The sequence below is a fragment of the Neolamprologus multifasciatus genome, chromosome 13 (assembly GCF_963576455.1).
Source record: "Neolamprologus multifasciatus chromosome 13, fNeoMul1.2, whole genome shotgun sequence".
NCBI lineage: Eukaryota > Metazoa > Chordata > Actinopteri > Cichliformes > Cichlidae > Neolamprologus > Neolamprologus multifasciatus.
In genome coordinates this window covers 2697268-2985625 of record NC_140451.1, presented here as the reverse complement: position 1 = coordinate 2985625, position 288358 = coordinate 2697268, and the positions used below count along the sequence as shown (strand labels likewise).

The following is a 288358-nucleotide window of genomic DNA, read 5'->3' as shown; positions in this document are numbered from 1 at the left end:
GATAGGTGCAGGACACCTGGCTCAAAATCAAACCAAAGAAATAAAAGCCTTCACTGTTCACAACAACTCAGTGGAAGATGCAAAAGATAACAGTTTACCGGAAGCCCCCACACACAAACCAGTACCTCCTCTTTGACTCCCACTGACCTTTGGAACACAAACTTGGAGTAATCAGGACCTACACACATGTAAAGAAAGCTCCTAAAACATGTGGTTATCCCAAATGGGCCTTCATCAAATCAGTAAAGCTGCACAGAGAGAAGGTCAGATGCCAACTAGAAGGAAACAGAAGGACAAATGGAACAACATCCCTTATATAGGAGCAATTTTGAGATCTCTCCCCAGACGCCTCACCCTCTCACATCTTTCATCAAGTGATCTCAACAGGTAAGGCAAGCTCTCACGTTAGCTTCACCCAAAACCTCTGCTGATAGTGACCCATGCCTTTTTCACAGCTTGTGTTGGGATACATGATCTTGCTCAACAGCACTTTTAAGGGACAACTCCCACTAGGTTTTAAAAATGTGTGACTTTTCTAGTGTTTGTTTTTGACCAAACCAAAACAATTTGTATTTTCTGCTTTGTGGCGGAGTATTAACAAACACAGTGTCTGTACTCATTCAGAAGGATCTGCAGAATCATGTCTCATTCATGTTAAGCCAACTGTTATTATCTTGTCCACATTCATAATGAGAGGGCACAGCTGACTCACAGGGAAAGCATCAGACAGCTGTGGAAGCTGCAAAGTCATAATCACCGTCATGATATTCCTGGAATCATCAGACACAAGCCTGGGGCTGCCTTTTATTACCAGCAGCTGTCTGATGTTTTAGAAATAAACAAAAAATACTAAAACTAAAATGTTAAACATTAGTCTATAGTCCCTAAAAATAATTCTTTATAATTCATTAACATTCTTCATCTTGTGGCAGATGTGACATATTGGCATTAACGATGACAACAGCTGTCACAGTCCAGCTGATTTCGATTCTTGGGTCAAGATTAAGCTCCAAACCTTCCTTTGCAATAAAGTTTGCAGCTATGCTACTACTGGTTTTATCTGTGCAATCTTTGTGTCTCTCTTTCTGTTTCCTGTCTTCTCTTTGAGAGCCGGATGCCTCTCTGAGCCTGATTCTGGTCTCTTCACTTAAAGGAAATGCTGCTGCAATCGCTCATTGTGTCATTATTGGGATTATTTCTTTAGTTTATGTAAAGTGTACCTTATGATAATAAAGCATGTGAGATGACTGCCTTTGTCAACTAGTACTACATAGTATTTTTTTAACTGTCAGTATATAAACAGAATAATTATATGAAATAAATACAAGCAGATCAACAAAATAAAGAAAAACTGAGTAATTTTCTGGAGGTTGTGTAACAACAATTTCATATTTGTACACATGTGGATCCCTGTGTTTACAGCCGAAGCACCTCCAACTCTGTCCTGAGTAAACTGCAGCTGTTCTGCTGCATCCTTCAAAGGCATTTCTGGAGACACAGCTTTATTATTTCTGCCACATCAGTCAAACTTCGACACGAGAGCCTACGAGCTCACAGACCGAGTGCAGCGAGGCTTTTTTATGAAACTGCATGTCATGCAACACTTGTTCATCTGTGCTGGAGAACTGGAGATTTTTCTAGTGATACTGTCACTGACCACGAGCTCCTCTGTCATTGACCCTCGTTGCTTTCCAACCCCAGAGCTCGGCGGTCTGTGTGGACATATCAAATCGGTGTCAAATATCTCAAATTACTCACATATTTAGCTAAATAAAGGCTCTTTGATGGCTTTCTGGGGGCCCCTGTGAGGTAATGGCATTTGGCACTGGATTGTGGGGCCCAGCACGACTTCAAGCTGACAGGCAGTATTACATCTTCACTTGTCACCACAGCTAATAATGTAAATACTTCCCCTCTAAACGGGGACTCTGTAGTTCACAGTACAGGGACGTTGGCTTTTTTTTTTGCCTTAAACCTTGTGTCAGTTCACAAATATTTGCTTTGTGTCGACTTGGTTGGCTATTCTCTGACCCTCTGTTCCTCTGTGTGTTATTAAATACAAACTCCACGGATGCCTCCAGAACTGGAGACATTCCTGAGTGCATTGCTGTCATATTTTGAACAGTAATATGGTAGCTCTTATCTTTGACTGCATATCTGATGTGTTGTAATAATATCCAGTGCATACCTCACCAGCACTAGTGTGAAATGTAATTAGGAGAAGAATAGTGGATACTGGGTAACTGTAGTGCAGCCTTTAAATATGAACAATATTCCAAAGCTGAAATGGCTGAAGTGTTTGTTATAGCAGTGTAACAATAATGAAACACCTTCAGAGGGACATAACTGTGTATGGATTCATCAAAAGTCTAAAACTAACACAGAATTAAAAAATTCAGTCTGCAGTTCCTCCCCAGGAGCTTTGAAAGATATGCTGCAGAGAGGTGAGGCCAAAGCACTGTCTGTGTGTGCTCAAGAGACTGGTGTTGGCAGGAAAAGCAGAGTACGTGATGTTGTAGTGCCTTCCTCTCCATCATGGTGCTCAGCATACACATCTGGTGTCTCATTCCTTTCTAGTAGTGTCATGTTTGAGAAAGTATTCTGGGTGGAGCACAGATAATGGAAATCTTACAAATGAGGACCAGAGAAGATTTCAATTTCCATGGAAATGTTTGAAGTTATTTTTCTTAATAAATTCATAAAAAGAAAAAAAGAAAATCATCACTGAAGAAGAAACACCCAGTGCATCATGGGAATCCCCCGGCAGCCTACGTCTATTGCAGCATAACTAAGGGAGGATTCCAGCCCTAACTATATGCTTTAGCAAAAAGGAAAGTTTGAAGCCTGATCTTGAAAGTAGAGATAGTGTCTGTCTCCCGAATCCAAACTGGAAGCTGGTTCCACAGAAGAGGGGCCTGAAAACTGAAGGCTCTGCCTCCCATTCTACTTTTAAATACTCTAGGAACAGTGTTGGGGAGTAACGGAATACATGTACCGCCGTTACGTATTTAAAATACAAAATATGAGTAACTGTATTCCGTTACAGTTACCGTTTAAAAAGGTGGTATTTAGAATACAGTTACTTTGTTGAAATAAATGGATTACACGGCGGTACTTCCCTGTTTCATATTGTGGCGGGTCAGGACTGTTTGGGTTTGTTTGACAGCTACGTTCTGTTGTTCCAGGCGGCAGCGTTACGGTTGCCATGGTTACAGGGTGACGCTCTCTCTCTGCGTGTTTCCTGGGTGAGAGAGCGCCTGTTGTTGTTGTTGTGCTAAGCTAATAGGCAGAATGCTACAGGTATAGCTCTAAAGAATGTAGCATCATGGGCAGTGTAGTCCGTGCTGCAGGGAGAATGGACTGCCATACACGTTATGTGTCTGTGAGCGAGGGAGGGAGAAAAAGGAAAAGTACAAGCTGTCATCGAGCAGAAACGGGAGCTGGAAGCATGTAAATATAATAATAACCACTGCAGCCAAGAAGAGAGCCTGACGAGCCCAGTTGTAAGTAAGCTATTAAGACTCGACTGTACACCGTGTTCGTGTTTTCCTCCAAAACAATAAGTTCTGTTGGAGCAGCCTTTCAACGCCTCTCTCTGTCTCTGCTAGCAAAGTTGACCCAGACAACAAAGTAAAGCTAGTTTTCAGCTACGAGCCGACACAGAACCCACCGTATTAGCCAGAGGTCCCTTTACTACGGTTCGGAGCCGCGGACCTTCAGTAACAGTAATAAATCACAGCAATAGTACATTCATGTAGTTGTAAACAGCATGATAATATATTAAGTAATCCAAAGTATTCAGAATACGTTACTCTCATTGAGTAACGTAACGGAATACGTTACAGAATACATTTTGGGGCATGTAATCTGTAATCTGTAATGGAATACATTTTAAAAGTAACCTTCCCAACACTGTCTAGGAACAACAAGTAGGCCTGCAGAGCGAGAGCGAAGTGCTCTAATAGGGTGATATGGTACTACAAGGTCATTAAGATAAGATGGGGCCTGATTATTTAAGACCTTGTATGTGAGGAGCAGGATTTTGAATTCTGGATTTAACAGGAAGCCAAAACAGGAGAAATATGCTCTCTCTTTCTAGTCCCTGTCAGGACTCTTGCTGCAGCATTTTGGATTAACTGAAGGCTTTTCAGGGAGTTTTTAGGACTTCCTGATAATAATGAATTGCAGTCGTCCAGCCTGGAAGTAATAAATGCATGAACTAGTTTTTCATCATCACTCTAAGACAGGATATTTCTAATTTTAGAGATGTTGCACAAATGGAAGAACGCAGTCTTACATATTTGTTTAATATGTGCGTTTAAGGTCAAAAATGACTCCAAGGTTCCTCACAGTGTTACTGGAGGCCAAGGTAATGCCATCCAGAGTAAGAATCTGCTTAGATACCATATTTCTAAGCTTTTCAGCGCCGAGTACAATGACCTCAGTTTTATCTGAATTAAGAAGCAGAAAGTTAGTGGCCATCCAGGTCTTTATGTCTTTAAGACATTCCTGCAGTTTAAGTCATTGGTGTGTGTTATCTGGCTTCATGGACAGATAGAGCTGGGTGTTATCTGCTTTGAATGTTTAGAGATCAGCTGTGATGTGAAAATGTGTGTTACACATTTGAAAGATGTTGCCAAAAGGAAGCATGTGTAATATAAACAGAACTGGTCCTAGCGTTTATCATTCAATGATGGCAAAATGCCCTTTGCACACGGTAGAGCCTTGATAGCATGTTATAGCATATAAAATATGATATAGTCTACAGGTGAGACATCAGATAGATGAAGGGCTCCAGTCCTGTGTGTCACTCCTTATCATAGTGACCAGTGCCATTGTTTCTACTTTCAGACCTCCCTTTTACATGATCCCGACAGTAAAAAGAAGATGACAGTATTATACCACAGATCTGCCAAAGTATAAAACTGTCAGCTCAGGAAGGCTCCATTTATGTTTCTCCTAACTCTAGTTTGGATTGTGGGATTCCTGATCTGAGCTTCCAATGTTCATTTTATTTAGTTTTCCAAACTTGCAGTAGTTCTTTTATCAGACATGTAGTATATTTACATCCTTGGTAATCCAGTCTTGGCATACTTTCCACGTGAGACTCACGCGATCAGTGGAGTCTGAAACAGAGGAAGTGCATCACTGTGTGTGTGTTTGTTTTTAAATGGGGAAATCCCATTAAGTCTTCCCAGCTGTGGATTGCTCAGCGGTCTGAGCAGGGCCATAGATAAGATCAGTGCCAGCCCTGATAATGTTTACTGTCCCATCAAGAACAACCCCCAACCCCAATTACTGACTTCCCCTGAGGAAGTGAGAGCATCTCCTGGACTGAACACCATCCTTATCTTAATCAGCCACCATAAAATGAGCAAACCTGGCTCAGTCAAATATTCATACTGCTGGAATTAATGTTCTTCATTGTGTTTTAATCATCGCTCCATGGTCATGTTTAGAGTTTAGTCCCATACAGCATGAAGAACCTCCTTTGTCAGTAATAACTTGAAGTGATTTTATCAATCTTTCACACCATTTGTGGCTCATTCGTCTTTACTTTGTTGCTTTGGTTCATTGAGGTTTGCAGGAATTCATTTATGAACAACTCTCTTAATCATCTGAGTCAGGCTGAGGTCTGAACTTTGACCCTTCAGTCCTTTTATTTTTCAGTCATTATGTCAAAGATTTGCTGCTGTGATCAGATAAATGTCCTCTGGAATATTTTGGTATACAGAGGAGTTTGTGATCAATCAGTCATGATAAGGTCCTGTGACAGGAAGCAAGATGAATGAGGTGCTGATGTGCTATGGCCACATGCTGTGTGTTAGGGCCAACTGTGGATAATGAAGCCATTTGATTTGCTCAGATGCTGGTTTTTAAAGTTAGACTGTCGTGTTCTTTTAAGAGAGAAGAGACTTTCTCCAACAAGCCTTCAAAACAAACCGTACTTGTTCAGTCTCGCTCTGCTAGCATGGTCTGATCTCGGGGCAGATGTGTCGGGACGTCCTGGGAAGATTGTGGATTTGCATTGACACACAAGCAACCTGCCAAGACTTCTGCTGTGAGGTGGCCTCGTGCTGAAAATCAAATGATCGAGTACGTTTGATTTGGATGGGTTTTGCTGGTGCAGGGGATAAACGTGTTGCTTCACAGCAAAATGTTTCATGATTCAAATCTGAAGCACATCAGTGTGGAGTTTGGATGCTTTCCTTGTGCCTGTGTCAGTATCTCCACCCACAGTCCAAACATATAAATGACAGGTGAACTGCTAATTGAAAATTTGCCATTGATGTTAAGAAAATAAAGTATTTCAAGTGTGTACATTAAAATATAAATGTTTAGCTATAATGCAGTTTGTAGCCTAAAGCATTTTGAATGTTCAGCAAGACTAGCAAAGTGTCCCAGTACATCAGCACCACCTGGTGACCCCCTGCACCTCGCTCATCTGTTTAAACCGGCTGCCCTCAGGTCGGTGCTGACAGGAGGAGAGTGGACACACCTGAGAACACAGCTAAACAGAATCAAACTGATGAGACAGGAGAAGCAAAACTGAACATTATACACACGAAACAGGAGGCGATCAAAATAAAATGTAAACTTGACAAAACTGGGAACCCCATGGAGGCAGAACACAGAGAGATGAGACCAGTGTTGCCAACTTAGCGACTTTGTCACTATATTTAGTGAGTTTTCAGACTTTTTTTCTTAAAAAAGTCGCTAAAAAAAGAAGTGAAAGCGCATATCGCTTTTACTCTCAACAAGCAGCGGGTGCTGTAACGCAGTCAGTTCTTTTACTCTTATGCTGTTTTGTGGATCACAAGGTTTAAAACTACTTATAAACACACACACACAAAGTAACTCCACCAGAGTGCCTATTTCGGGTCACTTTTGCCGGTCCAAGCCCGGATAAAGGAGCAGGGTTGGAATTGTGACATTAAAAAAACAATAATTGCTAAAAGAAATTTAATTTGTAGTTCTAAATAAACTCTAAATGCATTTAGGACGTTTTTTTACTCACTTTATGTCTCGTCCACGATGTTATTTCTTTCTCCAACAACGTAGGTTACAATTACATTAGCATGACAAATTATGCAAATTAGGTGATGACGTCATTTAGCGACTTCTAGCGACTTTCAGGACAGCCAATAGCGATATTCCTTATTGAGGAGTTGGCAACACTGGATGAGACAGACACAGGACACGAGATACGACTGGTGAGACTGTAAACAGAGGCGAGGACGCTGAAGAAAAAGCATGGTGACAGGACAGACTGGACAAAAAGGGGAAATAACAAATAAAACAAAGCCAAAAAATCAGGAACTATAAATAACAAACTCAGAGGTGCTACAAAATAACAGACACAGGAACTAAAACATAAATGAACTTAAAAAGTGCAGAAAAAAACTGAAAATACTTGATCACAGATCCAGGACCGTGACACTATCCATCTGTTCTCTAAACTGGAACATTAGGAGGCAAAAACAGGATTTGCAACCAGGACACTGTGCACAGTCATTTTCAACGTTAATGTAGAAATTGATTTTTTAACTTGAATATTAAGACATTATTAATGTATTTACTGCAATTGTGCAAAATTCTAAATACAGTCTCAATACAATAGTTTCATGGTGATCTGTAAAGCATTTCTCCATCAGAGGAAATGAGTGATGTCAGTCCTTTAACCTTGTTTCCACCACAGCCACTGTGGACCAGCAGTGTCAGCTGCATGGGAAACTCGCCCTGAGCTCACATCCTGCTTTTGTTGGTACACTTACAGGAATGTTTGTGGTTGGATCAATATTTGCTCAAAGTTTCCTCTTATTAAAATATGGATTTTACCACATAAACCAACAATTTGAATATGCCTTTGCAAAGAGATGCTAGCATCTTGTGAGCGAGGGTAATTGTCTGCCTCCTGTCAGGAACTGAGGGTGTGACCTTTCCTATGCATTTAAGCAGCAGTTTTACACAAAGGTTGGGAAACAGACTTGGAAACCCTTGATGAGACATTTTGTCTGAACTGTATTGCAGTAAGGCAGCACGGTGGCACGGTGGTTAGCACTGTTGCTGCACAGCAAGAAGGTCCTGAGTTCAATTCCACCATCAGGCCGGGTCTTTCTGTGTTTGCATGTTCTCCCCGTGTTTGCGTGGGTTCCCTCCAGGTACTCCGGCTTCCTCCCACCATCCAAAGACATGCAGTTTGTGGGGATAGGTTAATTGGATAATCTAAATTGTCACTAGGTATGAATGTGAGTGCGAATGGTTGTCTATCTCTGTGTGTTGGCCCTGCGACAGACTGGCGACCTGTCCAGGGTGTACCCCGCCTCTTGCCCTATGACAGCTGGAATAGGCTCCAGTGCCCCCCGCGACCCTGAAAAGGATAAGCGGAAGTGAATGAATGGATGGATGTATTGCAGCAACTAAACTCCGGCTGTAAGGAAGCTTCAGTTTTTCCATATTTTAAATAAATGCGCAGAAATGTTGATGAGCTGGCAACTGAGCATGGGATCTTGAAAGCCTGGAAGTTGAAATGAAACAAACAATCAGCTTTGGTGTTTGTGTAACAGGGGAGATGGTGAGAATGAAACTGTGAGAGTCAAAATGAGGTATCCTACGAAAGGCGATACGTCAGGAGAAGAGCAGCCTTTAGTGAAGAGGCAGCTTCACTGCAGACACGGAGAGATGCATTTGCACTTTCTGACACTAAATGTATACAAACTTTAGGGGACAGCTGGCGTATAGAGCAACAGAGAGAACGACACTGAGGCAGTTTTTCCAGAGGGAGCATTTCATACACAGCTGTTGAAGGCTATGCATTAAAACATCAGACTGTAGCTCAGGTGGTAGAGCACCAACTAATCAGAAGGGTGGTGTTCAATCCCAGCCTGCATGCCAGTTTTTAGACTAGTTTAAAAACGAGCGGACTGCTTTTATACCTGAATGTTAATCTAACTGCAAAACAGAATTTGGAAATCTACTTGATACCAAAACATGTCACTTTTTTTGAATGCGTCAGTGATATCAACTCTTAACACATATGCACTGACAGTGTTGGGAAGGTTACACGGTGTACAGTCGAGTCTTAATAGCTTACTTACAACTGGGCTCGTCAGGCTCTCTTCTTGGCTGCAGTGGTTATTATTATATTTACATGCTTCCAGCTCCCGTTTTTGCTCGATGACAGCTCGTACTTTTCCTTTTTCTCCCTCCCTCGCTCACAGACACATAACGTGTATGGCAGTCCATTCTCCCTGCAGCACGGACTACACTGCCCATGATGCTACATTCTTTAGAGCTATACCTGTAGCATTCTGCCTGTTAGCTTAGCACAACAACAACAGGCGCTCTCTCACCCAGGAAACACGCAGAGAGAGAGCGTCACCCTGTAACCATGGCAACCGTAACGCTGCCGCCTGGAACAACAGAACGTAGCTGTCAAACAAAACCCAAACAGTCCTGACCCGCCACAATATGAAACAGGGAAGTACCGCCGTGTAATCCATTTATTTCAACAAAGTAACTGTATTCTAAATACCACCTTTTTAAACGGTAACTGTAACGGAATACAGTTACTCATATTTTGTATTTTAAATACGTAACGGCGGTACATGTATTCTGTTACTCCCCAACACTGGTGCCTTGATCATCCTAATGGCAGAGTGAAGCTAGAATGGTTTGATAACAACATCATGGAACTGGACCCGAATCAGAAACATCCTTATCAGCCTTGTTCTTACACAAACTGTTCCCGTGGTTTCTGAAATCTCTCAATGTGACGTGTTAAGCTTGGTGGGAGCTCAGAATTGTTACACTAGTAAAACCAGGTGAGAAAAGCAACCTGCAGGTCCAGCAGCACTGGTTATCACTCTCCTCACAGACACTTCAACCTAGTGTTTCGACCCCCTACTGCCAAGTTTAATTAATGTGTAGAAGGAGCAAGCGCACACTAACAGTCACAGCAGGTGGGCAACAAAACAATTAGACTAAAGTAATGATGTCAGTGTTGAGTTTGACACTATCTGCTCTGGTTTAATGATTTGAGACACTGGTAACCAAAACATTTCCATCATAATCATAACAAAAGCACTTTTCTTGCATAAACTAAACTAAATGATAAGCCTGTGTTTTAGTCTGCAGTGGAAGCTCACTATCTGTGCTGACATTCTTCATTAATAAAACTGAATAATGTACAAATAAACCCAGCCAGTAATTATGATTATTATACTACAGCACTCCTGGAGAAAAAACAGAAACATTGTTTAGGATAATAATGGCACAATTATCATAACTATCTTAACCCATCTGCCTTCTGCTTGTACAGGCACAGCAAGTGAGTTCCAGCCTGCTATCTTCAGGACTCGGTTACCTGGAGCACATCTGTCAACTCGTTGAGAAGATCAGCCAGATGCAGGAGACTAACCTCCAGCTGCAGAGGCAGATCTGCAGTCTGCAAAAGGAGTGCAGGATGAGAAAGGCCAGAGAGGTGTGTGCAAGCTCTTATTTCAACTCATGCAATAAAGTCGCCATCTGGACACCTAAACGTGATATTTCTGCTAACTGCAGCTTTGTCCGACGACCTTTACGATTCTTTGTCTGCAACTGGGGGTGTGGAGATTGAAAAGCCTGTCTTATTGGTCTATATGGTGCTTTCGTACTAGGTTTGAGCACTCAAAGCACTTTCTCACATTCAGAGCTTAAGCACTTTGAACCTGATCTCAGAGTCCAGCGGAGGCGTCAGAGGAAACTAAGGTTTCAGTATCTTGCACAATGATATTTGGAGATGCACGCTGGAGGAACACGAGAATGAACAGAAAGGCAGAGCACGTTAACAGTGCTGAACGACCAGGTCAACCTCCAGCGACACTCACAGCTGTTTAAACTGAGACTGTATTTTATAACCAATACATTTAATATGGGCAGCACAGTGGCGCAGTGGTTAGCGCTGTCGCTTCACTCCAAGAAGTCCTGTGTTTGACTTCATCAGGCCGGTGAACGAGCTTTCTGTGTGGAGCTTGTTGTCAGTGTCTCTGTGTTAGCCCTGCATCAGATTGGAGACCTGTCCAGGGCGTACGCTGGCTTCAGCCCGCCGTGACCCTGATAAGATAGACAGACTAAAGATCAGAGTAATCCTGACTGGAATATCGTCTGTGGTCTCTGAATGGACCGTCTGTGTATGTGTGACAGCCCTGGTGCATCGTTTACAGGAAGAGCAGCAGCTAAAAGCCTTTACCATCTACAGTAACACTGTGTAGGATGTAGCGCGCTCGAGCAAGTTAGTGTGTTAAGAACATGACATGAACATCGATGCTGTTAACAAATGAGAAGCTGAAAGGTAGAAGGACGCACAGCAGAGGCTGACTCTCATCATCACACTAAGACTGTGACAGTTTAATTCAACTGACTTTTATGGTCAACAACAGTCACCTCAAAACATTTTTTATTGTAATGTAAAGACCCTACAAACCACTCCCTATGAACACTGAACTTGGCGACTGAGGGAAAGAAAAACTCCCTTTTAACAGGAAGAAACCTCCAGCTCAGTGAGGGGCGGGGCCATCTGCTGCTACAGGCTGGTGGTGAGGGGAGGAAGACATGACAAAAGACTCAGTACAGCAGCAAAGACTATTGTAGTGCAACTAAGGGAGAATTCACCAACAGTGTGAGAGTGAAGAGCTCTGATAGGGTGATGTGGTACTACAAGGTCATTAAGATATTCGCACGTTCTTCTTTCTGTGTAAGACCAAGCTAACATTCACACTCCCATGGATGCATCAGAGAGTAACTTGGGGTTACTGTCTTGCTCAAGAACATTTGGCAGGCCGACTGGAGCAGACAGGGATTGTGTTCAACCACCTGAGCTACAGCCAACAGGGGTGAAGAGAAGCCTGGGATTGTTCTTATTTTCTGCGATGAATAATAAGATGTTGTAGCTTTACAGATGGCGTTTTTATAGAGCAGCAAACTGGCTCTCCAGACTAAATGGTTAAATTAGTGAGACAGCTTACAAGTGATATCACTTCTCAGAGTGTCTGACTTTTTAAACTAAAACGTAAGTAACGACAAACTGCAGGCTTGTTTTGGTTATACTAGAAAACTCAGAGATTTAATGGGAACAAAACGTAGCCGCACAAGCTCAGCTAGCCAGCTAGCTCAGTCGGTACAGCAGAGACTCTTAATCTCAGGATTGTGGGTTCGAGCCCCATGTTGGGCGATGTAGTTCAGCAACAATAGTCCCGGTCCCTAAGACCATCATTGTCCTTAATGACTTGTTGAGCATAAAGGACTGCCGACCCCCACCGAGGATGCACGCTTCACCTGGAGAATCCTGGGACTTCAGTAAAGATGCTCTTTGTTCAATTCAATTCAATTCAATTTTATTTATATAGCGCCAAATCACAACAAAAGTCGCCTCAAGGTGCTTCATAGATACAGAGAAAAACCCAACAATCATATGACCCCTATGAGCAGCATTTTGGCGACAGTGGGAAGGAAAAACTCCCTTTTAACAGGAAGAAACCTCCAGCAGAACCAGGCTCAGGGAGGGGCGGGGCCATCTGCTGTGATTGGTTGGGGTGAGAGAAGGAAGACAGGATAAAGACATGCTGTGGAAGAGAGACAGAGGTTAATAACAGATATGATTCAGTGCAGAGAGGTCTGTTAATACATAGTGAGTGAGAAAGGTGACTGGAAAGGAAAAACTCAATGCATCATGGGAATCCCCCGGCAGCCTACATCTATTGCAGCATAACTAAGGGAGGATTCAGGGTCACCTGGTCCAGCCCTAACTATATGCTTTAGCAAAAAGGAAAGTTTGAAGCCTAATCTTAAAAGTAGAGATAGTGTCTGTCTCCTGAATCCAAACTGGAAGCTGGTTCCACAGAAGAGGGGCCTGAAAACTGAAGGCTCTCCCTCCCATTCTACTTTTAAATACTCTAGGAACAACAAGTAGGCCTGCAGAGCGAGAGCGAAGTGCTCTAATAGGGTGATATGGTACTACAAGGTCATTAAGATAAGATGGGGCCTGATTATTTAAGACCTTGTATGTGAGGAGCAGGATTTTGAATTCTGGATTTAACAGGAAGCCAAAACAGGAGAAATCTGCTCTCTCTTTCTAGTCCCTGTCAGGACTCTTGCTGCAGCATTTTGGATTAACTGAAGGCTTTTCAGTGAGTTTTTTGGATATCCTGATAATAATGAATTGCAGTAGTCCAGCCTGGAAGTAATAAATGCATGAACTAGTTTTTCAGTGTCACTCTGAGACAATGAGCAAGAAAGTGCAGAAGGGACAGGTGAAGTAGCCATGGTGCTAACGGGTCGGCTACGAGCTAAGCTAGCAAAACAGTACAGAGACAGTGAGTGAATACTATAAATTAGGTAGTGAGTACACAGAAAGTGTGCTTCGGATGAAGCACGTGAAGATTATACTGTGAAAAAAGAATGTATTTAAAAGTTGTTAATTAAACTGCTAAGCAAATAAGCTACTCAGAAACACCACTGTGTTTGAGCAGGAACAGGAAGTGATACTATACCACAGAGCGAGCGAACACCAAGTGACAGCCAGGCTGATGGCGTACAATGTTGCTGTTGAGATGTTGAGAGGAAGCACATTAAAGGAATTGTTGATTTCAGCGTAACTTTTAATACCATCTTTCCAGACATTCTTATAGCCAAGCTGGTAAACTCAGACTTCCCCCTCCGCTACATGCACATGGATCAAAAACTTTCTCACTGACCGAACACAATCAGTCAAGGTTGGCTCACCACAGGGATGTGTGCTGAGTCTTCTCCTATACACCATCTACACCAGTGACTGCACCCCTCGCATCCCTGCATCATCGTTGATGATGGGACACCAACGATGACGACACCGCCTACAGAGATGAGGTCCAGCCTCTGACAGAATGGTGTGACTACAATAAGTAGTGATTGAATGAAGCAAGTTGTATAAAATGCTCTGAATGTTCAGGTAGAGCAGAAAAGTGCTGAGGCCCAGTTCATTTACCGAACACATCCCAAGCTGGGAAAAGACTGGGAAAGTCAGTGGAAACAAGAACGAATGAGCGGGAGGAATAGTTTGTCTGGGTCTATGGTTGGTTAATAAACTGGAGTGAAACATTGCTCCTCCTCCTGTGGGGAGGTTGGGACAGAGATTTGTCTTTACTGACAATCTGTCGTAGATCGTGATACTATTCAGGAACAGAGGAAGGATCCGGTGTGGGTATATGTTCTGGTTGTGACTGTTAGAGGCTGAGGGTGAGGCTGATTGAAAGCAGCAAGGCAGAGCAGACTCAAACTCTCTGCTCCATTACCGGCCTGGTCAATGTGAGAGATGTGTTTCTGCAGCCGGGGGTCTCCCAGTGAGGCAACTAATCAAACAGGCTCAGGTTGGTGAGTGATCATAGCTTCATCACATGAAGCCAACTGATTATTTCAAGCGCAGTGTTTTCTCAGTGTTTTCCACCCGGCCGGTCTCAACAACCACAGGTCGAAACATCCACTGTGGATATGAAATGACCCCCCTACCACTCCCCAGGAAAAGACTCAGGTGAAACAGCATCGGGACTGCTTCATTGTTGACTGTGTGATTCCGTGTCACCAGTGGGGACCATCTGAGTGGGAGCTGAGGCTAAACTAGAACAAATCTCAGGAATAACTCGAAGCATTTCCTCTTGTTTGTAAGTGAAGTTTTGCCTTTGTTCACCCAAGAGATGCAGTGCAGTAAATATTTTATTAAACACAGAGACTTGGTTAACATGTGATCATGAGGAGCAAAGCTCTTTTTTTGGACACCACTCAGACAGCAATTCAAGGAGAACATGTAGCTAAACATGTCACTCCTCTGATTATGGAGGAAACTAGATTAATTAAACATGCTCACAAAGGGCACCAGCTCAGTTTGGTGGGTGAGCAGGCGGCCATATTCAACATAAATGGCCTGTATTTGTAGAGCGCTTTACTTGGTCCCCCCTAGGGACCCCAAAGCACTTCACACTACATTCAGTCATGCACACATCCACACACTGGTGATGGCAGCTACACTGTAGCCACAGCCGCCCTGGGGCGCACTGACAGAGGCGAGGCTGCCGGACACTGGCGCCACCGCACCCTCTGACCACCACCAGTAGGCAACAGGTGAAGTGTCTTGCCCAAGGACACAACGACCGAGACTGTCCAAGCCGGGGCTCGAACCGGCAACCTTCCGATTACAAGGCGAACTCCCAACTCTTGAGCCACGATCGCCCCGGTTCAAGCCTGACCTTTGGCCTTTGCTGCTCTCTCACCTCTGTGATGTCTGTCCAACAAAGACAAAATCCTCAAAAATAATGTTAAAAGAAACCATTACTCGTACAAGAAGCCTGTTCTTTTGTCCCACACTCTCCGATGCACATCAGCAGCAACATTCAAATTACACATCTTATATCATCATATATGATCTGCATTACGTGGAGTAAAATTCTAAAGCGATTAACATCATTTTTATTTTCAGCTGACACGTGTTAATCACTTTCTTTTTAAATGAAAATTTCATGACACATTTTCTTCTTCTCTGCTTTTTCCAGGACTTCTTCAGAGACTACTGCAGCTGTGGTGCAGCCAGTTTAGCCTTCCAGGATTTTCAGAAAACACAATCCAGAGATGAGTTTGCATCACCCAGTGGAACTCTCTCAGACCTGTCGGCCATTGCAGAGGTCACACAGCACCCACTCATATCCACCGGTGGAGGTAATACGACCAGAGCACCTGGAGAAAACACACAGAAGCACCTGCGATCTCTACAAGGCTGCTAGATTCAATCCCAGTATCTCCTTATACTGAATAAATAGTGATTCATGAGAGGACTACCTGACATTTATTCCACAACATCTTGTGTAGTAACAGTGATTCTGTTGTGTTTGTAACTAATATACAAAAAATCGCACTGATGTAAACCTTCTGCATAAAATCCACAAAATCCAAAATCTGATATTAGATAAAACAGGCACAAACAAACATTGGTATACATGCTGGAGTTACATCACTAATCCCAGGGTGCACTTCACCATCAAGCATCATTGAACACATTTGCAAACTTCATGTAATTTTGCACATTTAGTTGTAAATGTACATAACATGCTGACAGCACAGCATGCTGGGAAATCTTTCTACCACTAAACTTAGACTGTAGACTGTGTTTTTCTGCTCGTGTTTGTGTGGAATATTTTCCAACACTAGACTTTGACATATTTGAATAATAGAAACACAAACTAATAAATCAGGAATAAAAAAACTGATGCGTCAATTAAAGAATTTGCAGTATTTTATGTTTTTAACCTGAGGCATCTCAAAAAAGTCAGGCTGCTATTCATCAGGTACCATATCAGCCTATCAGAGCACTTCGCTCTCGCTCTGCAGGCCTACTTGTTGTTCCTAGAGTATTTAAAAGTAGAATGGGAGGCAGAGCCTTCAGTTTTCAGGCCCCTCTTCTGTGGAACCAGCTTCCAGTTTGGATCCAGGAGACAGACACTATCTCTACTTTCAAGATTCAAACTTTCCTTTCTGTCAAACGTTTTTCACTCATCATGTGTTGATGTGATTTAGTGTCATATAAACAAAACTGACGTTAAAAGTTGAGTATGCCAGGTTTGTGAAGGCAGCCTGACACACGATGATTCAGTGAAGCTGCTGTCCAATCACAGTTGAGCTGGATGTAGCACTGAGGACATGCTCTTGGTAATCTGCTGTTTTTAGCTTTTAGCTGCTGTTTGCCAGCAATAGTGAAACTTTTTGTGAAGTCGATATGATTTTGTTGGACTCGTAAATAAACTCTTAGGTGATGTGAGAATGTAATCAACCTGTTTATCTTGAGCCTAACATAATCTTATCTTATAAGCAGCTGTTGTTGCTGCTCAGCTGTCCCAAAACGAGAGGATGGCATGTCTAACCTGCTGACAGTAACTGGAATAAATAAGCATGTTTATGGTATGTTTCCATGTGTTAGAGCCCTGAGTTCAGTTTAGGAAAAGAGGCTTGAGGTAAGGAGGAATTGAGGGCAGACTGCACCTTTAACCTCCTAGGACCTGGCGTTCACACATGTGGACATCACATTTTGGGTTATTTATTTTTTTATTTTTTTTATTTTTATTTATTTTTTTATTTTTTATTTTTATTTATTTTTTTATTTTTTTATTTTTATTTATTTATTTTTATTTTTTATTTTTTTTGTGTCCCGTTTGGATCTTTAGCATCAGAATTGTTGTCTTAAGGCCAAGAAAGATGCCAAGTGGATTTATTTTACCAAGTGGATCATCATGGCCTTGCCATATTGGTCCATTTGATTGACCTTTATTATAATTATGTATTTATTTTATTTTCAGTTGCTACAAACGGGACAGACATGACTGGGGGATAGGACAGGGAGACAGAATGAAAGAAAGAGAGGGAGAGAAAGAAAACCAGAGGGGAGAAGAGACGGTGAGAAAGGGGGGAAGAAAAAAGAAAAACAAACAAAACACCTGGATCACCTGTGTGGAGAAAAAAAACAGAAGAGAAAGCAAACAAAAAAAGAGCAACATAATAAAAACAGCACCATCACAATAAACTAGCTAACAGTAGATAACAGTAGATACTAAATATTAAATATTTTGGGTTATTTAGACCAAAATACTTAATTTTGCTCTACAAGGGCCTGATATCCACTTACGAGGACGTTATCCTGCTACTGTCGAAATCTTAACCCTCTCAGGCTCAAATTAAGTTTTTTGTTGCTAATGCACAACCAAGTCCTGCAGTGGTGCTTCTGAGTAAAAGAAACTCATAAAATCTGTATGTGGGGTGATCAGGTTGTTAGTTTTTAACTGTTGCAAATCGGCAACGCCTGCCTGCAGAGGGTTAAACAAATATCCTCATATCTGGCTCTCATTCGTCTTAGAAACAAAAATCTGGCAATTCTTTGTTTTTACATTCATCGGGTCCCAATCAGCCCAAATATCAAAGAGAAATTAAAAATGCTGCAGTGGAAGAGTTCAGGTCTTTGGAGGTTAAGACAGCAACAAAAAGAGAGTCTGTGCTCATAGTTACTAACGGTCAGAGGTTCATGGTTTTGGTTGGAGAAAACTACAACTAATGACCAACAGCAGTGAAAAACACTGGCAGCATGCAAAGCAGTTTATGTGCACAAGCAGGCAAAGAAGGAGGCGTAGATGCAGTTCTCAGCTCCTCCAAACGTAGAAGACGAGATTTAGAAAGATATTTTCCTCAGACAGGACTTACTGTTCTGCAGCCTTCAAGCTTCTGAAAACACCCTGAATGAACTGAACTATGTTCTCAAATTGTTTTAGCAATACTCAAGTTTCACAGCGTGACCCAGAACTGCCCCCACAGTTCATCTACTTTAAAGAAAGGTTCTGCTTCACCCAAGCCTGGGCGGACATCTGCTCCTGACAGGAACACGTATTTGGACTATGCACAGTTCACATAAGATCATTTCAGATTTGGATTCACCGACTGTTATGTAGCTGTAGCGCTGGACTGAATAGTTCCTAGCAAAGTGCTATGACCAGCAGAAGCTGTGATAAGAAGTGATGTGTTTACAGTAAAGTAGGAGAAGAGGGGAGTGGGATGATCAGACGTGCACTGTTTCCATTTCTTATAACAGCCATGACTCCCTGCAGCAAGATGTGAATCACTAATCAACTAATCATGTAGCAATGATTTGGTGGAGTCAGTGTGTTTTTCCATGATAACGTCCATCCTTCAGTTCGGGCAGGACACAGAGGACGCAGCATTTGAGCTGTTGTGGCTAATCAGCACACATGTGTGTGTTTTGTTTTTTTATAGCGTTGACAAAATGCATGAAAGGACCAAATGAATACTGGTTTAAATGTTATTAATCAGGCACAAACTGAACTGTGAGTGCTTGTTGTTTGCTCCCTGTTTCAGGAGTTACAGGTGATGGTTTAACTCTCGCTCCTCCGTGGAGGAAGAGCCGAAGCCAAAGGAGTCACACTGAGGGGGGGGTCCACGGGGACAGCACTGAGGGGCTCTCCATCCATCAGCACACAGTAAGTGATGCTGTTTATCCTGAGAGGATCACATGCTGCAGTGTGATTAGCAAATGTTTTCACATGAAATATATGAGGCGACGCTCTGCAAAAACTCATGTGTGGCTGGAGACAAGACACAATTTGTACAGGGGACACACAGAGACGAGGACAGGAGACACAAAACAGTACTCGATACAAAAAGCTACAAAAAGGACACAATATGAGCTAAACTCCAGAAGAAACAACACTTTGGATAACTCCTGCACTGTTTTCAGAGAAAAACACGACCAACAATCTGTGCTTATACCAAAATCTTCTGCTGGTATATTTTTCACTCTCTCAAACTCCTCCCACGTGTGTTTCAGCCACTAATTTGTGGTCTGCTTGGTCACTACTGAAAAGATCTTGTTGGGTCACTGTGTATAAATTAATTTGTTAGCAGGTCACCCAAACACTTCATTTACTGCTAGAAGGGAAAGTTGATCAGTGACGATTGTGTGTGTTTGTGTTCAGCTGAGTGAAAACAGCACGTGGGCCCGAGTCAAAGACGTGGTGAGGAAGACTAAGCTAAGGAATCACAGCAGGCTGGGAGCAGCTTCGGCTTCACTGAAGATGTCCTGCCCACAGCTCTACAGGTGAGGAGCATGCTAACACCACAGTGTGGTACGTCTATGATCTGCAGTCAGGTCCAGAAGAATTTGGATAAACGGCCAATTTGCTCCTTTTTCACATTTTGTCGCTGCACACTGGCACAAATGATCCAATGAGCAGCTGATCAGGGTCCATATACAGCTGGGGCCCATCAGAGGGGCTAAAGACGGTCTCCCAACACGTGATGCAATGAAGCAGACCATCAGTAGGCTGAAAAACTTCCCATGACAAAAACACACAAACAAACCCACTCACACTCTCTCCGTCCCCACACACACAACACAAGAAGATTGTTGAGTTATGTACCCAGTGTTGGGAAGGTTACTTTAAAATGTATTCCATTACAGATTACAGATTACATGCCCCAAAATGTATTCTGTAACGTATTCTGTTACATTACTCAATGAGAGTAACGTATTCTGAATACTTTGGATTACTTAATATATTATCATGCTGTTTACAACTACATGAATGTACTATTGCTGTGATTTATTACTGTTACTGAAGGTCCGCGACTCCGAACCGTAGTAAAGGGACCTCTGGCTAATACGGTGGGTTCTGTGTCGGCTCGTAGCTGAAAACTAGCTTTACTTTGTTGTCTGGGTCAACTTTGCTAGCAGAGACAGAGAGAGGCGTTGAAAGGCTGCTCCAACAGAACTTATTGTTTCAGAGGAAAACACGAACACGGTGTACAGTCGAGTCTTAATAGCTTACTTACAACTGGGCTCGTCAGGCTCTCTTCTTGGCTGCAGTGGTTATTATTATATTTACATGCTTCCAGCTCCCGTTTCTGCTCGATGACAGCTCGTACTTTTCCTTTTTCTCCCTCCCTCGCTCACAGACACATAACGTGTATGGCAGTCCATTCTCCCTGCAGCACGGACTACACTGCCCATGATGCTACATTCTTTAGAGCTATACCTGTAGCATTCTGCCTGTTAGCTTAGCACAACAACAACAACAGGCGCTCTCTCACCCAGGAAACACGCAGAGAGAGAGCGTCGCCCTGTAACCATGGCAACCGTAACGCTGCCGCCTGGAACAACAGAACGTAGCTGTCAAACAAAACCAAACAGTCCTGACCCGCCACAATATGAAACAGGGAAGTACCGCCGTGTAATCCATTTATTTCAACAAAGTAACTGTATTCTAAATACCACCTTTTTAAACGGTAACTGTAACGGAATACAGTTACTCATATTTTGTATTTGAAATACGTAACGGCGGTACATGTATTCCATTACTCCCCAACACTGTGTGTACCTGTGCATGTTTCAGTGTACGTTTGTTTTTCTTTACAAACACAAACAAAATTCACGTTTTCTGCTCACATTCAGTAAAACACACATTTTCCTGTTTTTACTTTTGCTGTAAAAAATGTATCAACATAATCCTGCTATAGATATGTTACATCCTCACGGGTCGAAATGACACCGATGCAGAACCACTGAAAGGACACTGTGCCTGTTCCCCCGTCTGAGGAAACCTAAAATTTATAGTTATTTATATGTGAATAACCAGCATAAGCATGTGTTTTGGAAATGACAGCCTCAGAGACCTTTAGGCAGGATGCAAAGACTGGGACTCTTGACAGAAACAGATAAAAGGGCCTTTTTGCCTGTTCTGGATCAACACTGGCTCCTCTTTATGTGAGAGCTCGTCGAGGGAGGAATTTAATGGGAGGTGGAGGATTGCTGGCACTTCAGCCTCTCCCTCCGCCCTGACTGGAGCTTGGCACCCACCCAGATGGAGAGCAGGGTCGGGAGAGTCAAATCAGCATTCCTCAGTGTTCCCCTGTAGGAGTGGGAGTCTGGGATTTAGGTTTAGGCCTAGTAAGCTCTCGCTGTAATCCAAGATGTTTTAGAAACACCTTTCTCCTGCTGACACATGCACAAAGTAAAAGAGTATCTTAGACGTGTATGTAGACATGTTTACTCCCTGCCTTTTCATCTTCACAGGCCTGATCTGGAACCAGTACAACCATCTAGCACCAGCAGGAACTCTATGATTGCTTTGGGCCACCGGAGTACACTGGACTTCCCGTGGCTTGAGTAAAGATCCGGGTAGTGAAGAGTGCTTTTTATAAAAGACCAAATGATGGTGGCCAGACGACGGCTGTAGCATCTCCAAAATAATAAGAACAGTAGTTTTGAGTACTGAAGGGTCTGCTGTCCTCATCGTGACATCATTTCATTATCAGAAGATAAACTGACGACTTCTGCAAACCTGGCTGTTTATTTTGGACTATACAGACTCTACACATAGCAAAATGTGCAGGATCCGCATACAGGGACATAAGTTATGACACGTTTTTACTGATGTCTTATGTCTTTTTTATTTGTTTGTTCCTCTTTAAATGCACCACCATTTCTTTCAGATTTTGCTTCCAGACTGTCTTGTAATTGTTTTAAAGTGTAATAGTTCTCCACTCAGTTTCACTTTCAAGGCTTTTATTTATGAATGTTTTGAGGAATCAGGAAAAGGGGACGACAAAGAAGATGTAGCGGGTCTAAAAGTCTGTCTGCAGCACGTGAACAGTATCTGAAAGTGATGTACTCAAGAAATGAGATCAAATCGAGCAAAGATCTGACACATGAGCAGAGAGATGCGTCTGCCTCATGTACTCTTCACCAAAGCTTCATCAGAAACGGCCTCAGGAGAAGGCTGGCTGTCAGGAAGATGGAGGAAAGGCTGAGGTCACATTACACAAGAACTGGACTGAAGATCAGTGTCAGCGGGTCTGATGAGGTGCTGAAGCCAAATTTGAAGCATTAGTCAAAAGTTAAAACCAGCGAATCAAGATGTGATTGGCTGATTTCTGCCACATGTTCTCAGTCAAGAAATTACTTTAACTGACTTGTGGCCCATTTCCACTGGCAGCCATATTTCCCATCATGCCTTTTACATGTTCTCTGTCGGGTTTCGCTGATGTTTTATGCTTCGAGCCGTTCCTTTCCTCCGTCTTGTGTTTGTTTTTGCAGAAACAGCTTCCTCGCTCTCGAGTGTAATGAGCAGGTGGAAACTTTGTGTATTTACATTCATGAAGTCGTCTTTTGATTGGAGACTTCTGCTTCTGTGAGACTGTTGTGCTGAGCTGGTTCAGTCTTCATGTTGAAGACTTTTTATTTGACTCTCCAGCCTAGTACGGCGTCTTCCACAGCAGCTCCTGTGACCTCACACTGAGACTTGTAGCGCACAGCTACCAAAGCAGGTTCAACATTTCACAGCACGTCCAGTGTAACAAGAGAATAAAACATCATCTGGCCATGAAACTGCTTGTCAGCTGTTCTTACTTTATTTCTTAATGTTCAGCCTCTGGAGATGGGAGATGTAAAATCCTGTCTGCGTGCTCTCTGTAACTGTGTAACAATGTCTTTGTCCTGAAATATGTAACTGTTGCAGAGTTTTGAGCTCTAGATGTCAGTGCGCTGTTAGTGCAAAGTGAGACTGATTCCTCAGAGGAAGGCAACGTTGGTGTGATGCAGAACAGAAGAAGACACAAAGAAAGCAAACAACACATGAGACATATCTACAGTACGTGCTGGTTTATTGAGCAGAGGATAAGTCCCCATTCTCACAGGAGAAACATTAAATAAGGATTTAGTATCAAAGTTCAGTGATGTCACTGATGACAAATTTGATGTTTTCAGATGGGAGCTTTTTAAATGTAACGATGAATAACCCCGAACAGCCTGCGTGGGCCAAACCTCCCTCTGCTTCTGCTTTTTCTGTTACAAGAAGGTTATAAAGTAACAATAATGATCACAACATCCAGCCACGATCATTACAGTTACAGCCAAATGATTTGAATCCACCTTCTAATGAGAGTCTTGTATATGTGCACATCTGTATAATGTAGCAGAGGAGAATGAATCATTCTGGCCTTTGTTGCTCTGGTTGAATTATTAATGAAGCCATAATGTGCTGTAAATGCAGCATGAGGAGCAGGAGGATAACTACAACAGAAACCACATTTGAAGTGGTTTTTAGTCACATTTGAGCTTTAATTTCACTCCTTGTTTCCCTCTAGTCTCTTTATCATTTAAACAGAGAAGGCCAAGGTTTGAAAATGAGGGACTCCCCACGACTAACAATCGCACGCTGCCTCTCACAACACTACACAGAAAAGCTCAGGCTACACACAGAGGGATACTTATTTGTATGCTAAAGATACCATTGCTTCATTGAAAATGTTGAAAATCTTTGCAGGTCATTAACAGATATGTTAGTGTAAATATTAACGGTTTTGAGGCGTTCAGTGTGGCTTTGCAGCATCAGCAAAGCCACACTGAGAATTATCACAACGATTTACAAGATGTGAGCCAATGTTTTCATGTTTTTTAAAGATCCCTCCCTGGACGTCCCACCTCAGAGTTTAACTGCTGCATCAAACTTTAACTTCTATTTCAAAACGAGCCAGACTTCCTGTGAGGCGCAGAGATTATCCAACTGAAGACTTCTGCATCATTTCTTCAACCAACATTTAGGGTAAAGTTGTACGCGGTAAAAAAAAACAAACAAAAGATGGAATAACTGGGACTAAAGCGCGATGTGACATCAGCTAATCCCAAACTTTGGTGTTGAAAAGAGCAAAAGGAAAACGTTATCCTCGAGCAGTCGTGATGTTATTCTTCGAAGAGAGGCGGAGGAGAGAGTTTCAGCTGGAAGCTTTCTGTTCCCAGCTGGACAGAGAACAGAGATCCTGTTTTCTCGTGGCAGTGGGAGACGTCTGAAAGGATGGACAGCTAGGAGAGAGAGAAAATACAGAAGAAAAAAAGATCACGGTCCATCCTGATGCTCACGTGTCATTGTTGATGTTGGTGGTGGTGGATAGCACGCCACCCTCGCTGGTCTGCAGCCTGACTGACTGCAGCTCAGCAGGTTGAGCGGGTCATCGTCTACTAATCACAAAGTTGGTGGTTTGATCACTGGCTGCATAGTCTGCATGCAAATGGAAGATGCTAAAGCACAGGTTGCATGGCTTTGGGAGTGACTGGGCGTTGTTAGGAGCCCTCAGTACACCCGCAGTGAGCTTGGATTGTGTCGTCAGCAGTAAGTCTGGAGCTGAATTTCCAAGAGATTCTTCCTGTTGGACTATCATCAGGAACACTAGTCAACATTAGATCAGAGTAGGTTAGATAAGTATAATTCAAGTGATTTGATTCTGTTTTTATTATCTTTGGGTTGTGCTTTAATAAAATATCATTCAAATAGTCTAAATTGTGCATGTTCCTTTTTTAACCCTTTGTGAAGGTAAACACTTGAGTATTAATAGAGTTTAAATAGCTCTTACAATTTACTCCAGGTTTCTAACAGTTTAACTGAGTTCAACTGAGTGGCTTGGCACTGATCTAGAGGGGGGGCTGATGAATACTGGGCCTGCAAGGCAACTCAGGGTTCCTCCCAGTGGAGGAGGGAGGGTGGACAATCAGAAACCAGTGGCCTCGCTCATCAACATCTAAACTCTGCCTGCTGACCCACAGAAACGTACATTAGGATTAGATAAACGGGGACTTCCTGTTTTGGGGTGCTGGTGCCACAGATGGACACACCCTGCCAAGGCTGCTTCAGCTTCTTTTATCTGTTTCGTGGCTCAACTGGCCAAGAAACTGCTTCTCAGTCCGTCCAGTTACTTCTGAGCCTCTGAAAATGTCGTTTTGTGTAAAAATAGCTACAATGTATAAACAGCTGATGCAACATTTCTGTCAAACAAGCCTGAACTTCAATCACATCTTGTTTGTTTGACACTTCAGAGCAGTACACAAGCACACACACTCACCTGTAGGATCAGCTGCTTGTGTTTGTGTTGTATGTGTTTGTTTTTGTTTTTACTGCTGTTGTGTAATGAAAACTGTTTTTAAACTATAACAAAAAATAACGAGCACTGCGTTATATTAATTTCAGCATCAGTGGAATCTGTCGTGTCTAAATGAAAATGTGCTCGTTTTAATACCCTGGATGGTCCTCGGTACAAGCAGCGGATCTCATCCCAGGACTGCTCCTGCTGAAGGTCCAGTGTCGCCTCAGCGAACACCTGCGTCACATGAACACAAACAGTCTATTAAGATGTAAGTTGTTACATATTCTGTAAAAAGTGCAAAAATGACGGTAATTTAGAAAGAAACCAGAACAGCAACATAAATATTAGTTTGGTTGATGAGTCTCATGTTAACTACAGAATGCTGTTGATGTTAATGTTGACATTAAACTACAAACGGAGGTTTGTATAGAATAAGTTGTGTACAGTGATAACGCCATGATTTCAGAAACAACTCGTTCAGCAGAGACAGACGCCACAGCTCGACGTCCTGGGATCACAAACCTTCTTCCTGAGAGCCGACGCTCCCGTGTCCTGGCGTGCTGATGTCACATGTGTCTGTGGCACAGAGAGGGACAGCGTTGTTTCAGCCATGTTAGTTTCAGTACAACGTTCCTCATCCTTGGACTCAACAATGAAATCAAAACAGCAACTTTGGAAGTGTGCCCAGCTCCGCCCATGTCAGGAAATGCAACATCAGAGCATCTGCTTTAATAGGATGTCCCGCCAAACGTGTCATTTAAATACAAACATGTGGTATCCATAGAAACAAACAAACCATTTCAACAACCACCAAACAGATAAAACAGCCATTAAAGATCAGGTAAACAGATTCCACAGAAAGACGTCAACACGGACCGCCGTTCACCCGACAGCACGCACATGCGTGTTACCACATCACACTCTAAAACCGCCGGTTTCGTCACTCGACGAGCAAAACTCATCGAACCAACAGCAAAAGACAACACGTGGAAAACATCGTCATGAGTTTATCTGCGCTTCGCTGTCACGCTCCCACCACAATAAAAGCCCACCAGTGTCCCATCAAAGGTCGATGGTCATTCTGCATTACTCGCTTTTATGAACCAGTCAGCTGTTTTGTACAGCCGCTGTTCAGAAATGACCTCTGACAAGAAAGCCTCGTTTCCGCTGTTCAGTACCAAAGAAACTTCAACAAATGAACCAATTCTCTGAGAAATCTCTTTGAAACGTTTCTGTTTTCCACTCTCTGCTACAGAAAGTTCTGTTTTTATGTTTAAAAAACAAAACAACAGCTGGACCGTCTGAAACTATCTGTACTTTTATTTCTTACAATTTAAATCCAAAGAGTCGTGCTGATGGATTCCTGTCTTTTTCTTCATCGTGTAGAAAAACAGTTAAATATGTAACGTCTTCACACTGACAGAGGAGTGGGCCCCATTTAAAATGAGTGTGGCACCCCTGCTGTGTCCTTTCTTATTGATTAGCTGTTTGGTTTTTCTCCTGCATCGACATCTCTGTGCCAAAAGATCAGCTGCAAGTTCAGTACTTGGAATGAACACCAGAGCTTTAATCAGCCGTATTTGCAACACAACAACAGGAAAGATGAGCTAGCCATGAGGCTGTGGGCTGTCCGACAAAATCGCTTTAAGCCACTGAAAATGGGAGACGACAATTAATGCTACACTGAACGTCTGCAGTCATATCTGTGCTGTCTGACTCCACACATAAAGGTGTTCATGAACATGTGAGCACGTTTTGCTTTAGCTTGTTGTATTTTTGAACAAACTTTCTATCAAAGACACAAACTTGTATCATTTCATGCTGGGTTAAAGTACAGCACTGACATATCTTCTTTCACTGTCACTCACACACACACACACACACACACACACACACCTGTGCCAGAGACGTGCTACGGCCTCTCTTCGGTTCAGTGGAAGGCCCGACTCTTCCTCCGTGGATGGCCGAACACTTGTAGCACCTCCACTGCCGCTGCAGCTCTGACGCACAGCCCCACACACAGTCCTTTTGCTGCAGGCACTGCAGGTGGTACAGGTGACCACAGCTGGACAGACACAAACATTCATAAACAGTCATTTTAATGTCTACGGATTGTTTTGCTTTTAGCAACAAGTTCCATTTAAGAAAGCCTACTGAGGGGATCTGTGGGGCAAGTCTGCTAATAATGAGCCTTAACCAAAACTTATGGCACAATCTGGATCAGAGCAGTGTAAAGTTCAATCAGTAGACCCAGTCTGCTTTTTGAAATGTCTCATAGGGTCTCTGCTGGGCTTTAGCATCACGTGGTCTGCATTGAGGTCTTTCATACATTATTGCTGATGTGTGCATTAAGGCACTTCAGGTCATTCTGACTGGCTGTTAATGAAGATCACTGACTGTTTTCTCCTCAAGTTCTTTAGTTTTCCTTCTTCCTCCCATCATCACTAACTGGTTGCAGCAGATGGCCCCGCCCCTCCCTGAGCCTGGCTCTGCTGCAGGTTTCTTCCTGTTAAAAGGGAGTTTTTCCTTCCCACTGTCGCCAAAGTGCTGCTCACAGCAAACTGTCTGATTGTTGGGCTTTAAGTCTTTAACTTACAATTTGATGCGCTTTGACAAAACTGTTGTTTAAATTTGTGTTATTTAATAAACCTGAATTGAATCATTCCAGATGTTTTGGTCAGGGTCAGGCCTTTATCCTTGGACAATGACTGCCTACAGGACTTCATTGATACTTGCTGCAATGACACCATTACTTAACTTTAGATTTTGCACAAGATTGCTTAGTTCACTAGCTGATCATGTTGGTAAAACTCTCCATGACGGCATTTTAACCACAGATGGCCTATTGATTATATGGAAAATGATGAGATCATTAAAATTATAGGATGCAGCAGATGGCCCCGCCCCTCCCTGAGCCTGGTTCTGCTGGAGGTTTCTTCCTGTTAAAAGGGAGTTTTTCCTTCCCACTGTCGCCAAAGTGCTGCTCATAGGGGGTCATATGATTGTTGGGTTTTCTCTGTATCTATGAAGCGCCTTGAGGCGACTTTTGTTGTGATTTGGAGCTATATAAATAAAATTGAATTGAATTGAATTGTATAGACATGAGACGACATGTAACAGGTCATACAGGCTCTGCAGGTGAAAAGCAGATCAAAAAAGACTCCGTCAAGAAGAGAAAATAGTTATTCAAGATAAAGTTTATAAAAAAAATGATTCAGTTTGTTACCAAGTCCTGGGAATGATCAGCTGTGAGCCTTTTAAGTCTTAAATATTGTATAAACAAGGTGACGAGCCACAGAAACTTTCTGCACGACCGATTAACAGAACATTGATTTTGTTATTCAATGTTCATAAACTGATACTGATACTGCGTGCAAATGACACTTTGGCAATAACAAAAGAAGAAACAGGAAGTGCAAACAAGATTATACAAAACGTAAAGGACCTGGAAGAGTTTCCCATGTAAACACACACACACACACATATATAATGTGTGTGTGTTACCTGAAAACAATGATCTCCTCAGATGCATCCTGCCTCCTCTTGTACTGCTGGAGGCAGATGTTACAGCAGTCCTGTCGTGGGTGGAGTCCTCTTGTGACAGCAGCACGCAGGTGAGCCAGGGACCAGTGGAGGTCGTAGTTCAACAGATTGGTGGTTGTTTCAAGTAAAGTCTGAAACATTTGTTTTCTTAGTTACGTCTACATTCATGTGCCATAAAGACTTCAGAATGTGTCATTAGAATAACGTGTTTCCTTCACAGATCAAGGCTAAAAATGATTTTCACACCACGACTACACGAGCAACACAAACCCATCAGGTGGTGATGACGGGCTGAAACGGGCGGTAACTTCTATGCTATGCTGACTGTATTCATGCAAACAGTAACATGTGTGTAAAAGCTCGAGAGGTTTTGATTCATCTGTTTTTGCTCCTGGCAAACAAAGATTATTATCATCATACAATACTCTTGTTTATGGAGACAAGTCTCTCTATAACATAGTTACTTTCATATACCATACTCAAACAGCTGTTTAGTCTGAACACAAATATTACCTGCCATTCACTCACACACACACACACTCACACACACACACACACACACACATACACACACACACACACACACGTCTTACCTGTTCATAGTTAAACGTGTCCAGCATACCCAGAATGAGGCCTTGAATCTCTGCCAGCTTGCCTTTGCCGTACACTGGATCCTAACAAACGAGCAGGCAGATGGAGTCTGATGTTACCCAGTGTTGGGAAGGTTACTTTTAAAATGTATTCCATTACAGATTACAGATTACATGCCCCAAAATGTATTCTGTAACGTATTCTGTTACGTTACTCAATGAGAGTAACGTATTCTGAATACTTTGGATTACTTAATATATTATCATGCTGTTTACAACTACATGAATGTACTATTGCTGTGATTTATTACTGTTACTGAAGGTCCGCGGCTCCGAACCGTAGTAAAGGGACCTCTGACTAATACGGTGGGTTCTGTGTCGGCTCGTAGCTGAAAACTAGCTTTACTTTGTTGTCTGGGTCAACTTTGCTAGCAGAGACAGAGAGAGGCGTTGAAAGGCTGCTCCAACAGAACTTATTGTTTTTGGAGGAAAACACGAACACGGTGTACAGTCGAGTCTTAATAGCTTACTTACAACTGGGCTCGTCAGGCTCTCTTCTTGGCTGCAGTGGTTATTATTATATTTACATGCTTCCAGCTCCCGTTTCTGCTCGATGACAGCTCGTACTTTTCCTTTTTCTCCCTCCCTCGCTCACAGACACATAACGGGTATGGCAGTCCATTCTCCCTGCAGCACGGACTACACTGCCCATGATGCTACATTCTTTAGAGCTATACCTGTAGCATTCTGCCTATTAGCTTAGCACAACAACAACAAAAAGGCCTCTCTCACCCAGGAAACACGCAGAGAGAGAGCGTCACCCTGTAACCATGGCAACCATAACGCTGCCGCCTGGAACAACAGAACGTAGCTGTCAAACAAAACCCAAACAGTCCTGACCCGCCACAATATGAAACAGGGAAGTACCGCCGTGTAATCCATTTCTTTCAACAAAGTAACTGTATTCTAAATACCACCTTTTTAAACTGTAACTGTAACGGAATACAGTTACTCATATTTTATATTTTAAATACGTAACGGCGGTACATGTATTCCGTTACTCCCCAACACTGGCTGTTACGCAGTGTGAAGTGTCAGTGAACAGTGTGACCATGTGGTGATTTTATGGTGCTCTGTGGCACAGACAAATAAATTTAAGCTAAATCAGGATTTAAACACAGCCAATAATTAATTGCTGTGTTTGTATAAACTGCTGCTACTGTTCATAGGATTTTTTGACCAATCTGAACAAACATGTTGTTAAACAGTAAAATAAGTCCAACTAATGAAACAAGCCTTAGCTTGAATTAAACTCAATGCTAACATAATTTAAATGTTGTCAAACTGGGGCGACATCGGACCACACAAAGAAACAAGAGTATTTACTACAAAATTCATGTGAAACGTTTCTCTGTGGGAAACCAGAGCGTCAGTGATGCAGGAGCTCGTCTGGCTCATGATCCGTCACAACGCACAGACTTTTGTAATCAACTGTCACATGACTGAGCAAAGCTTATGTTGGAATAACTTCTAGATTGTGCTGTAGGAGAAGCTTCTGATGAACGGTGGATGAGCACATCCTTGAGCCGGAGGACCTGATAACCTGGACACTGGCTGCTCTGCAATGTTTTGTTTTTCAGTGGGAGAAACGTTTCACTCATCAGGTGACTGCAGGTTTCCAACCTTATAAACAGCACATTTGCACAATGACTGAACCAGCATCACTGAAAGAACAATGGGCTGGGAGGTAGCGGTGTGCCATCGATCCGATACCAAGTAAATACGGGCCAGTGTCACCGATGACGACACTTTTCAATAAATAAGGTGGACGCCTCATTGAATCGCTAAATCTCATTTTCATGACCTTAAGTGTTTTTGTGATGTTTCCTTTTTATTATTAAATAGTTAAAACACAGGACATCATTAGGACAAAGTTTATAATTAAATAAAGAATTGCTCTATTGTGGGCGTGGTCTGCGATGCTGCTGCAGGTAGGATGGACGTGATTTACTCACCTGGATGACTGAGCATGCAGCAAGACACGTGAAGGGTGTGTGTGTGTGTGTGTGTGTGTGTGTGTGTGTGTGTGTGTGTGTGTGTGTGTGTGTGTGCATGGACAGACTGTATACAAACCTGCAGGATCTGTTGAATGATGGCAGGTAGAGAAATAAAGCTGCTCATAGCGTTGAGAACCTTCATCGTGAGCTCCTTCAGCACTGAGACATTTACAGACACGATGAATTAGCCACACCAACAACTGATTCAATAAAAAAACAATAACAAAAAAACACAATTTTCTCTGTGATGAGCAGTGTTGGGACTAACGCGTTATTAAGTAACGCGTTACAGTAACTACGTTACTATTGTGGTAACGAGCACGGTAACTAGTTATTATGCCAAAATCAGGAACGCGTTAGTCGTTACTGGGATTTAGATAGGGCCGTTACTCGTTACTTCGTGTGGTGGCTATCGCGGAGCTTCCACAGATTCTGTAACATTAGCAAGTGGTGGAGGCAGCAGGTGGATGAGGGAAAGGGGACGTAGAAGGAAAAGAGACCCGAGGCGGCCGCCGGTCCAAGTGTGAACTGAACTTCAGGTAAGAAGTTATGACCTGCAGTCTATCTGGGTCAGATATAAACCAAGTTTAGGTGGAGTTTATTTTCGTTGTGCTGACTTTTTCCGTACTGCGTACTAGCTAGCATGACGGAGTTTCTATACAGCTGGGTGGGTGCTATGAAGTTAATGATGTTGAACTTTATTTTGTTCATAAGTTATTAGAGTTGCCAACCGTCCCGTCTGGTATTCAGAGAAAATATTACGCGTTTCTTATTGAGGTGAAAAAGAACAGTTTGTCCCGTAATTCAGCTACAATGAAAAAGACACAAAGCTGGAGTTATTCTGTGTCTTTGCTGCACAGCTGCCTCTTCTTCTTTCATCCTCTCTCCCTCCCTCTCCCGTTTCTACTTCAATCATGAAAACTGATCAATGATCAGCTGATCGGCTCTCTTGTTTGTTTATCGTCCACTTTGCGCCAGAAAGAGGAAACCAGCCGATGTCACGTTAAACAACAGCAGCACGTTTAAGCTTGATCAGCTGTTGTTAGAATTTATTTAATATTAATTTCTAGTATCAGCTGATGTTTGTTGGAGCCACAGCTGCAAAGCTGCTGGTCATGATGTCGGTTTGGTTATCTGGTGAGAGGGAAACATGAAGATGAAACCAGGAGATGTCCTTACTGAATCATCAGAGCTGAGCAGGTGATGGAGATACAGGTTTACCTTTTAGGTGACATGGATGAGTTGAAGTTATGAACTGTTTCTGAGAGACAGATAACCCCAGGATCCTTTTTTAGGTAGCTGACAGCTGGTAACTGTGCAGGAGCGGATCTAGCAAAGTTTTGCCAGGGGGGCAGGTAGGGCATTAACAGGGATAGGTGGGCACAAAGAAATACTTTTCTTTCTTATTCTCATTTAAAATGTCTGGCTTTTAAAAAATAATTATCTGAATCTTACAACAAACGATTCATAGATTGATGCATATATACCATCAAAACAGTGAACATCACTGTCACAACAGCGTTTGTTTTCATTCAAAGGCTTTATGATTTTTCCTATAATGGTGGGCCGGTCTCTAGTCAAAATGCCCGGGCCGATTTTCTGTCCCAGTCCAGCCCTGTATGCAGCTCATGTGCAGTCTGGTGTTACCTACATCTTCCTATTCAGAAGGCAGAATTTCAGAGTTCTGAGTACAATCAAAGCACCGCGACTGCAGTTTTTGTGTTGGATGTAAAAGGTACACATGACGCTGTGACGTAGGCTAGAATCATGGCAGCAGTCAATGATGGTCCAGGCGTGGCATTTCTCTCGTGGAAATATGCACATTATCTTTTCCTTTCTATTGGTAGGTGGCACAGAGCACTGTGGCAAGTAAGCAAGCTAGAAGACTGGCAAAGTTGTGGAAGCAACACATTAACAAGAGAATTCTGAGTAAAACCAAAGTTACTTTCCCTAGTAACTAGTTACTTTGAAAGTAACGAGTAACTTGAAGTAACTGAGTTACTTTTGATAGAAGTAACTAGTAATGTAACTAAGTTACAATTTTAAAGTAACTTACCCAACACTGGTGATGAGCAATAAAATCACAGCTCAAACACTCTTTAGTGCACACACTCGCTGTCCTTCTGCAGTTAGAGCTAAACTGTTTTATTTCCTTTGAAAGTTCATGTCGTCAGCTCCACACAGTGAGCACGTCAGTGCTGAGGACTGCAGCATATTCATTACACTGCTCACCCCCAGACATTCTCACAGTTATGGACTATGTCTGCACTGGGTTCACTGCAAAAGCTCAAAATCTAAAAAGTATCCAAAAAGTATATTTGTCTAATTTCTAGTCAAAATATCTCATCACACTTACAATAAGACACAATCAGCTACAGAGCAACATTTCAGTGAGATCTGGGAACTTGTTTTGAGACGCTGCATCTTGGATCTGGAGAATTTTCACTTGTTCACTTAATACGAGATATTTTTGCTTGAAATAAGTGAAAAATCTGAAAACTTTCTGTGCCTTTAGCCTAACATTCATGCACTCACACTCCGATGGACACAACAGGTACAACTCAGGATTCAGTATCAAGCTCTGGCATACAGGATCAAACCATCAGTGTTCAGAGCAGTAGAGGCTTCACTTTATCTCCTGAGCTACGCTAACGTGACCCACTGGTCCCTGCTGAACCCTGGACTGAGAGTGGGCAGGAAGGAAAATGGGAAGGAGGTGATACTGGTCCTGGGGCCAATGAAATATTCTTTTAAGGGAGTGCTGCATATTCTATCAAACAAAGACACACTGAGCTTTGTCTGAGCACATACAGACAAAATAACTCTCATCATGTGACATTTTTAAACGCTCTAGTCTAAAATGTGGCGGTAGGACTTTAACTAAAGAGTCTCAGTAGTTTTTCCACCACTGTGGTTGAACATTAACATCAAAACCTAAACTTGATATGTTTCTTTCACACTGTAGTTGTATTTGTTCCATCTCTGCCGTAGCACAAGCGTATAGTCACTATAAAACTGGACACTGCACAAAGGGTTACTACCTGTCACATTCAGGTCATTAGGCAACAGCTGTTTTTGGCTTTGTTGGATCACAGAACTGGTCAGTTTGTCTGAGCGAGGGAGCTCAGCATCAGTAGCTTTTTATACTTTAACAAAATGTGTTAAATTTACAAAAAGTCATCAGAGAGCTGCACAGATCTGACAGATTAGAGAGGAAGCGTTGTCATGGTGAGGCATCTTTGTTTACATGTGTAGTGATGCACGCAAACTGTTACCGTCAGAGGTGTGTTTAGCATTGAGCCCCTTTACTTGTTTCTGAGACGCCATCATCGTGTCCAAAAGTGGAAACCAGAGAACCTGTGAGGTACAGAAAACAAGCAATAACTAGCTGTCAGTTCTTCACTGCAAACATGCCCACGCACAGCACCCACCTCTCTCTGTTTCTGCTCCAGGCCCTGACAACTTCGATGACAGAAGACAATGATGTCGTTCACAGATTCCTTTAATCTCATCAGCACCGATTCACTTCTTACAGCCTCGTCCTCGTCCCGTCTCCCATCCTTCGCTCCACTGTCGCTCTCAGCAGTAAGAGCACACAGCGTTGCCTTCAGTGTCTTCACAGAGAGCAAAAAAGCTTCTTGTGACAGCAATTACATCCATAAGACAGCAGCAGTGTAACAACTTTCATTATTTGAAGTATGAAAATGTCTTAATTCAATTCAATTCAATTTTATTTATATAGCATACGAAGTATGGTTTTACTTCACAATTAAAAATACTGTCTGTTTAAACACCAACACACCACTTACAGGTCACTTATGTACACGTGTTCATCGGCTTTTCAATGAGAGTATGGAATCAGCCAATCACACAGCAGCAGCTAAGTGCATTTAGGCCAAGCTGCTGAAGTTCAAAGTGAAACTGGGAAGATTTGGGTGAAAAGTGACTTTGAACATGGTTGTTGGTGACAGACAGGCTGATTGATCGGCTTGGATTTGTTGTAGGGTTTACAGAGACCAGTATGAAAAAGAAACGACCCAGTGAGCAAAAATGCCTCATTAGTGCTGCAGTCTGAGGAGTATAGGTATTCTGTATCGAGCTGATGCGAAGGAAACAGTAGCTCAGATGACCACCAGTTCTTCTTAAAGGGCCACAGCAGGAGCAGATTACAGGAGGCACCACTTCAGCTAAGAACAGGAAACTGAGGCAACACTTTCACAACAGAAGCCAGGAAACACTCATTTGATGAGCCTCAGTTTCTACAGCAACATTCAGACAGACATGAAAACATGGATCCATCCAGTGTGTAGCTTTAACTTCAGGTCTTTAAGTACCAATTAAGTTAGGACAACACGACAAAGATCTCAGACCCTGACATGTCACAGTTCTCATCCCGAGAACGATATAAATCACAGAATAGTGCTTCTTCTGTCAGCTCAGTGACTCTTGGGCGGCTCAACTTTGAAGTGTTTTCAGCTGGGCGTCGTGAACCTGCAGTCGAGTGTTTTGACCGATGCATTAAACGATACATTTCTACACATAAGTTGTAACAGCCGCCATTTTCTCTGGTTTTCCCTGTGCCTGCATCCACGCGGTGACCGTCCAAACCAGGAAAAAATATCGCCGTAAACAGTTTTGCGACGCTGCAAAACAAACGATAGCGTAAAATATGAAACAATAGATGTTTTCATTTTGTCATCTGATATATTTCGTCATATCGCACAACGCTTAATTAAACATTGTTTAAATGCTACATCCTGCCGAAGTATTGCCCGTCCCTTTACGACCACAGTGTACCTGATGGCTGCTTCCAGCAGGATAATGCATCATGTCACAAAGCTCAAATAATCTCAAACTGGTTTCCTGAATATACTCAGATGACCAAACGGGGTGGCTGGAGCTCAGGCGCTAGAGCAGGAAGGTTGGTGGTTCGATTCCTGACTTCCCCTAGCCAAATATCCTTGGGCAAGATACCTCCATGTGTGTGAATGTTAGCTAGAAAAATGTGCTGGTGTGAATGGGTGAATGCACAAGTTGTATAAAGCGCTTTGAGTGCTCAGAAGAGTAGAAAAGCGCTACATAACACCCAGCTCAGCCCAACAGAGGACCTCTGGTGTGAAATGTGAAGATCAAGCAGAACCTCTGACGAATGTTTCAGCACCTTGATGCCACCAAGAACTAAAGGATGTGACAACGTGGCAGCCCAACAAAGGCAGTAAGGTCACTGCTTGTTTTCTTGAGTTAATCTGGTGAAAGGTTAACGATTAGAGCATAAATATTGTAGAGTCTTTACCTTACAATTTAAAGTGCAAGTGTCTCTATAAAAAATCAGCTGAATTGGTATTTCAATGTTCTGTTGTTACCTCTAATGAGACAGCAAATGCTCCATGAACATCTCCTTTCATCTCCAGCAGGTAGGCTGTAGCTTCATTGCAGCGGTGCTTCTGAGTTATCTAGAGATAAAAACATTGTTTAACACGGTCGCCTCAGTCTGGCTGCAGGATGCTTACCTCTGCAGTCACGACTAACATGCTGCTTTATTCTTAGATCATCCTTACACCCTGTCTAATTTCTTATATTTGAAAACACCCATTTAAGACTTGTGAATTTAAATTTACATTTTAAATCGTATTTACTACACTGTGTCGAGGATGCGTGCACTCTGCACAGTCAACAGCAAGAAAAAGAGTATTTGTATTTAAATGTTCATCCTGACTCTAGGTAACAATTTCAACATCACAGCTGCACAGAAATCTCTTCTTCTTAAAATGAGGTTAGTTAGGAGTCCTGGTGGGGGTTTGGGTCGAGTGGATCTGTAGATACTTTAAAGGCTCCAGTAAAACTTCTAAAAAAGCAGCTTGAAGGCAAATGAAGCAATGAAAGACTACAAAAACCCTTTAATCTTCTTCACACCTGAAGAACTGAAACCCAGTGAGTTATCTCAACGACGAGGACGCCACAGCTTCTATCGCAGCTTCTATCGCAGCTTCTATCTCAGCTTCTATCTCAGCTTCTATCGCAGCTTCTATCTCAGCTTCTATCGCAACTTCTATCGCAGCTTCTATCGCAGCTTCTATCGCAGCTTCTATCTCAGCTTCTATCTCAGCTTCTATCGCAGCTTCTATCGCAGCTTCTATCGCAGCTTCTATCGCAGCTTCTATCTCAGCTTCTATCGCAGCTTCTATCACAGCATACAGACAGAACTCATCATCATAAAGTGTAGAAACTTTAAGGTTTCTTCAAAGGTCCAGACAAAGAAAATTTAAAATCCATCTCCTCACAGAAAAGATCTTGAAGAATCTCATCTTAAATACCTCTTGGTGCAGTATCACAGAGCACAACAGAGCACTTTGCTCTCAGATTGCTGGCTTACTTGTGGTTCCTACAATATTTAAAGTACAACAGGAGGCAGCCTTCAGCTTTCAGGACACTATTCTGTGGAGCCAGCTCCCAGTTCAGATCCAGGAGACAGACACTTAAAGCTACTTTTTACTAAAGCATATAGTTAGGGCTGGATCAGGTGACCCTGAACCCTCCCTTAGTTACACTGCAATAGGCTTAGAATGCTGGGGGCTTCCCATGATGCATTATTTCTTCTTCATTCACATTTTCACTTCCTGTATATTTATTCAATTCAATTCAATTCAATTTTATTTATATAGCGCCAAATCACAACAAATGTCGCCTCAAGGCGCTTCATAGATACAGAGAAAAGCCCAACAATCATATGATCCCCTATGAGCAAGCACTTTGGCGACAGTGGGAAGGAAAAACTCCCTTTTAACAGGAAGAAACCTCCGGCAGAACCAGGCTCAGGGAGGGGCGGGGCCATCTGCTGCGACCGGTTGGGGTGAGAGAAGGAAGACAGGATAAAGACATGCTGTGGAAGAGAGACAGAGATTAATAACAGATATGATTCAACACAGAGAGGTCTGTTAACACATAGTGAGTGAGAAAGGTGACTGGAAAGGAAAAACTCAATGCATCATGGGAATCCCCCGGCAGCCTACATCTATTGCAGCATAACTAAGGGAGGATTCAGGGTCACCTGGTCCAGCCCTAACTATATGCTTTAGCAAAAAGGAAAGTTTGAAGCCTAATCTTAAAAGTAGAGATAGTGTCTGTCTCCTGAATCCAAACTGGAAGCTGGTTCCACAGAAGAGGGGCCTGAAAACTGAAGGCTCTGCCTCCCATTCTACTTTTAAATACTCTAGGAACAACAAGTAGGCCTGCAGAGCGAGAGCGAAGTGCTCTAATAGGGTGATATGGTACTACAAGGTCATTAAGATAAGATGGGGCCTGATTATTTAAGACCTTGTATGTGAGGAGCAGGATTTTGAATTCAATTCTGGATTTAACAGGAAGCCAATGAAGGGAAGCCAAAACAGGAGAAATATGCTCTCTCTTTCTAGTCCCTGTCAGGACTCTTGCTGCAGCATTTTGGATTAACTGAAGGCTTTTCAGTGAGTTTTTTGGACATCCTGATAATAATGAATTGCAGTAGTCCAGCCTGGAAGTAATAAATGCATGAACTAGTTTTTCAGCGTCACTCTGAGACAGGATATTTCTAATTTTAGAGATGTTGCGCAAATGGAAGAACGCAGTCTTACATATTTGTTTAATATGTGCATTGAAGGACATATCCTGGTCAAAAATGACTCCAAGGTTCCTCACAGTGTTACTGGAGGCCAAGGTAATGCCATCCAGAGTAAGAATCTGGTTAGATACCATATTTCTAAGCTTTTCAGCGCCGAGTACAATGACCTCAGTTTTATCTGAGTTAAGAAGCAGAAAGTTAGTGGCCATCCAAGTCTTTATGTCTTTAAGACATTCCTGCAGTTTTTTTGTTTTTTTTTTACTTTTTATTTTATTTATTTGAACAACTCACCTGTCCATTACACATACAGTTTCTTCAGAACAACAGAATACAAAGAGAGTCAAACTCAAGACAGTGAGATTAGAAAGAAAAAGGAACAAACAAATATACATATGTATAAAAATATAAATACATATAGAATAATAATTAGCAAAATAAGATAAAGTAAAACAAAAGAAAAAAAAAAAAAAGAGGAAACATGCCTGTGGTGTCAAACACTTCCATTGTTCATTTCACATTCTTTCTTTTTTTTTTCTTTCCCCTTGTATGCCCATCTTCATTCAGTTCAGTCTTTTTCCCTTTTTCTTCCGTTGTACGTCAACCATTTTCCCCAGTCCTTCAAAAAGCGTTCTTCCTTTAATTTCAGTTTATATGTAAGGTTCTCCATCTCCATAATGTCCTCCACAATTGCTACCCACTGCTGTTTTCCTGGTGTTTCTGTCTTAAGCCAGTTTTTGGTGATGGCCTTCTTTGCTGCCAAAAGGAGAATCTTAGCCAGGTAACGATCCTTTACATCTACAGTACCTTCCAAGTACCCTAGATACAAAACAAGGCAGGTTCTAGGAATTATATAACCTAATATATCACAGAGAGCTGAGTGAACTTTAACCCAGAAAGTGTGAATTTTTCTGCATTTCCAGAAAATGTGTGTATGGTCTGGTTCATCCCATCCACACAGCCTCCAACATTGTTGTTGTGTAGTGGTTTGTTTATTTTTAATCTTAGGTGTGATAAAATAGCGAATTTGATTTTTCCAGAGGAATTCTCTCCACCTCAATGAGTGAGTTGTATTCTTATGTTCTTTCCATGTTTCATACCACACCCTCTCAGTGATTTCTTCACTCAGCTCTCTTTCCCATTTTACTTTAACATATACAGTTGATTCCTGTCTTGATTCCATCAAACATTTGTATAGGGTAGACACCGTTCTTGGAATAACACTTTTATATGCCAGTATAATTACTTTTATAATAGGGTGGATTTTGTCTTCCTTTATTTTTATGTTTTTATTAAAGTAATCTCTCACCTGTAAGTATCTGAAAAAATCCTTGTTTTTTAAGTTGTATTCCCGTTTTAATTCTTCAAAACTTTTAATTTCTCCTTTTTTGATTAATAAACAAATTGCTGTGATTCCCTTTTCATTCCAATTTTTAAAACCAAGATCCAATTTTCCTGGTCTAAATTCTTCGTCGAAGGCTATCCATTTTAGTAAACCAAGCTCTTTACCAATTCTGAACTCCTTTACTGTATCATACCATACATTTAATGTAAAGGATATTATCGGGTTCCTATCTTGGTCTTTAGTTATGTATTCAGGGATCTTTTTTAAACCCATGTTTGTTTGAATTGGGACATTGAGTGTGGAGAGCTCCACATCCTTCCAGCGAGCCCCGTAATCATCACTACACCAATATGTTATCTGGCGTATCTGTGCAGCACGAAAATATTCTTTTAAATTAGGAAGCGACATTCCTCCTTTCTCCTTAGTAAGCTGTAAAGTAGTGTATCGTACCCTTGGCCGCTTGCCTTCCCAGACAAATCTAGATATATACTTATCCCATTCTGAGAATTGGGTTTGAGGTATGCTTATCGGAAGAGAGAGGAATAAATATAGCAATCGTGGTAAGATATTCATCTTTATCACATTTATCCTGTCACTAAATCCTAACGAATATGTATTCCATCTTTCCATATCCTGCCTTATCCTGTTATTTATATGTCCATAGTTACTTTGATATAGTTTGGCATAGTTTTTGGTTATATTTATACCTAAATATTTAAGGGTTTTTGCCTCCCACTTTATTTCCCATTCCTTAAGATTTTGAGTTGGTGTACAATTAAACATTAGAACTTGAGTTTTAAGTATATTTACTTTGTAGCCAGAAAGGGTACCAAATTTTCCTAACATTTCTGTAAGCTGCATAAAAGAGTTTGTGGGGTTTTTGAGGGCTATCAACACGTCATCAGCAAACAGACTAATTACATGCTCTTGTTTATTGATTTCTATTCCTGTTATTAGGGAGTCTTGTCTAATCATTTGTGCCAATGGCTCAATATACAAGGCAAATAAGGTTGGACAACAACCCTGTCTAGTTCCTCTCTCTAGTTGAAATGTCTTTGTCAATGAGCCGTTAACTTTTAGTCTTGCAGTCGGTTTGTCATAGAGAGATTTAATACATTGGATTAATTTTGTAGTGAACCCAAACTTTGCCATGGTTAGGTACAGGAAGTCCCAGCTGACTCGATCGAAGGCTTTTTCTGCATCTAAACTTATCAATGCAGCCGGTATCTTGTCTTTATGTATTTGGTGTATGATGTGTAGGGTCCTTCTAATATTGTCTTGTGCCTGTCTATTTTTGACAAAACCTGCTTGGTCCTCATCTATCAGGTCTGGTATAAACGACTGGAGCCTATTTGATAGGATTGTAGTATAGATTTTATAATCAACATTTAACACTGATATAGGCCTGTAATTTTGGCAGTATTCTCTTTGTTTTTGTGGTTTTGGCAGCACCGTGATAATTGCCTCCCTCCAAGAGGGGGGAATCACATGTTTAGTGTGAGTCCAATTAAGAGGAGTAAGGGTATCAATTCTTTTCCACATTTCTTGTACCATTCGGCAGGAAACCCATCACTGCCTGGTGCCTTGTTTGTTCGTAATTTTCCAATCGCTTTCTGAATCTCCTCTATCGTTATTGGTGCTGTCATGCGATCATTTTGTATTGTTCCAATAGAGGGTAGATCTAAGGAGTCTAAAAATGTTTTAATATCATTTAGGCCATTATTAGTAGGTGCATTTTGTAGATACAGGGCCTTATAATAATCGGTAAAGATACTTTCTATCTCTTCTAGGTTATGTGTCATTTGTTCTGTCTTAGAATTATACAATTTATTGACTGTTGTTTCTGCCTGTTGTTTTTGTAAACGTCTTGCCAATAGCCGTGCAGCTTTAGGGCCTGATTCATAGTAGCTCTGTTTTACATACCTTGCTTTTACTTCCATTTCATATAAGAGTAAATTATTAATTTTCTTCTTAATATCTTTCATCAGACATAGCATACATTTTCACTGCTATGCAGATGACACCCAGCTCTATCTGTCCATGAAGCCAGATAACACACACCAATTAGTTAAACTGCAGGAATGTCTTAAAGACATAAAGACTTGGATGGCCACTAACTTTCTGCTTCTTAACTCAGATAAAACTGAGGTCATTGTACTCGGCGCTGAAAAGCTTAGAAATATGGTATCTAACCAGATTCTTACTCTGGATGGCATTACCTTGGCCTCCAGTAACACTGTGAGGAACCTTGGAGTCATTTTTGACCAGGATATGTCCTTCAACGCACATATTAAACAAATATGTAAGACTGCGTTCTTCCATTTGCGCAACATCTCTAAAATTAGAAATATCCTGTCTCAGAGTGACGCTGAAAAACTAGTTCATGCATTTATTACTTCCAGGCTGGACTACTGCAATTCATTATTATCAGGATGTCCAAAAAACTCACTGAAAAGCCTTCAGTTAATCCAAAATGCTGCAGCAAGAGTACTGACAGGGACTAGAAAGAGAGAGCATATTTCTCCTGTTTTGGCTTCCCTTCATTGGCTTCCTGTTAAATCCAGAATTGAATTCAAAATCCTGCTCCTCACATACAAGGTCTTAAATAATCAGGCCCCATCTTATCTTAATGACCTTGTAGTACCATATCACCCTATTAGAGCACTTCGCTCCCGCTCTGCAGGCCTACTTGTTGTTCCTAGAGTATTTAAAAGTAGAATGGGAGGGAGAGCCTTCAGTTTTCAGGCCCCTCTTCTGTGGAACCAGCTTCCAGTTTGGATTCAGGAGACAGACACTATCTCTACTTTTAAGATTAGGCTTAAAACTTTCCTTTTTGCTAAAGCATATAGTTAGGGCTGGACCAGGTGACCCTGAATCCTCCCTTAGTTATGCTGCAATAGATGTAGGCTGCCGGGGGATTCCCATGATGCATTGAGTTTTTCCTTTCCAGTCACCTTTCTCACTCACTATGTATTAACAGACCTCTCTGCATTGAATCATATCTGTTATTAATCTCTGTCTCTCTTCCACAGCATGTCTTTATCCTGTCTTCCTTCTCTCACCCCAACCGGTCGCAGCAGATGGCCCCGCCCCTCCCTGAGCCTGGTTCTGCCGGAGGTTTCTTCCTGTTAAAAGGGAGTTTTTCCTTCCCACTGTCGCCAAAGTGCTTGCTCATAGGGGGTCATATGATTGTTGGGTTTTTCTCTGTATCTATGAAGCGCCTTGAGGCGACATTTGTTGTGATTTGGCGCTATATAAATAAAATTGAATTGAATTGAATTGAATTTGTTGTTGTATCTTGACATCTACCTTGCGTTTGTGTTTATTCTCCAATTGTGACAATTCATCCACATATTCATTATATTGCTTCATTCTTTCTCTTTTAAGGTTACTTGATATTGCGATTAGTTTCCCACGTATAACTGCCTTCAAACAGTCCCATAGAATACTTGGATCGGTTTCACCATTGTCATTTTCTTCTAAATAAGTTTTGACATCTTTTTGTATTTGTTCTACCACAGATTTATTGTTTAATAGCCCCACATTTAGTCTCCATATTGTGTTTTTTGGTCTACCTTTAAGATAGATTTTTAAGTAGATAGCACTATGGTCCGACACATCTGCCACTCCAATCCAACAATCTGTTATTATATCTCTATTCCCTTTTTGCATAAAGAAGTAGTCTATTCTTGAATATACATAATGTGTTGCTGAATAATGACTATAATTCCTCTGTAGCGGATGCAAAGCTCTCCAGACATCAAAATAGTTAATGTCTTCCAATGTATATCTTACTAATTTTGAAATTGAATTTTTATTTTTCTTCAGGCTGGTTGTGTCCAAGTCACTATCTAATATCACATTGAAATCTCCTCCACATATGCATATACCTTCTGCTTCTAGCACAAGAATATCAAAAATTAATTTAAAGAATTCCTTATTACTTTCAGGAGGGGCATACACATTCATCAATGTGACCATTGTTTGATTAATCACACCCTTCACAATGACATATCTACCTTCCTTATCCTTTATTTCTTTGTGGGATTGAAACTTAAGGGAATTAGTTATGAGAATTGCAACCCCCCTTTTCCTAGAGTTTGTATGAGAGCTGTAAAAGGTGTTTTTGAACCCAAATTTCCTCAATTTTTCGTGTTCTATTTTTGATAAATGAGTTTCTTGTAGGAAAGTTATCTGTGTCTTCTCCTTTTTCAGTTTACTCATAATCTTGGCTCTTTTAACTGGGTTGCAAATTCCATTAACATTTAAAGACATACACTTTATTTCTTCATGTGTAGTGAGCATTATCCTTTTGTGATCTACCGGCTATCTTTTGAGACCCCCACAGGCACCCCATTGAACCCTTGTTTAAACAAAACATTTTCATCAACAAGTTACAACTTAGTTTAACTATGTACAGATAAGAGGACTTCAATAAAGAGGTACCAGCCACCTTCCCCACTTGTTGTTCCTCTCTTTGTTTTTGGGGGTATGTCTCTCATATTGAAAGGGCCCCCCTCCAGTAATGAGATATGACTCACGAAAGATTGTCACACTCACACTAGTCATTATTGTGTACTATCCATCCCTAGCCAACTTTGTGTTTCCATATAGCCCTACCAGACACACCTTGAATCCATCTTGTTGTTATACGTCTCCATATACGCCTTTCATGCATTGTTATCGTTATGCTGAAATTCTTGAAGTCTCTCTCGAGCTCGCCTGCTAGCCACCCCAGCATACGTGGGCCGGACCGGTTTCCATGTCGCTGCCCCGATTGACAGACGTCCCTCGGTGCCCTCTCTCTCCCGGCTGTTTATCCCTTTTTCCACGTTGTATCCTCTCGCTTGCAGGTCGTTAGCAGCCTCCTCCGCGTTGCCATAAGTTTTCACTCCATTTGGCCAGTGGATTCGCATCTTGCTGAGAGGAGTCTGGAAACGGATGCCTTCTTTCTTTAGTACCTTTTTGATATTCACGTATGCTTTACGTTCTTGCACCATTCTCGCCGAGTAGTCGTGGTCAAAATAAACCCTGCTTCCGTCCAGAGTGACTATTTTCTTTTCCCATGCCTTTTTAAGTATCATCTCTTTAGTTGTGAATTGTTGGAAATTGACAACGACTGACCTTGGGGGGAGACCCGCTGCTGGTTTCGGGGTTAGTGCTCGGTGTGCGCGTTGAATCTGGAGGTTGATGTTAATATTAAGCTCCTCTCTGAGCCAGGCTTCCAGAAACTGGGCCAGCGATTCTTCCTTAGATTCGGCTCCCTCTTGTATTCCGTAGATCCGCAGATTGTTACGTCTGGATCGCAGTTCCAAGTCATCCAATTTGGTCATCATCGTTTTTTGTTCTCTCATTATTTCTGTCAGGGTTTGATTGGCCTCGTGGCTCCATGTCTCTATTTCCTCCGTGTGCGTCAGCGCAGCTTCTAATTTCCCTTCTTGTTCTTTAAGTTCTGTAGTCATGCTCTTAAACTTCTGGTCAATATCTTCTTTGAATTTAGACAGTTCGTGTCTCATTTGGCCAGTAATTTCTTCTTTGAACGTCGTGAAGTCTGATTTCAATTCATTTTGGAGGGATTGAATTTGTTTGCTAATACAATCCAGCCCGTTTTGAAACGCGGCCATATTAGCTTCAGGTGCTAGCTTGTCCTCGTTGTTCGGATGTTTTATGTCTTTACCTTGGGTGTCCGTAGTTTTTTTATTCTTTGTTTTTGTTGTCCCTCCGCTCATCTTCCAAAGTTGTTTTGTCTCACGCTTCAATTCGTGTTTTAGCGGAGTTTATCTACTTGGCTTGCGGGAGCGACCATACTGCTCTACCGTCACACCGGAAGTCCGACATTCCTGCAGTTTAACTAATTGGTGTGTGTTATCTGGCTTCATGGACAGATAGAGCTGGGTGTCATCTGCATAGCAGTGAAAATGTATGCCATGTCTTCTAATGATGCTGCCTAGGGGAAGCATGTATAATGTAAACAGAATTGGTCCTAGCACTGAACCCTGTGGAACTCCATAATTAACCTCAGTGTGTGAAGAGGACTCTCCATTTACATGCACAAATTGGAGTCTATTAGATAGATATGATACAAACCACTGCAGTGCAATACCTGTAATACCTACAGCATGTTCTAATCGCTCTAATAGGATATTATGGTCAACAGTATCGAATGCTGCACTAAGGTCAAGAAGGACAAGCACAGAGATGAGTCCACTGTCAGAGGCCATAAGAAGATCATTTGTAACCTTCACTAAAGCTGTTTCTGTGCTGTGATGAACTCTGAAACCTGACTGAAACTCTTCAAATAAACCATTATTTACACACCATTTATAAGTGTTAATAAACATAAAGGAACATGTGTTAATGTCTTTGCCGTGTGTGCAGTCCTAGGACGGGCTAAGAGACTTCCAGGCCTCTGGTAGAGCGACACACATACACCCCCCCACCCCCACCCACCCCTCAGGCATCACAGCTATAGAAACTATGTTCTACCCAGACGCACTCGAGATTACTCCATACATTAACTAATGCAGCTGTTTATGGAATAATTTGGTTTCTAACTTCTGTACACAAAAACATGCAAAGAAGAATTATAATAGTACTTGTATTGCATCTTCTAGTCTGTAGTGCTGGGAGGTGTGGAGGAAGCTCAGAAGCTGGTCTGGGGCAAAGCGGCACATTAAATCCAGCAGGAGCTCATGGAGGTCACCTTCTTGAGGTAAGATGGACCCTGAATGAGGGCCTTCCCTGAGAAGAGCAGAGGTGACCACATAAGGAAAAGAAGACCATAATTAGGATGAGAGAGAGAAATGCAGCATCTGCAAGTCGCTGGCTTCTGCTCATGTCCAGGTGATTTTCATTATCAGATGCTGAGCACAAGGGTCCCCACAAAGCTTTGTGCAAACATTTGCGTGCCTCCCAATCTTTTCTGACGACACACTCACAGCTGGACAATTTACACGGCACCAACTATGCGCCTGAGGTGGAGGACTCAAACTGGAGTATAACAGCAGAACTACTTGGCAATAACATCTCCAGCTGTGTCTGCAAGAGAGCATAATCAATACTTAAGACGGCCGATGGTAAAACGCACACCGTACCGTGGCTCCAAGAGGCAGTTGAGGAAATTGAAAAGCAGCTGATCATCCTTGAGAGAGAGAGAAGAAGAATATTTTACATAATCACTCAAAAAATAGGAGAATTTCAGAGTATAAAGCACCAATATGTCTTATTAGGAAACAGTTTCTATGCATTTAACCTGCTTTGATGGTAAATGGACTGACTATATAGCACTTTTCTACTCTCCTGAAGCACTCAAAGCACTTTATACAACAGGCCTCAGCTAACAATCACACACCGGAGAGCGACTTGGGGTTAGTATCTTGCCCAGGGATATGTGGCCTGCTGACTGGAGCAGCCAGGGATGGAGCCACCAACCTACTGATGTGATGGAGACCATTGCTTTCTCTTTATCCCTGCTGAACGATCTTTTTTCATCTAGTTTTGCTTTTCTAGTGTCCTTGTCAAAAGATTGTATCACAGGTTACAGGTAGTCCAGCTCCTCCAGGATGTCACATTCACACAGGTTTGCTGCGCCTCAAGAGGAAGACATGAGAGGAGACGAGCTGCTACATGACAAGAGCCAAACAGAGCTCTAGATGGGGATCAAACCAGAAACTGGACTAGTATCTGTTCCTTTGTGTGAGCAGGGACAGAAATGGTAAATGGCCTGTATGTGTAAAGCACTTTACACATCCAGTCATCCATCATTCACACACTGGTGATGGCAGCTACATTGTAGCCACAGCCACCCTGGGGCGCACTGATAGAGGTGAGGCTGCCGGACACTGGCGCCACCGGGCCCTCTGACCACCACCAGGAGGCAACGTCGTCTTGCCCAAGGACACAACGGCCGAGACTGTCCAAGCTGGGGCTCGAACCAAGGCAAAGGCAAACTCCCAACTCTTGAGCCACGATCGCCCCACAGAAAGAGCACTACCAGAGCTCACTGTGACACAATCGCTGTTTAGCAATCCTCCAAAAACTGGGCCCCTCTTCAGTTTCATGGGAGTCAAACTATCTCAGCATCCTCTGATAGGAGCTCAGGCAACGGCTCTGAAAGAGGGACTAAAATTAGACTTAAAGCCCAACATTATGACTTAAGAGACAAAGTAAATGAACCGAAACTGGGAGGCTGCAGCTCACGAGTTAGAGCATCTACTAATTCTAAGGTTGGTTGTTTGACCCCTGGCTGCTCGAGTCTGTATCTGTGGACGAGATACCGAACCCTGCTCTGCAATTCACTGATGAGAGTGTGAATGTTGGATAAAAAGCAGTTATGGAGAGAAAAACATGCATGTGTGAATGAGGCATGCTGCATGAAGTGGAAAAGTACGATATTTACAGCCCTTTGGAAAATGCACAATATACAGTATGTATTTTATCTGATACACAACAAAGAAGAAGGCAAAGATTTGGACAGCAGGTCTCAGTCTTAATATTTGTAAATCCATTTGTGCTGTTCGAGGCTTCGCTCAGGCTTCAGAAACTACAAAGAGAAATAACATCAGTATTTCTGTTGCCCTTACCTGAAGCTCAGAGACGATGTGCTGCACCTCGGTGGTGAAATGAAACAGCACTAAGTCAGCTGATTTGCTGGGGTCAAGGGTCACCACGTCCTGTGAAGGTAAAACAAAATGTTTTGGAAATGTATTTTTGGTCAGACAATTTCATCCTCCTGAATTTGCAAACACAGAAATGTGGAAAAAAGGAAAACATTTAAAAATAGCCTCCAGCAGCAAACTGGAATTCAAGCAGACTGCGAGTGCTCCAACTATTAGTTCATGTCTACTTAGTCCGCAAACGCCCGGTCACCTCTGTGAACCAGCCTGGACTCAGACGTGGCGAGGAGCAAGAGATCACTGGATCTAAGAGCTCTAGAGGGCAAATAAGGCTGCAGTCAGTCAGACAGACACTCTGGAGCCTGACCGTTCAGCGCTTTATGCTTTAAGTCATCAATAAAATGTTGTATTTAATTCTAAAGCGGACTGGGAGCCAGTGAGGCGAGCACCGGGGAAACATGTTTGCGTCTCTTTGTGTCAGGAGACGAGCTGCAGCATTCTGGACCAACTGGAGCCGTGCTGGACAACACTGGCTAACAGCTACATATGAAGGATTACAGCGGTCCAGTTGATAAAAGCGTGAACTGCCCGTTTTAGTTTTTTAAAAGATAAGAATGATCTCACCTTGGATACGAGCCTCAATTTAAAAAAGGACCGCTGTACAACAGAGTTAATCTGTTACTCAAAGGTAAACTTATTATCAGGGATAACCCCCAGATTTCTGGCACAAGGTGCTAAAGTGTGCAGATACTAGAATAGCAGCTTGATCCAAAGATGATCACTTCAGTTCTTTCCTCGTTAAAATTAAGAAAATTTGAGGCCATCCAGGTCTTAACTTCGTCGAGACACTGAAATAAGGATAAGGATGTGTGTCAACTGAAACCAGCTCACAAGTGTTAACTGATGATGTCAGACAGAAGCATCAGGATGAAGTGTGACGTGTACGGGGCGCTCTGCAAAACTGATCAGACAGCAGCTCAGAGTGTAGACAGAAGATAACCAAAGAAAACAACCCGAGAGATCCTCAAGACAAAAAGATAGATAGCTCAGTGTTGGCCCCGTGATCAGAAGGTCAGGGGTTCGATTCCCCTGAACGGCTACCCTTGAGGTACCCCTGAGCGAGGCACCGTCCCTACACACTCCTCCCCTGTTGCCTAATGGCTGCTTCACTGAGTGAATGGGTTCAATGCAGAGAGGAATTTCCCCACGGGGATCAATAAAGTATACATTATTATTCATCTAATCGTGATCCAACGCAGCAGCTTCTCACTTACTGAAGTCAGAGTGAAAAACATTATTTGTTATATATTAAGACTTTCCTTCTCCAGTGGCGTATCTATGCTTAACCCTCGGTGCAGGCATAGAACCTCCCAAACTAAGACAGCGTCCGGTTTCTTTTCTCTGAATAGATAAGACTTCATTATCATATCTACCACATATATCCTGTGTTTGATCTGTGTAGGGTGACTGGATTTCTGCCTGGCAACAGGGTAATAAAGATGTGGCAGGAAACTATAGGGTCTGCTTCCTGTGTGCTCTGTGTGGACTGAAACCATTTCTACAAGAATAAAACTAACAAAAGACTAAAAACAGCTGTTGATTTCTTTTATTTAATGCACTAAACACAACAAGAGAGAGCCACAAACAAGGAGCAGCTTAAGGTGTCAACAATAAAAGCCTGTCAGAGCATCTAAAGACAGGAAACAGCATCTGTATGGCCAAAGATGAAGGACATCCGAGACATCTGACGGACCTTCAGACCAGACTGATGTCTGAGCTTTTGCAAATGGAGATCTGTCATTTTGGACAGTTAAGGCCACACTGTTGTTAAACCTCTTGAATTAAAGCTTCCAGTTTGCACTTTGATCCCATGTTGATTGTCTTTCACGTTGAAGCACAAAATTACAAATACTTGTACTAACTGTCGACCTTTCACAGTAACAGTGACGCCAAACTTGGGGACTGTTTGCCTTCTTAGACTTTAGTATGTAAATATATCTATACATGCGTATTTTTATGTATGTATGCATATGTATGTAATTATATCATTAATTATGTATATTTGCAATTTATGTATATTGCAAATATACATTTGTAAAAAAGACTTTGAGTCAAAAATGAAACCAAAGTGGATCCACAGCAGTCAGAGAGTCAGAATAGGCTGTTATCTTTTGTAAACACTTTCCTATTGACAGAGTGAGCTAGCTACAGTATGCTAACCACTGTAACATGTCAGAAATGTTAGAAATCTCTCATTGCACTGAGAATTTTAAACACCTATGACTATATGACCCATTTAGCCTGTGACTTTCACACTCAACCCACCAACAGTGTTGGGAAGGTTACTTTTAAAATGTATTCCATTACAGATTACAGATTACATGCCCCAAAATGTATTCTGTAACGTATTCCGTTACGTTACTCAATGAGAGTAACGTATTCTGAATACTTTGGATTACTTAATATATTATCATGCTGTTTACAACTACATGAATGTACTATTGCTGTGATTTATTACTGTTACTGAAGGTCCGCGGCTCCGAACCGTAGTAAAGGGACCTCTGGCTAATACGGTGGGTTCTGTGTCGGGCTGGTAGCCGAAAACTAGCTTTACTTTGTTGTCTGGGTCAACTTTGCTAGCAGAGACAGAGAGAGGCGTTGAAAGGCTGCTCCAACAGAACTTATTGTTTCAGAGGAAAACACGAACACGGTGTACAGTCGAGTCTTAATAGCTTACTTACAACTGGGCTCGTCAGGCTCTCTTCTTGGCTGCAGTGGTTATTATTATATTTACATGCTTCCAGCTCCCGTTTCTGCTCGATGACAGCTCGTACTTTTCCTTTTTCTCCCTCCCTCGCTCACAGACACATAACGGGTATGGCAGTCCATTCTCCCTGCAGCACGGACTACACTGCCCATGATGCTACATTCTTTAGAGCTATACCTGTAGCATTCTGCCTGTTAGCTTAGCACAACAACAACAACAGGCCTCTCTCACCCAGGAAACACGCAGAGAGAGAGTCACCCTGTAACCATGGCAACCGTAACGCTGCCGCCTGGAACAACAGAACGTAGCTGTCAAACAAACCCAAACAGTCCTGACCCGCCACAATATGAAACAGGGAAGTACCGCCGTGTAATCCATTTATTTCAACAAAGTAACTGTATTCTAAATACCACCTTTTTAAACGGTAACTGTAACGGAATACAGTTACTCATATTTTGTATTTTAAATACGTAACGGCGGTACATGTATTCAGTTACTCCCCAACACTGCCCACCAACTACCACAGTAATAAGTACCAGGATGTAATGCACAGCTGTGTGTGTGTGTGTGTGTGTGTGTGTATCTACTAACCCTTATGTGTTTCAGCACTTTGCTCTTAACTCTTTGTTTTTCCTCGTGGCTGTATCCAGGCATGGACAGCAGGTTGTGGATGTAGTTAAAGATTTCCCACTGACAAACAGTCACACACACGTCATCAATTATTCCATATATATAACATTTACATTACAGTATAATACATTTAATACATTTGCAAGTTTACACTTTTAAGTCAAAAGAACTGAATAATCTGCCGCACCTTTCTGAGGGGGTCTTTCAGGTAGCAGTCAATGATCATGTCATACTGATGATTCTTCTCATAAAGAAACTCACAGATTTGGTAGCTGGTGGCAAAACACATGATAATGATAAGAAACTCCTGTAGCATTGCTACCATTTGAATTACATGATTTATTCATATATAAACTCTCAGCTGTTTTCACAGGTAACTTATGTAAAGATCCACAATCTTATATCATCAGTGTTTGATGTGAAAATGCACAAGAGTGAAATTTCACAAATATGTCGTGTATATCAAATATTGACAAAGTTAAAGCAGCAATAAAACACTCAGATGTCTTTGTGCTATGCATTGTTCATACTGACAAATCTATCAGTAGAAACTTCTCAGCTTTCCCTTCTCTGAGTCCAGGTTTACACACCATTTCAGGTTTTTGGCAAACAAATCTCAACTCTGTGTTTGGTTCATGTGTTCCCCTCAGTGTCCACTTGTTTAAAGCAAGAAAACTTAAAGAGACGTTTGTCCTTCAAAGGTTGGTGGAACGACAGCAGTCAGTTAAATCAGGAGTGAATATCAGGTAAAGTAAAAGTTACTCATGCAAAGTTTGCAGTTTTAAGTAAGTGTTGATAAATGTTGGAGTTAAAAGCTTTTAAACCTGAATTCTCCTCCGTTGTGTTCAGCTACTTACAACTTGGCTTTCTCTGCCAGAATCAGGAGTCTTTCTTCATTAAACTGGACCACACCCCCGACCTGCAGGAGCTCCAGCAGAACCTTTAAATCGATCACAAAGTTAGTTATTACGCTTGAATCCAGCAGCTGGATGCAGTAGTTGTGTTCAAAGCTTCTCATTTACTCATCAAGGGTGAGATCTAATGATGCAACATCTTTAGTGACTGAAACAAAAGACTCGGTGCTCAAGTTTGAATTTATTTTGGATTTTCTCTAATCTACGAGATCTCACAGTTATTAAAGATGTATGCTGTACAAGCAGTCGATGCAGGAAGGAGAACCGCTCAGTGAAACGATACGATGATCCACAGCTGTGTGTCAGACAAGAACAACACTAAAGTCCAGCAGCTGCTCGCTGCCGTCTACAGACTGTAGTTAAAAGAAGGAGGGGAAACTTTTTTCAGATGTGCTGCTCTGAATGCGAAATTCAAAATTAGCTCACGTTTGTCTGAAAACGGTTTCTCAGTGTAAACATTTGATGTATTTTCTATGATGTGTGTTTTATTGTGAACAAAGCTGAATCCTGCTGACAGCATCAGGCTCTGAGGTCCCGCCCTCCCCAGCAGTCGTGATCCTGACGCACATTTACAACCAGAGCACAAAGCAGGCGACGACATCAGTGTTTTAGAAAACGCTGTGTCTGCTTCCTGTGCCAGGAGGTCGACACGTTGGAGCTCGTTGGCGCCTATCGGCACGAAGGCAACAGCGAGCGAGCACAAGGTCATGAGAGAGAGACGGAGGTTTGTGTGTTTAACCTGCTGCCTTTCAGTGTGTCGGGAATCATCGTCCGGACAACACAGGAACTCCAGCACCTGCACAGACAATGAGATCATTTAAAGATCAGAAACAGTAAAAACAAATTCATTTAAAGACTCAAAGTTGAAACATGTCATCGACTTATTTTCAGTTTATCGTCGAGAGTCCGTCTGGCTTCTCATTACATCAGGGAGAGGGTAAGCTGTGCTGTTGCTAACACTAGATCCTCTTTAATCCTTAATATGTTACATTAATATGTTAATAAAGTCTAAACACTTTGTGTGCACAGACACGAGCTTCGACTTTGCCAGATGAATGAATACTTTGTGAACAGAGAGGTGCAGGGGGCGGCCCGATGCAGCTACAGCTCACCTGTAAGCAGGCAGATAAAAAGGTTTGTGTTTGTGCTACGTCACAGATCTGGAAGCTGCTTTTCGAGGAGAATAATGGTTCTAGTTTCTCCTCTAAATCCAGGCAGGATTCGATGGTGTGATCCAAGCGAGGAAATCAATGAATCTGTTCGTGGTCATGTGGTTTTTGTGATGTAGTCACATCAGAAATGCTGAATAAACATTGAAACTGCTTCGAGGACGGCCTAGTTCAAAAAAGACTGAACGTGTAACAGCTACTGGTCACCTGATCAAAGAGCTTCCTGTTCACAAACAGGGTGTTGTCTGGTTTGGCCAACTGACGAGCTAAAAAGGTGAAGAGTCCGCCCACTTGGGAGGGAGTGAAGTCTGCGTTGTCCACCATGACCTAGAAAACAGAAACGCCAACAACAGAAACAATAACGATGACAGTACCTTACTACATGAGTCAACGTTTTCCATTAAGTCTGTTTTATTTCCCACATATGGTATAAAATAGAGAATTTCTTATTTTGGATTTTATCTACAGCTGTGCAAAAGTCTTGAGCCACCATCATTTCTTTGTCTGTTTCTTCCACTGAGCCAGATTTCGTTTCTGGTCTCAGACCAGTGTGACCGATGAATCACTCAATCATAACAAAGAAAGCTAACGCAGGACTGAGCCAGAAGTTTTCAGACTATCTAACTGAATCTATAAAATGCCAAAGATAGTGTAGCTGTTTTTTGTTTTTTTTAATTGGTGTTCAGTGTGACCTTCACAAAAGTGTGAGGACTACAAACTGCCTGCAGATGAAGATCTGAGAGTCACGTCCATAAGAAAGAGGAAAAAGACCCGACACACACAGGGTGTCGTGTCAGGAAGGCTGTGGGGCAGAGTGTGGGTGGCCAGGGCTGGAAAGCTGCCGCCACACATAACAATAAAGAGTTTTTCACAGCCGTCGTGTGCGTCCTGTGCTCACTGTCAGTGTTGGGGAGTAACGGAATACATGTACCGCCGTTACGTATTTAAAATACAAAATATGAGTAACTGTATTCCGTTACAGTTACCATTTAAAAAGGTGGTATTTAGAATACAGTTACTTTGTTGAAATAAATGGATTACACGGCGGTACTTCCCTGTTTCATATTGTGGCGGGTCAGGACTGTTTGGGTTTTGTTTGACAGCTACGTTCTGTTGTTCCAGGCGGCAGCGTTACGGTTGCCATGGTTACAGAGAGACGCTCTCTCTCTGCGTGTTTCCTGGGTGAGAGAGCGCCTGTTGTTGTTGTTGTTGTGCTAAGCTAACAGGCAGAATGCTACAGGTATAGCTCTAAAGAATGTAGCATCATGGGCAGTGTAGTCCGTGCTGCAGGGAGAATGGACTGCCATACACGTTATGTGTCTGTGAGCGAGGGAGGGAGAAAAAGGAAAAGTACGAGCTGTCATCGAGCAGAAACGGGAGCTGGAAGCATGTAAATATAATAATAACCACTGCAGCCAAGAAGAGAGCCTGACGAGCCCAGCTGTAAGTAAGCTATTAAGACTCGACTGTACACCGTGTTCGTGTTTTCCTCTGAAACAATAAGTTCTGTTGGAGCAGCCTTTCAACGCCTCTCTCTGTCTCTGCTAGCAAAGTTGACCCAGACAACAAAGTAAAGCTAGTTTTCAGCTACGAGCCGACACAGAACCCACCGTATTAGCCAGAGGTCCCTTTACTACGGTTCGGAGCCGCGGACCTTCAGTAACAGTAATAAATCACAGCAATAGTACATTCATGTAGTTGTAAACAGCATGATAATATATTAAGTAATCCAAAGTATTCAGAATACGTTACTCTCATTGAGTAACGTAACGGAATACGTTACAGAATACATTTTGGGACATGTAATCTGTAATCTGTAATGGAATACATTTTAAAAGTAACCTTCCCAACACTGCTCACTGCCCAAATTGTTGTTTTACCTGAAGTAAGATGTCCACTATCCTCTGCTGGTACTCAAGGGCCTGCTTGTCATTTTTAAAGTCTTCAAATGTCTAGAAAGAAGTGAGAACATCCTAATGAGTGAAGAACAAAAAGTAATAACTGACATTTCACTTTTTTGAGGGAACCTCCCACATCGGTCTGCACTCTGTGGTTATTAAAATATATCTACACTTATCCCCTAAAGGTGATCCTTCAGGGTACTGCGGTGGTCTCCCAGTGCCGACCTGTCGCTTCACGTTCACTCTGCCTCTCCGCATTAAGGGAACGACACTTTTCCTTTCCTTCAGAGGACACGGAGCACACACGCTGTCGTCTGCTTCCTTAGCTGACACGCCTGGTTTCCTTTGCCACTCAGCACCAGTATAAAACTCCAGACATCATCAGATCATTGTAGTCTCACACACTCAGTAATACTCAGTGTGTAGTTTTAACTCATCAGTTGCTAACGTCTTGACTTTTCCTGACTCCTCCCCTTTGCAACCCTGCCTGTCGACTCTAATTCCAAAGCAAACAGACATTAAAGAAAAGGCTGGACTCATCTTGAGCTTGGAGCTGCACAGCTCCCCTACCACACTCTGGCTTCACACTCTTCCTCCTGTTTGTAAAGTAAGCTGTGTTGGAGTCCTCTGACACAGTAACAACAGCCAGAAACACTGACCCGTGAATTCAACATCTAAAAACAAAAAATGTGCACGTTAGCATTGAAGCGCACTGATAGATCCTGTGTGACAGAGCTAGCTAAGATGTGAGGAACTTGGAAAAGTATCTATATAAAGTTATCTATTCCAAGTTTATACTGTACATGCAGAGTGCACTGTGTTTGATCACTGTCTCTGCATGCTGCTGCGCTGTAAGCCCACTACTGGTCTTTGTAAGATTCTTTATGTTCATAATTGTCTCTGCTATATTTTAATGACAGATGATCTTCCCAGGGGAATTTGCATCTCCTCCAACTGGGTAAACCATTAAACCATCAAACCAAGCCAGGCTAAACACAAACAAAAACAAACAAAATAAAAAACCCAGATTTTTAATCTCACCATGGCGAGAACATTGAGAAATTCCCTGGTGTCAAAGTGGAGGAGTGTACGAATAAATGGAAAAACGTCCTCTTCCTCGGACGAGTCAGCTGAGTGGAGACGGATCAGGAAGTCAAAAACCTGACGGACACAAAAACATGTCAAACATTAGTCACCAGTGTTTAGAAAAAAGGCCCCAGCATCACTGAAAGGTTTCTCTGTGATGAACCCACGGATGATTTCTTAGTCAGACAAACCAACGAGTCTAAAACTCCCAGAGTTACATTTGAGTGCTGCTCATGTCATAAACAAACCATTCGAACAATCACACCTGAGGCGATGCTGAGCTGTGTGGGTCCCTGCATGTTGTAACCAAACAGACAGAAAAAACAGGAAACGGATGTTAAATGTGACACAAAAGTGTGTTACTACGAAAGATGTTCACATCCTGTGAAAAGTGGATGAAACGCCGCTTTACACGTCTGCGTATCTAATCTGTGCGTATTTGTCTTCAACATGACTCTCGGTGTAAACCCGCAGCTCTCATGCTGAAGGTGAAAATCCTCTTCGTCTTCTTTGTTTCATCTCGACTAAAGGGCCTGTTACAGCTGAAGAGAAGCAGTCTGAAAGCGTGGCCACTATCACTCTTCACAGTGGGTACGGCGTTCTTCTGACAATGCAAAGTGTTGGTTTTGCACTAAACACGCGATGTGGAGAATGCCGGAGATTGTTGTAACATGTACTCCACAACCAATACTTCCAGATGTTCCCGCAGCTCCTTCAGAGTTGCTGTAGGTCTCTTGGCAGCTTCCCTGACCACATCCAGTTCTTTGTATTCCCACTGTTCTCCCAAAACCTTCAGGTGTCTGCTGGAATGCTGACGACGACGAGGAATTCCACCTTTCAGCAGAACAATGACCCCAAATGTGCATCCAAAGAAAAAAATGGCTTCACACGAAGATTAAAGGTTGAATCTTTTTAAGATTTCCTCCGTACAGATTCTGTAGTTTGAGGATCGCAAATCTGATCTCAGATCATCGTCTGGCGCTCCTCTAACAATCTAACAATCCCAAACTGAATCACGCTGTGAGTGATGAGCTCCAAGACTGAACTCTTGAATCCCATTCCTGCTTTCCCTTCTGGGAAGGCCCTGACCCAGAAGGCTTATTAGACTAAATTACCGTAATTGTCGGGCTATAAGCCGCTACTTTTTGCACAAGCTTTGAACCCTGCGGCTTTTAGTCAGGTGGATTGTCCGTGACTTTTGTGATATCGTAAGAGGATTTGTTTTGTTTGTTCCGCTGTTGTACGGCACTACGTTGCCTGGCGGAAGGATCGGGGTTCAAGAGTGGTATGTTGGTCACATGTCCGTCCGCCAGGCAACGTAGTGCCGTACGAAGTAGCGCGAAAAACAAACTTCAAGGAAGCGCTACGCATTCAGCGGGAGGCGTAGATGATGAGCGGCGATAAACTTGCGAAAAGCAAGTAATGCTAAACTCCACCGGTGGAATCTGACAGCGTGGAAAAGTGTGAAAACATCCACGATCACCAACGGATTTCGAAGGGCTGGACTGCTGCATGATGGAGAGCAGGACAGCGCCACGGCCCTTCAGAGGGTGTTCGACTCTGACACTGACAACGAGGATTTGTTTGGTTTTGAAAGTGACAACGAAGGAGAGAAGCTGAGAGTGGATGACGAAGCCATCCTGAGCCTGTTCGTATCCGACACTGGAGAAGAGGACTTTGGTGGTTTTAATGCAGGAAGAAGAGAAAGATGGTGAATGACTGACTTTTCTTCTTGTTAAAGCCGTGTCACTGCACCTGAGCCTAAAAGGTTACATATGATAAGTCAACATTGAAACACCTGCAGCTTTTAGTCAGGTGCAGCTAATGTATGTACAAAACAGGATTTTGCCCTGATTTTAGCTCGTGCGGCTAATATTCAGGTGCGCTTAGTAGTCCGGGAAATACGGTAGTCCCTATTATAGTGAGGATGATCAAGGACTCAGTGAAATGAGGCAAACATCCAGTTGATTTTGTAAACAGGCTGGGAGGGGGCTGACCCAACCAACCAGAGAAATATTATCTGCTATATCACTACAACTGTCCTCAGCCTTGTTTCCTTACACACTAACATCAGCACAGCGCTCTGGTTGGTTATGTCCAGTTTACTCTGCTGGAGCGTCTCGTGACTCAGTGCTATCAGATTGAACTGAACCGGAAAAAATGTGTTTAACCAGCTAGTATTTCTGTTACCAACTAGCAAGAGCAACAGTCTGATAATAGACGTTCACAGTATTAATGGACCTCCAGGCTCCGTGATTTATAATCATAGTTAATCAGTACAACAAACACCCAAAACTGTATCTGCATACCTGGTTCTTGACTTGAACCACAAGGTCTTCTGGGATATCTCCAAGTGGATACGCCCTCCCTGCAAGACAACAGCTACACACACACACGCACACACACACACTATATATTGTCAGATATATGTATAACAGTGGTGTGTTAAGATACTGTGAACATAATACAAAGATTAATGGCTGTGAAAAGTTCAACTCAGGTGCACAAACCTAAAGCCACGACCTTAAAATCACAATAAACGTTTGACTCCTCTTCCACAGTAAAAGTAGCATTTATGTTAAATAGAGGTTTATGCTACAATAAACTGAGGAATAAGTTGATATTTGCATGAGTTACCTTATGTACACGAGTAGTTTGTTTCCCATTACCACGTTCTCATCTAACCAAGAAGAGAAATGCAGAGATTATTGATGAAAAGCTATCAAGATGGACAAAAATAGATCAAATGTGGTTTTGAGTGTTACCTGTTAGGCTCCTCCCCTCCTTAAGTGTTGGACCAATCACTGCAAAGAGTTTCTGAAATAAAGAGCAGAAGGATTTATCAATCAATGAATTAATCAATTCAGATGTTTTTTTAAAGGTTTATTAAAAAAGAAAAAGAAAAAAAAGAAGCTTCGGAGACGATCAGTAAACAAACTGTTACCCATCATGATGATGAGTGATATGTTTTATTGATTAGCATTCAAATATCTCAGTGAAGACAGAAAAAAGATTTACCACAAAGCAAGAAAGCATGAGACAAGGCTAATCCAAAGGTATTGGCTGAAGCATTTGCTTATTACGCCAACCCTTTTAACAAAAGATCTTTTTGCATGCAGCTCCTGTACACAGGGCTCGAAGCAAAGAATAAAACAAAGCAAAAACAAAACAAACAAACAAACAAGGAAAAAAAAAAAACTTTCCACCTTAGATAAGTAACTACATCAAAGCAAAAGAATCAAGAGGGTTTTTTTTTTTTTTGTTTGGGGTTTTTTTTTGCTCTTTTCATTCTTGATATATATATTTTTCTAATACTCTATTTTTAAACATGTTTTTAAACAAGGAAAATGAACTCCACCTTTTTAAATCACTGTCATAACTATTCCACAGGTTAACTCCTCTAACAGAAACACATCTCTGCTTTATATTTGTCCTTATCTTGTTTTTTTTAAAGAAATCTGTTCCCCTTAAGTTATATTGACTCTCTCTGACTTTGAACAGCTTCTGAGTACTGGGGCAAAGCAAGTTATTTTGTGCTTTATACATTATCTGTGCCATTTTATATTCAACTAAATCATAAAATTTCAGGGTATTCAGATTAATAAACAAAATGTTAGTTGGTTCTATATAGTTTGATTGGTTTATAATTCTTATAGCTCTTTTTTGTAACTTGAAAATAGGAAGAGTGTTCGTTTTATATGCATTACCCCATATCTCCAGACAGTACGTCATATATGGAAGCAACAGAGAACAATAGAGTGTGTATAATGATTTTTTGTTCAGGACATGCTTTGTTTTATAGAGAATAGCAATGGTTTTTGACATTTTTGTTTTCACATGGTTTATATGAGACTTCCAACTCAGCTTATCATCAATTATCACTCCAAGAAATTTATTTTCGTACACTCTTTCAATTTCAATTCCCTGATTTTAGATACATTTTTCATTTGTCTAGTGCCAAAAATAATCAATTTTGTTTTCTTTATATTTAATGATAACTTATTTACATCAAACCAGTTTTTAATATATTTAACTCCTTTTCCGCTGTAGTCAGCAGCTCATGCACCAGTACGTGGTGCAGATGGATCAGCTCTGCTGCCATGGCAACCCTCTACATCTGTCTGACAGACTGTCCAGCAAACGTGATTTTTATGAATCGTTCTCATTTAAATCCAAACTGAACTGAACGCAGTGTTAATCTCACTGACTAAAATGTTCATTACACTTCTGTCAGTCGCCTTTATTTCTGATGAAACGAGACGATAACTAAATACAAACTAATGCATAAGGACAAAAGCTGATGAAAGGACACTTTGTCACTGAATAAAAATGAGAGGAAGCCTTATATGTATTTTGCCCTCTGATACTGTAAATGTTGTTGCTGTACTTGGATAATGACAATAACGTGAATTCAGCTGCTGTCCCATTCTTGTCTGATAGCAGATTCCTGCTAACAGTCCCGGGTCGCCCTTGTTGTACTTTTGTTTTCACGCCTGCCTCAGACCTTCAGTGTTTATAGAGTTGCTACTACAACGCCATGCTGTAGATGTAGTATGAGGTTTAGCATTGTCTTGCTAAAAAAGACATTGTGTGGACATTCTGATCTAAACCCTGTGTGCACATTTCAGCTTTGATGGAGCCTGTACTACATACTGCTGATTAATGAGTATTTGTAGATACAGTTTTGCAGATTGGTCACGCCCCCTCACTAACAGACCTTTTTATACCCAATCACATCACTGACTTTTTGCTAATCAACCACATTAGTTTCATCCATCTTTTTAGTAACACTTACTTTTTGTACTTTGGAACCTTTGTTGTCTCTTAAAATGATACATTTTCATTATTCTAATTCATGTCAGACGATAACATAATAATTCTGTACATAAACTGCCCTGCTGTGACAAAAGTTTAAACTTTTTAGTGGAGGACCTACCTCCATTGGAGTGATGTAGTCATTCATTCCACTGTTGAAAACGTAGATCATTGCATCATAGAGCTGGTTCTCCCAACATACTTGAACCACCTACACACACACAGACACACACAGGACCATTTATCAGTACAACTGTAAAGAGTGCTCAGACTGTTCTCAGGCTGCTGCTGACACAAACACACAAACACACAGAGTTTGACAGCTCGCACAGTGTTTGCTGGATAGTTTTTACTACACATGCATACACACCTGCTGTATGTCCAAGCTGGTAACATCTAGGTGGACGATGCATCTCTCCAGACTGTCCATCATACCGTTACTATGGTAGTGGTCAAGGAGGTCCCTCATAATGGCAGGAGTGAGGTGTCCAACACGATCAGCGACAACGTACGACTCCAGTGACTCCAAGAACACAGCCTTAGCAACCATATTCTCTACCAGCCGCGAATACAGCTGGTTAAAGAGGAGGTCACTGTACACACACACACACACACACACACACACACACACACACACACACACACACACACACGCACACAGAAAAAGAAAATCTGAAGTCAACATTGTTGGTGGCACAACAAAAACATATATTTGGATCAGTTCCCTCCATTTGATGCAGTACATGAAGTATAAAGTACTTCCATGGCTCAGACCCAAACACACACGTACAGTGTTACAGCATATACACCTGTGCACTGGTGGAGTTTGTTAAATATCTTCATTGTAATCTTTAACCGTGTTTCAAATGCTGTCTGCAAGTTTAAAAACCTACATTGAATTCATTAAATAAATAAAATTACGCAAGAAATTTTAAGATTTTTTGTCTTCATTTTAGTGTCAGTTGTTTTGTTGAAGATTATTCAGATTATACTGTCAACTTAAAGATAAAGGGAGTGATGGCTGCTAAGCTTTTTTCTTCAAACTGAGCCTCATCCTCTGATCACACACATTCATAGAGGCACTTTTTTCTATACTTAAGTGGTTTATCTGAAAGTCACGGTCACACAGTCAGCTGATTCACCAACTTTCCGATTGGTAGACGACCTGAGCCAACGCTGCCCCAAAGATAAAATAGCAGACCTAAAAGGTTATCATCCACCATCCTCTTCCCTCATCCTGTCAGGGTCACACCTCACACAGGTCTGAGCTATGGGCAGGTTAGACTCACTAAGTAATAGGGGTGGGTTTTAATAATCGATTCATCGATTAAAATCGATTCTGGCTTGGATAACCTGATATCGATTCATTAAAATCCTGAATCGATTTTTTTATATAAATGTATTTTTGCCCAAAATTCCAGAATCTCAGGTGAAACGTCACAAAATTTTGACAACCACCAAACATTTAAAACAGTAAATGAGAGCAGGAACACGGCTTCTGCACAAAGACGTAAACACAAAGCTCGACCCGCGGATCAGAATCAGTTAGATGTCGCATTTCTCACCCGACGGCTCGGAGACGGTCGGGGCTGAAAGCCGACAGCTCGCTGATTCTGATGTTTCGGTGGGTCGAGCTTTGTGTTTACGTCCTTTTTGTGCTGATTCTAAAGCTGTTAGTTTGATGTCTCTCCAAACAATATTGACTGAACCAGCAGCAAAAGAAGATCCAAACTACGCTTCACATAAACATCATCATGAACTCACTCTGACTTTTACTGTTTTGCTTCCACCACAATAAAATCACACTTCATGCACAGCTCTCTCTCTCTCTTTTTCTGATGGTACTTCAAGAACAGTTTCCCGTCTATCCCCGAAATCTGTTTTCTGCATTATTCGCTTGCTTGTTATGCACAAGTCTACCGTTGTTTACAGGCTGTCGGCCGATGGTTTTTTTTCCCTTTTACTTACTTCCGAAAAGAAAACCTAATTTCTGACGTTCAACAGGCTTCTGAACAAATTTAAACTTTTTAAAATTATACAAAAAGCAAAACGCCGTGTCTCTAATCAAACCGCTGTAACTTCAGAGGTAATGTTCATATGTTGATTAATGGTTTTCTTTCGTTTTTGATGTACTGCAGAATATTTTTATAAAATCCCAGAACAGGAAAATCACCTTCATGTTTTTCTGTTTTATCTTCTCTGCTGTGACGCTCACACCTTTGATAAAGTCTGGAAAGTGTCAGCTTCCTTTTTATAGATACAAAAATATGTAAATATGTAAATGTACTGATCTGAATTATAATATTTCTGACTGTCTCAGGCAAAATTTCCCAGATTCAAATCGAATTGAATCGAATCGATTCAGGACCTTGTGAATCGGAATAGAATCGATTCTAGAAATCAGTGACGATACCCAGCCCTACTAAGTAACACAACCCCACACACGACACGTTTTTGGACTGTGGGAAGAAACTGCAGTACTCGGAGAGAAACACAGAAACAGGGGGAACATGCAAACTCCCACATGAAGGTCGGGTGGTGGAGCTGAACTCAGGAGCTTCTGTGTTTTGAATATGAAATAATTAATAATTACTGCATTCTAGTCACCAGATATGGAACCAGATACTGTGGCACCTGTATCTGGACAGGATGTGATTCAACTTTTAATCATGAAAAATAAACATTCAGCCCACATGATGATGATCAACTACTGAGTCACCATGAACTCTACTGTACACTAAGGTGTGTGTCTGTGCGTGCGTGCGTGCATGTGTGTGTGTCTGTGCGTGCATGTGTGTGCGTGCGTGTGTGTGTGTCTGTGTGCGTGTGCATGTGTGTGTCTGTGCGTGCGTGTGTGTGCGTGCATGTGTGTGTGTCTGTGCGTGCGTGCGTGCATGTGTGTGTGTCTGTGCGTGCGTGCGTGCATGTGTGTGTGTCTGTGCGTGCGTGCGTGCGTGCGTGTGTGTGTGTGTGTGCGTGCGTGCATGTGTGTGTGTGTCTGTGCGTGCATGTGTGTGTGTCTGTGCGTGCGTCTGTGTGTGTGTGTGTTCACGTACGCCCTCTGTAGCAGCAGGCAGTAATCCACCAGGACTGGAACTACATCCTGAGAGAAACAGAGAGGGTGGGGTTGGTAGAGAAACATTCATGTCAACAAAGCAGAGCTGATTAAACAATAATCAGCTACACACACACACACATGGCCCATTGATAAATCATGTTGACTGCAGAATATTTATGAATACCAGCAAGGACAGAGATACACCGAATGGAAACACTGGAAAACTTTTTCCTCTTCACTCTCTGTGTGTAGACCTCTCTGCATTGACACTTGTTATTAACCTCTGTCTCTCTTCCACAGCATGTCTTTATCCTGTCCTCCTTCTCTCACTCCAACCAATCACAGCAGATGGCCCCGCCCCTCCCTGAGCCTGGTTCTGTCGGAGGTTTCTTCCTGTTTAAAGGGAGTTTTTCCTTCCCACTGTCGCCAAAGTGCTGCTCATAGGGGGTCATATGATTGTTGCGTTTTCTCTGTATCTATTATTGTAGCGTCTAATTTACAAGCCTTGAGGCGACTGTTGTTGTGATTTGGTGCTGTATAAAGAAAACTGAATTGATTTGAATTGGAAATCACTTTTCGAACAACACGGGTAAATTTCTGTATCCTAAAAATGTTGTACAGCCACCGGCCACCAGATGGAGCATCACTGTTGAGAAGCACCATCAATCTGTTAGTCTAGGCCTGATCTTTTTCTTAACACCGTCAGAATGAGATCCCGGATACGAGAGGCGGAAATGAGCCTTCCCTGAAAGGTGGATGGGCTCTGCCTGAGCAGAGGGTGAGGACTTCAGTCAGCTGGGAGGGGCTCAGAGTGAGCCAGGTGGGGCTGTAGTCTCTTGGGTGGGTGATGGCAAGGCATGTACTACCGGGCACAGGACACACTGGAGGGATTACACATGTGCAGTCCAACTTTAGATAAGTGGGGGGAAAATGATGCTGCACGATTATGGTTATGGTTGTCATTCATTCTTGAGCAATGTGCATCATCCATAATGCACCGGCACACTTTTTAGTCTTTATTTAGTTTTTACACATCTTTGTGGTATCACGCTTTCGTGTTATAGTTTATATCAGTTCGTCTGTTTAGAGCATAATGTTGGTACGATATGAGGTTCTGCACATTTAAGCAAGCGTGTGATTAATGGATTTGTCTTTTAAACTCTTCTGGAACTGAAGCTGATATCTGAGTGTTTCTTAGTCAGTCTCATTTTTCTTTGTTGTTGAGTCAAAGTTCCTAGCTCTAATTATAATACTTTGCAAACCAGGGAATCTTTTTTTTCTACAATACAGAACTTGAGGCCAATATGTTTGATGAATTCAGATCCTGAATAAGTAAAAAAACTGGCAAAAATAATGTCAGATGTAAAACCAGAAACTGTTCAGACTCGTCAGTTTAATACAAAGTAGACTGCTCGGTTGGACTCCAGTACTACGCTACTGTACTAACTCTGTGGCTACACACTTGTTTAGTTTACCTGGAAATGTTGCTCCATTACTTGGATTTTGCCTTGTTCTGGACACTTTTTCAGAGCATGCTCAGCAAACTGGAAAAGGATCTCGATCATCTGTAGACACGGTGAGTTTAGAAAGCTGAAATGTCAAAGTAAAAGTAGATTTGATACAACAGACAACGTTTATCTTTCCTTACCTTGTCACTGACCACTGCCTTCCTCTTCAGAGAATCTCCATACAGGCCTTAAAAACACACAGTTCACAAATTATCTGTCACAAAACTGATCAGTATATTAACATTGCTTCATTTTAAAGATGTTATGAATAATTATTTTTATTTAATTTAATAACTGTACAGTACTCTCTGTTTATAGTAACCATTGTCCTTAATGTAAATATGTTTCTGTTCCGTGTCCTGTGTACTGTCTGTAGTATATTTGTCTTTTTGGCTGCTGTTACAACCAAATTTCCGCTTGTGGGACAATTAAAGGATTATTCTATTCTTCTATTCTATTATTCTATAGTAACATTTAGTTACAAGCATGCAGTGATACTGTTTGTCGTAAACTGGCAGAGGAAATGAGCCCACTGTTGGTGTTGGTCAGGAATTATTCTTTGCAGGCAGCTTATTATGGTCCTGCTCAAGAGAGTCAACGGATTTGACCAAAGTGCCAAAAGTGTGCATTAAAACTTCATAGCCCCAAGACAAATGGCAGTGAAATCCAGGATACACATATCATAATTGCAGATATGTGCCCACGCAGAATGGGCACCAGTTGGAGGCGATCGTGGCTCAAGAGTTTGGAGTTTGCCTTGTAATCAGAAGGTTGCCGGTTCGAGCCCCGGCTCGGACAGTCTCGGTCGTTGTGTCCTTGGGCAAGACACTTCACCCGTTACCTACTGGTGGTGGTCAGAGGGCCCGGTGGCGCCAGTGTCCGGCAGCCTCGCCTCTGTCAGTGCGCCCCAGGGTGGCTGTGGCTACAATGTAGCTGCCATCAGTGTGTGAATGAGTGGATGACTGGTTGTGTAAAGCGCTTTGGGGTCCTTAGGGACTAGTAAAGCTATACAAATACAGGCCATTTACCATTGTGCACATTTCTGGAATGCCAATTAGTTAATCACATATCATTCCACTTCTACCTTTTACTGTCAATGGAGATACCAAAAGGCCACAGGTGCCATTTCACACCATCAATCTGGTGTGAAATGATTGACCACTCTGACCACTCCAGTCTTAAAGTTGGAGTGGTCAGGGCACCTTTCTATGTCTTACACTCATCATCCAGAGACTGCTGCGTTGGAGGAATGCCCTCAAGAGGACTGTGCAGACCGCTGAGCGCATCATTGGCAGCTCTCTATCCAGTCTACAGGATATTTACACCTCACGCTACATTCGGAAAGCCACTAGCATCATGGCTGACCGACATGGCCCCTCCCACCAACTGTTTACTCCTCTTCCATCCAGAAGACGACTCTGCAGCATCACGAGTGATCGTTTTTCCCCCGAGCAGTCCGGCTCCTGAACACCATGCTGCCCTCCAAACACACTTCTTGGACTACATAACTCTCATTTCCAATCCTTGCACTATTCTGAACTGCACTGTTCTACTCTGTATTATTGTATTTATTTATTCTCATTCACATTCTATACAACACTGTTGTACCTATTCTTAGTTTATCTTATTTCTTCACAGTTGTAAACGACACTTCGTCCTACTCTATATTTGAGCCTGTATTGTTGTGCTGACAATAAAACCCTGCTTGACTTGACGATCCATAGAGGGTGAGGTCTATCACACCAGGCAAGACACCAGGTGCAGGCTGTATAAAGATGCCCCTAGTGGCCGGCATAGTTTACAGAAACATCTACGTGTGTGTATGGCCTGGAGGTCAAACTGGGAGACGACCCCAAGGGTGGTGGAGAATGACCGAGCTAAGATCCTGTGGGACTGACCAAACCGGACATAGTAGCGGTGGACAAGAAGAGGAAGACGGCCGTAGTGATCGACGTAGTGATACCGAGTGACAGCAACATCAGGAAGAAGGAACACGAGAAGCTCGAGAAACACCAGGACTCAGAGAAGAGGTGGAGAAGATGTGGAGGGTGAAGGTAACAGTGGTCCTAGTGGTCATCGGAGCGCTCGGTATATATATATCGCAGACAAGTGTAATGTGTGGCTGTGATATCGATGACAGATCAGTGAAATGAATTATACCCACCAACCACAGCCTTAGCAGCTCCCTCGTGAAAGGACCAGGCCAAAGAGAGGGCTTCAACAAAATGTTCCTGCTTCATCAAACAGTCAATACGCTGGACAAGCAGAGACAGGGAAGGGCAAAGGTCAAGGTCAGGCTTACACAATTTCAATTAAACAGTGAATGAATTGTTTAATATAAATAGTTGCTGTTAATGGATTTGTGGACAACTACAGCTACAGATACTTAAATTGTCACACCCACCTCTCTCCAGTTGCGTAGAGTCATAATGTGAGCTGACTGAAGGGTGAGACAACACAACATTAGACATGGACACGGTCAGTGTGTGATCCTCTCTGAAAACTTGCAGCAGAGAAATATGAAATTCTCCTGATTATTAAACCTCAAAACCCCAAAAATATACAACGTATACATAATTTACAGGTCCTAGTCATAGTCCCCCGAGGACAATGACTGTCTTTTTTTATGAGTCAAACTTTATTAGATTTTAATATTAAAACAACAAAAAAAAAAACAAAGAAATAAAGCAGAAGATAACAGAGTGGACATTCCCAGTCACAACAACAAAACAAATTGAGAATCGATGCATATTTCCATCCAAAATAACATAAATACACAATGATGCCAATATTTCACATAGAGTCAATTACAGCCATCCTATTTAGTCCGACCTTAACTACATTAGCCGGATACGTCACTGACCTGTATATGAAAAGTAGTTAGTCCATTTGTCGTTATAGTCGTCCAGTCTATTTAGCAGTCTATAATTATATAATTATAATCTTTCATAAGCTGCCACTTGTCCCAAAGAGGTATACCACTGAGAGAAGGTAGGAGTCGATGAGGCCTTCCACTCTTTCACCAACGGCTTCCTCTCCAGCATAATCGCCGTTTGTACCCAATGAGCAAGAGGAGTGGGTAAGTGACTCAAAGCTGAAGGGTCTCCTAATACGTAAAGACTGTTCATAAATGGGACCCCTTGACCTACGACCTTCTCTACTACGGTGTGAATATGAATCCAATAATCTTGGACGTTGACGCACCCCCAAAGCAAATGTAAAAGTGTGCCACTTCCAGCATGCAGCGTCAGTCGCTATACGCTATGCAACCGTGAGGGTGTCCAGTAAACTCTATTTAAAATCTTAAATTGGACCAATCTTGAACGCAATTTGTGACATTTCTTTCAGATTCCTAAGGATGCCATTCCTCCACTGTAAAGATTTAAGTCTATTTCCCACGTTCTCTTGAGGGACAGTGTGTTAGCATCAGAAGCTAATAAAAGCATTTTGTAATAAGCTGATGCCTCTTGTCCCAAAGGTTTTTTTGATTTCCTCCAGAAAGTCGCAGCTTAGGGCGATCGTGGCTCAAGAGTTGGGAGTTCGCCTTGTAATCGGCAGGTTGCCGGTTCGAGCCCCGGCTCGGACAGTCTCGGTCGTTGTGTCCTTGGGCAAGACACTTCACCTACCGCCTACTGGTGTTGGCCAGAGGGGCCGATGGCGCGATATGGCAGCCTCGCTTCTGTCAGTGCGCCCCAGGGCAGCTGTGGCTACAACTGTAGCTGCCTCCACCAGTGTGTGAATGTGAGAGTGAATGGGTGGTTGACTGGGTGGATGACTGGGTGTGTAAAGCGCTTTGGGGTCCCTAGTGGGGACTAGTAAAAGCGCTATACAAATACAGGCCATTTACCATTTAAAGGGAACTTTGCGGATAAACCAAATGTATTGGCCATCAAATGTCTGAGGCTACGTCCACACGTACACGGGTATTTTTGAAAATGGAGATTTTCCGTTTTCTTTTAAAAAATAATCCCGTCCACACGTAAAGGCAGAAATGAAGGAAAACGCTGCTAGGAACATGCCAAAGCAGCAGGTGGCGCTATATTCCTAACCGTGCAGAAATGTTGGCCAATCAGAAGTCTAGAAGCCTCGGTGGGAAAAAGTAAACAAAGCTGGGGCATAGAAGCAGAACCGAGTCGTATGTGTGGAGGGACAGTAACTGTGTGTGTGTATGTAAGCATTTAAACACTGCAGAGACAATTAACAGTAACAGTGTTGTAGAAATTCATTTCACCGAAACAATAACGTGGCGCACAGTGTGACGTCAAAAAAGGCGCACATCTTTGACGCTGCGTTTTCTCCGTTTTTCTCGTCCACACGTAAATGCAAAAACGGAGTTTTCAAAAATATCCACCCTGGCTGGAGTTTTTAAAAATCTCAGTTTTCAGTGACCAAAAACGCCGTTTACGTGTGGACGAAAGGTGCAAACACATATAAAAATCTGCGTTTTCAAAAATATCCGGGTACGTGTGGACGTAGCCTTAGTTGCAGGTATTTCCAAAATTCCTGCCAAGGTAAATCAAATTCTTCTGCAAGTTTTCCAAATGATTTAAATATACTGTTTTCGTAAAGATCTCCCAGCACTGTTACACCTCTCTGAAACCAGAGAAGGGTAATTTAGCAATAGGAAGTTTGGGATTACACCAAATACCAGCAGATTGGTTGAGATGTGGGTCAAATTTGAATAATTTGGACATTCTTTTCCATACTTCTTTCAAATGAGAAAGTATCGGATGTGATTGGACGTGGGGGGACAAATTAGTTGATAAGCTATATAATGGTGTAAAATGGCGAGCAAGCAGTACTTTCAATGGAAAACCAAGGAGGAGCTTTCTCAGGGGGTAAGAACCAATGTGCCAGATGCCAAAGAGAAAAAGCACAATGATAAAGTAGACTGGGCATCCCTAACCCACCTCTGTCCACTGGTTTCTGCAGTTTTCTCAGATTCAATCCAAGCTTTTTATTACTCCATATAAATGCTTTACCAAACTGCTCAAATTGTTTGATGTATTTCAAAGGAACATGAATTGGTAGAGCCTGCAACAAATAATTGAACTTAGGTGTACATACCATTTTGATTACGTTTACCTTTCATTGAAAGATACATCTGAGACCAGCGATCAATATTAATTCTCATATCGCTGAGTAAAGATTCAAAATTGATCTTTATCAGGTCTGACAGATGAGGCGGGAAGGTGATGACAATGACAGTAAGTTCATCACCAAATGCTGCATTTCCTCAACACTGAAGCTAATTCATAGAAGAGGCACCTTCAGGGTTTGACACTGTTTGAATGGTAGAGTGAGCCAAAGTCACAGCTGAGCAACAAGCAGAGTACAGCCTGTACACTTCTATCTTCATTAACAGCAGCAGTCCGGTTACAACCATAAACGCCTTTCTATAACATCTGTGACAGATGTTTTTGTTTGTTTTCAGAGCGGGCGGCGCATCTAAGAAGGAAAAAGATTGATTTGATTGACTTGGTCGTTCGGTCTTTAACTTTGTTAACTTTAACTTTGCACATGATGTTCTGTCAGCACTGATTCTCATCAGTGTTGAGATGTTGCACTCATTGGAGACGGGGATGGAGACAGTTATTAACATTACTTTGTGCAGTTTTCTTATGTTTGTGTGACTGTAATAAATAACTGTCATTTGTAACTTTACTGTTCTGATCACAGAAAATAATACAGAGATGAACTCGTGGCACACGGTGAATAATATGCACAACATGACCCAGTCAGGAGAGCCAATGCTCTCTGAACCTGCCGTTCCTGTCAGATCTGCCTCCATCTTACCCTCCATGGCATGCTTCTCTTTCACACCACCTCCTTCACTATACCCACGAGCCTCATCTGTGATCTCCCTCTTTTCCACCTGCCTTGCAGCTGCGTCTTCAACATGCTCCGTGCAGTAAATCCACTGTCCCTCCTCTGCACATGTCCAAACCATTTCAGACTTTGTCTCCAAACCACTGAGCCTGAGCTAAAATGCTTCCATTGATAAATAACAAAAGTTTTCATCCATGGTGATGATATAACAGATGTATACAACAGAGAGGTAAATAATACAAAACAGTACCTTGGTGCCCAAATACACAATCTGTCCTGCGTAGCTCGAGACTGATTGGTAACAAGCCTTTTCTCCAACTAAAGCCTGAAACACAAACACAGAAAGTCAGTGGTGAACTCATTGATAATGCTTTCAAACACATTATTTTTATTTTATTATTATTTTCTTACGAATTCTGGGACCAGATCCTGAATCAGAAGATATGCAGGTTTAATTAACAGAATCTCGAAGGTAACCAGGACCTCATGTAACACTTTAGGTTCAGGTTCTGTTTACAGGTTTGCATGAACAGAACTCGATGTGTTCAAATCATGAACGAGTGTCTTTGTGTTTGAGTAACTATCCAAACGTCCTGTGCTGACCTGTAGAGCTACATTTACTGATATAGGCACTGCTGTGCTGCCGAGTGAAAACCACTGAACCTCGTGTCACTCCTGTCGTGTGCTTCCTGTTTTATTTTGATGGGGCCTGTTCTGTGTTCAGTCTCTGTCCCGTGTTTTCTCTGCACCTGTGCTGGTCCCACGTCTCGTCTAGTCGATCTCGTCTCTATGTTTCCTCTGTCACCGTGTCGGTGTTAGCTCGTGTCTCTGAGTCTGTGCCTACGTGTCGTATCTCCTGTCTTATTTTGATAGTCTCTGTCCTACATCAGTGTTGTGCCTTCCTTCGTCTCATCATGTCCGATTTGTCTCAGCTGCGTTTCTTCCTGTTTCCCACCCTCTCGTGATCCTACCTGTGTGTTTTGGTCCTCAGAGGCTCTTCGTGCTGCGTTTTCTCCCTTCGTCCTCCTGAGAGTATTCTAGCTCGCAGTCCTGCTTTGTGTTGCTCGCTCCAGTTTCTTACTCAGGCTCCAGTTTAGTTTCTAGTTTTGCGTTTTGTAAATGTTTATTTATAATGTGGAGTTTTTCCCAGCAATAAAGCTGCACCTTAACTTTAACTTCCTGATTCTGAGTCCTGCGTTCGGGTCCTTCATCCTGCCTGCCACACAGCAGTTGCCATGACAATATGTCATCATTATCAATAAAATAAAAGACAATTAAATATTCCAGAAACTTGTTATAAATCTGGTTACCTGGATACCAAATGAATGATATGGTAGGTTCATTTTTGGTTCCCAACCATCTGAATCTTGAAAATGGTCACGCGGTAACTTATTCTCTGTGACTTATTTTGTGGTTTCTTCAAAGACTGAATTTTGTTTTTGTTGGTTTTTTGCTGCATTATTACTAACAGAGAACTAAAGCAGGGTTTTGACTAACATTTTCACGAGTTTTGAATCTCAGATTCCCAAAAAACACGAACTATCTGTCATGGTCCTGGGCCATGTTGGCCCAGTATTCTTAGTTTTCGTGTGTTTTGTATTTTGTTCTCTATTTTTGCCTTGGTTCCTAGGTTGTTTAGTTAAGATGTTCCTTATTTGGTTACCTCCTGTGTGCCCCTTTGTGTATCTGTGAACCCTCGTTTCCCCTCCTTGTGTTTTATTCCATGTTTTCCGTTATGTCCGTGCTCTCTCTCCTCCTGTCTGAACCTTTGTGTACTTCCTGTTTTACTTTGACAGTCTCTCGTCAGTATGCGTCATGTTGTGTTCACTCCTGCCCTGTCTCGTTACGATTATCTGTGTCAGCTGTGTTCCCCGTGTGCTCCCACTTCCCTCGTTTACCCTCTGTGTATTTATGTCCACGTCTCCCTCAGTTCAGTGTCGCGTTCTCCCTCATGACTGTGTTCCCCTCCGTGTGTTTCCTCGTAAGTCAGTTCCTTAGTACTTCCCAGTTCAGTTTCATATTATTTTGTATCGCCGTTATCTTTTGTTAGCATTAAAGCTGTATTTTGAGTTCAGTCCTGTTTTCCCGTGAATTCGCGTTTGGGTCCTCATCCTGCCTGCACACAGCCTGATCATGACACTATCAACATCTCCAATAAAAGCCTCAAACGCTCATGCCTTACAAACGAAACCCTCACCAGAGCCTGGGAGACGTTTCCTCCAGTTGCCAATGATTTGAAATGTCGGCTGTTATAGACCAGCTGCACCTGCTCCAAGTCCAGAGTCTCCAAAACCTCTTGGCTGGGCCGGTCCACCACGTGCAGCTTTTCGTGGCTGTCCACCAGGACCAGCGTACGACTGTTAATCCACTGCAGAGAACAAGTGTCAAACGTTTATATAAATGCCCATGACTCTGACGGGTGCAATGATTGTGCAGCATTAAAAATGAGATGCACAAGTTAAAATGTATTTGGCATTTTTCTTAATCTACACAAAAAGTTTACATCCAGGTTCAAATAGATTCAAACACCATCGTAATGTCACTTGGATAAATGTCCCAGCGCACGCTGCACCTCAGCCAGACTATTCTGGCAGCCACCAACACGTTTCTGGAACAATCCTGGCTGCATATCTGAGAGTTCATTTGAATTGGCTGGTTTCCTGGTACAGATCCAGCTTTCCCTAAATCATATTCAAATAATCCATAATCAGACAACACACATGTTTAACTATTGACATTTTGTGCAGGCAGCAGGAACATGAGAAGGAAGAAGAGGAACCATCGTGGATGGACAGGCCCTGCACAGTGACCACTGACAGCCAGAATCCTACCAGCGACAGACCGACCAACCAAACGTAGCAGTTTGTGGACGACAGAGGAAGACGACAGTAGTGATACCGAGTGATAGCAACATCAGGAAAAAGGAACAGGAGCTCTGGAAGACGTGGAGGTGAATGCAACAGTGGTCCCAGTGGGAATCGGCCCACTTGGGCCAGTGACCTGCAAACTGGGCGGGTGGCTCCAGCAGATCCCAGGAACAACATCTGAGATCTCTTTCCAGTCCTAGGAGCAGCAAAGATCCTGCAGAGGACCCTCAGGCTCCCAGGACTCTGGTACAGGGCGCGAGCTTGAAGGACTGAGCCCCGCCCTGCTGGTGTTTGTCCTGTTTCACTACTGAAGACTCTTTTTGATGACGGGGACTGAGGTTCCTCCAATAGTGATGTCAGTTCAGCATTTTATATTATCTGCACAACACCAGAAAGTGTTTGTCCCAAGAAACCAGCAGAATGGAACTTTCTAATAAACACTGTCAGCAGGATGATAATATTTTATGAGAATAAACCATTCTGAAAGTTTAAACTCCTAAATCCATCCAGCACTCCTCTGCTGACCTGTGTATGAGTGCATATGTGCCACTGTTGAGCATCTTCCTGGGGTACTTACACTTAGGCTGATGATGTCACAGCTGAGCTGGAATTGTCTCTGTTTGATGACGTGGATCGTCCCCGATTCCTCTTTCTTTACCTGAACAAACAGTAGTGGAGGAGAGAAAACATGATCCCAGGGAGAACTGGGACAGGGATAACTAACAGTCCAACATTATTTAGTGTCAGTTTATGTCCTCGTAGCTTTAACACACTAATGATTTACTGAAAGCTTTGATATATCACAGCTCAGCACTTACCAAGAGGAAGTGGACGGTATCTCCTTTGCAAAAAGCCAGGACTGGATTGACCATCTTCTGGACAGCAACAAACTGCCAGGCCAGCTGAGGAACACTGGATGGATCCGACTAACAAAGGAGAATATAACACGACATCGGAAACAAATCTCCAATCTCATGTAGCGCCTCGGAGGTCGTGCCACATTCCCATCAGCACTCTGCCCTGTCTTAACTGTGAAGTGATACTAAATAAAACGTAGACATGTTTTTGGAATAAGATCCAATCTTGAACTGAGAAGGAACAAAAAGGAGAGGAGCATGTAGAAGCACATCCATTCTACTGGGAAAGACACGGATTTTGAACAGGGACCAGTGGCTCGTATCACCACCACATAGAAATCCAACTTTCTAGTTGCAAAGCAAAAAAATGCTAAAAACAGCAGCTGAGTCACTTTGAAAAAGAAATAAATGATGATGCTGAGTATGAAACTGAACCGACTCTATTCAAAGTATCAAAGCTGTTGATATTAATGTGACTGTCAGAGAGTCAGACGGCTCTTAGGCCTGCTGTAAGGGTTGCAGCTGTGATAGTGCATGTTATTAATGTGCTATGCATCACTGAGCAACACAGGAAATCCTTCCTGCCTGTGACTCTGTGAACAGCTCCACCACAGTACACATGCCTGTACAGCCTGACTGTGTGCACATCCTCAATAAACACCCATTTAACACCCGCAGCTTGGAACGAACTGCAGAACGACTGGAAAATGACAGAATTCATTGATTTTTTTTTCATTTAGTTTTGCGTGTGTTGTTGCTGTTTGTGTTTAATTGTGTAATTTTGTGAGACTCTTGCTGCTGCCTATCTTGGCCACATCTCCCTTGAAAAAGAGTTTTTAACGGGTTTTTCCTGGTTAAATAAAAAAAATAAAGTACAGAATGATGAGAGGGCGCCTCAGTGTCCACGTATGTGTGTGTATATCTGTATATTTGTGGGGTATTTATAATTACAGCTATTTGTTAGAATTTGTACAAATAATGTTTATTGTATAAAAAGCAACTGGCCACATAATTTCAGGGATGAATTAAATATTCTGAATCAAACTTGTCATATTTGCTAAATCCTGCATGAATTTTAAATGAAAATTGCATTTTCTATTTTCCTGACGAAGAAGTTTTTTTTTTTAAATATTCTACATGTTTTATGTTTATAAACTGTCAAATTCAACTGCATACGATTCAGAAATTGTTATTAGTTTTATATTCGTCTGTGTTCACATATGAGACTTTGTATGAGTGCTGGAAATACTTACACATCCTCGCTGTGATGGTAAGATTGGACTTTTATCTTTAATAATCTGAGATATAAAATGTGCCAAAGTGAAAGTGCGTCGACAAACCATTTTTTTAAATGGTCATCTTGAACATTATTTGTTATATAAGCATATAAGTTATATTTCACAGCAACTACGTTCAAAATTTCTGCTACGGAGCACGCGGTCGAGCAGAAGGAGATTTGAGCTGGAACGAGCCGCGAGTCTTTCAGGACCTCTGAGCAGTTCTCATTCTGCCTGCCTGGTAAACAAGGACTCGACAGCTGCGCTCTGTCTCTCGTTTACAGTTCATGGTAAATGAAATTGAAACATTTGTATCCTTTAATCACAGCACATCAAAGTAGTGCCATCACATCATCACGTCAGTGGATCCGACTCATACATGCAAACCGCACTTCATACCTTATTGTAAGGAAATGTCATCCAGACTTTCAGGGACGGCTTTAATCCGATGACCAGAATCTGGGGTGAAAAGACAAAACCATCAGAACCTGATGCTGCATGAGTGAGAACACGATTACGACCTGCGGACGACCTTTGGCATTTGCACACCTTAGTGAGAGATGCCATAGCAAGCAGAGAGTAGTGCGTGATGGGATGGTCTCTGAAGTCCGGAGGAGAACGCAAAGGTTCGATACAGCACACCTCCCCTTTAGAACCACTGAAGAGACATCGAGAGTCACATGACCGCATCCCCATCACCCTCCTGAGAACAAACGAGGGGAACCAATGAGAAAGATGCATGAACATAAAAAATACACAGAATCAGAGTCGGGTTAAAACAGCAACACTTGTTGCTGCTGGGATTAAATGTGTTCATTTAAGAGGTAGAAGATCAAAAAATAACCTCTCCATAGATGTACGTATGGTAGAAATGTGAAAATCCGAGGTCACTTCCTTCTTCAGTTATCGCAAGATCTTTGAAAAACTTGACCTCTGACCTTGAGGTTAAAGTTAGTAACTCATCTGAGATTTTTAGTAGATGCACCTATGGTATCAATTAGAAAATCCTCATTTTCCAGCTATTGTATCCACAACGTTGAATCGCCATGCCAACAATACTCCGTCAGCTTGTCAGTGCTGAGGCGTAAAAACTGCTCATAAGAACCTGATGGTTGAAAATAACATTTCTGTCACTTTTCATTCAAAGTCGAGTCGTTCACCTGAAAGCCAGCTCAAAAACAGATCCTCCGCTGTCATTGCACACGGCAATAGTTGGGTCATCTGTGAACTACAATAACAAGAAAGGCAAAAGAAGAACTCAGGACAGAAGTTAGACAGAAATGATCAGGGAGGAAACACATGTGACAGAAAGACCCATCTCTGAGTCGCAGACAGAAAAATACAACCTTGTTACAAATGTTTCCTTAGTAATAGTAGTGGAGGGGTGACGTTTGGTAACAACAAAACAAAGCTGACTTTGTGTGTGTGTGTGCATGGACCTTCACGTGCAGAATGGCTGTCCCAGGAGGGTGGGCATCAGTGATGGTTCTCAGAAGCTTCCCATTGGCTAGATCCCACATTGTGATCTGATCGTGCAGACGGAGAGACGACACGAGAAAAGTGTTCATGAACTCAAGTGAACGCTGTAAACACATCTGCAGTACATTCCTGTCATAGCAACACTGATGCTAATTTTATTTTTGCTATGACCTTGATGTGTTTCTGAAGTGAAGAATAAAGCGACGATTTAAAAGGCTGGAAATGAAACAAAGATGAACAAATCAATCATTTAATGATCGTTCTGAAAAAACGACCTTATGCCTCAAGGCTAACACACGAAAATGCATTCGATTAATAGTAGAACGGACCTTATCCTGACAAAACAGTGTGCAAGTTTCGCTCATACAGAGCATGACAGATGACATGTGATCAACCTCACATCATGAGTGCCTGCTACATTCCTAAATAATCCGTATAGTTAAAATTTGCAAATCTTTACAAAGTAACGATTTATTTAGGAAAAAATGCATTAACAGAAGGTTTAATGAAATGTGTCTGTAGCCCAAGTGGAACCACAAAAACAGGGTCACATAGCGCTGGTAGAGCTGGTGGAAGCAGATATTGGTCAGCTGTGTTACTAACTGCTTGACAAGCCACTTAACATTTGCAAAGCAGTAATGTTAGTGACTTCTTTTCTTTATGTTACAATATTTTTGCATCATATTTCCCCATTTCTGCATCAGTTTATTTTGATTCTGCCAATTATGGTATCAAACCTGCACATTAAAAGACAACAAGTAATAAACAATTAGAAATAAACATAAACCACATTAACAAATATAACCTGTCCAAAACAGGAATTTTTCTTCCTTTGATCCTTGTATTGGTGTTATTTTAAATTAGGGCTGCCACAAACGACTAGTCACCGATTATTTTTGCGATTAGTCGACTAATCAGATCATCATCCATTGGACGTAAAACGTACAGCTTATTGCACCAGCAGCATCTGCTCTTATATAACTATCATTAGCTTACAGCTTTAAGTGTTTAAGGTCTGTGCTAACTAAAAATAAAGATAAGATGATAGTTTATTACATTTTAATGAAATTTGCAGATTGTTTCGGTGAAGTTTAATAAACTCCTTGCTATCTAAAATATAACAGGACACCGGAGTAAATTCTCGAGCATCTCACACTTCTGATAATCAGCTGTCTGCTTGACGTTTATTCAGCTGTGTAAAAACTATAACTTTGATCTCAGCCAAACCGATTTACTCAGGAACAAATAAAATACTAAAAAAAGACAAACAATAACATTTTTAAGTTATCTAAATGTCTTATATATCATGTTTAACCTGAGTAGCGAAAGACGGCGGTGGGTTTGAAAACGATTTGCCCGGAGTCCGGTGTTCTCACGGCTCTAGTGAGCCTAGCCCCCGGCTAGCTATCGAGCTAGTGGCTAACAGACGTCTCCGAAAACGTCGGAGCGCTTTTGAAAATATGTGGTGTCTTGATAAATTAAGCAGATATTTGAGGTTTACACAGCTACATTCTCACCTGAAAATATTTTAAACGTTTATTTTGTGACCCAGAAAGAATAATAAGAGTAATATTAAAACTAACTAGCTGCCGCCATTGTTGGAAACTGAGCTGGGCTGCGCTATGAATTCTGGGATACAGCTTCTTCTTCTTCTTCGGGGGTTTAACGGCAGCTGGCATCCTTGTACATGCAGTGCTGCCATCTTCTGTTTCAGTCTGTTATTACACTCTTAAATCCTACTACTTATTTCTGCGTCTTTTGTGATCTTACAAAGCTTCAAACGACGCGTCAACTATTAAATCAGTCGTCGACGTAATCGTGACTAGTCGACTAATTGTGGCAGCCCTATTTTAAATTCAAATAAAACGTTAAAAAACGTGCTGTCTAACCCGATACTTACACTAGTTCATGCAGTTATTACGTCTAGTTTGGACTACTGTAATCAGGACCCATATAGACCTTAATGGAACTGTATCACCCCAGTCCTGCACTTTGTTCTCAGACTGCTGGTTTACTTGTGGTTCCTAGAATATTTAAACAGGAGGTAGAGCCTTCAGTTTCCAGTCTCCTCCCAGTGGGAACAGCTCCCAGTTTGGATTCGGGAGAAGACACCCTCTTTGTTGTGGAGGGAGGGGCATCCATCATAATCAACTATAACTTCACAAACAGTGTGTTTGGATTTCAGGAGGATGTCGAACAGAATGCAGTGAATTTATCCTATTAGCTGCAAAATGTTTTAAACTCTGCACGTCAGCGTCTCCCCACACACGAAAGAAAACGTTCAACCAGCTGTGATACCTGTGACTGCTCTTCAGGCGTTTTCTAGACTTTTCTTTCTGTAATTTGAGGTCATCACAGTTTTTATTTTACAATTTTTAGATGTTATAATCACAAAGGAGCACGTTTTTAATTTTAATCTGATTATTTTGTCTTGTGAATTTGTCGCACGGATTCTAATTATTCATCATCTGTTCACTTATTTTAACATTTTATTGGGATTATAAAGTTCAAAAGATCATCAGCGCCGTGTTGTTGGGTTAGTCATCATCACCCACACGCCGGCTGACCAGCCATCTAAACTTTGGTCTGAAAAGCGTTAGGAGGTAATGGTTTTCATCTTTGGCGTTATCCTGTCAGCATGGTGAATTTCAATGTTTCCCCATGAAGCATAAAAATGCTGTAACCATGAAACAGGAAGCTGTTGTTCCTAGATCAGGAAGTGAAGGCTTTCACTGTTTTAATGAGTTTACTACAGACTGTGGTAAATAAGCTAGCAGCTGGCTTCATACTTACGTCTCTCTGCATGTGAACCAGATGTTTGTGAACAAGAAATTAGTGTTAATGAGCTGTTAGCTTTTAGCATGAACTCGTATGACTAGGGATGGGTATCGTTTAGGTTTTATCCGATACCGGTGCCAAACCGGTACTTTTGAAACGATGCCGGTGCTTAAACGTTGCTCAAACCGGTGCTTAAAGAATGGAGAACACAAAAGTGGTCCAAAAACCTCTCATGTTCAGCAGTTTTTTTGTAAAAAGATAACAATGTTAGCCTTTTCTGCAGCTATGGGGCATATATGGTATCATTCTTGGCTGGAAGCAGCTTAATCAATGGAAAAAAACACAAACTTTGTCCAAAAACCTCTCATGTTTAACTGTTTTCCACTTTTTCTTTGGTCATTTTAGCCTTTTTGGCCAGGGTGAAGGGAGTATCTGCCATCAAACAAGAAGACAGCTGCATGTAGCTATGATGGTGTTTGCTAGTTCACCTTACATGCATTAATGTAATAACGTGGTTAGCCTACTCAACGTAAATTACACACGAACAACATGAAGCTACTCACGCAGAGAAGAACGGCTGCTGCTGCATCATCATCCTCATCATTTCTGCTACACTGGCAGGGCTAGGGGCCAGGACTCTCCTCTTCGGGTTTTTGGGGGATGTTGCTAATTCCGGGTCCGATAACAGGCAACCCACAAGCAGTAGATGTGCTCGGTGTGAGGTCTCGCAGCAAGCTATCAAATACGGCGCATTTCTCGGCTTTAAAAAAAAACACTATGCGTCGCCAGGTGTTTCATCAGATTTGAGGTGTTACCTCCTTTGACAGTATCACAGTATCAGCTTAAAGCACTTGTTGCAGCTGCTGAGTTTGCATCTTTTGCTGTGAAGTACAGCCAGACTTTTGACCGCTTCGCCTTGGACATTTTTAATCTGTAGCTCTGCTCTAAAAGAACGTACGTACCTGGACCCGCCTACTATTCTCGGAAACTTAAAATGATTGGCTAGAATCTAAAGTGTATCATTCCATACCAGTTGGTGGCGGTAATGCACCTTTCAGTTGTTTGCCAACCGCCAATACAAATGTAAGGAAGAAGAAAGTGTATCACAGCTCAGGAAAAAAAGCACCGAAATAAAGCACCGAAATGTGCGCTGCTTTTCAGTCCGGTTACTACCGTTTATGTCAGAACCGGTGCCATCATGGCACCGGATACCGGTACCCATCCCTACGTATGACCTTCCTGGGGAGCGTCCTTCTCACTCTACAAATCTTCAGATACACTAACAGTGGTGACACAGACACTGTTGCATGTGTGTGAGTGGAACAACATCACTCACTTTATCATCTGATGTGAACGCAACCACCTACACATCCACACTAGTGAGAGGAGAACACTAACTCACATCACAGTGAACATGCACGGCTTTGGCATTGATGTCGTGGACAAGTACAAGTTCCTGGATGTTCACCTTCACAATAAACTGGACTGGTCAGAAAACACTGATCTGTACGAGAAAGGACAAAGTCAGCTCCTGTCTTCCTTCTCTCACCCCAACCAGTCGCAGCAGATGGCCCCGCCCCTTCCTGAGCCGGAGGTTTCTTCCTGTTAAAAGGGAGTTTTTCCTTCCCACTGTCGCCAAAGTGCTGCTCATAGGGGGTCATATGATTGTTGGGTTTTTCTCTGTATGTATTATTGTCTACTGTAAAGCGCTGTATAAATAAAATTGAATTGAAGTTCTGCTGGGCGGGCTGAGGTGTGCGGGACTTTTTTAGTGACGCTCCTGCAATCTTTTACCTTCTAACACCTTTGTACAGGTATGTGACAACTCCCCTGGTGGGAAGGTCATCCCTTCATCCCAACAGCAGTCACACTGTAAAATACAGATAACTGCTGAAATATATGTCCATCATCACCCCCACTGCACTTCATGTACACATAAAAAAATATCGAGTTCTAGTTACTCTTGTAATTTTCTTGTTTTTCTTTTTTTTTCCCAAATTCATTTTTTCTTCCTCACTGTTGTGCTGCTATAACAAGTGAAATCCCCCAGAGTGGGATTCATAAAGTCTATTTACATCTATCTATGTATCTGTCTCTATATATGTACTTATCCAGCCATCGTTCAAATTTGGCAGCTTAATGTAATGTTTTTAAAAACAATAAAAAAGACTCTTAACCCTTTAAGACCTACCATAGAACCAAGTCCGCCAGAGCTTATATTATATTTTTACATGCTGTGGAGCCATTTTTGGGAGCATTTCAAGTTGCTATACATCAATACAACCATTATAGCCCAGATTTTAATAATATGTCTGCATTAAGTTCATAGTAATTACATAAATTGCAAAAAAGTGCAATAAACTACAAAAAAATTGAAAATCGTTTTTGTTTTTTTAACATATATTTCTAGTTAGAGAAATTTAAGAGGCTTATCCCTCAAAACTGTAAATACAAAAAAGTTGCACAAACTAGTTTCCCACCACAGGAAATTTATTTTGAGTGTCTTCATAGTTTTATTTTTGAAATACACCAATTTTTATATACTGCAGGAAAAACAAAAATAAATATTATAATGCAAATTTGCAAAAAAGCAGCATCTGCATCAAAATAAACTATTTCCAGCAGTGCAATATGAGTCCTAAGCATCCCAGAAACCACACAGAAAGTCATAAAGTCAAAGATAACTTTTAAAAACACCAGTATAGGCTCATGAGGCCCTGATGGTAAAAAACTACATTTCCGCGAAAATGACGTCACTTCCAGTTTCGGGCAGGTAAAGCAAAAGTTTGCTCTGACGTCTATTCCAACATAGGAAGTGTTACGAACAGCTGATCGGATCGGCAAAGCGTGTTTCTGGAATATTATGTTTTTGTTGCTGCAAGTGCTTTTTATGCAGTTTTTGCAAAGCTATATGTGGAAGGAAACTGTGACCGAGGACAAGCTGATGGCATAAGATGTAAGTACAACTCCTCCGGTTTCATATGCAAAAAAAATGATTGCGCTAGCTCACGTGGTTGCAGAGCTACAAGGATTTAAAAGTAGTTACACAAAACAGAGCGTGCCCGCTCCGACTGGTTTTAAAGGGTTAAAGGGACGTCCTAAACCAAAAAGGAGGACAGCTATTTTGAATTTAAGAATTATTTTGGCAGCAGTTTTGTTGTAGTTAATCAAATTTCTCGCAGAGATTTCATCTGACCAACATGAGCATTGGTGAATTCAACCTAATGACCCTGGCGATGCTAAATTGCGAAGCATGTGAGTTTTTTTTAACTGAAGGACACGTCTGTGATGGGATGTCAAATTTGGATTATTCACTACAGGACATTAAATTGTTAAATCTCAAATTGAAATTATCCAAAACATCCTCAACCTTACAGCTGATAAAAATCATCTGTTTCTATCTGAAATGTTCAGTGTTAATATCACAGGAACACATAAGTAGTGAGTGATCTCATACGCCACCCACTGGCCACGGGTAGTAACAACAGTGAGAATCCTGGGCTCGTCCACCTGACTACAGCACACACCTCCACAGTGTCAGGTCACGACATGCACTGAGCTGAAAGGGCCCTATGATTTAACTGTTATTATTATCATCATTATTATTTGGCAGCTTTAACAAAATCAATTGTAAATTAGTGGCAAATAAAGTCTATTTTGTCTTGTCCTAGTACCTGTCCTTTGGCAAAGCCGCAGAGAAGTCGTGAGCAGTCGTGGTTGATGCTCAGGGCAGAGACGGCGCCAAACTCCGCTCCAGTCGTCTTGGTACCCAGACAGAGCCGCAAGGCCTGGTTGGTATCTGGAGAGGAAGAGGCCGGTTAACTGACAAAGCAGGAGAAATACTGGAAAAATGAAATAAAGACAAACTGAAAGTTGTCCCAGTCCTCAGTTTTATGAGTGCAATACCAGAATTAAAAAGCACATAATTTAAACATAAAAACAAAACAACCCCCAAAAGTAATCAACTGTAAATAAAAATAAACAAATGAAACCAAATAACATGCCAAACCAAGATGCACATAAAGAGTGATGTTTCAGGCTGAACACCAGACGAACAACATTCAGGAGGATCTGACAGACGTGCTCGTACCTTTTCCTGCTCAGGCATCATAATGTCAGCAACACAGAGAGACACTGATCAGCCCTGCTACCAGTTCAATACTGAGCAAAGTTAAACCACAGTCAGAACATCATGAAGCTTCTGTTCCTGTGTGTGTGTTTGTAAATTCGCTTATTAGCAAGTGTGTCCAGCAGGCTGTGTGTTGTGTGTCTCTGGAATAAAAGTGAAATTTGCTGTTACTGAAGTTACTCATCTGTCATGTTTAAAAGCGACTCCTGCATGTTTTTCATATAATTAGTAAAAAAAAGAACATTTTATAAAGTAGAACTAAGACAAATAAAGACAGAAATGCAGGACTTCATCTCTTTTAGGGAAAAAGCAGCTTAAAAGCTCAGTGGTGTTTGTGTGTGTGTGTAACACACGCTGTAAAGCATCCTGAAGTCCCACCTTGTACAAACATTCGACTTTAAAGGTTCTACCAAAAGTGTTCCCGAGGCATGGATCCGTCCGACTGTTAGATACGGCAGAGAAAGAGAGGGGCGGGAAGCTGATCCTGAACACGAGATAAGGGAGTCAGGTGGTACGTGCTGATTACCTGAGTCAATATAACCTGGTGTGATAACAGCTAATGTACAGTTGGACTCGTTCATACCCGGACTAACAACGTTTGCTTAAACAGCTAATTTGGTATTTTTCAGTGATACAAAGGTAAGTCGTCCAATATGATTCAAACTTACCTTCACTGATGTGAGCTGATGTTTGTGGCTTTATTTCCAGGTAATATCTGGGTTTCAATAGCAGATTTTCTGCACCACATTTATTCACTGATTAGTCTGAGTGTCATTTTATAGTCTGGATATTTGGCACAGTCAACGTTTGAGTCGACCATCTGACTGGTGAGACCCTCATTTGGAATTTAGGTTGCTAAAATAAAACATGCAAACATTAACATAAGCATTAATATTAGCTTTATGTAATACAAATTAGATTAAAGGAGCTAAGTAAATGTAAAGTAACAATGACAGCTACATATAAAATATACATTTCAATAATTACTTAATCAACATGTCTAATGGACCGCAGCCCAGCAAGACGGTCTTATATTATTAAGACTTTCATATTAAACGTCATCTTTCTTAATTCTTGTTCCACCATTGGCCCATTTTACAAAGGCTCTTTAAACCACCGTAACTCAGTTTCTGCTCGTGACAAAACCAGTTGTTCCTGCATGTTCGTACAGGACAGTCTAGTATTGGGATTCTCTCTGCAATAATATTGCCTTATAATAATGAAGTACCTTTAGTCAACTGTCACTGTGAATTCAAATGATAACTTGTGATTTCACAGGAAACAGGTGTAATTGTAGCCACCGTCACCACATCTTTAAGCAGAACACAGCTCAGCTTGACAAACTGTGTCTTTCATTTAAAAATGGTGATATAAGTGAAATGTTTTGATTCACAGCCTCCTCCTGCCATCGCATCAACACAATGCCTCATCGCAGCTGTTCTGTTGAGATTAACAACAACTCTGGCTACTACACTCTGGCCAACCCAAGGTGCGGTGTCACTTCTGTACTTTCCTTTTCATGCAAGTTTCAAGAATGGTTTTAATGCAACATAAATCATCTTTTGCTGCCAATACAAACAGTCTAAAATGCTCAAATCTACTCAGTGTGCACACGGCAGTACTGTAGACACTTGTGATGTTCTCAGTTTAGTAAGTAAGTAAAATTTACAGATAAAAAAAATCACAAAGTGCTTTACAACACAGGAAATGGAAATATAAAACAATATGATAGTAAATCAAACAGCAAATAAAACTATAAAAACAGCATCAATTTATTGTTTTATTTGCTGTAACCGCATTACAGATACTAATCAATGATGTCATTATAGTCCAGTTCTCTATGTAATGTTTGAGTTTTAGGGGAATTTGCAAATATTGAGAGAAAGAACCAGAAGTTTTACAAACTGGCTGCGATGGTCACTGGTGCAGGGACGACCTCATTGGCTTTTGCTTTCAGCACGCCATCTGAGGAACACGTTCATGCTGTTGAGGATGCAGCAGAGAAGTTGTCGCCTTTATTTAGACATGAATTCTCAAGATGTGCTGCTCCAGAACAAAAAAGACGCTGTTGGTCATTTCTTCCATATCGTTACAGTAAAGATGCAACTGCTAGTTAGCCGTTAGCATGCAGAAACCAACAACCACAGCGTCCTGTCAGCCCTCATGGTGAACCATGAAACAGTTCTTTTAGTTCATGTGCTGTCGAGCCAAGAAAAAGTAGTCAAGATGATGATGAGACCCAAGACGGCTGCAGAATAAAAGCCACAGATCTAAAGCACAGTGCTGTGGTGGTTAGCGACATTGCCTAGCATCGGCAAGGTCCTGGGTTTGAATCCATCAGCTTTCTGGGGCCATTCTGTGTGCAGTCTGCATGGATTTACTCTGGCTTCCTCCCACAGTCCAAAGACGTGCAAATAAAGTTAACTGGTGACTCTAAAGTGGCTGTAGGTACGAATGGTTATCTGTCTCTTTATGTTAGCACTGAGATAGGCTGGTGACGTGTCCTGTTCAGGGTGTACTCTGTCTCTTGTCTTATGAAAGCCTGAATGAGTTCCAGCCCAACCATGATGGATGACCACTTCAATAATTATAGTTGGTTATAATCTTTTTAAACCTTTGGGTTTATCATTGTGGCAAACTTTGCAAAATCCAACACAGCCAGTGCACATCTGAGCAAATGGAAAGAGGAAAAGTGTTTTTGTTTTGCAAATTCTTACCAAAGTAAAATCCTAAAATAATGAATCCATTACTTGCATCATCAATGATCTGCATAAGGAGTGGATAGATGATGATCCAGCACATTTTTATGTACAGTCGTGTAGCTTGCCTGTAGCTTGGCAGCTTACCACACTTCATGTGGGAGATGAAAAACAGCAGCTCAATGTGTAACTTTTGAGGTGGATTAAATGCACATTACTCCTGATGATGGTAAACAGCACACTATTGTGCAAAGGCGTCAAACATCCGGCCCGTGAGATCACTTCATTGGTTAGTTATTAACGAAATCAAATCATCAGCCCATGTAGGCAGGGCTGGGACTATTTTAATGGGCACACCATGCAGGCATTCACATGCAAGGACCATTATGTGACAGCAAGTATGCAATAAACATGTAGAACATGTTTACTTTTCTACAAAAACATGCAGAAAAACAGTTAAATATGAAATTTCTTTACACTGACAGAAAGGAGCGTCTCACCCATTAATGATCAAAATGGGCTGTGTGTGGTCCACGATATGAGTCTGACACATCTGCTCTAGATAGTCCAAAAACATGAATCCACTGCAGCAAAAACACCATCAATCCTCTACAAGCACAGCAAAGACAGCACACCTGCACAATCATTATGGGCAGAATCACTAACGCAAAGCTAGGACGAAGAAATCCCACAGTGATGTTTAAGCAGAACGTATGCTAACCCCAACCAAGCAGTCAAAGAGGATGTTTGTGTAACAAAGCTGCTGCTTCCTGTTTTGCACTTTTATTCAATTTATTGAAATGAAACTCCTCCATATATTTGCCCTATAAGGATAAGAATTGGAGTACGTATGTGGGTATAAGTTTAGTGTTACATTTGTTATGTAACTTCAGTGATGCGAATGAGAAATCAAAACCATCACAGCACAATGGAACCTGGTTTGTTCAGGTCTTACAATGCTGATTTCTAGGGCTGCCACAAACGATTATTTTGATAGTCGACTAGTCACCGATTATTTTTGCGATTAGTCCACTAATCAGATCATCATCCATTGGACGTAAAACTACAGCTTATTGCACCAGCAGCATCTGCTCTTATATAACTATCATTAGCTTACAGCTTTAAGTGTTTAAGGTATGTGCTAACTAAAAATAAAGACAAGATGATAGTTTATTAAATGTTAATGAAATTTGCAGATTGTTTCAGTGAAGTTTAATAAACTCCTTGCTATCTAAAATATAACAGGACACCGGAGGATATTCTCGAGCATCTCTTTAATCTCAGCCAAACCGATTTACTCAGGAACAAATAAAATACTAAAAAAAAGCCAAACAATAACATTTTTAAGTTATCTAAGTGACTTATATATCATGTTTAACCTGAGTAGCGAAAGACGGCGGTGGGTTTGAAAACGATTTGCCGGGAGTCCGGTGTTCTCACGGCTCTAGTTAGCCTAGCCCCCGGCTAGCTATCGAGCTAGTGGCTAACAGACGTCTCCGAAAACGTCGGAGCGCTTTTGAAAATATGTGGTGTCTTGATAAACTGAGCAGATATTTGAGGTTTACACAGCTACATTCTTGCCTGAAAATATGTTAAACGTTTATTTTGTGACCCAGAAAGAATAATGAGAGTAATATTAAAACTAACTAGCTGCCGCCATTGTTGGAAACTGAGCTGGGCTGCGCTATGAATTCTGGGACACAGCTTCTTCTTCTTCTTCGGGGTTTAACGGCAGCTGGCATCCTTGTACATGCAGTGCTGCCATCTTCTGTTTCAGTCCGTTATTACACTCTTAAATCCTACTACTTATTCCTGCGTCTTTTGTGATCTTACAAAGCTTCAAACGACGCGTCGACTATTAAATTAGTCGTTGACGATTTTGATAGTCGACGTAATCGTGACTAATCAACTAATCGTGGCAGCCCTACTGTTTTCCATGTAATGTGTCCTATTAACTGCATTATTGTTACATAGTTTAGATAAACAGTGTTTACTTATTGGAAAGTATAACCAGAAGAATTGGTCAAAGTGTTTCTGTCAGACCCATCTAACACACTGTGTCTCCATGCTTAGGGCTTTCAGTGAGAGCGGCAAATGCGAGGTCCCTTTGCCACCCATGGTAGGTCCCTGCTCTGAAGCCAGTGCACTGTTTAACAAAGTCACTGGCAGTGCAACTGGAGCAGTTGGAGTCTTCACCTATGACCTTTTCAATCCTGACACGAACGACTATAGCCACGTCATGGCTGTCATGTTCTCCGTGCCGTATGATCGAAGCCTCTACTCCACCTGGTTTGCCGTGGGGATCTTTGACAAAGGAACCGACTGCGACTATAATCTTTACGACATCATGTATAATGGGAGTGAAAATAGGTTCGTAAGAGCCAAGGCTGACGGGTCCTGCATTTCTTATGAAGGTGACTACGTTGTTGTCAGTGCCTCCATGTCTGATTCAGGTGAAGCAGTCCTGAGGGTGGATGTCAATGACACAGGGATGTACTAACACAACAGACGCAAGATGTTACACAAGAAATATAAAACAATCACTGTCATCCCACTACGTATCTGCAAGGGTCAGTCAACTGGTAATACTGGTCACTTGCCATTGTATACTCAAGAGTGCTTTTTCTCTAGACTGACTCATGAAAGACGTGTATGTATCAAAATCAGGTTTTCTTTGTAACATTGGAAACAACCCAATAAATCGAAATCTTTACCTGATTTAAATTTGTCCCTCTTCTGTTCAACATCACCTCCGGTGGTCCTCAAATATATACAAGGTTAAGATCAAATTCCCTTTCAAACTGACACTAGGATCACTAATGGTGATGGAAGGACGTCGAGCTATTCTGAACACTTTCAGTGCTAAAGAGTCAACTTGGAGTCAACTGAAACACCAGGCTTTTTTTAACATTTAAAGCTTCGTGGACCCCAAACTGTTGGTGAGAATGTCAAAGGGGACTGTAGCATCCTGAGATGTCAGATGATTCAGCAGAAATGAACAAAAATGTTTGGTGCGCGCCAGGATGGTAAATGGTAAATGGCCTGCATTTGTATAGCGCTTTTCTAGTCCTTAAGGATCCCAAAGCGCTTTACACTACATTCAGTCATTCACCCATTCACACACACATTTACACACTGGTGATGGCAGCTACATTGTAGCCACAGCTGCCCTGGGGCGCACTGACAGAGGTGAGGCTGCCGGACACTGGCGCCACCGGGATGGCACCAGCACAGAGAACACTGAAAAAGTGTTCGCCTCCTTCCTGATTTCCTGTGTTTTTCTATGTTTGTTACACTTAAATGTTTCAGATCATCAAACAAATTTAAATATTAGACAAAGATAACACAAGTAAACACAAAACGCAGATTCTAAATGAAGGGGAAAAATCCAAACGTGCATGGCCCTGTGTGAAACACTGACTGGGTCTCCTTTAACAGCAACAACTGCGATCGAGCCTTTGTGATAACTGGCAGTGAGTCTTTTGCAGCACTTTTTGGCCCACTCATCTTTGCAAACTGTTTTACTACAACCACATTCGGTGGGTTTTTGAGCATGAACCGCCTTTAAGGTCGTGCCGCAGCATCTCAATCGGGTTCAGGTCAGGACTTTGACTGGGCCAATCCAAAGTCTTCATGTTGGTTTGCTTTACCCACTCAGAGGTGGACTCGCTGCTGGATCTTTGTCCTGCTGCTGAACCCAAGGGCACAATGAATGAAGTACGTAAGAGTGATACACTGATAAATGAATTTTCCTTTTTTTCACCGTTTCACTTATCAATTTTGCACAATTCTGTAATTGTGTATAATTTACTTAATTTGTATTTGTCAGATCTGGTTTTTGCTCACCGGTGCAACTTTGTGAATGGCCACACATGTATGTTCTATCTTTTATGTGTTTTTGCTTCCCTTTACATTTTTACCTTTGTGTGTTACTGGGTAAATAAGACTTGTAGACTCATAGCACTTCTACTACAAGCATAAATAAAGAATTTAAAATAGAATAAATGCACAGCACACATAAAACAAACAAAACAAGACGAGAAAGAAAATAAAATAAAGAAGAGAAAAAAAGTATCATTTTCTAAATTAATTCCCTTCATAATGTCTCAGAAACTCAGTTAAAGGTGACCACATTTCTTTAAGATCTACTCCTTTTCCTCTGACAATAAGTAAGTGTGTCCAGTTCAGTACATGATGTTGCCTCCTGCACCCACCTATGACTTTAGCGTACATCTATTTTCTTCCAACACAAAGATATTCACCGCCTGGCCTGCAGGAGTCCAAAGTCGATCCGTTTTAGCTGTGTGGAGCTAAAACCAGCTCGTGGCAGGTATCTGACTGCGTGGTTGGACCAGTCAGTCCAGTAAGGAATATTAAACAGTGTTAAACTTGTTCTTTTTAAATGGCAAACGCCATCACAAGTAAATGGACTGGTTCTTATACAGCACTTTTCATCCATTCACACTAAGTTGATTACACTGGAGAGCAACTTGGGCTTCAATATCTCTCCCAAGGATACGTTAGCATGCTAACTGGAGCAGCCAGGGATCAAATCACCAACTTCCCAATTAGTAGATGATGTCTCTACGTAGGGCTGGGCGATATGACCCAAAATTCATATCTCGATATTTTTTTAAAGCCATAAGTTAAGAACAAAAAGAGAGTTCTTAGTCACACTGTGTCCCAGATGTCACACAGGCATTTTTAGCCTGTGTGACATCTGGGACACAGCAGCCCACAGGGGCAGTGTTGCCAACTCCTCAGTAAGGAAAATCGCTATTGGTTGTCCTAAAAGTCGCTAGAAGTCGCAAAATGACGTCATCACCTAATTTGCATAATTGGTCATGCTAATGTAATTGTAACCTACGTTGTTGGAGAGAGAAATAACATCGTGGACGAGACATAAAGTGAGCAAAAAACGTCCTAAATGCATTTAGAATTTATTTAGAACTACAAATTAAATTTCTTTTAGCAATTATTGTTTTTTTGTAATGTCACAATTCCAACCCTGCTTCTTTACCCGGGCTTGGACCGGCAAAAGTGACCCAAAATAGGCGCTCTGGTGGAGTTACTTTGTGTGTTTATAAGTAGTTTTAAACCTGATCCACAAAACAGCATAAGAGTAAAAGAAGAACTGACTGCGTTACAGCACCCGCTGCTTGTTGAGAGTAAAAGCGATATGCGCTTTCACGTCTTTTTTTAGCGACTTTTTCTAGAAAAAATGTCGCTAGGGGGTCTGAAAACTCGCTAAATATAGCGACAAAGTCGCTAAGTTGGCAACACTGCACAGGGGACATGCACCCCTGTGGGCTGCATGTCGTTAGCGTGGTTAGCTCGTTAGCGCGGTTAGCTCGCTAACACGTTGACGCCGTCCAGCCCCACAATTCGCTAACGGAGATTTGCCGTGTCCATCTTGTCGCTGCCTGCAGGTGAAGCTATGGGGGAGGAGGGGGAGTTGTGTTCAGTGAAGGAGAGGCGAGGCCGAGTAACGTTGCGTAGAGACAAAAGTGGACGAAAGAGAGGCAAACTTGTGGCTCCACAAGTATAATTATAACGTAACATAGACTATATCGATATAAAGGATATTGTCACATCTTATATCTCGTATGAAAATATATCGATATTTTTTAAAAACTTGATATATCGCCCAGCCCTATCTCTACATGCTGGAACCTCTGTACTGTGTACTAACTGTAAATACAGATGGCTTTCCAAACACACATATCCTAATGCTAGAGGACAACTAAGGCGGTTAATATGCTCAATGTGAAACCCGTGGACCGATCATCTGAAATGTACAGGCATGAAAATGGAAGAGCAGAGTGCTTCTAGCAGTCTAGAAAACACAACATGCAACACTTTGGAAAGTAGTTACAATGTAACTGTTGTTGCTATGATACTGTGAAATGCAGCTCTAATAATCATGTTAATGTTTCCTGATAACAAATGGTTACTTACAGTTGTGATGAAATAAATCAAATTCAATCCCATTTTTAGAAGCACAGAGACGGTCTTTATTCAAGTCAGGAAGTCCGTTGTGACGTACACAGGAAAACATCATGACTTTGTGCAACACACATTCTGCTTTTAAAATTTCATACAGTTCATTTCCCATTTGTAATGTAACGCTGAAGCCGTAGCGTTACATTATCCTTTATTACTACATCGCTACACTAAACGAATGTAAATGAACTGTAACTGATTAAAGACTGTGGAGCCACATATTCAGCTTTACTATAACAAACATTTTAGATTTGACCAGTGTAAAGACACATTCAGTCGATGCAAAGGCAGCGTGTGCACTTTCATCAAGTCATCAGCATCTTCATCGCTAAACGATCAAACCTGGATTGACACGTTCCACGTGTACTCAAACTGATGCCAGTTTTTGAGCGAGCTCACAGTTGCCCTGCTCCAAGCTGCTTTTTTCCACTAGTGAAATGAGCTATCGCCCCCTTAGCGCAGAACAGTCCAACGTGGTCCTAAATGATGGCATCTCTGTCAGCCAGAGCCACGTAAAACGCCACCGTTAGCTGTGACAGTCACTGAGTATCCTTCATCTGCGTCTCAATAACACTAACACTGGACGTAAAACGCTGTCGTTGGCTAAACCACTGTTGTGTATCTTCAATACAAACATCTGCAGTCAAATCTAGATTCCTGTCAATCAGTGAGTCAAGTGTTTTGGGTTTTCTTCTATTTCTGGGTTTGTTTCTGGTTCATTGATAAAGTGATGAAGTTATTCTCAAAGAAAAATACTGTTGACAGTGTAAATGTAAATAGACAGTGTTACAGTTCAGACTTACCAAAGACCAAAGCCAGACCGTGAGATGTTCCCACAGCAATGACACCCGACACTGTCTGAAGACAGGAACGCACAGCTCAGAACAGACTGAACATGGAAACGTTTTAAAACAGACAAAAACAAATGATACAAATGATAAAACACATCAGCTGTGACTCCAGCTGACGGGCCGTCATCTTTCTGCTCTTGCTGTCATTGCTTGTCAGGTTCTGCTCTGTGCTGATCCACGTCTGTAGCATGCAGACATCCTTCGTATTGTACAATATTTGTAATTATTGATGCAGGTGTACATATTCAGTCACTACACACTCTTTGTGTTGAGATGAACTACTTAATAAATACTCACTATAGCTGTTGGAAGTCCAGCGTCCACTTTGTCCTGAGTGAAGACACAAAATGTTTTAGTTAAGAGTAGGGATGGGTATCGAAGACCAGTTCTTGTTGAGAACCGGTTCCCACTGTTTCAATTCCTTGGAATTGTTTGTCATTTTTGCAAATGATTCCCTCATCGATTCCAGTCGCCCCGAATGACATCACCACGCTGCGGAGCGTCATTTACCTGGCAGGAAACACGGCGCCTAAGCGGCTCAAACGCTCAAAAGTTTGGTTTTACTTTACGAGAATGGATGACAACAGGGCAACTTGCAATACTTGCAGAGTAGATATTTCATTTAAGGGAGGAAACACTACGAATATGCAAAAGCATTTGTTCACAAACACGCGATGACCTTAAATGAATGTCGTGTTTTTAATTCCGGACTCGTGAATCTCAGCCCAGCAGCAGCGGTAACGTTTGCACGTCCTCTCCCGTTAATGCGGCAGGTAAATAATCAACTAACAGTGCAGATTATGTTAGCGCGATCTGCCTTATTACAAAACCATTACTGTGCATTTAGGTGACCATGATGAGTAGAGGTGGGAATCACCATACATCCCACGATACGATATTATCACAATACTTAACGCACGATACGATATTATTGCAATTTTTAAAAATATTTTGTGATATTCAGATTCTGTACATAAAGGTAAACTTTATCAATATTCATTTTCTCTAATATCAAAGTCTCACACTCAGTCTTTCTCTCATTTCAGTTTGATTGTTGACAAACTGAACGGTTTGTATTACAGTCTAGTCCAACTTAACTGAATCAACCATCTGGTACAATTATAGCTATTCTGAACTATGCAGTTTATGAAAACTATGCAGCCCCTTCAGCAACTGAAGGATTTGAAAGTAAATTAAAACAAAATATAATTTTACATTAAATAAAAAAGTTTTAAACTTAATTAAAATAAAAAATGTCTTAAATTAAAATAAGTAAACTGTCACATTTGGACAGTGAAGGAATGTCAGGATTCTTGCTCAGAAAAAGGATCAACATGCTCTGAAGTCAGAGCACAAAAACCTTTTTGTAACAAAATATCGATTTCTGCTGTCCCTGTATCCATACATTATTAGCAAACAAAATATCACCATGCTACACAGTATCCATTTTTCCCCACCCCTAATGATGAGACAGAGTCTGGCTCAGATGCTGGCAGTTCTCGCTGCAGTCTACCGTAGCGTCTCCTTTCAGGCAGGATAGACGAATGTCACCGAGCAGAGACTCAGTTTGTGGTCAAAGGTTTGCACCCGTTTACCACAGCAGATGATTTTCAGTAAGTGAATGTGTTGTAGGCAGGGACATTACTGGATATTCTTGTGTAATTTCTACAGAATAATTTATGTTAAACTTTGTTATTGCTACAGAAGAATATTTATTTTATTATTTTACATTTATAATTTTTTTCCCCCTGTGACGCCCCATTGAAGAGCCGTAGGCTGTGGATCTCTTAAGATCTCACTGTTGGGTTTGTAAGGCCATGTTACTCCTAAATTTCTATCTTGTTCAAAGAGAAGATATAAAACAAAGTTCTAAGCTAATCGACCTTAGTGTTCTCCTTTTTTAAAAAGAATCGATAAAGAATCGAATCGTTAAATAGAATCGAAAATGGAATCGGAATCGTGAAAATCGTATCAATACCCATCACTAGTTAAGAATGAGGAACGTTTGAAATCCAGATTTTGATTCTGCAACTGTGTTGTTCGTTTTCTGTGCTAAACTCTTTCAGATTGCTCGTAGAGATAAAAACCCGCTCGTGTGTTATAAAGCTTGGTAAGAAGTCTTAGACTAGGTTCAAGTACAGACTTGAATTGGGATTAGCTTTGGGTCAAGCAGCTCTTATGTTAGGATACGACTGTAAACATGTTGTGTGTCTGTGTTTCAGGTGAGTTTTACAAACCGTCAGTATGAATGAAATCAAACACGATGATCGTCTAGTGCAGACTTTCAGTTTGAATTCATTTTTTGAAATTATAAATAAAGCATCACACGGATGCAGTGATGCTCTCAAAGAAAGAACACTTTTTGTGCTCTTCCAGGTTTTGTAGTGTTGCTCAGTGAACACCACCCTGATTGATTTAGCCACCGACTTCCTGTTATCTCTGACAGCTTCAGCTTATTTATGGTCTGCTTCACCTGCAGAGCTCCAGTGAACAGTTACTAAATGAAAGGTCAACACCTATCAGCTTCATTTGTTCTGAATTAAGAGAACAGGTCTCGCCTGGGTATTAAAAGGTTTGCAGTCACCTATTTCATTCATTCTCTGCCTCTGACGATGGACGACTGTGTTTGAAAGTTTCACATCTTTGTTAAACCCCGTCGAGCAAAGCTAAATATATACAATGTATCCAATTCTCTGTGGTGGCGTCCAGAGTTACAAAGTTACCACAAACCACAAAAGAGTGTGAAAACATACGAACTGTATTTATCTGTGATGGTTGTGGGTGTGTGTTACAGCCTTACAGCAGCAGACACGATCTGTGCAGAGATGCCCTTCAGCAGGCTGTGTCGAAGGACACATCCATGAACCGTTGAACTCGTGTCCACTGTCCTCTTCCTTCTTTAACACAGACACACATAAAAACAGAGGTAAAGAAAAGCACACACACAAAAATGCATTTATTAACTTAACTACAGCACAAACATGATGGCTGGCTGCTCCTCCTGCTATCACAACAACGTTGTTTCCTTTTCCGTTACAGCAGCAACTACAAAACAGTACCCAACACACTTAAGAGACACACCTTTAATTTATACTCCTAAATAAAGCTTCTACATAAAGCATTTAAAATTTGGACTAATTGCAAATTAAAATAACTGACAAATTGAAATATTTGTATGTGTTGATTTTAGTCTGATTCTTCAGATCGTCACTTTTCTTTTTTCTCTACATTAAAATGTAAGAAAACGTTTTATATTAGTGTGTGTGTGTGTGTGTGTGTGTGTGTGTGTGCACATGCCGTTTCAGGTGTGATGGGTCTCCGCTGTCAGAGCTGGCCAGAGAGGAGGTCTCACAGGAGTGAGCATCCATGTTGTCTGTGTTTAGGATGCAGGTGTCCTCCAGTATGAACGGCTCCTCCTCATCCTCCAGCTGCAGCAGAGCACAACATCACAAACACACATCAACTCAACAGTTCACAAACACGGTGTCTTCAGATCCCAGCAGAAGGTCGTTAAGTTGTGCAGTCATGTGAGGAAAAGCATTTGCAGAAGTTAATAGTGGAGAAATGTAGCATCCCTCTGTGATTGTGTTTATGTCTGTAACTGCAGCAATACTGCAGATGAGAGAAGGCAGATTTTATTTGATGCCTTAAAGGACATGTGTTGCTCAACGATGCCACCGAGGCTTTGATTCTTTCAGACATGCTGGAGTTTTACTGACTGATGTAAAGGTGGCCGTGCTTTTGGCCCCTCTGCTCTGAAACAACCTTTCAGAAACGTGCTGTCACTTAATGTAATCTCTGTCTCTTCTTCTGTCTGTCCTCTATTTTACTTTAATTTTTAACTTTCTAAAGCAGACCTGGGCAATGCAGAGCAAGAGGGCAACAGGACCGGCCCACGTGAGCTGGGATTCACGTGTAAATAAGTTTACATCATGGAGTTTGTCCCATTTCAGCCATCAAACATTTTGACTGAGGTTTCAGCCATTTTTGATGACGTTATCCCGTCTTTCACAGCTCCACCTCACTGAAGCTGTGCCGCCCTCCAACAGTGTCTCATGTCCCTGTGCCTGCTTAACCCAACATTACTAAAAACTCAGATTAATAATGTCCCCAAACCAAAAACACCAAATCATAAACCAGAATAGAAAAACTAGAGATGGCACGATACCACTTTTTAATGTCCGATACCGATATCATAAATTTGGATATCTGCCGATACCGATATGAATCCGATATAGTGTGTTTGGTAATCAATTAAACTGTTTTTTTTAATAAATATCTTGCTGCATTTTGTGTAAGTTCATACTCAAGTTTTAAAAAACAAGAGACTGAAGCTATTCTGTTATACCTGTATGCAAAACATACACTGTTCAGCAAAACTGATCAATCTAATAAACTTAAACCTGCTCCATCCTCCCTATTCTGCTATTTTAAAGAGTACTTAGTGGAAATATTAAGCAACCTAACTAATAGGGCTGCAAACTCCCAGGAAAATATTCGGGAAACCCCACCCCCCCACCCCCCGCCCTTAATCGATGTAATCAACTTTAATTTAATGCAAGTGTAAAACAAATGCACAGAAATCAATTATTTTTCTACAATAATAAAATAGATTCAACATCTTTCTTCAACAGAACTGCAGACTGCACAGATGGTACCAAAGGAAAAAGTACTACAGCTTTCTAGATTTGATTTGATTTGATACACCTTTATTAGTCCCACAAGGGGAAATTAGGGTGTATATACTGTTTATAATGGAGCACTGTAACAAAAAATTATTTCCCCCAGGGATCAATAAAGTATTCTGATTCTGATTCTGATATTAGACTTATTAGTTACTATATACAATAATGGATTTCTATACATTTAATCAGGTGACCTCTTTTGTTGTAAGATTCAGATAATTATTTATTCAAAGTTTTAAATGACATAACAAAGAAAAGTATTTCTTTGTGCCCCCCTCTCCTTGTTAATGCCCTACCTGGCCCCCCTGGCAACACTTTGCTAGACCCGCCCCTGCACAGTTACCAGCTGTCAGCTACCTAAAAAAGGATCCTGGTGTTATCTGTCTCTCAGAAACAGTTCATAACTTCAACTCATCCATGTCACCTAAAAGGTAAACCTGTTTCTCCATCACCTGTTCAGCTCTGATGATTCAGTAAGGACATCTCCTGGTTTCATCTTCATGTTTCCCTCTCACCAGATAACCAAACATCATGACCAGCAGCTTTACAGCTGTGGCTCCAGCAAACATCAGCTGATACTAGAAATTAATATTAAATAAATCCTAACAACAGCTGATCAAGCTTAAACGTGCTGCTGTTGTTTATCCGCTGGTCTCCTCTTTCTAGCGCAAAGTGGGCGATAAACAAACAAAGACGGACTTGTGGCAGAAAAGCCGATCAGCTGATCATTGATCAGTTTCATGTTTGAAGTAATAACAGGAGGGGGAGGGGGAGCGAATGAGAGAAGTAGATGCAACTGCACAGCAAAGACAGAATAACTCCAGCTTTGTGTCTATTTTTTAATTCTAGTCCGGGACAAATTGCTTCCTTTTCACCTCAATATGGATCAATACTGTGGATCAATACATCAGTTGTTAAGCTTAACGTGGAAACACTCTGCAAACACTCAGGGATGAACTCACACACTTGCTTCACTTCTCTGGGATAGTTTTCGCCGAGATGAAACGCCGCAGTTAGGAAGCATGTAGGAGGCTCCAAATGCTCCAGACCGCCGACAGCTCTCGCAGACAACAGCCGCTCTGTCACGTGACACAGACTGCTCCGATGCGCCGAGCTGGGTTACGCCACGTAGCGCATTTTGTGAGGTGATTTTGTGATACTTTGGATATGATTACATTTTTTATTTCTCTCCGATATCCGATCCAGTAATTTAGGTCAGAATCCATCTCTAATAAAAACTGAAAATCCTGAACCAAAAGCCAGGGGCTACTGAATCCTGACTGAAACTCTCAAAACAAATCAGAACTCAACACCTGGCTCACAAACACCTGCACATCACTCACTACAGGATTTATTGACACTGATAATCTATTTTGGAAGCATTCTTCACTTTTATTAGCCCTCGTCAGCCGGTTAGATACCCGAGTCCTAGCAGCTGAGGAGCTGTGCAGACTGCTCCATGTGACCGACTCTTTGGATCCCACATTTTCCTCTTCTCGAGCTGCTGCAGTCAGGAATAGTTCTGTTTCATCTTCCAGCTGCACTTTCAGTACAGCACATTACAGTCCTGGCTCCACAATGCTGTCACCAGCTCTTCCCTTACTTTATGCTCAGTCGTTATCCCAGTTACTGACACAAGGTCACACTTTAAGACAAAGTGGTCATAATAAAGCACTAACCTACCAATCTCTGTAATTATAACTAACATAAGGAACCTTATGTTATTATGAAAATGAGTTCATTACCTCTTAAAAATGAGACACTTTAGTTCTCATTGAGACTGTCCCTGTGCCTCACCAGCTGATCCTCTATGAGGCAACATGTGTTTTTTGCTCTCTCCCTCTCTCTCTCTCTCTCACCTGCCGGGGGCGGTGCTCATTATGGGCTCCGCCCCTGGCCCACGCACCTGCCATCTCCACACCTGCTGCCTCTCTGGGTGATCGCAGGCCTATTTAAGATGGCAGCACTGTGTTATTCGTCGCTGGTTGAGCGATCAGCGTCAGCCCCTCTGGTGGTTTGTATTAATAAACTGTCTGCTCTGCAGGTCTGCGCCTGAGTCCATTCACTAAACCTGACAGAGACTTGGCTCGAACCTCAGGACGCTGCCCTCTTGTGGAAGTTCTCAAATCAGCTTTTATGTTCCCTTCTTAAGCTCACTGTGGTTGGGAATCTAAGTTACACATTGATGATTCTTCTAACGCTGACCAAGTCATTGAATTTAGTGAAACATGTCACTCGTCCCAGTCAGTGGGCACCACCCTCGACCGCGTTTCCACCCTCGACCGCGTTTCCACCCTCGATCCATCCTGAAACTCCCCGTGTATGTCTGTTTTACTGTTTTGTTTTCACACGTCTACACGTTTCGTCTTCCCACAGGACATCTAGACACTTTTTCCTACTGAATAAGAATTTGTCTGCTACATTTTCAGCTCTCTTCTCTCATTCGTCCATCTGAGCACCGACCTCTTACAATGCTTAAAAAACAGCCACTGTCACCCCTTTGCTTAACCCTCCCCACATTTTAAACAGTTACATTTCCAAACCTTCATTCAGCTGTGGTCCATCAGTCACTTGGACTGGTTGAAGGTACGAGCAGACAGCATAACAGAAAGAAAGGCAGGAAAGCGAAGGTGAGAGTAGGGACTGGAAATGTAGGCTGTATGAGAGGTAAAGGGTGGGAGCTGATAGATATATATATGTGCAGGAGACCAGGTGGAAGAGAAGGAAGGCCTGGAGCAATGGACTGAAAAATGTTCGACCGTGATGGAGACAGGAAGAGAAATGGAGGAAGGCTAATTCTGAAAGGACAGGATCAGTCCGAGTCTGAAGCTGGAAATCAAACGGGTGATGTTGTTATCGGTGTTTAAGAACCACAGGTTGGACGTCAGTTTAAGGAGAAAGACTCATTCTAGAGTAAGATGGATTACGTAGGACACAGTGTCCACAGGGGAGAGAGTGGGGACTGCAGAAGACTTCAGTGGACATGTAGGTGAAGAAAACAGATGTTTTCAGTAGGTATGGTATTAAGGAGAGAAACGCAGGAGGACAGATGTTGGTGGATTCTGATACTTCAGAAGGATGAGGAACATAGCATAGCAAGGCAAGGGGCAATCTGAAAGAGATGGGAGACTGTAAGGTGGTGTCAGAGGGGACTGTAGCCAGGCTCTATCAGATGGCAGTCTGTAGAGACATTAAGAAGACAAAGCGAGTGAAGGCAGAGGCAAGGACTTAAATGGTGGAGGTTGAAGGAGGAGGAATACTCCACAAAGTTCAGGGAGGAGCTGAGAAAGCACGACTGGAGTGCTGAGGAAATCCTGGTGTATCCTCTTGGACAGAGGAAGGAGAGCATGAAGTTTTGGTGATACAGGAAAGCATTCACAGGAAGAGGCAATGAAAAAGTTCAACAGTCATGGAGATGAACAAAGTAGACTGGGAGGCTAGATGTACAACAAAGAGGGAGATGGCAAAGGAAAAGCGTTATGTGAGAATGAACACTGTGGAAAGAGGAGGAGTGGGTTCACCACAGCCAAGGTCTAGACACGTGCAGAGGAGGGAGAAAGGATCTGGACAAAGGACTTCGAAGATAGAGCAGCCAGCAAGGACGAAAAGAAGAAGACCACAGAGAAGGTTCCTGGATGTGGCAATGGAAGAGGAGGGTTGGTGTGGGAGAAGAGGATGCTATGGATAGGGTGAGATAGAGTCAGGTGACCCCCAAACGGAAAAGCCGAAACACGTCATAGAAGTAAGATTAAGGCATTTATGAGTGTTACATTTTCACTATTCCCAATCCAAAAGAAAACAGTCTCGCTGGGATACAGATGTTTCTCAGCTTTAACACTGCACACCCATCTGGTCACACAAGTCGGGCAAGGCTGGTTCCCACGAGGAAAACTCCAGTGTGGGTCTGAAACAGGAGATCCCTGCCAGGATGTCAAACTGACTTATGTCTGAATCAAAGAGAACTTCGATCATTTGTTATTTCACGAGAATTTGCTCTCGTGACTGCTTTTGTTAAGCTCTTAACTCTCTGTGGCACGACAACTAACCACAGCACATGGTAAAGTAGAGCGTTTCTTATCTCTATACCTGCAGAATATTTTTATTTCTCTCACTAAGCAGCCACTTTTGGTCAGGGAGTTAACCGGTAAGTAGCCAAGATCACATTTCTAATGTGCTCTGCTTTGATTAGATTATATGCACCCACATGCTTACTTTGGCGTCCTTTCAAGGGCGCTTTGAATAAGCAAACACCGTTCGTCATCAATCACTGTAGTCTGCTGTCAGTGTGGAAGAAAAATGAATCGTAATCAGATTTACAGACACTCCTTTTCTACACAAAGTAACAGTAACAGCCCTCTTATTTGTCCAGTACAGGTGTCTGCATCACAAAGCTGTCACACCATCAAGCAACAGCAACAAGTCAGCTGATAAAAAACTATTTAAATTAAGAAACAGCTAAAAGAAAGTGTTTTCACCTGAAACTCTGACACCAGACGCAGAACAGCATCCACACAATAAAAGCTAATAGCTGTTAGTTGTTATTAGCCAACCAGTATTAAGTCACAACATATGCCTGTCCTTTATTATCCTGGCACACAGGTAGGCGTGCCAGGATAACAAAGATAACACATTAAAGTGGAAAGATTAGCCTGAGTAACAGGCCAGAGTAGGACTGAGTAAGCTTGAGGCAAAGGACATTTATCTAGCTGCTGTTTACTTCCCCAAGCCTTCCAGCAAACCCCAAGGACACTTTGGTTAATGACCGCCCACTTTAAAATCTACTGACTTTTATTTTGCTGTATAGTTGGACACGCATGCAATTTAACCGCTGAGGGAATCAGTCAAAGGGTCGGACAACTGACAACGGCTTTCCTCTACAGCCCGAGCTGAGAATCGAACACATAAAACCAGGAAACTTTAACTAAAGGTTACATCTACAAGTAAATAAAGATGGTAAATGGTCTGTATTTGTACAGCGCTTTACACAACCAGTCATCCACCCATTCACACACACATCCACACACTGGTGATGGCAGCTACATTGTAGCCACAGCCACCCTGGGGCGCACTGACAGAGGCGAGGCTGCCGGACACTGGCGCCACCGGGCCCTCTGACCACCACCAGTAGGCAACGGATGAAGTGTCTTGCCCAAGGACACAACGACCGAGACTCTCCAAGCCGGGGCTCGAACCGGCAACCTTCTGATTACAAGGCGAACTCCCAACTCTTGAGCCACAAGTAACTAATTACAATCACAATAATATAACAAGTAACCAACAGGAATTAAATACGTGGATTTCCTTATTCTTATTCATTTACATAATTACCACGGTTAATTTCAAAGCGTACTTGAACAGTCACGTTGACCCATTCGTTAAATATTTGTGGGAAAGTGCAGCATGACGACGTGTTTAATAACACAAAACACTCATCATCCACCGTCCTGCAGCATCTGACTGAAGCCTTAAATACTGTGCAGAAAAACATGGAAAACGTCTTGGTTTCCTATTTATGTGAAACACATACTGCACAACCACCTGTGTCACAAGACGAGGCGTGAAGCTTGCACTGAGATACTAACGGTACAGTTTGGTATATTTTGTTGTTGGACACAGACACCATTGTCGTCATTTTCCTACGTACGTGTCCACAATACGTTTTAAATCAAGCAATCAAGATGGAACTGACGGGCAGACTTTCAGTTTTCCTTCCATCGTTTAAAAAAATAATTGCATTAACTGTTTACAGACTTTGTTAAACCAGGTCTCTCGTTTCCATAATCTCTACAGAAACTACTCCCAATTATTTCAAACTGCCTTTGATGAAGCAATCAATGTGCTGTGGGTTGGTGTCTTGCAGCGTCTATCACCCTCAGACTGATGTGTTGGTGGAGCAGCTGGATAAAACTCCACAATTCTCACGGATGAATGCATTTGGGATCACTGCCTGGACCCTCTGCTGTTGGCCCTGTGGGAGCTACACCAGGACCTTCCCCCTTTGAGTTACTCTATGGCAGGAAGCCGCGGGGGTGTTTAAAGAAAACTGGGAGGAAAGTCCAAGCCCACCTAAGAAATAAATTCAATAAGTTCTGGACTAAAGCTACACACAGTGGGGAGGTTGTCATTGGAGAATGTCCTCCAGACCCAGGAACAGGAACCCAACAGAGGGGCGAGGCCCAGACCATTGCTGTACTGCTCCCTTTCTCTAGCTCAAAGTTACTCGCCAAGTGGCAAAGAGCCATGGTGGGGGACGTTGACCTTAACCTCCTCAAAGCATCGCGAGAGGCTAAAACCACTTCTCCGGCGAGCCTGGTGAAGGGAAAAGATAAGCTGGGGCCGGGGATGCCATGTTTCACTATTCCCACCTCCCTCCATCGTGAGGACTATCTCACACAGGCCCAGAGGGCGGATGTTGCTGCGATGCAACAGCGTTTTGCAGATGTGTTCTCCACCCTGCCTGGTTGTACCACTCACATAGAGCACAATTTTCAGTTACCTAAACACAAAAGACAAATTGTTAAGATGGAATAGGCGGAAGTGCTGAAAATGGGACTAATAGAAGATTCACGCCCCACAGTTTTTGTGGTGAAGAAAGACGGGTCTATATGGTTCTGTGTTGAACACCACAAGACCTGAACGAGGTCTCACAGTTTCATGCGTATCCCATTCCCCGGGTCGACGGGGGTGGTTGATTCCTTTCGCCATTACCTCCTGGGGCGCTCTTTCACCATCTGGTCAGATCAAACCCTGCTACAGTAGCATGACGCATGACGCATGAAGCATGCCAACACCCAGATCACCCAGTTGGTCCATAGGCTGGGGGTACACATAGTCACTGCTGATCATGGGGTAAGGTAGGCTCGGCTTCACGGCTCCCCGGCCTAAGTCAGAAGTGGGGGTATGGGACAGGGTGTGGTTTGTGGCTCAGCCGCAGGGAAGGGGAGGAGCAGTGGGTTCAAGGTGTGGCGTCATCAGCTCATTATGCCTCCTGTATTAGAGTACAATGCAGGGACCTGATGATAGAGCAGTGATTGGCTGAGCTGGAGATCTGTGGAGTGGACTGACTGAAGAACACTGTAAACAAACATACACTTGGGTGTGGTTTAGCTCAGTGGGATGAGCGGGCAACCATATGGCTGAGAGCGGCGGGCCCGGGCTCAGGGTTCACATGTCTCCCCCCCCCCTCACTCTCTCCCTCTGCTTTCCTGTCAGTCTTCACTGTAACTATCCAATAAAGCCAGAAAAAGGCCTAAAAAGAATCATTTAAAAATAAACATTTTTGATTCCCAGAGACTCGTGAAAACACAAATATTGATGTTTAACATGATTTAAATGTGTTTGTGTCATCATTTGATCATTTTAACGATATATTTGCTTTTTCTCACCACGACACACAGAAAGCTTTGTAGCTGATTATAAACACTTTCACATGGAGTACCTCGTTGAGGATGCTTTCCAGTGTGGGAGGTGTATCCACTTGTGGAATGTCAAACTCCTTATCATCAATCTGAGAACAAAAGTAAAACAGAAACAGGATCAGAAAGCTACACTAGTGTCTCGGTTTCCTGCTTTAACTGTTCATGTACACAATGTATGTTAGCACAAACCAACACAAGAGAGCATACAGCACAATTATGACTGCAATTTAAAAATCAATATAATTGTAATTTGTGACTGAACATTCTTCAAACTAAGCTTTGCTTTGCAAGGAAAATACATTTGTTGAGTATGTGGGTAGTGCCCATGAAAAACTTGCCAACCAGCTTATTTTGCTATTTACTGTTCGCTGCTGTTTATTTGATGCCTGAAGTCTAAAGAATCGAGCTATGTTTGCAATTTAACAATATTTCCATTTAACAAACTGGAGCTTCAGTAGCATGTGGAAGTTTTAATCACTGCACTGGTTCAGGACAGTCTGACTGTTTGTGGAAGCCAAAGCAAAAGGTGCTTAATCCACATGAATCAGCTGTGTAAAGACCTGCAGACTTATCCATCCAGCCAAGGAAAGTTAAAGGAAAGTTTTCACTGCAGGTAAATTTACTGTTGTTAATGAGTCTGAAGGTTGATTTTATGGACAACAGCTGATGCATTTGTGCCCATGAGGAACACAGACTTCATTTCTTCTCTATAAGAATCATGAGTCTGTCCTAAAAACATTATTTGACACTATTTCACTTTTTGAGCAGATCGTGCTCCTGCAGACTCCAGATGAAACGTCCACTCTGTGTGTGGCTCCAGTTCTCACACTCGGTCACATCTAATAAAGATGATCGTGCTGCGGTTTACAGACACATGTAACGACGGCTGTTCTATCCTGAACGCTCTGCTTTTTAAGCCCAACATAAAGGAGAAGTGCTGCACTCTGTGTGTACACATGCTTCGATGCAGCTGACCAACAGATGGCAGCATTAGACAGCTACAGCTACTGTGTTATGAGAGCCTTCCATAAATACGTGCTAAGGTTACAATGCAGGGATATGTTACTAATATTACTTTACATGACAGCAGCACAGTGTGAAGCCTGTTAGGAATGTCTCAGTTGAAGAAAGAGACCCTACAGAGTAGAAAAGTACATTTTAATTATTGCTGAAACACATTCCACTGTGTAATATCATAATTAGGGGCAAATCATTCTGACAGAGTGCAGAACAAAAAGCAGTCAATATCCAAAAGAGAGCTTTGAATGTCCCCATGAAGCCAGAAGACTCCTTAACCCTTTAAGACCTACCATAGAACCAAGTCCGCCAGAGCTTATATTATATTTTTACATGCTGTGGAGCCATTTTTGGGAGCATTTCAAGTTGCTATACATCAATACAACCATTACAGCCTAGATTTTAATAATATGTCTGCATTAAGTTCATAGTAATTACATAAATTGCAAAAAAGTGCAATAAACTACAAAAAAATTGAAAATCGTTTTTGCTTTTTTAACATATATTTCTAGTTAGAGAAATTTAAGAGGCTTATCCCTCTAAACTGTAAATACAAAAAAGTTGCACAAAATAGTTTCCCACCACAGGAAATTTATTTTGAGTGTCTTCATAGTTTTATTTTTGAGATACACCAATTTTTATATACTGCAGGAAAAACAAAAATAAATATTATAATGCAAATTTGCAAAAAAGCAGCATATGCATCAAAATAAACTATTTCCAGCAGTGCAATATGAGTCCTAAGCATCCCAGAAACGACACAGAAAGTCATGAAGTCAAACATAACTTTTAAAAACACCAGTATAGGCTCATGAGGCCCTGACGGTAAAAAACTACTTTTCTGCAAAATGACGTCACTTCCGGTTTCGGGCAGGTCATGGAGGACATGCGATAGTTCTCGCTGATGGACGTAGGAAGTGTTATGAACAGCTGATCGGATCGGCAAAGCGTGTTTCTGGAATATTATGTTTTTGTTGCTGGAAGCGCTTTTTATGCAGTTTTTGCAAAGTTATATGTGGAAGGAAACTGTGACCGAGGACAAGCTGATGGCATAAGATGTAAGTACAACTCCTCCGGTTTCATATGCAAAAAAAATTATTGCGCTAGCTTACGTGGTTGCAGAGCTACCGGGATTTAAAAATAGTTACACAAAACGGAGCGTGCTGCTCTGACCGGCTTTAAAGGGTTAAAAAGCTGCTGAGTGTCTAACTCCAACTGAGGTTTCAGGCTTCATGAGGCAGCGAACACAAAGAAAAGCTACTTTTCCATTTATGGATTAATTTTCTGATACTTTTTTCTTTCAGTTGCCATCTTTTTTGTTTCTCTTAATGCAGGCAAAAGCTTGTGCAATTAAATGAAAAGAACCCATCTTTTTTCTCACATTGTCTAGAAAGTCTTGCTCCTCAAGCAAACAGCAGCTGAATGGCCAATCTAGCAGAATCCCCTAATAACTTGCTATCATTTCATCATTATTCAATCACACAGCTTGATTCACTGAACACAGATTCAGGTGCTGGAAACATTTCAAGATAGAGCTGGTGCAGTAAATGCAAATGTCCCATCACATCCCAAAGCTGCTCTATTTGGATCTGGTGACTGTTTAGGCCGTCTGAGTACAGTGAACTCATCGTAATATCTGAGCTGATATGAGATGTGTTATCCTTCTGGAAGCAGCCATCAGTGCTGTCATAAAGGGACGCTCTTGTGCATATCTTGGTTGTAACAAGTGGTTACTGACTTCTTCTTGCATTCCTAACAGCACGAAGCAGACTCGCCATTCTTCCCTGACCTCTGACAACAGCAAGGCTTTTTCTCCCAGGGAAATACCCAGGAAATTATGCTTAATGCACTAAATTCATACCATGTGATTGGCTGATTTAAGAATTCCCATTCAAATGCAGTTAAACAATTGGACTTAATTGTACCCAATTAAGTGGACAATTAGTGTATCTTAGGAAAATCTGAGATCATGTATTAGAAGAACTAAAAAAAGATGCATCTGTGCACTGAAGGTGTTTTTGCAGAGAACAATGAACACTGTTTTATACAAAACAAATGCTGAGAGTGTAAAAAATGTCATTTAAAAATGCAACAGCTCATCTTTTGTTTACTTTAAAACTGACCACAGACGCACCGATCAGCCGGGGACATGAATCTTCACCATGTTTTGGGCTCTGACCAGTGACCGGCCAGTCAGCCTCGCATATATTATTATGAACCATTTGATTTTAAGCATGCACAGCACTTGCTCAGCAGCACAATGTCGCTCACACAGTCACAGGACAAGCTAACGTGTGGTTAGCGTGGAAGCTCTTTGCTGTGAGTGCAGAAACAAAGTCAACTGCAAAAATGTGCAAAAATGACAACAAACCTAATCAGACACTAAATCACGTTCACTCAGCTGAACATGGACACTGATGATAACAAAGGGGATAAAATTAACAACATCTAAGCTAGCCTCGTGATGAGGACTGAAGAAGGTTAAAGGTCAATTGGGGAGACGCATTGATTTCCTGTTATATGCTGAAGTTATAAACATCTGATGGTAAATGATGGAAGCACTTGACGTTTGTTTTGTTACAAAAATCTTTGCACTTGCTTTTGTCTGGTGAGGTAAAGGTGGGAGGGTGTACACCAGCTTGTTTTCTCTTCATCTGTTGTAGCTCTCCAGCAGCAGTGCATGTTTCAGTTGTTTCAATGACAGAAGATCATGAAATTATTTCTCTTTTTATAACAAATATTTTGCATTGAAGAAACGTTGTTGGGTTGTTTTTGCTTTTATTTAATGTCAGTTATAGCTCTTAGAAATAAAACTGGAATCTGCAAAAAGGACCAGGTCAAAGTAAGGAAAAGAGAAAATCAGAAATTGTAAATTGCAATTGGATGATCTCCATGATTGTCTTATATAAATGTCCACAGCTGATTTGTTTATTGCCAGTCTGGGGGATCGATATTGCCGGGTTTTCATTTAGATAAACTGTGCCCGTGAGATGCACAGTGAAAACTACTTGATTACATCCCAAAACGTTGATTCTGCTCATCTGGACGTAAAACCAGTTCATTGTAAGCGTGCACGACACATTAACTTTTGGGGATTTCCTTACCTGGATGATTGAGCATGCATCACATGACAACTGTCACACTTTAACATACAGCCTTGGTCATAAATGGGTTCACCAAGCTCACCTTGAAAACAGTAATGCTGCTATGGCCTGTCATCACTACATTAAATCATATTATGGCAATATCAAAAAGTGTAAACAAACAGGCGCCACTGGGCCTCATTTTGAGCCATCGTAAGATAATAATGATCGTTATTAACACGGCATTTTTGCCCTTTCACGTGAGAGTCCCACGCGTTGGTGATTTATTGCAGTCGCATGTCATTCTTTCACACTTAGATCAAGGTGTAGTCTAGCTCTTCATGCACCTTTAAACGTCACCGCTGTCAGCTGAACTACACCACAGCGGAGTTCATGCTCCCGCTAACCCCACACAGCAAAGAGGACAAATAAAGAGTCTCTCACCGAGTCCACTTCCATCAGGTTAAGCTGGGAAGAGGCAGAGAGTAGGCTGTGGGAGTCCGGGGAATGCGACATTTCTCTATTTACATGGACAAAACTCGGACCGCTGCAGAAAACAGAGGCGCTTTCCGTATATTGATCTACGCATGCGCGACAATGCGTAGACAACGCAAATCGGAACTCGAAAAGGGCTTTTTCGTCCTTCCTTTCACAATAAAAGCGCAGGACTCATACACTGTGACTTCTAGCAGTGAACTAGGCTCAATCCTCCCAGTGACCCTGTGTGGACAAGTGGAAATAAAAGGATGCACAGACATTCTCCTCGTTAAATTAACTCTGGCTATAAAGCCTATTTAATGATCAATTAAAAAAACAAAACAAAATTTGTGTAATTACCAATCAAATCATAAGAAATATTAATTGATATTGTATAATACGTGTCAATTACTCTTTAGTTGTACTGTAAAAGTCACACTAAACATATTTCACACAAAATATTTTCATCATTGTCTCTGTTTTAAAAAAATACAGTAAGCTTATGAGGTTTGGCTTGAATTCAAACTCTGCTTTGTACATTCTGCATTTCAGAAAAAATCTCAAAGAAAATGCATTACAAAATGCACGCACAAGAAGCTTAAAACTCTCCTGCAATTGAAGAATTCTAACTGATGTAAGGAAAGACAACCGCTTTGTAGAAACAAGCACAAATAGATGCAGATACTGCTGTTGAGGTATTTTAATCAGAATCTCAATCATAAATTCTTTTCAAAATAAAAAATATATGTAGATTTTATAAAGGATAGTAATATCTCAGAACAATACAAATCACTGTCTCACTCCCTGGGGATGGTATGTGTTCCTCAAGCTCCTTGGGAGTTTGAGGGATCTGTGCATCTTAGCTGATCCTGGTCTTCTGGACAGAGACCTCTGACGTTGTTCCTGGAATCTGCTATAGCAACTTTTCCACTTTCGGGAGTTATAGCTCATAATGTTCCTATTATCACTGGGACTTTCCTTCAACATCTGCTCCAACTGGTCCTGCAGTCCCTGGTAATTCTCTGGTTTCTCATTTTCTTTCTTCAGACTTTATCCTTCAAGCTCAGGTCCACCTCTCTGTCACCCCTTGGTATTTTTCATTGATCATTTATTTCGAGCATTTGCGTACATATAAACAAAATAGAGCATGTATACAGGAAGGAAAACACTGTCTTCTAGTACAACAGGTGCTCGAAAAGGAGTGAGAAGAAGTAATTCTTATATATCTGTTTAAGCCCTGTGGGAGTGTCCGCATGCAGAAAATACAGAGACGTGCTACAAAGAGAAAACACAGAGAAACCAGACAGACATGGGCACGTGACCGGGTAAACAAACATGAGGACACTGATGACAGGACACAGAAATGAGACAGAAAAACCTGGACATGAAAGGAACAAACATAAACAAACCAGGAATCTATCATTATAAATAACAAACTCAGAAGCACTAGAAAACTAGAACACAAATATCGTGTACTTTCAAAGAAATAACCCAAAATTGCAAATCAAAACTCGGTCAATGATCCAGGACCATGACAGGGTGCTCTGCTGAGCACTCCCAGCTGCTGAGGTTGTCTCTTGTAAATTCTGCCTTTCCTGTGTTCCTGTGTTCCTCCAGAACCAGTGGGTCCTGAGCTGGCACCAGCTGTACCACCCGAACCAGCAGGTACCAGGTCAGCGCCTCCACCCCACCTGAACCTGAGTCAGAGCTTCTCGTTTAGCCTTCACCTTTGGGTTTCCTCTCCTTCCATTGTTGCCAGCCTCCAGCTTAGTCATTCGTGGGTCTTAGTCGCTGCCATCGGCCACTGCCAGTGTAGCAGATATGATGTGTTGTGACGACAAACAGGGAGTGGTTGCAGAAGTGACCTTATTTTCTAAAAGACAAAATGCAGCAGCAAAATCAGTGGACACACACAGCAGCGGGCCTTTCTTCATCCCAGTGTGGAGTCCATGCAACTCTGGCCCACAATATATAAAAAACATAAAAATGTCAAAACGGTGGTGTGGTTTCAACAGACACTTCAAAATCAAATGTAACAGCAGGGTTAAACTGAGTATATTTGCATAAAAGGCTTGACGTCACGGGGGGTTACATACCTCTTGAGCCCCATGGTACCGGGGGTGTTGGGGCTTAAGATTAAAGTCCTCAGCTTCCCTGTGCTGACTGGTGCGTCCTCCCTCACAGTATGTTTTTCTGCAAGATTTGTAGATTTTTGGTTCCTTGTTTTTTGACCTGAATTATTGTATATACAGTTTAAGTTCATAAAGTTTACCTCCCTTATTCCTGAGTCTGTATCTGGGTCCTACTCTGTCTGCCTCACAGCCAACCAGCAGGTTTTCTGACTCTTTGTAGGTCCAGCAAATCAGCTGATCAATCAAACACAGCGATAACATGGTTACCAACAGTGTTGGGGAGTAACGGAATACATGTACCGCCGTTACGTATTTAAAATACAAAATATGAGTAACTGTATTCCGTTACAGTTACCGTTTAAAAAGGTGGTATTTAGAATACAGTTACTTTGTTGAAATAAATGGATTACACGTCGGTACTTCCCTGTTTCATATTGTGGCGGGTCAGGACTGTTTGGGTTTTGTTTGACAGCTACGTTCTGTTGTTCCAGGCGGCAGCGTTACGGTTGCCATGGTTACAGGGTGACGCTCTCTCTCTCTGTGTTTCCTGGGTGAGAGAGGCCTTTTTGTTGTTGTTGTGCTAAGCTAATAGGCAGAATGCTACAGGTATAGCTCTAAAGAATGTAGCATCATGGGCAGTGTAGTCCGTGCTGCAGGGAGAATGGACTGCCATACCCGTTATGTGTCTGTGAGCGAGGGACGGAGAAAAAGGAAAAGTACAAGCTGTCACCGAGCAGAAACGGGAGCTGGAAGCATGTAAATATAATAATAACCACTGCAGCCAAGAAGAGAGCCTGACGAGCCCAGTTGTAAGTAAGCTATTAAGACTCGACTGTACACCGTGTTCGTGTTTTCCTCCAAAAACAATAAGTTCTGTTGGAGCAGCCTTTCAACGCCTCTCTCTGTCTCTTGCTAGCAAAGTTGACCCAGACAACAAAGTAAAGCTAGTTTTCAGCTACGAGCCGACACAGAACCCACCATATTAGCCAGAGGTCCCTTTACTACAGTTCGGAGCCGCGGACTAGGGCTGGGCGATATATCGAGTTTTTAAAAAATATCGATATATTTTCATACGAGATATAAGATGTGACAATATCCTTTATATCGATATAGTCTATGTTACGTTATAATTATACTTGTGGAGCCACAAGTTTGCCTCTCTTTCGTCCACTTTTGTCTCTACGCAACGTTACTCGGCCTCGCCTCTCCTTCACTGAACACAACTCCCCCTCCTCCCCCATAGCTTCACCTGCAGGCAGCGACAAGATGGACACGGCAAATCTCCGTTAGCGAGTTGTGGGGCTGGACGGCGTCAACGTGTTAGCGAGCTAACCGCGCTAACAAGCTAACCATGCTAACGACAGCCCACAGGGGCTGCACGGCCTAAAATCCCTTCATTTTCTCAAAAGTTGACAGCGCGCCTTATGTATGAATACTGGTTGTGCTTACTGACCGCGAACCGATTTTAGGTGGTACATGGCGCTCAGCAATCTGTCAAAAAATGTTTTAGTACGACTTTGGTAAGCTACGGAGCTGCAGCGCTTGATGGATTGTCGGAGCATTACGGCTACCGTAGGCTGGAGCCTCGCGGAGTGATACGTACTGTGCTTCAACATAATATTACCGTATTGTGTGTGTATAAGGGCCATAAATGGCACCTGTTAAGAGACACGGTTACAAAGAGGATTTCAAACTCCAGGCTGTCAGTCACGCAGTAGAAGTTGGGAACAGAGCAGCTGTGAAATCTGTCTTTGTTATTATGCTCAGCGTCTGTTTGTTTACATTTTGACTGCACAATTATGAGCTTTTTGTTATGCACAAAAACAACATTGTTTTCTTTTATTTATGGAGCATGATTATTTAATAAATGCTGATAATTTATTTTTGAGTAATTTCTTCATGTAAATTATGCTGTATGTAAATAAAACTGCCTGTGTGACATCTGGGACACAGCTTTGACTAAGAACTCTCTTTTTGTTCTTAACTTATGGCTTTAAAAAAATATCGAGATATATATCTTATATCGCCATCCAGCTAAAAAATATCGAGATATGAATTTTGGGTCATATCGCCCAGCCCTACCGCGGACCTTCAGTAACAGTAATAAATCACAGCAATAGTACATTCATGTAGTTGTAAACAGCATGATAATATGTTAAGTAATCCAAAGTATTCAGAATACGTTACTCTCATCGAGTAACGTAACGGAATACGTTACAGAATACATTTTGGGGCATGTATTCTGTAATCTGTAATGGAATACATTTTAGAAGTAACCATCCCAACACTGGAAATAAGACGCACTAACTGGAAAACAAACCAGGAACTGAGAACCTGAACTTAGCCAGGATCACGAAGGGCAAAATGCAGCACAGTGAGGGTACAACACGATGAAGGACAAAGGAAAACACATGGCTTAAATGCACAGGCAAGACAAGAGAGGATGGGGATCAGGTGGGACAAATCAGACATAAAGAGACAAAGCAGAATACACTGACATAAGACATGGACTATCAAAATAAAACAGGAAGCATGACATCATGTAGAGGCAGAGTTGACACCAACACATAACAGAGTCTGGAACAGAGGAAATACAAAAGCACCGGGAAAACATGGGGCCAGAGACGAACCACAGATAAACAGTAAGGTAGAGACGACTAAGATCACCGAGAACTAAAGAAACCCAAAACATCAACATCAGTAATCAAAGATATAATTCCAGAAGTTGAAACACAAATCGTGGGTCGCAGACCCAGTACCATGACAAAAATCACCCACAATATCAGAAGTAATTTAATAATTTCACTTTATTTTCTATAAAAATTCCATCCATCCAATCACTTCCGCTTATCCTTTTTTAGGGTCGCAGGGGGGCGCTGGAGCCTATCTCAGCTGTCATAGGGCGAGAGGCGGGGTACACCCTGGACAGGTCACCAGTCTGGGCTAAGACACAGAGACAGACAACCATTCTCACTCCTATGGGGAATTTAGATTGATCAATTAAACTAATCCCCACTAACTGCAAGTCTTTGGACTGTGGGAGAAAGCTGGAGTACCCGGTGAGAACCCACGCAAACATGGGGAGAACATGCAAAAGACCCCGGCCTGATGGTGGAACTGAATCAGGACCTGCTTGCTGTGTGGCAACAGTGCTAACCACCATGCCACCGTGCTGCCCTGGTTTAAAAACATTATTTCACATCATTTATTGTAGCTCACACCACAACATTCAGACTTTATGGCCACAGATTGTATAGAGAAAATTAATAGTAGGACAGCATATTAATCGTGATTTCAAAGGCTGTAGGTTGCAGCCATTGCTTTAGCAATGTGTATATGTAACAGGGTCATATAGCGCATTGTTATAATTACACAAAATGTGTCCTAAACCCCCAAACCGTTCCTTTTATACCTGACTTTTAGGACCTCCAAGCCTGTAGTTATGTTCATTATCAGTTAGAGCCCCTCCTCATTCTTTTCTTCTTCTTCTTTGGTGCAACCCTATAAATACAGTGTACCCCTATTGCCTCTCCCCTTTTCTACAATTCCCCTGTGGGAGAGGTGGGTGTCATTTCTTTCCAACACCTTAAAATACACATATAATGCATATTTAGCCACCTGGATGTTTCTGATTGTGATTTTAGTTCAATTATTGTCATTATTAAGCCTGTTCTTTGTTAGATGTTATAAGTGTGTAGTATGTGTGTATCATAAATGTGTTTTAGGCGCCATAAATGCTAGCATGAATATATACTCCTTGCTAGCTTGGAAGTTGTGGTGGGTTGAGCTAACCCTCTTCCCCAGTTTGTATTTGGTCGTAGGAGCTGGAGTGGGCAAATTATTTACTTGGAGGTCTTTCTTTCTTTTACCTCTTTTATCAGACACAACGCAGAATCACACCGGTTACATATAAATGTAACAGGACTGGTTTTAACCATTGTAACAGTCTGAGCTTCTTCAAGCTTTATTTGTGAAGAGCACATTAGCTTACTAAAAACAGAAGCTAGCTAGTACTACTGGTCACATTTTCACAAGGTAAGACTGGGGCTACATGGCTACGTGGAGGGGTACTAGCATTAGTTATCTTACTACATTACTTCCAGCCAAACCATGAGGGGTTCAGGTTTTCTTTTCCCTGCATTTTCCCTTCACATTATTCATATATTTGTGTTGGACGTTTTCAGAGAGTGCATACCGAGGCTAACTGTCCACAAACACTTCTTTAAAAAGTCTCCTTAACAGTGAAAAGCTGTCAGCGGCACAGAAAAACCCAGCCAGCATGCCTGTGAGCAGCCAATGAGAGACCTCTTTGCTTTTTCTCCAAGGACCAAAAAGTCATAGAAATGGAAAAGCTAATCCAACAGCTAATCTAATAATTATTACAGCTAACAGGGGAAAAAAACTTAAAAAGTGAGTGGAATAAACATTTCAAAACTCTGAAAAAAATGTGTATTCCTAATTGGATTTTTCAATTCATTTACTTATTTCTCTTTTTAATTTGCATTTTTTTAAAGTCTCAATTTGAACATTTTTTAAAATGAGGTTTTGATTCTTTCTTTTTCTTTCTATAAATCATATTTAGTATTAACTACATCAAGTATTTATTGTTGGATTATTTTGGAAATATTTATTCATATTTATGTTTTCATTTCCCTTTAAACTATAAACAACGAATGATGTTATGCATGTCTAAATAAACAAAAGACAAGAAAACAATTCTAAATGAATTTACTAATGCACCATATTTCACGAGTCATCATTAAATCACGCAATGCTTCATTTCTGTGTGTCTACTCTGCCGATCCTCGATGCACATCAGCAATATGGACATGTTAGTTAAAGCTAAAAGGAAGGAAGGCTGGAGTAAGGAAGGAAAGGAGACAAGGACGCCCCCAAATGGTAACGGGACGCGTCCTGCTGTATTCCTTCGACTCCGTTCATCTCTATTCACAGTAAATAGAAGCATGGAGGCTTTGACTCTCGGGAGCTAACAGCGAGCAGCGGGGGGTAAAAACGCTGCCGCATGCGCTCTCGCCTCGACTAAAACACACAGGAAGGAAGCGCGATAGTGGTGAGGCTTCGGCCAGTTGGACTGAACTCATTTTAAGTGAAAGCAAGGTGTGCTGGTGGCGACAGGAGCGGGACAGCCCGCCGTGCAGAGCATGAAGCGGACGGCTGTGGTGGCCAGGCACAATGGCCTCGTCTCTCCGTTGGGGAACAACAACTCTGGAGCTTCTAGCATCGTCTCGCCACCCCATCCGAGAGCTACCAGTATCCCCGCTTCTGCCGACACCGATGCGGGCGGTGGGATGGACGGCCTGCTGGATTTCTCCAAAGGCCCCACCGTTAAAACGGAGCTAGTGTGCAAATGGATTGACCGAACTTCTTCAAGACAGAGGCTTGGGCGGACGGCGACATCCGTCTGCGATCAAACTTTCAGCTCCATGCACGAGCTCGTGGACCACGTCACCACCGAGCATGTAGCTGCGGGGCTGGAAAGCCTCAGTCACGTCTGTATGTGGGACGAGTGTATGCGCGGCGGGAAGGCGTTCAAAGCCAAATACAAACTCATTAACCACATTCGCGTGCACACCGGGGAGAAGCCGTTTTCATGCGCATTTCCCAATTGCGGCAAGATGTTCGCACGCTCGGAAAACCTCAAGATCCACACGCGCACGCACACTGGTAAGGGCTCGTGATTGTGTGACTGCTAAGAGAGCGCAGATACTGTCATTGCGCTCGCTCAGTCCGTGCCATCCGTCAACGCAAGCTTCCTGTCAGGGAACATAGAGCTTAATGCACAGCGCTCCCCCCCTGCTAGGAATCCCCTCCATGTTTACTTGGCTTAGTTCGGTGTAGATTCACATTAGACTCGAGTGCTCCCTTGTTTCCTCGAGCAGCCACGGTTCTAGGCTGCAGCAGAGGAGTCAAGCAAGGTGACAGGCATCAGCACAGGTCAGGACTGAAGTTTAGTTTAGTCCTCAGGACGCGTGTGAGCGGTAAACCCGTCCTTTGGTAATGACGTATACGTCAGTTATTAATCATCAATAACAACAGCTTTGCCCGTTTGCAGCGCTTACTGCGTTTAGGATCTTGAAGCCAGTAAAAGTATAAAAGTCACCAGCTAAACTAGAAACAACCACAATCCAGAAAACGAGTGCGGTGCTGTACTGACATCATGGGCAGATTTGAAATTGGCTGTATGTGTGACAGATGCTCTGAAACTGCATCCAATAAAAACTGGTACTTACTGGGTGCACCCCCCCCCCCTCCCCAACAAGCTCTCACACACCTTCATTCATTCTATAGATAAGTGCCACGTCTAACATTCATGCATGCACTCACAATCTAATGGATCAACTTACTCCAGGATGCTTGGACATGCAGGCTGAAGGGGCTCAAGCCACCAACTCTCTGATTGGTAGAAAAACTGCTTCTGATGTGAGTCACAGAGGCTCCAGCTGAGTGGTCTGCAGCCTGTATAAGTAGCTGAGTGGTCCCACAAACATGCAGGTCCATTTTCTGACCATGTCTCTTAAAGATGCTTTATTACCACAACACTGAGTTTTTCTAGGAAGGCTTGTGATGGCATGATGTCACAGTTAGGCTCTGTACATAGACTGTACATAAAAGATGGACACAGATTCCAGTGAAGCCCGTATTGGTGCAGCTATAGTGGTGAGGCGAAAAAAGATCAGCACATGGCTTCAAAAAGAGGTCTGCCACTGCATTCATCTTTAATACAGTCTGTGCTTTCATGTGTGCTTCCAGTTTTCCCAAGACATTCCTCCTACTCCCGTTAGAGACAGCATGAAAGCATTAGTACAACTATGTTTTCAAAAGGAATAAAAAACATGCAAATGTTAAATTTGAGCATGTCGTTATCTCTTCTGCTGATAATCATTCATCGTTTTACATTAAGCTAAATCATCCAGTGTTGTGTGAAAACAGGGTTTTTTATTAGCTGGTGCTTCCTCGCTGACCCGACTGTATTTCCTCTTTATCCCAGAAGAAGGTAAAAACCCTGGTGTGTGTCTGTCCTCCCATATGGAAAATATATACATAAATCTTATAAAGTTTGTATCTGTCTTGTGTGAAACTTGTACGAAAAGCATACAAGAGTGAAAACAGATATAAGATCCCTTGATTGTATGTTTTGGATACTTCCTAAAACAATATATGAAAGTAATGAGAAAGTGGCCACTTTCATGAGTAAATCATGTAAGCTTTATAAGTATATTGTCTTTTTCTTTTCCATATGTGCTCTCACAAGCTGCAGTGTGTCTGCACGGCAGCAGTGAGAGCCCGACCTACACAGCTCTTCTGTCCATTTGGTGCATTAATTAATGTGTTGCCTGACTGTTGATCTAAAACAGCAAAACTGCAGCAGATTTATTTGTTTAAATTCTCTTCTATTTATCACATTTACTGGAGATATTACATTTAAAAAGAAAGGGAAGGGATCATGCAGCATCCATAACTTCCCTCCACCATGCCTGACAGGTGATATCAAGCATCATTTGTTCTGCACTCACAGATTTCCTTCTTTTGTAACCAATCGCCTTCTTGTTCCTGATGACTTTCTTCTTCAAAGCTTTCAGTCACCATTCAAGAGCTGCTGTTTTGTTCATTTCTCAATGGATCAACCTTCATTTCTTAAAAAACAACATCACTCTGCTGTGTAGGGCTGCACGATTTTGCATAAAATGAGAATCATGATTTTTTGGCTTAGAATTGAGATCACGATTCTCTCACGATTTTCTTTTCCAGTATAAATATTTATTGCACTTATTAACTGCACATCAACTTCGTAACAGTTGAGACTGAACATAAAAACAACAAATGTCTCACATTTTGTCGTTGCCGCAAAATGTTGTACTGCTTGAAATTGCGTCTCCACCGTTGCTCGACACTGCGTGTATAGAGCAGGTAGTGCAACAATAGAAAAATAGTTGCGGGACGGCACTGTGTAGCGTTTGTCTAGGGTGTTGATCGTTTTCCTAAATCCCTCGTTTTGCACAGTGTTGATGGAGCCATATCTTTGGTCAGGTGATAAGTGATAGCCTCCGTAATTTCTTTGTGCCTGCGGGAGGTCGACGGGTATAGGGAAGCACTGTATAAGGTTCCCGTTATTGATGTTTGGGTGGCTGACCGGGACGGATTTTCTCCTGTCACTTTCTCGTCATCCCTGACGTGCTCTCCGTTGTTTTTCCCTGCTAATTTTAGCAGCCAGCTTCTGTATCACGTGGTATAAGGCTCCGCCCTCGTCATTTGTTGAGCAGGAAGAGTGAGCGCTTGTGTTCATGCAGATTAAGTTTTTTTTTTTATCTTTTTTTTTCTTTTTTTTTTAATCGTTGTCATTTGGAAATGAGATCGCACATAAGTATGAATCGAGATCGCGGTTTTCTAACGATTAATCGTGCAGCCCTACTGCTGAGGAGCTGTTCTCTGACTGGGATGTATGGCTAAAAACTAAAGGATCACTTCTTCAGCAGCATCATCTTTGTTAGCTGTGTAGCAACAATAAACCTGCTTTAACTGTGAGCTCAGTGATGGTTGCTGAACATCGGTCACTGCATTCCAACTTTGATATGAATTTTGATTATTTAACCTCCTAAGACCTGAACTCTTCCACAGCAGCATTTTTAATTTCTCTTTGATATTTGGGCTGATCGGGACCTGATGAATGTAAAAACAAAGAATTACCAGATTTTTTTATCTTATTTTTGTTTTTAAGAAAAATCAGAGCCACATATGAGGATATTTGTTTAAAATGTTGATAGAACAGTAGCAGGATAACATCCTCGTAAGTGGAAATCAGGCCCTTGTAGAGCAAAATTGAGTATTTTGGTCTAAATAACCCAAAATGTGACGTCCACATATGTGGATGCAGGTCCTAGGAGGTTAAAATACGATTGCATTAAATATTTACTGTTATTTAGAAACAAGTGTGCTTCTTTGGAATAACAAGGCTATTTCTCAGCATCACTCCTTTGAACGTGTCCAGTTGAAAGTCGGTTTTTCAGGTCCATTCTATGCGCCTTATTAAAATAGACATCAATGTTGCCGAGTTCTTGCAAATTTAGTGGAGTGTCCCTGTGCAAGCCTGATAATTGTGCGTGTGATGTTTGTTTTTCAGGTGAGAAGCCATTCCAGTGTGAGTTTTGCGAGCGGCGCTTTGCCAACAGCAGCGACCGAAAGAAGCACTCGCAGGTCCACACAGCCTCAAAGCCCTACGACTGCAAGGCAGTAGGATGCACCAAGTCTTACACCCACCCCAGCTCCCTGCGCAAACACATGAAGGTTCACATCAAGTCATCACCTACCTCTGAAACCCAGGACCTGTACAATGCCATCCCTCTTCAACTCCAGCAGCCTCATCCGGCTGTCCTCGAGCCCCTTGACCTTAAAATGAACCACCTCTCTCCATCACTTACTGACAAAAACACTCATTTTTCTCTGCTGTCCAATCACCAATTGGACCTCCGATCAGCCAGCGAAGTGGACCACAAGCTGCTGCTACGGAGTTCGTCTCCGGTAGCGATGCCTCTGGATCTCTCTCTTTCAGGCCTGAAGAGCCAGCTGAGCCAGCAGCAGCAGAGCGGCAGGACCCCACGGAGGAGCCAGCGCTCAGTCAACCCAGCCTTACCTCAGTTGTCTAACATTAAGGAGTGGTATGTCTGTACCAGGACTACAGCACCACACTTTCCTCTCCTTCACCCAGACCACATCAAATCAGAACCTAGTGATGACGAGGAGTACGTCACGTAAAGTTGAGGGACTGGTGAAATTTGACTCGCAGAACAGATCTCATATCGTCAGATCCAGGTCGGGCCAGAACAAGCAGCTGCATGGTTCCACATCGGTGGCCCTCGGAGAAGGTCAAAGGGACTGTGTCACATTAAAAATGTGCAGATCAACAGAAACGGCTCAAATGGTGTCGGAAAGGACGGGAGGAACTCCTGATTATGAAACAAAATGTTTTACTGCAAGTTATCAGTCATGGCTAGCTAACCTGAACTAAGATAAGGAGTTAACTTTGTGCAAGTGGATCAGCGAATATTAAAGAGATTTGTGTACATGACGACCTCTAGAGACACGGATCAATGACCAATTCAAGGGCTCCACTTAGGTGAAGCAATTTTAGGGGCCAAGTTGATGGAAAGAGGTTAATGTTTCCTTGATGTCACAGCACCAATGTACACAAGGTAACACGGCAGGACCAAACCAGCAGGTACACAGGGGAGTACTTTAATTTTAAAACGTTGATCTGCAGCAGCTGATTCTGCTGTCAGGCCTCTGTGGAAGCATACAGAGGTCTTTAGTAACAAACAGATGGCAACAACATGTCCAGAAGTATTTGTGAGTTTAATCCAACGTAGCAGAAGTCAGTGAAACGACACTCGCATCCTTGTTTGTACTGAATCTCGGTTGGATTATGAGTGAGTTAATCTCCTGTGTTTGTTTACACTTCATTTCCAGCACATCAAGCTTTCAAAAATCTCATGTCCTACACACAATGTGCATCAATAAATCAAGAAAAGAAGCAGAAGTGTGCATGATTTTTGAAACTGCTTAAAAAAGTAACTGTTTGAAAGCGCACTCTTCATATGTGGCTCAGATTCATGATCCATCCACCCGAAAGGTTCAGAGACCTGCAGCAGGTGGAACTGTCCACCAACCATAACCACAGTGGTTCCTCCTAAAAGGTTGTCATTTAATTTTGCCATGAACACATTGCAAAAGTCTATCTAAACATGATAATTAGGAAAAACCGTCTTATTTACATTCACCAAGTATTCACACTTGCCATGTCAAAGCTTACCCCAGGCAGACAGAGGGCTGTATTGACTGCATCAGGGGTTTCTGGCATTGGAAGTCTCCATGTTTTTGTGTCTTGATACTAGTGATGATAAATTTGATTCTTTTTACTAAATCGAGTTTTAATGAGTCACTCACCAAAGTGAATCGATTTTTTTGAGTCATTTGATTCACTGAGTCAGTTGACCAGAGAGTGCAAAAAATTTACATTTTCACTCAAACTTAATTTGTTTCTCTTTTCATGTAAATCCTACTGCTAAGATGAATGATTCTAAAAGAAAACAACTATTTTATAGAGCAAAAAAGAGCAAAAACATTTCTAAAATTAAGCAATTTCCTATCAAAATAGCTTAATAAACATTTATTTTGTTTATTTGTATTTTATTAGTATTTTCCTTAAATGTGTCAAATATATATTTTTTCATCTAAATGTCCACTGAGCTGTGAGCCAGGGGGCGGTAATGCGCCTTAACATTGGTTGCCAACCAAGAAGAAGAAGAAGAAGCTGTGAGCGAGGAGGGAGGGGGTGAGTAGCTCAAATGGGTTGTTAGCATGTTAGCAGAGCGATACTACTGTGAACCGAGGAGCTATTGTCTTGATGTGACCTTCTACTCGGGTTTTTTTCTTCCAGTTCAGAGCAGAAATGCTTTTGTTAAGAAACTGGCTGTTGTCCCCCCACACACACACACACAATTTAATTATAAGCTAGATACATTGCTGCTAATGGAATTAGTTTGCTAACAGCAACAGGGATGAGTCAGTGAGTCAGTTGGGCTTGTGAATCATGATTCACGAGTCAGTAAAGTGATTCTTGAATATTGAACGATTCGTTCACGAATCGAACACCTCTACTTGATACTCTGACAGAGACAGTAAGGTAGGTGGCTCCCCTGTACAGACTGACTCAGTGATGTGAAAGGTCGACCTGAAAGTGCCATCCAGCCTTTGGTAGTAAGATTATGTGGAGAGTGCACTCATCCACTGCCAAGATGTTTCACAGCAGCGCAGCATGCTTTTGGGCTAATCTGAGTGAAAAGAAGCTAAAATGAAAGCTGTCTATATTTTGACCAGCAGCTGGTTCAGAATTTAAAATTTGATACATTCTTGTAACATTAGCTACAGGCAACACCAATCAAATACGTCATCATGCTGTGTTCTTGGGTAAGTTACTAAAGCACGTTGCCAGATAAGTGCTTTCTGACACTGCTCGAGTGAACTCAATGTTATTTCATTAGGCATACCTGCTGAATTGCTTGTTAATGCAAAGATCAAATCAGCCATTCACACAGCAGAACAATGCGTTTACACATGTAGTCAAGATAACAGTGAACTTCGAAGTGAGCATCAGAATTGGGACGAGGTGTTGCTGTTACCAGGTGGACTGCTCTGGGACTACAGACAAACCTCTGTAGTGTTAACAGAAAATGACCTCAGAAAGAGAAAGCATCCGCTGAGTGACAGTTCTCTGCTAGAAAATAATGGTCAGACTGCTTAGAGTTGGAAGGTAAGTCCATTAACCTCTTCTTACAACCAGACTGGGAAAACATTGCCTAGTCTGATGAGCCGTGGCTTCTGCTGCAGCTTCAGTTTGATGTAATTAATGTCACAGCGTGAATTAACCCTGTCCTGTATCTGCAGCTCTGGACGTGGGTGGTGGTGTATTGGTGTCTTGACATATGGTCTTGGCACCCTTAATGCTATTCTTTAAAGACCAGAGCCAGCCTGTGAGTTTGAGTCCAACACTGCATGTCACAAAGCTCACACAATCTCAAATGGGTTTCTAGAACATGGCGAGGAGTTCTCTGAACTCTGATGGCCTCCAGAGTCTCTGGAGCTCAGACCAACAGAGCGCCGTTGGGATGTGGTTGAAACGGGGGATGAATTCAGCCAAGAAATCTGCAGCAACTGTGTGGGTCCCTTTAACTTCAAAGGCTAAAGGATGTAATTAATGAAGTGTCTGGGTGTGAGTGTGTCTGCAACCGACATGTGATGTGTTAATATCAGCTAGGATAGCACCCTGAGGCCCTCAGAAACCTAATGGCAAACAAAGGGACAGCATTTTCAGTAAGCGTGTTTAGTCATGTCTATATACCAATGAAAATTTTGATCCAAGCATTTTAAGTTACTTTTGGGTTCGCGTGTGCTATCTTCACGGCTCTGGTGAGTGGTGCTCTTGGACTCTTGTGAAAAGCAAACATTTCTGCACCTGGATTAAACCCAGGAGGCTCTCCAGCCAAGAAAGAATCCAGCATGTGTAAGTTATTAGGCTCATCCGAGGGCTGACTGCGGCTCTGGAAGGTTTGAATCACGACTCCTGCACTGGGCATGTGCAGTGCTGTGCCCCCTTCCTCATTTCTTAGTTGTTGTTTTTTGCATATCTACAAACACATTGCTCACATGCTTCCAGTCATCAACTAAACTTTAATGTTGGACAAAGATAACCTGAGTAAATACAAAAAGGAGTTTTTAAATTTGATTTCTTAAGAGAAAAGAGTTATCCAAATCTACCTGAAACATTTTTGGTCACTTTAAATATCTATCTGTTATATTTGTTGCTGCTGCCCCGTTGGCCTGGCCGCTCTTATAAAGACATGTTTAATGTCAATCAGAGTTCATAATCAAAGCAAAGTGTCTTTGCTATAACCTGATTGGTAGTGATGTGACGTTCTGTATCGAGGCTTCGAAGCGTGTGTCGAGTAATGGAGGGGACGTTTCCGCGAAGCGCGTATCGAGGCTTGCTTCATTTATGGGAGGAGCTGAAAATGATGACGTCCGAAGCCTCGCTGCCCGGCTGTACCACGTGACTGGTTCATGAAGCGGTTCGAACTTTGCCGCGAGATATGACAGCGATATAAACCCCTCAGACTTCATTCAAAAATGTAGGTGTTTGATGGAGAGTTGCGGTTAGTGAGAGTTAGAGACAGTTTGGAGACAGTTTGGAGGTTTATGAGAGTGAGGAGAGAAAGTCAGGAGAGTATGGAGCCAGCTAAGAAGAGGAGGATGTCCTCCCCTGTGTGGGAACATTTTGATTTTATTCCTCCCAACAAGGTATATAAATTTCTACAGAAGATGTATTTTCATAATACTGATGGTGCAATAAAACATATGTTAAGCGGCTTTACTTTTGTACAAGGAGAAGTGTTTGCTATGTGCCAGGGAGCTGGGATATAACAACAACACCTCATCCATGCTTAGGCACTACAGAGCTTTGCATGAGAATAAGGGGAACACCGATTGTGGAGCAAGACCAGGTGAGCCATCAAATGTCATGATAATATAGCATGCAGTAATGTTACTAAATGATATAACAATATTATACAATGCAATAAGTGACGTGTGTGATATTTATATTTGTGCTTTGTTTTTGTTGTCTTTCCTCAGGAGAACAATCTCAAATAGATGAAGACCTGGTTAGCATGGTGATCGAGGACTCCCAGCCATTTAGCATTGTGGAGGACAAAGGATTTAAAAGATTTGTTAAATCGTTAAATCCTAGCTATGTTCTCCCCATTAAAAAGGTCATAAAAGCAGTGAAAATGTAGTTTTTACAGAATAAAATGTGAACAAGCAGGACTGAGGGCTCAGTCTGTAGCTGTCCATACCTTAACGTTACAAAAGCACAACCACTGTCCACACCCCAACCACACCTCACCTCACAGTAAATGATCATTTCCATTTTAAGCATTTCCAAATAATCATTTTCCATACTGCCAGTATAAATATACACAGTATACTGCCATCACTACAATATACATGTTTTACACACTCCTTTTGTTGTTGACATTTACAGGCTGTGTGCAAAAGGCCACACTCTTCAAATTCATGCCAACTAATATTTTTACGTCCAGTAGGTGTCCTACTAGAGCAAATGAAGCTTCAAGAAGCTTTGTGCTGGGGTGAACCAATTGGATGAAAAGCTTCAGTGCTTCATGAAGCTTCATCTGCCCATCACTACTGATTGGCACTTCTACCTTAAGGCACAAATGTTCTTTCTGGCTTGACATGATTCAGTATTTACTATTTAAATACCGGAAATCACTTTTTGGCACCACACTGGCCTCCTGCGGCTGTGCGCTCTGCACGCTACGTCATGACGTTGTGGATGATCGGCAACATGGCGGCGCACAGTGTTCCTTCGACGTTAAAGAGGCTTCTGTTCGCTGTAAAGGTGAGCTGACCGTGAGGGTCTGTGCTTTCACTCAGAGGACCTCCGCAAACAGCTAACGCACAATCCACAGTGTCTGTGACGGAACAGCCGCTGGACACAAACTTGGAGTTTCCATTGCGTGGAGGTGTTGTACCGCACTTTAGAGGTTTCAGAGTATTTTGCGCTGAAACTTGACATGTTGGCGCTGCTGTGTCGCGTATCTTGTGCAGCAGAGTAGACACGGAGGCTCGAGGGTATGCGCTCAAAATGTGGTCATGAATATTTTGTACTTGTAAATCAGTTTTGTGTGTAAACAGAATTTGTGTGTGTGTGTGTGTGTGTGTGTGTGTGTAAAAAGATTTGTATGTGTAAACAGAATGTGTGTGTGTGTGTGTGTGTGTGTGTGTAAAAAGATTTGTATGTGTAAACAGAATTTGTGTGTGTGTGTAAAAAAGATTTGTGTTGACTTAGCCAAAAAACCCTGCAAGTCACAAGTACGAATTTTGAGCTTATTTTTCTTCCTTTTATCTGATTGGTCAATGTCATGTCAATAACAAATGTAACAATCCAATCAGAGAACAGATGGTTTGGCTGTTGGAGGGGCGCTTCTTTGAACTGCAGGTCCTTGAAGGGTAATACAGTTTGAAGCTGGAGGATCTCTATATAAATATCCGATAGCAGCTAGGTCCCCTAACTTTCAGCAGCTGTTGAAAGGATAAAGTTGTATATCAGTGGTTAGAAATACCATTATTACTTTAGGATTAGTTTAACACAAAAACCGCAGCGCTGTTGAAAAGGCTGTGGACGTTTTCCTTCGTGGTGATGAAGGAAAACGCTGGGTTGGCGTGTAAAAGGGCATTTATTCCCTTCAAAGACCTGCCCCTCCGACAGCCAAACCCATCTGTTCTCTGATTGGATTGTTACATTTGTGATTGACATAACATTGACCAATCAGATGAAAGGAAGAAAAATAGGGTCAGAATTCGTACTTGTAACTTGCAGGGGGTTTTTTTTTGGCTACGTCCACACACACAAATCTTTTTTACGCATACAAATCCTGATTTACAAGTACAAAATATTTATGACCACATTTTGAGCCCATACTCCGGCTCCACGTTAAACTGGGCCTGCGTCATCATCACTGCTGCTGTTGTTCTGCAGTGTTATGTTAAAGCTCAGGGCTCTCATTCATTCACTCCTCCTACATACGTTTCTTTTTCTTCCTTTTTTTTTTTTTAACTCAATTTTTATTATAATTTACAACATTGTCAATGTTCACAAGTAGGACTAGGGATGGGTACCGGTATCCGGTGCCATGATGGCACCGGTTCTGACATAAACGGTAGTAACCAGACCGAAAAGCAGCGCACATTTCGGTGCTTTATTTCGGTGCTTTTTTTTCCTGAGCTGTGATACACTTTCTTCTTCCTTACATTTGTATTGGCGGTTGGCAAACAACTGAAAGGTGCATTACCGCCACCAACTGGTATGGAATGATACACTTTAAATTCTAGCCAATCATTTTAAGTTTCCGAGAATAGTAGGCGGGTCCAGGTACGTACGTTCTTTTAGAGCAGAGCTACAGATTAAAAATGTCCAAGGCGAAGCGGTCAAAAGTCTGGCTGTACTTCACAGCAAAAGATGCAAACTCAGCAGCTGCAACAAGTGCTTTAAGATGATACTGTCAAAGAAGGTAACACCTCAAATCTGATGAAACACCTGGCGACGCATAGTGTTTTTTTTTTAAAGCCGAGAAATGCGCTGTATTTGATAGCTTGCTGCGAGACCTCACACCGAGCACATCTACTGCTTGTGGGTTGCCTGTTATCGGACCCGGAATTAGCAACATCCCCCAAAAACCCGAAGAGGAGAGTCCTGGCCCCTAGCCCTGCCAGTGTAGCAGAAATGATGACGGATGATGATGCAGCAGCAGCCGTTCTTCTCTGTGTGAGTAGCTTAATGTTGTTCGTGTGTAATTTACGTTGAGTAGGCTAACCACGTTATTACATTAATGCATGTAAGGTGAACTAGCAAACACCATCATAGCTACATGCGGCTGTCTTCTTGTTTGATGGCAGATACTCCCTTCACCCTGGACAAAAAGGCTAAAATGACCAAAGAAAAAGTGGAAAACAGTTAAACATGAGAGGTTTTTGGACAAAGTTTGTGTTTTTTTTCCATTGTTTAAGCACTGCTTCCAGCCAAGAATGATACCATATATGCCCCATAGCTGCAGAAAAGGCTAACATTGTTATCTTTTTACAAAAAAACAGCTGAACATGAGAGGTTTTTGGACCACTTTTGTGTTTTCCATTCTTTAAGCACCGGTTTGAGCACCGTTTAAGCACCGGCACCGTTTCAAAAGTACCGGTTTGGCACCGGTATCGGATAAAACCTAAACGATACCCATCCCTAAGTAGGACAGTTACAGGAACCGCAATGCAGAAATGTAGATTAAAATAAGAACTGCAATTAGGAAGCACAAAACAAAACTGGAAAGCAAAACAAAACCCAAGCAAACAAACAAACAGACAACAACAAAAACAAAACAAAAACTTTATGTAATATTAAATAACATGTGACAAATCTAGCCATAAATGAACAAAACAAAACAGACCTATGCTAAATTATTGAAACAGTAAAGCATGTATGGGTCGCCAACGCTCAGTAAACAATTCTCTCTGAATCCGCAGAGCAGATGTTATTTCCTCCATCTGGTAAATTTCTCTTACTTTATCAATCCACATATTATATGAAGGTGGGTCAAGATTCAGCCATTTAATAGTGATACACTTTAGTGCTGCTGTAAGCAAGATTCTTAAAAGATACTTTTTATTGTTTCCCGCAAAACCATTTGGTACTCCTAAAATGGCTAGCTGTTGGTCTTTTGTTAATGGTTGCTGGAAAACTGTATTGAGAACTTTAAATATGTCATTCCAAAATGAGCAGAGTTTTGGGCATGACCAGAATATATGTGAGTGGGTTCCTAAATAAGTACCACAATTTCACCAGCAGGTGTCAGGATTTGTAGGCTTCATTTTGGCCATTATCTCCGGGCTTCTAAAATATCTCATGACCACCTTCCATTTAAATTCTCTCCACAGCCCAGAATTAGTCACCAGATGGGCTTCACCGAGCACCTCTTCCCAGGTGTCCTCTGAGATTTGAGTGCCAGTCTCAGCTTCCCACCTTGCCTTAATATCCAAAGTTGCATTTGTATTGAATCTCATAAATGCGTTATAAAAATTACAGATTAATTTTGGGGAGGAATTACTTTGAAATATTTTCCTACATACGCTTCTGTTGCAGGTTTGTTTCAGTTGAAACTGTCGGAGAAACGCTGGTGTTTAAACACATCTGCTACAGAGCTGCGCGTTAGACGACAATCGATGCGAAGAATGTGTGTCGAGAATTGTTCTTAATCGATTCGTTGGAATTACTCGATGAATCGTCGCAGTCCCAGCGGGGAGCGATGCAACGGGAACACGGACCAAAGCTTCAGAGAAACAACAAATAAAGCAGGAAAAGCGCAGCCAGTGATACTTTTCACTGTTTCCAGCACTCTGCGCTCTCCTCCGAAAGCTGCTCGGTTACACACTGACTGCAGGCAGGCAGACAGTCCAGCAGGTGGCGATCGAGCTCAACCACAAACCCCGTTATTGTCAAACCTGGCGAGCATAAGTAGGTGCAGTTAGTGTTTTCCTGCTCACCTGTGTAGGACTTCAGCCACAAGCACACTGCTCTACCTCAAAAGTGTGAATAAAACTGAAGAAGAATGCTTTGAAGTCTTCAAGCAAAACTTCAAAGGAAAATATCCGACTTTACTTAAACTTCAATGAGACGCTCTTTGTAGCATATTTGGACTTTTACTTGTTTTACGTGTGTGTGTGTGTGTGTGTGTGTGCACTAACAGTAAAGTTGTGCTGTGTGCTCTGCAGTATTCCCCTCTCCAGTCCAGATGTTGTGCTGTGCAGAGAGAGGCTCAGTATTCCACCATATCTAGTCCCAATGAAAAGGTAATGCACGGCTCTCGTCTGCTTATTTCATTTTTGTATTCATTCATATTTTCCACAATGCTGATTAAGAAAATCTATATATTTTACTTTCAGTACAAAGTTGAGTAAAAAGTCTTTGTAGTAATGAAACGTTGCTGTTTGTCTTCTTCCTCCGCAGACCTTTGATAAGATCCTCATTGCAAACAGAGGAGAGATCGCTTGCAGGGTAACTCTCATTGACTCACACAACATGTACAGTTAACAGCTGGTTGTTTTACGGATAAATGCCACTGATATGTATTGACTTTCACATCAAGTTGGTGCCAGATTTCTTTAAATGTGACAGTACTGGTGCTCGTTTGGGAGCACAGGTAGCAAAGTGATCCTTGACAATAACAGGTCAGGACCCCTGACCTATCCAAATGCCAAAAACAGCATTCACGCAGCTGTGTGATTAATGTTAAGTCATGGTCACGATGAATGTGTTTCATGCGTGGACGTGTCAAACTCTTCATCTTAAAATGAAGCAGAGAGCAGCTGCAGAGAGCAGCCCGTCTCATTGCTGCAGCAGGAAGCTCTGCACCTTCACCAGCTGCCTGATATTATGCAGCAGCACGGGGGCTGTGGTGGTGGGGTAAACGTTCAGTGCTTTTAATGCTGCAGCTGATTGGTGATTGGCTGTGCTGATACGTTGTACTGTGAGGTATTTTCCTTGTTTCAATCAGGTGATCAAGACGTGCAAGAAGATGGGCATCCAGACTGTGGCTGTTCACAGTGATGTAGACTCCAGCGCTGTGAGTCTCTGCATTTCCAGGGAGCAGGGGATCTCGGATGTTAGACATAACCTCGTGTTGAATAACTGCATGTTGGTTTTATTTCACACTCACCTGAGGACTTGTCTCTGAATGTGATTCAGTAGGTTAAACGTAAATTCAAGCTCAGGTTAACTTAAATACTTTATCCTGAGAGTTAACAGTTAATGCACGTTCATGCAAAGAGGAATAGTTTAAAGTTAACACTTCAGTGTTGGATCAGCTGATGCTTCTGCACTGACTGTGTTACAGTATAACTAATGTTATTCATACCTGACTGATGATTAAACAACCTTGTTTGTGTGCTGATATTACCATGTACACTACCGCCTTAAAGCTTTATCACCTTTTTAGTGTAAACTTTGTTTGAATGATAATCAGCATTTGGCTCAAAAAGATCCTTTGTGAGCAGCAGGAGAGCTTTAAACGATGTTTGTCGGTGCTTTGTTTGTGGGACGTTGGTAGAGCATGTTCTCTTGCAATGCCATGGAACAACACCGTGTGCACATTATACAAAAAGTGCACTTAAAATCAAACAGAGTGGCACTTCAGGAAGTGTGAGCTCAGATCTTTTCAGATCACCCTGAAAAACAGAGTGCAAAAGGTCACGAGGCCTCGAGCGAGCCCAACATGTGTGCCGAGGTTCTATATGAACTTTGCATTCATTTTTCACTTTGTTGTTTTACCACTTTAGTGACTTTAAAGCACAACATCTGGAATAAAATTACTGTGCAGTGAAAACTGTCGTTGTTTTTTTAGCCGCACAGTGAGCCTCGGTTCACCTCCTGCTGTGGATGTTAATGTTCTGCTCTGTGTGGATCTAGGTTCATGTAAAGATGGCTGATGAGGCGGTCTGTGTTGGCCCCGCCCCCACCAGTAAAAGCTACTTGAACATGGATGCCATCATGGATGCCATCAGAGTGACTGGAGCACAAGCTGTAAGTGAATGACGTGACTCGTGCAGATGGCGTCTGCATATTCATTTTGTGTATTTAACCCAAGTCGATGACGCGAGAACCAGGAGTTTAGACTGATACCACAGGTGCATCTGACACTTATAGGAGTTTGATTCTCAGTGACCGCATCCTTAAGGTCAGAGGTCAAGTTTTCTGAAAATCTTGTGAAGAAGGTGATGTAAAATTTTGAAATTCATACGACAGGTGCATCTACTAGGAGGCAGAGGGGTAACTCTGGGTCCGAATTGATTTCTGTCTTCATGTTGAGATGAAGATGAAGCTTTTCTGTATTCCAAAGTCCAAAGAGTCATTTTGTTTTTCAGTTGAAGCTCAGATTTCCTGCAGTGTCCTCTGTAGGGATGGGTATCGTTTAGGTTTTATCCGATACCGGTACCAAACCGGTACTTTTGAAACGGTGCCGGTGCTTAAACGGTGCTCAAACCGGTGCTTAAAGAATGGAGAACACAAAAGTGGTCCAAAAACCTCTCATGTTCAGCTGTTTTTTTTGTAAAAAGATAACAATGTTAGCCTTTTCTGCAGCTATGGGGCATATATGGTATCACTCTTGGCTGGAAGCAGCTTAAACAATGGAAAAAAACACAAACTTTGTCCAAAAACCTCTCATGTTTAACTGTTTTCCACTTTTTCTTTGGTCATTTTAGCCTTTTTGTCCAGGGTGAAGGGAGTATCTGCCATCAAACAAGAAGACAGCCGCATGTAGCTATGATGGTGTTTGCTAGTTCACCTTACATGCATTAATGTAATAACGTGGTTAGCCTACTCAACGTAAATTACACACGAACAACATTAAGCTACTCACGCAGAGAAGAACGGCTGCTGCTGCATCATCATCCTCATCATTTCTGCTACACTGGCAGGGCTAGGGGCCAGGACTCTCCTCTTCGTGTTTTTGGGGGATGTTGCTAACTCCGGGTCGATAACAGGCACCACACCTGCAGTAGATGTGCTCGGTGTGAGGTCTCGCAGCAAGCTATCAAATACGGCGCATTTCTCGGCTTTAAAAAACCGCTATGCGTCGCCAGGTGTTTCATCAGATTTGAGGTGTTACCTCCTTTGACAGTATCACAGTATCAGCTTAAAGCACTTGTTGCAGCTGCTGAGTTTGCATCTTTTGCTGTGAAGTACAGCCAGACTTTGACCGCTTCGCCTTGGGCATTTTTAATCTGTAGCTCTGCTCTAAAAGAACGTACGTACCTGGACCCGCCTACTATCCTCGGACACGTAAAATGATTGGCTAGAATCCAAAGTGTATCACAGCTCAGGAAAAAAAAGCACCGAAATGTGCGCTGCTTTTTTGTCTGGTTACTACCGTTTATGACAGAACCGGTGCCATGATACCGGTACCCATCCCTAGTCCTCCATCATGTTACAGCGGGGCTGCAGAGAGGCTTTTATATTGATGATGTATTTGCTTACACACATGTGTGAGTGTAATTTGTTTTAAGTTGTTGCCTCCAAAATAAGAGGGACAAGCTTGTAATGTAGTTTTTATAAAACAATGCAAAATACAGTGGGTGAGTTTATCAAAGTGCTTTTTATCTGACATTCACACCCTGTTGAACATATCAGAGAGAAACTAAGGTTCGGTGTCCTGCTCGTGCAGTCTGAACCACCAACCTCCTGATTGTTAGATGACCTGCTCTGCCTCCTGAGCTACAGCCACCTGTTCAGTGGCTGAAAGGGGACAAAGTGCGTGATGTATACCTATTTACAGTCCTACGGCCAGGAGTGTCCAGGCCTTTAACATTCAGACGTGCACCGTGTTGACAGTCCTGCTCCTTCTAGGTCAGATGCAGTAATACTGTTGTGACTCTTTTTGATGTTAACAGCTTGTAGTTCATAAGTACAATTAAGCAATTGTTTATGCATGAAAGGAGTTTTCTTCCAAACCCCCTTTAAAGTATATTTGCATTTGAAAGTGTCTTTTTTCTCCTCTCTCAGGTTCATCCTGGTTATGGGTTTCTGTCTGAAAATAAAGAGTTTGCAAAACGACTGGTGAGTTTACAGTGAATCACTTCTTAAGTGAATTAAATCTGTTAGAGTCTCATGGTACTTTGTCTTGTTGCCAGGCAGCAGAAGGTGTGGCGTTCATTGGCCCAGACACCCATGCTATCCAGGCAATGGGGGATAAAATTGAAAGCAAGCTAATTGCAAAGGCTGCCAAAGTCAACACTATCCCAGGATTCGATGGCGTTGTCAAGGTAGGGCCATCAAAAGGGCAATGCATGGAAACGAGAAGGCGTTTGCTAGATCAAATCTGAGGGCTGTGGTCATCGGCTGTGTCGTGGTTTTTGTTTTTCACTAATATTTGTTTTTCAATTAATAGTTTAAAGCGTTTGTGAGTGAAGTTGGCCCCCACCTTCTTCAAATCCAACAAAAGTGGTATCAAACGTTTGTCCTGCAAATGATTTTGTTTGTGCAGGTTATGTTTCCCTAGTTTTATACACAGTACATGTACAGTGAGAGAGATGTTACATCTGTCTTCACTTGCATCCCAGTCATAGAAGCGTTGGTGGTCGTTCATAAGAGATCACAGGATCACCCCAACCTCAGCAACAGGACCACTCTCAGCACTGATCAGTTGTTTGCTTTTGTGTCTTAACTCCACCTATTTTGCATAAGGGTCAGTACAGGCAGAAACCATAGGTGTGCCATGGGGTCCCACAGGCCCCTGGTCAAAGTCACCAAACCAGTTCGTAAGCAGGTACAGGTGTGGCCAGAAGGGTCCTCAGAGGCTCTGCAAGACTGCTTTTCCACCACAGACTTTCAGGAATATACAGAAACTTTCACTGCCTACATCCCAAAATGCATCGATGATGTCACAGAGACCAGGTGTCACGGGTTGCTTAGAGGATCCACTCGCAGGACTCCTGAGTAGCGTTTAAACAGAGACGGTTTATTTACAGATCTTCACCGAGTGTATGTACAGACAGTGCGTGGTTAGTGTTATATACAAGACGTGAGGGGCAGGGCTCCAGGGAAAACGGGGAAATCACACACGCGCTCAGTTCAACCTCTCTCTGCTCCGACCAGTCGCTCCTTCCACGCTCCACACGGGGAAACATGTAGGAACAAAGAAACACTCGTTAAGTCTCTGAGACGGAGGCACAGGAAACTTGAGCTAGACGTGTACTGACTAGAGCCTTCACAACAATCCAGCGTTGAACAGCTGATCTCCTCCTTCTAATATACCAGCTGGTCCAATGAGGCCCAAGTGTTCCCAATCCAGGAAGGCGTGGACCGAGGACGTGAAGCCGCCATGAGTTCCGCCCCTGCAAAACGGGGGAGAGAAGGAGAGAGAAGGAGGGCTAGGAGTGGAGAGATTCTGATCAGCACCTTGCCCATCCTGCAGGTCGTGACACCAGGACTATCACTGTCCGGGCCAATCAGAAGCCATGGCTCACAGGTCAGGTTTAAATGCTCCTAAGGTTGAAAAATGCAGCCGGGAATTAGGTGAGCCAAAGAACAGCAAGGGCAAACCTGTCACGTGGCATCAGCTACAGCGACAGCAGGGCTACTTGGAGGCAGTGGCAAAGAATACAAACCATCACAGCCCACTCTGCAGACCGTGGTGGACCCCAAAGCGCTTTACACATCCAGTCATCCATCCATCCACACACTGGTGATGGCAGCTACATTGTAGCCACAATTGTAGCCACAGCCACCCTGGGGCGCACTGACAGAGGCGAGGCTGCCGGACACTGGTGCCACCGGGCCCTCTGACCACCACCAGTAGGCAACGGGTGAAGTGTCTTGCCCAAGGACACAACGACTGAGACAGTCGGAGCCGGGGCTCGAACCGGCAACCTTCCGATTACAAGACAAACTCCCAACTCTTGAGCAACGATCGCCCCAGACAGTGTGTGGAGATCCCTTGCCAAAATCAGTACCGCCGTTCCCACATGCCTCAAAGCCTCCACCATCATTACTGTACCCAAGAAGTCATCTACCTCCTGCTGTAAGGACCACCGTCATGTCAAACTCACCTCCATCATTATGAAGAGCTTTGATCGGTTAGTCATGCATCAAATCAAAATATCGCTTTCGTCAAAACGCTCAACCGATGATGGAATTTCAGCTGCCCCTCACTCAGCCCTCACACATCTCAACACTAGAGACTCATATGTCAGAGTGCTGTTCATAGACTTCAGCCTTTAGCATCATCATTCCCCAGCAACTCATTCACAAACTGGATCTGCTGGGATCAGCACCTTGCTGTATAACTGGCTGCTAGATTTCTTGACAGGAAGACAGCAGACAGTACGGGTCGGCAGCAACACCTCCAGCCCAAGAACACTGAATACGGGGGCTCCCCAAGGATGTGTGTTGAGCCCCCTTCTCTTCACTCTGCTGACCCACGACGAGATCTACGACAGGGGTGAAGTTAACCACCTGGCAGAGTGGTACAGCAACAACAACCTGTCCCTGAATGTGGAGAAGACCAACAGCGACTCTACTTCCTCTGCAAACTGAGAAGCACAAGAGATTCAACCCCCATTATGAGCACCTTCTGCAGAGGCACAGTTGAGAGTATCCTCACCAGCTGCATCACTGTGTGGTATGACTCCTGCACTGCTGCAGGAAAAAATGAGTAGTAGTGAAAGCAGCTGCACCTGCCTCACCTGGAAGGTCCTCTCCATTACAGGCGACTCCACTCATCCCTTCAGCAGCGTCTTCAGTTTGCTGCCATCAGGAAGGATACTGAAGAGCCTCCGGGCCAGAACACGCAGACTGAGAGACAGCTTCGTCCATCTCTGCATCGAGAAGGGGGGCCTAAGGGTACATCTGTCGCCATCCTACAATGCTGTGATTGTAGCCATTCCCCACTCTGTGAATGGTACTTGTGGCCATTGATCAGTAGGCTTTGATTAGTTGTCATTGATCAATGGTCATAAGAATTTGCATACTAACAATCATGGAACTAACCCCCCAGCACTTTGTTCATTCAGTGGCGCTAGTTTGTTTATAAGGTTGGGGAAACCTGCAGTCAGCTGAGACTGAAGACGTCACCTGGATGAAACGTTTCTCCAACTGAAAATGTCCAGATGAACAGAATCAACCTTTTGGGATTTACTTACCTGGATGATTAAGCATCAAGACGTTATTTTATTAAAATGTTAGCAGCACAAACAAAAATCTTTGCAGCACAAACGTTTGACATCAATTTTGTTTGATTTGGGTAATGTGGGGGGGCTGGTTGACCTTTTGACCTTTACCTTTTCATTAATATCTTTAAAACAGAGGCAGCACAAACGACAATTTTAGCAGCACAAACCAGCACAGTTGATAGACACCCGTTTTGTTTGATTTGATTAATGTGGGGCGGCTGGTTGACCTCTGATGACCTCTAGAAATTTTTATTAATATCTTTAAAATGATAGCAGCACAAACGAAACATTTTGCAGCACAAACGAAACATTTTGCAGCACAAACGAAACATTTTGCAGCACAAACGTTTGATACCACTTTTGTTGGATTTGAAGATTGGGGGGGGGGCAACTTCACTCACATAAGCTAAACTGGATTTTTTCCTGCTGCATCTATAGCAAATGTTCATATGTTAATATTTATGGCATATTTTTCTTGTCATTTAAAAAAATTGTGCAATTATTTTGCTGTGCTGTAATACGATGCACTTACGTTTTAACCATTTTAACAACAAAAACCACGATGGTGTTACATTTTAAATTCATGTAGTTCTAAAAAACCAGCATTTGATCAGCGAAGCTTCTTCAGAAAGTCTTCCTGCACATCACTCTAACCTCTTAATGTTTCAACGCTTGGCTTGATACTGCTCCTCCTCCTCCTCACTTTAGTGTGATGTGTGCAGTCCGTTCTGATTACACAGAGGTGTTACGAACCTTCATGTTCAGACTGAGGGAAGAATTCAAGTTGGCAAAACCTCATTTTTGGAATTTAAAGATTTAGTCTTTGAATTTTTAATTCCACGCTTTAAGCTTTAAAGTTCTGAACAGGATGTAAACAGATGATAAAATTCTATTATTCCCTTTGTTGTGAAGATGAAATGTGATTTATTTATCCCCAAAACGTTGGTTACAGCAGCCAGATCATAAAAAACAACCTAGTAAATATCACAACACAGAGCTGAGGCTTTGATCAGCTTTGTCTCAGTTAAAATAGGAATCAATTTATTTCTTCAGACTTCTCAAAGTTTGCTTTGCTGATCTGTTGCTCAGCACTTTAATAGCTCTGCATCTCTTGCAATAAGTGCAGCTGTAGAGCTGATTGCTGCTGTGAACAAACCTCATGTGTTAATAGTAATGGATCCATATATTAATATGTGCATTTGCCCTTTTACTCCTCGCCTGTGTCAGACTGCAGAGGAAGCTGTGAAGATTGCACAACAGATTGGTAAGTCATCAGTTTTTCTGTGTGCTAAAAGTTTACAGTAAACTTTAGTGATGACAGGACGAACCTTAGTGAGTTTGTTTACTGCAGACATGATCTCCCACACACTGGCCCACTCGAGCTGTTCACTCCTATTTCTGATTATTTTTTAAATGTATTTATTTATTTTTGTTGAATTGCTGTCAATCATCACATCTTCATGGAGCTGTTACCAAAAGATAACACATGGCAATGGTGATTGTATTTATTATGTTGAAAATATCATTGTAGGAAAACTCAATGTGCTAAACACAGAAGCTAAAGATGTAAACGCTGTGCAGGTTTACGATATCTGAAGAGATGGAACAGATGAAAGCAGAGCTCACAGTGTGTGAAGATAAAGAGTCTGTTTTACTCCTCAGTCTTAAAAGGCTGCTGGGGTTTTGCTGAGGATGATGTCTAAGCTAGCATCCATCATGGACGACACCTCCCACCCCTGCATGAGACTGTACGAGCACCGAGCAGCTCGTTCAGCAGCGGACTTTTACACCCACAGTGTAGGAAGGACTTTTACACCCACAGTGTAGGAAGGACTTTTACACCCACGGTGTAGGAAAGACTTTTACACCCACGGTGTAGGAAAGACTTTTACACCCACGGTGTAGGAAAGACTTTTACACCCACGGTGTAGGAAAGACTTTTACGCCCACGGTGTAGGAAGGACTTTTATACAAACAGTGTAGGAAGGACTTTTATACAAACAGTGTAGGAAAGACTTTTACACCCACAGTGTAGGAAAGACTTTTACACCCACGGTGTAGGAAAGACTTTTACACCCACGGTGTAGGAAGGACTTTTACACCCACGGTGTAGGAAAGACTTTTACGCCCACAGTGTAGGAAGGACTTTTACACCCACGGTGTAGGAAGGACTTTTACACCCACGGTGTAGGAAGGACTTTTACACCCACAGTGTAGGAAAGACTTTTACACCCACGGTGTAGGAAAGACTTTTACACCCACGGTGTAGGAAGGACTTTTACACCCACGGTGTAGGAAAGACTTTTACGCCCACAGTGTAGGAAGGACTTTTATACAAACAGTGTAGGAAAGACTTTTACACCCACGGTGTAGGAAAGACTTTTACGCCCACAGTGTAGGAAGGACTTTTATACAAACAGTGTAGGAAAGACTTTTACGCCCACGGTGTAGGAAAGACTTTTACGCCCACAGTGTAGGAAGGACTTTTATACAAACAGTGTAGGAAAGACTTTTACGCCCACAGTGTAGGAAAGACTTTTACGCCCACAGTGTAGGAAGGACTTTTATACAAACAGTGTAGGAAAGACTTTTACGCCCACAGTGTAGGAAGGACTTTTACGCCCACAGTGTAGGAAGGACTTTTACGCCCACAGTGTAGGAAGGACTTTTACGCCCACAGTGTAGGAAGGACTTTTATACAAACAGTGTAGGAAAGACTTTTACGCCCACAGTGTAGGAAGGACTTTTATACAAACAGTGTAGGAAGGACTTTTACGCCCACAGTGTAGGAAGGACTTTTATACAAACAGTGTAGGAAGGACTTTTACGCCCACAGTGTAGGAAGGACTTTTACGCCCACAGTGTAGGAAGGACTTTTACGCCCACAGTGTAGGAAGGACTTTTACGCCCACAGTGTAGGAAGGACTTTTATACAAACAGTGTAGGAAGGACTTTTGACACCCACGGTGTAAGAAGGAGCGCTACCAAAGGACTTTGTGACCAGCAGCTGTCAGACTCTATTACACAGTTTAACATAATCTTACTCGTCACCTGTTTAATTGACACATCACATGTTTGTAATTGCTGATACTCATTTGCATCTTGTTTGTACTCTGAATATTTCACCAGGATCATTCATACCCCCCTCCCCCCTACACACACACACACACACACACACACACACTACTATAGGTCTATATTCCTCCTGCTATAAGAGCTGTGTAACACCCACAGCTGTGTAATAAAGGTTCATTCTGTTCTGTTCTGTTGTCGACTGTGAAAAATGCACATTTGCAGTTGTTTTGTTTTGTTGCCAGGTTACCCTGTGATGATCAAAGCGTCTGCAGGTGGAGGAGGGAAAGGAATGAGGATTGCTTGGAACGATGAGGAGACGAGGTATTTTACTTGGTCACATGCTCAGTATACACGAACCCATCAGCTACTCTGTCAGTGCGCCGCAGGGCAGCTGTGGCTGCAGTGTTGCTATCACCAGTGTGTGAATGACTGAATGTATGTATTTACCATTTTTAGTAAATACACACTCAATTATGTGTTAAACAAAACGTTAAAGTAATTGTTTTTATTATTACAAGCATTGCTTATGTAGTAATGACTTAAAGTACTCTACCTCAGGTAATACTGTACAGTCTTATATTGCACATATAAGGACTAAAGCTACTGCTATTAGCTCGTACGTCTGCAGCTTATGGAAGATGCTCGTGCTTCTGCTCACATTAGTTAAACTCTTTGATCTTAAGTAGCTCCAAATACCACAGTTACAACACTATTGCCCCAAACACTGATTCAGCCCATAATTACTATTAAACTAGTGGCCAGAAATGTGTCAGTTCAGCTTCAGGTTTGTAGGGTTTTCCATTAGATGGTAGTACCTGGTACCAGGCCACGGTCTCCCATTGTAATGATGTTTGTTGTTTTGGCAGCGTTGCTTTAATGACCCCAAGCAAATGGTACTCCACTGTAATGGAAAACAACCAGAACAGAGTGGAGTGGGTGCTAGTGGAAAAGAGGCATTAGTGAACACTATAAAAACTCATTGAATAACCTAACAACACAAGTGGTGATATTATATGAACTTTGTAAGCGACACATTAAACAGTCCAGGTCTTCCTTTTTGTTTTGTCCCCGTGTGTTTTACAGACGTCTGTCGTCAGTCAAAATCACCTGTTATTGCTAAAGTTATTCCTTCAGCTCCTTGTGCTCTAAACTGAAGCTTATTTACTTACTTAACTGTTTTTCCTGATGTTACTTGTAGACCAATGGAAAGTCTGTATTTGCTCTTTAAAGCTGCTGTGATCTGTGGGTGTGCTGTTAACAGGGAAGGTTTCCGGTTCTCATCGCAGGAGGCGGCATCCAGCTTCGGAGATGACAGGCTGCTCATTGAGAAATACATAGACAACCCCAGACATATAGAGATTCAGGTATGTCGACTGTCTGCACTGATCTCCTTTAACGTTGATGGATACATGAAAGCCAAAAGAGCAAGCGGAGGTGACTCTTTGATTCCTAAACTCCTCGTCTCAGCTCGAGATTCACTGAAACAAACTTCATGACAGTCTGTTCAGTCGAGTCGAGAGGAGGCTGTTTCCTAACAGCTCTCACAAAACGCCATCTGCACCACGCAAACAAGCTTGAAGAGTCAGAAGGTCACACTGACTCCTGTGAGTCAGACATGCAGTAGGCTGTGACAGAGTAAAGCGTAGCCTGACGACTCTCCCTCTCTGCTGAGACTGCAGACGGGAGTTTGGCTGAATCCAACCTGAGAAGTTCGTAGGTCGCAGCCGACCACTCTGAGTGACAGGTTCTGATGTGGGCTCAAACTATTGGATCCCAGTGTGCAGCGCTTAGGAATGCATTGAATTAATTAAAGGTTTTATGCCACAGCTGCAAATTAACAGTGTTGGTTTTTACCAAAATCATTAAAACATAATATTTGTTATTATGCAAAATAGGAAAACACATGATTATTGTTTGACTCACATGCTGAAGGGTTTTCTTGTTTTCCTGAAGAGAAACATGATTTTTTTTTCTAAAGGTCACTGTACCAGCTCACATTTGAGGATCTAAGTGTGAATTTTTTTATTTTTAATAAAGTTTTTAGATTTCAAAGAATAATTTTCTGGATTTTGTGACAGATGCTCTAACATGCAGGCATGTTCAGCGACATGTGTAAACCACATAGTGTGTTGATTTGAAACCTGTTTCAGGTGTTGGCTGATAAACATGGAAATGCTCTGTGGCTCAATGAGAGGGAGTGCTCCATCCAGAGGAGGAACCAGAAGGTAGTGGAAGAGGCGCCCAGGTTAGTGAGACGTTTCTGGGCTTCGCAGTTATTCGTTTCTGTAAAGAACCCACGACAGAGCCGACCACATCTTTATTGACTTGGTTGTTGTTCACGACTCAGTCGGCTGCAGCTTTCCAGCTCACAGCCCGACTCGTGTCACAACGACGATGTACTGACAGACAGCACAGCCTTTGTGCCGGCGAGGCGTGATTGCAGATGCCGTGCAGGTGCGTCCATCTTCCCTGCAGCGGCATTGCAGACCACGCCCCACCACAGCTTCAAATGGACATAGAGCAAGTAAATAGTAAACAAACTGGTTATATGGCGCTTTTCTGCTCACTCAAAGCGCTTTAATTAGTTTTTACTAATTAGTCAATTAGTAAAACATGGAGATGAAACATGGGGAGATTAAAATCTTAACATTAAATGTCAGCGGTCTGGGAAACTCAGTTAAGGGTTCGAATTATGACTGAACTAAGAAAGGACACGGATAAACATCCTACAGGAGACCGTTTATCATGAACACAACACGGGGAAAAGAAATGGTTTTAACAATATAGCTCACATAGCAAGTCAAGGAAAAGAGCAGCAGCAGGACTCACAGCTAACACACTAAGATTTCCTCCCACAGTCATGTCGACTATGGGCTGCATTAAAAGCAGTGATATGGGGTCAAATATTTCCATTTTCAAGCAATCTTATAAAAGAGAAAATAACAGAATATATACATCTACAAGAAGATCTGAAACGGACAGAATAAAGCCACAAAAGAAAAAACAAAAAAAACATCAACATACTTTCATTATTTTAACTGGATTTTAAATAATGAAAGTACTCCCCCTGCTGGAAGGAAGCTGTCATTACCGTACTTCCCAAACCCAGAACAAACACGAAATATGTCAAAATTATAGAGCAATCACTATCCTGAGTGTAGATTATAACACATTTATTATTATTATTATTAACCTTTATTTAACCCGGAAGATCCCATTGAGATTAAAAACCTTTTTTTTCAAGGGAGACCTGGCCAAGATAGGCAGCAGCAGGTGTCTCACAGTTACAGAAATTACTCAAACACAGGCAGCAACAACACACATGCAACAATAAATGAAAGAATACAAATAAAATAAAATAAAATTCAATAAAATTCAAAAATAAAGCCAGGTTGCGCTCATGAATGATATCTGCCAGCTCTGGGGAGAACCAAGGGTTTTCACGACCTTTTACCCCAAATCTTCTTAATGGAGCATGTTTGTTCACAATTTTCATAAACCTATCCCTAAAGAATGTCCACACTAATTCTACATCAGGGATCAATCCTATTTTCTTCCAGTCATAGTTTGACAAATCAGGATAAAATGCTCGTTCATTAAAATGTTTAAGAGTTCTTTTAAAAATAATCCGATGTTGTGACTTGGCCACTTTAGTATTTCTAATAGCAGCAACAACACAGTGGTCACTTAAGTCGTTACAAAAGACACCCAAAGATGAAAATTTATGAGGAACATTTGTCAAAATCAAGTCAATCAAGGTAGACTTTTCGGGGCTTTTGAGATTCGGCCGAGTGGGTAAATTGACCAGCTGGGTGAGATTGATAGAATCAAAAAAAGATTTAAAATCATCTGAATCCCAGTTAAAGTCACCAGCTAGAACAAGCTCACCATAATTTAGTCTGGACAGCAAAAGGTTTAAAGGACGCAGAGCTTCTGTGGAGGCAGAAGGAGGTCGATGGCAACAAGCAACTGTTATGCAAAGACCCTTTGCAACATTCACATTCAGAGCCAAAAATTCCAATTGTTTGCAAATTGATTCTGATAGAACTGTTCATCTAATTTTGACTTAACATAAGCAGCAACACCACCACCTTTCTTAAGCCTATCGGTGCGATAGATATTGTAGCCAGCCATGCTAACATGTTCATCAGATATAGCACACACACACATGCCTCTATAATATCAAACGGGGTTTGTAAGGCGCAGACAAACATGAGACAATATGAGGAGCACGTTACATGTAATACAGAGAATACAAGTAAATCAAACATCAGCTGCCTGGATCCGTTTAGACGCAGAAAAATCATTCGACAAAGTTAATAATCTATTTAACATTAGGAGGATTTTGATTTAATGAAAAGGCCATTCAGTGCTTTAAAGCGATTTATAAAAATCTCACCGCTGATTCAAACGAATGGCTCACTAACTGAAAGATTCCACTTGGATTAGACAAGAAACTCAATCACAGGAAGAGAAATCAATCAACAGACTCATACAGCTTGTTCGTGGATGATATTATGATATATCTTTTAAAATAAACAGTGCAATCCTTTATGAAATCCTTTTGAATCACTAAAATACCCTGAGGGCAACAGAACTAAAAATACACCAAAGCTGTATGAAGCAAACTAAGACTTGGCAGGATGGTCGACCTGCCTTTAGTGCCAAACTAGGCTCCATAAAAATGAATATCACAGCTACTGTGATAAAGCTACTGTTCTTATCTCTATTTAATTTCAATTCAATTATATTTTATTACAGCAAATCACAGCAACAGTTGCCTGAAGGTGCTTTATATTGTCAGGCAGACGCTACAATAATACACACAGAGAAAAACCCAACAATCATATGAACCCTATGAGCAGCACTTTGGCGACAGTGGGAAGGAAAAACTCCCTTTTAACAGGAAGAAACCGCCAGCAGAACCAGGCTCAGGGAGGGGCGGGGCCATCTGCTGCAAGGTTAAGGGAGGAAGACAGAACAAACACCCAGTGCATCATGGGAAAGCCCCCAGCAGCCTAGGCCTATTGCAGCATAGCTAACAGAGGATTCGGGGTCAACTGCTTTTTCAAAAGGAAAGTTTGAAGCCTAATCTTGAAAGTAGAGATAGTGTCTGTCTCCTGAATCCAAACTGGAAGCTGGTTCCACAGAAGAGGGGCCTGAAAACTGAAGGCTCTCCCTCCCATTCTACTTTTAAATACTCTAGGAACAACAAGTAGGCCTGCAGAGCGGGAGCGAAGTGCTCTAATAGGGTGATATGGTACTACAAGGTCATTAAGACATTATTTGACACTTCTGTAAGGCTACTTTGGTTTCACTTTTGTTTTTCTTCCAAAGCTTTTTAGAGGCTGCTTCCCCTGGACATGGAGCTGCTATTAAGTTCTATATAATTACAAAATGTTTAGTCCGCATGCTTTTTGACCTCCATTTCGGTCTTTGTGCAATCCATGGTTGTATTTTTTACTGTTTGATAGTTTGTTTGTGTTTTTTATTTTTAAATGTATTTAGAGCCAAATTAAGAAAACACTTAGCGAGCTGAGTTCTTACTTCCCTAATTTCTTGCTTTCCTGCCCACATTAGTCTGGTTTAGACACACACACACACACACACACACACACACACACACACACACACACACACACACACGGTCTGTTTTTAATCATGACTGAGTTTTACAGACCTGTGCATTAAATCAAGTGTCAAAGCAAAGTCGAATCATTCAAAATGATCACATCTATTGTGCTTTATTTTGATAGTCTTTAAAGACTATCCTGTCTTTAACAGGATGGGCAATAGCATCGTTAATTATAATTCATTTCCTTCCTTCCTCTTTTTCTTCTTCTTTGAAATTGACTTCTCATTGTGTCCTCCCGACTAATTTGCTGTTCCTTTGGCATATTTACTCAGAGTTTTGTTACCTTACTTCAGTTTGGAGGACCACGTTGCTTCCCTCCAAAGTAACAATCACAGATCAGCCTGTGACTCCCGGAGGAGTCCTTTATCTCCGTCCCCATCTCTCTCATAACGCTGTTGTTTTAGCCTGTATGATGGAGCGAAGCAGCAATCACGTGTAAAATAATCAGCAATAAAACACAGATTTTTGCTCTTTAATCATTTGCAGTGAAAGGTGGCTGGAAGACTTGAGCTGTTTGTTTTTGTTTCAGTGAAACGAGTTTGAGTTTGTGTGTCGTGTCCATGCAGTACTTTCCTGGACCCAGTCACACGACGGGCAATGGGTGAACAAGCAGTCCAACTAGCCAGAGCTGTGCAGTACTCGTCTGCTGGGACTGTGGAGTTTCTAGTGGATTCTAAGAAGAACTTCTACTTCCTGGAGATGAACACACGACTACAGGTTCAGTTACATTTTATTTATATATGACAAACAGTTGCCTCGAGGCGCTCGAGGTCACCTGATCCAACCCTAACTATATGCTTTATCAAAAAGGAAAGTTTGAACCCTTCTCTGAAAACTAGAGAGGGTGTCTGTCGGCCCTCACAGGGAAAATAAAAGTAAAGAGAGCCTGATGTTGCTACACTCGAGCAGAGTTTGACCCCGACAGCCTTAGTGGCTGGTTTGAGCTGAATCCTGTCTGTACTTCATAAACTGTTGATTTTTGCTCCAGGTGGAGCATCCAATCACAGAGTGCATCACCGGCCTCGATCTGGTGGAGCAGATGATCAGGGTTGCCAAGGGTTACCAACTGCAGCACACACAGGAAGATATCCCAATAAATGGCTGGGCCATTGAGTGCCGTGTCTACGCAGAGGTGTGTGTGTGTGCGTGTGTGTGTGTGTGTGTGTGCACCTGTAATGGTAACTGAGATCACATGAACTTTAATCACACAGCTTTGCAAACATAGTTGAAATTACATAAAATATGACGATGATCCCAACACTATGTTTAAAAAATGTATTTTGCTAAAGTCGGGACTGCAGAAAATATAAAAGCAGTGCAATAATTAAAAAATAATTTAAAGCCTTTATTTAAAGACAGCATCTTTTTTTTTCTTTTCTTTTATTTACATTCAGTCAAACTTGTCGTTGCTCATCGTCCATTAACATTGAAAGTTCTCCCACCCTTCCCTCCCCTCAGGGTAAGAGTTTGGGTGTCATACTTGATAATACTCTCTCATTCCAGTCTCACATTAATTACATAACCCGGTCTGCTTACTTCCACTTACGTAATATTAACCGACTCCGCCCCTTCCTTACCCCCCATGCTGCTGCCATCCTTGTCCATAGTCTCATTACATCCCGTATTGATTACTGTAGTTCCCTCCTATTTAGTCTCCCTAAAAAGCTCCCTTCATAAACTCCAACTTCTTCAAAACTCTGCAGCTCGGATCATAACCCGTACTCCGTTAAGTGCTCATATCACCCCAGTTCTCCAGCAGCTTCACTGGTTGCCCATAGAAGCCAGGATAAACTTTAAAATCTTACTTCTCACGTTCAAATGTATCCATAAATCTGCTCCTTCATATCTGTGTGACCTGCTCCATATCACCACTGTTTCCCGCCCTCTCAGATCATCATCTTACCGTTCCGGCCTCACGTCTCATCACTGTGGGGAGCAGAGCTTTCAGTCGCTCTGGAGCTCTCTTCCTCCTGCACTAAGAAATATTGACACCCTTTCCGTATTTAAGACACAGCTCAAAACATCTGTTTAAACTGGCTTATTCGCTTTAATGCTGATTTTTATCTGTCGTCACGCTCCGTTTTGTAATTTTAACTTATTTTATGTATTTTATGACTATTGTTCCTTTTATTAATTGTGCTTTTTGTAAGGTGACCTTGGGTTTCTGAAAGGCGCCCTCAAATAAAATGTATTATTATTATTATTATTATTATTATTATTATTATTGTCTGCCGACAAAAATCATTTCTGAGTGAAACACGAATAAAAACACCCAAAAATCCTGTTTCCTCTGGTAGGATCCTTACAAGTCTTTCGGTCTTCCCTCCATTGGACGCCTGTCTCAATACCAGGAGCCACTCAACCTTGACAAAGTAAGTCGATCAGTCAGTTTTCTTTTTAAACACACAGTCTGCCGGATGCTGTCGTTTCCTGGCTCACTCTGCTTTCCTCCAGGTGCGTGTAGACAGCGGCATTCAGGAGGGAAGTGACATCAGCATCTACTATGATCCCATGATCTCCAAGGTCGGTGATATATTGGATACAAATGTAACCATTCAGCTCCAAAGTTTATTTGTATCAGATGTTTGAAGGAGGTCGGTGCTTCACAGATGACTGTTGATACGACGGCTGTCGGCTGTCTCCCGTTACATCCTGGGCCAGATTAGTAAAAGTCCTCTTTCTGTCACCGTAAACAAGCTTCTTTGTTTTCTACATTTAATTCTGACCAAAAAAGATAAATGCAATGATAAAAATGAAAAGGTTGGGCGATGTCAGTCGTGCACGTTAACGGCACTCAGTCAGGCCTTCAGTAAGAGTCACGATGTCATGATGCCAGAGGTCAAACAGCTCTCAGCTCATAGGATGCAACAGAAGTCGGTCACTTACAGCAACCAAGGTTTGTAGAGGAGCATCTCTGAATGCACAACATGTCGACCCGTGAAGCAGATACAGCAGCAGACGACCACGCCACCTGCCGCGTCTGTCGGCTAAGAACAGGAAACGTAAGGCTGCAGTGTGCACAGGCTCACCAACACTGCACAAAGCTGAACAGTGTTCCCTGGTCTGTGTGTGCTGGACCGAGCTTGTTTAAGCCTGGGGGGATATTTTATTGGCAGTCTCTTAGCACCACCCAAGCATCATTTAAGCACCACGGCAACCCGAGTGTTGTTGCTGACGATGTCCATCCCTTCATGAACACAGTGAACCATCTTCTGATGGCGAGTTATCCTGCTGGAAGCAGTCGTGTCACCAAGCTTGGATCATCTCAGGCTACGTCCACACGTACACGGGTATGTTTGAAAACTGAGATTTTCCGTTTTCTTTTTAAAAATAATCCCGTCCACACGTAAACGCAGGAATGAAGGAAAACGCTGCTAGGAACATGCCAAAGCAGCAGGTGGCGCTATATTCCTAACCGTGCAGAAATGTTGGCCAATCAGAAGTCTAGAAGCCTCGGTGGGAAAAAGTAAACAAAGCTGGGGCATAGAAGCAGAACCGAGTCGTATGTGTGGAGGGACAGTAACTGTGTGTGTATATGTAAGCATTTAAACACTGCAGAGACAATTAACAGTAACAGTATTGTAGAAATTCATTTCACCGAAACAATAACGTGGCGCACAGTGTGACGTCAAAAAAGGCGCGCATCTTTGACGCTGCGTTTTCTCCGTTTTCTCCGTTTTTCTCGTCCACACGTAAATGCAAAAACAGAGTTTTTAAAAATCTCCGTTTTCAGTGACCAAAAACGCCGTTTACGTGTGGACGAAAGGTGCAAACGCATAGAAAAATCTGCGTTTTCAAAAATACCCGGGTACGTGTGGACGTAGCCTCAGTCTGGTGTCTTGAATATGAAGATGAGCTCCACGCTCATCAGGTCTCAGCCCAGCAGATGTGGTGAAATGGGAGATCACATGATGCTGTTGTGTCAGTGCGCACCAAAATCTGAGGATTGTTTCCAGCACCTCGCTGAATCTAGTGAGGACACAGTGGGTGAGATGGGGTGTTTGTGGAGCAGAAGCTTGGTGCTTCAATCCCTGCTCCAGCCTGCTCGCCAAAGTATCCTCGGTCAAGATACTGAACCCCAAGTTGCTCTTGACTCGTTCATCAGAGTCTGTAAGTGTGAACGTTTGATAGAAAGTGGTGTCGTTTAAAAAATAAAGATTCTTATTTAGCACGTTTCTGCTCTCAGTACTCAGCCCCTGAACAGGAATTGTGCTCATCACTTAATATACGACAGGATGATACCAACGTGCGCGCGTATCCAGGAATTAAACACCTTACATTAAATCAGTGCATGTGTTTAAAAGGAAACAGGTGCTCGGTGAGAGTGCAGGTGCTCGTTCTCAGTTATGGGATGATTGACAGCAGCTCCTGATGACTTGACTGGTTCAATAATAACATATTAATATTCTCTGATATCAATTTGTAGCTGATCACCTACGGAGCTACACGAGCTGAAGCTCTCGGTAGGATGGAGGAGGCTCTGGATAACTACGTGATCAGAGGTGGAGTACATGTTCGTAGTCTGTCACTAAAACAACATCTGTTGGGTTTTATTTCTCTAAAGTCGGATCGTTTTCTTTCCAGGTGTGACCCACAACATTCCTCTCCTGCAAGAAATCATCACTCATCCTCGCTTTGTCTCTGGTGACATCAGCACCAACTTCCTCCCAGAGGTTTACCCTGATGGCTTTAAGGGCCATCAGCTAGAGGCAGCTGCAAAAAGGGAGCTGTTGGCATCAGCAGCAGTGCTCTACATCGCTGCTGAGCTTCGTTCAGCAAAGGTCCTCAGCACCCAGAGGTGAATGTACTTGTTGTTTGGTGCTACGTGATGGGATTCTGGGGAGAGTAATAGGGCTGGAATCGTATCCTAAATCACAGTGCAGCCAATCACGGTTCAGCCTGAGGGGACTGGTGTTTATATAGCTGTTACTGAGCACTCACAGTACTTTTAAACTTCCACATCATCTCCAGCAGGTTTTCATACACTGCTGATATTTTGTTGTCTTAAACATTAAGTTAAAGTTCTGATAATAAAGGGCATTATTATTATTAAAATGAACTTTGAGCACGTCTGACATCTATAGATCCGAACCATTATTCTGTGTCCCATCTGTCAGTTATGGGCTCACTGCGTTAGCTCAGGAGCAGCGACGAGGCCTCGGTTAAAGAAGCAGTTTGTTCATTTCAGGGTGGCCTCCACTCCTGTGGAGCGCAGCCACTGGGAGCTGTGTGTGGAGCTGGGTGAGGAACGCCAGGATGTGCAAATCAGCAAATCAGGAACCGTTTATACTGTGAGTATTAAAGCACATCTGTTCTCGTTCATTCTTGCTGCACTAGAAAGCTGAGAAAAGGACAAACGTAAGTAGTGAATATGACCATCCAGCAGATGGCCCCGCCCCTCCCTGAGCCTGGTGCTGTCAGAGGTTTCTTCCTGTTAAAAGGGAGTTTTTCCTTCCCACTGTCACCAAAGTGCTGCTCATAGGGGGTCATATGATTGTTGTGGGTTTTTCTCTGTATGTATTATTGTAGGGTCGACCTCACAAAGCAGCTTGAGGCGACTGGTTGTGATTTGTGTAAATAAAAGTGAATTGAATTGTGAGCAAACACAGACGTGTTAAACAGACGGGCAGGTTGATACCAGCAGCCTGTTCCAGGTCCTGATTTAGCCTTCTGTAAAAAGGTGATGCCTGTCTGGATGATATAACATTATTTTCTGTTCCTTTATCATTTTACTAACTCGTTGACTCTTATTTGTGAAGAAAAATAATGTGTGGTGTGTACAGGGGCTCCATCTGTACTGTAAGTGCAGTGTTAGAGAAAACCCAAAATCGCACACTATCAACAGCACTTGGTGAGGAAAAGCTCAGACAGGAGCTGCCGTCTGCTGTGACTGGTTGGCTGAGAGGGGAACTGACGGGTTCAATTCAATTCAATTTTATTTATATAGCGCCAAATCACAACAAAAGTCGCCTCAAGGCGCTTCATAGATACAGAGAAAAACCCAACAATCATATGACCCCCTATGAGCAGCACTTTGGCGACAGTGGGAAGGAAAAACTCCCTTTTAACAGGAAGAAACCTCCAGCAGAACCAGGCTCAGGGAGGGGCGGGGCCATCTGCTGTGATTGGTTGGGGTGAGAGAAGGAAGACAGGATAAAGACATGCTGTGGAAGAGAGACAGAGATTAATAACAGATATGATTCAATACAGAGAGGTCTATTAACACATAGTGAGTGAGAAAGGTGACTGGAAAGGAAAAACTCAATGCATCATGGGAATCCCCCGGCAGCCTACATCTATTGCAGCATAACTAAGGGAGGATTCAGGGTCACGTACAATGTGTGTATACACCTGGGGAGGGAAGTCCTCCAGTCTGAGCCCACAGCAGCATTACTGAGAGCTGGATCACATGACCCTGATCCATGGTGACTCCTAACGAGGCTTTATGAAAAAGGAACATGTTAAGCCTAATATCAAGACTAGAGATGGAGTCAGTCTCATCAGGCCACACTGGGAGTTGGTTCCACGGTGGGTCTGATTAAATGTTATCTCTAGTTAAAGTCCTCTAACTCAGCTTGGCTACAGAGCTGGGGTTGTCCTCTTAGTGATGAGGTGAGACGTCCCAGTTTAGGTTGGGTTTGATTGTTCATCTAGATTTAAAAAACAAACTATTTTCCTGGCTTTCCACTCCACCGTACAAAATATCTGCTTTTAATGCACATTTAAAAATGATACCAAGGAGTCAAACTTCGGCTCTTTTTCAGAGTATCCAGTATGCAGTGAGGAAGTAATACTGGTAACATGATAACTGACCTGTGTGTTTATCTGCACTGTGTCGGGAGACAGAAACCGAGCATAGAAAAAAGTGCTTGGCAGTAAATGGGTGAATGAGGCAAGTTACAAAGAGCAGAGAAGAGCTAAATAAGAAGCAGCACGTTCACACAGCAGGTCGAAAATAATCACTGCTTTAAATTCAGTTACTTGACCTTTTTACGTAGAAACGGAGCCGTGAGGTGGCGAGCAGGTGAAAGGGTGTGTCTAATAAAATGGCAGGTGAATGTATTTGACTGCAGATTAAGTTTAATATGAATTTAAAGATTAGTTAATAGAAATCAAGAATTTGTCTTGATTAGGAAGCTATTGGTGATCATCAGAAGTCCCGATTCATCCCGATTCCGGCCTCTGTGCCTGCGGCTCGGTTCACTCTGGCACAGCTGGCTGCCAGTGGAGCCGGCGGGCACGCCACTGCAGCCCCCTCTAGCTTCTGCCTGGTGGCTACTGGGTGACCCCTCGTCTGGGGATCCTCAGCCCTTCCCATGAAGGTGGCACGGATGCCCCTCCGGTGGTCCTCCTTGGGCTCTTGCACTCTGGGGCCTCTGGATGTCTGGGGCCTGGATCTCCTCCATGCCTGCTTCATGCCCTGGGGGCGGGGCTATGGCTCTCTACATCCTCTAGCAGACCATTACATGGGGAAACCATTTGAATACAAGCGCGCCGATCCACACAGGTGTGCACACGGGTGTTCACTGTTCGTAGACTTAAATCACACCTTTCTTGGCTGCTACTTCAAAGCACATTGTGCGCTGTCTGTCCTGCACAACAACATTCAATATTTAGTATTTACTGCTGTTTACACTTAGCTAGATTAACGTGATGGTGTTGTGTATAGTATGTTGCTTTGTTTTGTTTTTTTGCTTGTTTTCTATTCTTTTTCTCTCAACAGGTGATCCCGGAGATATTTTTTCTTCCCCCCTTTCTCACTGTCCCTCTCCCCTTCTGTTTTTCTTTTCCTTCCTCTTTCTTTCTCCCTTTCCTATCCCTCACTCATGTCTGTCCCGTCTGTAACAACTGAAAATAAAATAAATAATAAAAACAAAGGTTGATCAAATGGACCAATACGGCAATGCCATGATGATCCATTTCACAAAATAAATCCATTGGGTATCCTTGTTGGTCTTCAGACAACAATTCTGACGGCTAAAGAACCAAATGGGACAGAAAAAAAAAAAAAGAAGTCCCGATTCATTCAGATAATAACACAACAGTGTGAGCATTGTGTGATGTGAACGAGTGGCTCTCCAGTTAGACTGTGTTGACTGTGTCTGCAGGTGGAGATAGATGGAGCGAAGGTGGAAGTTTGGGGAGCATTGAATCTGGCCTCCCCACTGCTGCCGCTCACAGTCAACGGCACACACAGAACGCTACAGGTAACACAGCTGTTGGTAAAAAGACTTGATTGGAGCCATGGTGACGTGGTGGAAACGTGGTAAAACCAAAAAAGTGGCTTGATAGTTGGCTCTATTTTCTTCATAAATTCTACTGAAGACATGCAGCTTCCTTCTACCTGAAGATATTCTCTTGGATGACGGTGGAGAAAGAGCGCTGTCTGTGGTGCTGCTTTTATCAGTGCGTTCAGTTACTTCCTGACTGACCCTCTGAAGACGCAGCAAGCTTTTTAAACTGAGGGACACCGGCGTCTTGGCAGAACAAATTTAGAACAGAAATGTGCGAAACTCACCAGTAACAATAAAATAAAGATGTCAGCTGTGATACAGATGATGTGTTCTCTCTTTTTCTAGTGCCTTTCCAGAGATGCTGCAGGAGTGATTGTCCTACAGTACCTGGGCACATTGGTAAGACTGAATAATTCAAAATGTCGGCGAGTGTCTGGAAGCTAACCGATAACCACAGGGTGTAACGTTTGATCAGGTGAAACTGGAGATGCTGGAGAAACCTGGTGTATGCAAAAGTATAGTGAGGCTGTGCTGGGAACATCTGGCAGTGGCTCCAGTCTCAGACTCGTCTGTTCCCACCGATTAAAGAGTTGTGATTGCATTCAGAGTCGGCTGGGACATCGATTCCTGCGACCGTGGTCCACACCTCCACTGCTGAAGCTGCCACAAGGTTGTTGGTTCCTGTCACGGTGCTAATCCCAGAATCAGAAACTGGATGAGTGTTACTGAGCTTGGTTAGCTTGTAGGGCTCCAGAGGCAGCTGTCAGCAGGTAGAGCAGGGCATCTACTAATCTGAAGGTTGGTGGTTCAGTCCATGGCTGCTCCAGTTTGTATGCCAGACATCCTTGAGCAAGACACGAACCCAGAGTTGCTCTCCGATGCATCCATCAGAGTATGAATGTGTGAATGTAAGGTAGATAAAAGTGCTTGAATGAGTGAACGAGGCGTGTTGTATTAAAGTGCGCTGCGAGCATAGAAAAGAACCAGCAGACGGGGGCGGTGTATGGTCTGTGCCAGGGTACCGGAGGAATCCATCTGTTAGTCGAACCAGGATTCAGGAGGAACGATGCAGTTTTGCAGACCACGCCCCCCCCCCACACACATTAACCTGGTAAAATACATATTTAGGCAGAATTTTGCAAATATCTATTTTTCATTTTTTAGCAGCATAGTGATTTTTTTCAATTACTTTTTAAAAGTCAGGTCAAGGCTCCAAAAGCCCAAAGGAGATATAAGGGGGGGGGGCTCACTGCAGTTTTTGTTTGCTGGATCATTTTAGTTCAGCTTCCTTTGGTTATATTTCTTTAAGAGTTCAAAATGTGTTAATTACATAAATAAAATGTAATTTTCTCTGTAGCTTCATGGATTTCATAAACAACATACTTTAATAAAACGGCTCTTTGGGTCATAAAGGTCACTGACCCCTGCTCTAACCATTATTAGCTTGACTTGGTCTGTACAAGTTAATACAATAAAATCCTTTTACTTTATTTCAGTTGAAACCCTCTGAACTCAGTAATAGCTTCATCTTGGAGTCTGTCGCCTGCAGCAGGCTGTGGAAAAGCTCATGTCCTCAGATTATTTTGGGATAGCTGAGGCTGAGGAGTGCTAGCCACCGCTGGTTTCCAAGTACCTGAGCTGGACCCCAGGATGCTCATAATGCATCATTGTGTGCATCATAGATAAATCTGCATGTGTATATGTGTATATATGTTTTTTTGTGTGTTGGATCAGAACTTTCCATGTTATTGATATATTGCAGTGCCAAACATCCCGCTGTTCCCCATACGTTTCTTTTTCTTGTAAATATAGTTTAAGGTTCGAGTTCTGTCCAAGCTGGCTGCAGAGTTGAACTCCTACATGCCAGAAAAAGTTTCAGAGGACACGAGCAGCATCCTGCGTTCACCGATGCCGGGAACAGTTGTGGCTGTGTCTGTCAAACCTGGAGATACGGTAACACATTCAATATGTCCACATCATTTAAATGCTGTTTAATGAGCTCATAATGGGGGAAAAGCCTGCTGTAGTTGACATGTTGCTGGTAAGACTGTGCAGATGTGCAGAAACGATTCAACATTATTTTAATTCTTAATCACAGAATCAAAGTTGAAGTTGGTGAGTTGTTGAATGCAGCCTGTGAATGTATTTGGACATTTCATGTTCTTATATATTCATAGATCAGAGTCATTGAATGTTGTTGGGCCTTATTTTAAATGGACCACAGAAAACCTACCAGCGTAATGCTTAAATGAGGTTGAGCACCCTGTGTATGATGGGTGAATGAGGCATGTTGTATAAAGAGCAGGTCCAGTCAGCACTGGGAACAGAGCCAGGAGATTGGGCCAATCAGTGAAAAGAAAGGAAAACCATTATTTTTGTGTTAACAAAATGCCATCAGTTTGTCACAGGAAACATTTGGAGTCTCTGTCGCTGCTCGTGGATGGCAGCCTGAGCTTCAAATAAATCTCTTGAATATGTGCACGTTGACAAATGGTGCACAGAAGAGTAGCGTTTAGTCATCTTATCCCTTCTTAAACATTTAAATTTACAGTTAAGCTTTGCTTTTACACACTCTGTTTTCTTTTAGGTTGCAGAAGGTCAGGAGATTTGTGTAATTGAAGCCATGAAGATGCAGAACAGTTTGACTGCTGTCAAGCAAGCGAAGGTAACAGGAGATGTGACAGTTCTCCCATCACTAGATTTCAGTAGTATTATCGAGGTCGGGGGTCAAACTCTGGTCCTAGAACGCTGGTTTCTTCAAACGTCTCCATGGTTCCTGCTGCAACACACCTAAATAAAATTAATATGTGATTAGCAAGACTCTACAGCGACTGCATGCTGAGGATGCAACCCCTAACCCTACTCAAGTCAATTTAAATATATATATAAGTAAATGTTTTTAGAAAAATGTACTTCTAAAAGTTTGTTTATTGCACTCATGAGCTGCTGTAACAGGAAGTGTAGACAGACATCGGCCCTGAAAGACTGGAGTTTGACACCCGCGATCCAGAGCACAGAGTTTAAGTGGTGTGTTTCTAAAACTGTAAATGCTGTAATGCACTATTTAAAGTTTGTGTGTGACTACACGTGTGTCCTCACAGGTTAAGAGTGTCCACTGTAAGCCGGGGGAGACTGTGGGGGAAGGAGACCTGCTCGTGGAGCTGGAATAAAACATGATCTGTTCCCTTTGACATGTGACTTGTGTGAACTGGGACAGATGGAGTTGAACTGCGTCTTTGATTCAGCTGACTGTTCCAATTACTCTGTTGTACTTAGGTTTTACTGCTTAATAGATATTGTTGTTGGTAGGCCAAACATTGAAATTTGGATGAACTGACTGACAAAAATAAACAAACTTTTCCAAATAAAATAACTTTCAGTTTTTGTTTTTCTTCACACACAACAGTCGCCTCAAGGCACTTTATATTGTAAGGTAAAGACCCAACAATCATACAGACAAAGCCCAACAATCATATTTTCCGCTTTGAGCAAGCACTTTGGCGACGGTGGAAAGGAGAAACTCCCTCTTAACAGGAAGGAACCTTTGGCAGAGCCAGGCTCAGGGAGGGGCCATCTGCTGTGATTGGTTGGGTGTGAGAAGTAAGCAGGACAACGACACGCTGTGGAAGAGAGGCAAAGATTAATAATTAACGTAGAGTGGTGTATACAGTACACAGTAAGTGAAATAGAAACACAAACTGCGATTTGATTCAATAGAAGAGGAACCTGGAACCTAAGCTAAGGGTTGTTTCCCATCCTAATTTTAAACACCCCAGGACCCACAGATAAGCCTGCATCTGTATGCAATGATACAGTACGACGAGCTCTTTAAGATAAAAGTGACAGTAGTCCAGCCTGGAAAGCATGCTAGCAAGCTAGGAAGCATGTATAATGTAAACAGAATTGGTCCTAGCACCGAACCCTGTGGAACTCCATAATTAACCTCAGTGTGTGAAGAGGACTCTCCATTTACATGCACAAACTGGAGTCTATTAGATAGATATGATACAAACCACTGCAGTGCAATACCTGTAATACCTACAGCATGTTCTAATTGCTCTAATAGAATATTATGGTCAACAGTATCGAATGCTGCACTAAGGTCAAGAATGCCTTGACCTTAGTCAACGCCTAAATGTTTTGCCCAGAACCAGCAACTGTGTTTCAGGAAATAAAATTTACTGGCATCAGCTTCACATAAAGGGACACAAATAATATTTCACATTCACACATCTGGACATTTCAGAATGGTCAGTTAACCCAACATGCATGATTTTAGACTGAGTGAACCCATGTAGGCATGTGAGGAAGAGGACTCCCTTACTATCTTTATTTGTATTATAATTTGTACAGCACTTTATTTAGCACAGCGATTTAACCATAGGTTTGCACATCAGTAACATTTGCACACAAGAGGTTTAATTATTTATTGAATATTTGAGTATTTTAATAATTAGCAGGTAGCCTTTTGTTCCGGCTCCTGCACGGCTGCTCATCATCAACAAATGTGGTGGTTGTCCGTGAGGAGGAAAGAATTGTTACTGGGAGCAAATAAGGCCCAGTATGAAGGAGAACTAATGCACGTGTGTGTGCAAAGTCTAACGCGCTGCAAAGAAGTAGCTGCTGATGAGATTACTCACCTGTCTTTCCTGTGTCCTCTCCAGGATGTTTCCCCGGGGTCCAAACACCATTTAAAAGTTCCGGGAGAGGCAAAGGGAGTGTGGGGAATCTTTGTGCATGGGTTTTTTTTGGTGTTTCCTGAATAAATATTAAATATTTATTTAATAAAATGGTGTATTGTAGAACAGCGGTCTCCAACCTTTTTTGCGCCACGGACCGGTTTATGCCCGACAATATTTTCATGGACCTCTTTAAGGTGTCGCGGATAAATACAACAAAATAAAACTAGTACCGGTACCGAAAAAAAGAAGATTTATTCATAACCAGTGTTGGGGAGTAACGGAATACATGTACCGCCGTTACGTATTTAAAATACAAAATATGAGTAACTGTATTCCGTTACAGTTACCGTTTAAAAAGGTGGTATTTAGAATACAGTTACTTTGTTGAAATAAATGGATTACACGGCAGTACTTCCCTGTTTCATATTGTGGCGGGTCAGGACTGTTTGGGTTTGTTTGACAGCTACGTTCTGTTGTTCCAGGCGGCAGCGTTACGGTTGCCATGGTTACAGGGTGACGCTCTCTCTCTGCATGTTTCCTGGGTGAGAGAGCGCCTGTTGTTGTTGTTGTGCTAAGCTAACAGGCAGAATGCTACAGGTACAGCTCTAAAGAATGTAGCATCATGGGCAGTGTAGTCCGTGCTGCAGGGAGAATGGACTGCCATACCCGTTATGTGTCTGTGAGCGAGGGAGGGAGAAAAAGGAAAAGTACGAGTTGTCATCGAGCAGAAACGGGAGCTGGAAGCATGTAAATATAATAATAACCACTGCAGCCAAGAAGAGAGCCTGACGAGCCCAGCTGTAAGTAAGCTATTAAGACTCGACTGTACACCGTGTTCGTGTTTTCCTCTGAAACAATAAGTTCTGTTGGAGCAGCCTTTCAACGCCTCTCTCTGTCTCTGCTAGCAAAGTTGACCCAGACAACAAAGTAAAGCTAGTTTTCAGCTACGAGCCGACACAGAACCCACCGTATTAGCCAGAGGTCCCTTTACTACGGTTCGGAGCCGCGGACCTTCAGTAACAGTAATAAATCACAGCAATAGTACATTCATGTAGTTGTAAACAGCATGATAATATATTAAGTAATCCAAAGTATTCAGAATACGTTACTCTCATTGAGTAACGTAACAGAATACGTTACAGAATACATTTTGGGGCATGTAATCTGTAATCTGTAATGGAATACATTTTCAAAGTAACCTTCCCAACACTGTTCATAACACACGTGAAAAGACCCAGGAAAACCGAGTAAACGATAAAAACGATAACAAAATAACGCTGAAAACCGATAGACTGAAATCGGGTAGAAATGACTGAAAGATTACTAGGCTCTGTTTTGAGTTTTGGTCAAAAAAGAATGACTTCATATAGGAAAAATGTATATCACATCTGCAGGACACCTTAAACTAGTTTTTTAATTAAGCAGTAAGGCAGAACAAAATCAGGGCTACATCAAGACACGAGGACTAAACCCCAATTCAACCAGACCCAGCACTGATCCAGAATTAAAACAGGACTACAGCAGTTCAAAATCAGGACTACTGAGGACTTAACCAAAACAGAACCAGAATTAGAACTAGACGATAGTAGCACTAAAAATCATCATAGACCTGCACTACACTTATTTTTTAATTCTACCAAAGTCCACTATTTAGATTGAGAAACGTTTATATAATCATTTAGCCTTGTTGTGCAAACAGGCTGCATAACTTAATAAATATAGAATTTGAAAAATAACAAACCTAAAAAGAAACACTAGGTACGAGATACATGAGGACCTATGATACGGTGATACTTTTGGTAAACAACCATTTGACTAACATGTGTGTCTCACCTGCTCTTGTTCAATCTGTTCTGTCCTCATTCTCCTCTCTGTTCCTCTCTCTCCTTCTTTGTGCTGAAAATCATCAAATATACAGTTGAAACCAGATATTTATAAACTCTTCAGATCAAAACACAAATACTTTTTTAATTGTAACATCAAATCAGACTAAATGTTTATTTTTTTTAGATTGATAAATATAAAAAACATATTTAACTTTAAGAGTAAAGAGAGAAACTATCTGTATTTCTTAATTGTAAATGGCACCAAATTGTATTCAAACTTGAGCCACACTTATGGAGCTCCACAATTCTTTTCCTGGTGTTTTGGTTGACATCTCTTGATTTTCCATGTCACAGAAACAGGCTCTGTGTTTTGCCTTATATGCATCCACAGGTGTGCCACCAATTTATCCACATGGACTCTACTAACCTAGCAGAAGCTTCTTCAGCTCAAGTCTGCAGTTTTCTTAATAATTGACAATAAACTTAGTGTACATGTACTCCTAAATTTGATGAAAGTGATAAAAATAGAAGCTCTGTCTGTCTTTATTCTGACATTTAACTAATTCAAAAGATATTTCAATATTTATTTATCCAAAACAAAACAAGTTTACTCTAAATTGATGTTGTACAGTAAAAAAATGTTCTTGTGTTTTCCATAAAGTGTAAATATCTGGTTTAAACTGTGAATATACTGATGTGTATTGAAGTTCCTCTTGTTTTGCACAGAAATATACTGAACAACATACAAAGCATAATATATAAAATAACATCTACCAGAGTTTTTTCTTTGAAAGAAGCTCCTTATGTCCATTCTTGTATATCAGTGCATTACTGAAACCGATTTATTTAGCCGTGGAGGAAAACAACTGAAAATATGAAATAAACACACATGTAAGCTAAGACTCTCTAAAGAAACAGCATTGTTGTTGTTCGGCTTTTCATTTCGCCATTTGTTGATTCACTTGAAGAACAAGTAGCGTAATATGGGTCAAGTGATCAGTTTGATATCAATCGTTCGTGATTCACAGTCATATTTACATTATTTGTACAGTACGAATGATTTGCTTTGGTACCTGGTCGAACTTCAGTTCTCCTCTGTCTGCCTGTCTCCGTTTCTCCAACAGCGCACTCGCAGGCAGCAGCTGCCCCGCCCCCTCGCTCAGTCGCTTAGTGTCTGAGCTCAGATCATACCAATATTAGGGGGGATTTACGCACAGTTGTAAATTCCCACAGTGTGCACTATGTGTTTCGAATAGTGTGTGCAGTTTTTTGTTTTATACAGTTGTCAGCCAGGCATCTAACTATGAAATAATTATACTTCAAAAGTCCCCGGGCTTCTGAAAAAACAACCCGGGCTTAAGCCCAGTAAGCCACCCCCCCCCCGCACCGCCACTGGTTGGGGACCGCTGTTGTAGAATGTTGGTGGAACGTTAGAATTTAGAAAACTCACCTGACATCGTTTAGACCACAGGTGGACCTCGTCCTATGTTCTGAACCTTTCAGTCGTCAGCTACTATAAGACACTTGAATTTACAATATTTTTCTTATCTCAGGAGTAATCTCTGACAACTTATGATAACAAACATGTTGGAGTTCAGACTGAACTGCTCTTAAGTTTTAACCCCCCCAAAATAGAACATCCATATTAGCATCCATGTTCCTTCTTCACTGATGAAAAGTAACTTTCTTCTACAAGTACTGTTTAAATGACACCATCGCAGATTCACCCCATTTCCCTGGTCTGTCATTGGCTGGGATGTAAAAACCAAGAACTCTATGTTTGTAGAAACAGGTACTTTTAATATCTAAAAACAAAAAGAAAACATATGCGCTCTCCCCCTGAAAGTAAAGAAATGATTGTTTTGTAAAGACAGTGTGGATCAGCAAAAACAATGGCAACAATGTTTGCATGAACAGAATAAATAGTGACAGTTTTTTAACCTGGAAATTTAGTGTTTTATGATGTATATTTGACCATAATGTATAAACAGGTGTTGTACTTAGTTGCACAGACATTCTGGCACCAAGTTAATTCCAGGAGTTCACATGAACTGACTTCACATTTGGCAGACTGTTTGTCAGCGTCATGCACAGCATGGTCGTACACATAAAAACATCAGTTACAGAATCACAGAGTGATGAGGACAGGGGGGCGTGGCCTGATGAGTCCAACTTCTCAGTCAGCTCATCAAATGAATCGTTCAGGATTTGTAGTCTTTTAGTGGATTTGTTCCAACCTTTAAGCTGTTTTTTGTAAATGATGGTAATTTAATGAAAAAGAGCTCGTTAACTTAACATAGTGACCAGCTGACACATTCGATGTATTTTGGTATACTTCTAATTTATAGTTTGCATATTTTGATGTAGCATAGAGATGCAGAGACTTTGCTGCTTCTTCTTATCATTGGCTTTTGTCTGCAAAATGCCTCCACCTACAGTGTAACGTGCACACACACATATGCGCACAACATGATATGACAGATTTTGCCTTCCAGGGAAATGATGTCCAGCTTTGCACAACAGATAATGAATCCCATCAACTGCAGTTCCACTCTCATTCCTGTCCACTCTGTACTGAGCATGCTTGGTTTGACTGAAGTTGTCAGAGAGCTGCAAATATGCCACAGCATGTGGAGGGTTAGGGTCTGTGTGTCTGCTGTGTCCACTTGGTAAGTGTGGAGTGTTCTCAACAATCCCCTTCTGTGCATCGTCTCCTGGACACCTTTGCATTTGTGCTTTACTGTAGTTTATCCCAAGGAAACATGATTTCTCAGGCAGCCAATCATTGCCCGTCTCGGTGTTGACTGATAATGTCCCGAGTCCATTTGATCATAGTCTCAGGAGATCGATAGAGAAAGATCAGTTTGGAGTAAAGTTCTTCTTCCAGCTCCAGTTCCCCCGTCTCACGCACCTGAAACACAGACGTGGTTAGTCGACGTGGATTTTAAAGAATCGCTGCTCCAGACACGACTGTTTCGATGTGCATGTGTGCGTTTAGCAATTTGGAAATACTAACTTTAATTATTCTCTGTTATTGGTGAGTCTACATTAAATGCATGTGTGTTATCATACATGCAGCGCACACTTACCAAGAAGATGTCAGTGCAGAGCTTGAGGATGCGGTCCACACAGGGCAGCTCCTCAAACATGATGGAGTGGGAGATCTCACTGAAGAAGCCACGGACAAACTTCCCAATGACTAAGACCACGGACACATACAGCCCCATGATACTGGAAAGAAGGGGAAACATTACATTACATTATATTTTATTTATATCTATCTTCATTCATTCAGCGGTCACAGTGGTAATCGGAGCACTCGGTGCAGTGACCTCCAAGCTAGGCGAGTGGCTCCAGCAGATCCCGGAAACAACATCGGAGATCTCTGTCCAGAAGAGCGCAGTCCTGGGAACAGCTAAGATACTGCAGGACCCTCAAGCTCCCAGGCCTCTGGTAGAGGACCCGAGCTTGAAGGATAAACCGCCCACAGGGGCGCGAGGGGAGTTTTTTTAATGTATTTATTGTTATTACATGTTTACACTGAAGTCAGCTAGTAAAAAAAAAAACTTATAACAGCATTTTAGTTTCCTGAATGCAATTATAACTTCTTAACAGCTCTGTAGAGATCATGCACCTTCTTTGTAAAGCAGCACTGCGAGTAAACAGAAAGAGACTCACAGTTACATCGAGATTATTTGGTCTTAATGACACTCAGATTACACCGTAAAACATTCATTCACACAGTGCTGATTTCGTCACATCTTTAAGGACTTTGTCTGCCCCACATACAGTCATGAAACACTAATTAACCTCACGTGCATGTCTTTGGATTGTGAACGCTAGAGAACCCCACAAGCATTAGGAGAACATACAAAGTCTGCACAGGGATGCCAGCCAGCGTCTGAAACCATGAGCCTGCTCACTGTGAGGCAGCACACAGTATCACCTCGTTAGAGCACTACACTCTCACACTCTCACACTTACTTCTAGTACATAAAGCATTTAAAGCCTGTTCCTGCTGGAGGTTTCTTCCTGTTAAAAGGGAGTTTTTCCTTCCCACTGTTGCCAAGGTGCTTGCTCATTGGGGGGATCTGTTTCCTTTGTATTATTGTAGGCTTTACCTTACAATATAAACATCTGGAGGCGATCATTGTTGTGATTTAATGCTATATAAATAAAATTCAGCTGAACTGTTTCAGTTGAAACTCCTACATTGGTAGTTGTGTGTTTCTTACCCGTATCCTGCCAGGAAGCCCAGGCTGGGAGGACTGACTTTGTCACTGAATATGACCATGGGCAGTACACCACACTGCAAGGAGTCACAGTTCGCAATAGCAATGTCCCACCACTCCTGGTTCCCACTGCTATTTAGTGACAGGGTTATATCCATGTATCCAGCTTCATTACCTATAAGACAACAATCACAGATGTTAAGGAGTAAAATATCTGGATGCTGACATCGAGCCTGTGACTGTTTTATTTTGCCTGGTGTTTGAGGTATACTCCAAATACTCCAAATGCACTTTGGGGGATTCTGAGTTGGAGCATGGATGGAAAGCCTGTGACCCACAGATGTAGATTTCCTACAACTCTGTGAGGGATTTTTACTGAACTGTTGTGCTGATTTATCAAAGCATCTTTGTTCCACATACTCACTCCTGTGACTGTAATGCTGTGATATTTGACATTAGTGCTTACTAACCACTGGCTCAGGTCACGAGTCGGCATTAGACGTCCTGCATGTTGTGGGACAAATATTTGTTTGCTGCTTTATACATTATTTGTGCAGCTCCAAGGTCGACCAAGTCTTTAAGTTCAGGAGTTTTTCTTTTAATAAAAAGTGTATTTGATGGTTTGTTTATGCATGTTGAGCCCATACTGGATTTGTGTTTTATAAGCATTTCCCCAGATATCACACAGAATGTCATGTAAGTATGATTGAACAATATAGAATATATGATTTAAATAACCCTGAATGCCTTTCCTTGCACCTTATTTTGGCACTCATTGCTGTTTTCTACTACCAACTTCCTGTTCGTGTGTAGAAGCTTTTATTTTGATGGGATGATTTCCTGTAAAACTGTTTTTGGCGCAGTTTTCAGCGACAGTCGCGGGAGTTTTTAAATGTGATGGCTTAACGGAGCCTATGGATATTTCTTTTGTCATTAGCAGCCTCCTTGATAGAGGCACACAGTTTGGTTATGATATAAATGAGGACACGTTTAGATGTTTTTGTGACAGTCGCTACATTTGTTAAATGTTACGTTGAAACGAACTTCATGTTATAAGGTTTACGATTGTAAGAGTGTGGATTATTTTTGCTTACACGCTGTTTCTATGTATACATCCCCAGCTCTTACGGTGAGCTTGATGGTTTACTGGCATTAAACCTTCAAAACGTCATCAGTAAAGTGTCATCCTTCATTCGGGGGGGTTCGCTACATATGATGTTTGTGATGCATCATGACCAAGAGATTTGATTATAGATTTTCTATGGTGTCTTTCTTTGTTTTCTAGTAGTAGAATCTGTATGATGCCGAAATATTATGAATTTTGTTTTACTCAGATTCATTGTTATTATATTATAGCGTTATAGTTTAAACCTGGTCTTCAGCTTATTGAATTTTCTACTTCATTCAGATACTTCCACAACACAATAAGCAGAGAGATGTCATTAATGTGACTCCTCCAAGCCCGTATGTGTGTAGTTAAGTACGGGTTTTTGATCAACTGTATCAAAAGCTTTAAGAATACTCCCACAGCATATTCTTTGTTTCTGACAGGAGTCTACAAACATATTTTGATCATGTGTTGTGGTTATGTTGGTTCTAAAGCCACAGTGTTGCATACAAAACATTGTTTTTTGTGACGCAAACTATTGCAAAATATTTGCTCCAGTATCTCAGAGGACTGCAGATGTTTATCTTATATATCAGCACAACCTTTGACATTGTCACCTTTCCAGGGAATAAACCGTTTTAATGACAAACTGCAGGTAAATGTTTTCACCTTATATCCAGTGATGTCTTTGACTAAATCCATATCAAAGCCATCATCATCCATTGATCTCTTAAACTTAAATGATGTCACTATATCAATAATTTCATCTTCATCTGTTGCCTTTATAAATATGCAGTTTGCTACACTTACATTTGTACTTTTTGCTCTTTTGGCGACCATGACAGGACGAACATTAAGAACAAAATCATTCAAATCTTTCACAATAAGCTGTCACTGATCATTGTGTTTGGGAGTTATTTGGATATTTCATCCTTTTAATTTATTTTATTGACAATAATACTAATACTTCCCGTGCGTTTTTCTTATTATTTTAACGTAAAAATCGAATGTTGTAACCTGTTTTGCAGTTTTTTTATTATTCATGTCAATTATTCTCATGTATCTTATAGATTTTTTCAGCTCCAGTTGTTCCTCTCTTTAACTATCTCATATACACTAGATATTTTTTCTTACATGCACTCAGTATCCCATTTGACTGCATCTACTTCCGGTGCAGCTCCCACCACCAAACTTCCCCTTGTGGGACAATTGAAGGATTCTTCTCTGTTCTACTTGTTAGGCGAGTGACTTTGTGCTTCTTGTTCAAACTATGCTGTATCATACATAATAATAATAGTAATAATTTGATTGTGGAAATGTTCATAAATAAATAATTGTTCACTAACGTATTCATTATAATATAAAATCTGTAAACCTTCATGCAGCTGACCGACTGGCTTGGCCTCAGCTCCGTTGGGGGCACGGATGTACTTAGGAAACATACTGGGAACAAGCCTGGAAAAAACACAAGACAGCACCTGTTAAAAGAAGCACTATTCCTATTTTTCATTAATGTAAACACTCCAGAGAGAAAACCTACACTGGCTCAGTGCGGTTGCCGACCAGTAATGAAGCCAAGTCTGCTCTGACCGGGTTCCCTGGTTCCAGGTCGATGGAGTGCTTATCAAAGGCGTGTTCCACTGTTCCACCCTTACCCAGGTCCCTGCGAGAGAGAAAAGCAGAACATTTACAGCCTCAGTGAGACGTCTGAGAGACTTTATATTCACAACATGTGTTTCACATTTATCTGATAGGATACTTTCATCGTGATCCATTTTTATTGTTTATTTTATGAATTATTTTGCTTATAAAAGCTAGATCTACTCCACTCGCCATCAGCAGGTGGTGTTGTAAAAAAGTGAGTGTCTATCAGACAACGATAAACTTGTCAGGATCAGATTCACCCACCGACCCATCGGGTGGATATTACACATCTTGGCTGGCCTCAGGTCTGCCCCAGGTTTCGTGTCCTAAACACCTCACCTAGGAGGCATCCTAGTCAGATGCCTGAACCACCTCCACAGGAGGACCAGTAACACTGATGAGCCCTGTCATAAAAAGCTTGTATCTGTTGCTTGTATCCACACTGTTACTACAGGACTGTAGGTGAGAACAGGAACGTAGATCAAATATGAAATCAACAGCTTATCACAGATGTGCAGAGATGATCCCACGCAGGCCAATCCATGATTGAGAGTGTTTGTGTGCATTTTTCTATCATTAATGATAGGTTTGTAGCTTGAACCTATTCGCTGGAACGTTGAAGACAATTTAACTACACAGCAAAGCAAGACACGAGTAGGCAAAGTTCTTCATGTTTCTCGTGCACAGGAGAGAACTGGACAAACGCCGTTCCTTCGCTTGACCCCAGTCGCTCTCGTCCGCTCCCTCGTAACACTGCTCTTTTACTGAGGTTACATGAATATACATAGGTTCATTAACATATGACGTATACAAACAAACAAAGAGTACCTTACCTGTGCGTTGTGTAAGTATGTGTGTGTGTGTGTGTGTGTGTGTGTGTGGGGTCAGACTTCCCTAAACCTGCTGGTCTGGAAGTCCAGCAGTTCATCTAAACAAAAGGCACTTAGACTAAAACAGATATAGATACGTTCATCCTACCACAAAACAATAAGAGCAGGTACGACCTCGCCCATGCTCCCAGGATGCTCTGGGATGCACACAAAGTTTGCAGACGATTAAGGATCAAACCTCTACCAATCTACAACTAATTATAAAACTCTAAGCATATATAAGTAGATATTTCTAAGCATAAATGACAATCAACAATACAAAACCTAACAAACAAAATGTCATGGTCCGGGTGAGTACGGGGTGTTTCCGCTCCGCTGGGCTCCACCTTCAGGCAGAGACTCCAATCAGCTAACTCACGTTAGCGCTAGGCCGCCAAGCCCTTAACGACTGCTGTTCTCCTCACCGAGTTTTCTTTGTCGTACGACCCACCTGGCAGTCGCACTTCCCAAGCTAAACTACTGACATCTCCGCCTGGACGCTGGTTCTGTCGTCTGGTTGCTTCCTCTCCATCATTGGACTACACCTGCCTGCCTCCCTGCCAAGTCCCTCACTCCAAGTATATTCTGCATCCTGTCTGGACACTCCTCACCCGGATCCCCTTGGACACCCCCTCCTCACATGACACTTTAACCTGCAACACGTAAGCCCTGACCACCACAGTCTAATCCTTCAGCTGTGATTCACTAGACTGCCACTGACTGCTTGTCTCCTCCCATTACAGTGACTGCGTACCTCCATCCAAGCCGCCGCCCCTTTTCCCATTCCCAGGATCCGTCCATGAAATCTAGCACCTAGTCATAACTCAGAGTTTCATGTTCATAGTTTGGCCTCATAGTTCTCCGTTCATAGCATTCATAGTTTCCTGCTTTGAAAGGTAACTAGGCGCTGTAAATAAAGCACTGTGTTCACGCCCGTTTTGCCTCCCTCTGTGTCTGCATTTGAGTCCACACCCACACCCACAGCCTCTCGGCCGTAAATCTCCACCACCGCCGGCTGAAATGAGCCTCACTGTTTAGAGATGGCTGTGGACAATAACTGTTTCTCTAACAAACATGTACTCTAACGTTGCTTAGATGAAGAATATTGTTTTACCTCTGAAAATTCCAGGACAGACGAAGCGTGAGGTCAACAGGACCGAGTAACTCTTTAATGACTTCCTGCCTGCTCGGGGGACTGATCCTCCAAACAGATCCAGAACTACCCTCGATCATGGCTGTCACAATGTCCTCGTAACTGTAGAGGATGATGAACTGCATGGCGACCTACACGCAAAGGAAGAAAAAGGTTTTAATGACAAATCAACCAAAACAAAAACAACAGAAAATGATCCAAGTTTTAGACTAAACAGCGAGCTGAGGATGGAGCAGACAGAGTGTAAACGTTACAGTTGGTCTGTCGGGATTTAGTGGTATTACATACTGGATGTGAAATTAAATTATTTACAATTTTACAATGGTGTGTAGTTACACAGTGAAACAGGACATGCTCTGCAGAGGCAGATTCACACTGAGTGTCACATGTGAGCACAGAACAGCTAGAGATGCAGATAATTGTAGTACGTTGAGGTAAACCAAACTGAAATACGCACAGCATTGTCTTCAAACTCTTTGGCGAGTTGGTCATATTCATCCTCTGAAAAGGGCTTGATGTACTGCTGCTGCACACTCATGGTGAACAGGGGCTGGACAGAAGGAAAACACAGGTGATCATTCCCAGTTTGGAGTCAGAGCAGAGCCTCGTATGTGCAGAACGTGAAGGCTCACCGGTGATGACAGCGTTTACATCAGTGAATACAATTATTTTTGGCACATTTCAGGAAAATCAAGGTAAAAACAACAACTTTTGAAAGAGGGCATTCAACTCGATTCAGTTTACTTCTATAGCATCAAATCACAACAACAGTCGCCTCAACACACTTAACCCTTTAAGACCCACCATAGAACCAAGGCCGCCAGAGCTTACTTTATATTTTTACATGCTGTAGTGCCATGCTGTTTTTGGGAGTATTTCAAGTTGCTATACATCAATACAACTGTTACAGCCCAGATTTTAATAATATGTCTGCATTAAGTCCATAGTAATTACATTAATTGCAAAAAAGTGCAATGAACTACAAAAAAATTGAAAATCGTTTTTGTTTTTTTTACATATATTTCTAGTTAGAGAAATTTAAGAGGCTTATCCCTCAAAACTTTAAATACAAAAAAGTTGCAAAAAATAGTTTCCCACCACAGGAAATTTATTTTGAGTGTCTTCATAGTTTTATTTTGGAGATACAGCAATTTTTATACACTGCAGGAAAAACAAAAAAACAATCCTATGATGCAAATTTGCAAAAAACAGCATCAAAATAAACTATTAGCAGTGCAATTCGAGTTCTAAGCATCACAGAAACTATTCAGAAAAGCATGACGTCAAACATGACTTAAAAGCCTATACTGGTGTTTTTATAAGTCCTACAAGTAAAAAACTTCAATTTCTGCGAAAATGACATCACTTCCGGTTTCGGGCAGGTCATGGCAGACATGCGATCGTTCGCGCTGACGTCTGTTTCAATGTGGGAAGTGTTATGAACAGCTGTTCTGATCAGCAAAGCGTGTTTCTGGAATATTATGTTTTTGTTGCTGCAAGTGCTTTTTATGCAGTTTTTGCAAAGCTATATGTGGAAGGAAACTGTGACCGAGGACAAGCTGATGGCATAAGATGTAAGTACAACTCCTCTGGTTTCATATGCAAAAAAAATTATTGCGCTAGCTCACGTGGTTCCGGTTCTACAGGGATTTAAAAATAGTTACGCAAAACGGAGCGTGCTGCTCCAACCGGCTGTAAAGGGTTAATATTAAATAGGAAAGAAGGATGAAAAGGTTAGGACCCTACAGCAGCCAGACAGCACGTGGGAGCATTTTGAGACACTGGGAAGGAAAAACCAGCAGCCACTGTGACTGGTTAGAGGTTCCCTGTCTTGTAACCATATCCAGGGCTTAAAGTGATCCAGAGAGTTTCATTCGGGGTTGGCTACGATCCAAACTCCACTTTAATCCCTCATCAGTCAGTACAGTCTTAAAATGTGCCAAATAGCAGTTTATGTTCTTAGTTTTCTGCTTTCTGTTGTCTGTTAATTATTTGTTATTATTATTATGTGTTTGACAGAAAGTCATAACAATAAATTAAATTAATCATTTATTAACATCAACTTAATTTGGAGCAATTTTATCAATACCCAAGAAACAAGAAGATCGTGTTACCTCATATCCACCCAGCTTGACAGTTACTGTGACGTCAATGGGGTGGTTGACCACACCCACGACAGATCGGACCAATGAAATGAAGAGAAGGGGAAACCAGATGATGCAGATCAAGAAGAAGATAATAAGTCCACCCATGCCATATTTCACTATCTTCTTTTTCTTCTGGCCTTTAGGCTGTGGGTATTTCTGAGGGCACAGAGATTGTTGTTACTAAAACAAATAGTTTCACATTTTCTTAACTTCTTAAAAATACAACTTATTGTCCTGCTGTCATTAACCACGAGTTAGAAAAAAGGGACAAAAACATGGCAGATCTCAGAGCTGCATTGCTGGTCCCACAATAAGCCAAACTGCTTATGAGGAGCCATCCAGTAAACTCAGAAACACCAAGGAGGTTCAGATAAGAATACTCTGAAACAACAGCACTAAATCATGTTTATTACAAAAACCTGTAATATAAAAAGACTCATTCGTGAGCATTTTTAATAAACTTTGACTTTGTTGCACTCTTTCATACCTTTTCTGTCTCACGGCTGCATTTAATGATGAAAATGTTGGCATAAATATCCTCCACACACATCCAGTTGGACAGAGACAATGTGGTATCGGTCCAAACCCAATCCATCACTGCTCGGAGCTCCACCAGGAACGGCACCAGGCGAAACCTACAAACACGCAGTCAGTTTAGACTCCTGACGCATTTCACATACACATATCACACTTGATCTCAAACATACATGAAGTACAGGGTGCGTCTTTTCTTTGCAAGAAGACTAATAATGTTAATCTGGATTTATGAAGAGGTTATGCTTCTCAGGGACGGGCCACATATGTTGGCTGTAGCTCGGGTATGTAGGGTTAATTGTTGTAAAGTAATGATTTTCTTCCTGTCGCTGCTTGCGGGGCATCATCTTCTCTTGTGGTGATTTTAATCTGACAGTTGAGCTCGAAACAACAGTGGGTCAAGGGGAAATGCCCCTTCCCTTTGGGTAGCACGGTAACGCTTTGACCTTTACTCAGGGACGTGATAGTTTACTTTTCCTGAACGGTGCGGTTGGATGGATAAGGCCACTGCAACCTTCAGGTGCAGCTGTTCTGCTTATCCTAGTAACTTATCCCAGCTGTCTCTAGCTGTAGTGTCTCCCTGTCATGGTCCCCACTCACACCTGTTCACTTAAATAGGTGACATGATGGTGGGTTGAGGTTTTGTCTTTCATACCTTGGCCAGTGGCGGTAATGACACTCCAGTGACGACTCACATGATTAATAGTGGACTTAAATAACTGGGAGTTTCTGTCAGATGTTTTAGAACTGAAGAAGCTCTTGGTCAAGAAGGGAAACATCTTCACAAATGTAAAAGAAGTCCACAAGCTTTCTTTGAAAGCACTCGAAACTACCACGAGTGACTAAGAACCTACAGATATCTGCAACACGCTGCACGGAGAGAACAAAGACAAACACAGAGACCAGTATCCACAGAGAAGCTCAGACTGTCTTTGTGTACGTACCCTTGGAAGAGAAACAGATTGAGGTGGTTGTATTTCTTGGTGAGGAAGTTGCCGAGGATACGAGTGGGGTAGCCACAGCGGATCTGATAAGCTGATAAGCCAAAGTAAATGCACTTGACAAAGTACCAGAGCTGTGCCACAAAGTTTTGGTTGAACATCCTAAGACAAGACGAGAGAAAGAACATAACGCTCAAACATGACACTCAGCTCATAAACCAGTTTACACAGTCAGGAAAACAGTTGGAAAGTGGAAAGTAATGACAATTGTTGACTTCAGAGAGTGACCGCACACATTTGACATTCATTGCCAAAGCAGCAGAGGAATATTGTAGTCTGGACAGGCGGCGCAGACAAAGTAGGTTTGCTATGATAACAGCTGCTGACAAAAGACCTTAAAAGCACCTGTGAAACAGTAACAATGTTACAGGGCACCGCGCAGCGATGGATGAAACTACACAGTCTGCATTATATCCGTGCTCGCCCAACAATGACTCAAAAAGCACAAACACAATGTTGACCATGATTTGAATTTGATTTAAAGAAGCGTGCAAAAAAGAAACATTTTGCATTTTGGGGGAAATTTGATGGGAATTTTTTCCATATCATTGTGAGACTTACATAACAATAATGCTAATTTAACAATCCCCAAAACCAAGAGTCAAACGACAAATAACAACAAATCCTAGTAATTCAAAATCTTAAAAAACACAATTAGGCTATTAAAAAATATCCAACTGACGATTCACTCTTTATGTCGAGGTGTTCAGGTTCTGTTTAGTCAGGACCCGTTTTACTGAAATCTCTGGTTACACGTCCAGTACCACAGCCAGGAGATATTATATTTCCCTGATGTGCATGCCAAATATCCTTGAGGATATGATGACCTCAAGTCTCTGATGCAGATATTGGAGTGTGAATTTTACATAGGAAGCACTTAAGCATGGAAACAAGCGCTCATGTGAACGAGGCTGTATGTATAAAGTGCTCAGGCTGAGTAGAAAAGCACTCTATAAGCACCGATCCATTCGATGTGTGTGATTGATCAGAAATAGAAGAATTATAAAATGACCATCAACTGCCTCAGTCTGGAGCTTCATGCAAGATCTTGGCTGAAGGAATGAGTCTGATTACAGTTGGGACTACAGCCATGAACATCATCACTAACACACTACGCTTGCAGTGTGTGTCCCGCCAGCTGTGTGAATATTGCCTTTATATTTGTCCCTAACATCACTGATGCCAAACCTCAGACTTTTACACAGTTCTTTTGTATTGGACGACCTCAGCATTAGCAAATGCACCAAATTGTCTAACACGAACACAGATACTTGTTTGCTCTGTCTGAGAGTCCTGGAGCATTTCCAGTGCTGTCCGTGCTCCATCCATGGAGAGAGTCTGAATCATTTTGAGGATTTTGTGCAGAGCAGCCCTCCAATGCTACGAAAGGCCCAACTACACTGGGAGCAGAATGACAGACTGCTGCCTTATTCCATGTAATGAACTCTCAGAGGATTTTTAGTGCCCAGCTGTCCCGCTGCTCTGACAGTGTGCATCAGCTAGTTTAAGCACGTTAACTCTGACATGCGCTCTCTTTCATTCGTCTCTGAAAAATGTGCTTGCAGAAGACAATGATTTCATGTCTTATATTTTTGGAAGCAGTGACACTGTACATGCCTAACGCTACTGGTTTGTTAATTGTAGGCAGCAACCCTTAACTGCTAGGCTTTGGTGCTGTGAATTGTGCCTGAGTCCAAATGAACTGCAACCAGGCCCAGCTCTCCACCTGTGCCATGACACACAGCAATCACACAAGTAAAGCAAAGGGATACACAAGTTTGTACGCCTTTAAAGTCACTCACTCCACAAATCTTAAGACAAAGAGAACAGCTGGGAACGGTCCAACAACATGACCCCAACTTTCACCTCAGCCTCTGTGACTGTCCCTGTCCGACCGCTGTCAGAAATAAGTAACCCTGATCAAACACGTGGGTAGCTGCTTTCTTAGATCTTATTTTCTAAGTTGTTCTTAATTTCTTGTAGAAATCAACGGGAAAACCATCTGGTGTCACTGTTTCAGATTCCATACCTCACTTCCTGTTTCTTCCAATCATTTTCTTTGAGGCTCTTTTTTTAATACTTTGTCTAAAAGTCTCTTTTTTTTAGTACTTTTTAGTTTTAGAAACATAACTTGTATTTCCCATTAAAAAGTCTTGAGATGTTTCCCACTGCAGGGTGGTAACCTCAGAGCAGAGAGTCTGGGTGTGAATCTGCTGGCACACAGGTGGATGATATCCAGTCTTCTCTGGATGAGCTCATGTAAACTCAGGCCTCAGTTTCTTGCTCTTGGCTGACAGGAGGCGTCTGTGTGGTCTTCTGCTGCAGCCGCTTCACAGTTTAACATGTTGTGTATTCAGAGATGCTCTGCAGTATTGCTGTTGTAACAATCGCCTTTTTGCATTGCTGCTAGCTTCCCATGAGCTTGAAGCAGTGAATGGTTCTTCTATAGAGCTCCTCCACTCAAACTGAACACTCAAAGCACTTTTCACTGCAAACCTTATTCCCACATAAGGCTCGTAGTGCTTCTAGGCCTAAGCACCTCACACTTCAATGGATGCATTGGGACAACTCGGGGTTTTGCACCGAGGACACACTGACATGCAGAGTGCAGCAGTCACAGGGTCAGTAATTTGATCCCTGACTGGTCGATGTTTGCTTTGAAGATAAATGGGCGATGGTTATGTCTGGGTATATTAATCGAGTCAAGGAGGCCATTTATGTAAACAGAGAAAGATCCTCTCTGAATGAAGGAGGGTACAACTGTCACCATCTTATAAGGCAGCATTCCCCAACTCTCTGTGAATATTACAATCTACATATTAACGACCATAAATAATGACCTCACGGCCTGTTGTTAGTCACTTTGGGTCATTGTGCAAATGTACAGTTTATAAGGTTGGAGAAGCTCGAAGGCAGTCGAGCCTCAAACTGTCACTGAGAACAGTCCAGATGAACAGAATCAACTTTGTAAGACTCAGCAGATCATCTTCACCATGTCTACACACCTAAACGCATGTAGCTGCAGCGTGTGCATGGAAACGGCTGATTATATATTTGTGTTAATAAACAGTTCAGCAGGTGCAGCTAATTAAAGTACGCACTTGTTAGAGGCTGCTCAACAATTATCCATTACTGCTCCAAGAGGGAGTTTTTGTTAAAGCAGAGGACACTTCCTACTTCTACTAACGAAACACAAACATCTGAATCATTAATAAAAGAGGATTCATGATGCTCTTCAGATATATGCATATTGTATAGTTAAATATAAATGAATATAGGTGTTAATATATCAAAGAGGACAAAATGTTAAACCTTTGTTGACATATACTTATTGTTTACATTTTTACTACTTTATATAGAGAAAATACTGGGACTCAGATCATTATCGATGTCATAATTTATCACAAATAATACAGGAAATGCAGGACGTAAGCTGACATCACCTTTCAGTGACCGCGGGCAGGATAAAGAACATCCAAAGATGAATCCCAAACACAAGGATCACCTGGAGAGAAAAAACAACAGGATAGCAAAAATATACAAAACAAGAAATGTCATTAAAATAATAAAATAGTTAGAATTGTGAAAAACACAACAGAGAGATGTTCTACAAACGAGGAGCTCCACAGATGCCATCCTAACAAATATTACAGAAAAATGACCTAAGAAGAAAACATCATTTCTAACTTTCCTACGACTGATTTTAGGATTTCAAAGATTCAAATTAAGCCATTTTTATGTAAAAGAGTCTTTCAACAAACATGAGACCGGACAGAAAACATATGACACGATCAAGTTCAGGAATTAGCACAAAAACTGAAAATCATACCCAATTGTAAAATTGTCTAATCTCCCATTCAACATCAGCTTCTGGTGCACGTGCAGGTAGACACTGATTGACCTGCTGATCCCTCCCTGACTGCCCTGACCACTGTGCACTCTTCATTTCAGACTCTGAGAGCAAAGACAAACTTCTATTTCAAACCTACCTTGAATTATTGTTTTGGGTCATGAGAGCTGGATCGCTGCATACGACCCAGAGTCCACAACTTCCAAGCGTTTGGAAGCATGGAAACTAAGACTAGGAGCAAACGTGTCATTTTTTCCAGCATTCCCTAATGGGAATTGGTTTAACGTGGAATTTTACTATAACAGTCATGAAGCCTCTGGGAGAAAGCGAGCTGTCAGGTGCTGATCCGTTCTCCTGTGGCGTGTGAGGGTTTGTGTGCTGTGGTTAACTCTCCAGCGTGGGCGTGGTCACTGAAAGGTTCAACCTGGCACATCTTAATCTCAACAGTGCAAGTTTGATCTAAAGCTAGTTCTGTTTTTGCTGTAGCCTCCGCTGCCTCATGTAGGGATACAAGTGAAGAGGGAGAGCACGATATTTAACTTGTTTCCTGTCATAAATCCTTCTGTGGTGCAGTTGTAAGAGAACAATCGATGAAGATGAGATGAAGCATTTAACACCCTGCTTGGACACTTCGATAATATAGTAACGCCCTTCGTCCTGCCACAGTTACTGCAGTTACCCCTGACTGGGTCAGTCTGTGATGATGTTCTAGTTTTCCACAATCTACACAAGTTTTTTGGGTTATATCCTCATGATTGAGCAGATAAAGGCAGATCCTCTAAGCATAGCCACAGACCTCCCTGTGGGGCTTTTGGCTCTCCACCCCTCCTCTATGATGCCACTCTGAAGCACTAGTACAGGAGGATACAGGCAGCGTCTAAGGAGTGAACTAAAAATAGCACCCTACTGAAAATGCTCCTCAGCTGCAAGAGAGGATGACTCTGAATGGGAGAAAGATCACATTTAAACCATCCATCCAATCGCTTCCGCTTATCCTTTTCAGGGTCGCGGGGGGCACTGGAGCCTATCCCAGCTGTCATAGGGCGAGAGGCGGGGTACACCCTGGACAGGTCGCCAGTCTGTCACAGGGCCAACACACACAGACAGACAATCGCACATTCACACCTAGTGGCAATTTGGATTATCCAATTAACCTATCCCCACAAGCTGCATGTCTTTGGACGGTGGGAGGAAGCCGGAGTACCCGGAGGGAACCCACGCAAACACGGGGAGAACATGCAAACTCCACACAGAAAGACCACCAAATTCCACCACCAAGTTCAATTCCACCAAACAGAAAAATGGTGGAATTGAACTCAGGACCTTCTTGCTGTGCGGCAACAGTGCTAACCACCGTGCTGCCGCATTTAAATCAGTTTTATTCAAATAGTTTCTTGTTTTTTGTGGACTGTTCCTCTGAACTGTGGATCACCCGTGAAGCTCTGAATATATGTGAATAATTAATGATGAGACTTTTATGATGTGAACAAACCTGGAAGATGAGTTTTCCCGTGACAGCCTTGCGCAGGTACAGAGCTCTGTCAATGATCATAGTGCTGAACTGGATGAGCAGCATCACCAGAAACGCTTCCGGCACCTGGTCTTCTGACAGCGTGGACGCTATATCAGCTGCTGCACTGTGTTTCTGAAACAAGACAAAAGCAATAAGAAGGCTTTTCTCTTTTACTTGATTTAAAGATTATCTTCCAAACATGACATCTACTTTTATAGTTAAGACATTTACTATTATTCAGCTTTACTCAGTGTCAACAACGTGTTTGATTACAAAAAGTCTTACAATGTCTGGTGTTGATGAAACTGAAGCATTGTTACAAATAAATGGTTTGGATTAATAAAGGAAAAAAAAGACAAATATAAAAACTTACCACAAATAATAACTAAACTTGTTAAAACACAATTTACTTACATACCTTTGGACACCATGACAACAAACTAAAGACTGTTGTTAAATGTTAGGATCAACGTTAGGAACAATGAGGCACACAGAGGGCGCTGGCAAACAAAAGCAGTTAGTCGGCCTATTCAGTTCCAGCTGTGTGCAGATGTTTGGGGTTTGTAATTATTAGTCTTTTATTTATCCAGGTAAACATCTCACTGAGGTTAAAAGTCTCACTTCCAAAACAGACCTGGCATCAGAAACACTTGATTCAGGTCAAATGTTATCTTTTTGATCTCTTTGTAGTTTTCGTTTCTGTATATTACCGTTAGTCACACAATGACGAGCTCGTGTCTCACCCCAAAAGCCCAAAAGCCAAAGACGATGATGATGAAATCAATGACGTCGGTCAGGAACATGAGTGCATAGACGTCGGTGGCCGCCCGGTACTCAGAGTGCAGAATATCCCTGACGAAACCCTGAGCTGGCCTGTAAACACTCTGAATCCTGCAGAGAAATCAGCTCGCATTAAGTCACTGCACCTTTAAACATGACCTTTTCATTAACCCAAGAAGCACAATGATACATTTTCTTAAGAGATCATCAGGAGCAGCTTTCATTTTGGACTTACCCATAAATGAAGACACGTTTTATCTTGTGTCCCACATCCCGTATTCTCTTACTGGCTGCTTCTCTCTTCCTGCCTTTTTGATTCGTCGTCATCGTTTCTTTACTGGAGTCAACAGTCTCAGCTCCACTGGACTCCACTGGAAAAGTCAAAACCAGAGATTTAACTACAATCAGCACAACAGAAAGGGGGGATTATATTTTAGAAGATGCAACATTTGTCTTTTTGTTTACTTGACACATTAACCCAGCAGTAAAAACCAGAGTGAGCCTTAAATCACAGACATGGAGAGGGGAGTGGCCATCGGTGGAACACCCACAGTGGGCTGTTTCTGTACTGATGTCAATGCCAGAGGAGGTTTTTATGCATCATATGCCACTTTACATGCTCTGACACTTTTGGCTGTGTTGTTCCTAAACATTCCCAACTTTACAGTTATACCACTTCCAGCTTAACTGTTAAATATATTATATGACGATACGATGCTTTGATTATAAAAGCTGATCTAGTGCGCTTGGGCAGGTGCTTTCAGGTTCACCAGAGAACACTAAAGGTTGGAGGAGGATGTTGGGAAATAAGTGGACGGGTGTTCAGGTGATTTTCCATCTTATTGTGAGGGAAATCCAGGTCTGTAGGAAGCACAAGATGAGGTCATCTGGTCTGTTCGGGATCATAAAGGAAAGGTTCAAACAATGCAGCATCATTTTAACCACTGTTGGTGGCAAGAAAAACCATCCATCCAGTTTCTCCCACTGATCTACTACAGGGCTACAGAAAGGCTGGGACACTGTGGACAGGCCGCCACAGAGAAACACACTCGTGCTCACATTCACACTTACAGACAATTTTAGAAACGAGAAGAATATGCATGTCTTTGGATTGTTGGAGTCCCTGGAGAGAAGCTGCAAACACACTGGGGAAATATGCAAGCTACACATAGAGGAACCCCCACCGGCCTGTGAGGTGAGAGTGTGAACCACTGCACCACAAAGACTGCAGAGTTCAGTGATGTCGTTTTGTCCTCTGGCTCAGATTCACTACGGCAGCAAGGACGTTTTAGATTCAACACTTCAAATGGAAACTCGACTGGGTTCACAATGATCGGTGTCTTGGACCGGTGACAGTGAAGGACAGAAAAGAACTGAATCAAAGCTAAGTTTAATACATTTAATCCAACTAGGCAACCAAAAGCATGAGAGATGTCAAATAAAAGAGGTAAAATAGGAGGAAACACACACTGGGATGACTAAGGTGGAAAAAACGGTCTTTAGTCTCATTCTGCTTCATTTAATTTCAATCCATTAAATTTACTAATGACTTTAATGAGGTCATTTATTGACGGCTTCCTTCACAGACACATAATTACTGGTGATAACGTGTTCTATATTTGGCACAGTGGAACCACAACGGAGTTGGGTTGCTTTAGTTTTACTTTGAAGGATGTTTCCCCCTTAATAATAAACACCTTTATTTAGAAACTGACTGGATTTATTTGTTATCTTTGTCTAATAGTTAAATCTGTTTAATGATCTGAAACATTGAAGTGAGACATCACTTCCTGATGGAGGGGGGGGCACTTTTTCACACCACTGTATTTAGAAAACGTGTCTCTGTGCTAAAGGCAGATTATGGCTATCTCAGCTGTCATAGGACGCGAGGCGGGGTACACCGTGGACAGGTCGGCGGTCTGTGGCAGGGCGAACTCTCACATTCACACCTGTGGACAATTTTCAGTTTCCAGTTAACCCGTCCCCACTAACTGCAGCTCTTTGGACCAAATCACAACAAGCCCAAGGTACTTTATATTTTAAAGTAAAGCCCCCACAATAATACACAGAAACCTGTATCATCACAGTCTACATATAATGAACCTACAAACCTTCACCCTGCTGCTGTTTAGGAGTTTTTATTTTCCTGCGGAACCTGATGCTGCTTCTTTTCTTTGGGACTTCTTCTGTTACGTCCTCATCGTCTCCTTCCCTCTTGTCCGGCTGGATACTCTTCACCCGAGGCAGCATTTCTTCTGCTGGTGTATCTGGTGACCCAGTGGGTGTTGATTCAGTGGGCTGTATGGTAGAGAGGTCAGAGCTGGTACTCGGTTCCACGTAGTTCTCATCATCCTGTGTTGATAAATGAGCGATTTAATACATTTGGACTTAATTCCAGATCATTATACAATAAACTCACCCACTTCATTAGGTACACCTCTTCAACACATATGCTAAACAACCATGCCAGCTTCCAAGTCACTTAAATGAAGGTCGTCTTGCCGCGTGATCGACTGATTAGATTAGATTAGATAGATAATCCCACAGCAGCAAACTAATTTTAGGGATGTAGACTTGGTCAAGATAACCTGCAAGAAAGTTCATTTAAGTGAGGTGGAAGGTGGCGTGGTTGTGGGTGCGAGACGGGCCAGTCTGAGTATTTCTGAAACCTCTGATCTGCACTCGTGGCCTCTCAGTACCAACCTGCCCATCACTCAAACCCCACAGCCTGCCTGTTGCTACCCATCTTCTAAAGGCTGCTTCCAGCAGGATAATGTCGCAAAATTCATTAATCTCAGACTGATTTCTTGAAAACGACGATGAGTTCACTGTAATCAGATCCAACCAGTGTTGGTCAAGTTACTTGAAAAAAGTAATCAGTAACTAATTACTGATTACTTCCCCAAAAAAGTAATCCAGTTACTTTACTGATTACTTATTTTCAAAAGTAATTAATTACTTAGTTACTTAGTTACTTTTTAAAAACACGATTTACAACCTGAATAGGTGATAAAGTGATAGATCTTTCAGCCCAATTCTACTTTTTCTGCATAATCATCATACAAAATGTAATCAAATGGAAAAGTCTCTTTTTAAAACTTGTTTTATTAGTTTTAATCTTTTAACTTTAAGCATCAAGCAAACATTTAATTATCTGCAACATTCTCTGACTGGAAGAAATTTGTTTAACATTTAAACCTATTTTCTGCACATTCCAGCACATAAAATAAAATATTTTGTTGTGTGTTTAGTTTTCTTCCCACGCACAACGGACACTAATGTTTTTGTCACTTTTTATGGAATCAAACTCAAAGTAAGGTCAGTACTTCCACGCTTTAAACGCTGCACGCTCATACTCTCTCTGCACTCGATATATGATCCATTGTTGATCTGCACACAGCTGTTGTCACGAACGTCGCACTCGCTTACGTCACTGTCATGAGACATTCTCGCAAAAAAATCACGGTTTTAGTAACGCAGTAACGCAGCGTTCCTACGGGAAAGTAACGGTAATCTAATTACTGTTTTTGCAATAGTAATCCCTTACTTTACTCGTTACTTGAAAAAAGTAATCAGATTACAGTAACGCGTTACAAATAACGCGTTACTGCCATCTCTGGATCCAACAGCCTCCATCACCGTGATGACTCTGATGCAGGTCCAACCCGTTCTAGCAAAGTGTCACTAATGAAATGGCAGGTGACTGTAAATGTGCTGATTGTGTTACATCATCCTGCAGCTTTTAATGAATGTCCCAAAACATCCTTTTAAAAACAGCCCAGTAACCGATACCAAACAACATCTCATATTCACACCAACCTTTTTAATTTGGCTGATTTCAGTTATTTCCAGGTTTTCCAGCGTGGAGGCTGTACTAACTCTGTCATCCTCTCTCTCTTCTTTTGGTCTTTTTGCCTTTTGCTTTCCATCTTCATCTCCTTCTCTAGTTTTAACTCCAACATTAAACGTCTCTGGAGAAGCGCTGTGATCCTCCATGGGGCCTTCATGGTCCCACAGGCCATACCGCTGTGTGCACACAAACAGGCAAACCAAATTACAAAGAACTGTCTGAACACTCATCGTGGAGGACACACACACGGGCCTACTGAAATCAACTCTGCAGGTCATCGAGCCGAAATCAGTGGTGGACTTACCATCAGCAGGGATCTGTGGAAAAACAGAGCCAGCAACTGAAGAAGATCATATCTGATGTAGTTGTCAGTCTTTTCCAGGCCAAGGATGCGAGGTGGGAAGAAAGGCTTATCAAGGGTCATCTCGAAACTACTGTTCCAAGGAAAAAATCCAAACTGGAAAAAGTATTTCACCACTACCATCACCTGAAAAGAAGCAGAGAAGCCAGCGGTCAAACCAGAAAAGAGCCCCGACCCGCCGCCCTCTGTTACAGAAGTCATATACAGATGAGCCAACGTTCGATTGGCTGCTTCAAATGTATGCTGAAAATCATAAAACACAAGATATTAGTCTGAATGATTTGGACAAATTAAGTTTACTGGATACAAGTACAGCTGCATCCAGCTGACTCTACACTCCACAGAGGTGTGGACTAGGGTGGGTTTAATCATTGATTCATCGTTTAAATCGATTCTGGCTCGGATGACGTGATATCGATTCATTAAAATCCTGAATCGATTTTTTAATATAAATGTATTTTGCAGAATTCCAGAATCTCAGGTGAAACCTCACAAAATTTTGACAACCACCAAACATTTAAAACAGTAAATGAGAGCAGGTACAGGCTTCTGCACAAAGACGTAAACACAAAGCTCAACCTGCAGATCAGAATCAGAGAGATGTCGCCTTTCTCACCGACGGCACGGACACGGTCGGGGCTGAAAGCCGACAGCTCGCTGATTCTGATGTTTGGGCGGGTCGAGCTTTGTGTTCACGCCCTTTTTGCGCTGATTCTAAAGCTGTTAGTTTGATGTCTCTCCAAACAATATTGACTGAACCAGCAGCAAAAGAAGATCCAAACTACGCTTCACATAAACATCGTCATGAACTCACTCTGACTTTTACTGTTTTGCTTCCACCAGGATAAAATCACACTTCATGCACAGCTCTCTCTCTCTCTCTCTCTGTACTTCAAGAACAGTTTCCCATCTATCCCCGAAATCTGTTTTCTGCATTATTCGCTTGCTTGTTACTCACAAGTCTACCGTTCTTACAGGCTGTCGGCCGATGTTTTTTTTCCTTTTACTTACTTCCAAAAAGAAAACGTAATTTCTGTCGTTCAACAGGCTTCTGAACAAATGTAAACTTTTTAAAATTATACAAAATGCAAAACGCCGTGTCTCTAATAAAACCTCTGTAACTTCATAAGTAATGTTCATAAGTTGATTAATGGTTTTCTTTCATTTTTGATGTACTGCAGAATATTTTTATAAAACCCAGAACAGGAAAATCAGCTTCATGTTTTTCCGTGTTTATCTTCAGCTACTTTGACACAAAGGCATCTGCTGTGACGCTCACACCTTTGATAAAGTCTGTAAAGTGTCAGCTTCCTTTTTATAGATACAAAAATATGTAAATGTGCTGATCTGAATTATAATATTTCTGACTGTCAAAATTTCCCAGATTCAAATTGAATCGAATCGAATTGAATCGTGGATCGAATCGATTCTAGAAATCAATGACGATACCCAGCGCGAGTGTGGACAGAGGCACTCATGACACTGAGCAACATAGAAAGATATTTATGGATGAACTGAAATTAGCCACACGATGAAAACAACATTTCTCTGTTCTTACCTCTGTGTAGATTATCGCAGTCATCCAAAACTTTTTGGTTGGTCTTGGTACAGACAGCATAGCCCACAGGAACACCAGTATGGGCAGGACCAGTGATATGACCGAGGCACTGACCACATTATTCAACACTATGATGAAATAGCAGACCAGCTCAGAGTTGGCTGACAGCAGGTTGTACATGGCAAACAGCATCTTCAGCAGACGGTTCTGGCTGGAGAAAAACTCTCTGCTCTGTTCCAACTCCTCGATCAAAAACTGCCTGCAGAGACACGAGGCTGGTCAGCACCACACATGTGCACTTTTTTATTTATTCACACGAATACAGCAGGTGAAAAAGAAAGAAAGAGGGAATGGGAGAGAACACACTGAAACATGCTAGAATTGGGCTACTTAGGAGATGTTTTTTGGCACACTGCTAGTTTACAGTACAATCACTGCCTGTGACTGTCGCTAACTTCTTGACTCAGCATCTACCTGTCTCCCAGCAGCTCGCTGGCTGTTCTGGAGTGTCTGCCTTGCTGCTGGTTGGGTAAGTCTGGGATCAGTCCCGTACTGCTGGATGGCGGTGTTAGGATATTCCCACTGCTGTTGACACTTAGCTTGGGAGTGCACTGGTTTATGCTATCCTCCAGGCACCTGAGACACACGCAACAGAAATAGAGGACAAAAAGTGGATTAATCTACAGAATTAAATCAACATCAACTATTTAAATCCTCTGGTGACCTTCCTTTTACCACTTGGATGAAACTAATCCACTGTTCATCACTAGAGCCTCAGAATATAGAATATAAATGCTAGAAAACAGTCACATGAACCAAGCAGAGAAGATAGAATTATGCAGTCCGTTTTATGGCAAGCACAAAGAGTGTTGAAGTAGGACAGTTCCATACATTAAGAGGAATTTCTGCCTTGGATAATACATTTATTATGGGTGAAAATGGTAGTTTTTGAGGTCATGATGACTTTAACCTTTGACATCCTACTTCTATTCATTTTATCCCCCAGTCAAAATAAACATTTATGCCAAAATTGAAGTAATTCCTTTAGGTGCTCCTGAGAAACTATGTTCATGCAGAGGACAACTTGAAAACTGACGCCACTCCCCTCCACGCCCAGAGGGATAAAAGCTACATCAAGTCAAATCCACAGGAAGCATCAATGACCCTGCAAACCTGTACCTGGTAGAAGTTTCTGCATCGGTGTCGTCCAAACACGTCTCCAGGGTGCAGCTTTCACTGCCCTGAGATTCCCGATCATCTCTGGTGCTGCCATGCTGTCATCAGAGTCACACAGACTGTAGTTAGTGTTAGTTTCTATGTGTTTGTACGTGCATGCATGCATATGTACCATCCGTGTGCGTGTGCGTGCATGTGCACTTGCTTGTGCATACTGCACACTCTGTTGTGTTTACCTGCTGAATCTTTTGGATGATGAAGTAGCGCTCATTGCACAAAACAGTAGAAATCTCTCTGTACTGTTTAGTCAGTAAATTAAGCCACTCAGTGAGTCCATCAACCATCGCCAGCACGATCGCCCCCAAGAAACGCAGAATATCCAAGATCCTCTGCACCGTCTCACCACGACCTGCACAGGTAAAGACAGACAAAGTATGATGTGAAGCCACACTGAAAAAGATTCTTATATAATTAATGCAGATTATATCAGGGCCTCAGGACTTTCCCTGAGCTTTGATTTATGGTGTTCAGTATTCCAGTCTTTGGGTTAATGATGTCATTCTGTGACTCGGTGGTTCCTCTGGTGTTCCTTCCTAATCTAGTTCAGCCTGCATTTCCCTGCATGCATTCTCGTAAAGTAAAACACAGAAAGAAAGCCATCTGATAGTACACAAAACTACACAAACTGGACACAAACTACATACATGAATGATGGAACCCTTTGCAAATGGTCAAGAGCAGAACAGCAGGGACTACGTGAACCTACCAGACTCTTGTTCCTTTGACTCCCCATCCTGAACGACGGGTTCCTCGTAATCATCATCCCCAGAGCCTAGACAAAATCAAATACACAAAGACTGTAAATATCTGCATTAGTATAGTATATCTGTATAATTCGACCTTTTAATACCAATAAGTCTGACCACTTTTTGGTTTTTGCACGTCTTCAGAAGGAAAGAAAATTGTTTTGATAACAGCATGTGCCGCTTTGTATTTCACTGCTTCTCTTCACATGTTGTCAAAGACCAGATATAATAACCCACTGCTGACTGAGACTTTTTCATTTCTGTTGCAAACATTGTCAAATCGCCATCATGTCAGATCTGTAGTGACTGTTTGGATCAGTGTCGTGCTGATAAATGAAGGTGTTGCCAATAAGATGATAGTGTATGGTGGATTTTTCTGCATACATGAATGAGTCGATTGTGGGCGCCGGTTTAGCTCAGTGTGCTGAGCAGGCGACCACATGCCGTACGGCTGAGAGTGCAGGTTGCAGGTTCTTCTTTTGTCATTTTAACCAAGACATGCCAACTTTTAGCAAACAGCTCGAATCACTTTGTTGGTCCAAAAATACAATTTTATGTCCGTCAAACTGCCGTCTTTGACATTTTTTGTTGATTCAACTAAAGAAATAAAACGACGTATTTTGTGACACAAAATTGTTATGTGTAGAGACAACGCTGGTTTGACCATCGAGTTCAAAAACAAACACACACATATTTCTCTTTTTTGTTTGTTTTTGTTTTTCAAAAACAAACAAAACAAAACAAACATTGATCAGATACAATGGCTGGACTGAAAAGGAGTGAAAATGAATCATCTTCAGAAACCCAAACCTGCTGCTCAAGAACACTTAAAAAAATGAGAAAAACATGCAGAGATGTGATGTGGCACCAGGCTTTTAGACCTTACTGGAATGTTTTGGACGTTGACTTTGTTTATTTCAGGTCTATGGAACACGTGTGTCATGTATGTTCAACCACCAGGTAACCTGACATCAGTTTAATTTGCAGCTCATTTTAATTAATGCAACATGATGTAAATGTGATAATTGATGTGAAGGCTGACTTAACACAGTATTGACCTCTAAACCTCTATGGGTGGAAAACCTGAAAACCTGAAATATACTATATATATTGTTATAAATAGTATAAAATCTTTAGCTTTTATTATTTTAGTTTTTTGTCACATAACTAGTTTTCTACCACTTGTTGTGAAAACAAGTGAAAGTGTTCCCTTTAGTGTGTTTGTTGGGCAGCGTAGATAATGTCACTACAGATAAGAATATGGCCCATATGGTTTTCACTGCATAGCCAAGAAAACAGTCCTCATGAACTGGAAAAATAAAAATAATCTTAATTCTAACCAATATAGAAATTATCTATTAGATTACATCAGTCTTGATACAGCCTCTGCCACCACATCAGATCAATCGCTCTGGGCTCCTTTGATCAGCTCCATCACCTAGTGGGGGTGGGGGGGGTCATAGTTTGGTCCCACCTTCGCTGTTGTGATTGGTGTGGGGGTAGGGTCAGGCTTAGGGCATCGGGGGGTTCCCCAGGAGCATCTTCCTTGGAGGGCTCAACCCGGGGTAGCGGCCATGGCCTATTAAGGGCTCTGTTGGCTCTTAGGTGACGGTTTCCTCGTGGCTGCCTGCAGCGGGGCTAGGGGAGGGTCTGTGCTGACGGACGGGGGTTACTGACCTGGTAGCCTGGCTGCCCCTGGGTGGGTCCGGGACGGGTGTGGGGTTCTGGGGGTGCTCCGGCTCTGGGCAGGGGCCCTGGCCGGGCCTCGGGGGCTTGGGTCCTGGTTGGTGTGTTGCTGGGGTTGTGGGCGGGTGGGTATATGGGGGCCCAGCCCTGGCGCAGGGTGCCGCCAGTGCATAGAGCCACCTGGGGGGCTTTTCGACTGGTGGGGGAGGCTGTTACATCTAGCAGGAGGTCTCCTCTCTTCAGGAACTCACTCTGCAGGAGTGAGTTCACATTACTCACACTCTCATAACACATACATATAGGATCTTGGGGGTGGGCACGCTACACGGACTCCAAAGACCATCAGGGTGTACACCTCACCCCTGGCGTCGTTGCCCACCTCTCAATTTTAAATACACGTAGACATTGAGGGCTATCAGGAGGGGCTATGTGCTTACCTGCTGCTCTCTGGCAGGTAGCTCCATGCCCTCCTGGGTTTTAAATGCACCTTAGAACACACATACATCAACACTACAATGAGCGGGTGGAGGGAGGTTTGGAGTCTTCACACACCCCCGTTCTCTGTGACCTGCTGGAGCGGGGGGGCTAGGAGGAGGAGTTGGCCGTCCGACTGGGGTCTGGAATGTGGGGCCTCCCTGCTGCTGCGGAGTCGGGGCGGTCTGCTTCTCCCCACCGCAGGGAAAAGGGTAACACCACCTGGGTCTGGGTGCAGTTTCCCCCTCCAGGGGCAAGGGTACCTAGACCCGGTTCGTAGAGTACGCTTGGGGAGTGTGATTGTGTGTACAGCGTCTCTTTATGTCTGTCTCCACGTTGGTTGAGTGTGGAGTAAGTGCATATGAGAGCATGAGGGTGGGAATGGATGTTTGTAGGTTGGGCATCAGACGCCACCTCTCTGAGGACATCTCAGGCCCTCCAAGGTATGGAGGCCTATCTCCCCCCACCACTTCCCCTGCCAGTGGCAGACGCCCTCAGGCATCGGTGCGTTGGTGGTTCTTTGTGTCCGGGGGTGGACGTCCAGGTACACACTGGCTCACTCCTTGGTGGCTGCTTATCGGGGCCTGGAGCCTGGGGCTCACTCGGGCCACTTCGGGGGTGGGGTGCCCCCGGCATCTCGGCCTGGGGCTTGGTCACTCAGGCACAGCTGGCTTCTGCTCCGTGGCTGCTGAGTGACCCCTCATCTGGGACTCTCCTCAGCTCTTTCTGGGACAGTGGCGCAGCTGCCCCTCTGTTGGTCTTCCTTGGTCTCTTGTGTTCTGGGGGCCTCTGGATGTCTGGAGTCTTGATCTCCTCCATACCTGCTTCATGCCCTGGAGGACGGGGCTGTGGCCCCCCCACACCCTCTAACAGATCATTACATGAAGGAACCTTTTAAAAACAAGCGCGTCCATGCTCACAGGTGTACACACGGGTGCTCACACACACAAACGACACCCTTTTTGGCTCCTACCTCAAAGCACACTGTGTGCTGTCGATCTTACGTGCTGCACAATAATGTTTAATATTTAGTATTTACTGTTATATTCACATATATCATCGTGATGTTGTTTATTGTATTGCTCTCGTTTTCTTCTGCTTGTTTTCTTTTTTCTTTCTCAACAGGTGATCCAGGTGATTGATAGATGGATTTTTTTCTGCTTATTTTGTTGGTTTTTGTTTTTTGCCCTTTATCCTCGTCCCTTTTCTCCGCTGTTTTTCTTTCTCCCTTTTCTTTTCCCCAGTCAAGTCTGTCCCGTATTTAGCAAGTGGAAATAAAATAAAATAAACCATAAAATAAACCGTAATAAACCATTACGGCAAGTCTGGGATGGTCCATTTGGTAAATTAATCCGTTGGGAATCTTTCTTCGCCTTTAGACAATAATTCTGATGCAAAAGAGCCAAACGGGACAGGCAAAAATAAAGAAAAGACTACAAAAAAATGCATATAACAATTAGTGTAGCTGTGGTTTGGTGGAATATATTGACCCATTAAAGATGCAATAATATATATATAAAAATAAATAAATTAAAAAAAAAAAAGAAAACAAGTGAAAGTTGCTATAGGCCCCTTGGAGGTATGTTTTACTTTTGTTTATATATTTAATGAGTCATTACAAAAATTAAAAAAATAATTTCAATTAAGCTAAAGTGGACTAATTAACAGGCTGAGTGGGAAAAGCAATTCCAGCTCATTTGAAATGACCGAGCACTTTACTTTCTCCCTGGGAGAGCCCAGCCTTCTTCACAGAGTCATCGTCACTACATTTGGTGCCACGGCTGAAGGCATGGATGAAGGTGGATTGCTAAATCAACAGCTTTGCTTTAACAACGTCAGCATAACCACTGACGGAGCGTCCTCGTGATCAAGACCCTGAGATACTTAAACTGCTCCACCTGCAGTAGTGACGTGAATGTTGCTGTTGGAGCACAGTGCCCTTTCTTAAAGGTGGGAACAGATTCTTTGTGAGTGAGCAAACATACAAATTTAGGAGGAGATCAAATGATTATTTCACCCCAACATGTCCATGTTTTTTAGTCTATGGTTTTGCTACTATTTTTTGTATTTAGCAATACAGTTTATTTCATTCTGCAATCAGTTAGGTGGACAAAGTTTAAAACTTTGTCTTGCAGCTTTAAGCATTCACACTACAATCAAGAAATACATCCTTTAGTCACCAAAGACTTAACTGGACTTGACTTGTAACTATGTAACAAGACCCTTTGTTGGGGTGAAATTTGGAGGGTTTGTAGACAAATTGCTTCAGTTTTCTAACTGATTGTTGTCACGTCTTAAAATTGTCTGAATGGATTCAATCACAATAATTTTAGCTTTTACACACATAAATACTTGTAACAGTTGTGCAAAGCTGTTTACAGTTTTCCTGCCAAAGAACATGTTGAGAGGAGTCAGTCATTTACTAGTTCACATATTATTCTCACAGATTTATAAATGATAGATTTTCCCTGTTTGACTCCAGGGATGCCATGTGATCCAATATCTTATCAAAAATCGATGTAATCCGACCTTTTCCTGACAGAGCCTCGTGTGAATCAGCTCTTTCTTCTCTCTCAGCTCTCTTCAGTCGACCCTGTCGATTCTGCCGTTCCCTCAGAGCTGTTTTCACACTCGTCACCCATCCCTGATACGCCAACTGGGAGAGACGATCTCATTTTAGCAACAGCGTACATCATACAACACGAAACTTTGCGCTTTTGTTTGTGCGAATAAATTGTGTGTGTGAGCACCTGACAGGCAGTCTGTTTCTGAGGCTTCTGCTCTTCAGACTGTAGTTCATCTTCATCCTCACTGTCAGATTCAAACAGGTAATAGTCTCCAGAGTGCAGCACTGCAAGTAGAAAAACAGATTGTCATGTAAATAACTCAAATTCTTGTGCAATTCTTCTTCTGACGAAGTTGTATTTTTGTATTTTCCTACTCAGTTGTATATAGTATTTGTATTTCTATTTTATTCTATTGTATTTTATTCCATTCCAGTGTTTTCTAATTTCTGCTACATAACTTTGCACTTTAGCTGTAACAAAACAAATTTCCCACCTGTGGGACTAATAAAGGTCATCTTATCTTATCTTAAATAAGTCTCTAATGCTGCCATAACAATCAAGCAAACATTTGCATATGTTGCTATTGTTGCCTTTAATGCTACTTTTTACAGTTCTTGTTACTATTTTGGGGTTTGCTTTTATACCGCGCCAGTGGTTGAGTAAGCACACAAAATGTTACTGTATCTTTCTACAATGATGAATGATGATGTAATGAATCTAAATCTTAATCTCAGTCTGTATCATAGCACCAATAAAAATCTGGTCATGTAGCATTTACGATGGTCCGTTCTGAGCAAACACGGCTCATTTTATAGTTCTTGAACGCATTGTTCAAACCAAAATCATCACTGCTTGAAGTCACTGCTCATAGACACAAGCAGGACTGCATCATCCAAAAGTAACTAAGAGTAACTTTGACCTTCTTCATAGATACAGTTTGTTACCATAGTACAGATTTATTCCACTCAGCTGATGACCTCCTGAGCTGCAGCCACTCCAGAACTGCCTTTAACAAGATGTGGTGAGCAAAGGTGGATATACTTGGATCTCCCTGCTTTGTAGTCTGTACACAGGGGTTTTCATCGATGGATGAGTGGACTGAGGTGGATGTTGCTCACGAGGTAGGGCGGATCACCTGCTAACTGGAACGTTTGAAAGTCGTTTGACCCCTAGCTGCTCTAGTCTCATACCAAAGCATCCTCGGGCAAGATACTGAAGCCCAAGTTGTTCCCAGTGCAGTCAGAGTATGTATATGTTTGTTCGACTCTACCGGAGCTGATTATTTGTAAAAACAGTTACAAACAGAGACACAAATATATATGTATGTAACTGACAGATGGGCTAATTTGTGAGGATAATGTTTGAAACAGATGTTCATGTGATCTAACTGTGACACTGCAAAAACTGAATGAAACACAAAGTGTCAAATATGCAGGTTCAGTCATGCAGGTGAGGAAATCTCAGTCTCAGCTGACTGCAGCTTCTCAGCACATTTGCACAATGACTGAAACGAGCATCGCTGACTATCAATGGGCCCTGAGGTCAGTTTCATGATCATTAATTTGAACATTGCCATGACCATTGATCAGTGGTGACGAGTCGCATTCACAGAGAGTTGGGGAATGGCTGCAATCACAGCCATGTAAGACACGAACCCTCACCCCCTCCTCGATTCAGAGACGGGGAGTCAACGAGGCCGTTTATGTGAAAAGGGAAAGACCATCTCTGAATGGAGGAGAGGGCGTAAGAGTACTCAGAGAGACAGAGAGGGATAAGGAGAGCAATGAGGTGTGTCTGGACACCAGGTGAGTGTATCTCAGGTTACTCCAGCCTTCTAAAGTAACAGACCATTCTAGGCTTAAAATAAACCCAGTCACATTTCAGGAGCACAGATCTAGAGAGGAGCTACCATAACGGACGTGGTTGGTAGGACCGGCCTGCGAGGCTATTCAGGGTTTCTGGTTTTTTATCAGAGTAATCAGAGTATCAGACATCCAGAAGGTTTTGAGGCAGTTCGAGCTGGGCGAGTCTCCTGACTCATCAGCTCTGCCTACTGGGCAACACTTCTGAAACAGAGAGCCTTTCCAGACTTCCTGTATTGGGGTGCTGCTTCCACAGATCAACACTCTATATTCAACACTATACTACATACAGAGACTATTCTACTACTAAGACTACGGGCTTGGCTTGGATCTTGTAGCCAAGCCTGGAGCTCTGTCTGTTGTTTAGACAGACAGAGCTCTTGGGTTTGGGTTATTTGTATGTTTTTCCACACATCAGTATTGTCTCCGTCTTATTATCCAGGCTACCTGCAGCATGGTCCAACCATGGCTGGTGCCACAGCTTCTTCCTGGATCTCTTTTTTCCTGTCTGGATCTCTGGATCATCTGGAATGAAAACAGAAGTTCAAAGAGCTTTCAGGACAGACTCACTGCAGGGATGCGAAGCTTAGAGTTGCACTAAGAGAAGTGTGGGAAGTGTTTTAATCTTTTTGGGGGGAAACAGAAATATCTTCCTAATAAAAGTGGTCCTAAAACGACACAGAAAGAGTAAATGTTAAGGGTGTGTGAAGCTAACTCACATGCAGGACAGAGAAGTTTTATTGACTAACAGAAGTGAAGAAAAATGTAGGGAACAGGAAGGAATACGATGAAGAGGAATCAGGACAACAAGGCAGGAAAGAGGATGAGGAGACAGCAAATATACTTCTTCAAATAGTAATAGAAAGTGTTGTAAAAAGAAAAGAACCAGTATCTTACATTTTTACATAAGAACTGCATTCTAACGTATGTAATTGATTTCAAATGACACTGATTAAACTTGTGGCAGTGACAGGAAATACACGGCAGTAAAAAGAGTCGCACCGACAGCCCGGCTTTCTTTGTTTTCACTTGTTTTGTGTCCACATTTGTACTTCTGCTGCTTGGAGCGAATTCTCTGCATCCTGAGGACAGAAAGAAGAAGACGGGCTTCATTCCTGTGATGCTTTATTTCTGAACACTCTCATTTTCAGGGTTTCTTAATATTTTTCCCCTGCTGTGAGCACTTACGATCTCTTGAGCTGCGACAGCGATTTCTTCTCAGCTTGTTGGTGGAACTTGATGTTCTTCACAATACTGGCTCTAAAGAGCTCGAAACCCCTGAGAGGAAAAGGTCAATGTGCCATCAGCACATTACAGCCAGTAACAAGGTCGTTTCATTTGTATGAACAAAAGTGTGTCCGTGTAAATAAAGGTGTCAGTATAACTGCTATTTATGGCCACGGCCTTTTTTCAAAACGTTAAATATGAAATGTTTTAATCTTCTGAGTATTACTGAGCAGCTGACGTGACCGGGTGATTCTCACAGTGACAGCACATTAAACACTATGACAGTGAGGTGAGCAGACTTTGAAGTGATGAAATATGTTTTTGGCAGACGCTGTGTCACTGATACCCGTGCACTGTCAGGTGTGTGTACATTGTGTTGCGAAATCAGTTTCACCCCGGTTCTTTTATTCGTCGAAACTTCCAGAGGCAGCACCGGAACTCAGTAGTTATTTCACAAAACCTTTATTCATCTTTATTTAATTCAATTCAATTCAATTTTATTTATATAGCGCCAAATCACAACAAAAGTCGCCTCAAGGCGCTTCATAGATACAGAGAAAAACCCAACAATCATATGACCCCCTATGAGCAGCACTTTGGCGACAGTGGGAAGGAAAAACTCCCTTTTAACAGGAAGAAACCTCCAGCAGAACCAGGCTCAGGGAGGGGCGGGGCCATCTGCTGTGACCGGCATGCAGATGATGTGATTTAAGGATGCACTTCTAGAAGGGAAGACGAGGCTGGTGTGTCCCTCTGCAAAATCTTCACCCCTTTGTTAGTTACAGCCAGCTTTATAGAGGCGACCCCATCATAAACCCCCCCACGGTGTGCTGCAAACTCTGTGTCTGTGTCTATGTGCACAAGCACGTGAATGCCTACATGTGCGCGTTCCCGCGTGTCTATGTGAGTGCTCGTGAGTGAGTGTGCGTGACAGTTAAAACACTGTGGGTGTAGGTGACTCCCTAGAGGTCATAAAAGTCCATCTCCCTTCCAGACCACAGTTATCCAGTTACAAATGTTGAGACCCCACCCAGGTATCCTCTGGGGAATTTCCACTCAGCATTAACTCCTCTTTGTCTTACTTTCACAGTTCAACTGGGGGAGGGGTCTCCTACAATCTACTCCTAAGTTCATGACACAGTCAGGCCTTTATCACATTGAGGGCAGTGTCAGTGTCTCTACAATAATTCTACTTCCTATGTTAACACATTTCTAAACTCTAAAATAAGCTAAACATTCCTACAATTGCTTCAGGCCATGTCACGCACACACTTTGTGCCAAATATTTAGGTCAACACGTGCTACATTTTATATTTCAAACATCGCCGGTGAATGCACCAAATAACCACAATGATCATATTTGCAGCGCTTCTGTGGTCAAATATGAATTGTCTGGATTTGTTGTGTCTTTGGCATCGCGATAAATATAACTTGTGAGTAATTAAAGCATTTTAAAAACTTATTTTGGGTAAATTCAGGAAAAACATGCATGTTTACATGATGTAAGTCAGTGATGTCACTGAGTTGTACCTCGAGGCCTGTTTGGCAGAAGCCTGCAGTTCAGTTGTCACATGAAGGAAGTAGAAACTGAGGAAGATCCTCCTCTGCAGCAGCAGGCACAGAAAGCAAATGCTGTCCCACATTATTCCGGCTTCTTCTACTGGGAGACTGCACGTCTTGTCACTAACTGCTTGTGCTGTCAAGAAATCCAAAGACAGTAAATGTGAATTTTGCAGAATATCAATCCCCATTAAAGCTTTTTAAAATACCAAGTATAACCATTCAATTCACGATTCATTTCATATTGTACTTGGCAAAAAACCCAAAAAAAGATTTAAGGCACAACGTTCAGTCTGAGTAGAAACTGATACGGCAGCTCAAGTATTATTATTAAAAACTTACGATCATAGTATCCTTTGACTGTGCATACCAAGCTGAAGAGCTGGATGACCCAGCAGAAGCCCTTCTGCATCTCAAACACAAACACACATGCCAGGATCTGCAACACACAAACACACATAAGCACAGTCAATGTTTCTATATGTGACGTTTTGTACACAGAGATTCCAAAAACGTTCTTTTTCTTTATATCATCACATGATATCACAAAGTGATGAGGCGTCTGTAGGACACAGAACCTCTAAAGAAATGACAGCACTGACAATAGACAGCTTCACAGGACTCTCAATGCTAACACCTAACACTTTGTGAGTGTTAACCGTGTTAATTACATTGACCTAGCAACCAGGTACCCGCCCCCTGACGACCTCCGTATTCCTCGACTGGTTGGCGAGTGGTTACTGGAGTATGCTGGCTGAAATCGATCACAAAGCCTTGGTCACAGCAGTTTAATGGACAAAGCTGATTTGTCTGTAAACACTCCCCAAATAACAAAGTGTTTGAACTGGTAAACTGGCTGGTTGTATTCTAGCTGAGCACCTGAACTCAAAGTAAAAGCAAACGTGTTTGAAGAGGTGGAACACAACTAGCACTGTAGACCTATTTCAACCTCAATCGCCTCAATAACCTCCAGAAACCACTCGCCATCTGGTTGAGGAATAGGGCTGCCACAAACGGTTATTTTGATAGTCGACTAGTCACCGATTATTTGACTAATCAGATCATCATCCATTGGACGTAAAACATACAGCTTATTGCACCAGCAGCATCTGCTCTTATATAACTATCATTAGCTTACAGCTTTAAGTGTTTAAGGTCTGTGCTAACTAAAAATAAAGACAAGTTGATAGTTTATTAAATTTTAATGAAATTTACAGATTGTTTCGGTGAAGTTTAATAAACTCCTTGCTATCTAATATAACAGGACACCGGAGTAAATTCTTGAGCATCTCACACTTCTGATAACCAGTTGTCTGCTTGACATTTATTCAGCTGTGTAAAAACTTTAATCTCAGCCAAACCGATTTACTCAGGAACAAATAAAATACTGAAAAAAGCCAAACAATAACATTTTTAAGTTATCTAAGTGACTTATATATCATGTTTAACCTGAGTAGCAAAAGACGGCGGTGGGTTTGAAAACGATTTACCGGGAGTCCGGTGTTCTCACGGCTCTAGTTAGCCTAGCCCCTGGCTAGCTATCGAGCTAGTGGCTAACAGACGTCTCCGAAAACGTCGGAGCGCTTTTGAAAATATGTGGTGTCTTGATAAACTGAGCAGATATTTGAGGTTTACACAGCTACATTCTCGCCTGAAAATATGTTAAACGTTTATTTTGTGACCCAGAAAGAATAATAAGAGTAATATTAAAACTAACTAGCTGCCGCCATTGTTGGAAACTGAGCAGGGCTGCGCTATGAATTCTGGGATACAGCTTCTTTTTCTTCTTCGGGGTTTAACGGCAGCTGGCATCCTTGTACATGCAGTGCTGCCATCTTCTGTTTCAGTCCGTTATTACACTCTTAAATCCTACTACTTATTCCTGCGTCTTTTGTGATCTTACAAAGCTTCAAACGACGCGTCGACTATTAGATCAGTCGTCGACGATTTTGATAGTCGACGTAATCGTGACTAGTCGACTAATCGTGGCAGCCCTAATGAGGAATACACATTTTTCCCTAGCAGCCAATGTCACTGACCATCGTCTGTCCTTGTGTGACTGAGGCTTTAGCAACTGGTTTTTACAGCAAACCACTGCCATGTGGTGGGGGAGGAGCCAGGCGGTCCCTGGACATCACATTGACAGTTTGCTTATTGTGTGGATGCCTCAAAGGCAATAAACAAGGTTAAACAAGGTTAGCCTTGTGACATCATCAACATACATTAAGCAGGACAACACATTGTTGCTTAGTTGTGGATGTAAACTTAAAATATATTTCATCACCAAACTATAAATGTTATACTCACAGATAAGAGGTTTTTAGATATGATGACTGCCACATTATAGATGATGAGACAGTCCCACAGGTTGAGGCGAGTTCTGGATTTTTTGCCCAATAGCTGCGTTCCAAACAACAGAAAAAAGAAGCAAGCAAGCAGGTAGCCCAGTCCAAACACCGATATCCGAGTCGACCCTGTGATGAAGACCACTGACAACACAAACCAGAAGAAGTGGCGAAATACCAAAACCTTTGCCATGTCCAGGTAACTCCTACAAGAGGAAAAAGAGAAAACAAATAATAAAATAAAATAAAATACATATTTGAATGACAGAGCTGCTCATTTTTTCTTTAGATCGACGAGAACAGGCAGGTCAGATGCACAGTCTTACAAACACTTCTTCCATGTGCTAGAAAATCATGAAGATAACGTGTGAGGCCATCTGTCAGAAAGTTAAAGTGAGGATTAAGTGTCCTTTTAAAACATCACATTAAAGCTTTCACAAAATGTCAAAGTTATTCATACTGTTACATACGTCAAGTCCACAATTTCCACTCTCAGCATATGACAGCTGGGATAGGCTAGCTGCCCCCCAATAAGCACACGCGAAAGAGAACGGGTGGATGAACGGATGATAATAATAGTATTTTGCAAATATGGGAAAATATGGAAGGGTATAAATACCAACTTTACCTTTTTGTTTTTTTCTAATTTGCTCCTGACTAACAAATCTGTGGCTGCACCGTCACACAGTGTGCTGTGGTACTGGGTCGACCCTCCACAGGTCACAGTCTCAGCAGAGTTTTTGTTCTAAGGGTAAATGGACTGCTTCTCATTTTGTAACTTTCTACTAACTAACTTAAAGTGCCTCATTCACACACATTCATACTCACATTCATATTGCCGTCAGGAGAGCGTCCTGACGGCAAACATCTGCACCTGGTTTGGGAACAGCACCAAGCAGGACAGACGAGATCTGCAAAGAGTGGTGCGCTCAGCCGAACGCATCATTCAATCAGAGCTCCCTGACCTGCTGTCCATCTACACCAAGCGGTGCAAGTCCAAAGCTAGGAAGGTTATGATGGACCTCTCCCATCCCAACAATGGACTCTTCTCACTGTTGAGGTCTGGGAAGCGCTTCCGCTCCCTTAAGGCCAAAACAGAGAGAATGAGGAGGAGCTTCTTCCCCCAGGCTATTCGGGCCCTGAACCAGGTGTAGGACTGGACTCTCCCACACATCACATCACCACACGCACCACCACTCATTTCCTACAATCCTATAATTCCTATAATTTATAATCTTGATAATCTCTTTCTGCTATTTGCACATTTTTACTGTAAATTAAGTTAAATTAAGTTAATTTGTAAATTTTGTAGTAACCTGTAAATTGTAAATACTGTAAAACGTTTTTTCTGTCATTTAATGGTCGGGCATTGTACAGCTACAAGCATTTCACCCCCATGTCATACTGTGTGTGGTTGTGTGTGTGTGACAAATAAAATTTGAATTTGAATACTGTGATGCATCAAAGAGCAGCCTGCGGTTTGCATCTTGCTGAAGGATATCTGGCATGCAGACAGGCGCAGCAGGGATTGAACCGCCAACCTTCCAGTCAGTGAACGACCTGCTCTACCACCTGAGCCCACCCCACAGGGGGCTCCATTTTCTCCAATACTATCTCAATATTGATCATTGATCTCATTGGCTTTAAATTGCACAAATAACTGATTTCACTGGGATTTCTGTTGTTTCTATACAGCATCTACAATATGAACTCAGGTTCATGTGATATTTTCCTTCCCTGTGTTTTAATAAATGAAGCTTAGAGTTCAATAAGGACGATCTATGGCCTCACATCTGTCCCACGCTGTCAAGCTGTTTGTGTCATCACTCCAATCACCCAAAGCAGGTTAAATGTGAAAATATAGACTTTATGATATTTACCTGCAATTGATGAAGTTAGGTGCAGGGTTAAACAATCGACCTTCCATTGGTTCTGGTTCATCTGTGTTCTCTCCTGCTAGAACCATCCACTCCTCCACGTGCTCACACTCAAACACCTTCCACTGCTGAGACGCACACATCAGCAGCACAAAGTCCGCTGTGGGCACACACAACACAACGCAGTGATTTTCACCTGCAGCACTGAATCCTTATGGGCTCAGTGTCAAAACATCAAAACATGACACAGGGAGACGATCTTAGTAACTGGAATACACACAAAACTCAACGTGACAGTGTCTGTGAAGGTTGTCAGTCATCCAGGTCATCGTGGTCAAAGGAGCTTGGAGAGAAAAGCGTCTGGACTTCTTTAAGTTACTTGAAGACGTTTCACCTTCATCCGAGAAGCTTCTTCAGTTCTAAGGTCAAATGGTGGAGAGTCCCAGATATAAACCCAGTTGGAGTTTTCCCCCACAGAGGGACAAAAGGTCAAAGGTCACTCTTTCGAGGATGCCAATGTTCACATTTTGGACAGAGAGGACAGATGGTTTGAAAGAGGAGTGAAAGAAGCATCTATGTCCACTGTGAGCGACCATCTTTGAACAGAGGCGGGGCTTACAACACCAACTCTCTGCCATCTATAATCCAGTTTTGAGATCCCTTCCCAGACGCCTTAACGCCCACTCACATCCTGGGCCATCTGACCTCAGCAATTCGCATGATAAGGTGGGACCAGGTTTCACAATGAGCTCACCCAAAACTCTGGCTGATTGGGACCCACACCCAGTTCCACACCTTGGCTCAGGCGATTAGAGGATCATCAGGGGGTCCTTTTGTCCCTCTGTGGGGGGAAACTCCCACTAGGTTTAAATCTGGGACTCTCCACCATTTGACCTTAGAACTGAAGAAGCTTCTCGGATGAAGGTGAAACGTCTTCAAGTAACTTAAAGAAGTCCAGACGCTTTTCTCTCCAAGCTCCTTTGACTACAATGACAATATGTTAACTGTGAACTCTGACTACACATTATTATTATTATATTAACACACAATTGTGGAAATAGTGGCATAAACATTAACAACATGCAGAAGTTATTGGAACAACTGTGAGACGACAAACATAACCAGCACAAATGTGCCTTTTAGTGTAATAACAACTGCTCTTTTAGATCCTTCAGCAGATAATCGTTTAGTTTGTTTTGTGACAGTTTCCAATAATAATCCATACAGACTCTGAAGTTCACTCCATTAGAATAGGCACACTCCATACTGTGGGAGTGGCAGTGACACAAAGGTTTGCTCACTCATGATGTGACCAAGCACACAGACTAACCTATGAGATTTCTGGAGTTTGGAACAGTATAAAAGTCAGGTAGATAGATCCATTTAATGAGAGCTGAGTTCATCAACACTGGACTCTTCCATCTCCATGGGTAGTCTACAACAAGCACACAGAGAAGCAGAGACATGCAACAATACACAAAGTGTTTAAGCAGCATTTATAGAAACATGTGTAAACATCCTCTCTGAAAAGTGCCCGACTGACACATAAGACCGACCTTTTGTAATCGGCCATAATTTAATTAAAACAAGTGAAGTGGAGACAGTACGCACACCCCTGCATTTATCATGCCACACATCTATAAAACGACTAGCTGAGATACGAGCTGCCTCAGCTCATTCACACAAAGAGCACATCCATCCACTACTGTTCATCCGGGCTGTACCGCCCCCTCATCAGCGGGAACACCAATGTGCTCTCAGGTCGGCCAAGTGATATCATCTCTCCAGCGTGTCCTGGGTTTTTGTTTGGGGGGGGTTGCTCCTGGTAGGACATTCCTGGAAAACTACATCCAGGAGGCTCCCAGAAACCATCCCAATCAGATGGAGGAACCACCACAACTTGAACCTTTCCATGTGGAGGAGTAGTGACTCTACTTTAAGTCCCCTCCCGAACGACTGAAGTTCTCGCCCGACCTCTAAGACTGAGCCCATCCACCCTTGAGAGAAATGTAATTTCCAAAGCCTGTATACATAGTCTCATTAATGTTGTCATTACCCAGAGCTCATGACCACAGGTGAGTGTAGGGACAGAAATCAGCCTGGTTTTTATGCTCAGCTCTGTTTGGACTGGACTGGTTCAGTGTCTGCATCATGGATGATGCACCTGCCAGACTGAGGACCATGGTCCTAAGATTGCCCCCACCTGAGGAAGCTCACAGAACCAGCCATATCTGCAACAAGCAGGGCTGCATCTAAAGGGGGGCATGGGGTGTATGAGACCCAATTTATTTTAAGGCTTAAGTAGATATTAATAAAACTGAAATATTTCAAAATGTAAAAATAAAAGCTTTTTGCAGCGTAATAAAACTGTACATGGGCCAGTAAAGCTCTTTTCTGCTTTTAGGTTGGACACTGAACTGTTATTAACATTCATTATTAACACATACAATTACATTTTTTTATATAGTGCCAAATCAACTTACTTCAAGATGCTTATCATCATGCAGTCTTGTTTTCAAGAACAGCACAGTGCTTCCTAAATAATTACCGTTATAAATGTAAAGATACGGCACTGCATCCATTGATGTAAACCACAAAGTCGTTATCCAGGGATACGATCTAAAGGCAAGTGAGTAGAGCACACAGTGCTTGGCTTGGACGTATTGTTGGATTTATCAGGCTGTGACTTTTAGTGTTCACTGGGTGAATCTGCAATCTAGAGAGAACGATCGGAGAAAGATCGAGCATCTCCAAAGACGTGGTTCTCTATTAAACGCTGCTGGTTCAGGGTGGATTGCTTCTTGGCATGTGTGGGCTCTCTTTCACACATGTGGAGACTGTTAGGTCTACAACTCCTGATTCCATCGTCTCAAAATAAGTTGGATGATTTGATATGGGCAAAGATGCAACAAAAAGATGCAACGTGAGCATCTTCATCCATAGATTTATTATAATAAAACATGCATATTGTATTACTAATATAAGACAGAGTTTATCTAGTGTGGAAATATGCAAGAATGGCGTAAAGGGCACCCCATCAGAGTGGTTCAGGTCATACCTGTCTGACAGGACCTTCTCTGTGAGCTTTGGAGATTTTATCTCTTCCTCAGCTCCCCTTACTTATGGTGTTCCCCAGGGATCTATACTGGGGCCAATATTGTTCTCCATTTATATGCTTCCTCTAGGTCTAATTTTTAGAAAATATAACATTTGTTTTCCTTCATATGCCGATGATACTCAGATCTATCTTCAACTGAAGGGAAACAGTCCTGCCTCACTAGAACCCTTACGTCTCGGTGAAGTTAAATCTTGGATGGCCTCTAACTTCCTTAACTTCAATGAGAACAAAACCGAAGTGATAATTTTTGAACCAAGCGGCAATCCCATCACCTCTAATTTTAACCTGCACAGTCTTGAGCCTTTTGTCAAATCACATGCCAAAACTTTGGGGGTTATATTTGACAGCAAGTTCACCTTTGAAAAACAGATTAGCTCAGTCGTACAGCGGTCTTTCTTCCATCTGAGGCTTTTATCTAAGGTGAGATCATTTTTATCTTTTAAAAACTTTGAACGGGTTCATGCTTTTATTGTATCCCAGCTGGACTACTGTAACTCCTTATATGCTGAAGTTAGCCAGATCGGCCTGGCAAAGCTGCAGTTGGTCCAGAATGCTGCAGCTCGACTTCTGACACGTACTAAAGGACGTGAACACATTTCCCCGGTGCTCGCCTCCCTTCATTGGCTCCCCGTCCACTTCAGAATTAACTTGTTGACCTACAAAGCCCTGAACGGACAGGCTCCCGGGTGTTTGTCTGACCTCTTGCAGACGTATACCCCTTAGATCTCTTAGATCAAGTGATCTTTTGCTTTTAGCCGTACCAAGGTCGAGGCTGGTTCATAGAGGCGATCGAGCATTTGCAGTCGTAGCGCCTAAGCTGTGGAATAATTTACCCCAACACATCAGACAGGCTCCTGTCAATCTTTTTAAATCTTATCTTAAAACGCATTTTTATTTACTGGCTTTTAATACAGCATGAGAGTTATTTGTTATTTTATTATACCATACCATACCACCTTTATTTATAAAGCACTTTAACATAAAACCAGAGTTCACAAAGTGCTGTACATGCTAATAGCATAAGTAAAGAAAATTAAAATGAGATAAGATAAAATAAATAACTAAAAAACTAAAATAAATTGAAACATGTTAAAACAAATTGAGTCAACCCCTCTAATCAATGCCAAAGGCTTCAGCGAATAAATATGTTTTAAGAAGACTTAAATTCAGAAAGAGAAGAGGCCTGCCTAACATTCCACAACTTTGGAGCAACTACAGCAAAAGCACGATCACCTTTAAATTTATACTTAGTTTTCGGCACCTTAAGGAGCTATTATGTATGTTGTATTCTTGTACAGCACTTTGGTCAACGCTCCTGTTGTAATTAAATGTGCTATATAAATAATTAAACCCTTAATCACAAGAATATACTTTATTCATGTATTACATATTTCTGACATCTAATTTATTTTAAAATTAGAGACGTTTAAACTCACCTATGCAGAGAGCTGGCGGTATGCCCACACAGAGCAGGTACTGGTAGATCATGATGATGGACAGGAAGAGACAGTATTTTGGCCAGATCCTTGCCATAGCTGCCCGCCTCCGCCTCACTAAGATTGCTACTAACCAACAGCCGTGGATTATCACTAAAAAATTCATCCTTTGTCCAATCACATTCACAGTCATCAGGAAGCAAATCTTTAAAGAAGAGCAGATATTTAAAAATTAAGACTAAAAACGACATTTCAACACACTGACGCTATATTTAACTTATCTTCTTTTGAATAAAATAAAATAAATATTACATTATACAATAGAAAGTGTTGCCTGTAAAATGCACTTGTTACAGCTGTTACTGATATACTCTGATCCAAAGCCCACATTTGTGCAGTGAGAGATTATTTTCTTAACTACCTCTAATCCAAATTTGTAGAAAGTGTAGTTAAGCAGATACTTGAAGCAGGATATGAGGCCCTGGTCTGAAGTGTCTCTTGTGGCGCCAGGAAAGAGCGCCGGGATGACGGGCGGGGAACGCTGCAGTTGTCGGTAATGGTGAGCCTGGTGTCGATACACTGTTGCCTCAAAAACCAACAACATCAGCACAATTAAATGGTTCTGCAAAAAATCATCAGGAAACAATCAGATTAGGCTCTCACCAGTTAGGTAATAACCCATAATAACACACTGTGAAACGCACAGAGTAAAACACAACACACAACATTTAACAGTCATGAAGAATTAAATACGTCTTTACTGCTTCAATGGGAATTAAGTTCAGTAGTACTGAAGATGCTAACAAGAGGAACTTGATCAGGTGATCATCAGAAAGTGTGACGAGCTGTAAAAGCTGTGGTTACTGCGACAGCTGCACTCGCTGTCCACCTGCTCGCCTGTGGTTGCTTCAAAGATGGAGATGGGTTGCCCTCTTCAAAGCAAATAAAACGGTACATGTGTCTGCAATTAGTTTGTGATTAAACAGGCAGCTGCATGCAATCTGCTACGATGCATTCATGCCACCGTTAACTGTAATAAATGTGATATGTAAAGCTTTAAGCCAGGGTGGCCTCGCCTTCACACAGAGGTGCAGCTCTCAGGCACAAACTGGGTGAAAAACTAATCATGAAGAGCAGGTGGTTCATGTCAGAGTTCTACCAACAGCAATACAAATGTGTGGCTCAAACATGAGGACACTAACAAACTCTATTACAGGGAAAATGCAAATGTTTCTCTCTGAAGAAGCACACGTATGTTTATATTAAATACAAGGTTAAACTCTTTTGTTAGAAATTTCCAGGAACTCTGTGGACTTGAGGACTTGGACGCAGGTGCAGCGAAGGATTTATCCACAGAGAAGTGGGTAAATCCTCCTTAAGAGCCTGAATCTATGAGCAACAGCTGACATGACAAAGCATTACTTATTTTAGATTCTGAGCTGCCTGTGTTACTGAAGTACAGTGGGGCAAAAAAGTATTTAGTCAGCCACCGATTGTGCAAGTTCCCCCACTTAAAATGATGACAGAGGTCAGTAATTTACACCAGAGGTACACTTCAACTGTGAGAGACAGAATGTGAAAAAAAAATCCATGAATTCACATGGTAGGATTTGTAAAGAATTTATTCGTAAATCAGGGTGGAAAATAAGTATTTGGTCACCTCAAACAAGGAAAATCCCTGGCTCTCACAGACCTGTAACGTCTTCTGTAAGAAGCTTTTCTGTCCCCCACTCGTTACCTGTATGAATGGCACCTGTTTGACCTCATCATCTGTATAAAAGACACCTGTCCACAGCCTCAACCAGTCAGACTCCAAACTCCGCCATGGCCAAGACCAAAGAGCTTTCGAAGGACACCAGGAAAAGAATTGTAGACCTGCACCAGACTGGGAAGAGTGAATCTACAATAGGCAAGCAGCTTGGTGTGAAAAAATCAACTGTGGGAGCAATCATCAGAAAATGGAAGACATACAAGACCACTGATAATCTCCCTCGATCTGGGGCTCCACGCAAGATCTCATCCCGTGGGGTCAAAATGATCATGAGAACGGTGAGCAAAGATCCCAGAACCACACGGGGGGACCTGGTGAATGACCTGCAGAGAGCTGGGACCAAAGTAACAAAGGTCACCATCAGTAACACACTACAACGGCAGGGAATCAAATCCCGCAGTGCCAGACGTGCTCCGCTGCTGAAGCCAGTGCATGTCCAGGCCCGTCTGAAGTTTGCCAGAGAGCACATGGATGATACAGCAGAGGATTGGGAGAATGTCATGTGGTCAGATGAAACCAAAGTAGAACTTTTTGGTATAAACTCAACTCGTCGTGTTTGGAGGAAGAAGAATACTGAGTTGCATCCCAAGAACACCATACCTACTGTGAAGCATGGGGGTGGAAACATCATGCTATGGGGCTGTTTTTCTGCCAAGGGGACAGGACGACTGATCCGTGTTAAGGACAGAATGAATGGGGCCAAGTATTGTGAGATTTTGAGCCAAAACCTCCTTCCATCAGTGAGAACTTTGAAGATGAAACGAGGCTGGGTCTTCCAACATGACAATGATCCAAAACACACCGCCCGGGCAACAAAGGAGTGGCTCCGTAAGAAGCATTTGAAAGTCCTGGAGTGGGCTAGCCAGTCTCCAGACCTCAACCCCATAGAAAATCTGTGGCGGGAGTTGAAAGTCCGTGTTGCTCGGCGACAGCCCAAAACATCACTGCTCTTGAGAAGATCTGCATGGAGGAATGGGCCAAAATACCAGCTACTGTGTGTGCAAACCTGGTAAAGACCTATAGTAAACGTTTGACCTCTGTTATTGCCAACAAAGGTTATGTTACAAAGTATTGAGTTGTATTTTTGTTATTGACCAAATACTTATTTTCCACCCTGATTTACGAATAAATTCTTTACAAATCCTACCATGTGAATTCATGGATTTTTTTTTCACATTCTGTCTCTCACAGTTGAAGTGTACCTCTGGTGCAAATTACTGACCTCTGTCATCATTTTAAGTGGGGGAGCTTGCACAATCGGTGGCTGACTAAATACTTTTTTGCCCCACTGTAAGTGTGCACATCTAAGGTGTGAAGCTGCATAGAAGCTGCTGACACCCTGCAGTTACAATGATCCTACTGGACAGTACACGTGTCAAACAAAGGCCTCACTCTGAGAGTGTTACATGCACGCTTCACGCTGTGCTGTCAAACACATTACAGAGCCAAGTGGCTTTTACTTAAATGTCATCATTAGTGTTTATACTACACGTTTAATTCATCTGCATTATTTGAATTAAAGTGAAATGAATATACCTTGCTGTATCCGAGTGCTGTAGCGTCTTTCCTGATGCCAAACCATTTGGCGGGATCCACTGGTTCCTTATACAAGGAAGAGTTTTGCATTTCATCTGGTAACAGGTTGGTTTCATTTGCAAAAGGCTGTAAAAGAAAAGATGGATCACAAACACTTTCTCACTCCTGCTGATAGAGGACAAAAGGATTATTCTACAAGAACAAGAAGATGCAGCAGTTCTCTTTATTATGAGTAATAAAATTATTATTCTGATCTCATCGGATTTATAAAACACTACTGAGATGTTCTAGAAGTCACAGTTTGGGAACATAACCAGACTTTCTGATCATTTCTTAAAGTGCTGCAGCCCAGTCTGTGACCCCGGCCACTTTCTTTTCTTTCTTGAACTGACTGCGCTGCATAAATACAGGCGCAGCACCAACGCATGCTCGTCTCAGGTATTAACCAAACCACGCAGCCAAACCTGCTTTGCACGCCTCCAGTAAAGCAGAGTCTTACCATGGTGCAGTTACGGGAGTAGTCATCAGGGTCAACAACACTGAGCTGGTACAACATCTTGCACACAATGATGACGCACACCCAAACTGTGGACAGGCAGGACGCCATGGATCTGAAACGGTCATAAGGCATCGCCAGAGACCAGAGGACAACCAGGACCAGATTCATCACAGAGGGCTACAGACGAACAGGAAGAGATGTGTCAGGACAGGACTTAACAGGTATGTTTCTTCACATTTGTTGTTGTTGTCTTTCTCACCGTCATCATCACCAACGTCATATAACGAGCTAACTTCCCTGTGCGCACATATATCCAGAGGAAAGAGCATTTAGAAGCACTATGAAGCTCCTGCTGACACTTTGATCTTTCCTGACAGATAAACTTTATCCGTTATTAAAAATGTGAAATTCACCTGCAAATATGCATCTCTAAAGATCAGCCACATTATTGAGTGTAGGTGATGTGCTGTGCGTGCACATTAGGGCTGCCACAAACGATTAGTTTGATAGTCGACTAGTCACCGGTTATTTTTGCGATTAGTCGACTAATCAGATCATCATCCATTGGACGTAAAACGTACAGCTTATTGCACCAGCAGCATCTGCTCTTATATAACTATCATTAGCTTACAGCTTTAAGTGTTTAAGGTATGTGCTAACTAAAAATAAAGACAAGATGATAGTTTATTAAATTTTAATGAAATTTGCAGATTGTTTTGGTGAAGTTTAATAAACTCCTTGCTATCTAAAATATAACAGGACACTGGAGTAAATTCTCGAGCATCTCACACTTCTGATAATCAGAACTGAAGAAGCTTCTCGGATGAAGGTGAAACGTCTTCAAGCAACTTAAAGAAGTCCAGACGCTTTTTCTTTGCAAGCTCCTTTGACTGCAACAAACTCTATTTTCATTACTGAAAATAACTGTTATTTTCTGTTATTTTACGGTAGTATTTTGGCGCCCCAGCTGCCAGGATATTACCGTTTTTTTAGGATTAGTTTTTTTTCCTATTTATAGATAATTTCATTGTTTAATCACATTAACATGTTCCTAATTTAATGTTTAAACACACTTGAAAAGGCAGAATCCCATGTAACATTAGCACAACAAACTGTATTGTCATTACTGAAAATAACCGTATTTTCATGAGACTATTATTTTCTGTTATTTCACGGTAGTATTTTGGCGCCCCAGCTGCCAGAATATTACCGTTTTTTAAAGATGTTTTTTTAACAGTGTCATCATCTGCAGTGGAGGATACGGGACAGTGACGTCTAATATCTAATCTCAGATAAACATAAATGACTCTGACAGTCAGTGTGGACTCATCATCATCATCACTGCCGTTAATCGAATAAATCGAGGAGATTATAAATGCTATCGATCAGAAACAGTATGCAGCCGGATTATTCCTCGATAACTAGAAGGCATTTGATACAATCAATCACCACATGTTAACTGGAACAGTAAGGGATCGGGGGCTGGACCGCACTGAGTGAAAAATGATTCACGTGACAGGAAACAGTTTGTGAAGCTGGGTGAATATTCCTCATCGTGCTTGGATAATGCACGTGGGAATTACATGTAAAACATTCCCGTATCCGTCCAACACTACGAGGTGTTTGCATCTCTGTGTGGAGTGAAGCTGAGGAACAGACTGTGAAGAACTGGAGCAACGTCCCAGCATGAACCAGTCGTACAGAGAGGAGGGAGGGCGTGGATCGGGTGGATCACCCACTACAGGGATGTGTGTGTAAGTGTGTGTGTGGGTGCACAAGCATGCTTATATAAGTATATATCTCAGTATATTTGTATATCTGTTGATGTGTTACTGGGGTCATACTACATACTAGGCCATAAACAGGAAGAAGACCAGGGGGCGGGATTAAATAAGCTCCTCCTGCTGCTTTTTAAACATGCAAGTTATTTATAATTATTACTGTTTTGTTTTCCTTTTTTCTCTGTTGTTGTTGTAACGTGTTCAAAATAAAGACACAACAATAACTTAGTGCTTCAGTCTTTGCCTGTACCTCCTCGAGGGCGACCCACACAGAGAAGAAGGCCACCATCTTCAGGATGTGAAGCTCCAGAAGCCTCCAGAGAAACTCTTGAATTGTGGTGAGAATGTCAGAGAATCTTCTGGAAAGATCCAGTAACCTGTCCATCACCAGGCCCCATTTACTAGGCATCAGCTCCACTAATGAAGAAATCAGACAAACATCTGTGAGTCTGACTGGGATGATTCTTAAATTAAGAAGAAGTGGACAGGCACACGGTGTCATTTCAAACTTCAGGACCGCTGCGAGTAAGAGAGGAGCTAATGACAAGAAGCTCTGGAACATCAACACCAGTAAGACAAGATGAGTGGGACAGTGACCCATTCAAGGACAAACATGATCAATTAGCAGTCGTTGCTGTCTCGTTCAGATGTAACGACCTCACACTTCTATATGATATTAGAAAGTAACTTTTACATAATTATAATAAACCTGCATGTTCTGTTTTACCTTCATCTTCAGAGTCGTCATCAGTGTTTGCAACAAGGTCCTCGTCATTGTTCATTTGCACATCAGCAGAGCCAGTCTGGTCACTGCGCTTTTTCCTGAAAAGATTAGACCGAAGCAAAAACATCACCTTTCTTTATAACGCAGCACAGGTGATGGTGGGCGTCACACCATATAGAAACCAAGCGCAACCAAAAACTGAATGAAAACTGAACTTATTTCAAGGACTGATCATTTCTATATTTTCTAAATATTTAAAACCAGGTTTAAACGTTTAACCATTCCAGCATGAGGAGCTGTTCCTCTATCTGCTTGTTTCCTTTTCCATGGAAGGATCGCTAGCTCTTTACTTAAATCACATCTGTCACATGACTTTCTGTATTTTTAAACTCACACACACGTAGAAGTGCACTTTCCCAGTTTTACAAACCAACAGTTTTCTAATTTTTCTCTCATTTTGCTGTTCCATGTCATGAGCAGCAGCAGGATGTGTTACCTGTGTATGGGTGTGATCTGCTCCAGGTCGGTGATTCTCATGAACGGCTTGTGAAAGTAGTGCAGCTGTAGGATGCAGGCCAGCAGGAAGAAGCCGGGGATCAGAATACTAGTGAAGAGTTCAGACAGAGCAAAGGTCTCCAGGCCGATCGCTGCCAGCCTGAGGATGACAGAGTAACACCACGGGCACGTTCAGATTTCAGCACAGGTTGATTGTTACACTCTGGGAGTGGGATGAGGGGTTTCTGAATACTATCGTCACGTTTCAAGAAACGGGACAAAAGCATTTTCTAAGTACAGTGCAAAAAAAAGAAGAAAAGAAATGCCAGCCCTTTCCTATTGGTGGACAAATGTAGCATATCGACCAATAAAAAAATCATGAGATGTGGTTGCTTAGGAAGAGGGTAAAGTTTTGGGAGTGACAGAGAGAGCGAGAGAGCGATATGGACAGAAAGTTACCCTGGACCCCCGATTCACCCAGAAATCATGAAAAATGTACATTTTTGGTCAAAATGTTTCATGATGGTGCAGATTTCTGACATTTTGCACGTATCAATTAAAACTTTGACTTAGATTGTGTTCGTAAACGAACCACCTCATGTTGTTTAGCTTTCTGGATTTCATGTTTATTTATTATACAGGCTATACAGTACACACGTTTTAGTTAACTGAAAGGTTCGATTATCTCGGCTAAAGAAAATAAAAAAGTTATCAAATATATTTATATGAAACACATGTATGTATAATGTTTTATATACTATAAGCACCTTTAGGCGACTGATGTTGTGAGTTGGCGCTGTATAAATAAAAACTGAACAAAATATAATCACAACACTTTTGTTTTTGCTCCCATTTTTCACGAGCTGAACTCAAAGATCTGAAACATTTTCTACAAACACTAAAGATCCATCACTTCCATATATTGTCCACAAATCTGTCTAAATCTGTGTTAGTGAGAACTTCTCCATCCCACCTCACAGGTGTGGCCTGTCAAGGTGCTGATTGAACAGCATGAATATTGCACAGGTGTGCCTGAGACTGCCCACAATAAAAGGCGCTGCTAGGAACATGCCAAAGCAGCAGGTGGCGCTATATTCCTAACCGTGTAGAAATGTTGGCCAATCAGAAGTCTGTGTGGAGGGACAGTAACTGTCTCTAGCTGTGTCCCATTTCAGGGTCTGCACGCCTGAAGTACGCATTTTAAGTGCGGTTACGTCACCGCCACGCGACGACGGCTGTCCCAATTCGAAGTGTACTTCAAATGCATACTCCAAATGCGCCGTCGATTTCCCCAAATATCAAGCGTGGTCCGGTGCACGCTTCGTGGTCCCATATATCCCACAATTCATAGCGCGGCGGTGGGTGTGGATAATTTTGCCGCAAAATACGGCAGAAGAGAGCGGCCGAAGAGTGAACTGTCAAAAGTAAGTACTGAATATGACGTCACTTATTTATGTGTGAATGTTTAATAACGAAGAACATTAAAACATTGCTGTTGACCACATGTCGGCAAAGTTATGTGACATTAGTGATGTTTGTACTTTCAGCATTAACTTGGTTTTAAAGCCTCTACTTCTAAATATACATATAGTCGACCTTAATCTTACAGAGAATCTGATGATTTTATGGATAATTAAAGTCAGTCATATATCCACAAACACAACAAGCTGAAAGTCAGTGATATATATATATATATATATATATATATATATATATATATATATATATATATATATATATATATATATATATATATATATATCATAATAATCTGACAATACTATAACATTGGCCATATTATATTTACATTACCATAGTGAGATGACTTTAGTCTCATGAACAACATTAACTAATTATTATTTACTAGCTAATCTTAAATGACTGTTCAGTACAGAAATGAAGCCCTTGAATCATGTTTTACAGTCCTGTGGTCTCAGCCTCAGATACTCAACTAATCAAAGTGATGTCATGACAAAAATGATTGACCAACAAAACATTTTTCTCCTTCATTTCTGTCACACAAAGCTGTATGTAACGTGTCTCGCGGTTAGTATCATGGTTGCTAGGCAACCTGAACAGCGCGACGAAGCATATACCGTCCCATTTCACAAGCCTCTCACTTCTGCACTTCTCGTACTTATAGTACGCACCGTACGTAGTACGCGTAGTGCGCGTACTTCAAGCGTGCAGACCCTGAAATGGGACACAGCCTGTGTGTGTATGTAAGCATTTAAACACTGCAGAGACAATTAACAGTAACAGTGTTGTAGAAATTCATTTCACCGAAACAATAATGTGGCGCACAGTGTGACATCAAAAAAGGCGCACACCTTTGACGCTGCGTTTTCTCCATTTTTTCTCGTCCACACTAAATGCAAAAACTGAGTTTTCAAAAATATCCACCCTGGCTGGAGTTTTTAAAAATCTCAGTTTTCAGTGACTGAAAACACCGTTTACATGTGGACGAAAGGTGCAAACGCATAGAAAAATCTGCGTTTTCAAAAATACCCGGGTACGTGTGGACGTAGCCTGAGACTGCCCACAATAAAAGGCGACTCTGAAATATGTAGTTTGATCACACAGCACAAAGCTACAGATGTTGAAACCTTTGCAATGGTCATGCTGACTGCAGGCAGACAACCAGAGCTGTTGCCTGTGAAATGAATGTTCATTTCTGTCTCCAAAGGCGTTTCAGAGAATTTGGCCGTACATCCAACCGGCTTCACAACCACAGACCACGTGTGACCACACCAGCCAGGACCTCCACATCCAGCATGTTCACCTCCAGGATGGTCTGCGACCTGCCACCCGCTGCAGCAACAGTCGTTTGCATAACCAAAGAATTTCTGCACAAACTGTCAGGAAGCATCTCAGGGAAGCTCATCTGCATGCTCGTCGTCGTCATCGGGGTCCGGACCTGACTGCAGCTCGTCGTCGTGACCGACTTGATTGGGCAAATGCTCACATTCGATAATGCACGGCCCCATATGGTTCTGTACACAACTCCTGGAAGTTGAAAACATCCCAGTTCTGCATGATCAGCAGACTCACCGGACATGTCAACAACTGAGCATGTTTGGGATGTTCTGGAACAGCGTGTCCCCCCCCCCAGCAAAACTGTGGCCTTTTATTGTGGGCAGTCTCAGGCACACCTGTGCAATATTCATGCTGTCCAATCAGCACCTTGACAGGCCACACCTGTGAGGTGGGATGGAGAAGTTCTCACTAACACAGATTTAGACAGATTTGTGGACAATACATGGAAGTGATGGATCTTTAGTGTTTGTAGAAAATGTTTCTTTGAGTTCAGCTCATGAAAAATGGGAGCAAAAACAAAAGTGTTGTGATTATATTTTTGTTCAGTGTAAATAATCTATATAACACATATTACAGAATTATTGCTGTAAATCTGTGCACAGGCAGGTAAACGGTGCAGACAGGATTAGAAAAGCTTCAGTTAAAGCACGTACTGGACTTCTGTGAAACCAGTCAAGTTCCTCCAGTATCCAGGGAAGTCTTCAAACTGGTAAGTGTAGATGGAAATCAGCACAAGCATGGTGTAGGCCACAACGAGCCACCAGAAGAGCTTCAGCAGGCGCCTCCACAGAGAATAGTAAACCTGAAGGAACAAGTTACGAGTTAAAAGTTAAAATTATTTATTATGAAATACAGTTTAACACAAAAGTGCCAGAACCCATTTATTTGGTCTGCATACCTGATAAAGGCACATGCAGAGCAGGAACAGCAGCATGTAGATGATCTTGTATGCAACAAGTTTTCCAGCAAAGGACACCATGATGAACATCCCTCCACAGACATAGATCCAGTATTTGGCGTAGCAGCTCATCACCATGCCTCCCAGAACCTTCAGCACAGACTCGTTACCAGCCTCCTCGTCTAATAAGGACGAGACGTGAGGAAGAAAGCGAGGTTAGGTGCATGGTAACGATGGAGAGCCACGCTGCTGCCACACGTGTCAGAGGAGACGCTGCAGAGCTGCGGCTCAATGAAAAGCTAAGAGAGACGTCTGTGGTGTCGGAGTGTCCTGTAGTATCCTGCTCGATGGAAAACTTCCCACACACAGTGCTGGGAAATAAACATTTTGAAGGATCGAGACCTCAGACTGGCAGAGGAAGTGTTACTTTTAGTGGAAATCCATCGTTGAAGATCAGGATCCAGTTTGTTTTGTTTTGTTTTGAACTTTTTTATGATATTTGTTCTGTCATATTGTACGATTCTACGTGTTTAAGCTATTTGTTGTATTTTTGATGTGTTTAACTCTGCGATAAATACAGTTTATCTTATTTTACCAGACTTTTTAACATCTAATCACTGATATGAAAACAAATCTGAATCATCTCATCATGTTTTGAGTTGGTTGATCAGCAGGTCTGTGTGAAGTTGTGTGTGTGATTCTGACCTCCTGTAGTGACTTCCTGTAGTGGTGTGGCTATTTTCCTCTTCCTGCTGAAGTTTTCCTTCACTGACTGACGTACTAACAGCCAAAAGGTTAAGGTAAATAAAAGCTGGAGAGACAGAGGGGAAAAAGACGAACATGACGACCACAAGTTCAGTTTTCAGACACGCAGAATACAAAAAAGTACAACCAGCAGCGTGATTTTACTTTGAAAATTCATGCAAAACATCATTGTTGAGCATCCAGCAAATCAACAATCAAACCAAAGACACACGAGACAAACAATGGTCTGCACAGTAATTACACACAACGTAACCAAATAGACAAAAATGAGCCGAGCTGCACAAAAACAGCGGGATGATCAAGGATCCGTGTTGCAGGGCACTGAAAGGAGTGCTGTTTACTACCAGCCTCACTCGTGCACGGACACACACATCCATACATCACTTTAGTGTATAAGTGTTTTCTGTCACACTCACACTCTGATCCATGAATGGGTTCAGGATTTTGCCCACGGAGGGGCTGAATGTGCTCAACACAATCTCCAGTCACCAAACCTGGTTAGTCCAACATGAAAGCAGCAAAGCTACTGGCTGACTCGTCTCCGGACTATTCCCGCTCTTCTTTGGCGATTCCCTCAAGCTCCTTCAGATTTGATTAGAAATATTATCCAACTTGGCTGTCAGGGGTTGGGAAGCGTATCTGTAACCGGAAGGTCGCCGGTTCGATCCCTGGACTCTGTCCTGGTCGTTGTGTCTTTGGGCAAGACACTTCACCTACCGCCTACTGGTGTTGGCCGGAGGGGCCGATGGCGCGATATGGCAGCCTCGCTTCTGTCAGTCTGTCCCAGGGCAGCTGTGGCTACACCTGTAGCTGCCTCCACCAGTGTGTGAATGTGTGTGTGGATGAATAATGGCATTGTAAAGCGCTTTGGGTGCCTTGAAAAGCGCTTTATAAATCCAATCCATTATTATTATTAACTCAAAGCTAAATGTCATATTTCAGCTTATGTACCAACAGCTGGCTCTTGGCTAAGCAGCAGTACGTCTGTCTTTGTTACTTACTGATGTTTTTGTTCATGTTTGCAGTGTTTCTGTGCATCGTTGTGCTCAAAGGTTTCTGTGGTAGAATAAACAGACACAAGTGGAGCTGCAGCGTCCAAGCTGTTCATTTTACACGTGTTATATTTGCAGCACACTTGCTGTCAAAGTGATGAAGCTGTTTTCATCCTTCATCTGTTGTTAGTCGTGTCTTTATTCTGTTTCACTGTGTTGAGAGCGAGACTACTTTTATAATTATAGATCAAGTCAGGTTAAGAATTAGCGGCACTCGTGCTGTGGTTTAAAGGAACGAGACGCAGTTCTTGCACATTCAGCCTCTGACCAACATCAGTGAGTATCTGATGTAGAAATGATCTCAGAAACCAGCTCTGCTATTGTTGTTGTTGTTCGAGAGCACATGGTGAGAACTGGACAGTTTAACCTTCTAGGACATAGGTGACAAACTCTGGCCTGCAGCCTAGTTACATTTGGCCCGCGAAGCCAATACTAAATTACTATCAGAGCTGGCCTACTGGTATTATACAGCTGATATATATATATAGTTTAGTATTAAGCTTTGCTTGTTCCATATTCAGTTTTTCAGCTTGTTTGAGTCCATAAGAAGAGATTCATTCTTAAATCTGGAGGAAGATTTTTTCCAGTAAATATTAACGTTAGCCCGCGACCTTGTTCCAGTTTTGAATTTTGGGCCACTGTGTGTTTGAGTTTGACACACCTGTGCTAGGAGCTGTACAGACCAATAAGTCCCAGTAAAGCCAAACAAATCTTTTGCCAATGATGATGAATATTTATGGGTAAACATCCTGCTGAATGTTACAACTCGTCACAATTTCATAACTTCGTTATCATGTCACGTATGCTCTCTTCTTACCATAGCTCCCAGTCTGAGGCAGGGGTACTGGGTTCTATTCAGCCCCAGCTGTCCGAGGCTCATGGTTCCCACTGTGGTGGGCAGCTCGGGTTGAAGCTCCATGGCCCAGACGTACTGCAGACAGCACAGAGCCAAGCCGTAGAGCAGGATGAACGGAGAGCACAACGTGGCTGCATGTCGCCTGAAAACACAGACCCCGCCCCCAACGCCATCAGACTATTACAATACTGGGAAACAGTTTTAAATGCACAATGGTTAAAAGACACTGCAATTGATAATTGTTGTTGTGTGATGTATTTTTCCTACAATATCTGTAATCTTCTTAATTATCGGTTATTATTAGCATTTTAATATATAAAAGAGGAGCTGCTGAGGCTGTTTGGGATAAATTTATATAACAAATGGGGGGTTTTTTTCAAAAAAAATTTCAATTTTTTTTTTTTTTTTTTTTTTTTAATTTTCATTGTTTTCCAAATTTTTTTCAATCTTTTTTCCAATTTTTAAAAAAAATAAAAATTTCAAATTTTTTTTTTATAGATCAAGGCCTGAGCAACCCAACCTTAAGTGTTTATTAAGGTGTTTGTCACTTTGATATAAAACAAGCTCAGAGATTAAGTGGGTGTTATAAACAGGGTGATTAGTTTATGTAAAAATGTAGTTTGTTGTTGTTCTGTTTACGTGCTGAAAATGGTTTTTATTTGTGTATGTTCAATGTGTTGCACATAGTTAACCGTATATGATCAAATAATGTTGAATCCTGGATATGGATTTGTAAGCAATGAAATTTGAAATAAGGGGGCAGGAACAAGAAAAGTGTCAACTTCATCCTACTCCTTTTCGAGCACACGCATTCTGTAGACAAAGATATTTACATGAAAACTTGATGATTTTTAAGTTTTGTTTTTTGTTTTTTTTTCTGTTGTTATTTCAATTATATTTGCATGTTCGAAATAAAATTATATCTATCTATCGATTGTTGGAAGCAAGCAACCAGACCTGATGAAGACCAATCCAAGTCTTCATCAGGGTCTGATAGATACACAGTCAGGATTAAGTAAGTACTGAGTTTTTTAACCTCTAGAAGCTGTTAAATTTGTGTATCTGTCGTTCTGTTACTAAACTAATTGAAAAATCTAAAGTAATTAGAAGTAATTAGAGGAATAATTAATAAAGCCGACTCTTGACTTGTTCTGTCACAAATGTGTAACAAACGTGTGGTAACAGTACCTCGCACGCAGGATCCAAATGAGACACGCCCACAGCAGCAGCACGAAGGTTAACCAGCTGTGGTATGTGATGCTCCAAACCTGGACACAAAGTGACTGAGTGTGAAAGTCTGCGACGCCGCTGCAGCTGCTGAAATGAGTCTGAACACGACTTCATGGTTACCATCATTGCTATGAGCGCACAGACGTAACTCTGCTGCATCACCACTCTTCCCAGCAGGAAGAACGGGCTTTCACTCTGTTTGCCACTGCAGCCCACATTCGCCTCTGCACCTAAAGAAAAGAATCATTTTCACAATGTTGCGTCAGACCTCCAACAACCATTTGTTGAGGTAAGAAAAAAACAGCTGTGACAGCTCAGTCACATTAAATACGACAATATTACAGATCTAGAGGCAGCTGTGGCTCAGGAGGTGGAGGAGGAGGACAGGTTGTCTACCAATTAGAAGTTCAGAGACTTAAAAGCTCCTGAAATCTGGGTGTCAAAGTGTCACTGAAACCTGAGTTCGCCAGTGCATCAGTGTGAGGCCTGCGACAGCCTGAACCGGTGGAGGTGCTAACCACGATGGTGGTGGAGCTCACAGTGATCCACCGGAGCAGGCAGCAGCCGCTCAAAAACACCTAGAGAGAAACGGCTGCAATCCTGGTAAAGGATCGCCTGAAAGCACCAGGGTCCCTGTGAGAGCCCAAGCAGCCAGCAGGGAAGAGCCAGCCAGTCCCGTTTCCCAGTAGGTCCTGGTGGCTACGGATGCTGCATCCCGTTCACCGGGAGCCGCACAAGTGCCAGGGCAGGAATGTTAGAAATGTGGGTAACCGGGGCCCCTGAACCGCTCAGGCACTGCTCGTTTCTATGACATGGATTAAACCAAGGATGTGGCGGGATGTGGTCTGTGGGTCAGCTGCAGGGGAGGGGTGGGTTCAGGGGGCAGTGCCAGTGGAGGCTGGTCAGCACACCTTTGACAGTAGTTGTGTGATTTTGCCTCCTCTGTTTCAGAGACACGTAGAGGTGAAGCCGTGCTGAGAAGTCAGACGCTGTTTGGCTGCACGAAGCAGCGCACTCGTGTGTTGTAAATGTAAAGCTGCCATGATGGCAGCTTTCTGGCTGAGTCTGGGGTCCTTCCTGTTAGATGAGTTATGCTAGAGCGGCAGGAAGCAAGTATCTCAGTCACATGACTTATGGTCATAAGGGGGGTGATATTCACTGGGACCCCTGATCCCAGAGAATTGTTGGGTGATTTGTTTTTCATCTATTAAAACTCATTTTTGGTTTGAGTGTACTCCATCTGTGCGCCCTCAGAGACATTTAATGTTGTTTTTCAATTAAGCTGAAAAACTCTGTGATGTCACCAGAATATCGTTCACTGGTTTTTCACATTTTTGTGGGCTACATCATAAATGATTCACTTCAGGCTGTCAGATTGATGTCCTCCAGTCAGTCCTATAACGGCTGTCCACTGTTCATACTGGGTGAGTTATACTGGTTAGTCATTTCTGAGAAAAATAGCAGCTGGTACCGAGATAGGGCTGACTGTCTTCGGTCACAGTCCCTCCACTTTCTGTTGGTACAGACAAGAGTACGACCTGAAACACAGAACACACGCACACACACACACACGCACACACACACGTTTATTTGTACTTATGTGGAGGGTATATGACAGTTTTAAATATTAAATAGCTCCAGCTCTATCTGGATGGCAGCACAAAGAACCGCACGGTCGATACTGGTATGAGTAAGAAGAAACACCCAGTGCATCATGGGAAGCCCCCTGCAGCCTTAACATATTGAAGTGTAACTAAGGGAAGATTCAGGGTCACCTGATCCAGCCTCAAATATATGCTGCAGCAAAAAGGAAAGTTTGATCTAGGAACAAGTAAGTTAGCAGTGCTTGATCGAGGCTACTGCAGCATTCTGGATTAACTGAAGACATCCTGATAATAATGAATTACAATAGTCCAGTCTAACAGTAATAAATGCATGAACTCTGAGATAAGGTGTTTCTAATTTTAGAGATGTTGAACAAAAATCGAGGACAAGGACATGTCCTGAGTTAGTACAAGAACCTGAGTTTGTCATCTGCACAGAAGTAAAACTGTATGCTATAGCTACTAATGATACTGCCTAGGAGAAGCATGCATAATGTAAACTGAACTGGTCCTAGCACTGAACCCTGTGGAACACCTTACAATATAAAGCACCCTGAGGCGACTGCTGTTGTCATTTGGGGCTATACAACTGAAGCTGAGTTGGATATATAGTGAAGATAGACAAACATTTCTGTAGTACGATATAAAAAAACAGAAGAGAAGAAGAATCTATTTAAATATCAGCCGCAGGCAACAGATGATTAAATCCAAATAGAGCCTTTTGAACAGCCAATAGAAATGATCCACCTGTGTGTCGTCTTCATAGTCGTCTTTTTGTTCATTCCAAGGCTGTAATTCCACCAGCTCTTCTCTTCTCTCTCCTCTTTTCTCCTGTTGCTGCTTTTCCTGCAGAACAAGAACAAGCCCTCAGAAGATTTCAGGTACAGGAGTGCATGAGCTGCAGAGTCTGTGTCAAACCCAGCTGGGCCTCTTTGCTCTGATGAGCAACGTAAAAATCTTTTCAATAAAAGAGTTATTTTGTCATAAAAGTCTGTTTATTATGTTTGTTTTTATATTTGAATATCAATATGTTTGTGTTTTTGTATAAACACTGTTTCAATATGTGAGATTTGATACGATAACAAAGCTTTTCATTATGTTTAAATACTCTATCACAGAAAAGCCAGTGGGGGCACATTCAGTACTCAGAGAATATAATGATATGATATAAAGAGTGAGTGAGGAGATACCGCGTTAGAGCCTCCATGACGTCCTGTTCTGAGGACGGTCACTATGGTAGTGTAGAGCAAGAAGAGGATTCCTGGGTTGACATAAACTGGCCAATCATGACTGCCGTTCAGATTGAGGTCATAGGGCAGGCTGCAGTTTCCTGGTATGATGATGTCCTTCAGACCAAAGAGTCTAGGCAGAGAAAAAGAGAAAGAAATCGAGGAATACACCCGTGTTCACTGATTTACTGACACTGTCGTGACCAAGTGTCAGGATCTAGACCAGCGGTCTCCAACCTTTTTTGCTCCACGGACCGGTTTATGCGTGACAATATTTTCACGGACCGGCCTTTAAGGTGTCGCGGATAAATACAACAAAATAAAACTAGTACCGGTACTGAAAAAAAGAAGATTTATTCATAACACACGTGAAAAGACCCAGGAAAACCGAGTTAACGATAAAAACAATAACAAAATAACGCTGAAACAGATAAAAACCCTGAAAACTATACATTTCACACCTGAGCCTCAACTCTCGCGGCCCGGTACCAAACGACTCACGGACCGGTACCAAACGACTCACGGACCGGTACCGATCTGAGGCCCGGGGGCTGGGGACCGCTGATCCAGAACATTATGATCAGCTGTGATCAGTGAACATTTGGCACCAAAGCAAAGCTGTAGAGTCGTAGCCACAATGCTAAAGTACGATTAGCATCAGTCAATTCCGTAAAGTTTGCAAGTGAAGTATTCCAGATGTTCTTTTGTTTTAACTTTGATGATTACAGCTCATAGCTCACTAAAATCATACACGCAGCTTCTGGTTTAGCGTGAGCGGCCACCACATGGTTAGAACACAATGGCCCAAGTTCAAGTCCGACCCTTGACCTCTCCTCTTGACAGCAACAATAGATTCCCTGCAGGGTTTTCTTGACTGTCGTCTCAGGAGTCTCACTTTGTTCCAGCGATGTGCGTCTGCGGCTCTGCGAGTCATAATCTCAACAATCCAACGAGCAGTCTTTCCTACGATTGTGTTTGTGTGTACTGAACAAGCACGAACTCAAAATGTGTCCTGAACATGGAATAAACTTTTTGAATTAAATGACAAAAGAAGAAAGCGTTCTCACATTTTTGGTGGGATACACTAGTACACATTTTTTGGGGGGTTGTTTGTTTGTTTTGGGGTTTTACGTTGGAAACATGTCTTTCATCACTAATAAAATAAGTACAAGTACGTTGGGTAACACACCATTGTGTTACATGCAGTAAACAAATTGAAGGAACACAATTGTATTATTTCTTTCACCGTCCACGTTACAGACACACGTCAGTCATGTGCAACAGCTGTGCCTTCATCACAATTCCTATAAATCCCACATCAATAATCTCACCCGTTCTGCCTTCTTCCATCTACGTAACATTAACAGATTGCTTCCTTCTCTTTCCACCCAGTCTACGTCCGTTCTTGTCCACAGTCTTGTTACCTCCCGTATTGACTACTGCAATTCTCTTCTGCATGGTCTCCCCCAAAAATCCCTCCATCAGCTTCAACTGGTTCAGAACTCTGCTGCTCGCATTATCACCAGAACCCCTCCTACCAGCACATCACCTGTTCTTCAGGAACTTCACTGGCTCCCCGTGAAACTCCGGATAATATTCAAACTTCTTCTGCTCACCTTCGAGGCCCTTCATAACCTCGCTCCTCCTCTGACCTGTTAACCACCACCTGTTCTGCCCGTTCACTTCGTTCTTCTTCTTCTATCCAGCTTGCTGTGCCTTCCTTCTGCCTCACCACCATGGGAAGCAGAGCTTTCAGCTGCTCTGCTCCCAGAAATAAGAAACATTTGTTCTCTCCCACAGTTTAAATCCCAACTCAAAACTCATCTGTTCAAATCTGCATATTCACTGTGAATCCACTGTTTGTTCATTTTATCTTGTGCTTTTGTTTTATTGTTCTTATTCTGCCATTGTTTTACTCAGTGTTTTATCCTATTGGGTGACTTGAAAGGCGCTCATAAATAAAATGTATTATTATTATTATTCTAATAGTCTTTTTACACAGCTCAGAGTTGAACTCATCTTTAGTCTCGTGTTGATGAAACAAACATGTTCCAACGTGATCAAATAAAGTGTGAAGCTTAAGATCAGCTGACACATGGCACAGCAATATCAAAAGAGTTCTTTTAAAGGACTAATAATAATAATCATACATCTACATTAACAGACTGGCAATCATCAGCCTCCCTCAGACAATGAAAAGTACAGGAATGAAAAGCACAACACAGATTTCAATTATTTATCAGATTTACTTGTTTTGCAAAGAATCGCTGTGGAACATTTGACTGTTTTCCCGTCAGCTTCACTAAAGAGACTCAGATTTATGAGAGTGGAGTATGTTTGCTGGGTAAATGTCGACGGGGCTGACTGATGAACAGCTGGCTAAGTGATACCGACACAGAAACCTGCCAAGAGGGCCGTGACGTCACGAGGAAGAAACTGAGAAGACGAGCGATCGTAAATCCCAGCGGAGGCTCATTCCACTCATGCCGCTCATGCCAGCACAGTCACTGCGTTCGTTTCGTTTCTTGTCAGTAAGCTTGTTGAATAGTTGACCCGACTTTTGGTGCGAAGAGAAATTTCACAGCCACAGATGAATATATATGTGTGCTGATACAATTAAGGAGGGTTTACAGGCAAGTTACATTTTTATTGTTGTAGGCTGAATTATATGTGTTTAAATGCTGGCCTCTCACAGTCGCTTCACCACAGAGACGCGATCTTTATTACTCAAATGTTAAAACCAACCAAAACAGCTCCGTTTGTTGGACAACGGCAAGATTTTTTCTGTAAATCGTGAGCCAAGTGTGGACTTTCAGCTCTAATTTAAGGGATTTAACACAAATTCTGGATTATCTGTTGAGGAATTAAAGCTACTTTAAACAGAGGCTCAAAAATAACTGGACAAAAGGCCGACGGGGAATTTCTTTTTAAATATGAGGCTCAAAGTGATTCGACCGCACCAGAGAGAGACCAGCGTTGAGCTAAAACCCAAATAAACTGTTGAACAATGAATTCAAATATTTTTAGTTGTTTAGATTAGAAAGTCTGCATTTCAGTTACAGCTTGACAGTAAAATCCACAGTTACAAATCTGTCTGTGCAATAAATTATTGACCCAACTGTATCAATACGTACATGGTCTTTAATAATCTTATCTTAATGACCTTATAGTACCATATCACCCTGTCAGAGCACTGCGGGTTTTTAAAGGCCCCTCTTTTGTGGAACCAGTTTCCAGTTTGGATTTGAGGGACACACCCCCTCTACTTTTAAGATTAGGCTTCAAATGTTGCCTTTAACAAAGCAATGTTGGGCTGTTGCACTGTTGCTTTAGGCTCAGGCTGCTGGGTGCTTCCCATGATGCACTGAGCCTTTCTTCTCCAGTCACTTGTTCTCACTCACGACCTTACTTGTCGTCGTCTCTGTATCTCATAGTGTGGGGTTTGTCCTTGTCTTCCTTTACTCCCTTTCCCTCGTTTCTTTCCCCTCTTTTCTTTCCCCTCTCCCCACACATGGCTGCTGCCAGAGGTTTCGTCACGTCAACTGGAGTTTCTTTCCCCCCAAGTTACACGTCCTGCAACACTGATGAAATAGCACTTTTGCCTGCGGTCATGTGGCATCTATTTCTGTTGAAATCTGCTGAATAACCATGCACGGTATGAAATGATGCAACCAAAGGGTCGCTGTCCCCTGTAATTCTGCACATGTATATAATCTGTTATTATGAAGACTTACCTTAAGTGTACGTGGGAAGGAGAACTAGGAATTCGAATACATGAGGAGTCTTGGGAACAGGCTATAGCGAGGGTACGATCTTCCACCTCCTGTGCTCGTCTTGGACTTATTCAATTTAAGGTCATACACAGGGTGCATTTCTCTAAGTCTAGACTTTCTGAATTGTATCCAGAAGTGGAAAATAAATGTGATAAATGTCTTAGCCACATGTTTTTTCTGTGTCCTGAGCTACAAAGTTTCTGGACAGGGTATTTTGCTATTATGTCGACTGTTCTTGGGGTAACTCTTCGTCCTTGTCCTCTGATTGCTGTATTTGGGATTCCTGTTCGCTCACTTACACTTGATTTCACACAAAAGGATATTATAGCCTTCACATCCCTATTAGCCAGATGTCTAATATTGTTGCATTGGAAGTAGGGATGGGTATCGAAACCCGGTTCTTGTGGAGAAGCGGTTCCCGCTGTTTCAATCCCTTGGAATTTTTTGCCATTTTTGCAAACGATTCCCTTATCGATTCCAGTCGCCCCGAATGACGTCACCACGTTGCGGAGCGTCATTTACCTGGCAGGAAACACGGCGCCTAAGCGGCTCAAACGCTCAAAAGTTTGATTATACTTTACGAGAACAGATGACAACAGGGCAACTTGCAATACTTACAAAGTAAATATTTCATTTAAGGGAGGAAACACTACAAATATACAAAAGCATTTTCTCACAAACGCGCGATGACCTTAAATGAATGTCATGTTTTTAATTCCGGACTCGTGAATCTCAACCCAGCAGCAGCGGTAACGTTTGCACGTCCTCTCCCGTTAATGCGGCAGGTAAATAATCAACTAACAGTGCAGATTATGTTAGCGCGATCTGCCTTATTACAAAACCTGCCATTACTGTGCATTTAGGTGACCATGATGAGAGAGACAGACAGAGTCTGGCTCAGATGCTGGCAGTTTTCACTGCAGTCTACCGTAGCGTCTCCTTTCAGGCAGGATAGACGAATGTCACCGAGCAGAGACTCAGTTTGTGGTCAAAGGCTTGCACCCATTTGCCACAGCAGATGATTTTCAGTAAGTGAATGTGTTTAATTGTAGGCAGGGACATTACTGGATATTCTTGTGTAATTGCTACAGAATAATTTATGTTAAACTTTGTTATTGCTACAGAAGAATATTTATTTTATTATTTTACATTTACAAGTTTTTTCCTGGGGACCCTGTGACACCCCATTGAAGAGCCGTAGGCTGTGGATCTGTTAAGATCTCACTGTTGGGTTTGTAAGGCCATGTTACTCCTAAATTTCTATCTTGTTCAAAGAGAAGATATAAAACAAAGATCTAAGCTAATCGACCTTAGTGTTCTCCTTTTTTAAAAAGAATCGATAAAGAATCGAAAATGGAATCGGAATCGTGAAAATCTTATCAATACCCATCCCTAATTGGAAGTCTGTTAAGTATCCTGCTGTTTCCCGGTGGCTTAAAGATGTCATGTTTTTTTTAAAACTTGAAAAAATTAAATATACGTTGAGAGGTTGCACAGCCAAATTTTTTTCACAAGTGGCAACCCTTTATCTCTTATTTTGCTAGTCTAGAGGTATTTCCTGTTTAAATGTACTTCTGTTACTGTTATATTCCTCTAATATGTTTGATGGTTGTGTTGATCTGTGTGGGACTGGGGGGGTCTTTGTTTTAGAATGCGTTGTTGTTTTTTTTCAACACAGTAACACACACAAACAACAGTACTTGCAGTTACCGAAATACAATCAACCTTTCTTCATTTTCCTAAGTAAATAAACTTATATATATATAAATATTTTCAAAAAAAAAAAAAAAAACCTTACCTGGCCCACAGGCTTTGTGGGGGGAACAGGGCCTGGGCCAGCAGACTCTGGTATAAATACAGACACACCATATGGCCAGCAGTGAAGAAGCCCACCATCACACACAGCGCATTGAAACCCAGGTGGCTGATGGGAAGATGACACGCCCACCAAGTGCAAATACCGATGAAAAGCAGGAAGTAAATGGCTGAGAAGGCGGATGGCAGCGTGATCCCTATAAAGAAAAGGTCAGAGGTTTATATGCATGTACACAAAGGTCCAGATAATGAACTACAAACAACGTGGGCCTAATAAAAGTTTTATGCTCCTTCGTGTCTTAAAGGAATAATCCGATATCTCTTAAAGAGCAACTTTTACCAGATAAATCTTTGTCATGAGTCAGATGGTGATTTATGATCGAGATTTTCACTGTTTGACTATGTTGATGAACGAGAATTTCATGACATGGATTTCCTTTAGAAGTTTTATTTTTTACGTTACAATGAAGCAAAATCAACTTGCAGCTTTTGTCGGGGCAAACAAACAAAAGGCCGTCATGTAAAAATCATCCGTCGTGTTTCGGCTGCGTTTTTGCTTTCAGCTCTTTCTTCAGCATTTAGACATTTATTCTTATTTTCCCTGTTTTTCCAAATCTCCTGTCAATCTTTTTTTTTTTTTTTGCTATTCAGTTCAGTTCTTTTTTATTTCAAACATATACGTTCACCAACGTTTCATAAAATCATACCATGCAGTTGTTTGAAAAGGAGTAGGCAGAAGTATATACTTATTTAGCCCCCTCAGGTTTACATCCTTACATCTAAATTTGAACAACAAAAACGTTACAACGCCTTCAACTTAGAACATAACATCACAAAAAAATATTTTCTCATGTTCAACTAAACTATATTTAGATTTGCTAATTTGCAGAAGAAAAGAAACATCAGTTTGACTGCTGTCTTGGGTTAATTGCATTTTCTTCGTTCTTATACTTATTTAAAATTTCTTTTTTGAGTTTTATTTTAAACTGGTTTATATCACTACTGACCTTTATTTCTTCTTTTAACTCACTCCCGCTATTGAAATAGACATCCTTTTCAATGTTGTTCTTACTCTTTGTAATTTTAAATTCCACTCCCCTCTAAAATTATACCTCCCTTCTCTTTCTAAGAACCATTTACTCATTTCGATTGGGAGCATCCCTTTCCTTGCCTTATATATTATTTGCACTGTTTTAAACTTCACCAGATGTCTATTTGAGACAGGCAAAAATAATAATACTTGCGGCAGCCAGTGGCCCCCTCAGCCTCCTGCTACCTGCACCTATGGTATCAATTTGAAATCTATCTTCATCCTCGAGTCATCGTGTCCACAAACTTGGGTGTCCGCGTCGCCCGCTCGCACAGCAGGGTGACGACAACACCCCGTCAGCCTTTTACAGACGAGGGGTAATAAAAAGTAACAAAAAACCAAACACAGGATGATAAGATCTCACCAGCAAGACCCAGCAGGCCAATCGCCAAGACCCTCCCCAGGTCCCGCAGAACTTTCTGGGCCGTAGCCTTCAGCTGCTCAGCCAGCTGCTTGGCTCTGGTTACTGTGGAAACCTCCTCAGCATCACCAGCTAATGACCTCTCTTCTTCATCTTCCTCTCCTGTTGCCTCTTCTTCATTATCATCATCACAGTCACTGTTATCATCATCCCCGACGTCTTCTGTGTCGTCTGTTGAATTATGTTCTAGCTGAGACGTGTAGGAATGAAAAGAAAGACGTGCTTCATAAATCACATCATCCAGAGGATTTCTTCGGTTACAGGAGTCGTGCTGGAGCTGATATCCTACACTTTATTTCTGCGGACCATGTGACACATTCTCAGCTCTACTGATGTAAAAAGCTGATGAAATAAATGTAGAAATCTGAATATACAGTACTGTGCAAAGAGTCTTGAGCCGATCCTTGTTTCATGATATCTTGTAATGCTTTCTGGGTGTTTCAGAGGTTTTCTTTAGACATCGGCTGCTTACAAAAGAACGCATCTTTTATATTTTGACCTGGTGCGTTGTAACAATATGTGGCAAGTGGACAAACGTAAGGCAAAGGTAAAGGTGTGAGGCCTAAAAAATAAAAACTACAGTAGATGAACAGTATCTGAAACTCATGTGCTGTTCACTGAAGTCTCAGAGAAATGGTCTCAGTAAAAAGGAATTCTTAACCTCTTAAATGTGGACATCACATTTTAGGTTGTTAGACCACAATAGAAAATGTTACACATACAGGTGTGAACATGTTTGAAGTAGCAGCTTTGGAGTTTTCATGTTTCATGTTCAGAAATCTTTTACTTTGTTTTACTTTGTTACGTCTTCCTGCAACTGTTAGCAGCACCTCAAATTAGCTATATCGCTCAAAGAGGCACAATTGTTGTTTCTCATTTTGTTTTTGTACTCAGGAAAAATGCTGCTGTGTTCAGACAACAACTAAAGAGTTTTGCACAACATCACCAGAAACGACATCAGGTAAAAAGATCATTCTTTGTTTTTTCATTCATCGGGTCCGAATCAGCCCAAATCGCACAGAGAAATTAAAAATGCATGCCGTGAAAGAGTTCGGTCTTAGGAGTTTAAGGAAGGAAATGAAAACAACAGGCAGAGTTACGCCAAATTACAGAAGAACCAGGTGAAAATCAGTGGCAACACGTCTGATGGGTTGATGAATACAAATTTAAAAAGTTTGGTTCAAATTGTTGTGAGTACGGTTGGTCAGGAGAGATCCAACAGTGAGTCTACAGCCATCTGTAGAACATGGTGGAGGCTCCGTCATGGTTTGAGGCTCTATTTCAAGTACCATCATATTTTGATCCAACTTGCATTCATGTCAGCTTTTTTTTCAACATGACATTGGTCCCAAACACAGCACCAATGCAGTCAAAGCATTCCTGAAAAAACACACACTTAGGTATGGACTGTCCATACTTGTGTCCACTTGTGTCCTCCTCCCTCTGTTCTTAATTAATACATGTAACCACTAGGGGTGGAGATCAGGACTGGAGACAGCACTGTGATGCTCCTGCACCCAAACAAGTGTGTAGCAGAGGAGGCAGCAGAGAGCTGAACCTAAACCTGTTGAATAAATGGCTCTTCACCCCTCCAGGCTGCCCACTGCAGTGATGGCTGTCCATCTGTTAAACCCAGTGATTTTCTTCACTCCACCCATCCCTCCTGTTGTTCTGCTCGAGTTTGCCCTCGAGTTTCCTTCTGTAGGAATTCTTGCATTTCTGTGAATTCACCCGCAGCCCGTTCTGCACTTCCCAGTTCTTCCCTGCCCCCGGACCTGAAAGCTACGGAAGAGGATTAGGGCCACTAGAAAAAAAAGTGGACATGTCTTTTTTTTTCTTCTTTTCCAGAATTCTGAGAAAAAAGTCAGAATTCTGACTTTTTCCAGAGGCCCCAATCCTCTTCTGTAGAAGCCAGCCTTCTTTTAATTAGGCAGTGATTTAAGGCTTATTGTTCTCAAAGAAGAAAGTAGTCCTTGCTAGTAAGATTATGTATTTACAAAATATGTTACACTTCTCAATAAAATGAAAGGAACATGTATTCAGAGCACAGTCAGTTAAACCTCTGGGACACTGAGTTGTTAGTGAGCAGCTTTGTGCACAAAAGAGGCAACAATGAGATCAACAATGAGATCAACAATGAGATCTCCCCCCTTAGATTTGTAAGATTTTACTTGAAAACTCAAAAACTGCGGCGTTATTTTTGTGCCTCTATTCTGAGCGCAGTAAATCATTTGCAAGAACAAATGCTTTTTTGAGAAGAAAATTATTTTGAGCAAAGAAAAGTTTAATTTGTGCAAACAAAATTCATTTCTGTGTGCAAGAAATGAATTTCAGTGTTTGCTATTATCCATCCACACACACAGTAACAGCCCCTCTCTGCTCTGTGTGCACACAGACATCTGCTGCTCTCAGTGTGCAAAAATTCTGACTGGCTGGAAAATAATTATAGTTATAGAAAAAAGATAAAGTTTAAGTAGAAATCAGAAATAGAATAAATGATAAGAAAACTGCCTAAGAGAGTCCAGCCTGTGCTGTAGAATCAAGGTGGTCAAACCAAATATTGATGTTCCAGGTAGTAAGAATTGCACACCCCTCGTTTTTGCCTTATCTACTGTATTTGTACGTATGTTTGACAATGTTTTGATAAATTGCTGTACCCATTACCCGTTTTTCTAGCAACATATAAAGAATTGAAGGCTGTCTCAAGACTTTTGAGTAGTACTGTACTCGAGGAATTGGTTTCACTGAGTTATATCCATGTACTCAGTGTTGGGAAGGTTACTTTTAAAATGTATTCCATTACAGATTACAGATTACATGCCCCAAAATGTATTCTGTAACGTATTCCGTTACTCAATGAGAGTAATGTATTCTGAATACTTTGGATTACTTAATATATTATCATGCTGTTTACAACTACATGAATGTACTATTGCTGTGATTTATTACTGTTACTGAAGGTCCGCGGCTCCGAACCGTAGTAAAGGGACCTCTGGCTAATACGGTGGGTTCTGTGTCGGCTCGTAGCTGAAAACTAGCTTTACTTTGTTGTCTGGGTCAACTTTGCTAGCAGAGACAGAGAGAGGCGTTGAAAGGCTGCTCCAACAGAACTTATTGTTTCAGAGGAAAACACGAACACGGTGTACAGTCGAGTCTTAATAGCTTACTTACAACTGGGCTCGTCAGGCTCTCTTCTTGGCTGCAGTGGTTATTATTATATTTACATGCTTCCAGCTCCCGTTTCTGCTCGATGACAGCTCGTACTTTTCCTTTTTCTCCCTCCCTCGCTCACAGACACATAACGTGTATGGCAGTCCATTCTCCCTGCAGCACGGACTACACTGCCCATGATGCTACATTCTTTAGAGCTATACCTGTAGCATTCTGCCTATTAGCTTAGCACAACAACAACAAGAAGGCCTCTCTCACCCAGGAAACACGCAGTCGCAGAGAGGGAGAGAGAGAGAGAGAGAGAGAGAGAGAGCTTCGCCCTGTAACCATGGCAACCATAACCGTGCCGCCTGGAACAACAGAACGTAGCTGTCAAACAAAACCCAAACAGTCCTGACCCGCCACAATATGAAACAGGGAAGTACCGCCGTGTAATCCATTTATTTCAACAAAGTAACTGTATTCTAAATACCACCTTTTTAAACGGTAACTGTAACGGAATACAGTTACTCATATTTTGTATTTTAAATACGTAACGGCGGTACATGTATTCCGTTACTCCCCAACACTGCATGTACTTGACCTGGTGAGGCACAGATTATCACACTCAGTTGTGAGTATCAACAATTTGTAAGAGGACTTCATTTTTCACACAGTCTACTTTAGTTTTTGAGGAAAAAGATGACGTGTTATTGTTCCTCTGAGGTTGTATTTCAATCATTTTAGAAGCTGCTATGATGCTAAAAGACAAAAAACAACAGCACAGTTTTGTTTTGACCTTCTCCTCGCTGCATGCACTAGTGATTGTCCATCTATCATATATACAACAACAATATATATATATATAGTTTTTATGTGTAATATTGTGACTTCTTTGATTTCAGCACAACCACACTGCTGGTTTCCTGTCATAAAGATACACATTTAAACATATGCAAAGAGACTCACCGATGTAATGTTGGCAGCAGCCACCATTTCTCTGTTCCTGACCAATCTGCTGCAGAGGACGACTGTTACCAACGCAACTACACACACACCAAGGTCTGGGCACAGAAGACGTGCCACTTTCCAAGGGTCTTCCAAGGGAAGCCTATGACACACGTGCACATGTAAGGCTGTTACAATTATAGGATAAATAAAGTATATCTCGTTTTATCTCAACTCATCTAAAACATTTCAGAGATATCATAGACATACACATTGCATGGTGGATGTATGGATATCATTACAATCCAGAGTTCTGTCAGGAACACTGGATTTATTCAGATGTTATTTGACACATTACTGCAAATCAAGCAAAAAGTTAGATACATGACTAACAGAAGACAATGTCGTCACCAAATAAACACAGAATGCTAAAAGATGAATGTATACAGGCAACAGTGAATTTAAGGTCGTCTCCTGCCAAGTTCATACTAATCTAATCAGTTTAATCTGCAGCTTTACAAAAACAGCAAACAGCCCATGTGACATAGATGCACACTGACAGGAAGAAGGTGTCCTGCAACAGATGCTCTGGTCCCTGATATCATAGCGTGAGTTTGGGAAAACACAAAAAGATAGAAGACAGGCAGTTCGTAGACGTTTTGCAACTTCTCCAAGATGTTCGTTACCAAGGACCTTGAAGACCTGTGTGCAAGTCTAACAACGGGAACAAGTGATGGTTTAAAAGGCGCTTTCATTAAAGTAAATTGAATTAAATGTGATTTAATGTACAGCGCTATGTTCAAATGAAAAGGTATTAATGGCAGTGTTTTAAAATAAGCATCTTGACTTCAGTATTTTGTCCCTCAGGTATCTGTTCAGTTCAATTTATTTTTAATTCTCTTATTTATATCGTGTAAAACTTACAACAACTTTCATCTAAAGGTGCTAAAATAATACAGAGAAAGGCCAAACAATCATGTGACCCCCTGTGAGCAAGTGCGTTGCAAGTGCAAAGGAAAAAATAACTTTGTGGGAGAAGCAGGCTCAGGGAGGAGGCAGCCATCTGCCACGGCTGGCTGAGGGTGAGGAGAAAAGGCGAGCGCGGTGGAAGGCTTTGCGTTTACTTGTAGGCTACGTTTACCATCGGTGACACTGAAACATGGTGCAACTCATAGAATTAGTTACATAGTTACCTACCTCGACAGTCCTATATGTCTGCTTATGGTATTCCATTGTGAGCAGTTATCACCTATTGCAGTGTTGAGAGGAGGATATGTGTACAGTACTGTCTGGAAGCAGATATGAGCCAGTACAAACAGCAGACTGGTGCAGAATATCGCTCTGATGAAGCGTCCTGTGTGACCTGAAAGACAAAGACAGGAGAGATACAGAAACTGTTAAATGCAGCATAAATAAAACCATATATTCAACCAAGATAATAAATCTTTATTTTACAGACATGGAATAAATATCCTTATGCAAGACACTGAATCCTGAACTGCCCCCAGTGTGACTGAGTGTGTGACTGAGTGTGTGACTGAGTGTGTGTCAATGTTAGACAAAGTGCTTACGCTGCATCCACACTGGAAGCAATTTGTGCGTCAGCCATCGTCCTGAAGCTGATAGCTGGTCATTTGTGGACATTCGGGCTCTAGATGACTAGCTTTATCCTGTCTTCCTTCTCTCACCCCAACCAATCACAGCAGATGGCCCCGCCCCTCCCTGATCCCGGTTCTGCTGGAGGTTTCTTCCTGTTAAAAGGGAGTTTTTCCTTCCCACTGTCGCCAAAGTGCTGCTCATAGGGGGTCATATGATTGTTGGGTTTTTCTCTGTATCTATGAAGCGCCTTGAGGCGACTTTTGTTGTGATTTGGCACTATATAAATAAAATTGAATTGAATTGAATTGAATAGCTGACCCTCTAATGCATTTACTACCAAGTCAATCATTAGTGTACTTCACTGTCATTGGTAGTCACTTCAGCCTAAAAGTTGAGAAAAGTTTATCATGGTTCCTGCTCATGCCCACACTTCCCAGTGTCAGTGATTATTTCGCCCTTTATTCGCTTGAAGACATCATTGATTTTCTGTAGTCTCTGACTGCCACATGAAAATGACTCCCAGTGTGCACACAGCTTTAGACATTGGATTCATTACTGATTCATTACTGATTCATTACTGATTCATTACTGATTCATTACTGATTCATTACTGATTCATTACTCAACCTTCAGAATTCCAAAATCAAAATGACAAATGACGTGGCGGGCGTGTTCATTTTGCTGCAGTTTCATTATAAGAAATGGTCCTCAGTAGTTTGTGTGGTCTCCGCGTGCTAAATGGTTTGATACCATTTCTATTTGACAATATATACGAATATCATCGTCATACATTTTAACAACATCTCCACAACACACAGGCAGTAATATACAGGGACAAGAGGAGATAGTCTAGAATGATTCTTAAGGAAGACCTGCATGTAAACAGAGTACTTGACTGCTGATTATATATAAACAGAATTCATTCCATCGGAGAACGTCAGAAGAAACATTTAAATAGAACAATTTGGAACGTTCCTTATAAAAACCCAACAAAACTCTACCCAGCCTCGAGTTCTTGTCCAGTCTCATTAATAAACACAGAAGTCACAAATAATTTCTAAAGCCTACACACTAGAATAGAACAAGGTAACTACAGCATCAACCTTTCACTAGCATTAACTGGCATAATTACAACACTTACATTCAAATGGAAAATTCTACCTCAAACGTGTCACCTCAGTGCTCCGGACGACTCACAAACTACGAGATGAAATCACTCAACTCGCTAAAGACAAAATTATATCATAAAAAATGGCAACAATACAAAGTGAGTGAGTCATGGACAGATACAGAACAAAATAAACTCAAAAACATTTCAGTCACAGACCTTCTTGCTTTACATTGTGAGGTTTAAAAAAGAACAACATCATAAATAGGCCCCTGCTTTTCTCCTGAACTGAAAAAATTAAAACCACGCACCCCAGAACAAGAACCTCCAAACCCTATAAAGTCATCGTAACTACTGCCATGAAAACGATATTTTTAAACCGGAAATCAAAAAGGATATGAACCAGTGGATTCTTTTTTCACTAAACACATAAGGACAATAACTTCTCACCACAGGAATAATATTTGCCACTGATTGGCCGGTCAGTAGCATTACTTGATGAGTCACGAGAACATCTCGTTCACAAAAATGGTCCTAAGCTCTGCATAGTGACCAAAACAACGAGCTCGTGGACACAAGCGTGAAAAGGAGCTTTCACAAAGGGTGGCTGGCCTCTCCCTTACACACAGGGTGAGGAGCTCAGCCATTCAGAGTGGAGCCGCCACTTCTCCACATCAACAGGAGCCAGTTGAACAGACCCAGGATACAGTGTAGGGCTGCCACAATTAGTCGACTAGTCACGATTACGTCGACTATCAAAATCGTCGACGACTGATTTTAATAGTCAATGCGTCGTTTGAAGCTTTGTAAGATCACAAAAGACGCAGGAATAAGTAGTAGGATTTAAGAGTGTAATAACGGACTGAAACAGAAGATGGCAACACTGCATGTACAAGGATGCCAGCTGCCGTTAAACCCCGTAGAAGAAGAAGCTGTGTCCCAGAATTCATAGCGCAGCCCAGCTCAGTTTCCAACAATGGCGGCAGCTAGTTAGTTTTAATATTACTCTTATTATTCTTTCTGGGTCACAAAATAAACGTTTAACATATTTTCAGGCGAGAATGTAGCTGTGTAAACCTCAAATATCTGCTCAGTTTATCAAGACACCACATATTTTCAAAAGCGCTCCGACGTTTTCGGAGACGTCTGTTAGCCACTAGCTCGATAGCTAGCCGGGGGCTAGGCTAACTAGAGCCGTGAGAACACCCAGTGTTGCCAACTTAGCGACTTTGTCACTATATTTAGCGAGTTTTCAGACCCCCTTAGCGACTCTTTTTCTAAAAAGCGACTAGCGACAAATCTGGCGACTTTTTCTGGTGTTATTGGAGACTTATTTATGACGACTTTTTGACGTGAAAACGCGTATCGCTATTACTCTCAACAAGCAGCGGTGCTGCCATGGGCGCCTCACCCGTGCCAAAGCGCTCACGGGCAGAGGATAGTCCTCCCCCAGCTGCTATCAGGGCAGGTGATGTTCACACCTGTGCGTCCAAACGACAAATGAATCGCGCATGAGCGAAGCCGCTGCTCCCGCACTGACTGTAACGCAGTCAGTTCTTCTTTTACTGTTATGCTGTTTTGTGGATCACAAGGTTTAAAACTACTTATAAACACACACACAAAGTAACTCCACCAGAGTGCCAATTTCGGGTCACTTTTGCCGGTCCAGGCCCGGATAAAGGAGCAGGGTTGGAATTGTGACATTAAAAAAAACAATAATTGCTAAAAGAAATTTAATTTGTAGTTCTAAATAAATTCTAAATGCATTTAGGACGTTTTTTACTCACTTTATGTCTCTTCCACGACGTTATTTCTCTCTCCAACAACGTAGGTTACAATTATATTAGTATGACAAATTATGCAAATTAGGTGATGACGTCATTTGGCGACTTCTAGCGACTTTTAGGACAGCCAATAGCGATTTTCCTTACTAAGGAGTTGGCAACACTGAGAACACCGGACTCCCGGCAAATTGTCTTCAAATCCACCGCTGTCTTTCACTACTCAGGTTAAACATGATATATAAGTCACTTAGATAACTTAAAAATGTTATTGTTTGGCTTTTATTCAGTATTTTATTTGTTCCTGAGTAAATCGGTTTGGCTGAGATTAAAGTTATAGTTTTTACACAGCTGAATAAACTCAAGCAGACAGCTGATTATCAGAAGTGTGAGATGCTCGAGAATTTACTCCGGTGTCCTGTTATATTTTAGATAGCAAGGAGTTTATTAAACTTCACCGAAACAATCTGCAAATTTAATTAAAATTTAAAAAAAAAATTTAATATATCAACTTGTCTTTATTTTTAGTTAGCACATACCTTAAACACTTAAAGCTGTAAGCTAATGATAGTTATATAAGAGCAGATGCTGCTGGTGCAATAAGCTGTACGTTTTACGTCCAATGGATGATGATCTGATTAGTCGACTAATCGCAAAAATAATCGGTGACTAGTCAACTATCAAAATAATCGTTTGTGGCAGCCCTAACACAGTGGAGCGATTACACCTCTCGGCTATCCTGGGAACACCCTGGCGTTCCCTTGGATAAGCTAGAAAGAAGCCTCCTGCCCCCACGGCCTGGATGGATGGACGGCTTAAAGAAAAGCAGGTGTCAAATGCATAAAAGGTCGGACCTGTAAACATGGATGGTCTTACCTTTGATGGTGTGTTTGTTGGGACACAGGAACCATGGTAAAAGCAGCAGGTACAAGAAGTAAACCAACGACAGGATGTTGAGGCGAAAAAGACAAGCTGCAAAGACAGAGACGGTGCAGTCAAACAACAGTGTGGGTTTAACACACATCATCTTACTATGGAATCATATCAGGAAAAATGATTCTGATAAATATTCTAATTATACCCATATTTGATTTGGATGTTAGCTGCACACCTGTAATATCTCAGGTCTGGATTATTTCAGAGATAAACCTTTTACTCATGATCATATTGGTGAGAATTCAATTACATGTTTTTACTCATCAAACAATCAACATGTGGTTAAAGTGAAAACTTTACGCTTTAATTCAAGAGGTTTAACAAAATTATTACATTATGAATTACAGCCATTTGTCTTAACCTGAAATACATTTTGGAATCACTTCGCTCACTTTAAGTTGTTGCCGGCTGTCTCAGGCCTTTTCTGTGTTATTGAGCTTTCTTTGCAAAAACAGGCAAGAAAGTTGATTTAGCCGCTCCCATACATTATTTTATTTTTTATTTTCAAAAAAAGAAGTGGAGTATAACACATAGTACATCAAAAACAAAACATCCAGATATGCCCCAAACAAACAGACAAACAAACAAAAAGCACATGGGGAGAGAAGGCAACGATGTCATCGGTAGAACTCAACAGGAAATAAAACAGCACTCAAGTCTCTAAACAGATGAAATTTCAACACAGTCTGGTTGAAGAGGCTTCATAACATTGACCCACTCGCACCATAGCTCGGCAAAAACATTCTTCTTAAGACGTATTGAGAATGTGATTGATTCTATTACATAAATCTCATTCACACTGTTCCTGCAGTGGGGGGGCGCGGGAAGGAGCCAGCATCTCGTAACTGCTTTTTTGGCAGCTGCCACAAGTATTATAAAAAGATATTTATTTCTCGTGTCCTGCAGATGATCAAGATCAGTTAGGAATAGAGAATTGTAAAGGTGCCTTAAATATGGTGATTAAGGCTTTAACTCTTTTTTCTTCTTTGTTGAGTATTTTCAGCCCACTTGTGGCCAGAGATGGGCAGTTACTGTAATCCGATTACTTTTTCAAGTAGCGAGTAAAGTAAGGGATTACTATTGCAAAAACGGTCATTAGATTACCGTTACTTTCCCGTAGGAACGCTGCGTTACTGCGTTACTAAAACCGTGATTTTTTTGCGAGAATGTCTCATGACAGTGACGTAAGCGAGTGCGACGTTTGTGACAACAGCTGTGTGCAGATCAACAATGGATCATATATCGAGTGCAGAGAGAGTATGAGCGTGCAGCGTTTAAAGCGTGGAAGTACTGACCTTACTTTGAGTTTGATTCCATAAAAAGTGACAAAAACATTAGTGTCCGTTGTGCGTGGGAAGAAAACTTCTTTTTACAGCGAAAAAAACCCCTAAACTTCTGAGCAAGCACCGAGTAGCTACGACGTAATGGGAAACTCACAGAGAAACTTCCGGATTCTTCCACTGACCGCGGCACACCTGCACCAGGGTAACCCTCCGCCTACCCCACTCCTGCTTTACAGGTGAAAATAGAGCAACAGGACCGCTAGTCTTTGACTTTATTTATTTTCTGCTGTGTTTTACTTGCATCTATTTGAAAGACTGAGTGTAAACACACACAAAAATTTATTTTACGTGCTGGAATGTGCAGAAAATAGGTTTAAATATTAAACAAATTTCTCCCAGTCAGAGAATGTTGCAGATAAATAAATTTTTGCTTGATGCATAAAGTTAAAAGATTAAAACTAATAAAACAAGTTTTAAAAAGAGACTTTTCCATCTGATTACATTTTGTATGATGGATTATGTAGAAAAAGTAGAATTGGGCTGAAAGATCTATCACTTTATCACCTATTCAGGTTGTAAATTGTGTTTTTAAAAAGTAACTAAGTAACTAAGTAATTAATTACTTTTGAAAATAAGTAATCAGTAATTAGTTACTGATTACTTTTTTCAAGTAACTTGACCAACACTGCTGGTGGCATACTTTACTTGCACCAAGACCTCTTTGAATCTGCTGGGAGTTACAGTGAAAAGCTACCAGATTCAACACTCATAAGTAGCTTTGCAATACCTTTGTTACATTCTTAGATTTAAAGCTGAATTACTTCGATCACAGTTAGCTTGTTTGAATCTCCTGATGTTGTGTATAGTTAGAAACAAAATGCAAATACTCAGACAACAACTAAAGCATTATCATAATGACTGTTGAGCAGCAAGGCTTTATTCTTTATAATGAGACTATTCATAACCCAAAAAAAGCCCTCAGCGTTCAAACAATAGCTGCATATGTACTGAAAAAACAAATTCAGTTGAGAACCAGTCGTGTTTGTTTTATCAAAGCTGTGTGTTACAAAGAAGATGAGAGAGAGAGACGGGTCTGACAGTGAAGATGAAATAAGCAGAGGTAGTTAAGGTAGATGACTTTAAGTACTGTTGTCTACTATCAAAAGCAAGGACCGTGTACAAGAGAGATGAAGAAGAGCGCAAACAGGGTGGAGTGGGTGGAGGCGAGTGTTAGGGATGCTTTGTTACAGAGGGATAGAAGCAAAATGGTAAAGGGACTACTCTACTCTGACAGCGCACAGCCCTTTTTACCCTCGCCAGGGTGGCCTTGGGGTCAAGCACCCCTCCTTCACCCACACCCGGTAACAGCAGTTCACCTCTAAATCCATGCATCCTGTAACTAATTAGGTTAAAATTTAGCAGCCTGGAAAAATCGGCTCCAAAGTCCTGTTCATTTTTAAGGCTAGAGTAACCTGTAAGAACCCTGAGAGTGATGTAATAATAATAATACACAAAGCTAATGCTGACCTCGAGAGGAGAGAGTGGGAACACCTCGGCCACCAACACAATTATCTCTGTTGCATGTAGATATATGTTAACAGGAAGGGAGCCAACTCCTCGGAATAATCCAACAAGGCAAAAATGAGCAGAGAAAAAGAAAAAAATTACAAATCCAATTTGTGCGTCCACAGTGTTCGGCTGGGAGTCGCTTGTCTTGCAATTATTGCTGTAATTAATCCTGTAAGGAACTAGGGATCCAATTTTTATTTATTTATTTTTCCTTTTTCCCCCAGTTGCCAGCCAGAGCTTCCTCTTCAGCTCTAGGGCTGGGCTATATCATACCGTTCAATCAATCAATCAATCAATCAATCAAAGCTTTATTCGCCACATGCAGGTTGCCCTGCAGTGAAATGGGGACCCCCCCCCCAACCTTACACACACAACACAGTCATTACATGGGGATACAAGTCGGAGATCGGTAGCATTACAGAAAAACACTGAAATATACACTACAGTGGGAAAGTACAAGAGGAAAAAAAGAGACCTCTACTCTTGCTGTGCTTCCATGGTAGGACAGCATGAGAACAGGAAACAAAACAAACTCCTCTGCACAAAAAGCACATAAATGTCCACAGCACAACTTTGTGAAAGACATGACAAGCCACAGTAATACCGGTGTAATGTTGGGCAATGATAAGAAAATGAAACATGGCGATAGAATATGGGTAAAACGCAGTGCTTTTGTTTACATACGCACATGGCTGCGACGCAGAATGAGAAGAGCGAAAGCGGATTGTTGAGTGAAACGGATGAAGCAGAACTGGTTTGTAAAAATGCTGCAGCTTCAGTGGTGTGGAACTGGTTTAGCTTTCGTCCCTCAGATACACAACAAAGCACTATTTTTGGTAGCGCATGCTAGCGGGCCGTCGTTATTACCGTGTTGTTTGGAAAATACAGCGCACTTAAAATCAATCCTTTGATTTTTCTGAAAGTCGACAGAGCCCCTTATAATCCCGTGTGCCTTATGTATGAATTCTGATTGTGTTTACTGACCTCGAAACGATTTTATGTCGTACACGAAAATATGTCAAAGGTTTCAGTACGACTTTGCTAAGCTACGGAGCCGCACCGCTTGATGGATTGTCGGAGCATTACGGCTATCGTAGGCGGAGCCTCGCGGAGTGATACGTACTGTGCTTCAACATAATATTACCATATTGTGTGTGTATAACCTCTTTGTAAGTTTTGTGGATATTATACATGGTTATGCTGAGGATATGTCGGCCACTGGAAATGCCTTTTGGTTAAACTGTCAGCGAGGAATTAGCATTTGCACTGTAAATTTTTATATAACTTTAATGCACATAAAAAGCTGCTTGTGTAAGTGAAAATACATAGATTTTTTTTTTTGCACTAATAAAGTTGAGGAGTTGTAAAATATTTTGTCTCGTGTCAATTATATCATCAGTTATATCGTTATCGCAAATTTTCAAATGTATATCGTGATAGATATTTTTGGTCATATCGCCCTGCTCTATTCAGCACCCTCGAATAAAATTTCCCATTAATTGGATGATAATTCGAGCATACTCTCTGGTCCACCTTTTTGAAGATTGGAGCCACCATTTTCAAACAAAGGGGACCCCAGAGGCTCGATCCAGACCTCCACGAGACACTGCACTGGTGCAAGAAAGGCCCATGCAGTCTGGAGCCGGGGTGCCAAACTCATTTCACATCACAGGCCACATACAGCGCTGTTACATCCCCCAGGAGGATGTCTCTTCTCCCTACTAACCCTTTGTTTTGTCTAGGCTCCACCTCCTCTGTCCTGATTGGATGCTGCGCAGAGTCCGGCTAATTGGTAATCAGCAGAGCACTACTTAAGGCCTGTGGAGCTGTGCTTCTGTGCCCTCTGGCCATTTTGGTTGCCATACCTGTTGCAGGCTTGCATGCCTTTGTAACTTGTATGAGCATTGTTGTTTTCATGCTTGTAGGGGAGAGCTGCCTTTTGCTTTGACACCCTGTTTTCTCCTGTTTATGTGTTGTTAGGTAGGTTATGGTTATAGGTTGTATATTTTGTTTCTTTGGAGTTAGGTAAGTTTCTTTTATTTCTACATCAGGGATGTTTTGTTTGTTATGTTGGCTCTCCCTGACGTTATACCTCAGTCTGAACCCAAATCTCATCTCCAGCATTAAATAAACCTTCTACATTTACCGTCTTGGCTCCTCCTTCTCTATCCACCTTTATGTTCGTCCCTTCAACCCCCTAGACTAGCCAGGGGACGTAACAAGCGCACTCTGATCTTAGGTGGGCCGGACCAGTGAGACTCCCTTTACTGTTTTGTTTTTTAACTGTAATCGTAAAAAACAACAACAATTTAAGTAGAAAGTTAAAAAGAAACTTTTGTTTTAATTGTTTGTTGCTTCATTACTTTGTGTAGTATGAACGGCCATAAGGAAGGTTTTTATCAGTAGGAAAAGCTGTACAGGTAGAAGTCAGGAATGCATCGTCTGCTTGTTTGTGGTGAGCAGCAGACACTCAGACACATCCTGTATCTCTGCCATTCAAAGACACTTTGGATACAGTTTATTTATGTAGTATTCAATGCTGAAGTGTTTTTCAAGGAAGCATTTTGTCATCCAGTGTTTTCATAAAAGCCTTATTTTATCCACTTACTATTACTAAGGAGAGCAGACGTGCAGTTTAAGGCCTGGAGGTTTGAAACCTTTCATCCTCCACAAAAGGAAATGACTGAAGGTAAAAACAGGTATTAGCCAGCTCCTAGTTTTATCACAGTGATATCGAGCAGGGGTTTAAGATTTGTGATTGTTAGTGCGTTCCATCCATTCTGCTCTGCTTATCCTTTTTAGGCTCGCGGGGGGGCTGGAGCCTCTCCCTGCTGTCTTAGGATAAGAAGCAGAGTACACCCTGGACAGGCTGACACACAGACAGACAACCATTCACTCCCATTGCCTGTAGTAACTCTATAATTTAGAGTCACCAATTAACCTAACCCCACTAACTGCATGTCTTTGGACTGTGGCAGGAAGCCGGAGTACCCGGAGAGAACCACACAAACACAAGGAGAACATGCACAGAAACCTGAAGGTGGAACTGGACTCAGGAGCTTCTGATTGGCCGTGATTGTCCACCCTTAAAGTGTAATATGGTCAGCGCCTGCATGTATGTTCTAACACAGAATATTCATGCTGCTGCCATTTCCATCTTTTTATTTTCTATTGTCTTTTTTAAGTTCTTGTGTTTTTAGGGATTTTGCATGTGTTTGGTTTTATATTTGTTGTGCAAACTCTTAGCTCTCTTAGTTTTGTCATGTTGTCATAAGAATTTTCTGGCTAGCGCCTCGCCCAGCCCTGTGAGTAACCTGTTTTTCCTCGGTGTTGGGCAACGGTAGTTCATTAGGGGAGTGTGTAAGATCAGCAGTGGCTGTACATGGCTGGGTAATGTCACCATTGTCTATTCTTTACAGCTGCTGACTGAGCAACCCTAGAAATGGCATCAGGAGGGAGCGGCTACAATCTGCTCAGCTGAGACTCACTATTCAGAGCTGAGAAGAACCCGAACAGTCACTGAATTTAGCACTTAGACAAATATTGGACTGTCTGGTCATTAACAGCTTGCTGAACAGTATTTTTATTGTTGTCTCGACTGTGCTCATTGTTCAAATTCTTCTCACTGGTGGTTGTTTTTGAGACCATAATAACTGCTATTTTTATATCTGTGTTTAATTTAGAGGCACCTCTGTTCTATTTTATGTGAAGTTATCGAGGGGGAATCAATTTATTTTCTTTAAGAAATGATCTGCTCCATTCTCCGTTCCCTGGCTGTCACGCTGCCCTCCCCTGTGGAACCGATGGCTCGTTCAAACCCAGCTGGTGTTGTTGCAGGACACACAAAATTGTGTCACTAGTGGGGTGTTGTGTTGGTTAGCTTTCTTTTTTGGGAAACCGGCAATCACTGGTCTCGCCCCACACCCATAATCATTATCTAGTTTTGTATATACAAGTTATAAGGGCTCAAAAATGCTTGTAAAAGTAAGTTGCTCAGTGGTTCAGGGAGCAGTGCCAACTGGGCTAATTGGCTGCCACTCATTTGCTAATCAGCCTCGTCCCAGTAGCACACTGGGACCTGGAGGAGTTGCACACATATCAGGCGGTCACATCACACTGTGGAGTTTGCATTACAGTGTGCACTTTGCTACACCAGCAAATTGTTAAGTGGAAACAGTGTATCTACATGTGTCTGGCTGCACAATGAAAAAGCTCCACATTTCTAACCACACTTAAATACGTTGACAGCCTGTATATAGAACAGTTTTCATAATATGAAGTTAGCTGGGAGGCACTCACTGATTTCCTGTTAGATTAGTCACATGCTGGACTTTAAGCGCAGCTTTTGTTTCTGTCATTTTAAGTTCAAATCTGACTTAAAACTCTTTACTCATCAAACTATTAAAAACAGCCAATCAAACCGAGATCCTTGGTGTCCACAGCCAATCATCACAATAGATTTTTTTCAAAGGTAAATAGTTGGAAAGATAAGTGTAGCCTTTTGGCAACATATGAACTATATTAATCCATTTGCCTCCAGAAAGTTCTGTAGATTTACTTGTTACATTTGTTAAAGTCTTAAAGAGAAATGATGGAAACATGCAGCACTTCACAAGAAATCTAATAAAAATAAGGAAAATTTTATCAGCTTCTATGTAGCTGATAGAAGCTGATACAACTTCTATATAACTTACATCATGCTATCAAAATCGTCACACCCAGTGTTTCCATGTCTACAACTACTGTATGAATATTCACATACAGGACAAACTCTGCATGGCCAGTAAAACTTCAGACACGCCCAAAATGATGTCTCTTGACAAACATGATAACACTCCTTAGGACCACAGGCAGCATCTATCTCTCACCAGCACTCAGAACAAACCCAACAGACAGACGGTTTGTCCAGTGTTAAACACAAAGCACTTCCTTTTGTTCATTTTCTGATAAAACTTCTACATAAATACATACGTGTCAGCTCCACCATGGTGCAGTTATAGTTACATTTTGTCATAATAAGGTAAAGACATGACAACATGAAGAGGTTACTCAAGTACTGTCAGTGCTACATGATAGTAACAATATAGTATTGTTGGTCCATGCATGTATGTTTCACTCATTGCACTTTCTAAGAAATAAATGCAGCTGTCTCTGATTTGATGTTTTTGTTGGTGGGTTAGATCTCTGCTCCCTCTTTGCTATCCTCTTCTTTGTTGTAATGAAAAAAATAAGATGATTAAAAATAAAAACTCTAGTTTTTTCTTGCTTCTAATACTCATTTTCCCACATCTTTTTTTTTTTTTTCTTAGATTAAGTTGATTTAATATAGATCCATCTATAGCTGCTCTTTGAAAGAGCTAAGAGCTTTACGTTTCACTTCCTTCATGTAAAGGTTTGCCATACTGGGTGACACTGGGGGGCTATAGCACATCCATGTTTTTGTCCCTTGTTGTATTTAAAGTATGCAGTGGTAAGGCAGAGACTGGGGTGAACCCACTTCTGTTTTCTAAGGATCTGTCTTGCTGTAGTCATTTTCTGACAGTCTGCACTGCCTTGGTTGTAGGGATACAAGTGAAAAAGGAGACCACATCCAACGACACAGTGGTTTCATCTGGATCCAGTGGAAGTGTTTGGACTTCTTTAAGTGTCTTGAAGACATTTCACCTCTCATCTGAGAAGCTTCTTCAGTTCTAAAATGAAGGTCAGACGCCAACTAGGGAGAAACTAAATGACAAACAGAACAAGATTGTCATCCCTTTGAAACCAGGTTTATCGGAGAGCACGACATCCCAGTGAGCCGCACTCTCAGACATAAACTGGTTCATTCCAAGATCAAAACCTGGAAACACAAGCTAAAAAACAGAGTGTATGCTGTGCAGCGCAGCGAGGAGCGCTCAGACCTCTGCACTGGACAAACCAAACAGCCACTCAATGAAGCTGTGTCTACAGGACACGATGGACAGGACAGAACTTTTAATGCAAACTTAGAGTGTGAACAGACTTGCATATAATCACTCTGTCACAGCTACTGACTATGTTGCTGCCAATCCATCTGCAATATTTTGGTCTTCCTTTTTTTTTATGCAATATTTTAGTGTGTGCAATATTCTGGCAGATGTGCAATTGCCACCCCCACCCTAAAGGACCATAGCCCTTCCACCCTTATTTATTTATTACATTATATGACTATATTTGAACAGAGGGGGTGGCTTTCAACACCAACTGATTGCCACCAACAATACAGTTGTGAGATTTCTCCCGAGGCGCCTCAACCCCCGCTCACATCTTGATGAGTTGATCCCAATGGGTCACATGATAGGGTGAGGCAAAGTCTCTGCTGATAGTGACCCAGGCATTTTTCACACCTTGTGGTGAAGCACATGATCGATAGTAGGTCAACGACCCTGTTAAGGTCCAACTCCCACTACAGCTTAAATACCTGTGACTCTCCACTATTTGGCTTTAGGACTGAAAAGCTTCTCAGAGCTGAAAGGTCTTCAAGAAACTTCAAGAAGTCCAGTGACTTTCTGGCTGAAACTGGGAATAGTCTTCTCCCCAGTCCCTTAGCCTAACATTAACTATCATAACTAAGTACCTCACTGGAACCTTTATCTTAGCTAAAACCTGATTCTTACCTTAGCTATAAACCTAGTCTTAACCTTCAAACAACTCTTTTACAATGTCAACAAGAGGCAGCAGCAACAGCTGCTTTGAATTAATTGAATGTAAGAGGAATCAATCATAATTAGTCTAGTTATTTTTAGCTCACTGCTGTATGCATTAGTCACTGCAGCTCACACGTGGACCCTGGGTCAGGTGCTTCAGGCACGTCCGAGGAGGCTGCAGGACAGACCCAGGACCCACTGGAGGAATCCCACCTCTCTGCTGCTCGTGTGCTTATTTACATTGTTTTGATAATATGGTCAAAATAACCCAACGTTGTTTCATTATACAAATAAGAATAATGTTACTTGCTTTGAATGAAAACCAAGTGATACATTAGTAAAAAGATGGTGAATAACATCTTCAATAATAATGTGGATTATATGTTTTACACACTTTTCATTTGACAAAAGATGTAAATTAGTTATAAGTTTCAAAAATAATTCTAATAATCTAATTTTGTCCCTTTAGATGTTACAAACTGCTTAACTAATGATGCTTTGAGAAGAAATATGTTGTATTAATACAGTCACGTGCTCACTCTTACTGTCTTACTGAGCTCCTCACTGTTAACCTTGATGACATATGACTGCTCTGCTAACTTCAGCAAATCATGTGATAACATTTGCAATGATACCACAGTTGTTTCTTACACAGGAAAGAGGTGGAGCAGCTAACAGCCATGAATCACATAACTAAGGATGGATGACTTCAGATGAACCATCAGCAGCTTTCAAATGCAGAGGGTTCACTGCACCAAAACCTTGGAGTTCTTGAAGTTCACCTGATAGATGAGCTAACTAGCAGTGATGCTGCAGCCATCACCATGAAGGCCCAGCAACACTTTCGCTCTCCTGGCCTCATCTTCAGGACATCTGCACTAAGTGCTGTAGGCACAGAGCATTAAGCATCATAAAGGACTCGACTAACCCCTGGTTCACACTCAGAGTCTGGGAGTAGATGCAGTGGCATTAGATCAAGGACAGCACACAGACGTCTTCACCAGAGTAAGTGAGCTGCTCATAGGGACTGACTGTATTGTTTCCGTGATACAGTACTTTTACCATTCATAATATTTATTTCATCTTGTTGCATACTTTTAGTCCATTTATTAAATGCTCTTATTTATTGGTTTATTATTTTACAAAATGCACTACTGTGTGGTTGATGTGTGAAACAATGTTTTGTATGCAAAGCATGAAAATGACAAATAAAAGGAATCTGAATTTGAAGTCCATCTAAAGCAGCGGTCTCCAACCTTTTTTGTGCCACGGACCGGTTTATGCCCGACAATATTTTCATGGACCGGCCTTTAAGGTGTCGCGGATAAATACAACAAAATAAAACTAGTACCGGTACCAAAAAAAGAAGATTTATTCATAACACACGTGAAAAGACCCAGGAAAACCGAGTAAACGATAAAAACGATAACAAAATAACGCTGAAAACCGATAAAAACCCTGAAAACCATACATTTCACACCTGAGCCTCAACTCTCGCGGCCCGGTACCAAACGACTCACGGACCGGTACCGGTCCGAGGCCCGGGGGTTGGGGACCACTGATCTAAAGCATGGGTGTCAAACATAACACCAACGTGCTAGAACTGGCCCAGCAAAGACTCCAGTATGGCCCCTGGTTAGTGTGGCAAATGTAAAGGAGGGCAAAACACAGACATTCATACTGCATCGAAATAATAGATAGATAAACAATTAAATGACAGTAAAGTTGTCTCATTATCTACTATAGAAATTGTTTTTTCACAGTGTCCACAATGAAATAATAAATAAATAACATATTAGGATTGTATATTACTTTATATTTTATAATATCTCATTGATTTAATGTGTAATTACATTTCCTTTCACTGACAGTTGGGCAGTTTTAAATCAAAGTGGGTTGTATGTGTGCCATGATGTGAAATGACTTTTTGTTTGCTTTCTCAAGGTCTGCTGTGAGACAACAGGCCGAGGTCTTCAGAACAGCCTTTTGGCGTCTTTGTAGCCAAATACAGATTCGGGTGCATCACCAGCCCAAGAGTTCGACTAATGGAGAAGCAGGCTGTCAGAACTATCAGGAACCTACTGGAAAAACTGGCTCTCCTTGCCTACAGAGCCATGACTCGTTTTTTGGTTACAGTGCAGTTCAGCTGCTCCATTGTGACACTATTGTGTGATGATTTCACACAACAGTGCCAATTTTTCTCCTCACTGAGATCACTTGTCACTTCTGGATTCTAATTTTTCAAATTGGTTCTCTTTGTATTCTGACAGCTTTTACTGTTTTTTATTGGATTTACTGAATTTTACTGTGGAGTGACTGAAATCCTACACTGACACCTTCAACTCTGCTGATGTCATCACTGCACTGACGCCTGGTTTCCTGACCCTTCCCAGTGGTCAACTACCTTCAGTCAAAGTTACCCTAGCTAACTCAAGGACGCTCAGTTATTTACTGACCTTAGAGGCCATCAGGCGTAGCTACCCTTCGGATTACTATCCATCACAATTAGGGCTGCCACGATTAGTCGACTAGTCACGATTACGTCGACTATCAAAATCGTCGACTGATTTAATAGTCGACGCGTCGTTTGAAGCTTTGTAAGATCACAAAAGACGCAGGAATAAGTAGTAGGATTTAAGAGTGTAATAACGGACTGAAACAGAAGATGGCAGCACTGCATGTACAAGGATGCCAGCTGCCGTTAAACCCCCGAAGAAGAAGAAGAAGCTGTATCCCAGAATTCATAGCGCAGCCCAGCTCAGTTTCCAACAATGGCGGCAGCTAGTTAGTTTTAATATTACTCTTATTATTCTTTCTGGGTCACAAAATAAACGTTTAACATATTTTCAGGCGAGAATGTAGCTGTGTAAACCTCAAATATCTGCTCAGTTTATCAAGACACCACATATTTTCAAAAGTGCTTTTCGGAGAGTCTGTTACCCACTAGCTCGATAGCTAGCCGGGGGCTAGGCTCATTAGAGCTGTGAGAACACCGGACTCCGGCAAATCGTTTTCAAACCCACCGCCGTCTTTCGCTACTCAGGCTAAACATGATATATAAGTCACTTAGATAACTTAAAATGTTATTGTTTGACCTTTTTTAGTATTATATTTGTTCCTGAGTAAATCGGTTTGGCTGAGATTAAAGTTTTAGTTTTTACACAGCTGAATAAACGTCAAGCAGACAGCTGATTATCAGAAGTGTGAGATGCTCGAGAATTTACTCCGGTGTCCTGTTATATTTTAGATAGCAAGGAGTTTATTAAACTTCACCGAAACAATCTGCAAATTTCATTAAAATGTAATAAACCATCAACTTGTCTTTATTTGTAGTTAGCACATACCTTAAACACTTAAAGCTGTAAGCTAATGATAGTTATATATCAGATGCTGCTGGTGCAACAAGCTGTACGTTTTACGTTCAATGGATGATGATCTGATTAGTCGACTAATCGCAAAATTAATCGGTGACTAGTCGACTATCAAAATAATCGTTTGTGGCAGCCCTAATCACAATTCGATCTACATATGTCACTATGTTCACTATGCGATGTTCATTACCGTCGCATGAAGGAATTGCTGAGCACGCTCAACTATAACCAGCGAAAAACATCTTATTTAGCTGGTTTCATTAATAAGCACAATCCAAGGCTCTTGTTTGACACCATTAACAGACTTAGACTTACTTACTCCTGATTCCTCCTCTTTGCTAACCACGTTTTCTGATACTGCTGAAGTTCAAAGCTATCAGATCATAATTTGAGTCTAGATGATTTTACCCTCGTCGAGTGTCTCACCCAGTTCTGATTTCAATAACAGTTCTCATTGATGTTGCCTCACACGTGCACTCTTCTTCCTGCCCGACTGACATCATCCATCATATATCCACTCCTTTCATCTGGATCCTTGCTGCTTTCACGTAGCGGAGGGAAATAATATCTTTGATAAATTACATTTTTTTGTTTAAATTGAAAATTAAAACAAAACCCCAGCACAGAAACATCATAAATAATTACTAATGCTATCCTCACTTAGATAAAGGTGAGTAATCCATTTTAGTCTCACTAAACAGAGCCGAGTTAGCATCACTGGAACTGGAAAAAGTTTTATCATACATCTAACAGATACTTCAGAATTCATATTAGTCAGTTTAGGCACCCCTTGTATGTGGAGTTTCCCAAGGATCTATACTTAGACCTCTTCTGTTTTCACTACATACGTTACCTCTGGGTCATTTATGAAACATGTTCAAATGCACCTCCGACCACTGCTATGCTGATAATATGTAGCTGTAGTTTTCTGCTAAGCCAACAACCCCAACACTATGCTTTTCTGCCATTAATAACTGGATGTCTTCAAACTTTGCTCGTGTCAATCCAGGTGAAACAGAGGTTCTTGTGTTCTGCGAGATTGAAGAAGCGTTTGTCCCACAAAACGCTGCGTCCAGATGAACTGAATCAACGTTTGGAGATTTACTCACCTGGATGATTGAGCATGCATCAAGATATACAAAACATGTTTTCTTGCTTCATTTGATGTATTTTAACTATACATGGTACAGAACAGAGAATGAAACACCTGCAAATGTGTATGAAACGTTTTTTGCCAGCCCATCTGATTTCCGTGCCACCCAAAGAAAATCTTTCTAGCTCCACCTCTGAGTGTGACACAACCACCACCAGTGTTGGGAAGGTTACTTTTAAAATGTATTCCATTACAGATTACAGATTACATGCCCCAAAATGTATTCTGTAACGTATTCAGTTACGTTACTCAATGAGAGTAACGTATTCTGAATACTTTGGATTACTTAATATATTATCATGCTGTTTACAACTACATGAATGTACTATTGCTGTGATTTATTACTGTTACTGAAGGTCCGCGGCTCCGAACCGTAGTAAAGGGACCTCTGGCTAATACGGTGGGTTCTGTGTCGGCTCGTAGCTGAAAACTAGCTTTACTTTGTTGTCTGGGTCAACTTTGCTAGCAGAGACAGAGAGAGGCGTTGAAAGGCTGCTCCAACAGAACTTATTGTTTCAGAGGAAAACACGAACACGGTGTACAGTCGAGTCTTAATAGCTTACTTACAACTGGGCTCGTCAGGCTCTCTTCTTGGCTGCAGTGGTTATTATTATATTTACATGCTTCCAGCTCCCGTTTCTGCTCGATGACAGCTCGTACTTTTCCTTTTTCTCCCTCCCTCGCTCACAGACACATAACGTGTATGGCAGTCCATTCTCCCTGCAGCACGGACTACACTGCCCATGATGCTACATTCTTTAGAGCTATACCTGTAGCATTCTGCCTGTTAGCTTAGCACAACAACAACAACAGGCGCTCTCTCACCCAGGAAACACGCAGAGAGAGAGCGTCACCCTGTAACCATGGCAACCGTAACGCTGCCACCTGGAACAACAGAACGTAGCTGTCAAACAAAACCCAAACAGTCCTGACCCGCCACAATATGAAACAGGGAAGTACCGCCGTGTAATCCATTTATTTCAACAAAGTAACTGTATTCTAAATACCACCTTTTTAAACGGTAACTGTAACGGAATACAGTTACTCATATTTTGTATTTTAAATACGTAACGGCGGTACATGTATTCCGTTACTCCCCAACACTGGCCACCACCATCTAATATCTTTGCACTGACAGGCGTTCACTACCAAAGCAACAAAACACTGGAGCCAGTTCTTGAACAGCCGTCTACATCATCTGCTGGGGCATCTGAGGTCTCCTCTACACAGACTAGAGATAATTAAAGGAAGTTCCATACAGGGTCATAGACTGCAGTGGAGATGTGGAAATACTTTTATGTTTATTACATGAAAGAGTGCCACAGGAATATGATAGTCAAGTGCACACTGCATCAAGGACAGAACAACTGCAATATACTTGCTGACACAAGTTTGTCTCTCTGCAACCCTCTATTCACACAACTGAGGAAAACTAGAACAGAAGTGTAATTTAGAGAAAAGGGAATCCTCTGTGTTTTCACAAGGGAGTGCCTCAGCGTGCCGGTCTGCATGTTTGATTTGGCCAAAGGGATTTGTATCTCTTCCCTGGATGACACTAGGGGTCTTTCCATTTTTAGGCTAATGTGTAAACTGCTAGACTATCAGAGTTCTCTATATTAGTATTTAACTTAAAAATCCCTCATTGTGCTTCCATGCCAGGGTTTCCTGCTTCTTGTTCAGTTGAACAATAACTGATGTATCCTGTCATCAAACCTTAGCTAAGCACTAAACTCAAATACACACTAAACTCAAATACACAGGGCAGAACAACGGCAAACAACAATAAAAGGAAGTGTACAATATGTGCCCAGGACAAAATCCACAATGACATACAAGAGTACCAAGAGCGACAGCTAGCTCGCTGACTAACAACGCCACATTTTGATTTTTAACTGATACTTATGTCTCCGTTTGAGTCCATGCTGAGATTCAGTATGGCAGATTATGTTATAATCATACATGTGTGCACTTTTGCAAGCTCCAAGTTGCAGAAAGGCTGCCTTTATGTGAGGTCCTCAGAACTCTTAAACGTAGCTTTATGTATGATGACATGATTCGAGAGATAAAATAAAGACATGATGATCACATTCCTCTCCAGTTATAACAGAGGTTTGATCAAATGCTAGTACTGCTATTTATATTACAATCTGTTCTATCAGTGAGCTTCTTCTTCACTCTTTTTCAGATCTAAAAGGTCAAAACGCTTCTGCTGAGGAAAGAAAACGAGGAGCAGCTGTGATAAAGGTCCAGCTCAGCTTTGTTGGAATGGAACATTCCCTTGTTGCATGTAGTAGAGTTCATCCTGAGCAACTTTCCTGTTTTTGTGGAAAGAAAAAAGGTGTGCGCACACACACAAATATGCTCACTGGCCACTTCATTAGTTACATCTGACTAACAGGACTTCAGATTACTACCAGAAATGGTCCATATTGATGTAACGCTGTCACAGCTGCTGCATCCATGACATCAATGGATGAGTGCACTTTTGCACTAAGATAAGGTGACTGTGAGGCCATCCGAGCACAGTGGTTTGAGATCCATTTTAATTTTGTGACATTGTGCATCATCCTGCTGGTTGCAGAGGTTCTGCAATGATGTAGAACACTGTGGTCAGAAATAGATAGACATGGTCAACCACATTCTTGGGTGGGCCGTGGGGTTTAAATGACAATCGGCTGATATTAAGGGGCACAAAGTGTGCCAGGAAAATAACAGACACATTTACAGCCACCTGAACCACTGCTACGACGCCGATGGATCCATTTATTGCCCAGTTTTGCTCAGCCCATAGCTGTTGCCCATCCTGTTCAAGGTTCGATGTGTTCAGAGATGCTTTGTACATACTTGGGTTGTAGCGAGTGGTGATTTGAATCCCCGTTGTCTTTCTGAAGCAGTCTGACCTCCACTAACAACAAAGCCACTCACTGGATGTTTTCTTTGTTTGCACACCAGTCTCTGCAAACTCTAGAAATGCTTGTGTGGGAAAATCCTATCAGCTCAGCAGATTCTGAAATGCTCAAATCAGCCCACCTGGCACTAACAATGACGCCACGTTCCAAGTCACACAAATGAACTTTCCTCCAAATGTTTATGCTCACGTTGAACTTGTGTTCAAAGTGTGTTAACAAGCAGCTCAACAGGTGTACCTAATGAAGTGGCTGCTGTGTGTCATTTATGGGCCCAGTGTTCCTCCCATAACAGTAAAAACAAATACACTGCATAACATAAATGTCTGTGATGATCTATCAGCCGAAGGAATCAGAAGAGTTGAAGGTGAAAGGCTGGATTTGAAGCAAACACCTAAAGAACAGAAATAGTTTTGACTCGGGCCTGATGACTCAAAAAGCTGCCAAAATGTTGAACTGACTGACCAAACACCAGAAACCACAGAAAGAATACCAGCTGATCAAACGAACAAATAACAGCCGTTTTATTCGGTATAACAGACGCAAAACACTTAGTGTAGCTACCAGAGGAGCAGACTCGTTCAGCAGCCTGATGCTGGATTCTCCACCACACGCATCATCTCTTATGATTTTCTTAGGCTCAAGAGTTGGGAGTTCGCCTTGTAATCAGAAGGTTGCCGGTTCGAGCCCCGGCTCGGACAGTCTCGGTCGTTGTGTCCTTGGGGAGACACTTCACCTGTTGCCTACTGGTGGTGGTCAGAGGGCCCGGTGGCGCCAGTGTCCGGCAGCCTCGCCTCTGTCTGCATTGTAGCCTCTGTCTGTGGCTACAATGTAGCTGCCATCACCAGTGTGTGAATGTGTCTGTGAATGGGTGGATGACTGGATATGTAAAGCGCTTTGGGCCATAAATACAGGCCATTTATATTCTGTCATCTGTATATTCAGAGAAATAGCACAAAAACTTGTGTCAGTATGAAAACACAGCAGTACTTATTGCCAAGTATTTCAAGCAGGTACACAGTGTGTAGGTCTGTAGCTGTGAGACTCGGCGGTGCTTTGCAGCCTATTCTTTATCAAAGGAGGTTTCTCACAGCGGCTCACAGCAAACTCAGACATATCAGCGTATGTTAGAGAGACAAAGTGCTTCAAGTGCAAAGAATGAACGCACTAAATCAGTCTGTGGGATTGCTTAAATGTGACTGTGGTGTACGGCATGTTAAAGGCCTGTGAGAGCAGGAAAGCTCCGTCCTGGTTTATATGTGTTTAAATGAGTTCTACAGCTATAGTCAGATATTCCATGAGTTAAGGCTCTGTTACAAACAGGCCAATCACAGCACTGAAGCAGAAGCTGTCCCAACTCTGAACTCTCCGAACGCAGCTATCCTCTTTGCCTCTTGGCATCGACGTGTAACAGTAAACCTTTACCATTAAAACTAAGCACGTAGGAAAACCGGACTCCGAGTCAAGAGCAGGTTGTACAGTTTCCTTTTCTTAGAAATGACAGTGAGACGAGCTGCTGTTCGGTCTGCTGATGGTGTCGAAATTAAAGCACAAATAAATCCTCCTCTCTGACTCACTCCTACACACCTCGCGCACACCGAGTATTTCCCACCGAGCCGTGAAGTCCTGTGAAACTGCTCTACTGTGGAACGACTCTGACTCACTAGCCTACATCACACAGTTCTCTTGTAAACAGGCTCATTTTTGTTACACAGATCAGGTCTGTGTCTGAAACAAACCCAGCTTGTATGCCAGTGGTGCTGCGCTTTTTTCCCCTCTCATCTTTTTTCATTCAGATCCTTCAGCGAAACCAAAATAACACCTCGCTACTTATGTTCAACACGCTCGAGTGAAGTTTACATTATTCCACAACCCTTATAAAGTTGTTGTTGTTGATACTTGAGCCATCATTACATGTAAGGAATGGACTTTCTTACTGTCTCTGCAAAGAAACAGGTGGAAGCAATCTGTCAACTCTGGGTACAGATCTAGGCAGATGGCTAGATGTGTTTGATGCTGCAACACTAAATGTGAGCAGTGGAGCGCACTCCCAACAACAAGAAGCTCCTGTCTCATTGTTCCTTTGATCTGCCAGCTATCTATCAAACATGAAGGTCCTCACAACAAATATTTGCTTTGAAGCTGTACTTCCATGTTTTTATAAATCAATGTCACTAAAGTTCATAAAAAGTCAATGTACCACGAGTTTTGAAACAACTGATTACAAACAATATTCATAAAAGTGTTTTCTATCAAACATTCTCCCACGGTCCAGTGTCCTACTCAAGGACACTTTGGCAGACTGGGATCAAACTACCAACCTTGGGATTAGCAGATGAGCTACGACCACCCTTAATATTTTACATTTTAGTGTGAAGAGTGACACATGATCAGGATCACAAAGTGTTTGTTTGGATGAGGGTAATTCTCCAGGAAATGTTGATGCAATGTCCTCTTGGCTGTTCTATCGTCGGGTTTCACTTCCTTTGTATCACAATGTGAACTGTTTAAGGACACAATGTTGCAAGTTGTAACAAGTTGCATCCTGTCAGGAGACTGTTTCTGTTTCTCTCAGTCTCCCAACATTTCATAGCAACAGTAGTCATGCCCCACACAGTAAGACTGTGTGTTAACATTCAAACTTATGACATTTGTCCCCTGAGATTGTCAGCTGGATTTAGGCTAAACATACACTTCCTGTTTTATCTGAGCTGAATATTAATTTTACTTGTTACAAACTCTGCTGAATGACACTCCTAACCTAAACTAGAGCAGATTGGGCATAAAAACATTTAAATAACATGGCTTCAGATTTGGAAAATCCCTAAATGACAGAAAAGAGTCATTATTTTTGTAGGATCACTACGTGGATTTGGGTGAAACAGAATAGATCGTGTAAATGATTTAGTTATTTTTAACTGAATATGTGACCATGGCATTCAGAGGGCTCTGTGCAGGAATCAACATCATTGTGTTTCCTAAGAAGAGGCTCTGTGATCACCAGAGTGAGCAGTTCTCCATGATACCAGAACAGCGTCACACTGGGAACCTGATAAAAGCAACCCAACAGTTCAGACTTTGACTATATGCTCAAAATCACAGCTTTGTTGTGATTCTTCTCAGAGGAATTTGTTCAGAGAAGTGCAGTCTATCGCGTGCAGGAACCTGTGTGTGACTGCCTGTACAGGACAGCACCACTGATTCAAACCACAACTGAGAGAAGTTTGCGGTGAACATGCGAGTGAAGACAAACACGTGTCAGCACCCAGCCTTTTGCAGGTCTTTATGAAACAGCAGCAGTAAAACACCGCGGTGGTGAAGGAGGAGAATATGAACTGTTTGCTGATGTGTTCAGCTACACTCAGGAGACCATTCTCCCAAAAGCTTTGGGGCAGCTACACCCTTCATTTTTAAACAGCGTCTGCATGAACCGCTGAGTAATGGCACTGCTCCCAACAAAGCTGCCATACTACGAATGACCGTCAGCAACATGTCATATTTACACAACTGTAAAGAAAAGTACACGAGTCAGTGCAGGGTGTGTCAGCGGGCTGCTGGAGACCACAGCCACACACTGCTTTTAGCAAGGACCCACCACCCAACAAGCCACTGGATTGTTGTCTGTCCCACACACGGAGGGTCGTCTTCTCTCCTGCAGGCCCCAACCGAAAGGCATTTCATCATGTCCACTGTTAAACTGATGCCTGACTGAGACACGGGGGCGCAAACCAGCTTTTCCACAGCCCAGACAGGATGGCAGCTTTAACACGCGCAATAGACACACTGACTTTCCGCTCACGCTCAGGAAAACCTGCAGTGCATGCAGCAGTTCAGTTACCTAATGTGAACTGGTGTTTTCCACATCAGCGCCTTGGAGAAAAGCTCGTGCACGCGCAGCAGTGACACTTTTGAGCCAAACTCCGGAGCAGAGAGCTCTGCCGCTGTGTGACACGCAGGGCTGAGAGTTTCTGTGAACACCTCTGAAATACAAACGCGGTGTGGAAACGTGTCGGCCTGTACGACTTCTGTCAAACTTGTGGAGAGTTTTGACTCCTTGGCGAACTCCCAGTGCGTCACGGAGCCGAGCCCGGACACGCTGAGAGCCGCTCTGCTGGCATCAGTGCTTCTCTTTCAGCTTACCTGTTAAGAGGCCGGAGGGCAGCAGAAGGCAGTAGAAGAGCCAGACAACCACCTGAAGATCCATGGCAGAGCACGTCAACGCCGCGCACACGGCACGAAGGCTGGCTCGATGTCAGACGCGCTCCATTTGGTCTAAGGTGGCCGATCGCTGTCCGGGCCGTTACTCCCTAACGTGAACACTCACACTGAAGCTCCGCTTCGCGCTGAGCCGAGGGAGGGGGTCTTCTGTAGGGAAAGCTGGAGGCCGGGCTGAGGCGGCTCCGCGGCACATGGAAAAAGTGATTCACGGGCGGTCCGTGTGAGGGGCGTTCATACTGCAGCTGCTCACAGTCGCCTCCCTCTCTCGCAGTCTGACTGCGCGTTAAAGTTCGCGCAGAGCGCTCACAGCACTCAGTCCTTCTTCTAATGACCCTTTCACACTCTCCCGTGTCAGATCCATGTCAGTCAGTACTTGGGGGTACATGAGGCCGCTCCTCACGTCAAGTTTGGCCAAATTCGTATAATAATGCGGTCAGGTAGCGCCCCTCTGCGTACGCAGGGTGATGCAGCACCAGCGTGGAGAGGTCACCGCGCTGATCCTGATGTGATGACTTAGAAAAATGATATTAATTGAAATAAACTCAGCAGCCACTCCTGACTGCAAAGCAGTGACATTACGACTTGTTCTCTCCAGATGTTTCCACACTACAGAGCTCCAGATATCAGCTGATTTTTTCACAGGTTTCAGTTACAAAGTCAACAAAAGTTTGGATTTGATAAATCTGTGGCTGTGGCTCAATGCGGACGCTGAACCACAGCCACACATTTATCTTTGAGCTCAGCTTCCAGCTGCAAATCAAAGAGATCAATGGCGCACAGTCCACTCAGTCATCCTGTGGCTGAGTGGCTGCTGTGGACCAATCAAAGCTCACTGCTCATCAGCATAACTTTGTGCTAAACCTTGGGGGGGGGGGGGGGGGGGGGGGTGTCTCTCTGTCTAAATAAATAAATAAACCTGACCCCCCTAACCCCCCTGGAAATTACGCCCCTGTCACTGGTCGACACACAGTGACTTGGTTGTGATTGATTGAACTGGTGTTACTCTGCTCCCCCCCCCCCCCCCCCCCAAAAAAAAAACAACAAAAAAACAAAACCTTTATTAAGCAACAGTATACAGAGAATGTATTTGAACATAATTAACACAGGGGGTGCAATATAAAAAGTTACATAGCCTGCATTCAAATAATTTGTAATTAGTACAAATAGTAATTGTTTTTATAGCCTTTTTATTAAGTGATCCACTAATCAATCATCAGTATCATTATAGTTGTGTTTAAAATTAGGCTTTTGGCTACTGTATTTGCATTTCTGTAAATAAATTTTAGCTAAGATAACTAACAGATTTATTATAAAGTATACAGCTTCATGTTTTGCCTTTGATAGAAACAAATACAACATTTTCCCATTTCAAAGTAAAGTCCTTGTGAGCTGTCCAGTAATGAATTAAGCCTTTCCAAAATGTTCTAGCACGTGACCCAGTGTCTCAGTTTAGCTTCCACAAAATCCACAGTTCACATTCATGTCCCTTTTGAACTTTGTCGTGATTAACTGCATAATATTTAGCACGAATATTCTTATTACCTTTACTGTGGTTTGTTAGACAGATTCTTCCTTTGTGTGAAGCCACAGGGTTGGGTGAGCTGGTGTTATTTGTGCGTGTCCGCAGAGGAGGAGCTGCCACTGAAACACGCAGTAAACTATCGGGAAGGTGGCGTGATTTGAAAGTGATCACCTGCTGTAACCATGGTGATTAGACAGGTAAAGTTACAGAGCCACTTTCACAAACAGAAACTGGACATGTTGATCCACAGCACCGCTCAAAGCCCGTGTTTAGCGTGTGGAAAACTTCTACACAGAAGAAGAACACGCCCGCCCACGGTCTGCTCCAGTCCTGGTTTACCCGCCGACCAAGAGGACCGGGGGAGGCGTGGCTTTATTCATTTCGCGCGAAAATTTGTTTCTTCTTCCTGTGCAGTGTGCGCACTTCCGGAGAACGTTTGCAGACGGCGTCTGTGTGCTGGGCTCTGCTCGTCCTCGCTTTGTTTTCGTGTTCGGTTGTGAGGCCAGCGGCATGTCTCAGGCTCGGGTCACCGACTTCTACTCCCGGACGAAGAAAGCCACCGGCGGCCCAACGAAGCCGGCGGAGCCACGCAGCGCGTTCTCGTGTTCGTCGACAGTTCACGAAGAGTTTCTCCGTGTAATCGACGAGGCCGCAGGGCTGAACCATGGCGCGGAGCAACCCCTCTCCAGCCCCCGCACCCCCAAGCGGGGCTCGGCTGACCTCGGAGCGACCGTGTCCGCCGCAGCCGCCGAGCACAGCACCGCCAAGAAGAGGCGGCAGGCGGATCTCGGAGCACCGGCAGCCGCTGCAGGAGCAGAGAGGCCGACGAGGCGGTCTGCCAGGAAGAAACTGGAGCTGCCCGCAGACACGGCACAGGTAACAGCCGTGTGCATGTACACACAGACCCACAGGCTTTGTTGTCCTGCCTTCACGCTGTAGTTGCAGGCTTTGTGTACTCTTCATGCTCAGAGATCTTTGTAGTGTCCGGATATTTGCTCCTCTGGACTGATCTGGCTTTAAATCGGCTTTCTGAATGTCACGAGGTTTCTGAGCTGAATAAATGAGATGTTTCTATGCAGTTTCTCAGAGACTGAACTTGTGACGGGAATGTTGTTTATATCTTAAGTGATTTAATATCATTCCTGAGAGGGTTCACAGTGTCAGCAGCTTGAATAAGCCGATCGTTGTTCAGACTGAAACAATGAGAGCAGCCTGATCATATCTGAAACACACCCCTCTTTAACAAAGGTTACTGTGTGAGAGAGAGAACCACTCATGATGGCTAATCTGCATGTGGGGGTGGGCTGGGGGAGGGGGCAGGGCTGCACACATGGCCTCTGGTGTGTTTTGGTCGCAGCTGAGAGCACCTTTTTCCATTTCTGGCAGGTCCTGGGTAAAGAGGACATCGCTGCTCTCAAGTCACGCCTTCTGAGGATCAAGAAGCATGTAGATGAGATCCCTGCCACTGCGTCCTCAGCTACACCCTCCTCCTCTCCATCTTTAGTGCCTGACAGTAGCTCCTCTGCTGCTCCTGAAACCATCATTTCGGCCTCTGCTGAAGCTAAGACCCTGCAGCTCTCTGTAGCTCGGGCCAAAGAGCTTGCAGCTAAAGCTCAGAAGAGGAAGGAAGCAGCAGCGCAGCATGAGCTGACTGAGACCCGTGCTCAGGACAGGTGAGCGCTCGCACGTGTGCACAGAGCAAAGTGAGCGTAAGCTGCATTTCCCCAAAGACGAGCTTTTGTTTAGTCCATGTTAACGGGAATGTCGTCCTCCCTTGTGTGTCCAGCACCGAGCAGCCAGCGTATCAGCGGTACCACACTCTCGCTCAGGATGCCCCCCCAGGCCTCTCCCTCCCCTACCAGTACAAGGTGCTGGCTGAGATGTTCAGAAGCATGGACACTGTGGTCGCCATGTTGTACAACCGCTGTGAGAGCGCGACCTTCACCAAGATCAAACGGGGAGTTCAGGACATGATGCACAAGTAAGTGTTCGGTTAGTCAGACGAGTTCGTGAGACGAAAGCTGAACATGTGTGAGAAAGTGAGATGTGTCAACAGTCCTGTTATTTGTGCTGTCAGAGCAGCTTGATGTGTTTTTAAGCCACGGCTCGCTGGGCCTGTGCGGCACGCTGCTAAAGATAATAACGGACTTGTTTCCTCTTTGAGGCGGTTTGAAGAGAGCCACGTGGGTCAGATAAAGACGGTGTTTCCTGAGGCGTACACGTTCCGGCAGGAGAAACACATCCAAGCTTTCAACAGCAGCGTTAAGAAGGGAAGCTACCAGCTGACCGTGGACCCCGTCATCGTCTCCGGTTAGAGTTACATCACCTCCAGCTCAGCCAACCACTTTTCTCCAAACACCATCTTTGTAAACTGTCCCTCGGTACATGCTTTGATCTGGGTGTTTGTGGTTGTTCTCCTCAGAAAATGGCGAGGCTCGACCTGTGCTGTCAGCCTCGCGTCTCCTGGAGAGAAGACGCATGTTCCATAACAACCTGCTTTCCACCGTCAAACAGCACCACCAGGTCAGCTGCTCTAGTTTGGCTTCACACAGCAGTTACTTTTGTTTTGTTGTCATCTCAGACTTAAATCTCCTTTTTCTTCCCTGCAGGTTTTCCTCTCCTCGTTGGATCCTCCAGTGTCTGTTCCAGAAGACAAACTGACCCGCTGGCATCCTCGCTTTAATGTGGACTCCGCGCCCGCTGTCCATACGAGCGCATTGCCTCAGACTCCTCGCCCTGAGAAACTGGCCACAGCTCAGGAGGTGCTCGACAAGGCCCGCTCACTCATCACGCCCAAGGTGCTGCAGCAGAGTCGCCGCTCTCACGCTTCTGTGTAAACGATGAGCTTACTGTAGTCCAGGATTAATATGTTAGGTGTTAGCGCTCTGAATTTCAGGTGTTGTTTACACACAGGTCACATGGGCAGTAATGACTTCAGTGAGGGGCTGTCAGTTCAACACTTGACCTCGATTCTGATTAAACAGCTGTGTCATACCCACACTCTGCATCAGTTTCCCCTCTCCTGAGTCTGTCACCAGACCAGCGTCGCGTGTTTTGTGTTACTCGTATACTCGCATCACCTCCCACTGTTCATGATGGTGAAGGACAGAAGGAATAAGTTTCTGTGTGAACATGTGCTGACTGACATCTAGAGTTTACATCGATGCCCTTTGAACGATGCAGCTCCTAATTCAGGGTTTTTCTCAGTTGTATGTTCAGTTTCTGGAAACTGGTGAGCACTAGTAACACTTAGTAACAGTGGGTGTCGTCACAATAACGTCTTACTGTTAAGAGCCTGAGTCGTTTTGACCAGCACGTGTGCTTCAAACATGTAGGACTGCTTTCTTTGAGTGACGGGGACTAGAAAGAGCATAGTTGGATATTTAGAAATCCAAAACCAAATTCTTGTATATTTGTGCCCCATCTTATCTTAATGACCTTGTAGTACCATATCACCCTATCAGAGCACTTCGCTCTCGCTCTGCAGGCCTACTTGTTGTTCCTAGAGTATTTAAAAGTAGAGAGTAGTGAAACCAGCTTCCAGTTTGGATTCAGGAGACAGACACTATCTCTACTTTCAAGATTAGGCTTCAAACTTTCCTTTTTGCTAAAGCATATAGTTAGGGCTGGACCAGGTGACCCCGAATCCTCCCTTAGTTACGCTGCAGTAGGTGTAGGCTGCCGGGGGATTGTCATGATGCTCTTTAACTGAACTTTATATTAGTATAATTGCTGTGTGTGTAAATGTGTTGGGTTTTTATGTGTGTTCAGATGGAGAAGGCTCTGACTGGGCTGGCTCTGAAGACAGAAGACAAAGCTGCTCACAAAGAGCCAACCTCCCAGGAGAACCCCACAGTCCCCCAAACATCAGCTGTCCCTGCGGTCCCAAATGCCCTGAAAGGGGTGTCCCAGTCTCTGCTGGACCGGGTAGGTGGACCGGGCACACAGCTCTTCAGGGGGGTCGACCACAACGCTGTTGGATCTTCTTTAAGACGTGATTTTTGTCTCTAACAGCTGCTAAAAACTCATCTTTATCGTTTACTTGACTTTCTCCTCAGATTCGGGCAAAGGAGGCACAGAAGCTCCAGGCAGCCATGACTCGTAACAGCAACCAAGAGGAGCGCCTGTTGATGATGTCACGACTTGGGGAGCTGGCGCGGATTCTCCGCAGTGTGTTTGTTGCAGAGAAGAAACCGGCTTTAACCATGGAAGTGGCGTGTAACCGGATGGTGGCAAGCTACAGATCTGCTCTGAGCACAGGTTGGTTCACGAAACGAGAACGATGTGGTGCTTGTGCTGAGGATCTCCTCCACACGGGGTTTGTGTTTGTAACTGTTAGAAATGCAGAAAACGCCGAACCAGGTAGAAGCTGACCGGCTGATCCTTTGTAACCAACAGGTGAAATGGAGAAACACATCCATCTGCTGGCAGAGGTGGCTGGTGATTGGCTGACTCTTCACACAGTGAGGAAGGACTTGTACCTGAAGTTGAATAAGAACATGGAGCTCAGCGCTGTGACGGACACGGTGAACAGCAGACTCCGAGAGGAAGAGAGCCTCTGATCTGAGGCCTCGCAGTATTTTTAGCTCTTTTCGTGGTTGTCCACAGGTTTTGGCACGTTCGTCTCGTTTGGATAATTGATGGAGGCGCAGCTCCAGGAGGTGAAGGTGTTCTCCTGACATGCTTGTGCTGAGTTGTTCGAAACATTGATCCAGTTTTTTTTTAATTTCTTTTTCCCTTCCATCCAAAGTGGAACACGGATGTACTGACTTTGTTATTAGGGATCACTTTTCTATGCAGTAAACTCGTTTTGTATTTTAGATTCAGAGTCACTGTTTGATGATAATGTTCAAGAAACACAGTGAAGTGCTGCACCCAGAGATGGTGGATTCATCATGAGGGGACACAAACAGCTTAGCAGCAGCTACAGTGGTCCTGTGGGTGTTTGATGTTCTCATCATTGATACATAAAACATTCAAACAGCTGATGCAACTCAGTGTGAAGGTAATGATTGACTTTGCTGTTGTGACCAAACCTGAGTTTCAGGCCGTGTTCAGATTGTTCTGGGACAGTTTGATGTGTAAGCAGACCTGACAGCTGCTGTGCACAGGCTCTACTACACTCACCCTTCAAGCAAAGCACAGCTGTCTGCAGCTGAGGGCGGGGCCTGGAAGACTCTTGCACACAAAGACAATTTAAGCTGCACACTTGATGGCATTATAAAGCAACATTAAGCTCGTCTGTCTCACAGGTTTAAATGTTTCAGCCATGATGATGATAACAGTGTGTTTGTTTTTAGATCACATGATTTGACACAGATGTGTTGTACACTTTATTGCAAACTTACACCCAGTAAAGCTGGTTTTGGTCATTTCCAGTGGAACGTTTCTTTTTTCAGTCATTACAGTTGACGAGGCTGCTGCCTGTTCATGTACCGCCTGCATCTTTTGTATTCTTAGTCATTTCAGTCTCATCTGCACTCTTATTTACATCATCTCCAACACTGACACACAGTTGTTCCCTCAGTGTGGGCATAAATGTTCATGTTTTGTTACTAGCAGCTGCCTTCCTGTGGCAGAGTCATCACGACTTCCCTGATCTCAGGGCCCCAGACACTAATGAGCCGAGGGGAAAGTAAACTTGGATGCTGCTCAGACACTGGACGCAGTGAATATGCTGTACATCCAGTAACATCCCATAAAATAACGGGGCACAGCTACACCCTGTAAACAAAATTACTGTAAAATTAAGCGAAACTCCAGAGATTTCTTGTTTTCTTGGTGGATGTCCAAAATGTTAGTAAACGGTACTATCTGGGTCGAGTGTCCTCAGTACTGAAGCAGGGAGAAGACTCTGTGTGGTTTGAGTTTGTCGATGCCGTTTAGCTCTTTGAGTTCGATGACCACCATGCAGCCCAGAACCTCAGCCTGCTGTTTCCTCATCAGCTCAGAGGCAGCATACAGCGTCCCTGCAATACACACACGTCAATGTCTTAAAGGCAGACTTCCTAACAGCCCAATCTGCTTTGTTTCTCTCTACATGGAGTTTTTATTGAAGTAGGGGGACCCAAGGCCTACAGTGCAAAGCAGGATTTGGGCTTGTCAGTAGGGGTGGGCGATAGAAACGATATAAATTTGGCCAACGATAGAGATTTTGACTAGACCGCTCTATCGCGATAGCGCATGTTGATGATGTCATCAAGCTGCGCCTGTTTTGGTCGAAAGCATCGTAGCGGCTACCATTATCATCTGCACAATATGCCGACAGTCATAGCAAAGAGATGAAGCACTTTTGAAATATGGGGAAAGCCAAAAACTGCGCTTCCTCCACTTCCGGAACATTGATTCATTAATGACTTTTATCGAGTGGAAAAAAGTTGCCGTTAATCCTCCAGCTTCACTGTGCTAATGTTATGCTAACATAGCTGTGTTGCTAGCAATCACGTAGCACAACATTATATACCAGGTAGTCCAACTTCAGTAACCCTACAAACGTCACTGCTGTTTAGTTTTCTCTTCATTTATGTTGGAAGTGATAGCAGAGCTGTACGTTTGAATTAGTTTCAAAAATCTCTCAGTCAGAACATGCTATGTCATGTTTAGGTGGAAACTAGCGAGCTAACTTCCTGCTAACTTCTAACTCCATTAAATTTAGGTGGAAACTAGCGAGCTAACTTCCTGCTAACTTCTAACTCCATTAAATTTAATAACTTCTATTTTCATGGATGCCTGGATGTTAAACTTAATTGTTACATCTGGTAAAGCAGCAACGCTGATCATTTTATTAAAGATTAAAGAATTTAGACCGTTTTTTACTCTGTTCGTTTGACTTTGGGACCTGAAACAGACGGAGTTTTGGACCCAGATTACTCCGTGAAGCTCCTCACTACGGCAGCCGTAATGCTCTGGTCCATCAAGCAGTGCACCTTACCAAAGTTGTACTAAAACATTTTTAACAGATTTCTGCAGCCAAAAATTGGTTCGAGGTCAGTAAGCACAACCAGAATTCATACATAAGGCCCACTCTCGATTTTTGAGAAAATTAAAGGATTTTAAATCCTTATAGTGTGGAAAATACGTTATACAGAAGAAAAGAATATATCGTGATATATATCGTTACCGCACATGCTTCAAATTATATCGCGATATGAATTTTAGGCCATATCGCCCAGCCCTACTTGTCAGGTAACTTTTCTTTCAGTCTTCCATAAAACTGCGTCCCCATTCCAGGGAGAGCTCTCAGACCTCATTACCTCGGCATTCTGTGATATGTATCAATAAAAAACATTTTTAATGTATCAACATGACCCAAAACAGCAACTGTTAGTATTTCTGGACTGATGTATGAAACTTTCATGCAGAGTAAGCCTGTGTTTGAATTCCACGGCCCTGCTGCTGCAGCTGAGAGAAAACTTAAAGGTGTCTCGTGCACAACAACATTCGCTTTAAGCTGAGCTTGGAAAGCCTGGGTTGACTTTAGCCTAACTTATGGTCCCGTTCATCGTCATGCGTCTCAGAGTTTTACAGACAAACCTCCAAAATGTAACTGCCCCTCGCTGGATGTGCACGACTCTATGGGCCAAAACGGGAGGAGACAACAGCCGAGTTCACCAGGAATGGGAGAAGAGTGAAGCAACATAACTTGTCTTCATGTCTCAGTCAGACTGAATCACATCTAAACTGGGCAATTTCTCACCTCCAGTAGCCAGGAGGTCATCAACAAGCAGAACCCTTTGTCCTGGAGCCACAGCATCCTCCTGGATCTCTGCTTCTGCCTGGAGGAACAGAGTAAATACTATTTTTAATCTGAATGTGGTCAAGCTCAACAATGCAACAGAGACTGAAACTTATTATCTCACGTAACAGTAAAAGGAGACAAACTGAGTTTCTTGTAAACTTCGACTCATTTCTGCATCCTGATATCTAGCAGTGGGTTTTCTGTCTCTGCACAACACGTGAATCTGTGAGCTGCTGTGCAGACACGTCACTGACACAAAAACTGAGGGCTGCACAACACTAATATGACAGCGAGCTGCAGTGCACATATTTGTGATCAGCACTACAGGATATAAAGGATGCACTTCAACTGGATTTTATTTTCCACTTCAACAGGTGAAAACAAGCTGACATCGTCTGCATCTGACTTTGTCTTAGTTAGTTAGTTAGCTAACCAACAAACAAACCCTCCCATCCTGGGTCTGTGGTGCTGGATCCTTCCTGTAGGACGTAGAGCTTACAGCAGGCCAGTAAGGCTGAAGGTTTGTCTGCAGAATAGGATCACAGTGTCTACATTTCCATAAGTGTCTCTGTATACGGCTTATGGAAGGGATGCGTTCAACTGCCCCATGGACAAGAGGAGTGGGGATGAAAAAGTCGAGCTCTGAAATGTCCAAAAATACATATTTCCTGCACTTTTATGAGGATTGTCCTCAGTACCTCATCTCTAACAGTTTTATCCTGCCCGCCCTCCAAACAAACAAACAAACAATCCTTTCAGAGTGTCGTGTGTTCTTTACCTCGCCATACTCCAAATCATAAGAGACAGAGACAGTGGCTCCGGGCAGTTTGCCTTTCTTTCTGACCAGGACGAAACCAATACCCAGCCTCTGGGCGAGCAGAGGCCCAAACAGGAAACCACGAGCATCTAAACCTGCCACACAAACAGCAAGAATGAGGTGGGAAGAGCAACATTTTCAGTAAAAGGATACAATAACACCAAACCTGCCCAAACCAGAGACGTTATCAGATGATGATTGTGGTTAAATGATTAGAATTCTATAGAAAAACAACAGTAAACTGCAACACTGTTGCAGATAAGATTCTTTTATCCTCTGTGAATTCCAGTGAATGATTGTGTGTCTGAGCGTGCTCAGTGACGCTGCACATTTAATCTGGATCCATGGAAACATTAAAGCTCACGGTCCCTGCTGCAATTCAAACAGACTAAAAGAGCAGCAGCAGCTTAAGAATCAAACATTTTCTACACCACACAAATAATCCTGTGATAATGAAACAGTCTGTGATTATTAAGTGGTTTAATTACAGCACTGCTTAACTTACACATGTAAAATATCCCACAGGAGAAAATCTATGTTGCACAATAACAGAGGTGGGAATCACCACACATCCCACGATACGATATTATCACAATACTTAACACACGATACGATATTATTGCAATTTTTTAAAAATATTTTGCGATATTTAGATTCTGTACATAAACGTAAACTTTATCAATATTCATTTTCTCTAATATCAAAGTCTCACACTCAGTCTTTCTCTCATTTCAGTTTTATTGTTGACAAACTGAACGGTTTGTATTACAGTCTAGTCCAACTTAACTGAATCAACCATCTGGTACAATTATAGCTATTCTGAACTATGCAGTTTATGAAAACTATGCAGCCCCTTCAGCAACTGAAGAATTTGAAAGTAAATTAAAACAAAATATAATTTTACATTAAATAAAAAAGTTTTAAACTTAATTAAAATAAAACATGTCTTAAATTAAAATAAGTAAACTGTCACATTTGGACAGTGAAGGAATGTCAGGATTCTTGCTCAGAAAAAGGATCAACATGCTCTGAAGTCAGAGCACAAAAACCTTTTTTGTAACAAAGTATCGATTTCTGCTGTCCCTGTATCCATACATTATTAGCAATCAAAATATCACCATGCTACACAGTATCCATTTTTCCCCACCCCTACACAATAAAGAACAGAATCAATGTAAATACTGTCTTTCCAGGCAATTTTAAACCTAAACTGAACACAACCTGCTCCCAACCAACTTCAGTTACCATGGTAACTTAACCAGATAAAAAGAGAGCCACTTTCATTTATTCACTGTGTGCTGTTGACTGTTACACAGAACTGACTGGCTTAAGAACATAAATAAAATAAAATAAGGAAGCAAGCAGTTAAAGGCGGCTTCCTTTGATCAGCTGTTGGAGGTTGCTGAGGAGCTGGTCGAGGGAAGTCTCATGTTTGATGTTGTAAGACAGCTCACACTAAGAACAAGTGATGGATACTCACAGGAGTTAAAACACAACATCTCACACAGCTGCACAAACTAAAGCGGACTTTCCGAGCATGAGCTACAGCTGGCTGAGAGGATGTTTAAGGTGTGTTAAAGATGCCTTTAAAAGGTGAAGCACAGCAGTTTCAGAGCTCTGCTTTTGTTTTTCTTACCTACAATCAGATCGACGTGCTGGTGATTGTTCCTCACATGTTCTTCAAACAGGTCAATTACTGCTTTAAGGGCAGCTGCATCCTTGAGGATGGGACAAATATCTCTGCAAGATTCAGACACAATAGTTTGTAGCATTGACAGCCTGGCAGATACAGGACTTTGAAGACTCATACTATTGTTTGGTGGCTTAAAAGTCAGATAGAACTGCTGATTCTTTTCTGAGGGAAGCCGCCCTCTGATAGACAAATAATGCAACATGAGCACGAGACAGGAGGAACACCCTGAAACCACGCTGAAGGCTTTTTCTCCTGTGTCTCCATTTATCAGCTGTTATAAATCCCAATACTGATATATCAGCTGATGCTGGGAGTAGCTGTGGCTCAGCAGGAATAGTGGTTCGTCTACTTATTGGGGGGATTGGACCTCCAGGTAAAGAGTCGGGCTTAAATAGTAACCAGTCCTTTTGGATACACATCAAAATGATCAAATACATTTCCACAGAGAGATTTCATTTCCTAGAGATGCAAAGTGTTGATTTCTGATCTATATTTGACACCGGAGTGACAAAACCCAGCCTTTGACTTGTAGGTGGTGTAGTTATAATGCAACAGTACTAACTGAACAAATACTGCATGTTATTTGAACTGAACCACCCTGTAGCTGGATGTTGTAGTGTCCTGGGGCTCTGTGTTGGGTGGACTACTTTTTACATTTTACATGCTACCTCTAGGGAGAACTATTAGAAAACACTGTATGCATTTTCACTGCTGGAAGGCTGACACCTGATTATATTACTACAATAGATCAACTGCATGGACGTCTTAAGCCTGCATCATCATTTCTGTGTCTGAAACATTCAGATCTGAGCGGCAATTTTCATGCACAGTCATCAAAGTGTTCCCACCGTCAAATACTACTAACAGCCTGAAGGTTAAACGTTTGTTCATATTCATTTGCATGATGTATTCCTTATTAAACAGCTCATTGTCATTGAAGTTAACCTCCGAGTAGTTCTCTGGCTGTAGTGAAGGCTTTCAGTGCTTTGAGCCACTGCGGCATCCTGACAGCAGGATTTCACAGGGATTTTATTTTGAAATACACACTGATATTGACCTCATGCTCAGCGGGTATCACTGAGGCCGTTTACTGTCTGAAGTTCAAGTTCAGGCTGTGGGAACAATTGTAGGTCATAGATGAGCTTTCGGAAGCTTTACTTCCGTCAAAATCAGACTGAGCTGGTGTCGATGACAGACTAAATGAGCCGTTCAACGTGGACATCACGCGTCGCTGCTTTCACTTGAAGAGCCCCACCCTCCCTGTGCTCAGCCAGTGTCAAGAATGAATGAAAGCACTGCACCACACACACACACACACACACACACACACACACTATTCGGCTGTTCCAAAGTGCTCACTGTGGGGGCAAAGTGTGCTTCCTGGTAGCAGGTGTCTGACACGTGCCCTTGCACCTGGTCACAGCTCTCAGAGCTCTCCGTTTCTATTCGCGTAAAATCAGCGAAGAGACCTAAAGTTTGCTGGGGCCTTTCAGACAAGAACGCGGTGTCTTACCTGAACAGGATCCCTTTCTTGGGAAAGTCCGGGAAAGCGCGGACATGTCTCTGGACAAGCTGCAGCTTTGCCTCCCAACCTGCGGCCATACTGAACGCTACTTCTTCTTCTTCTCCTCTCTACGGTGTGCAAACACTCCTTTGTCGCCCTCTTCTGGACAGAAGGCACGTTAAACTTCCATAAGAAAGCTTGAAGCTCTGTTTTAACACTAAATAATAGCGATGGCCCGCTTGAAGCTGACGCTCCGGTGCGTGTGTCAAAAAATCAACACACTGCTTCAGAAGCGCTGTGTCGAAGCTTGATTCGTTTGGCCAGCGTCACGTGATCAGTGACGTCCGAAGCTTCATTTAGAGCCTAACTCATAGGCGACAAACTCTGGCCCGCGGGCCAAATTTGGCCCGCAGCCTAATTACATTTGGCCCGCGAAACCATACCAAATTACTATTAGAGCTGGCCTACTGGTATTATACAGCTAATATATATATTGTTTAGTATTAAGCTTTGCTTGTTCCATATTCAGTTTTCCAGAAAAACCTATTTGAGTCCATAAGAAAAGATTCATTCTTAAATCTGGAGGAAGATTTTTTTTTCAATAAATATTATATATATTTGTTCCAGTTTTGAATTTTGGCCCACTGTGTATTTGAGTTTGACACCCCTGGCCTAACTGCTTCGGTGTCTGAGTCAATGGTTTATAAGTAAGTGAATCATTCGCGGGATTTGTGGTGTTTTGATGGTGACAGATATATATTTATATATATATATAAATATATATATAAATATATTTTATTGTTTAATTAATCTGAAAATGTTAGTCTGCCAAATGTGCAGCAATTTAATCTATTTATTCTCTTTAGCTGACTGTATAACTGCATCTCTACCAGTTTCTCTGCACTCCAGCCTCCTCTGTGCCATGTGAAGGGATTTTCCAGGCAGGAGAAATGATCTCCACGAAAAGGAACAGGTTCGGCCATCGCACACTAGAACAAATTCTCTTCTAAAAAATAAAAATGAAAAAGGGTTACTTTAAATGCATCATGTTTTTAATTTGCAAGTTCATAAGCATTTTCCCTTTCCAGTTCACAATCAATTCTACCCCCAGGTCAAAAATATGTCTGGGAAAATTTCCCTAATGTAATATTATTTATAAACATACCCGTCTAGCTCTTGCACAAGTGCATGGAGGCAGGACCTCACAGCAGAAGCATACTCCATAATGTGTTGTACATTATTATATGTATATTATATGTAATGTGGTATTTTTCAATTATTGTATTTACCAACATCAAGGAGTCACAAGCAAAGAAAGACCACACAATGGTGCATGTTTAAACAAGGAGAGTTTACTGGTCACGATTATTTATTAAACAACTAAACCACATTTTTTAACCCCCCAAAAATACACGTTCAAAGCAACACAACAGAGGCCCAATATCAGACAGGACACCGCTCTGTAGAGTGAGCAAATGAAGCGGTTGGTTTTATTTTGTGGATTCAAGCTGCTCTTCATATTTTTGACCACCAGATGTCACCAGAGAGGACTGAGTTGAAAAGCTTCCAGTAATGAACCGTTTTTCAATACAAGCTTCAGAAAGCTTCATTTGGCCATCACTACTAAATAATAAGAACATAGCATTAACAGCTAGCTCTTTTATCGGACAATAAATAAACTGCCAACACAGTTACCCTCCACAGCTCCTCACTGACGTTTTGTTTCTGGCTACACACAGTGTGCAGCTGTCGTGTGTAATAACGCGGATCTGCTCTGGAGAAAAACTAACATTGTGTCAGTGATGGAAGCTGAACACACGTTCGTGTGGACACGGGGAGAGTACAGTAGGTGGCGCTGTTTGACAGCGATGCGGCTTCTTATAATTCGAAGAAGAAACGCGGCGCTTCTTCTTCCTGTGTGAGAACAGAGGAGCGTGTACAGGTTGTTAACATGGCACACTGATGTCGGTGTGTGTCACACTCGTGTCCGCTCGCCGTGCCGTGGCGCCGGCATGTTTGTGGGCTGGATGGAGCGGGTGGAGGAAAGCGTGTGCCGGGGGATTCAGACTGGTCCCGTCCAGAGCCCGCAGCGGGACACGGCCCGGGGCTGCAGGTCAGTGCTGAACTCAGGTTAATTGTAGCCTACAGAGTATCTGCAGAGTCAGTTAACGTGACTCAGAATAGCGTCATAAGAACATGTGGGGAAACAAACAGTTAAAAACGAGCTCTTTGAGGTTTTATCTTTTATTTCCCACAGTATTGAGCCCCCTTCAAATCAATCAATCAATCAATAACACTTACAGGAAGTGAAATCGAGTCTCACTGTGTTGTCTCCCTTCTAAGGGAAGCTGCTGAGGGATGGCGAGGACAGGAAAGCAGTGGTGAGCCTCCATGTTTAATCTGAGTTTGTCCCTCGGTGCATGCTGGGATTGATGTGAATGTGGACAGATTCTCATGTGGGACTGATCGTCCAGAGTTTCTCAGTGGAAGTGATGAATATTCAGAGACTCACAGCAGCGTCTGACAGTCTGCCTGTATCTGTGTTCAGATCTGTGTTGAGGGGAACATCGCCAGTGGGAAGACAACATGTCTGGAATATTTCAGCAAAACCAGCAGTATCGAGGTCAGAGTCTTTGTGCAGTGTAGCTGTGTGCGTTCAAGATTTCCAGTGTTGCCGAGCTCCAAGTATACCATTTGTTCACGAATGTGTTCCTCTCTCCTTGCAGGTCCTTACAGAGCCGATCTCTAAATGGAGAGATGTCCGAGGGCACAACCCTCTGGTAACGTACACGACCGTGTCGTCAGTGTGCAGAGCTGAAATGAGCTGGAAGGATGCTTCCAAAACATTTTGTGCTTTTATGATGCTGGAGTGCTTAACACGCCGCTGCTTAACACGCCGCTGCTTCCTCAGGAGTCCGGTCAACCTTATCAAATGCTCTGGGAATGTGTTGAGTGCTGGTTGGTAGTGTGACTTCCCTGTATGTCAGTCCAGCTGTTCACCTGCAGGTTCTGTCCCCGCAGGCTTTAATGTACCAGGATCCTCAGCGCTGGGGCATCACGCTGCAGACCTACGTTCAGCTCACTATGCTGGATCGACACCTGTCAGCTGTGGTAAGGGTCCTGCTAGCTAGCACCACAGCTGGTTTACTCTGTGCTTGATTTGTTGCATGCTAACACCATATAGCCTGGGCTAGCACACTGATGGCTGCACACAGACGTGCTGCACACAGACGTGCTGCACACAGACGTGCTGCACACAGACGTGCTGCACACAGACGTGCTGCACACAGACGTGCTGCACACAGACGTGCTGCACACAGACGTGCTGCACACAGACGTGCTGCACACAGACGTGCTGCACACAGACGTGCTGCACACAGACGTGCTGCACACAGACGTGCTGCACACAGACGTGCTGCACACAGACATGCTGCACACAGACATGCTGCACACAGACATGCTGCACACGTGCTGTTTCTTGTTGGTTTCAGGCAGCTCCTGTTAGGATGATGGAGAGATCTCTCTTCAGCGCCAAGCACATCTTTGTGGAGAATCTCTTCAGAAGGTACAGTAATCTGATCCATGGATCATCCGCACAGTTTCAACTGAACTATAGCGATGGAGTCATCTGCACAACTCAGCCCTGCAGCGCTGAAGTCGGAGAGTGTGCAACCCGTGCATGTTTATGTACAGACAGAGAGGATGGATCGTTCTTTCAGTCAGGCTCAGCATCTGTTCTCATGTCTCAGTGATAAATAAAGGTCGTGTTCAGTCATGTATCATTGTAGCCAAGTCTTAGTCCAGATGTTGATTTGCAGTAATGGCCTCACAGCCACAGCGATGTAAACAGAGAAGGCAGTTACTTAAAATGTAACATTTCATTTAAAATGTGTAACTGTCTCAAATGAATCATCCAACCTGTGACTGAGCATTTCTGACATTTATGGGAATTTAGAGAGCTGGGCTGGTTTGGGAGGTAGAGACGGTCACTGACTAATCAGAGCGTTGATGGTTTGATCTTTGACTGCTATAGTCGATGGTTGAACCTCCAATGTGTGGAGAGTCCCGCGTATTTAAGCCGTAGTTGGTGTTGTTGACCTGCTATTGATCATGTGCCAGCGTGTGACATGGGGTGTGGGTCATGATCAGCGGAGGTTTTGGGTGAAATCACTGTGAGACCTTAACTGAAGATGCTTCTCGGGTGAGAGCTGAAACGTCTTCAAGACATTTTAAGAAGTGCGGTCGGTTTTCTTTCCAAGCTCGTTAGGTCAGATAGAAACATGTTTATAAAGTGCTTTGAGTGCTAAGTAGAGCAGAATTACAGTATTATTTCATGTTTTTCTTCCAGTGGGAAAATGCCAGAGGTGGACTACGCTGTTCTCAGCGAGTGGTTTGACTGGATTACAGCTAACGTTTGCATTCCTGTTGATCTCATTGGTGAGTACAACACAAGCAAACAAACCTGCTGCAGCTCAGCATCAAGAAACAAAGAACGAATCCTGTGCATGATGAGAACGGACTCTGTCTTTGAGTTTGTGTGTTTATACAAATGGCATTCCTATGTAATGAAATGAGTTCATGTAGTCGGGGTAATAATAATGACACGTGTCATATTTGGCTCCAGTTTACCTGCAGACGTCTCCTCAGACCTGCCATGAAAGGTTAAAGCAGCGATGCAGAGAAGAGGAGAAAGTCATTCCACTGGTGAGGAGCTCGTGCTTCACTTCATTTGAAGTTTCCAGAGAATCTGAAAACATTTCCAACTCATGGTGAAAAATCTGAGGTTTGTCAAAGCAAATGGCTTTTAATTAATTTAACACTTTGTTTGAAACACGTGCAAATGCCGGAGCTCTGCTTTAAAGATAAACCTGGTTCCCAGAGATGCAACAAAAGGCTAAAGATGTGAGCAGCAGCACACGGCTTCCTCCTCGCTCCAGGTTCTGTTCACCTGGGACTTCACTACATGGACTGCAGTGACTATTTACACCTTACCAGACAACTGCTGCTGATACTACAAAACATACATGACAAGTTTACAGCAGGCGTCCTGTCAATTCACGTCAGTGTGTTTATAAGTATGTTTTTAAACAGCAGGTTGACCAAAGTGCTGCACAAACTGGGAAAAACCCAACAGAAAAACAGAAGACAAGTCAGAAAAACAAAGAAAAGAGTCACAATAAGGGAATAAAGATGTGTCGTCAGTTTCAGTGTTGGGGAGGTCCTCATTTGAAAACCAGAGTGTTCCAAAGTTACGATGTAGCCACCGGCCGGCTGCTCTGTGTGAGTCTGCTTCAAGGAACAACAAGACCTGAAAGTGCTGTTAGGAGGATGTTCAGAGAGGTGAGAGGGAGCCGATCCATTTAGAGACTTAAAAACAAACAAAGCTTAGAATCAAATCTAAAATTTACTGGAAGCCAAAACTTGGGGAAATGCTGTCACGTTCACGTCCCTGTGAGCAGGCTGGAGAAGAGGGAGCAGAGCCTGGCTGGTACCCAAATAAAGGCCCCAATATAACAGCAGACAAATGTCCAGCAGGAGAGATGATGCAGAGCTCGCGCACAGGTTTAACTGGTCAGCACAGAAATTTGAATCATAAGTGCAAATTTGAATATCACATAATTACAGAGCACGAGACTGAATCCAAAGTACGTCCACGCTGATGGGAGGGAGCGCCGACTGAACAAGGTTAAAAGAGTCAGTAAGGTTCAGCACGTCTTTCACAAGAGGTTTAGTGGGGCAGCAAACATGAAAATTAAAATCCCAAAGAATCAGAGTCATTCTGGATAAAAAGACCTTCTGAAATAAAATCCTTGTTAAACTTCGGAGCCCATAAATATCAGCAGTGAGCCATTCTTAGAAACGGATGCAAGACCTCTCAGAGGTGTGTGTGTGTGTGTGTGTGTGTGTGTGTGTGTGTGTGTGTGTCCATCCATCCACCAGGAGTATCTGGAGTCCATTCACCAGCTTTATGAGGAGTGGCTGATTAGGCGTACCTCCTGGCCTGTTCCTGCTCCTGTGTTGGTGAGTGTTCACACGAGCACAGCTGTGCTTTCAGGTACACTCACTCAAACCACACAGTGAATTACACTGATAACAATGATTTGGGGAAACCTTGGGTTCTTGTCTCATGCCACCCACCTAAATATTGTTGCAACTAAGCCCACCCCCATACCAAGGACCGGTCAGTGCACTCTTCCACACGGATTAGAAAGACGAGGAGCCTGGGCCCAAACTCCCAGGTAGGGATGGGTATTGTTTAGGTTTTATCCGATACCGGTGCCAAACCGGTACTTTTGAAACGGTGCCGGTGCTTGATCCATCATCATCCTCATCATTTCTGCTACACTGGCAGGGCTAGGGGCCAGGACTCTCCTCTTCGGGTTTTTGGGGGATGTTGCTAACTCCGGGTCGATAACAGGCACCACACCCGCAGTAGATGTGCTCGGTGTGAGGTCTCGCAGCAAGCTATCAAATACGGCGCATTTCTCGGCTTTAAAAAAAACGCTATGCGTCGCCAGGTGTTTCATCAGATTTGAGGTGTTACCTCCTTTGACAGTATCACAGTATCAGCTTAAAGCACTTGTTGCAGCTGCTGAGTTTGCATCTTTTGCTGTGAAGTACAGCCAGACTTTGACCGCTTCGCCTTGGACATTTTTAATCTGTAGCTCTGCTCTAAAAGAACGTACGTACCTGGACCCGCCTACTATCCTCGGAAACGTAAAATGATTGGCTAGAATTCAAAGTGTATCACAGCTCAGGAAAAAAAAGCACCGAAATGTGCGCTGCTTTTTTGTCTGGTTACTACAGTTTATGACAGAACCGGTGCCATCATGGCACCGGATACTGGTACCCATCCCTACTCCCAGGTCTGATCGAGCATCTGATCCACAGAAGCTCCGTGACCCGAGTTGTTTTTGAAGCACCAGTTGTGTCAGTGTGATTGGACTCGTTCTTATTAAAGCATGTCATACTGTATGCCTCATTAACCCATCCACACACAGCACATACGAGCACTTTTTTCTATTCTTTCTATCCAACTCTATCCACTCATTTAGGTCTTTGCTGGAAAAAGGGTCACTGTATAGAAGAGCCCTGTGTAGTGGTGTTCTTCCTGTTCATGCATTTATTACTTCTAGGCTGGACATATTCATTCTTATCAGGATGTCCTAAAAAGTTGATCCAAAATACTGCAGAAACAGAGACGTTCAGCCACCACAGTAGACTGAGAGGCGGAGCCTTCAGCTTTCAGGCGTCTCTTTCAGAGTAACAGCTCTGTTTTGATTCAGAAGACTGTCTGCTGTCAGGATTACGCTTCAAACTTTTCTTTGTGATGAAGCATGTTCAACCCCACTATGAAGAACGTTTGGGAAACCGTCCCTACAATTAGTTTTATCCAGGTTTGTCCTTTAGTGCAGCGTAGGGACACTCTATCATCGTTTGTTTTAACACCGGCTTTAATCGCTGGTTTGGAGCCATGTTTGTGCTGCTTTCTGTGTAGAGTAAATCCTTCATAGCTGACACTGACCTTCCTGATATTTAAGAATGATGTGTGTGTTTGCAGGTGATTCCTGCTGACCACAACCTGCAGAGCATGCTGCACCAGTACGAAGAGAACCGAGCCAAGATCCTAGCAGCAAGTCTGTGATGCACGAACGCACTCGTGCTAACCCAGCCTGACAGGAAGCTGTTACATCACCTTTTTAAGCTGTTTCTGATCTTACACCTCGTCACATGTGACATTTTTGTATGCACTCCCAGGTCAGCCATTCCTATTCATGAAGACCAATCTCAGTACATTTAATTGCAGCATTAAAGTAAAATGTAATCGATGTGCTCACAAGAAACTGTTGAGAAACTGAACATGAGAGCGGATCATTCCAGCGCTCGAGCCGAAGCCCGTCAGCCGTCAAAGATGCTGCGGCTCAGGCTGCTCCTTGGATCTTATCTGCTGTGTTTTTCCTGAGAGTCTGAGGAAGTAAGTGAAGACTCTTCCTACAGAACAAGTTCAGTGACAGCGTTGAGTTATAGGTCCTGGTCTGATCATCACTCTGTATCACTCCTCTGTCCTTTACCTGCATCTGCTCTGCCACCTGAATGAAGGAGCCTGTTTCCATGAAAACAACGTTTAGTCGGTGTTTGAGCAGGCTGTGTGATCCGGCACTTTTAATGACATGAAGCTCAACCTGTGAAAAATCTGCTGCAGCCGCTGACAGCCTGACGTCCTGGAGCCTTGAACCCAGGGACACGTTGGAGCTTCCTGAGTGATGCTGTGGGCTCTCCGCCTTCTCTTTCCTTACCCGGATGATCGAGCGCGCTTAAAGACTCACTGCCAGGTCACATGACTGATCAGTCGCGTTTACAGCGCTTGAAGGATCACGCACTAACTGACAGAGTAGTTCCAGTTGGCTGCATTGTGTTAGGAATAAAATGATTAAAGCAGTTTTTGTGATTTTATTTTATTTTATACACTTTGTAATTGTGCTCATTAAGAGTCGACACTCTGTGTAATAAAAGTCAAAAGCATCATTTAAACAATATGATTGAACTGAATTATTGCGACTGACGTGTTGACTGCAGAGGGATTAGCAAACTGCTCACACATCAGTTAAAGTCAGGCTGATGTTTTTCTGGGTCCAACAGACTTTGATAATAAATATAAACCAGTGTTGGGGCTGCAAGTATGAAGCAGCTCGAGCTTAAACATTGCTGTGGTTCGGTGCTATAAATAAACAAACGTGACAGCTTTTAACCAAAGGAAAAAAATGACCCTGTGGAGATACAGAAGTTTTTATTGCTGCCATATAATCTGCATCATTATAACTGCATCAATAACGTTCTTTACAGCATTATTCCATTTAATATTTCTCACAGTATTGATGTTGCATTAAAGTTGTTTATTGAAGATGTCCATTTGAGGATCCTTCCACTATGTTAACTTTCATTACAAGTACGGTTAGAAGTATTTCATACACGTTGCATATTTGTGCTTATTTGGAGTTGATGTTGGGTTCATTAAGGGTCTTAAGCTTCACTGGCGTGACTGTCCAGGTGATACATGCTGAGGGAAACTAGAACAGGATGATTGCATGCATGCTTACAATACATATAACACATATAATCTAGGAATGTGTCAGGCCTGAGGCCTTAACTCATTTGGTGTCTCACTATATTTTACTCGGCAACAGATGACCAGAGTCAATAATTAGCCCCAGAGACCCTGAAGGCTTGAAGTTTATTACCTTGTATGGAAGATGTTATAGAAAAGAGAAGTTCTATGTCTGCTTATAGCCATTAAAGATGTACAAGATGTACCATTAACTGTGACTAATGTCTGGACCCTATTTTAATCTGTAATTGATGCCGTGGGGGGGCGTGTACCCCACTGCTTTATAAGTGTCCACAACATGTATTTTGGTCAGAGGACATATGCTGATGTTTTCTCCTGTGTGTTAATAAACTCATCGTTTGATTGCACTTTTCTGGGGTCTCCGTGGTTTGTCTCACTGCTCTACATTGATCGATTTCATGACAACCCAAACTATTGTTTGTCCTCCATCCAGATCCACCAACAGAAGATGTGCCATTAGTGACCTGAGACCACAGAGGCAGCATGCACACACGTGTTTTTGCACTGCACCACTTTACTTAGACATCGCTCTTCCATCCAACACATATAATGAACTAATAAAATATTTCTTACAAGTCAAAGTTGGGTTTTTGTCTCGTATCCTACAGAAATGGCATTCAACGAGTCTGTAATTAGAGTTTCAGTATTACTAATAATATTTACATTTTTCAGCTGCACTGTTTTGCATCATTTGCAGTTTTTGCTGCCTAACTCCAGGATACTGGAGCAGTTCTGCAGATGAGCCTTAAGCTCATGCACATTTGTCTTACATCAAAACAACTTTCACATGTAAAAGCTTTGATTCGTTCTTCAAGCAGACATGTTTAACTGTGGCTGAGCAGTATTTGTGATTGTAGTACAGACGGGTCTTTGGTAAATGAGGCAGCCAGTGTTGGGGAGTAACGGAATACATGTACCGCCGTTACGTATTTAAAATACAAAATATGAGTAACTGTATTCCGTTACAGTTACCGTTTAAAAAGGTGGTATTTAGAATACAGTTACTTTGTTGAAATAAATGGATTACACGGCGGTACTTCCCTGTTTCATATTGTGGCGGGTCAGGACTGTTTGGGTTTTGTTTGACAGCTACGTTCTGTTGTTCCAGGCGGCAGTTACGGTTGCCATGGTTACAGGGTGACCTCTCTCTCTGCGTGTTTCCTGGGTGAGAGAGCGCCTGTTGTTGTTGTTGTGCTAAGCTAACAGGCAGAATGCTACCGGTATAGCTCTAAAGAATGTAGCATCATGGGCAGTGTAGTCCGTGCTGCAGGGAGAATGGACTGCCATACACGTTATGTGTCTGTGAGCGAGGGACGGAGAAAAAGGAAAAGTACGAGCTGTCATCGAGCAGAAACGGGAGCTGGAAGCATGTAAATATAATAATAACCACTGCAGCCAAGAAGAGAGCCTGACGAGCCCAGTTGTAAGTAAGCTATTAAGACTCGACTGTACACCGTGTTCGTGTTTTCCTCTGAAACAATAAGTTCTGTTGGAGCAGCCTTTCAACGCCTCTCTCTGTCTCTGCTAGCAAAGTTGACCCAGACAACAAAGTAAAGCTAGTTTTCAGCTACGAGCCGACACAGAACCCACCGTATTAGCCAGAGGTCCCTTTACTACGGTTCGGAGCCGCGGACCTTCAGTAACAGTAATAAATCACAGCAATAGTACATTCATGTAGTTGTAAACAGCATGATAATATATTAAGTAATCCAAAGTATTCAGAATATGTTACTCTCATTGAGTAACGTAACGGAATACGTTACAGAATACATTTTGGGGCATGTAATCTGTAATCTGTAATGGAATACATTTTAAAAGTAACCTTCCCAACACTGCCACCCTATCATGTGATTTCCTGTGACCCAGGATGTGAGTGGGCGTTAAGGCGTCTGGGGAGGGATCTCAAAACTGGATTATAGATGGCAGACAGTTGGTGTCGTAAACCACCGCCTCTGTTCAAAGATGGTCGCTCACAGTGGACATAGATGCTTCTTTCACTCCTCTTTCAAACCATCTGTCCTCTCTGTCCAAAATGTGAACATTGGCATCCTCGAATGAGTGACCTTTGACCTTTAGATGCAGATGGACAGCTGAGTCTTGTCCTGTGGAGGTGGCTCCTCTATGTTGTGCCATGCGCTTGTGAAGTGGCGGTTTGGTGTCTCGATGTAGAGGTCTGGGCATTCCTCGCTGCACTGATGCTGCGACTGACTGAGGACCTTCAC

General features: G+C 42.3%; 9 protein-coding genes and 4 long non-coding RNA genes across 19 annotated transcripts in view; 9 read left to right on the top strand and 4 right to left on the bottom strand.

Annotated features, from left to right (window-relative positions):
• LOC146504811 (uncharacterized) overlaps positions 1–10034 on the top strand; it is a 14054-nt gene extending 4020 nt beyond the window's left edge. Inside the window, exons 1-2 of the long non-coding RNA XR_014877480.1 lie at positions 1–6650; positions 7198–10034. The exon at positions 1–6650 is cut by the window's left edge and continues 4020 nt beyond it. This is a non-coding gene — a long non-coding RNA (uncharacterized LOC146504811). The remainder of the gene's footprint in view (positions 6651–7197) is intronic.
• The window catches only part of LOC146504810 (uncharacterized), a 39722-nt gene extending 12181 nt beyond the window's left edge, over positions 1–27541 (top strand). The window contains exons 3-7 of the mRNA XM_085182178.1: positions 10322–10483; positions 15561–15723; positions 18919–19040; positions 19536–19657; positions 21632–27541. Coding sequence (XP_085038304.1) covers positions 10322–10483; positions 15561–15723; positions 18919–19040; positions 19536–19657; positions 21632–21728 — 666 coding nt within the window. The 3' untranslated portion in view covers positions 21729–27541. The remainder of the gene's footprint in view (positions 1–10321; positions 10484–15560; positions 15724–18918; positions 19041–19535; positions 19658–21631) is intronic.
• On the bottom strand, positions 23741–112634 carry vps8 (VPS8 subunit of CORVET complex). 4 transcript variants are annotated; one of them, XM_085182173.1, is made up of 45 exons: positions 112482–112634; positions 107958–108026; positions 99128–99262; positions 98635–98724; positions 96132–96164; positions 95787–95841; positions 85827–85951; positions 79335–79421; positions 79056–79123; positions 78445–78598; positions 78295–78354; positions 76580–76687; positions 76339–76419; positions 75092–75262; positions 73145–73219; positions 69470–69505; positions 69230–69320; positions 67206–67252; positions 67033–67122; positions 65556–65602; positions 62870–63092; positions 62621–62710; positions 60450–60501; positions 60322–60364; positions 59994–60066; positions 57640–57759; positions 56578–56649; positions 54905–55024; positions 54268–54324; positions 53472–53554; positions 52802–52886; positions 52576–52674; positions 49185–49274; positions 47697–47743; positions 47199–47343; positions 37027–37116; positions 35095–35277; positions 34939–35020; positions 31740–31822; positions 29610–29690; positions 28978–29147; positions 27370–27538; positions 25996–26049; positions 25627–25707; positions 23741–24418 (listed from the first exon to the last, which is right to left on the bottom strand). In XM_085182173.1, the coding sequence occupies exons 1-45, from the start codon at positions 112551–112553 to the stop codon at positions 24299–24301; spliced, it is 4206 nt and encodes a 1401-aa protein (XP_085038299.1). In that variant the 5' UTR covers positions 112554–112634; the 3' UTR covers positions 23741–24298. The 4 variants fall into 4 exon arrangements, with proteins under 4 accessions (XP_085038299.1, XP_085038297.1, XP_085038298.1 ...); XM_085182171.1 differs by having other exon boundaries at positions 98635–98731; positions 99132–99262; XM_085182172.1 differs by having other exon boundaries at positions 78295–78359; positions 78450–78598; positions 98635–98731; positions 99132–99262.
• LOC146504809 (uncharacterized) lies at positions 69827–73138 on the bottom strand. The gene is made up of 2 exons (XR_014877479.1): positions 71543–73138; positions 69827–70962 (listed from the first exon to the last, which is right to left on the bottom strand). It is a non-coding gene; the product is annotated as an uncharacterized LOC146504809 (long non-coding RNA).
• LOC146504808 (DELTA-stichotoxin-Hmg2b-like) lies at positions 86787–91678 on the top strand. Its single transcript, XM_085182182.1, has 3 exons — positions 86787–86920; positions 87677–87770; positions 91054–91678. Exons 2-3 carry the CDS (start codon positions 87703–87705, stop codon positions 91478–91480), a joined length of 495 nt encoding a protein of 164 aa, XP_085038308.1. The 5' UTR covers positions 86787–86920; positions 87677–87702; the 3' UTR covers positions 91481–91678.
• On the top strand, positions 91745–92970 carry LOC146504807 (uncharacterized). Its single transcript, XR_014877481.1, has 2 exons — positions 91745–92013; positions 92210–92970. It is a non-coding gene; the product is annotated as an uncharacterized LOC146504807 (long non-coding RNA).
• A 6708-nt stretch (positions 112635–119342) lies between the features above and the next one.
• Positions 119343–125192, top strand: zic2b (zic family member 2 (odd-paired homolog, Drosophila) b). Its single transcript, XM_085182179.1, has 2 exons — positions 119343–120331; positions 123786–125192. Exons 1-2 carry the CDS (start codon positions 119809–119811, stop codon positions 124415–124417), a joined length of 1155 nt encoding a protein of 384 aa, XP_085038305.1. The 5' UTR covers positions 119343–119808; the 3' UTR covers positions 124418–125192.
• A 1901-nt stretch (positions 125193–127093) lies between these two features.
• On the top strand, positions 127094–160823 carry pcca (propionyl-CoA carboxylase subunit alpha). Of its 2 annotated transcripts, none has more exons than XM_085182176.1 (23): positions 127094–127721; positions 133553–133630; positions 133788–133835; positions 134335–134403; positions 135246–135359; positions 137340–137393; positions 137468–137599; positions 141734–141770; positions 143824–143902; positions 144843–144945; positions 145732–145826; positions 149783–149933; positions 150205–150348; positions 151514–151588; positions 151671–151739; positions 153643–153718; positions 153801–154014; positions 154405–154507; positions 157325–157423; positions 157796–157849; positions 159263–159403; positions 160038–160115; positions 160552–160823. In XM_085182176.1, exons 4-23 carry the CDS (start codon positions 134356–134358, stop codon positions 160618–160620), a joined length of 1935 nt encoding a protein of 644 aa, XP_085038302.1. In that variant the 5' UTR covers positions 127094–127721; positions 133553–133630; positions 133788–133835; positions 134335–134355; the 3' UTR covers positions 160621–160823. The 2 variants fall into 2 exon arrangements, with proteins under 2 accessions (XP_085038302.1, XP_085038301.1); XM_085182175.1 differs by lacking the exon at positions 127094–127721 and adding an exon at positions 129420–129635.
• A 3621-nt stretch (positions 160824–164444) lies between these two features.
• LOC146504803 (uncharacterized) lies at positions 164445–166870 on the top strand. Its single transcript, XR_014877482.1, has 2 exons — positions 164445–164936; positions 164987–166870. It is a non-coding gene; the product is annotated as an uncharacterized LOC146504803 (long non-coding RNA).
• On the bottom strand, positions 166217–264196 carry piezo1 (piezo type mechanosensitive ion channel component 1 (Er blood group)). Of its 2 annotated transcripts, none has more exons than XM_085182169.1 (54): positions 263658–264196; positions 242511–242606; positions 238344–238509; positions 237168–237309; positions 232992–233238; positions 231521–231734; positions 225911–226082; positions 225468–225566; positions 224588–224654; positions 223237–223346; positions 223075–223154; positions 221848–222028; positions 219919–220024; positions 219214–219395; positions 218969–219117; positions 215500–215658; positions 215007–215101; positions 214530–214696; positions 212499–212675; positions 212000–212125; positions 209114–209314; positions 208693–208897; positions 205469–205573; positions 204142–204298; positions 202224–202467; positions 200259–200355; positions 199887–200052; positions 198318–198407; positions 198132–198211; positions 197577–197654; positions 195451–195551; positions 195230–195356; positions 190501–190566; positions 189971–190143; positions 189738–189832; positions 189033–189194; positions 188559–188817; positions 186944–187126; positions 186609–186815; positions 184907–185141; positions 183025–183160; positions 182753–182900; positions 181989–182141; positions 180090–180151; positions 176590–176748; positions 175599–175746; positions 175079–175267; positions 173422–173514; positions 172926–173095; positions 170839–170961; positions 170674–170753; positions 168194–168365; positions 167048–167189; positions 166217–166869 (listed from the first exon to the last, which is right to left on the bottom strand). In XM_085182169.1, exons 1-54 carry the CDS (start codon positions 263719–263721, stop codon positions 166741–166743), a joined length of 7734 nt encoding a protein of 2577 aa, XP_085038295.1. In that variant the 5' UTR covers positions 263722–264196; the 3' UTR covers positions 166217–166740. The 2 variants fall into 2 exon arrangements, with proteins under 2 accessions (XP_085038295.1, XP_085038294.1); XM_085182168.1 differs by having other exon boundaries at positions 184901–185141; positions 263658–264195.
• A 1467-nt stretch (positions 264197–265663) lies between these two features.
• On the top strand, positions 265664–270325 carry cdt1 (chromatin licensing and DNA replication factor 1). Its single transcript, XM_085182177.1, has 9 exons — positions 265664–266133; positions 266644–266930; positions 267044–267238; positions 267422–267567; positions 267680–267780; positions 267867–268055; positions 269029–269184; positions 269316–269517; positions 269656–270325. Exons 1-9 carry the CDS (start codon positions 265768–265770, stop codon positions 269817–269819), a joined length of 1806 nt encoding a protein of 601 aa, XP_085038303.1. The 5' UTR covers positions 265664–265767; the 3' UTR covers positions 269820–270325.
• aprt (adenine phosphoribosyltransferase) lies at positions 269926–277300 on the bottom strand. Its single transcript, XM_085182180.1, has 5 exons — positions 277019–277300; positions 275449–275552; positions 273774–273907; positions 272954–273032; positions 269926–271226 (listed from the first exon to the last, which is right to left on the bottom strand). Exons 1-5 carry the CDS (start codon positions 277105–277107, stop codon positions 271087–271089), a joined length of 546 nt encoding a protein of 181 aa, XP_085038306.1. The 5' UTR covers positions 277108–277300; the 3' UTR covers positions 269926–271086.
• Positions 277301–278888: 1588 nt separating this feature from the next.
• On the top strand, positions 278889–285544 carry tk2 (thymidine kinase 2). Of its 2 annotated transcripts, XR_014877522.1 has the most exons (11): positions 278889–279122; positions 279353–279390; positions 279558–279632; positions 279736–279789; positions 280031–280120; positions 280501–280574; positions 281358–281446; positions 281634–281713; positions 282950–283030; positions 284571–284984; positions 285110–285544. XR_014877522.1 is itself a non-coding variant. In XM_085182396.1 (10 exons), exons 1-10 carry the CDS (start codon positions 278972–278974, stop codon positions 284652–284654), a joined length of 816 nt encoding a protein of 271 aa, XP_085038522.1. In that variant the 5' UTR covers positions 278889–278971; the 3' UTR covers positions 284655–285544. The 2 variants fall into 2 exon arrangements, 1 of the variants encoding a protein (XP_085038522.1); XM_085182396.1 differs by having other exon boundaries at positions 284571–285544.
• Positions 285545–288358: the final 2814 nt, after the last annotated feature.

Coding starts and splice junctions, on each gene's coding strand:
- piezo1 (XM_085182168.1), bottom strand. CDS start 263,721: ATGGATCTTCAGGTGGTTGTCTGGCTCTTCTACTGCCTTCTGCTGCCC. Junction 168,366..170,673: donor AGTCGGTCAGCTGCATGAAG/GTTTACAGATTT, acceptor GTTGTCTTATAG/GTAATGAAGCTGGATACATG. Junction 167,190..168,193: donor GGCTTCCTGGCAGGATACGG/GTAAGAAACACA, acceptor CCTTCTTTCCAG/TATCATGGGGCTGTATGTGT.
- vps8 (XM_085182171.1), bottom strand. CDS start 112,553: ATGTCGCATTCCCCGGACTCCCACAGCCTACTCTCTGCCTCTTCCCAG. Junction 79,124..79,334: donor CAGCCATTCTGCACGTGAAG/GTCCATGCACAC, acceptor TTGTTATTGTAG/TTCACAGATGACCCAACTAT. Junction 73,220..75,091: donor GAAACGTCTCCCAGGCTCTG/GTGAGGGTTTCG, acceptor TTTGTGTTTCAG/GCTTTAGTTGGAGAAAAGGC.
- zic2b (XM_085182179.1), top strand. CDS start 119,809: ATGAAGCGGACGGCTGTGGTGGCCAGGCACAATGGCCTCGTCTCTCCG. Junction 120,332..123,785: donor CCACACGCGCACGCACACTG/GTAAGGGCTCGT, acceptor TTTGTTTTTCAG/GTGAGAAGCCATTCCAGTGT.
- pcca (XM_085182175.1), top strand. CDS start 129,558: ATGACGTTGTGGATGATCGGCAACATGGCGGCGCACAGTGTTCCTTCG. Junction 133,836..134,334: donor GAGGAGAGATCGCTTGCAGG/GTAACTCTCATT, acceptor TGTTTCAATCAG/GTGATCAAGACGTGCAAGAA. Junction 141,771..143,823: donor GAAGATTGCACAACAGATTG/GTAAGTCATCAG, acceptor TTTTGTTGCCAG/GTTACCCTGTGATGATCAAA.
- cdt1 (XM_085182177.1), top strand. CDS start 265,768: ATGTCTCAGGCTCGGGTCACCGACTTCTACTCCCGGACGAAGAAAGCC. Junction 267,781..267,866: donor CCGTCAAACAGCACCACCAG/GTCAGCTGCTCT, acceptor TCTTCCCTGCAG/GTTTTCCTCTCCTCGTTGGA. Junction 269,518..269,655: donor CAGATCTGCTCTGAGCACAG/GTTGGTTCACGA, acceptor TGTAACCAACAG/GTGAAATGGAGAAACACATC.
- LOC146504808 (XM_085182182.1), top strand. CDS start 87,703: ATGCCTCATCGCAGCTGTTCTGTTGAGATTAACAACAACTCTGGCTAC. Junction 87,771..91,053: donor TACACTCTGGCCAACCCAAG/GTGCGGTGTCAC, acceptor CTCCATGCTTAG/GGCTTTCAGTGAGAGCGGCA.
- tk2 (XM_085182396.1), top strand. CDS start 278,972: ATGTCGGTGTGTGTCACACTCGTGTCCGCTCGCCGTGCCGTGGCGCCG. Junction 279,123..279,352: donor GACACGGCCCGGGGCTGCAG/GTCAGTGCTGAA, acceptor CTCCCTTCTAAG/GGAAGCTGCTGAGGGATGGC. Junction 281,447..281,633: donor CATTCCTGTTGATCTCATTG/GTGAGTACAACA, acceptor ATTTGGCTCCAG/TTTACCTGCAGACGTCTCCT.
- aprt (XM_085182180.1), bottom strand. CDS start 277,107: ATGGCCGCAGGTTGGGAGGCAAAGCTGCAGCTTGTCCAGAGACATGTC. Junction 275,553..277,018: donor AAGAAAGGGATCCTGTTCAG/GTAAGACACCGC, acceptor TGAATCTTGCAG/AGATATTTGTCCCATCCTCA. Junction 273,033..273,773: donor ATGATTTGGAGTATGGCGAG/GTAAAGAACACA, acceptor CTGTTCCTCCAG/GCAGAAGCAGAGATCCAGGA.